Source organism: Dipodomys merriami, unplaced genomic scaffold (genome assembly GCF_024711535.1).
Source record: "Dipodomys merriami isolate MVZ:Mamm:240054 unplaced genomic scaffold, mDipMer1.0.p SCAF_11, whole genome shotgun sequence".
Lineage (NCBI taxonomy): Eukaryota > Metazoa > Chordata > Mammalia > Rodentia > Heteromyidae > Dipodomys > Dipodomys merriami.
The window spans coordinates 45,234,876-45,506,007 of NW_027202382.1; the positions used below are offsets into that span (position 1 = coordinate 45,234,876).

The window sequence follows — 271,132 nt, forward strand, 5'->3', positions numbered from 1 at the left end:
ATCAGTTGCTGTGGCTTTTTTTTTTTGTCCATCGTGGGGCTTGAACTCAGGGCCTGGGCGCTGTCCCTCAGCTCTTCAGCTCAAAGCTAGTGCTCAACCACTTGAGTCACAGTGCCACTTTCAGTTCATTGGAGATAAGAGTTTCAAGGACTTTCCTGCCTAGGCTGGCTTTGAACTGTGATCCTCAGATCTCAGCCTCCAGAGCAGCTAGGATTACAGGTGTGAGCCACCAGCCTCAGGCAGTCTTAAGACTGGGGAAGGTGAGATGGACATCTTTAAGATTTAATTTGTTTTTCTTGAACTTAGGGCCCAGGGCTGTCCCTGAACTTTTTTTACACAAGGCTAGTGCCCTACCACTTGAGTCATAAGTCCACTTGTGGCTTTTTTGGTGCTGGGTTGGAGATGAGTCTCACGGACCTTGAACCGCAGTCCTCAGATCTCAGCCTCCTGAGTAACCAGGATTACAGGTGGGTGCCACTGGCGCCCAACCAAGTTAGTTATTTTAAAGAGAGGATAACAATGGACAAATTGTAGGAAGATTGGGAAATGTAAAGACGGTTTATAAATTAGCCAGAATCTCAGCACGGGGGGGGGGGGGGGGGGGTGTGTGTGGGAGCAGGCTGAGGACTGAGCTGTTCCACCCCGGGGCCTAGGCCATCATCAGTCCTCTCAGATCCTTTTTTTTTTTTTTTTGGCCAGTCCTGGGGCTTGAACTCTGGTCCTGGGCGCTGTCCCTGAGCTTCTTTTGCTCAAGGGTAGCACTCTACACCACTTGAACCACAGCCTTATTTCCAGCGTTTTCTGTGTATGTGGTGCTGAGGAATCGAACCCGGGGCTGTAAGCATGCTAGGCAAGCGCTCTCCCACGGAGCCACCCACCCCTGACCTGCGCGCCGGGCGGGGCGAACCGAGCGGGGCCGAGCAACGCGGGGCGGGCGGCGGGTGCGGAGCTTCCCGGGGCCCAGCCGCTTCTGGGTTTAAATGTTGTCTTTGTGTCTGGAATTGTTTTCTAATTGCCAGGTATCTAGAATACAGCAAGACCCCCGCCCCCACCGGTCCCCCCTCCTCCCCCCCCCCCCCGCGCCCTGCAGAGCTTTTGTTTTCCCGCCAACACGCCGCAGACCCGCCCCGCCCCGGGGGGGCCGCGGCCCAGGTCTCGGACCCGGGGTGCCGCGTCCCCGTCGGGCGACAACCTTGCGGCGCCTCAGAACAATGTATCTCCGCGGCTTCCTTCCCCTCCCCGCCGCCGCCGCCGCCGCCGCCGCGGGCTCCGCGCAGGCCGCCGCCGCCGCCGCCGCCGGGCGCGCGCGCGCGGGGAGGGGTCCGCGCCCTCCCCGCCCCTCCCCCTCCTTCCGGGCCCCTCCCGGCCCGGGACCCCCGCGGGCCGGCGCGGCAGGGGGCGCTGCGCGGGGCGACGCTGCGCGGGCGCGGGCGGGGGCGGCGCGGAGGCGGCGGGGGGCGGGGAGCCGCGCGGGCGGAGGCGGCGGCGGCGGGGCGGCGGCGACGAGACACAGCGCGGCGGCTCCTGAGAGCGAGCGAGCGAGCGGGCGAGGAGAGCGAGGGGAGCGAGGCGAGCGAGCGGGAGGTGGAGGAGGAGGAGGAGGAGGAGGAGGCCGCGAGCGCCGCGCCCCGCGCCATCCGCCGCCATCCGCCGCCCCCGCGTCCCGGCCGCCGCCCGACCGCCATCGCCCGGCCCCGAGGCGCGCGCGGAAGCAGACCAGGTGGGCCGGGGCCGGGCGCGGGGCGCGGGGCGCGGGGCCGGGCGCGGGGCGGCGGGGCTTTGTCTCCGCGGCCGCCCCGACCTTTGTCCGCGGGCGCGGCGGCCGGGCCGGGCCGGGCTCGCCATTGTTGTGGCGGCGGCGGCGGCGCGGCCTGGGCGCGCGCGGCGGGCGGCGGCGGCCCCGGGGCCGGGCGGGGCGCGAGCCGCGGGCCGAGGGACCCCCGCGCGCCCCCCACCCCCCACCGCGCCCACTTTCCGGGGCGGGGACCCCGAGTGGGCGGAGGGGGGGGGCGCAGCGCAGGCCCCGAGGCTGCCCCGCGGTGGAGGCCCGCGGCCGGAGGCCCGCACCGCCTCGGCCGGGGGCGGGCTGGGAATGCGGGAACGGGGGGCTCGTTTTCCGAACCCTTAATCCTCCGCCGAAGATGTTTAATCATAAACAGGATGTCGCTGCTCAGGCTGCCAGATGCCCCCCTCCCCCTCTCCTTTTCCTTTCTCCCTCTCCCTCCCCCCGGCTAAGAAATACAGCCCTGTTGGAATGGTGGTGGGCTTCTCGTGGTTTGCCCCAAGGAGACGGGAAGCTTGCTCGCGTTCCCCCGGTTTCTTCCCCTTCTAAACACGGAGGGACGTCAGGCCCAGCTTTAGGCAGAATAGGCGGTTTTACCCTCTCCCCCGAGGCCACGGAGCTTGGAGGCGGCGGCAGGGGCGCCGCGGCTCGGCGCAGGGTGTCCTTTGCTCAATGGCTGCCTGGGCGAAGCCTTCCTGAGCCTTTTGTACGGTGAGACTTTCCCCGTGAGTTCCCCCTCCCCCTCATTTCTTGAAGGCTCAGTGTGGGTTTTTGATGAACATCCACTTCGGGCTTATCTGGGGAGCCCTTAGTCTGAAGTCTGGGCAGGGTTTCTCCTCTGTGCCCCGGTGGCACTGGAGGGCCTGGCTCTCTGCTTGCTCCTCTCACCTCTCAATCCAGCATGATCTGGGTCTGTCTTGTGTCTTATTAAAGACAGTCATTGCAGCCTCCTCCGAGTAGAATTGAGAAGTTGGAACGGGGCCTAGCCGGGAGAGCGCGCGCGAGTGAGCCAGGCATGCCGTTGGTGCTCTGTAGTTGCTACTCTTGCGGTTGTTTTGTAATTGCTGTTGAGTCTCAGGATGCAGGCTTGGCAGCTTGTGCCATCTTAGAAGAGAGCCATGCTCCCTCGTGCCACAGGTGCTTGCTTGAGGCACCCATAGGGAGAAGGAGTTCCAGGTAACAGCACTGTTGGGCCCTCCCTCCAGTCAGTGTCTCCATGCCCTTGTTGATCTAATAGGTCCTGGCCGGCGGGTGCTTGCAGCCTACAGCTTGGTTTCTGTCAGTCGGGGTGGAATGGTCTTAACCAGGATCCAGGGAGCCTCTGATTCCCTTTGGGACCCACAAATGATTATTTAGGGAATACGGGCTAGTGCTGGCAGAAGTGTCTCGTGGAGCCAGCCATCTGTACTCTGGGTTACTTCTTGCAAAGGTCCCCCAATCTATAAAAGGCAATCATGCTGGGAGCTGGTGGCTCTCATCTGTAATCCTACCTACTCAGAAGGCTGAGATTTGAGGATCATGGTTCAAAGCAGGGAAAGTCCATGAGACTTTTTTTTTTTTTGTCTGTTGTGGGGCCTGAATTCTGGGCCTGGGTCCTGTCCCTCAGCTCTTCAGCTCAAGGCTAGCACTCTACCACTTGAGCCATAGCACCACTTCCAGCTTTTTCTGCTATGTGGTGCTGAGGAATTGAACCCAGGGCCTCATGCATGCAAGGCAAGCACTCTACTACTGAACCACCTTCCCAGCCCTCCATGAGATTATCCACCAAAAATCCAAAAGTGGAGCTGTGGCTCAAGTGGTAGAGCACTGCCAGCCTTGAGCAGGAAAGCTGAAGGGTAGTTCCCAAGCTCTTGAGTTCAAGCCCTAGTAAGAATGTGTGTATGCACGTGCACGCACGTGCGTGCATACACACACATACTCACAAATGGGAATCACTCTGGCAGCCATGGGTACGTGGGATCTCTTGGGAGATGTAAACATGCTTTGCATGTTTACAATGTAAACGAATGTCTGTTGCTTTGTTGTCTTTTTGTAGTTCTGGGTTCTTTTCTCTTCTGACCCATTTGTCCTAGTTTGTGGAACTCCGATCTCCCTGGTCAGAATTCTGTGTTAATGTTTTGATACCCTGATTATCATCCCACTGCCTGGAAACAGCCCAAAGGGAGCAGGGCCAAATACTAAAGAAGCAGGGTAGGACCTGAACTGATAAGGGGGGGCGCTGGTCCTGGTCTCAGGCCTCTTGGACAAGCCTGAGCACTTGCTGGTTAACAGTCCTGGAGATCCTCTGCTTGGGTGGGCTCACAGAGCCTCTGCCATCTGGAGGATCCATCCGTTCATTTGGACATTCTCACAACCCTCTTGGTGTTCTTTCAAAAAAAAAGTTCAGTGGCTCCCTCCAGGCTTCCCTGCTGTGGGACTTGAGATGCCTTGGCAGGGTCAAATCATTCTTTCTCTGCCTCTCTTCCTCAATGAGGCCAGTCCTTCCCATCTGACCTCACTGGGTCCGGTCTGGCTCTGGTCTGTCTGTGGCTGGCACTGGCAGTTTGCAGGAGGTAATTTACCCCTCCCACAGCTTCATCCCTTAGGCCGGCTGCTTGGTCCCCTGTGGGGCCTGCCCTTGGGTCCTCCCCTCCATCAGGCCTAGGTGGGTAAAGAGAAAGCCTGGGAGGGGAGAGCCTGCAAAGCTGGGGAGAGTGGAATTTCAGGAATGGCAGGTTGGAACTGGTTCCTGCAAGGTCTGCTTGCCTGAGGCTTGGCTCTGGGATTTCTGTTGTCTTTGCTGTGGTCTCCTCGTCCACCTCCATCTCCATTTGAATTTCAGGTCTCTTTTTTTTCCTGAAGGGTTATTTTATTGTACTTTGAAGTTCCCCCCTCCCCCTCTTGCTTTGCACAAAGTACTGACTCACGTTGCTAATGGCTGTACGTTGGATCTGTGTCTCATTATTCTCCCGTTTAACATGGATTTTTTTTTTTTTGCATTTGGTTTCTATTTCAAACCAGAATAGGCCAGAAGTACCAGTGGATGTATTTCTAAATTACTGTTTGGTAGATGGATCTTGTCCTAGGCAGTCTGGGTCCTAGAGCAGTGAACTTCCATTTACAAAACTGTTGAGCTCTGCATGTTGAATCTCTTGTTTTTGACCCATTTATTTTTGTGTAAAAAGACAAGGCTGGCTAGACTATCCTTTAAAATCATAGCTTAGGCTGGGAAAGTGGCTTAGTGGTAGAGTGCTTGCCTAGCATATGTGAAGCCCTGGGTTCAATTCCTCAGTACCACATAAACAGAAAAAGCCAGAAATGGCACTGTGGCTCAAGTGGTAGAGTGCTAGCCTTGAGCAAAAGAAGCTTATTGGCAGGCAGTGCTCAGGCCCGAAATTCAAGCCACATGACTTGCCAAAAAAAAAAAACTACCTACCTACCTACCTACCTACCTACCTACCTACCTACCTACCTACCTACCCAGGTACCTATGTACCTGGAGCTCTTCAGCTCTAGGCTAGTGCTCTACCACTTGAGCCACAGCACCACTTCCGGCTTTTTTCTTTTTGCTTATGTGGTGCTGAGGAATCGAACCCAGGGCCTCAGGCATGCAAGGCAAGTGCTCTACCACTGAGCCACCTTCCCAGCTCTTGATTGGCTTTTTCTTTTCTTTCTTTTTTTTGTGCCTCATGCTCTTTGCTTAGCTTTTTTTTTTTTTTTTTTTTTTTGGTCAGTCGTGGGTCTTGAACTCTGGGCCTGGGCACTGTCCCTTAACTCTTCAGCTCAAGGCTAGTGCTCTGTCACTTGAGCCACAGTACCACTTTCAGCTTTTTTCTGCTTATGTGCGGCTAAGGAGTCGAATCCAGGGCCTCATGCATGTGAGGCAAGCACTCTACCACTAAGCCACCTTCCCAGCCTTTTGCTTAGCTTTTTTTTTGCTCAAAGTTGGTGCTTTACCACTTGAGCCACACTACTACTTCCAGGTTTTATCTGGTTAGTTGGAGATAAGACCCTGATCACCTTTTTTGTCCAGGCTAGATTGGTGGCTTAATCCTCGGATCCAGTCTCTTGTGTAGCCAGGATTACAGGTGTGAACCACTTGCACCAGATTTGATGATGATGATGATTTAAGATTTGGGGTTGGTTCATCTCTATCTTTGGGTCCTCCATGTAGATGGATGAGGAAACAGACATAGCCTGTGGTGTTAGAGGTGGGACACAACCAGCTTTCTGGGGAGTAAGGTTGTTTACCAGAGCATTTAGGTTCACAGGTGCCCTTTGGATGGGGCCCTCTCACCTGGGAGCCAGTGGCCCTGGGCCTTGGCCATTGGTGATGCCACTGTTTACGCCTGTGGGTGGCATGTGGGAAATCTCTGCACTGGGAGGCGGTTTGCCTTGGTGACTGGAGCCAGGCATCTTGGTTCTCTGTGCTCAGGCGTGCGTGTTGATTTTACCTGGGACTAGAGACACACTCCCCAGAGTTGAGGGCTGCGGCCGCATGGCGCCTCCAGGCTGCTTGTGATGGGTCTGGATGGTACAGTTTCATGGGCAGCAGGATGCGTGTGTTACAACATGAAGTCCTTCCTGCTCAAGTTGCCAGCCATATTCCCCCATGTCTTCAGTTATTGCCTGTACTTCTGACCTGCTCTCTGTAGCTGGTTTTGTAGCTCCAGCCCTCTCCTCTGTTCAGCCCTTTGCAAACCTGCGGCCTTTTCTTTGTATGGCAGAAGCAGGGCTGTTGCATTTTCAGTTTACTTGTCCTGCAGAAACTCCTTCTGCAGCTCTTGTTGCTTACTAGCCATTGTGCAAAACCTTCAAAAATATATTGGAATGATGTAGGAGCCAAAGCACCAGTGCTTCTCAGCTGTAATCCCAATCCTAGTTACTCAAGGAGGCTAAGAGTGAGAGCTGAGGATCTTGGTTTGAAGCCAAGCCAGAGCAGGAAAGTTCATGAGACTTTTTTTTTTTTTTTTTTGGCTGATCCTGGGACTTGAACTGTGGGCCTGGGTGCTGTCCCTGAGCCTATTTGTGTTCAAGGCTAGCATTCTACCACTTGAGCCACAGCACCAATTCTGGCTTTTTCTGAGTAGTTTTTTGGAGATAAAGAACCTCATAGACTTTCCTGCATAGGCTGGCTTTGAACAAAGCCATCCTCAGATCTCAGCCTCCTGAGTAGCTAGGATTACAGGCGTGAACCACTGTTGAGTCAGCTCATGAGGTTTTTATCTCCAGTTAACCATCAAAAAGCCAGGAGTGAGGGGGCTGGGAAGGCTGCTCAGTGGTAGAGCGCTTGCCTTGCATGCATGAGGCCCTGGGTTCGATTCCTCAGCACCACATAAGCAAAAAGAAAAAAGACGGCGGTAGCGCTATGGCTCAAGTGGTAGAGCACTAGCCTTGAGCTGAAGAGCTGAGGGACAGCACCCAGGCCCACAGTTCAGGCCCCACAACTGGACCCCCCCCAAAAAAAAAAAAGGCAGGAGTAGAGGTGGGGCTCAAGTGGTAGAGTGCCAACCTTGAGTGAAAAAGCTAAAGGACAGCACCCAGGCCCTTAATTCAAGACCTAGTATTTGCACATGACACAAAATAGTAATGTTGGCAATATATGAAAGTAACCTCATCATCTAGAAATAATGTACAAGAGTTGTTGGTAGTGTTTCTTTCCTCTGATTTTGAGTATATCTTCAACATTGGAACAATTCTAAATACATTATATATACAGTAGTTTACTTTTTTTGTTGTTGATCCTGGGGCTTGAACTCAGAGTCTGGGCGCTGTCCCTCAGCTCTTCACCTCAAGGCTAGCGCTCAACTACTTGAGCCACAGCACCACTTCTGGCTTTTTCTGCTTATGTGGTGCTGAGGAATTGAATCCAGGGCCTCATGCAAGCAAGATAAGGACCGTACTACTGAGCCACCTTCCCAGCCCTGCCACTTTCAGCCTTTTTGGGATAAGCATCTCACAGACTTTCCTGCCTCAGCTGGCTTCGAACTGTGATCCTCTGATCTCAGTCTCTTGAGTAGCTAGGATTACAGATGGGAGCCACTCAGGCCTGGCTTGGTAGTTCATTTTTTGCTCTTAATCTGTAGTGAGTCTGTCTTTTCTGTGTGTCATGACCTCTGCCGCATGCAGGTGGTCTTTGTGGTTCTCCTGTCAGCAGAGTGAGGTTGGTGTGTGGCACTGGCTGCTTCTCCCCAGGGCAGACGGGCAGGCTGGGGCTGCATGCTTCTCAGGGCACAAAACCAGTTTTCTCCCCTGCCTCTGCCACCTACTTTTCCATTTTTGAGCCCTAGGTGGCTTCTGTCGTGTGCCACAGGTTCTGGGTGACTTAGTCCTGGTGAAACCCTTCGATGAGTGCCTCTTAGGGGTCTTCCCTTTTGTTGATTGGGTTGAATCTGGACAGTTGCCTGTGCTAAACATTAATTATTCTGCAGACAGGTGCATACCCAGAAGGCAAGAGGTGCTGGGGAGCCCCGAATGCAGACATCATTCTCTGCTTTCTTCCCTCTGTTTTTTTTTTTTTTTTTTAGTTGGTTGTGGGGCTTGACCTCAGGGCCTGAGAGCTGTCACTGAGCTTTATTGGTCAAGGCGAGTGCTCTGCCACTTTGAGCCACAGCACCAACTTTCTGGTTGGAGATAGGAGTCTCTGACTTTGCTGTCCTGACTGGCTTTCAACCATGATCCTCAGATCTCACCATCCTCTGATTAACTAGGCTTACAGGTCTGAGCCAGTGGTGCCTGGCTCTCTTTCCCCCTCCCCTCCCCTCCTCTCTACTTTTTTTATTTTGATGGTCATGGGGCTTGAACTCTGGGCCTGGGCGCTGTCCCTCAGCTCTACCACTTGAGCCACAGCACCACTTGTGGCTTTTTTCTGCTTATGTGGTGCTGAGGACTCAAACCCAGGGCCTTAGGCCTGTGAGGCAAGCACTCTACCACTGAGGAGTCAACTTCCCAGCTCCTCCTCTGTACCCGTTGAGACAGGGTCTTTCTGCAGAGTCCAGGCAGGCCTTGAGCCCTGGACCCTTCTTCCTCAGCCTCCCAAGTGCTATAGGATCACTGCCACACTCAGCTTGTGCTTTTTTTCTTTGCTTCGTTTTCCAGGCTATTACTCCTTACATATATAAGGAATAATTAGTTGCCATATGTACCAAATGTATTTACTTTGTTTATTCTCTCACACCTTCAGGTAAATATGGTGTATTTTTGTGTTGTCACTGGTGGCTCAGACTTACAATTCTAGCTACTCACAAGGCTATGATCTGAGAATTGCTTTATGAGCTAGCCTGAACAGACAAATCTAAGAGACCCTTATCTCTAAAATCCAGAAAACCAGAAGTGGAGGTGTGGCTCAAGTGGTAGAGTGCCAACCATGAACACAAGACTGGGAATTCAAGCCCCATCCAGTACTGACACATACAACTTCTTTTTTTTTAATGGGCCTTGAGTTTGCTAGGCAGGCTCTCTACCACTTGAACCAAGTCCCCAGCTCTAAAATCTTTTTGTTTTCTGGTTGGTCATGGGGCTTGAACTCTGGGCCTGGGTGCTATCCCTCAGCTCTTCAGTTCAATGCTAGCACTTTACCACTTGAGCCACAGCACCACTTCAGGTTTTCTGGTGGTTTATTGGAGAGAAGAGTCTCTCATGGACTTTCCTGCCTGGGTTGGCTTTGAACCGTAATCTTCAGAATTCAGCCTCCTGAGTAGGATTACAGGCATGAGCCACTGGTGCCCAGCTTCAAATCACTTTTTAGAGCTGTTTTTATTTGTGGGATTGTGTCATCCCCCGGCCCAGTGGGTGAGCGGCGAGTGGAAGCTGAACCTTTGGCTTGCCAGGCCTCCTCGTGCGCCCTGGGCACCAGGGTGCCGTGGGTGGTGTGTGCTGTGTTGGGAAGGGACTCTCGGGAGCCCACCCGAATCAAGGCCAGCTCAGCCTGCCAAGTTGGAAGGCATTTGGAACGTGGCGCAGACTTAAAATAAAGCATCGTATGCAGAGGCCTGGGATATTAGAGCTGGGTTTCTAAATTGGAATCAGACAAGGGGCCCTGAAGAGAGCTCCCGGCCAGCCTGCTTCCCCAGCTCAGTGGCTCTTTTCAAACTCACTGTCCTTGTGCTGGGGCTCCGGAAAGCTGGCCCTTCTTGGAGCTGTCTATCTGCAGAATGATGGGGGTGGTTTGCTGCAGGACCCACTGGAAAAAGGGGGTCATCTCCAGCCCTCTTTCCGTGGTTCCTTTGTGTCTGCCAGAGTTTTTTTTTCCGGCAGGTGGGCAGGTGTTGTTTACACAGGCCCAGGGCTTAAAGAACAGCTCTGTTCCAGGCTGGACAGAAAACAGCCTGTCTGGGAGGGGCAGAGTCGCTCCTGCAGAGCTGACCTGTCTTTGGGACTGAATGAGCTCAGTGTTCCCAAATCCCTGGGGAGAGCAGACAGTGTTCAGAAATATAGAGTGAAATGTTCTGGTATTTGTTTTCATGATAAAAAAAATTAATTACATGTGGACTGGGACACAGTGGCTCATGCTTGTAATCTCAGCTGCTCTGGTTGTAGAGAACAGGAGGATGGTTCGAGACCAGCTTGGACAAAAAGTCACAGACTCCTCTTAACAGATGAGCTAGGTGTGGTGAGGTATACCTGTGATCCCAGCTACTTGAGAGGCACAGATAACATCACAGTCCCAAACTGGCTCAGGCAAAAAGCAAGACCCCCATTAAAAAAAAAAAAAAACAACAGAAAACAATAAAAAGCAAAAAGGGCTGCAGATGTTGCTCAAGTGTCTGTCTGCCTGGAATGCTCAAGAGCCTGAGCTCAGATGCCAGTACCACGAAAAAAACCCCAAGAGAGCCAGGTGCTGGTGGCTCATGCCAGTAATCCTAGCTTCTCAGGAGGCTGAGATCTGAGAATCACAATTCAAAGCTGGTTGGGCAAGAAAATCTGTGAGACACTATAATCATGAAAAAAGCCAAAGAGAAGCTATGGCTCAAGTGGCAAAACTCTAGCCTTGAGCAAAAAAATTCAGGGATGGCACCAGTGCCCCTGAATTCAAGCCCCAGGAATGGCATTAGAGAAAAAAATGAGACACTTAATGAAATGAGAGCTGTTTTTCTCAGCCTCCCGAGGCAGGTCATTGGGTTTCCTTTCCCTTCTCCAAACACATGTAAATATAGGCTTGTGGAGCAAGAGTTTCTTTCTTTTGCCTGTCCTGGGGCTTGAACACAGGGGCTGGGCGCTGTCTCTGAGCCTCTTTGCTCAAGGCTAGCACTCTACCACTTGAGCCACAGTGCCACTTCTGGCCTTTTCTGTTTATGTGCTGATGAGGAAGCGAACCCAGGGTCTCATGCATGCAAGGCAAAACATTCTACTGCTGAGCCACCTTCCCAGCCCCACTTCTGGCTTTTATTTTTATTTATTTATTTTTTGGGGGTCCGGTTGTGGGGCCTGAACTCTGGGCCTGGTCACTGTCCCTCAGCTCTTCAGCTCAAGGCTAGCACTCTACCACTTGAGCCACAGCGCCGCTTTCTGCTTTTTTATGTGGTGCTGAGGAATCGAACCCCGGGCCTCATGCATGCAAGGCAAGCTCTCCCACTGAGCCACCTTCCCAGCCCCCACCTCTGGCTTTTTTGAGTAGTTTATCGACCTTTTTGCCTGATCTGGCTTCAAACTGCGGTCCTCTGATCTCAGCCTCCTGAGTAGCTAGGATTACATGCATGAGCCACCAGCACCTGGCTCAAGAATTTCTTTTGCAAAACAAGAGAGAGTACTTGTGGTTCAAGGGTAAACTGTTGCCTCTCATTCGTGAGACCCTAGATTCCATCTCTAGCACTGGAAAAAAACAAGTTAAAGCCCTAAATGAGAGTATATTGTCACAGGAAATTTGCTTTTTCAAAGGTTCTCCTGGGCATTCCTATTAAGATAAACAGGTCTAACACACCATAGTTTTGGAACCAGGCTGACCTAGAATTCACGATCTTTCTGCCTTAGTTTCCTGAGTGCTGAGATTGTAAGCATACACCGCTGTGCCCAGTTTGGTACATTTTTTTTGGTTGTTGTTGTTGGTCATGGGGCTTGAACACTGGGCCTTGGCACTGTCCCTCAGCTCTTCAGCTCAAGGTGAGTGCTCTATCACTTGAGCCACAGCACCATTTCTAGTTTTCTGGTGGTTCATTGAGATAAGAGTCTCATGGACTTCACTGCCTGGGCTGGTTTTGAACTGTGATCCTCAGAGCTCAGCCTCCTGAGTAGCTAGGATTACAGGCGTGAGTCACTGGCGCCCTGCTTTGTACACTCCAGTGTTTTAAAAATAATGATTATTAGGTTTAAAAAAATACTCAAATGTATAAAGAAAACAAAAATAGCCTAGGTGTATTCCCAGTAGACATTAGAAAATGAGAGGTATAAAGGGTCTTCCTGTGAGGATTTTGATTCCTTCCACATAAAAAATGCATTTATACACATATAAATACTTATTTTATCATTTCAGACAGAGTTCTATCTCTAATAGCCTAGGCTGCTCTGAAATTTGTAATCTTCCAACCTCAGCCTTCTGAGTGCTGGGATTCCAGATGTGTCCCGCCACAGCTGGTTCTTATCCCCAAGCTGCTGTCCTTCCCCTGTGCCCTGCGGCAGCTTGCCAGTGGGACACTTCAGCCGGCTAACGACGTGTTTTCCCTCTTTTCTATTGGTGCACATGTTTAGGCTGTTGGTAATTTTAGAATATTGCATCGTTTTGGTGAACTGTGTCGTCTGTCTTCAAAAACACACAGTTTGTATGAAGCAGCCTGTGAAGGTGTCTGAGCTTGAAGGTTCTTCCACTTGGGGAGCATTTTGGAAAGAGTTTCGACTTCCTCTTTGGAGAACTACCATTATACATCATGGTGGGAGTGAGGCTTCTTGGCCATGGGGCGGGCCTTCAGCATGTCACAAAGTGCCACTCCACTCCCTGGGTCTGCTGTGTGGACGGCTTAGGGGCTGGAGCCATCGTGGGCATGGAGTTGGGTGACAGCCATTGTGATAGAGAGGGCACGGCCAGCCAGCGCCAAGCTTGCATAGATGTCTTCTTCCAGCTTTTATATGTTAGAAACAGGAGCAGAAAATTTAGAGCCCACCTTACTGCCTTTGGAGTGTTCCCATGGGTGCATGTTCTTCAGCCCTGTTGGTGTGTGTGGATGTGCGTTTGTGCGTTTAGAGACCTGCCCTCTTCATACCTCATGATGATTGCTGTGTTTTTTTTTTTTTTTTTTTTTTTTTTGTTTAGCCACTTGGCTTGGATTTAGGAGAGGTGGAGCATTTGGTGTGGGGCGGGGGGAGGGAAGGGGGGAAGAGGATGCTGTGGCCTTTAGTCAGAACAGCAGCGGGGCTGGGCAGGAGCAGGTGGAGAGGACAGCCCTGCACCCCGAGGATCGTGCTGCTTCGATCCCTGTGGGCTGTGACGTTGGGGCACCTCGCCTCCCTGTGCACCGACGCGGTAGACAGCGGAGCGTGGGGTGGGGAGGAAGGCCCTCTGTAGACAGCGGAGCGTGGGGTGGGGAGGAAGGCCCTCTGAGGGTCAGCTGTCTTCAAGTTCGGGCTCCTTTTGCCACACAGACGCTGAGTGACCAGTTGCTTCCTCTTTTCGAATCTGTGTTTTGTGCCTCTGGATGTGGTGCCAGCACTCTCAGAACTGGGATGGGTGAGGGTCTGCTGATGTGGCGCAAGCAAGCAGGCCCTTGGCAAAACAGTAGCTAATAGTGGCTCCTGAGCCCTGGGCTCAAGGAGGGCCTGGGGGTTTGGAGAGGCAGGCTATCCACCTGGGGCTCATTTGTTTACTAGGTGTTGGCGTTTCTAATTGTGTGTGCTGCATGCTCCAGATTCAGACCCGAATCACAGCCCTCGCCTCCAAAGCCCAGCCACCTTAACGTAAGGAAGGGTAAGGGTCTTCCTGTGGGCCAGCTGGGCATCATCCTCTCCACCTTACATACTCCCTCCAGCAAACAAGGGAGGGCTACCACCCAATACCAAGTGTCTTGTTCTTGGGACTGGAAGGTAAATATCTCGGGAGAAATGGAGGTAGGTGGGTAGCTTGTGGCTCCTCTGCAGATTAGCTGGCTGCAGCCCTGCTTCGGTCTGGTGGGCAGAAGCGCCCTTCCCACCACTGGCACCTTCCGTGGTCTGACTGGAACAACAAATAATCTTTCTCTTTGTCTGCCACATGCGAATGGAACCTGTCTCAGTGCTTTGCTGTACACACTGGCTGAATGCCGGGCCGTGTGTGGCACCGTGCAGGGCACCTGCTCCTGAATGGAGCCGGTTCTGGGTTGCTCAGTTGACTGCAATCTGACAAATAATGTTGAAAAAAAAAATCCCAGACTCAAAGCCCACAGGAGAAAAGCAGTCCTTCGGCCCTCCCTGCCCCACTGCTGTCTTCACAGTTGTTTATTTTAACACCCCGTGGGTCTTGCCATTGGTGTTTCTATAGAAACCTTCAGGTGGGTAGGAGAGCTTTGATGTGGCTCCCGGCGTTCATGCAGCCCTTCTCTGGGTTGGGGAGAAAAGTCCCTGCGTCCTTGGCACACTCTGGGAAAACCATAGTGTTATGTTGTTGACATTCATCCCAGGCAGAGAATAGGACTTTATTAATTGACGAGTGTTACTCTCCAGAGATCTCCAAGCTTAGGATTTGAGTGTTGACTTGGGAGTTGGGGATAGAATGGGTGGGCGTGTTCCAAGTGAGCTTGTAAGGGTGGAGGGCCAGCCCCGGGTTCTGACTTTTGGGTGGGACTGGGCTGCGTTCGTGGGGGGTGAGGTCTGTCTGTGGGCCAGCCTTTGTGACAGATGAATCTGGCCCTTATGTGTGGGTGCCCAGGCATATCACAGTCCTGGGTTTTCAGGCACAGAGAAGAAATGGTGGGTCCCCTAGTAGAGCTGTTACTGCTTTGTTGGGGGTCAACAAAGAGCTCTGTCTTTTGCTCCTCCTCACCCTTCAGTGTCTGGGTTTATTTAATTTGGGTTTGTGGGGACTGAACCACCCCTGTGTAAATAAGCCTGTTTCCCCCTTCCCCCTCCCCTCCCTTTTCTGGATCAGATGGTGTGGGGGAGCCAGGAAGGAGCCAGGTGACCTTGGCTTTGTTCCTTCACCTCTCTGAGGTGGGAGTGGCAACCGTCACCTCTGCCCTTGAAGGTGGCTGTGTGCTGAGAGCCAGCGTGGCCTGCCTCTGGAGGAGTTTGGTCCTGTTTGTCTCTTCTGCAGGGCCTCTGTTGCAGCAGGTTGAGAAGGGTGGGTGTTTGTTTTTTGAGATGCCCAGTGAAAAGCTGGGCTTATTGGTATCCTCAGGCATTAGAGCTGTCAATGCCTTCCTTGCCCTTCCTACTGCCTTTCAGTGCCTTGGACACACTAAAATGTGGTTTGCCTGGGCACAGTGGTATGCTGGTAATCTCAGTTTGCCAGTCAGAGATCAGGAAGGTTGCTGTTCAAGGCCAGACTAGGCAAGAAACTTAGAGACCACATCTCAACAAGAAAATGCTAAGCATAGTGGTACATACCTGTCATCCCAGCAATGCAAGAGGCCTCAGTAGGAGGATCGCAGGCCAGGCCTGCAAAATAAAGATGACTGTCTAAAACATAAAGCAAAAAGGGTCGGGGGAATGACTGGGTGTGTACATAGCAAGCATGAGGAAGGCCCCGAGCTCAAACCCCAGTACCAACCCTCAGAAAAAAAGGAAAAATGTGGTTCATAGAAATTGCAGGTGGCGGGGCTGGGAAGGTGGCTCAGTGGTAGAGCGCTTGCCTTGCATGCTTGAGGCCCTGGGTTCGATTCCTCAGCACCACATAAGCAAAAAGGAAAAAGCCGGCAGTGGCGCTGTGGCTCAAGTGGTAGAGCGCTAGCCTTGAGCTGAAGAGCTGAGGGACAGCGCCCAGGCCCAGAGTTCAGGCCCCATGACCGGACCCCTCCCCCCCCCCAAAAAAAAAGAAATTGCAGGTGCAGAAATACTGAGGGTGTGAGGATGCCTGGCTAGGGTGTTACTCCCACAGCTGGGGACGGCTCACTGTCCCAGTGAGGCAGCAGGAAGAACGGGCCAGGTCACTGATTTTTTTTTTTTTTTTTTTTTTGGGCCCTCAGCTCTTCAGCTCAAAGGTTAGCACTCGACCACTTAAACCACAGCACCACTTCTGGCTTTTTCTGCTATGTAGTGCTGAGGAATCGAACCCAGGGCCTCATGCATGCAAGGCAAACACTGCCACTGAGCCACATTCCCAGCCCTCAGGTCACTGATTTTCTTAGATGACTTGAGTACTAAGAGGTTACCCAGGTTGCAGGGGCACGGAGTGAGAATGAAGAAGTCAGGCTGGGCTGTGTGGCTCAATGGCAGAGTGCAGACACGCTAGATTCAACTCTTAAGAACTGCAACGAAATCCGAGGAGGCAGTCTGGGAGAAGTCTGGCTGGAGGTGGACTGCCTTGTTCATGTATTTGAGATGTTTCTCTGAATGTATCAGAAAATGTATCAGTTGTGACATTGGATACAAAGACAGATCGCTGTATCCTCCGTCATTTGGAGACACTGTTGGGCGTGGCAGGTGCTTGTGGGTGTGGTGGGTGGGGCGTGGCAAGGTGTGGGCGGGGCAGGCAAGAGGCCAGGCATACCGTGTGGGCCTGGCAGGCACCTGTGGGCGGGGCGTAGCGAGCTGTGGGCGAGGCATGCATGTGGGCTGGGCAGGCAAGAGCAGGCATGCTGTGTAGGCAGGGCAGGCATGTGGGTGTGGCAGGCACTTGTGGGCGGGACGTCCTGTGCTGATGTGCGTGTGTGGGCGGGACATCCCGTGCTGGTGGAGGTTCGTGGCCTCTGGCTGAGTTCACCCTCCCTTCTCCGGATGCCGGGGCCTGCTCAGTGCTGGGGATGGGAGGGGCCACTGTGTGTTTTGCGTGAAGTCAGCCAGTTGTGTGGAGTCTCGGATCAGGTGTCCCGCCTCTTGGAGCTGCCTGTGTGCCGCCCTGCTCTGGGTTCTGTTCTCCGGAAAACTGATGGTGCCGGGAGGCTCTGGGCCCTCGGCGCGCGGCCGAGCGCCCTCCCCCTAATTCTGTTGGCGGCCGAGGTCGCGGTGAAGTTCTGGAGTTGGCGGGGAGCAGTGTGGTGGGTGACCCGTGCTCCTTCCAAGCCTCGCTGGATGGCCGTGCGGTGGCGGCCGGCCCCGCCCGCCGCTGCGCTAGGGGTTGCGCGCGCCCCGCCGGCAGTGGGAAGCCCTGGGGGCTGGGGCCCCAGGGGTGTCGGGCCCCTGCCCGCCGGCGTTCCTGGGGCCCACAGTGGGACGGTCATGGAGGGGTTCCTCTAGTGCTCCAGTACCCTCACTTCCGGAGCCGATGCCCAGGGTGGATTGACCGTGCTTTAATTCAGGTTTTTCACTCTTTTTTTTGTTTTCTGTCGGTGGGGCTTGAGCTCAGGGTGTGGGCACTGCCCCTCATCTCTTCAGCTCAAGGCCAGCGCTCTACTGCCTGAGCCACAGCCACTGGTTTTCTGAATGGTTTATTGGAGATAAGAGTCTCATGGACTTTCCTGCCCAGGCTGGATTTGAACCGTGATCCTCAGATATCAGCCTCCTGAGTAGCTAGGATGACAGGCTTGAGCCACCAGCGCCCAGCTGCCTGGCAGGGTTTTTTGCTTTTCACTCGGTGATGGTGACTTTGGTCCAGCCACTTACCTCTACTGAGCCCTTGGAATACTCGTGCATTTCTGTCAGTGGCTTCTGTAGTTTATTTTATTTTATTTATTTATTTTTTGGGGGTCCGGTCATGGGGCCTGAACTCTGGGCCTGTGCGCTGTCCCTCAGCTCTTCAGTTCCAGGCGAGCACTCTACCACTTGAGCCACAGCACCACTTCTGGCATTTTTTTTTATTGCTTATGTGGTGCTGAGGAATCGAACACAGGGCCTCATGCATGCAAGGCAAGCGCTCTACCACTGAGCCAGCTTCCCAGCCCCTGGCTTCTGTATTTTATACCTTGATTCGAACAACCACTTTTTTTTCAGTTGAGTTACTTCCTGGGTAGTTGAGGCTGCTCTTGCACTGATCCTGAGTGATAAGCAGGTGTGTGCATGGTGCCTGGCTCCAAGAGCTTTTTTTTTTTTTGCCAGTCTTAGGGTTTGAACTCAGGCCTGGGCATGGTCCATGAGCTGCTGCTGCTTTTTTTTTTTTTTTTTTTTTTTTATTTTGTTCAAGGCTAGTGTTCTACCTCTTGAGCCACAGCACCACTTTTGGCTTTTTCTGTGTATGTGGTACTAAGGAATCCAACCCAGGATTTCATGCATGCTAGGCAAGCACTCTACCATTGAGCCATGTTCCCAGTCCCCAAGGACTTTTTTTAAACTTGATTTTATCTAAATTATTCATAAAGTTACTTTAGGCTTTCCTTCACTGGCCGCTCTGCCTGGCAATTTGAACTTCTCCTTTGATTCAAAAGTTTCTTAGAGGCTGTGAGTGGAGCTCAGGGGTAGCACACTTACCCAGTGTGTGAGGCTCTGGGGTCCATCACCAACATTTCCTGTCACTCCCCACAAAAAGTTTGTTTATGGAGTTTTGTGTTTTCCGACCACTAGGACTATTTTTGTTTTTGCTTTCATTATGTCTTTTTTTAAGTACTGTGGCTAGAAGAGTTTTGCTTTTCAAAATTTGGGATTTTCCTTGAGTCTTACACATTGCCTTGTGGCTTGTCCCCCTGAATGTTTAAAATTCCCTTCTTTGTTCTGATCATACTGTGTCCCGCTTCTTTTTTTTTTTTTTGTCGGTCGTGGGGCTTGAACTCTGGGCCTGAGCGCTGTCCCTCAGCTCTTCAGCTCAAGGCGAGCGCTCTACCACTTGAGCTACAGCGCCACTTCCGGTTTTCTGGTGGTTTATTGGAGATAGGAATCTCACGGTCTCTCCTGCCCGGGCTGGCTTTGAACCGCGATCCTCAGATCTCAGCCTCCTGAGTAGCTAGGATTACAGGCGTGAGCCACCAGCGCCCGGCTGTGTCCCGCTTCTTTAGTTAGCATTATATTTGTTTCATCCATGTAGGTCTTTTTTTTTTTTTTTTTTTTTTTTTTTTTTTTTTTTTTTGAGGGAGGCAGTGCTGGGGCTTGAACTCAGGACCTGGGCATTGTCTAAGTGCTCTGGATAGTGCTCTACCACTTGAGCTATAGCTACATTTTCTACTTTTTGGTGGTTAATTAGAGGTAAGAATTTCAGGAACTTCCCTGTCTGCTGCTTAGGCTGGCTTCAGACATTGATCCTCGGATCTCAGCCTCATGAGTAGCTACTATACAGGCCACCAGCGCCCATCTAATTGTTCTTTTTAAAACTTATTTAAAATTTATTGTTATTATAAAGGTGATGTACAGAGTGGTTACAGTTACATTAGTCAGGGAGTACATTTCTGTTTGGACAATGCCACCTTTTCCCTTACTAGCTCCTAGTTTTTCCCTCCCATTCCTATCTACAAGTTATATAGTTCATTTTCAAAATTGTACCATTGCTGTGTTTGTTCCTCATTTGTCTTTTTTTTTTTTCTTTTGCTTTCTCTTACATCTAAATGAACAGGCAGAACAAAAAGGAAAGAAAACAAAAGCCAAAAAGAAAAAAAAAACCTTGTTTTCTTTTCCTGGAGTTCATTTCAATAAATGTTATTTTGAATGATCAGATGCCACTACCATTCTTACTCAGGTCTTCTGACACAGGCACATGAGGTTCTGTTGGCTTCCTGCTGGGGTTGCAGGTGGCAGGCAGTCCTGTGGCAGTGTTCTGGTGGTGGTAACGCTGGGCGTGCCACCCGCTGGCCGAGCAGTGAGGCGCTGTCCTGGCTGCACTGAGATGTCACTTCTCTCCAGCTTGATCCAGAGCCCCATAGCTCCTGTCAGGTCTCAGCAGGCTTTGGAAATTGACAAAATGATTCAGAAAAGTATACGAAAATGCAGGGTCAGGAATAATTGTGTGAAGAGTGAAGAATTAAAAAAAAAAAAAAGGCTGAAAGACATGTCCCAACAGAAAGGTATCAGGCTGTGCTAAAGTCACGGAGCATGGGCAGTGCATTGTGGACAAGCGATGATTAGTGGAACGGGACAGCTTTGAAACGGGTTTGGCATTTCATTTAGACACAAGTACTAGCTATGTCACGGGAAAGAGGGCCTTCCACCAGAGGTGCCAGGAGAATTGGATTTTCCATGGGGCACAGAGGCATCTTCTACCACACATTTGATCAAAAACCAGTTTTAGACAGATTGTAACAGATAAACTTTGTAGAAGAAAACCTGGGAGATATGTTCAAAGTGTTGGAGAAAGAAAAAGGACACAGGGGGCTGGGAAGGTGGCTCAGTGGTAGAGCGCTTGCCTTGCATGCATGAGGCCCTGGGTTCAATTCCTCAGCACCACCTAAGCAAAAAGAAAAAAGCCAGAAGTGGCACTGTGGCTCAAGTGGTAGAGCGCTAGCCTTGAGCTGAAGAGCTGAGGGACAGTGCCCAGGCCAAGAGTTCAGGCCCCATGACTGGACCCCCCCCAAAAAAAAAAAAAAAAAAGAAAAAAAGGACACAGGCAGGGCTAACCCAAATGAGAAAAACTGGGGTGCTCCCCTGTGTATTGTCCCGAGGGGGGAGCTCCCGTTTTTTAGTTGAGGCGTAGAGTTTGCACATGTCCTTCCCAGTTTGGCTGGCTCTGGTGCCTTTAGACCTGTGACGCGACAGTGCCTGTGAACACCTCTTTAACAACCAGGGAGCAAAGAGAAAAATGCACACCTCTAGTGGCCAGGGACTGCCCACTAGGTCCCACTTCTCCCAGTGGTGCCACCTTGGGGCCCAAGCCTTTACCTTCTAGTCTTTTGTGAGTTGTAGATCCCAGACCCAGACTCCAGGAGTTCCACTGTAAGTCCAGCCACTGGCCCCTAGGCTCCAAATGAAGTGATGTGCAGTCTCCTCCACCTGGGAGGAGACTGTCCTCGGCCATCTTCTCCATGCTTGCTTTAGCTACCAATGGGAGGAGGCTTGCTTTAGCAATCTGTCTCAGGTGTTTCCTGGCAGTCCTGGGCGCCTGGCTGCTTATTGGCTGGGGATTGGAGCCCTGCAGGCAGCCAGGTTCTGGATTCCATGATGGCTACAAAGTGACTACAAGAGAGCCTGGCTCAGGGCAGAGGGCACTTTGTGTCCTTGGCTGAGTGGAGGCCAAGCTGCTTAGTTCTCGGCCTGCTTTTCCTAATTCCAAGGCTTGGGAGGAGTTGGCAGAAGCAGCTTCTCTGTGCCTGTTACAGCACCTTAATTGGGATGGCTTCCATATGCTTTTTTTGTTTTCTTGAGGCCCCTTCCTTGCTGTAGTCCTGTGGCCCCTGGTTGTCTCCAGCTTTCTTTCTTTGTACTGTTGTGGGGGTTCCAAGGAAGTCCCATTTCCCACTTCCTGTGAGGCACCCGGAGCAGCCTCTCACCCTGAGGGAGAGAGAGGCAGCCACTTTGTAGCCCCCATCCATCCGCACAGAGAGGCAGCCTCCATCCGCCCAGGCTGCTTCTTCTCTTTGCCTTTCAAGGTGTCTCTGTATTTATTTATTTATTGTGCCAGTCCTGGGGTTTCAACTCAGAGTCTGGGTACTGTCCCTGAGCTTCTTTTGCTCAGGGCTAGCACTCTACCACTTGAGCCACAGTGACACTTCCAGCTCTTTCTGTGTATGTGGTACAGAGGAATTGAACCCAGGGCTTCATGCATGCTAAGGCCAACCACTCTACCACTGAGCCACATTCCCAGCCCGATGCTCTCTATATTTTGAGTTCTTCTCCCCCCCCATTTTATAGGGTTCTGGAAAAGTGAGCTCTGTGCCTGTGGTCCTGCCATGTTTAAGCAGAATCCCCTGTTATTCTGAGTGGTGTATCTCAGGGGAGTGGAATGGAATTAATGTGTGTGCGCGTGCTTGTGTTGGTGTACAAACAGCCATTTGCCCACACTTGGGTGTTGGAGTGTTTTCCTTACATTCTCCATTCTGCCACTTCGCACTTGTTTGCCTGCTAGGTAAGGTCACACAGAGTGTGCTTTAGTGGCTGCGGAGCCTGGAAGAAGAAAGGGGAGCCCTGGAAGTAAGGCCTTGTGGGCTCCCAGGTCATGGTCACACTTCCTGGCAGGTCTGGGCAGGAAGCTTCTCTGTCCTTCCCTTCCAGCCTCTGAACAGAGCCTGAGCTGCAGGTGGTGGTACCCTGGGTGACCCTCCCTGGGCCCTCTGTGTGTGGGTTCCACATTTGGGGTCACCGTTATCTCACAGAAGGTTCTCCTTTCATCTCTCCCTGTTTTGTGGATGGAACCCGGGGTGGCATCTGGCCTTTTCTGTTTGGGTCATCTATGTAGAGAAGCTGGTGTGTCTGCAGGACGGGCTTGTCCCCTGTGGCACCTTTGCGCTAGAGATCCCTCCTTTCCTGGTATGAGGTAGGTTGGGGTCAGGATGTGACTGGTGAATGGTGGGAAGTGGGGCTGGCCCCGTCTGCCCTTCTGTGTGGAGGGAGGAGACCTAGTATATGGACCTTGTGAGACCCTGTGAGACCTCTGTGAGGATACAGGCCTGGGAAGGCGGACAGGAACGTTCCTTCCTGCCAGAAGGAGAAGTTGGCCCCTGTCTGCTGTGTGATTTCAGCTTGCTTGCTGCAGGTGATGTCATCCTACGGAATAAACAAAGTTGCAGCTGGGCCCCTGGGACAGCTGCAGCTGGCTTGGATGTGGCCCCTGAGTGCATGCCTAGCCTCTCCCTCTCTCCAGGCTTTCTATAGCATTCCCATATTTATATGTGTCTGATCTATTGAGAATTTATATTTGATGCTTTAAGGTCTTTAGATATAGGAACCGGAAACATAGGAGAGTGGGCGAGATACCTAGACACCCTGGTGGGGTCCCCAGAGTCGGGCAACCTGTGCGGGAGCGAGGTCTTCTGGCACCTGGCAGCTGCTTGAAAGGCTTTGGTTCCTTAAGCTTTGTGGGTTTTCTGCATCACAGGTATATATTCCTTTTGTTACTAAGATATGCAAAAGAAAGCAAGAATGTAAGAAAGCAAGCAGAACCGGGCCATCTACCTCTGCGTCTGCCTGGTATGTGCACCTGACTGGGCTCAGCAGCCACACTGTCAGCCCACTCTGAGTGGGAGCCCTGGGACTGGGCAGTTTCAGTGGCACACCGATGTCCCAGGGCCTCTTGAATTACGGGGTGCTTCTGTCTCCTGAGGATTAAGAGGACCACCCGGAGATTGTGAACATCCATTTCTTGGTCCTCCTGTTCTGATTAGTATGGGGCTTGTGCCTGACACAGGGTGAGGGAGAATCAGCTCAGCATCAGGAGCCGAGGAAGGCAGGGGCTGCCACGGTGGCAATCAGAGGCCTGGCTTGGCTGCACGAGTCTGTGGCGCTAAGACTCTGAGGCCTGCAGTGGGGCAGGGCGGGGTGGAGCGGGGAGGGGCAGAGCAGGTGGCCAAGAACTGGAGCCAGTCATATGGAGCAGCTGCTGACAGTCCAGAGCCCTCAGGGTGAGCACTGCTCAGATGTGCCAGTCCCGGGGCTCTGTCTTTGAGTTCTTTTCTAGGCTGATGCTGTACCACTTGAGCCACAGCTCCACTTCTGACTTTTTTTTTTGGAGGTTTAAGCTGGGGGCCTAGGCATTGTCCCTGAGCGCTTTTGCTCAAGGCTAGCTAGCACTCTACCACTTAGATACACAGTGCCACTTCTGGTTTTCAGGTGGTTCATTGGAGATAAGAGTCTCACAGACTTTCCTGCCTTGGCTGGCTTTGAACCTCAGATCTCAGCCTCCTGAGCTAAGATTATAGGCTTACGCCACCACACCAACTTGCTTAAAAAAAAAAAAAAAAGAGCCGGGCACCGATGGCTCACGCCTGTAATCCTAGCTACTCAGGAGGCTGAAATCTGAGGATCAAGGTTCAAAGCCAGCCCGGATAGGAAAGATCGTGAGACTCCTATCTCCAATAAACCACTAGAAAACTGGAAGTGGTGCTGTAACTCAAGTGGTAGAGCGCTCTCCTTGAGCAGAAGAGTTGAGGGACAGCGCCCAGGCCCAGAGTTCAAGCCCCATGACCAACCACCACAACAACAACAAAAAAGAGACACTCCACTTCCAATTTTCAGTGGTTAATGGGCACTAAGGGTCTTGTGGGCTTTTCTGCCTGGGCTAGCTTGGAACTGCAATCCTCAGAACTCGGCCTGCTGAGTAGCTAGGATTACAGGCATGAGCCACCAATGCCCAGCTTAAAAAAAATTTTTTTTTTTAAAGCTAGTCAGGTATTCTGTACTACACTTTTGGCTCTGTCACTCATATTTAATCTGTGAGGAAACAACCCTCAAGTCACAGCCTGGGTGGTGGGAGTTGGGGTCAGTAGTGGTGTGGATGAGGCCAGTGTGTTGGGCTGAGGACTTGGGCTTGGCCTCAGGGTGATGGATGATGGCGAAGGTCTATGAGCCAGTGAGCTGGTTGCTAGCTGAGCTCTCAGTCCGATGGGGGAAACTAAGACAGGGAGACCTGCCTTATGTGCTGGCAAGGTGGAAAAGAGAAAGTGTCTGTTTTCTTGTCTTCAGTTTCTGCTGCTGCATAAGTGTGCTATCTTCTTGGGGGTGCCCTTCTGGTGACAAATGTTTTCCATAACAAGCACTGGTAGCAGAGCCTCATTTCCCCACCCTATGCCTTCCAGCTTCCAGAGCAAGCAGATCCTTCTGAGAGGGCTGCTCAGCTTGCACAGGTGGGAAGGCTGTTGTGCCATGGCTTAGGCTCAGATTGTTGGCTAGACTGCACAGCTCAACTCCTAGAGAAGCCTTGTGAGGCTTTAGAACTTGCCCTGCCTTCCCTCATGCCCTGCTGGTCACCGGTGAAGGGAGCCTGGTCCTCTTGCTGGAAGTTGGGCTCCCATCCCTCCACCCTGCTGCATCTCCGGAACCTAGTTGGCCTCATCTTCTGCCAGTCTTCACTTCCCTGTCTGCTTCAGCGGGTAGTCAGGGGTCAGGGACTGCCCTGTCCCGCTTGCCGCTGGTGCTCTAAGTGGGGTTTTCTAGGAGCACAACCCTGGCCTTTGTGTGTCATTTGCAGTTGCTTTCTTGTTGGGCAGGGCTGAGCTGTTGGCACAGAGCCAGGTGTGTTTACTGTCTGGTGAGGGGCCATCCCCTCCCGCTCATGCTCATCTTCCGTGCCAGCGCCCAGGGTCTGTGAGGGCTGAGTATTCAAAGTGGCAACAGAGCCTTCCCTAGGCAGAGGGGTTTTAGCTAGATGTCAGCAGGTGGAGAGCAGACGCACTTACTCATCTTGTTCCTGTAGTTCGTGTTGATAGTTTTGTTTAACCACAACTTAACCAGTAATCTTTACAGGCCTCTCATTGGTTCCCGAGAGTTGGGATTTACTGTGGGTCTGGTGGTGACCGAGTGGCCCTGGGCCAGCCCGAGGTGGGGGCTTTGGCGTGTGCTCACAGACACTGCCCTTACTGAACTCAGAGTGTACCTTCCCAGCTGAGTTTCCTGAGGAGCCCAGCCTAGATAGAGCACACGGTATGGGTGACACTGTCCCTAAGTGTTCTGAGCGTGGGGACTGGGAAGATGGTAGCAGATGGTGCTAGAGCCAGGGGTGACCTGCAGAGGTGAAAGCGGGCTGTGGGGTCATTGCCAGGCAGCTCTGCCATCACTGTGCTGAGCTGAGCCTGGGTCCACCCCCTTGACACCCAGCTCCCCTCTCTGGGTACAGCAGCAGCAGGAGCCTAGAGTCTAGGCCTGCCCTTTCTGTGGTGGCCTGGGCTTGTCTGCTGCCCTGCTGGCCCTGCTCAGCACTTAGAGCGTCCTGACCTCGGACAGGATCCTTTCCTCTCCTCACTGACCCTTAGTTCTCTCCTCTGTCCAGCAGGCCCTCGGGAGTGTCTCTGAGCAGGGGGGCTGGGCGCCGCTGGGCCTGCCGAACTCAGGAATGCCCTCACTGCTGTGATTAGCATGAGTGCGCAGCCCTCGTGGGGCCTAGGGGCGACAGGCCAACCCAGATCGTCTGGCTAGTCATCTGACTCTGGCTGGTGCCCAAGTGTGGAGTGAAATTAATCCTGTTACCTGGAAAGGGCTTTTGATAAACCCCACTTGCAGGGCCTTTCCTTCCTGGTGGAGCATGCTGCCTGCCGGCCGCCCTCAAGAACCTGCCTGGCTGGTGCTGTCTGGAGAGGCGGGGCCTGGATGGCCTGCCTTTGTTGGCCAGCCTTTCTGGTGGCTTTTGTTCAGCCAAGCCTGCTCCTCCATGGTCTTTGGCTGTCTTTAGTGCCAGAGTATGCAGACCTGGATAAGTTTCTGAATTCATTCCCTCACTGCCCCCGGCTCCTGGTGGGCTTCGAGCCTGTTCCCACATGCCTCTTTGCCTTGCTCTTTGGCTGGGGCTTCCATGTGCTCCTGGCCTGTGGCAGGGGAGGAGGACTGCAGGGGGGTGGTGGTGAGTGAACTGGACTCCTGCCTCACTTTCTTCCAGTTTTCTGTGTGATTTTATTTTATTTATTTATTTTTTTGTCAGTCATGGGGCTTGCACTCTGGGCCTGAGCATTGTCCCTCAGCTCTTCGGCCCAAGGAGAGTGCTCTACCACTTGAGCTACAGCGCCACTTCCAGTTTTCTGGTGGTTTTTATTGGAGATAAGAGTTTCACAGACTTTGCTGCCTGGGCTGGCTTTGACCGTGATCCTCAGATCTCAGCCTCTTGAGTAGCTAGGATGACAGGTGTGAGCCACTGGCGCCTGGCCTAGATTTTATTTTGAGATTAAAAAAATTGCTGTGTCGGGCTGGGAAGGTGGCTCAGTGGTAGAGCGCTTGCCTTGCATGCCTGAGGCCCTGGGTTTGATTCCTCAGCACCATATAAGCAAAAAGAAAAAAGCCGGAAGCGGCGCTGTGGCTCAAGTGGTAGAGCGCTCGCCTTGAGCTGAAGAGCTGAGGGACAGTGCCCAGGCCCAGAGTTCAGGCCCCACAACGGGACCCAAAAAAAAAAAATTGCTGTGTCGCTCACAGAAGGGACAGAAGGCAGCCAGAGAGTGGTGGCTGTGAGCCAAGTAGGGTCCCAGTTCCCAGCCAGCACCTGGATTGTCCAGGCCAGCCAGGCCTGGTCCCAGGACCTCTGGTGAGTCAGGCATCCGTGGGCAGGCCCTGACCGGCCTGAAGGCCTCTGCTGGCTTCCTGATTCACAGTTTGGTGCTTGCTAGGCTCTCTTTCTGCCAGGGTCCTGGGCCAGATCAGTCAAGCATGGGGTACAGTACAGTGGGGGTTGTGCTGCTGGTAGAAGCCCAGCTCTTTCTGGAAGCTAGCACTCCTGGCTCTGGCTGGGAAAAGCAGCTGGCAGGCAGAGGAGCAGATGGGTGTGGGCTTGGGCCTGGCCACAGGCGTGGCACTGCTCCAGACAGACATGCAGCAGGGGAAATCAGAACGATTGTTTTTGTTTTGGAGTTGTGTCCAGTGAAGTTTGGCTGGAGGAGGTAACTTCTGAATGTCCTAAGTGGGTATTGTCCATAGCTTCCTTTGGGATGGGCCTCACAGTATTTGCTGGTCCTATAGGCTTGGAGGGACTCTGCCTGTGAGCTCTGTACCTGGTACCTGTGTTTTGTTGGAAAGAAAGGGGGCCAATCCCTCCTCTCGGGCTCTGGTTTCCACAGCAGTGGGGCTGCAGTCTGCTTGCGAACATCCAGATTTACTTAGATGTGTGTGGCTGGAGGTGGCCGTATGGACAGTAAGTCATTTGCATTTTGGTGGCTATGGTTGCCAAACATGGCTGGCTGCTTGGCTGTGGTCTGGCTGGTCCTTAAGTGCTTGACCAACCAAGCCCCTTGTTTGTGGTGAAAGACACCGAGGCCCTTAGAGACCAGGTGTGTGCTGGGCAGGTGCAGGCCATGGTCCCCCCCCCCGTCTCTCCCCCCCCCCATCCCTGTGCAGATAGGGACTGTCATTAGTCCTGGCTCTGTGGTCACCATGAGCGTGTGTCCCTGTGGAACCTGGCAGGTGTCTGGCTCCATTTGCCGGGGTCTCCCATTACTCCTAGACTGCTCCAAGTCACCAGGAGGAAGGCCTGTGTTTGCACAGGAGTTCTCTACCTTTTATGGGGTGCTAAGGTATGGAGGACAGGGATGCATGGCCCTGAGATAGTAGTCTTGTGCTGGGTGGGTACCCCAGGGACTGTTGACCCTGACTTCTGCTGGTCTGGAATAGGCAGAAATCAGGACTAAGAAGCTTGCTTTCTTCCCTTTTGCTTTGCCTTGCCTCACCCTGTCATGGGGCTTGAACTCTGGGCCTGGGCACTGTCCCTCAGCTCTTCAGCTCAAGGTGAGTGCTCTACCACTTGAGCCATAGCACCACTTTGGTTTTCTGAGTGGTTTATTGGAGATAAGAGTCTCATAGACTTCCCTGCCTGACCTGACCTGGAACCGTGATCCTCATATCTCAATCTCCTGAGTAGCTAAGATCACAGGCGTGAGCCACCTGCCCCTGGCCTAAGATGCTTTCTTATGGAGAAACAAACAGTTTCTAGTTGTATCAGAATGATACAGACATTTGATTTAAGAAATCAGGGTGGGCTGGTAATGTGGGTTAGTGGTGGAGTGCTTGCCTAGCCTGCAAAAGCCCTAGGTTCGATTCCTCAGTACCACATACACAGAAAAATACAGAAGTGATACTGTGGCTCCAGAGGTAGAATGCTAGCCTTGAGCAAAAGAAGCTCTGCCACAGTGCCCAGGCCCTGAGTTTAAGCCCCAGGACTGGGGAGACCTCAAAAAAAGAGCAGGATGACTGTCTAGATTTAAATCAGAATGGCTGGGAAGTAACATTTATTTATTTATTTATTTATTTATTTATTTATTTATTTATTTATTTATTTATTTATTTATTTATTTTTAAGGCAGAGTCTTGTCATGTAGCTAGGGCTGGCCTGGAACATTCTATGTAGCCTAAGGTTCCCGCCTCACAGTCTTGCCTACCTTAGCCTTCTGAATGCTGGGATTATAAGTATGTGCTGTGCCTACCACACCCTGCCTTTGTTGAGTTTTAATTAAATAAAGAACTTATTATCTGGATTTAAGTTAATAACACAAAGATCTTAGCCTGCATACCATTTAGCTTGGCTGGAGGTGGCAGGGCAGGGCACCACGGATTGTTACTCAGAGACGTTTGGTGGCCTGGGGCAGGCAGGATGGGGACACCCAGGGAGCTGCTGTTTAGCACCAGAGTGAGAGCTAGTGGCCATGGTGGGCTGGGGCTCTCTAGGCTGGACATAGGTGGGGTTGTGTGAAGCTTCTCTGCTGGCTGGGGCCAGCCCTGTACTGGGCCTGTGGTGGTGTTAGAGACGAGTGTATTCGTGTCCTGTTGCTTCTGTGAAAGAAAAATGGCCTTACCCTTTTTAGCTCACACCAACAGATTTATTGTCCTACAGTCCTAGGTCAGAAAGCTGAAGGGAGTCTTTCGGGGCTTGAGCCAAGGTGTCCTGAGGGCTGCCTTCTGCTGCTTGTGGTCTTTTGTCCCTTCTGCCTCCAGAGGGCCTCTGTGACTCTGCCTCCATCTGCCCCTCTGACCTGACCCTCTGCTTCCTCTTCTAAGAACCCTGTGATCCTGCTGGGCTCCCTCAAGTAATCCAAGATAATCTCCCCATCCCCAGATCCTTAAGCTACACAGCTACAGAATCTACAAAATCCCTTTTGCCATTTAAAGGTAACATCGTGGGAAGGAGGACATTTGTGTTTGTTCCAGGACATTTAACTCTTCTCAGACCCACCCAGCTTCCAGGAAGGTGGGAGAAGAGTTAAATCCGAGTCCCAAACTGTGTTGTCTCTGGAGCTGAGTGACCAGTATCCGGGCGAAACCCTGGTTGTGGTGCCTTCCCTCAGACCCAGGGCCAGCACGCCTGTCCTGCTTGTGGCGGGTGGGCCACGCGCGGGCTCTGTCCTGCACAACACATGCTTAGGAAGCAAAACATCCCATTCTTGGCTTGAAGACTGCACAAGAAGGTCGTGCTGGGCCCCTGGCTCTAGACTGGCATCTCTGTGAGGCGGTGCAGGTTCACACCCGCGGTGGTGTCTCCGCCCTTCCGCCCGGGCCTCTACAGAAGCGTCCTCTACCTCCGTACTGGTTTGACCTGACCCTAGAGGATCAGACCTAGATTTTACTCAGTGTTTTGGATGGATTTTTTTTTTAATTTTTAAAAATTCATTTTTGTTTTAGAGATGGCATATGATGGGGTTACTGTTACATCTGTCAGGTAATAAGAACATTTCCTTTTGCAGTGTCATCTATTCCCTCATTCTCTTCCATCCCCACCCCCCCCCCCCCCTGCCCTTTACCCACAAGTTTCATAGGTCACTTTAATCAATGCCCAGTGCAGCCAGTGTGCTCCACTGCTGTACTTTTTCCCTCTGATTCTGTGCCCTCCTCCCACCCTCCCACAGATGAAGCCAGGTGCCAGTGGCTCATATCTATAATCCTAGCTACTCAGGAGGCTGAGATCTGAGGATCGTGGTTCAAAGCCAGCTTGGGCAGGAAAGTCTATGAGACTCTTACCTCCAACGAACCACTCAGTAAAACCGCAAGTAGTGCTGTAGCTCAAGTGGTAGAGTGCTAGCCTTGTGCTGAAGAGCTGAGGGACAGGGCCCAGGCCCAGAATTCAAGCCCCACAACCAACAAAACAAAAAGGTAAAGAATACAGTATCATCAGAAAAAAGGAGGAAAAAAAAAAAAGACAAAAGTCCTTTTCGATTTTTTTTTTCCCCCCAAAAAAAATTTTATTTGTTTTTTTTCTCCCAGTCCTGGAGCTTGAACTCTTGAGTCTGGGCATGGTCATTGAGCTGCTTTTGCCCAGGGCTAGCACTCTACCACTTGAGCCATAGCGCCACTTCCGGCTTTTTCTTTTTCTTCCCTTTTCTTTCTTTCTTTCTTTTTTTTGGCTTTTTCTATGTATGTGGTACAGAGGAATGGAACCCAGGGCTTCATGCATGCTAGCTAGGCAAGCACTCTACCACTGAGCCACATTCCCAGCCCTAGTGTTTTTATCTATCTATCTATCTATATCGATCTAGATCGATTGTCCGTCGTGTAGCTTGAACTGGGCCTGGGTGCTGTCCTTCAGCTCAAGATGAGCGCTCTTAACACTTGAGCCACTGCGCCATGGATGGGGCTGGGAAGGTGGCTCAGTGGTAGAGCACTTGCCTTGCATGCATGAGGCCCTGGGTTCGATTCCTCAGCACCACATAAGCAAAAAGAAAAAAAAGAAAAAGAAAAAGAATCTCATGGACTTTCCTGCCTGAGCTGGCTTTGAACAAGATCCTCAGATCTCAGCCTCCTGAGTAGCTAGGATTACAGGTGTGAGCCACTGGTGCCCGGGGGATTTTTATTTTTGACATAGCTTGCTTTTTAAATTTTGCTTTGATGTGTCACTAGCTTTTTGCTTGGGTTGGCATCAAACCTCAATCTTCCTATCTCTGCCTCTTGAGTAACTGGATTCAGCTGGGATTATAGGTGTGTGCCACTATGCCTGGTGACTCCTGAACTCAACGTATGTATGTGTGTGTTCTTGCTTGCAAGTGCATGCAAGCATGGGTGCATGTGTAGGCTGGTCCTGGGGCATGAATTCGGAGCCTGAGCACTGACCCTCAGCCTCTTTGCTTCTTCGTGCTCTACTACTAGAGCCACAGCTCTACTTCTGGCTTTCTGGTGGTTAATTGGATATAAGAGTCTCACAGGTTTTCCTGCTGGGCTGGCTTTGAGCTGTGATCCTCAGATCTCAGCCTCATGAATAGCTGGGATTATCGATCTGATCTGTAATCCATCAACACCTGGCTACACAGTCTCTTCCGGTTGTGATCTCTGTTCCTTTGGATGCATGCTCTGGAGAGGGCTTGTGTTTCTGGTGTGTTGAGAACTTGCACACTGTTCCATATTGCCTGTATGGTTCAGATTCCACCAAGGGCGCGTGGGAGCTCCCCTCTGCACCTCTTCTAGCATTTGTTCCTTGTTCTCTTTTTGGTAATAGCCACCCTAACTGGGGTGAGAGGGTGTCTCATTGTGGTTTTAATCTGTGTTTCTCTGCCTGTCTCCTTGAATGAATTGGAGAGCCTGTAGAGTGCTGGTCATTCTGAGCAGTTTGGCTCTGTTCCCATCTCATGGGCATTTGTGGGTGTGGCTCTTGCCCAGCCACTTTTCTTCAGGGTCCCTGTGTGTGAGCAGCTCACCATCTCTGATCTCTATGGTCCTTGGCCTCTCTCCCCCCTTAACTACAGCTGAGCTCTTGCCGTTGGGTGAAGGGAGGGGCTGAGGGCGTTTGTAATGCTGCCTGTGCCAGCAGATTTGATTCTTGGGTGCGCCTGTGGAGGTGTGTGATGACAGTCTCCAGCTCATGGTTTTTTTTGGCCCCAGTTTGTAATTGATCTTTGTTCCCTTTGCTTTTGTTACCATAATGAGACTTTTATCTTAGAGCTCGTCTTCTGGCAGGTCCTTCCGGCCTCCCTACTTCTTTGTGGATCAGACCCCTCTCTTAGCCAGAGAGCGTTTCTGGTCACCACCATTCCTTGTCTGGTCAATCTTGATGTTTCTGTGTCAGGCTGGGGTGTGACATAAGTGGAGGCCCTGAGTTTGGTCCTGAGTGCTGTACAAAGCACACCCCACAAAGCCTAGACACCTGCCTGTCCCCACACTCCACCCCCTTAATTTCAGAGGTGGAAAGCCACAGTTCCTTCACACTAGCCAAGGTGGGAAAAAGGCGTGAAGTTCTCCTAGGAGTGCATGAGCAAGGCACTACCATAGGACTGGGTGCTGGAAGCTGGCGGGAAGGAGGCATCTTTGTCTGCCATCTTGTTTTTTTGTGGGGGCTGTGTTTGCTCTGTTGCCATGGCACCACTGAGAGCCCTGCTCTTCTTCCTTCCATTGCCCAGGTGCTTTCCATCTGGGTGCTGGTTCTTTATTTTTGGTCAGTCAAGGGGCCTGAACTTGGCCTGGTCGCTGTCCCTCAGCTCTTCCGCTCAAGGCTAGCGTTCTACCACTTGAGCCACAGCGCCACTTCCAGTTTTCTGGTGGTTTATTGGAGATAAGAGTCTCACAGACCTTCCTGCCCAGGCTGACTTTGAACCACGATCCTCAAATCTCAGCCTCCTGAGTAGCTAGGATTACAGGCATGAGCCACCAGCGCCCCCCAAAGGGTGCTGTTTCTTCATGTCCAGGTTGTGGTCACCTGGCTGTTCCTGAGTGATGGGCTTGGTGGCTTTCCTTAGATTTGGTTTTGCTCCATGGCGGCCTGGCTCTGGTGGACCAGGCACCCTCCCCTTTCCCCTCTTCCCCTCTTCCCCCCTTCTGCTCTTCTCCCCTTCCTCCTGTTTTTTTTTTTTTTTGGGTCATGGGGCTTGAACTCTAGGCCTGGGTGCTGTCCCTCAGCTCTTCAGCTCAAGGTGAGCACTCTACTACTTGAGCCACAGCGTCACTTAGGTTTTTCTGGTGGGTTATTGGAGATAAGAGTGTCACAGACTTTCCTGCACAGGCTGGCTTTGAATAGCCATCCTCAGACCTCAGCTTCCTGAGTAATTAGGATGACAGGCGTGAGCATGGGCACCCAGCCTTCCTCCCCTTCTTTAGTTGTGATGCTAAGCAGATGTGCTATGAGGAAGGACTGTTTATCTTCCCATCCCACAGTGTTGGCCTTGAACTGGAGAGGGACTGAGGGTTAACGTTCACATCAGGGCAGCCTGGTCTAGGCTGGCACAGGATGGCCTAGGAACAGATGCCTGGGTAGGGGCGGGGAGAAGCACAGCTTCCTAGAGGCTGTCTTTACCATCCTGAGCAGCTCAGTCGTCTGGATTTGAGCTTCTGGTGACTGACGTTCGCTTCTTCCATTCCAAAGGCAGATCGGGAGCGGTGCCGAGAAAAATTTTCTTACTAGATGACATTTCATCGCAATGTCCGATCGTTTGGGGCAAATAACCAAGGGCAAGGATGGGAAAAGCAAGTACTCGACTCTCAGCCTGTTTGACAAGTACAGAGGAAGATCAGTAGACGCGGTCCGGTCCTCAGGTGAGGCACCGTCAGGTGTGCTCTCCCCTTGCGGGTGAGACCCCAGAGACCTGGCTGGGGTGCGGGGACACAGATGGCTCTGGGGCTGGGAAGGTGGCTCAGTGGCAGAGCGCTTGCCTTGCATGCCTGAGGCCCTGGGTTTGATTCCTCAGCACCACATAAGCGAAAAGATAAAAGCCGCAAGTGGCGCTGTGGCTCAAGTGGTAGAGCGCTAGCCTTGAGCTGAAGAGCTGAGGGACAGGGGACAGCACCCGGGCCCAGAGTTCAGGCCTCACGACTGGACCCAAAAAAAAAAAAAAAAAAAGAAGCAGTCACTCTCTACCCCAACTTGAGCCTGGGATGGCCTGATTGTAGCAAGATTGTCTCCATCTCTTAATAAAGTCCAGGCCTTTTGGGCCCAATGGGTGGAATGAACCTGATTTGCATTAGTGTTCCAGGACCTGGGGGGAAAGTTCTCATAGGTCTTGTCAGCCCCTCAGGCTTCATTTGGGTCTAGACAGAGGGTTTGGGTTCAGTCCCCTGGGGTGAGGCTAGGGCTGGATCACTGAGCCGGGTGGTCACTGTGGGCCTGCCTGCTTACTGCCATTCCCACACTACAATGGCGGCCCCTGGAGCCTTCAGGGCCCCTTTGTCTTCGAGTCTCTCTGGTGAAGAGCTTGCAAGGAGCTGACCAGACTGCCAGACATTGGCTTTGTTTGCTTGGCTTTTGTCTTCCCCACTCAGTCTGAGTGGCAGAATGTCCTCCTGCAAACTTTGCCATGTGGTATCTGCTCTGTCCCCCGAAGTTATTCCTAGACATGGCTTACAGAGCCTCGGGAAAGTTGCCACAGCCCGGCGCATGCCACCACCTGCAAACCTGCCAAGCCTGAAGTCTGAAAACAAAGGAAACGACCCCAACATCGTAATAGTACCCAAGGACGGAACGGGATGGGCCAACAAGCAGGACCAGCAAGACCCAAAGAGGTGAGCAGTGGTGCGGGCAGAGGGCTAGCGGGCAGGGGCCGGGACGGCAGAGGGGCTCCCAGCATACTTTGCTTGCACAAGAGGTGGTGGGGGCCTAGAGGTAGGAGAGGCCACTTGTGTTGCTCCATGCCTGTTGGGGTGATAAGACAGTGTTTCTGCGGCAGCCTGGCTCACAGTGTCTCCCTGGCCTCATTAGGAAAGGCCTCCTCACTCCGAGGAGTGTGTGCAGATGACAGGCAGAGAAAAGGGGCCGCTACTGAGCTGAAGGTGGAGAGTGCAGGCCTCCCGCTAGATGGGCTGTGCTGCCCGCGCTCGGAACACTCGGAGGTATTCCGGGGACAGTGGCGGGGCCTTCTCATCCGGGTCTCCGTGGCAGCCTCCCAGGGACCCCCAGGCTGCCAGCGCAGCCTGAGGGCCTGGTGGTGTCCCCCAAGACACAGCAGCTGTGCCACAGGACCCCCCAACTGGGGCAAGATCTGGAGCCCTCCTGTGTCTACCCTGTCTCCACCTGCTGGGTTGGGCATGGCCCAGGGAAGAGGTTGGTTGTGGAAAGGGCACAGGAGGCAGAAGCGCTGCTAGTGGTCATCCTTGGGGAATGAGAACAGCAGTGGTCTGGTCCCTTTCCCCTCCTGCCCCAGCATCTCCTGGTCTCTGGCTGATCTGGAGAACCAAGTTGTGGAAGGGCCCCACAAGGCAGCCCGTACCCAGGGTCCCTGCTGTTCTGGCCTGTGTAGGGAAGCTCAGAGAGATGATGTCCTGTGGTGTTTCAGATGAGATGTAGAGGGAGCTCACAGTTCAGCCAGAGGTGACCCAACAGAAATGGGGAACAGGGCCCTAAAAGTTACTGTGTGCGCATGCTCTCTCATGGTGTACTTAGGATCATGTTGATGTGGAAATCGTATTGGGGATCGGCTCTCTGCAGGCTCAGTGGAAGGCTTAGGGCTCACCAGGGAACAGGCTCCACCCAGCACTGTCAGTGGCAGCTCTGAACTGCCCTGGTACAGCATTCCAGCACGTGGCAGGAGGTCCTGCTGATAAGTGGGGGTGAGGAGGGAGAGTGTTTGGGGAACACAAAGGTGCCACTCCTTGAAAGCTTCTGCTTAGGCAGAAGGTGGTCTGAGCGGGGACCAGGAGCCTTCATGGAGTTAGGTTCATGTCAGGTGACTTGCTGTGTGTCTGTGCAGTTTGGTTTTAATCCACAAGACAGGCCTCTGGCATTGAATGTCAAGTAGATGGCTACTCTCCTCAAGTTCATCAAATTAAAAACTTAATAAAAAGTGGCTAGATGGGGGCTTGATGGAACATGTCTCCAATTCTAGCTGTGTGGGAGGTGGAAGGTGGGAGGTAGAAGGATTGTGATCTGAGGCCAATACAATACCCTACCTGAAAAATAAAGTAGTCAGGCATTTACGGCCCATGCTATTGAGAAGGCTAAGAACCTTGGTTCAAAGGCAGCTTGGGCAGAAAAGTCCACAGGACACATCTCTGGAGGCATGGCTCAAATGGTAGAACACTAGCTGTGCGCAAGCAGTCCAGCCGAACGAGAGCACAAGGCCCTGAGTTCAAGCCCTGGGATATGGCGTGTGCACATACACATACATACACACCTCTCTAAAAAGCAAACAGTGTAGGAGCATATCTCAAGTGATTGAGTGCCAGCCTGGCAAGCAAAGGCCCTGAGTTCAGGCCATGGAGCTCCAAAAAAAGCAGAAGAATGTGTCTAGGAGAGCAGAAGGCGCCGCTGGGAATGGCCTGTGGTCTCTGGGGACGGCTGGTGGGGCGGTGTTGGCTGGCAGCCTTTCTCGGAAGGCCCTTTGGCACTGTCTTTTAAACTGCAATACATCTTGTGAGGCTGGGTGTGCTTTAGGTGTACACCTGTAATCCCAGTCAGTCCTGGAAACTGAGATAGGATTTCGAGTTACAAATCAGCCTGGGCCATATAGCAAGGCCATGTTTCATAAAGACATCTTTTGGCCTAACAGATCTACTCCTAGCATAACAGGCTACTAAGTCACTTCTGGACAGTGACAGGATTCATTCACATGTACTCACACAGAGTGCTCACTGTGCTATTACCTGCAGTCGAGGGAAGTATGGTGAAAATGTGCCCATCCCATCATACCGTCTCATTGTTGAAGGAAAAGCGGGCCTGTGAATATTGGAAATGTTCAGTGTTCTTTTTACATGAAGGGAAACAGGTTATGGAAATTGCATGCATGTTCTGGTCTACTTGACTCAGAATCTCTGTCCATTACATATGTAGGAGCCACCTGAGCAGGAATCTGGAGGTGCTGTCTGAAGGAAGCAATCATGGTGGATTGTGTCAATATAGGTTTACAACACATTAGTTTTTACCGTGAAAATGTGTATCATTTCGTGGGGCTTGTACTCTGGGCCTGATGCTGTCCCTCAGCTCTTCAGAGCAAGGCAAGTGCTCTACCGCTTGGACCACAGTAGTAGTTTATTGGAGATAAGAGTCTCATGGATTTTCCTGCCGGGCTGGCTTTGAACCGTGATCCTCAGATCTCAACCTCCTCAGTAGCTAAGATTACAGGCGTGAGCAAAGGGTGCCTGGCTTTACTTTTTATTTTTATTTTCGCTGGTCGTGGGGTTTGAACTCAGGATCTGGGCGTCTGACCCTGCTCTGCCGCCTTCTCTAGTTCCAGTGCGACGGCCTCTCAGCCGCCGGAGTCGCTGCTGCAGCCGGGTTTGCAGAAGTCTGTCTCCAATTTACAGAAGCCGACCCAGGCCATCAGTCAGGAGGTAGGTGTGGGGACTCTGTCCTGGCTCTGCCCACCTGGGGCCTGCTGCTAGGGGTTGGTGGGGGGGGGGGTTGTTGCTCAGATGTGTGGGCTTTATTGTTAGCTGGGGCAATCCAGTGAGGGACTGGAAACTAGCCCAGGAAATTGTGGTGGTCACCAGGAGAAGGGTAACAGGGTTTTGGAAAAGACCCCAGGCACAGAGTGCAGTAGAGGCGCCTGCTTTGCTTCCTGCTTGTTTGGTTCGGGGGAGGGGGGGTCGCCTAGGCCGACTGCAGGCAGCTCAGGCTCTTAATATGTGCCCCGTGGAATCCAGTGTCAAAGAATGGAAGAAGTGTTAGGCTGCAGAAAAGTTCTGTGTGAAAAACAAGTGAGCCCCCTGGCTGCTGCACTTCCCAGAGCCTTTGACACACTGCCCAGGACCTCGAGTCTCTGGGGGAGGGGGCTGGAGCCTTCCCTTGTGGATGTGTTTGAGGAAACTTTCCTATCTGAATGTCCATCTCTGCACAGGTGCTCTGAACAGAAAGCAAGGGCTCCCAGTGTGCTCACAGAGCCCAGCCATGGGTCTGCAGAGACAAGCAGATGTGCATGGCTAGTGCATGGAAACGTAGAGAAGTTGGACATTGTAGAATATGGGAGGAAGTGCTGCTGTGGGTCACCCTGAGCCTGCAGGACCTTGTGGGGTGGGATTGCGGTGTAGGCAGGAAGGTTGGACGCACCCAGCGCCCCCTTGCTGCTGGGTCCAAAGGGCCCTCAGTCCCCAAGTGACTGTCCCGGCCCACCACAGGCAGTGTCCCTGTGTGCTGTGTGGGCAGCGCAGCTGGATGCCCGCCCTGCTGGGCTCTGCATGAGGGCCAGGAGTGCAGGTGGACCTGGGAGTGGGGCCACAAGCATGGAGGGCTGGCTGGAGGGAGGGGACATTCAGTCCACTGCGTGCTGAGGCGCCATGCTAGGACGCCAGCAGTTGGTGGCGGGAAGGCAGGGGGGCTCTGGTTTGGGCCAGGGAGGCCTGGGGACAGATCCTGGTCCCCAAGTCGCTCCTTTCCTGGGTGTGGGGAGGTTTGGTGAGGCTGGGTGTGCAGATGCTTGCCTGACCCTCGCCAGCCCTCAGTGAGCCAAGGCCAAGTTAGAAGGCGGCTGTGAGTGGAGAGACGGACTGTGTGGAAGGACAGTAATGGCTGAAGGTGCCACTGCTGCCCAGGGACGATCAGGCTCGGTGGATTTCCTCTTTGGTTATTGGTAGCAAAGTACTTGATGAAACCCGTGTTGGAGTAGGGGCTTGGCCTTTGTGTCTGGAACGAAACAAAATGGCTGTAGTGGGCTCGGTCACCCTGATAGCATCACAGAAGGCAGGTGTGCTTTGAGCCTTGCAGTGCCTGCCCTGCTCTTTCCTGAGCGCCTGGCAGCCCCTGGTGCGGGGTGCTGCCTGGGCGGGTGGGGTGGGAAGGTGGGGGTGGGGGGTGGGTAGCAGGCTCCAGCACTTAGCTGCTGCCAGGACACAGCTGCTGCTCCACCTGCACAGGGTGTTGTCTGAGGCATGGCCGCCGGTAGCACTGCAAGTGTGTCTCCCCCACCCCCACTGCCCCAGCTGGGGATGGAGCCAGGGGCTCCGCACAGACTGGGAGGCAGGTGCTCTATCCCAGAGCCGCACCCCTGCCTCTCAGAACCCAGTTCCCAAGAGCACAGGGGGACAGTGGACTGACCGGATTTCCTCATTGTCCTCTTTCAGAATACAAATTCAGTGCCAGGTGGACCAAAGTCATGGGCACAGCTGAATGGAAAGCCAGTAGGACACGAAGGTGGTGAGTGTGGGCTTGTGGTCTGGGAGGGGCGGAGGCAGGCAGGACAGGGTGGGGCGGGACGGGTCCTCTTCCTACAGTTCCTGTTGGGGAACTGGAAGCCCTGGTGTCCCTTGAGTATTCTTTCTGGTGTGTCTGCGGTGGCAGGGACAGTGATTCTGCGAGGCTGTTGGCTCTTTGGTTTAAAAGGTTTGTTTGGGTTCAGGGGCAGCTCTGAGGGGCCAAGGAGCGGGGGGATGGGAGGTGGAGGGGGAGGCGGCTGGCAAGGAAGATGATGGCATGGCGTCATTTCAGAGTAATAAACTGGCAAAAGTCCTCAGTTGCTCCTTTAGTGAAGCATCAGGCTTTGTACCCTTTGCTCCCTGTGCTGGTGCCATCCTCTGCCTTTGTTTTTCCTGCCAGCCAGTCCTTGATTTCCGTATGAAATTGGCCTCTCGATGAGGCTGTGCCTCTGGGTGGGAATGGCTCTGGTAGAAGGCTCCAGTCTTGGGGAAATGCTGGATCAGTGCTTGCTGTCAGGGCTCCAGGGCCTCCTAGGGAGCCGCAGGTGCGGTGCCCGGCAGTGGCACAGTGACAGGCCGCAGGCACTCTGTGGAAGGCTCATGGTGTCGCCCCTGGCAGGGCAGTGAGCTCTGGCCCCTGCTTGTGAGAATAGCGCATGCTGTTCCCAGTCTTCAGGAGGATGGACGAGCAGCAGGAGGCTTGGAGACCCGTGCTTCATAAAGAACAGTCACTGAACTGTGGGCTGTGGGTCTAATCAGAATAGTAAGTTTCATTAAAAAGGAGTCTCAAAGTGGTGTGGAGGTCCCCGTCTGTAGTGCTGGCCACTTGGAGGGCCAGTGCCTTTGCGCCCGGGCCACAGAGACCTCCCTCATCTCAAAAAACAGAAAAAAAGAATTACAAGGATTCAAAACCAGGCCATTATCTGTTGGAACACCCTTGCGCGCGGCGCGCACCCCCCCTCTCCCCCCCCCCCCCCCGGGGTGTGATGTGACCTCTTTGGTGGAGGGTTAGAAGCACTCTCTTGGACCATGAGGTCCATCTGGTATTGGAAGGAAATCTAATTTGGAAATTACAAAAAGCCAAAGTCTGCTACTGCTGCGGCAAGGTCTCCAGAATAGGTCTAGTGAGCTGGTGTCAGGGTGTCTGTACTTCACCACTGATGGTGTAAAAGACAGTTCCACAAAAGGCTTAAAGAAGCCTCTGCACACAGGCAGGAGAGCCATGCGCTTTTCGAGGGCATTGGGAGCCGGCAGACATACAGGGTGGGAGGAATGTGTCACATTGTACCAACGATTGCTTTCACTGAGCCTGGACCATGTGATGGTATCACCTATCACAAATCAGACTTCAGGGCTGGGAAGTTGGCTCAGTGGTAGAGCGCTTGCCTTGCATGCCTGAGGCCCTGGGTTCGATTCCTCAGCACCACATAAGCAAAAAGAAAAAAGCCGGAAGTGGCGCTGTGGCTCAAGTGGTAGAGCGCTAGCCTTGAGCTGAAGAGCTGAGGGACAGCGCCCAGAGTTCAGGCCCCGCGACCAGACCCCCCCCCCCCAAAAAAAAAAAAATTCAGACTTCATTTAGAAAACAGTCACTCAACACAGCAATAAACCCCCCACTGCAACATGGGGGCCCAGTAGGGTCCCGGAGCCCCCAAAACAGACTTGCCAGTCTAGGCCCAGCCTAGGGGATCAGGTGCCTTTCCTGTAGTGGTAGAAAGAAAGCAGAATTTTTTTTTTTTTTGGTCAGTCGTGGGGCTTGAACTCTGGGCCTGGGCGCTGTCCCTCAGCTCTTCAGCTCAAGGCTAGCACTCTACCACTTGAGCTACAGCACCACTTCTGGTTTTCTGGTGGTTTATTGGAGATAAGAGTTTCACTGAGTTTCCTGCCTGGGCTGGCTTATGAACTATGATCCTCAGATCTCATCTTCCTGAGTAGCTAGGATTACAGGTTTGAGCCACTGGTGCCCAGCAAGAAAATGATCTTTTGTTCTGTTCTACCTAAATCAGGTGGCCTGGGATGATGAGCTGCAGAGCCTTGGCTCAGGCTGTGGTCCAGCCCCACCCCCTGCAGCTCCCTCTGTGCCTGGCCTGGCTGACCATCTTGCCTGCTGCTCAGGGCAGAGCGGCAGAGTGCAGGGCTGGGGGAGAGTGCAGAGCCTTGGATCAGGCTATGCTGAGGCCCTGGGAGTAATACAGTGTTTGATTTGTTTGAACTCAGTGCTCTCTGTTGCTAGACAGGTGCTCTACCACTTGAGCCACACGCACAGCTGGTAGTATTTGGGTATGAGGTTGTGAGTTATCTTTGTCTCTGGAGGGTAAGTTTGATTCACGCTTATAATGATAACTTCACAATTGTTGAAGTAAAAGGGGACAAATGAGTGTATTGAACACAGTTTTTGTTTTATTTTGTTTATTTTGCTAGTTTTGGGCCTTGACCTCAGAGCATGAGCACTGTCCCTGAGCTGCTTTTGCTCAAGGCTAGCACACTCTACCACGTGAGCCCCAGGACTACTTCTGGCTTTTTTTTTGTTTTTGTGGTACTGAGGAATCAAACCCAGGGCTTCATGCATGCTGGACAAGTACTCTACCACTGAGCCACATTCCTAGCCTGAACACTGGTGTTTTGTTTTGTTTTTTGGTGGGGATAGGATGCTAGTGCTGGAACTTGAACGCAAGGCCCTGGGTGCTGTCCCTGAGCTTTTTTTTTTTTGGGGGGGGGTCAGTCATGGGGTCTAAACTCAGGACCTATGCACTGTCCTGAGCTTTTTTTGTTCAAGGCAGTACTCTACCACTTGAGCCACAGTGCCACTTCCGGTTTTCTGGTGGTTAATTAGAGATAAGAGTCTTATGGACATTCTTGCCCGGGCTGGCTTTGAACCGGGATCCTCAGATCTCAGCCTCCTGGGTAGCTAGGATTACAGGTGTGAGTCACCAGTGTTCACTTATGTTTTGTGTGTGTGTGTGAAAATACTGTACAGAGGGGTTACAGTTACATGGGCAAGGTAATGAGTACATTTCTTATGTTTGTTTTTTAACTGCAAGTAACCTATTGTGCTTTTACTGACACCTCTTTATATTTCTACTTTTTGTTGTTGTTGGCCAAGGGACTTGAACTCAGGCTCTGAATGTGCTGTCCCTGAGCTTGTTTCGCTCTACCACTTTGAGCCATAGCTCTACTTGTGGTTTTCTGGCAGTTAATTGGACATAAGAGTCTCAACGAGGACTTTTCAGTCCCAGCTGGCTTTGAACTGTGATCCTCAGATCTCAGCCTCCTGAGTAGCTAGGATTACAGGCATGAGCCATAGCACCTTGCTTCGGGTATGTGTGTACACGTGTACACAAACGGTCAGCTTTGGGTCTTGAACTCAGGACTTTTTTTCTCTTGTTTAGGTTTTTCTGCTCATGGCTGGTGTTCTGTCACTAGAACCAGACCTTCAGTCCTCATGTTATTTTTGCCAATGACTTGTAACATCATGAGTCAACTCTGCCAATTCAAGGTCCCCTCTGCAGAGCAGAGCATGGGGTTCCTTGTAGCACTGGTCTGTGAGCTGTGTCTAGTTGTCACCCGGTTGCTGGTCTCACCTCGACCCTCACAGCCCTGCAGTCTAGCAGGGCAGCCTGGCCAGTCTGCCTCAGTCCACCTTGCCTGTGCCAAGGTGCTGAAGACCTAGGGGAGATGTGGCCCTGTGATGGAGCAGGGCCTCCCCGTGGGAGTGTGCTGTGATGTCATGTTGTTCTAGGTTCCTAGGGCCTGGCATGGCTACATAGCTCAGACAAAGGTTAGTTTAAGCTGGGTGCTGGTGGCTCACGCCTGTAATCTTAGCTACTCAGGAGGCTGAGATCTGAGGATTGCAGTTCAAAGCCAACTCGGGCAGGAAAGTACATGAGATTCTTATCTCCAATTAACCACCAGAAAACCAGAAGTTGCGCTGTGGCTCAAGTGGTAGAGCGCTTGCCTTGAGCGCCAGGCCCAGATGACTGGGTGTGGGGGGGAAGGGATAGAGGGAGGAGAAAGTTAGTTTGAGCCTTAGGTCTGGAAGTGCAGGCTTTACCATCTGTTTATCTGGAAGCCATGGCCGAGCCTCATGCTAAGAGCTGGGCAAGACAGGGTGAGATTAGGACACGCATACTACTCTTTGTAACACCAAGGATGAGTGACAGTGAGCAGAGAAGCGGTCCAGGGTTTCAAGAGAGCTGTGTGTGGCTTGTGACAGGACTGGGGGTTGCAGGTGGGTGAGGAGGCGCATGGGGAGATAGGCAGCAGTCTTTGAAGGAGGTGTGGCATGGGACAAGGCATCACCTGCTCCAAATGGGAGCAACTGCCTTTCTTGGCTGGTTTGTGTGTGTGTGTACATTGGTGTATGCACATTGAATGTGCGTGTATGTAAGTGCTGAACTATTTGAGCCACGCCTCCAGTCTCTAGGCTGACGCAGACTGTTTGTCTGCTGCGCGGGGCCCCCCTCCCCTGTCATACGGGGCCAGCCTGATTTTGGGGTGTGGGGAGGGATGTGCTGGGGGGCTGTGACCTGCCTACACCCTTGGACTGTCGGTCTGCTGGTCTGCTGGGAGAGCTGGTTCTTTCAAGGCAGATTCCTGCCCCCAAGAGACTGCCTGCTACCTCAGACACCACCTGGTGCCCACGGGAGCCACTCTGGCTGCGCGTGGAGCTGGGTCAGCAGGCAGGATGCTCGTTGGTCATGCCTGGCAGCCAGCGTGGGAAGCTGGGCCAGCAGGTAGGGTGACGGTCGCCTCACTTGGCTCTCTGTGTCTTCCTGGCTCTCTCGGCAGGTTTAAGGGGCTCAAGCCGACTATTATCCTTCTCTCCCGAGGAATTTCCGACGCTGAAAGCAGCTGGAGGGCAGGACAAGGCTGGCAAAGAAAAGGGCGTCTTAGATCTGTCGTATGGGCCAGGACCAAGCCTCCGCCCCCAGAGTAAGTGAATGTCTACCGTGACCCCCTCTCCTGTGGAGTCCACAGAGCCTCACACAGGAGGCCAGAGCTGCCCCATACCGACGCCGCACGTCGGCCACCCTGTCTCCCTGGGCTCCTCTCTGCCTTTCTTGTCCCCTGATGGGCCAGGCCTGTCCCCTTCCCATTTGTCATCCAGTTACTGTGGCTGAGATGGGCAGTCCTGCCTGGTGAGAACACAGAGGCCTGAATTTGTAACTTGTTCCCTTGGCCAAAGCCCGCTGCTTCCTGCCCGCCACACGGGGAGCTTGTTAGCCAGTGCCTGGGCCACATGGAAGGCCACACCGTCTCCAGGGTGCAGCACTGACTGAGCAGTCCTCTTCTGGTGCCCGGGCAGGCCTGGCTGGCACTGCCTGCTGTATGTAGGTGGAGGAGGCTAGTGGAGGAGGTGCAGTGAGCTTCAGGTGGGGGGGGGGGGTCTTCTTTGACCCTGGATGCCGAATGAGCTCCTGGGTTGTGGTCCTAAAGTCTGAGGGGCTCAGGTCTCAGGGCTTCTGCTGCTGGTGGTGGCTTGAGCCAGTGTCCCGCACACGCCAAGCCCGCTGCGCTTCTTTACAGAGAGCACTGGTGCAGGGGGAGGCGCTGCACTGGCAGGTGCCTCAGGAGTCATATCTTCCTGGGATTAATTAAGATGACTTGTGTTGTAGGGCTAATAAAAACAGAACTAGGCGCAGCTCCCTGTTCTCACTTGGGAAGTCAGATGTGGCTGGCTTCCACGGGACAGGAGGGGATTTTGCCTAGAACTGCAGGCAGAGTAGGGGCAGACTGGTGCCCACCCGGTACTGGCCCTTTCACATTTCTACAGGAAGTGAACGGGAAGAATCTGACCCCACCCTTCCTGTCCATTCCCACTTGAGCAGGTAGCATTGCCTTGTGCCCAGGCTCTGTCCACACATTTTCTTCTCTGCTCACTTCTGAAAACACTACCGTGCACAATTTGAAAAGACACGTACATCCACAGTTTATACTGCTGTGTGTTGTTATTGGCACGCCCCATTGCCCTTGTGCAATTTGTCACCAGTGTGTGTGAGAGGAAGCGGTGTGCACAGGGTTGCTTGTTGAACGCCCACCGCTTCAAGCGCCCACTGTGGGTTTTGGTTGACCTGTAACTGTCCCTTCCAAGCCCCCCGCATGTACCACAGTTCTGCTTTCCCTGTGTTAGGGGGTGTAGATGTCCTGGCAGGCAGGGTCAACCAGGATGCGTCGTCTCTGGGCTCTGCCACCGGTGGGCTGTGTGTTTCTATGTTGGAGGACACCATGTCTGGCCTGCACTTTTCCTCCTCCTCCTCTTCCTCCTCCTCCCGTCCCCCTTCCCTCAGAGCTCCCCCCGTAGTTCTTCCTCTTGGGGTTTTTTGTTCTTGTGGTTTTCACTCCTAGTTTCTGCTGAAGGAGGTGTCCCGTGACCTTGGGAACCTCATACATTCCCTCCCCCCCTCCTCTCTTTTATCCCCTTTCGATTTCCAGATGTGACAAGCTGGAGGGAGGGCGGTGGGCGAAACATAATTTCTGCCACTTCTCTGAACGCCTCCCCAACTGAGCTGGGCAGCAGAAGCGCGAGTGCGGGAGATGGAGCCCCCTCCTCGGCCTGTGCCAGCGATCCTAAGGACCCCGCCCTCCGCCCGGCTCAGCCTGTTCGCAAAGGGGCTTCACAGTTCATGGGGAATGTGTACCACCCTCCTACTTACCATGACATGCTTCCTGCCTTTGTAAGTCTCCAGAGCGCGTCTATCCATGCCTCGGGCCGCTTGGAGGCCCGCAGAGCCTGGCTATGTGATCCCCAAACCGCATCCCCGGTGGCCGGCTGGCCTCAGTCTCCCATACCTTGCCTTCTGCCCCTGCTACTGTGCCAGTGGGCCTCTGCCTCCTTTCTCTGGTGATGCCTGGATGCTAAAAATAGCCTTTTTCTTCCGAAAAAGGAGAGGCAGGTTTCCCCAATTAAGGCAAGGAAGAAATGGGGGCCGTGGGGTCGGATCCCTTAGGGAGCCCCAGCTTTTCCTGTTTCTTCTTCCCATTTTCTACTTTGCCAAATCAAATACAAATTTAGGTAGAACCTGGAATGTGGGCGATTGCCAGAACCCTGTTCTGCTCATTGGTGTTGTGTTTCAGATGTGCTCCCCGCAGTCATCAGAGAACCAGGGTGCGGTGGAACGAGGCTCCTTCCCCCTTCCTCAGCTCCGCTTGGAGCCCCGGGTTCCCTTCCGACAGTTCCAGATGAATGAGCCGGATGGGTAAGGCTGTGGTCGCAGTGTGTGCAGAGACGCCTAGTGGTGATCAGGCGGCTGGACTGGGGGTTCCCGGATGGCAGCTTGGGGTCTCAAGGTGGGACAGTGGGAGTGTGGTGGTAGCAGGGCTGCCAGGGAGTGTAGAAGGGCAGGGGGCAGGGCAAGGTAGAGCCTTACTCCGAGGCATTCGTTGTGTATTTCTGGAAAAGGAAGCTTTGTGCACTTCCCCATTTTAGAGAAGTGTCTTCCTCCACCCATGTACATGAGCTGAATTCACCACCTTCCTTCTTTCCTCTCATCAGGAAAGAAAGGCTGGGGTTGACTCGCCCGGTCCGTCCACTGAGGCAGCTGGTGGAGCGCGCACCCCGGCCTACCATCATCAACGCGGAAAACCTGAAGGGCCTGGATGATCTGGACACTGATGCAGACGATGGCTGGGCAGGTGGGTGGCGGGCGGAGGGTGGGACCTGGGCAGAGGGTGGGACCCGGGCGGAGGGTGGCGGCTTCTCAGACCAAGCTGCAGTGAAGGTGGGCGCGCCCAGGGGGAGCAACCCCAGAGACAAATCTTTTTTTCGTCATTCATAAAAGAACTTCTGGGATTGTAGTGTGTGCCACTTGCTCAACTAAGAAATTAGTTCAAAGGCAAAGCCTCTTGTAGGCTAGGCAAGTGCTTTGCCACCCAGCTACATTCCCAGTATGCAGAGCATTTCTCTTTTCCTTTTTCTCTTTGAGACAGGGTCTCTATGCAGCTCAGACTGGTCTTGAAGTTTCTACCATCCTGCCTCGGCCTCCTAAGCGCTTTGATTGTAGGAATGTGCTGCCACACCTGACTTTTTTGAAGGCATTTGGATTTGAACTTAGTGTCTTGGATACCTGAGCCATGCCTCCTGCCCCTTTTTTGCTTTTAGGTTTTTTTTTTTTGTTGTTGTTGTTTTGGATAGGAGATTAGTTTTTTTTAGCGGGGTGGGGAGCAGGGAGGGATGGAACATGAGCTTGAACTACAGTCCTCCTTCCTAGGGCTTCCTGCTGGATCACAGGCATGTGCCACTGTACTTGGTTTATTCATTGAGATAGGGCCTGCTGACTTTTGTCTGGACTGGTTTCATACTGTGAGCCTGATTTCCTGACCAGCTAGGACCACTGGCCTTAGCCACCACATAGACCGTCTCACAAATCTTTTGGCAATGGGAATTTTAAGCAAAACATAGGAAGAGAAATGAGATCACAAGTAACTCTGATCACTGAGTTCCTCGCTGCAGCTGGTTCTTTTCTTTCCTAGTTCTTTTTCTCTATCTCCATGAAAAGCTTCATTACAATGATAAACTCTCTGTGTGTGTGTGTGCACGCGTGCACACACGCGCTAGTGCTGGGACTTGAAATCAGGGCCTGGGTTCTTTCCTAAACTTAATTTTTTTTTTTTTTTTTAAATTTTTGCCAGTCCTGGAGCTTGAACTTGGGGCCTGGGAGCTTCTTTTGCTCAAGGCTAGCACTTTACCACTTGAGCCACAGCACTACGTCTGGCCTTTTCTGCTTATGTGGTACTGAGGAATTGAACCCAGGGCTTCATGCATGCTAGGCAAGCACTCTACTACTAAGCAATCTTCCCAGCCCTTTTTTCTGCTTGTGCCATTACTGGGACTTGAACCTGAGTTGTGCTCTCCTTTGACTTTATTACACAAGGCTGGTAATCTACCGCTGCAGCCACAGCTCCAACTCAGCTTTTTACTGGTTAATTAGAAATAAGAGTCAAATGGATTTTCCCGCCGTGGGCTGGCTTTGAATCTTGATCTGTAAGTCTCAGCCTCTTGAGTAGATAGTATTAAACATCTGAGCCCCTGGTATGTGACAGAAAATAGAAACTTAGTGTGGTTTTGTTGTTGTTGTTTTTGTTGGCTATGGGGCTTGAACTCAGCTCTTTTGCTCAAGGCTAGCTCTATACCACTTTGAGCCACAGTGCCACTTGGTTTTTTTTTTTTTTTTTTTTTTTTTTTTTTTTTTTTTTTTTTTTTTTTGTCGGTCGTGGGGCTTGAACTCTGGGCCTGGGCGCTGTCCCTCAGCTCTTCAGCTCAAGGCGAGCGCTCTACCACTTGAGCTACAGCGCCACTTCCGGTTTTCTGGTGGTTTATTGGAGATAGGAGTCTCATGGTCTTTCTTGCCCGGGCTGGCTTTGAACCGCGATCCTCAGATCTCAGCCTCCTGAGTAGCTAGGATTACAGGCGTGAGCCACCAGCGCCCGGCTTGCCACTTGGTTTTTGAGAGATTAATTGAGGACTTTTCTGCCTGCCCAGACTGGCTTTGAACTGTGATTCTCAGATCTCATCCTCTTGAGTAGCTAGGTGTTTTTTGTTTTTTGTTTTTGTAAGTCATGGGGTTTGAACTCTGGGCCTGGGTGCTGTCCCTCAGCTCTTTAGCTCAGGGCGAGAGCTCTACCACTTGAGCCACAGTGCCACTTCCAGCTTTCTGGTGGTTAGAGATAAGAGTCGCACGGACTTTCGTGTCTGGGCTGGCTTTGAACCACAATCCTCAGATCTCAGCTTCCTGAGTAGCTGGGATTACAGGTGTGAGCCACCGAGGTGTCTAGCTCTTTTTATTTTAATTGAATACAAGTCTTGGTGATCTTGCGCTTGACTAGTGTTTTCCCCTTGCAGTCTTGTCTGCTCCTGTTTCAGCAGGGGTGAGGTCTTCACCCTCGGGAGGTACTGCCCCGATCTGAAGGTCACTGCTGTGTCTGTGCCTACTTTGGAGGTGAACGCACTCCCTGACATCTTGCTATGTTACAGCTTTGGGTATAAGAGAGGAGAGGAGGCTGATTTCTTCTTTTTTTCCACACAGATGTCTGATTTTCCTGTACTTTTTGTTGACTTCCCATCCCTCCAGTTGCTTTGGCAAAGCTCAGCTAGCCCTGTGCGTCTGGGCCTGCTTGTTATCTGATCTGTTCATCCTTACCCCAGTCTGACACACAGCTTCTCAGTAAACCTTAAATCCAGACGGTGCTAAGTTTTCCAGCTGTGCTCTTTGCGGTATGATGGTTCAGAGTTCTTTGCGTCTGCATATAAATTTAGAATCCCTCAACCTGTCGGGTTTTACAGCAAATCTGCAGAGCATGGGTGTGTGGCGGCTGTGTAAGAACAAATGGTGCCTGGATTTGAACCTCCAGTCTTGGTCCTGGGGAGTCGGAGTCCCTCAGTTGTGTCTGCTATGTGGCTTCTGTTCTTTGTAGTCACCAGAGAGAGGATATGCTTAGTTTTAGCATGCCGAGGCCCTGGGGTTCAGTCTCAGCACTGCCACCAACAAAAGGGGCAGGAATGGTGGTGAGCATGCTTCTGCTGGGGCAGAAGAGTGAGCCCGGGCATTTGAGGCTGGCCTGCTCACTAGAATAAGACTCTGTCTCCTCAAAAATAAAGTTTTGGGTCTGGGAAGATGGCTTAGTGGTAGAGTGCTTGCTTTGCATGCATGAGGCCCTGGGTTCGATTCCTCAGTACCACATAAGCAGAAAAAGCCGGAAATGGTGCTTTGGCTCAAGTGGTAGAGTACTAGCCTTATACTGAAGAGCTGAGGGACAGTGCCCAGGCCTAGAGATCAGTCCCCACGACTGACAAAAAAAAGTATAGTTTGTAGCCGGGCACTGGTGGATCATGCCTGTAATCCTAGCTACTCAGGAGGCTGACATCTGAGGGTCATGCTTCAAAACCAGCACAGGCCGGAAAGTCCATGAGACTCTTAATCTCTAATTAACCACCAGAAAACCAGAAGTAGTGCTGTGGCCTAAGTGGTAGAGCAGCACTAGCCTTGAGCTGAAGAGCTGAGGGATAGAGCCCAAGCCCCACGACCAGCCCCCCAAAAAAGTTTGTAACAGTATATTATTGTTATTAATTACTGTTATTATTTCCATGTATTTTGTGTTCAGATATTACTATAATTGGAGTTTGGCTTCTGTGTGCTGATTATGGATTGTCTAGTTTGCTAGTTTGACTCTCTTGTAGACACTCATGTCCCTTAGAAATAAGTACAGTTTTGCATCTTCTTTCTCAGTGTATGCCTTTTTCTCTTGATTTACTGTGGCAGGTATTTGTGAGAGGCAGTGTTAAAGTTCTCCGGCTCAAGTGGTAGAGCGCTCGCCTTGAGCGGAAGGGCTGAGGGACAGCACCCAGGCCCAGAGTTCAAGCCCATGACTGACAAAATAAATTAATAAGTAATAAATAAATTTGGCAGTGAAGCCGGGCATCAGTGGCTCATGCCTGCAATCCTAGTTACTCAGGAGACTGAGATCTGAGGATTGTGGATCAAAGCCAGACTGGGCCAGAAAGTCTGTAAGACTTATCTCCAATGAACTACTAGCAAACTGGAAGTGGCGCTATGGCTAAAGTGGCAGAACACTAGCCTTGAGCTTAAGAGCTCAGGGACAGTGTCCAGGCCCAGAGTTCAAGCCCCATGACTGACAAAGGGGAAAAAAAATTCGCCAGTGAAAAAATTAGACTCTGCAAACATTTCCTTTAATTATTGTGTCTTTTGTGTCAGGTTGGTTTTTTTTTTGGGGGGGGGTTGGTTAATGGGGTTTTAACGTGGCCTGGTGTTGTTCTTGCTCATTTCTTTTTGGTGTCTGTAGAGTCTGCTGAGATAGTCTATTGTTGGGTCATGTAAGGTTCCTAACCTAATTCTATGATAGTCAGGGATTATATTTCATACAGTTTTAGTTCTCTGTAGCTTAGTGAGATTTGTTTTGTGAGCTGGATATGGTCTCTTGGGGACTATCTCAGGTGCAGTTGAAAACCTGTGTTCCTTTTGCTGTCTCCCTGTGCTCTTACATTCCACCCGAGGTGGCTGGTGCCACTCTCCCTCTATCGTTGCTTTGTGTTGGTATGGAGAGTGGTTGTTGGTAGCCAGTGTGTGGTTGGAATACCCCTTTTCGCCACTTACATGTTTTGTCATTGGGTGGCTTTTGTTACACTTTTTTTTTTTTTTTTTTTTTTTTTTTTTTTTTTTTTTGGGGTCGGTTGTGGGACCTGAACTCTGGGCTTGGGTGCTGTCCATCAGCTCTTCATCTCAAGGCTAGGGCTCTACCACTTGAGCCACAGTGCTACTTCCAGCTTTTTCTGCTTATGTGGTACCGAGGAATCGAACCCAGCACCTCATGCATTCAAGGCAAGCACTCTACCACTGAGCCACCTTCCCAGCCCCTCACTAAACATTTTAAAGTATCCAATTCACCCCTTGGATGTCTACAGTTCAGCTCAGCCAGGTTCCAGTTGCTTATGCATGTAAAGGAGGCTGAGGTCTGAGAATCTTGGTTTGGCTCCAGCCCAGGCAGATAAATCCATCATTTCCCATTAACCAGCAACAAGCCAGACATGGAGCTATGTGTTGGCTCAAGTGGTAGAGTGAAAATGCTAACTGGGAGCCTCAAGACCCTGTGTTCAAGCCCTAGTACTGGCAAAAATAAAAAATAAAAAATTGAGTTGTAACTCTAAAGTTCAGTTCCTTTTCCCCCTATATTTATAAGTTGCAGCCACAGCATTGTCCATTGCTGGAGAACTTCCCTCATCTGGAAATGAATCTGTGTCCTGTTAACAGGCATTCCCAGCCCATGGCCCCTGTTTCCCTGACAGTTGCAAATCTTTTTTGATCTTCATATTCTGGACAGGTCACATACTTGGAGTCATGTAGCATGTGGTTTGTCAAGACTAGTGTCTTTCATCTAACATGAGCCTTTCTAAGAAAGATACATATGCTACAATATGTATCCACATCCAGTATTTTATATGCCCAAATAATATTCTGTTGCCTGGCTCTCTACTGTGCTTTGTGATCAGTTGATGGACACTTTATGCCACCTGAGCTGCTTAGGGCTGCAAGTGCCTGGACATGAGGAGGACACAGGAATTACCCTCTAAGGAATGTGTGTTGCAAATTTCGACTGTGTTTCCTACCTGACTTGTTCATTTTCCTGTGCCTTGGAATCTGTTTGTGAAATACCTTACAGAGATCAAAAGCTTACCTCTGGGAAGCTGCGTCGCTCTTTCTACTGGGTGGGGAGCTGCCCTTCCTGCCCCTGCAGGCCTGCTAGGCACTGGATGTGGAATTTCACTTTTCCTCCTCCTTCCTTGATCCTCTTGCTGTTACAGGCCTCCATGAAGAAGTGGACTACTCCGAGAAACTGAAGTTCAGCGATGATGAAGAGGAGGAGGATGCGGTGAAGGATGGCCGGCCCACGTGGTAAGGCAGCCTGGGTCCCTGTCACCATGTCAGCCTCCATGCTAGTAGCTGCCATGTGCCCATCACCGGGCTGTATTGCTGGTGGTTTTCTTAGCAGCTGAGCAGGGACAGGCGCGGGAGCCAGACTTTGTGTCTGACCTGAACCCGGGTCCTGTGCGGGGTGTGATGCTGGATGTCCCTACTTTTTGTTTGTTTGTTTGTTTTTTGGTCGTGGGGCTTGAACTCTGGCCCTGGGCACTGTCCTCAGCTCTTCAGCTCAAGGCGAGTGCTCTACCACTTGAGCCACAGCGCCACTTCCTGGACGCCCCCACTTTTGGCTTGTATTTCTCAAGTGTATGCAGAGGGCATCTCCAACCCATGGTGTGTGGGTGCATAGGTGTCATGCCCAGGAAGGCTGTGTGGCTAAGTGGCTTGGGAAGCCACACGTGGCCCAGCTTCTGTAATCCGAGTTCTTTCAGAGTTGTGGACGTTGGAAGCACATGGAGGAAGTGCAGAAGTGGGGGCAGTGCGCCCCGATTACCCATGCTGGCTCCGTGGCCCCCCTCTTTGTTGTTGGGAGGGCTGGGTGGTATGGGCAGGACTGGTTTTTCTCTGTTCCTGGTTGTGGTCCTGCCGGGGGCCTCCGGTCCTGCGCACATTGGTCACATGCTTCTCCGACGGGATTGCTGTTTTCTGTTGTGTAGTTATGCTCTGTGACGGATCCTAGTTTTCTCCTGGATAATTGCGTGTTTATAGAGAGGGGCTGCAAGTTGTTTCCGTGTTCCAAAGCCCCTGACACCATCGCCCCTCTCCTGGGGGAAGTGGAGACCATTTTCTACTCTCTCTGGTGAAATAGAGGAACTCACGGAGGCTTCTGGTCTGACTTGAAGCTTTGGGTGCATTTGGGACAGGGATGCTGTATTGGTGCCGTCTTTGAAAGGAGATGTGACCAGAATTGAAATCAAAAGCAAAGCTCCTGACGGGACCAGGAGTATGGCAGGCTGTCCTGTCTCTGTTCCTGTCTCAGCCCAAGTGGACTAAAGGAGGCACTCATGGGCTGTGACCAGTGATGCTGGGGTTCTCAGCCCTCACATAGTCTCCTCCCCACACCTGCCCTTTATCCACGGTCCCTGAGCTGCCCAGTATTTGGCTCCCCGTCCCCCCCCCTTTTTTTTTTTTTGGTCAGTCGTGGAGCTTGAACTGTGGGCCTGGGCGCTGTCCCTGAGCTCTTCAGCTCAAAGTTAGTGCTCTACCACTTGAGCCACAGCACCACTTCTGGTTTTCTGATGTTAAATTGTAGTTAAGAGTCTAACGAATTTTCCTACCCATTCTGACTTTGAACAGTGGTCCTCAGATCCCAGCCTCCTTAGTAGCTAGGATGACAAGCGTGAGCATGGGAGCCCCACACTATCAATTCCCTTAGGTGTCTTTTTCACCTCAGCACTTATGCTTGGCCTTCCTGGCTCCACCCCTCCTTTTCTTGATGGTCTGCAGCCTCGAGATGGCCGTCTTGGTCTGTCTTTTCCTCTGTCACCTCCTGGCCCAGTCTCTGAGCTCACAGGTGTTTTCTGATGGGCCCTAGCCTTCAGTGGTCTCCATGTCTCCCCAGTGCAGGCAGAGGCCGCTGGCGTTCTTGTTCTTCCTCTCTGCTCCCTGCCTCGTACTCCCTCTGCCTGTCTCAGGGGTGTCAGCCCACTCCTCTCTGACTCTGGCTGCACTGGTACCTGCATGTGTGCATCTGTATTTGGCGACAGCCGTGTGGGGCGTCTCCTCTTCTGTGCTTTGCCAGGGTGGCCATGGTGGGCCTCCTGGCAAGCACCTGCCCTCCCAGGCCCAGGATGGGGCTGTGGCTTGAGCTCTGCCTCAAGTCTGTTGAGGAATCCTTGCAAGAACTGTTCCCCTCACCTCTCTGAGACTCAGTTTCCTGCTCTGGAGGGTGGGATTGGGGGGACGTTGATGGGTCGATAGTGCCACTGCTGACATTGTGTTCTGGTGTGCTGGGGGTGGAAGTGTGGCTCCAGAGCCTGGGGACTGGGGACACGCCTTTGTGGTTGGGACAACCTAACACTGACTGCGGCTCGTCCTAGGAACAGCTGGGATCCGAGAAGGCAGCGGCAGCTGTCGATGAGCTCTGCAGACAGCGCGGACGCCAAGCGTACTCAAGAGGAAGGGAAGGACTGGGGTGAAGCTGTGGGAACAGCCCGTGTGCCCCGGAAGGGACCAGAGCCTCAGCCCCCATCCAGAAAGGTTCACGGCTGGGCATCGGGCCCCGATTACCAGGTACTGTGGGTCCTGGGTTGGGGGATTCAGTGCCTGGCTGCATCACTGGTACTGGTGTTCTGTCCTTACCCCACCCTCGTGTGCCTGTTCCTCCAAGCCCCCTGTGTTACTGGTCAGCGGTGGCCACTGCATCAGTGATCAAATCCACTGTGTTTGTGAATAGCAGTGGCCACTGTGTTAGTGAGCAGATCCATTGTGTTAATAGGCATGGGGTGTCGCTGGGGCCCTGGTGGCCCTGCCTGCCCTGTCTGTACCTGCCTCACCTAGCCATCAGCACAGTGCTGACAGGTTTTTTCACTGTCTTTTTGGCACTTGGCATGTCCCATACCTGGCAACCAGTAAGAAACTTGGAAGTGGATAAAAATATCCAATTGTGCTATTCTCCGTGCTTTCTCATGGTCATGTAAAGACCAGTCTGAAGCCACTTTGTTCCCCCTTTGTGTGTGCGTGTGCGTGTTTGTGTGTGTGCGTGCGTGCATGCATGCGTGCGTGTGCGTGTGTCCTGGGGCTGCTTGAACTCAGAGCCTAGGCACAGTTTCTGAGCTTTCTTTGCTCAAGGCTAGCACTCTCCCACTTGAGCCACAGCTCCACTTTCAGTTTTTTGGTAGTTAATAGGAGATAAGAGCCTCATAAACTTTCCTGCCCATGCTGGCTTCAAACAGCAACCTTCAGATCTTAGCCTCCTGAGATTAGGATTACAGGCGTGAGCCACCAGTGCCGGCGGCTCTGAAGTTGTCCTGACAGTAAAGGTCCGTCTTCTTGTGGCCCTTTGTAATTGGGTTTGTGGCTCCTTTGAGGCCCCAGCCATGGGGCGGAGCTGTGCTCATGACTGTTGGGGTGTGCTATTCATCTGCACCGACCCGGTCCTGGGCTTCCTTTTCTTGGCCACATTATAAACATATATTAGGTGTGGAAAGTTGGCATGAGTCCAAACCACATTCTAGATACAGTCAAGGACAGAGGAAAGTGGAAATGCAGATGCTGGGTGTGGGTGTGGTGGTGACCCCTGCTGTCTGAGCCCTCTGGGAAAAGCTTGGTTAGGAGGATCCTGAGCTCAGGCCAGCCTGAGCTACATAGAGAGCCAAATCTCAAAAGCACCAGACCTGCCTGCCCCAGGTCTGTGCCACCCCTTGTCCTGGTCTTACTGGCCACAGCCTCTCCTCTGCTCCCTCGGCAGAAGCCTGCGAGCAGTGTGTTCCGACAGCAGTCCGCTGAGGACAAGGAGGACAAGCCGCCCCCGCGGCAGAAGTTCATCCAGTCCGAGATGTCGGAGGCGGTGGAGAGAGCTCGGAAGCGCCGAGAGGAGGAGGAGCGCCGGGCCCGGGAGGAGAGGCTGGCCGCTTGTGCCGCCAAGCTCAAACAGTTGGACCAGAAATGCAGGCAGGCCCAGAAGGCCAGTGAGGCACAGAAGCAGGTGGAGAAGGAAGTCTCCCCCTCTCCCATCACCGAGAAGGCCTCCCCACAAGAGAATGGCCCTGCTGTCCGCAGAGGTATGAGCCAGGCCCTGGCCTGATACGGTCCCCTCTTCTGTGTTACTGGCATGTCCCGTGCTATGCTGTCCTGTGGCTAAAACCACATTGTGTTGGGAAGCACGGTTGCTAGACCTGGGTCAGCTTTTTAACCTATTTAAGCTGCCAGTGCCAAAGGCCTGTGTGCTGTATGCGAAGCATGCTGATTTTTTTTTTTTTTTTTTGGTTCGGTCATGGGGCCTGAACTCTGGGCCTGGGCGCTGCCCCTCAGCTCTTCAGCTCAAGGCAAGCGCTCTACCATTGAGCCACCTTCCCAGCCCCACTTTATGCATCTTGTTGTAATCATTACCACACTGTTTAGCTGAAGGTTTAGTTGGTTAAAGGTCTTTTCACTTTTTGCTATTTGGTATTGGTCCTGGGGCTTGAATGTAGGGCCTGGGCTATATCCCTGAGCTTTTTTTTTTGGTCAGTTATGGGGCCTGAATGCTGGGCCTGGGCGCTGTCCCTCAGCTCTTCAGTTCAAGAGGCTAGTGCTCTACCACGTGAGTCATAGCACCACTTCCAATTTTCTGGTGGTTTATTGGAGGTAAGAGTCTCATGGACTTTCCTGCCTGGGGTTGGCTTTGAACCACGATCCTCTGATCTCAGTAGCTAGGACTATAGGCATGAGCCACTAGCACCCGGTGATCCCTGAGCTTTTTTTGCTCAAGGCTAGTGCTCTGCCACTTGAGCCACAGCTCTACTTCCAGCTATTTGCTGGTTAATTGGAACTTATTGGCATCTCATAAACTTTCCTGCCCAGTTTGACTCTAAACCAGAATCTTCAGATCTCATCCTTCTGAGCAGGTAGGATTATAGGAGTGAGCTACTGGTCTCTGCCTCACAGGTCTTCATAAAGACATGGGCTCCACCAGACCACAGTGGCTTACACACATAATAAGAGCTACTTAGGAGCCTGAGATCTGGACAATCACAGTCTGAGTGAGACCCATTCTCGCAGAAAAGTCCACAAGACTCCATCGCCAAAAATGGTAAAAAGTGCTGGGCGCCGGTGGCTCATGCCTGTAATTCTAGCTACTGTTTTTCTTCTGCTGTTCATCCAAGTCTGAAAGGAGGTGGGCTGGTCTCAGTGCCTGAGCGGGAGGTGAAGGTGGAGAAACTGCCTTGAACATTTTATGTGTCAGGCTAATTCTAGTACATTCTGTGGAGCATCTTAGCACTCAGGAAATCCCTGTGGTCGAGAATGGAATGGGCAACAGAGGCTCAGAATGAGGGGAGTCACACACAGGGAGTGGGGTCGGGGAAAGGAGGCTCAGAATGAACCCGGTCCCACAGCTGGGGGTGTGCTGTGTTTGCTGCTGTCTCATAGTGGATTCGCGGCTGTTGCTGGGTTCATGGCTGCTCTCTTGACCCCCAGCTCATGTCCCATCTTTGTCACTCTCTGGGACCACTTACATCCATATGTCCGCAGTGCGGTTTGTGGGGAGTCGGCAGTGGGGGTCTGTGGATGTCTGAGGAGTGATTAGGCTGGCACTGGGTCGGGCAGTGCACGTGTCCCCACTGCGGAGTGATACAGCCAGGAAGAGAAAAGCACTGGTATTCGCCAGTAGTTGGCCAAGCTCTCTCTCTTTTTTTTTTTTTTTTTGCCGGTCATGGGGCCTGAACTCTGGGTCTGGGCGCTGTCCCTCAGCTCTTCAGCTCAAGGCAAGTGCTCTACCACTGGAGCCACTTCCCGCTTTTTCTGTTTATGTGGTGCTGAGGAATCGAACCCAGGGCCTCATGCTTGCAAGGCATGCACTCTACCGCTGAGCTACCTTCCCAGCCCCTCGGCCAAGCTCTTGTAAGTGTGCTATGGCATTCCTTCTCTAGGTTCCCCAGAATTCCCTGCCCAGGAAGCCATCCCTACGTTCCCCGAAGAGGTACCTACGACTTCCCCAGCAGCAGCTCAGAGCAGCAGCAGTGAGGAGGAGTCCAGGGAGGCCGGGTCTCCTGCCCAGGAGTTCAGCAAATATCAGAAGTCCCTTCCCCCACGCTTCCAGCGCCAGCAGCAGCAGCAACAGCAGCAGGTAAGCAGGTGATACAAGATGCTTAGAGGCTGTTATGAGCACCTGGCACTGCCCTGCAATCTGCCAGGCCCATACCCTGGTCCCTTTCCAATCCCAGGACCCTTCTATGTCCTGACCCACCCGTGTGGACCGTGTGGAGGTCAAGCCACCCCTGCCCCGTCACTAGCCACAAGTCGATCACTGCTAAGGAGTGCCGCATATGCGCTCTTTGTTCAGAGCATGCACCTCTGACATTCCTTAAGAGGCCCAGAGGCTAGCGGGTGTCTGCGAGGCCTGGGGATTGGGGGTTCCCGCCCAGCCCTGTGTGGCTGTGGATGGGTTGGCAAAGCCCGTTAAGCCCATATTTCTTCTGCATGAATCAGGGAGGGAGGTGCTGGCTCCAGGGTGGCAGAGACTCTGCAGCGTCCCTGAGATCACTCTGAGCACTGGGGTGCTGCAGCGTGCTTTGTCCTGAGAAGATGGAGTGGCGGCAGCTAGAATTACTCCAGCCCCCGCCTGGCCTGTGCCAGTGCCAGGCACAGTCCTGGAGTAGTAGGAAAGGGAGCAGTGTCACACGAGGTGCACTTTGGTGGAAACGGTGGCAGCAGGGTGATGTTGAGTGAGGGCCTACCTGCGGGTGGGATGCTAAGATCGAGTGCCCGTTCCCTAGGTCTCCTTCCGTCTCCAGTGCTTTGGGCCCAGGAGGCACTTGAGAGGCTGTGTTGATTGTGTGGTATGAGCAGGCACCACCTTCACCCAGGCCTTGAGTGGGAGTCCATGTGGCCTGTGGCAGCTCTTTCAGGCCCTGGGAGGCAGGGGTGGGTGTGTCCTTGCTGCAGAACAGAGCGTGGATGATGGCAGCAGGCCCTGTTGGGGCCTGAGGTCTAGACAGGAGGTGCGTTGCCTTCCCCCTCGCAGCTGATGTGGCTGAGCACTGGCGGCAGCATCCTGGGACCCCAGCCAGGATGCACCACAGGCTCCCTTCCCTGCTGGCTGTGGCGGGGGGGGGGGGGGGGGTGGAGGCTGGTGGTGATGTTGTGCTGCCCACCTTTGGGAGGTCATCCTCGGCTGGTGGGTCCTTGTTGAGAGGGAGGCAGGGCCTTGGTTTTGAACAGTGCATCCATCACACACCACATTCCATGTACCCAGGGTGCCAGGAATTCAGTGCTATTGTGAGAAGCGCCAGCAACTCATGGGACTAGGCTTGCAGGGATGGGGGTGTGTGGCTTCCTAATGGAGTATGTTTAACCCAGGGAGTTAGTGATGGGGAGTGGGAGAAGACCTTTCCAAACATGCCCAGCATGCTCTGCAGCCTGGTGTGGGCCTGCAGGGCCCTGGCGGTCACCGGAAGCCACGTAGGGTCAGACTGTTGGCGTGAGTGAGGCAGGATGAAGATTCTTGGGAAGTTTGGAGGACATGACTGGTGTGGCAGAAGCAATGCTCTGATGAAGCAGTGGAGGAAGACAAGATGGAGGGGAGGTGGGTGCTGCAGGGAGAGAAGGGCTCCTGGGAGGTGTTTGACTGCTCAGTCAGGTCCCGGAGCCCATCCTGATCCACATGCAGGATTGTCTACATTCCTGGGGTACCCTGAAAGCGCGACCTGGCATTGTCTCCTTGTTCTTCTGTTGGGGGCTTTTGGTGTGGCCTGCTGTGGGGCTGGGAATGTGTGTGGCGGCTCCTCCCCAGTCACCTGACCAGGTCCTCTTCCTCCGTTAGGAGCAGCTGTACAAGATGCAGCACTGGCAGCCTGTGTACCCTCCGCCCTCCCACCCGCAACGCACCTTCTACCCACACCACCCCCAGATGCTGGGCTTCGACCCCCGGTGGATGATGATGCCCCCCTACATGGACCCCCGCATCACACCTGCCCGAACCCCCGTAGACTTCTACCCGTCAGCCCTCCATCCTTCAGGTGAGTGCTAGAGGCCATGAGAGCCACCTTCAAGAGTGAGGCCGCCCCAAGTCCATTTGCGTGACTGGTCTGAGGTCTACATGGTAAAGGCACACATTGTTGGAACCCAGGCTTGGAGGCCAGACCTGCAGACCGGAAGCTGTTATTAGGCGGGGCCCTGTCACAATTGCTGTGGCTCGGGCTAACTCGGGTCTCTGCTGTGCTAGTTGCCCTTGTTCCAGTCTACCTTCTTTGTATTTCTTTCCTTTTTCCCTGATGAGTTTAATGCAGTTTATAATTTTTTTTTCTTCATTACTTTGTCTTAGTTGGGTTTTAGTTAGTTTCTCTGGCTTCCTTTTAAGTTACTGTGTCCTAATTGTATGAGATGAGCATTTGTTCATTCATGGTTTGCTGCTGTAGGATAACCACAGCCATGGACAACAGTAAGTGCTGTGATTGTTAATGACACTATAAAAAAACATAGCGGGGCCGGGCGCTGGTGGCTCACGCCTGTAATCCTAGCTACTCAGGAGGCTGAGATCTGAGGATCGCGGTTCAAAGCCAGCCCGGGCAGGAGAGACCGTGAGACTCCTATCTCCAATAAACCACCAGAAAACCGGAAGTGCGCTGTAGCTCAAGTGGTAGAGCGCTCGCCTTGAGCTGAAGAGCTGAGGGACAGCGCTCAGGCCCAGAGTTCAAGCCCCACGACCGACAAAAAAAAAAAAAAAAAAAAAAAAAAAAAAAAAAAAAAAAAAAAAAAAACATAGCGGGCGGAAAATAGACAGCAGGTTAAATTTTGCAGGTCGCCATTTGTTAAGTCCTCTTCCAGACTGATGGACACTCCACAGGTTATTGAGTGCTACTCCTCTCCCCCCCCCCCCCCCCCAACACATGATTTGGTTTAGCTGTTACTCTGCTGTTACTTGTATGGACAAATAGCCAAACCACTGGTATTTTTCACACCTTGATCAGAGGTGTGTTAAAAGTTGTCCACTGGGAGAGCTGGGGTGGGTGCAGGTAGCTCAGCCACACGCAGTGATTAGGTTTCTCTCATTCCTTGTAAGTCATTTCTGCTTCCTGTGTCTAGAGGCCTGTGGTGAGGAGTAGTGCTGCTAGTTCCTCAGTCCCATCATTTGTGCATTACCCTCTCCGCCCAGCCATCACAAAGTCACTGCAGTTTTCTTGATACCTCTGCCCTGCTGTCAGCTCTGAGCCCTGCATCTTAGAGCATCTGTCTTGGTATATGGTTTTAAGTAACGTTTAGGTTTATTGGACTATATGTAGATTTTTCTTACTATCTTTGCTTTTTTGTCCATCATGGGGCCTGAACTCTGAGCCTGGGCACTGTCCCTCAGCTCTTCAGCTCAGGGTTAGCATCCTACCATTTGAGCCACAGCACCACTTCTGGCTTTTTTTCTGCTTATGTGGTGCTGAGGAATCGAACCCAGGGCTTCCTGCATGTAAGGCAAGCACTTTACCACTGAGCCACCTTCCCAGCCCTTTACTATCTCATTTTGTGTTGTTGATCCTCTTCCCTCCTCCCCAATCTCTGGCTTCATGGAAAGGATTAGAGGCATGTACCACCATACCTGGCATTTCCTGCCTTTTTTGTTGTTGGTCGTAGGCTTGACCTCAGGACCTGTGCGCTGTCCCTGAGCTCTTCAGCTCAAGGCAAGTGCTCTTAACTCTTGAGCCACAGCACCAACTTCTAGTTTTCTGGTGGTTAATTGGAGATAAGAGTCTCACAGACTTTCCTTGCCTAGGCTGGGGCTGGCTTTGAACTGTGGTCCTCAGATCTCAGTCTCCTGAGTAGCTAGGATTACAGGTTGTAAGCCACCGGTGCTGGGCTTCCCTGACTTTTTTTGAGTTTTCGTTGTCTTTTGGGGTTTTGCGCATGTTGCCTTCCCTATGCTGTTCTTCTCTCTGGGCTGGTGTTGGTTCGTTCCAGCACCGTGAAGGACGGGTGCCCTCTGGCTCCCGTTGGCTGCTGATGGTTGGATTCACTTGAGATTTGCTAGGGCTACAAGTGAGTCCATCTGTGTTTTGCTCTGCATAGAACTCTGCAATTCAATGTAAAGAATTTCTGGGAAATTCTCTTCAAATACTTGTCATGTCAAATGTAAGTTCTTAGCCAGCTATTATTTTATTTTATTTTATTTTATTTTATTTTATTTTTTGTGGGGGTGATAGTCCTGGGGCTGGAACTCTGGGCCTGGCCACTGTCCCTGAGCTTCTTTTGCTCAAGGTTAGCATTTTACCATTTGAGCCACAATGCCAGTTCTATCTTGGTACTGAGGAATCGAACCCCAGGGCTTCATACATGCAAGGCACACACTCTACCACTAAGCCACATTCCCAGCCCACCAGCTATTCTCACACAAATTCTTCCTCATTCTTTATTGTTGTTCTTGTGTTGTTTATGTTGCATTTTTTTAAGTAGTTGTACAAAGGTTATGATTTCACGAGTCAGGTTATCAGTACAACACAACTTGATCAGTGTCACTGTTTTCATCATTTTCCTCTCTGACCCTGCTCTCAGGTTACACAGTTCAATTTTACATAATGCACATTGAGTATAATGACTGCATTTGTTCACACATCTTCTCTCCGCTATCTCCCCACCTCCCCTGTGTGCTTCTACTTCCTGGTATTATACAGTTGCTTGTTTCTGGGATTACACCACTGAACTTCTTCCCTAATTATCTTTCTCATTTTTAAATCCTTTCTTTCTAGGACTCCCACTGTGTTGTTTTCTTTTTTCGAACTGGCCAGTGGCTTTTTAAGTTTCAGTTCGGTGAGGGGACCTGTTTTGAGACTCAGCTCTGCAAGCCAAACGCTTAGCAGATTCTGCCAGGACTTTTTTGTGGCAGGAAGGTGTTTCAGGTAGTAAGGGTCCTGCACATACCACCTGCCGGTGTTCAGGCCTCATGGTAAATGCTTGACCTGTACTGGGTCTCAGGCCCCCAGAGAAGACTTCACGCCTTATCTGCTGACTGCTAGGGGCCAGGCCAGTGTCAGCCTGGTGCAGCGCCTTCTCTCCACCCACTTAGCTGTGCACCAAAGCTGACATTAGGGAGTGCAGAGGCTCTGAGGAGAAGCGTGGCCAGGAACAGATCTCTTTCTCACACTTAGGCGGCCCCCCCCCCAGCAGAGTTCCCCATCCAACATGTGGAGTGCTTGCTGTGTGTATGTTCCAGTAAGGGTAGGAGGATGTCATACCTTCTGTCCCACAGGGTTAAAGGTCAGGGGTGCCTCTGGGCTGAGTCTGAACCGGGCAGCTCGGTCAGCACACCCATTTCCCGTTCATCAGCCAGCCCTCCTGCTCTAGAATCTCCAGTTTCCTTGCTGCTCTGGGAACCAGACTGGCTTCTGGGGCTCAGGATGCTCCTGCTGCATGCGTGCGCACCAGCAGCCCTTTGTCAGAACAGAGGAGGGAGGCTCTAGATGTTGAAGCGTTGGCTGCTGTGGGGGAGCTGTGTCTGCTGTGAGCCCGAGGCTGAGGTGTGGCTCTTGCGGGAGCAGAAGGGATTAATCTTTGGCTTTCTTTAGGACTGATGAAGCCCCTGCTGCCCCCGGATTCCCTCACTGGGACTGGCTGCCGCTCTGAAGATCAAAGCTGCGTGCCTCCACTCCAAGAACGCAAAGTGGCCACCATTGATCCGGCCCCCGTGTGGAGCCCAGAGGGCTACATGGCGCTGCAGAGCAAGGGCTATGCGCTCCCCCACCCGAAGCCCACCGACTCCCTGGCTGTGGACCTCCATGTCAGGTGAGATGCCGCTCCGTCCTACTGGCCCGCGCCGTAGGCTGCCTCTCGGGCTCCCAAAGGAGGCCCTGCTGCCCGGGAGGTGCCTGTGCAGGGAGGCGGGGAGGTGTGTGCGAGGTGTGCTTGGATGCTCTTGCTGACGGTGGGGCTTCCTGTGGGAGTCAGCTGTCCCGACCCCGGACAAGCCACGGCTCCAGCTTGTTCATCGCGCCAGGGGACCGCCAGCTCCTCTCCATCTCTCCCCACAGCCTCCGCCTTCGCCAGCGCACGGACTACAGGGCTACCCAGCAACGCGTTTAAAGATAGAGCAAATAAATGTTCGCTTGTGTTTTCCTTTCTTTTTTAAAAACATTTTTTTCTTTTTACCACTAAGCTCTGTGTTTGGCGTGGAAACCAGGAACCAAGCTCCAATCACATTGACTGATTTTTCTGGTTCCTTTTCAGGAATGAAAGCTCTTACTGTGCCCCCCCCGGAAGGTCAGGGGGCGTAAGTGCCCAGCGCGATCTCTTTGAGGAGAGAGGGGAGGAGTACTTGAGTGCTTTTGACAAGAAGGCCCAAGCAGACTTTGACAGCTGTCTTTCTTCTCAAAGGATAGGCCAGGAGCTTTCATTTCCACCCCAAGAGAATATTCAGGAGGCGGGTGCTCCTGCGGGTCACACCCCAAGCCTCAGGTGTCCCCCATTGGAGTCTGACTTTGTCCCGGCTGAGAAAAAGCCAGAGTATAGCAGTTGGGACGTCGGCCATCAGCCAAAGGCCGCTGACACAGCCGACGGTGCGGAGCAGGAGGTGCCCCGGGAGGAGCGAGCTTGTCACGTCTCCTGGGATCAGGAAGGGAGCCCTGACAAACAGCCGGCCCCTGAGACAGGGTGGATCCCCGAGCCCCGGGGCTCCCGCAGCCAGCACCAGGAGCAGCCCGGCCGGACCCGGAGGTCGGGGCCCATCAAGAAGCCAGTCCTCAAAGCCCTCAAGGTGGAGGAGAAGGAGAAGGAGCTAGAGAAGGTTAGGCAGGGGCTGAGCGAGGAGAGCGCACGCCTGGCCACCGCCAAGGAGCCAGGCCCCAAGGCCCCAGAGGACGAGGACGAGGAAAACGACCCGGCGCTGGCCAACACCTCCCCCTCTGCCCTGGAGGACAAGGCCACTGGCCATGCAGGCCTGGGCCCCGCCGAGGCCAGCAAGTACGAGGAGGACGAAAAGCTTGAGACAGCCCGGGAGACCAGGGCCTTGAGAGAGCCCAGCGAGCTTCCCCCACCAAAGAGAAACAACTGGATCTTCATTGACGAAGAGCAGGCCTTCGGGGGCCGAGGGCAGGCCCGGGGCCGGGGCCGGGGTTTCAGGGAGTTCTCCTTCCGAGGCCGGCCGGGGAGCAGCCTGTGCGGTGGGGGGGTCCTCGGGGCTCGCGGCATCTACGGCAGCAGCCCGCGGAGCGGCCGGGGCCGGGGCCTGCAGGACTTCCCTCAGCCCGAAGACGGCCCCAGAGCCAAGCCCCGGCGCCGGATCGCCAGCGAGACCCACAGCGAGGGCTCGGAGTATGAAGAGCTGCCCAAGCGCCGGCGCCAGAGGGGCGCGGAGAACGGCAGCGATGCCTCGCTTCTGGAGAGGGAGGAGAGCGCCCTGAAGAAAGACTCCTGGCGCTCCACCAAGATGTACCCCGACGAGCAGAGCAGCCTGGACGCCAAGAGCAGGGGCCCCCGGGCCTTCGGGCGAGCGCTCCCGCCCCGGCTGAGCAACTGCGGGTACGGCCGCAGAGCCTTCGTCTCCAAAGAGCCGCCCCACTGGCAGAGCCGAAGCCCAGGTGGCTCCTGGCAGGAGTTCGGCTCCCCCGAACCGTGTGGAGCCCGCCGCGCCCCGGACCGAGACTATATCCCCGACGCCTACCACCACACAGACACGTACGGCGGCCGGGCCTGCGAGGACGGCCGCCTCGACGACAAAAGGGCCTTCTTCCAGGATGAGCACGGTGCCGATCCAGAAAATGCCGAGAACCGGCCCTTCCGCAGGCGTCGCCCCCCACGCCAGGACAAGCCCCCTCGCTTCCGGCGCCTCCGCCAAGAGCGGGAATCCCTGGTCCTGTGGGGACCCGAGGACGACCCCCACCTCCTGGCCGGGCAGTGGCCAGGCAGGTCCAAGCTCTGTCCTGGAGACAAGGGCGGCCCCGGGGGTCGCAGGTCCCCGGAGCTGTCCTACCAGAACTCCTCCGATCACGCCAACGAAGAATGGGAGACGGCCTCGGAGAGCAGCGACTTCAGCGAGCGCCGGGAGCGGCGAGAAGGCCATGCAGCCGACCCTGACTCGCAGGGGGACAGTGGCCTGCCTGGGGCCAGCTTGGGTGAGAAGAAGGAGCTGGCCAAGAGGAGCTTCTCCAGCCAGAGGCCCCTGGTTGACAGACAGAGCCGCAAGCTGGAGCCGGGAGGGTTTGGGGAGAAGCCCGTTAGGCCAGGTGGTGGTGAGACTTCCCCCCGTGCTGAGAGCCAGCAGAGTGGGACGCCTTTGAAAGCCAAAAGGTAACAAGAGCACCATCCCAGGTCCCTGTTGTCCTGCTCCCAGCAGCTCCAGTCCATGCATGCACCCCGCCAGGCCAGGCGCCCCGGCCCCTGTGTGTGAGCGTCTCCATCACTTGCTCCTGCATCGCTTGTCTGCTTCTCATGGTGTGTTGTTGTTGATGTTGTGGCTTGATAAACAAAAACCTAAAAGTGTCCAACACCTCCCACACTCCCAGCGGCTCGCCTGTGGCTGCTGTCCCAAGCCCTGTCTGGCCTCTGAGTGTTCTCGGAGCCCCGGGCGCGCACGCCGGGAGGGGCTGTCGCCTGTGTGGGGGTCAGGCAAGCCCTGGCCACTCCCCCTGATGCCTGTGCTCCAGAGCCAGCCGGGCAGCATCCTGGCTGGGTATCTTTGGCCTACCGGCTCTTCTCTTAAGTGGCTGTGTTTGTGCCCTCTGGATGTGGCCGGGAGGCACGGGCAGCAGCGGGAATCAGGCTTTCAGGAGGATGGCCGGCGCTTGGGTGCCCATGCGGGAAAAGAATGGCTTTGTCCACTGCCAAGCCTGGCCCCTCCCTGCCCTCAGAGCACACCAAGAAGATGGCGTCACACTTCCTAGAGTCCTTAGAAGTCCAGGCGTGGACACTCAGGGCGTTAGCACTCTGAGGAGTCCCAGGACAGTTCCTGGTGCCGGGAGTGTGTGTGCACCCTGGCTCTCCAGGCCCCAGAAGCTGACTGGGTCTGCCCTGAGAGCCTTGTGGCGGAGGGAAGCCTGGGCTGCTCTGCCCCGGCCACTGGGCCCCTCTTCCTCTCCTCTCTGCAGTCTGGGAGGCGGGAGTGCTGAGGAGGGGTGCCTATGGGCACCTGCCTGTGAACACTACCCAAATACTGCTGTATTTGCAGACCGCGTGCAGTCCAGTTCTTCCTTTTCTCCTTTCCAGCCTGTTGTGGGTTCTGAGTTCATAAGATCCTCTTTCCTTTGCAGGTCTCCAGATGAGGCTCTGCCTGGAGGTCTTGGCTGCAGCGGTGGGAGCGGCCACTCGCCCTATGCTCTGGAGCGGGCCACCCACGCTGGCTCTGACAGCCCCGACCTCTCTGGCGAGAAGGCAGAGAAGGAGGCTGCTCTGGCTGCTCGGAGGGTGAACGAACAGGAAGAGGCCCGGAAGCCGTTTGATCTGAGCTATGGAAGTGAGTCTGCACTGCCTCTGTCCTTGGGAGAAGGAGCCCTGGGGTTCTAGGGCCGTCGCAGTCTACTTCTGAGCACCGCACTGTGCGGGCACCGGCCTAAGCCATGGGGCCGAAGTACTGTGCACACAGTTCAAGTTCCTGTCTCAATGGTGTTTTGTTGTTGTTGTTGTTGTTGTTTTCTTTTTTGGGGGGGGTCCGGTCGTGGGGCCTAAACTCTGGGCCTGGGCGCTGTCCCTCAGCTCTTCAGCTCAAGGCTAGCGCTCTACCACTTGAGCCACAGCACCACTTCCGGCTTTTTTCTTTTTGCTTATGTGGTGCTGAGGAATCAAACCCAGGGCCTCTGGCATACAAGGCAAGCGCTCTACCACTGAGTCAGCTTCTGTTGTTGTTTTCTTTTCCAACCTGTTGTGGGGCTTGAACTCACTGTGTGAGGCTTTGTCCCTGAGCTCTTTTTTTTTTTTTGCCAGTCCTGGGGCTTGAACTCAGGGACTGGGCATTGTCCCTGAGCTGCTGCTTCCCCCCCCCCCCCCCCCCAAGGCTAGCACTCTACTTTTTGAGCCAAGCACTACTTCCGGCTTTTTGTGTTGATGTGGTATTGAGGAATTGAACCTAGGGCTTCATGCATGTTAGGCAAGCACTCTACCACTGAGCCACCTTCCCAGCCCTCCTTGAGCCTTTTAGTCAAGGCTAGTGCTCTACCACTTTGACTACGACGTTGCGTCCGGTTTCCTGGTGGTTAATTGGAGATAATAATCTCAGATGTTTCCTGCCCAGCTGGCTTCCAGAGCTGCGGTCCTCAGACCTCCGCGCCCTGATTAGCTAAGATCACAAGCTTGAGCTACCAGCACCCAGTCCTATAACCCAATGACAAGGATAGCAGGCTCCTGGGGAGGTGTCAGCTTTCCAAGCCTACTGCAGAGCTGAGTTTAACAGTCCTGTCTCCTGAGACTGTTCCTCCCCGTAGTGTGGCTTGGGCTTCCAGGTCAAGCTGGCAGTGTGTTGGGCCAGAGGGTTCTGAAGCTGTGTGTGTGATCATGTCTCCATCCCCAAATGTGCCATGATTCCTCAGTTCCCAGCTGGTGTCCCGGCCTTCTGAGACCAGCTGTATCTTGGGAATAGGTCTCCCATTGGGTCACTCCTGCCATCTTTTTTTTTTTGGGGGGGGGGGTCCAGTCGTGGGGCCTGAACTCTGGGCCTGGGCGCTGTCCCTCAGCTCTTTAGCTCAAGGCTAGCACTCTACCACTTGAGCTACAGCGCCACTTCTGGCTTTTTTCTTTTTGCTTATATGGTGCTGAGGAATGGAACCCAGGGCCTCATGCATGCAAGGCAAGCGCTCTACCTTCCCAGCCCCACTCCTGCTGTCGTATAAACAGCCTTTCTGTGGCCTCTTTGTTCAGATGCCATCATTGAAAAGTGCACATCCAGCCCCGGAGAGGAAAGTGAGGTGGGCTCTATGGTGGGCGAAGGCTTCATTGATGCCCTGACCAAGAAGCAGCGCCGCCTGCTGGAGGAGGAGAGAAGAAAGAAGGAGCAGGCTGCACAGGTAAGGCTGTCCTCTTCCCCCAGCAGCCAGGACGGTGGGCAGCGGGTGGGGGAGCAGTCCTTACACCTACTAGGCAGAATCACCTCCCGCTACTCCTGTCACTGCAGGAGCATGCTGAAGGAGCATGCAGGAGCGCCACAGGGCTGACTCACCCGGGGCTGACCTCTTGTCAGGCAGCCCCAGGCTGCCTTCCCTCACGATTGGCTCGGGGTGGGTGACCGCCTTGGGGTGGGTGACCCTCCAGGTTGCAAGGCTTGGGGCTGGGTGGGGCGCTGCACACCAGCACCTCTGGGTGGATAGCTTGGCCTGGCATTGCACCTTGCCCATCCTGCAGACAGGAGTCATGGCATCTTGAGCTGGTTCAGGGGTGGTGACAGTGCTGGGACACTTCCTGGGAGGGTTTGTTGCCGTTCATACCTTAGGCTCGGCTGCCTCACCCTTCTTTTCTGGTAGGTGCCTGTGAAAGGCCGGGGCCTTTCTTCTCGCATTCCTCCTCGATTTGCTAAAAAGCAAAACAGCCTGTGTCTGGAGCAAGGCGATGTGGCTGTGCCTGGCAGCAGCCTGGGCACTGAGATCTGGGAGAGTAGCAGCCAAGGTGAGAGCGAGTGTCTCAGTTGGGCAGAGTCCAGCATTCCCGCTGGGGAGTCCCACTTTGTGGAGGCGTTTCCTGTTCCTAGGCCCCTCTATGCGCAGTGCCCAATGCCACTCCCCAAGAATCCTGGCCCTGGAAAGTTCCCCCATCTGCCTTTGCTATGTTGGGCCATCAGAATGTTGTGCATGTCCATTGTGCTACTCAGCTGCTGGGATTTAGGTCTCACCCACTCCCCTCAGCCGTTCTTCTTACCTTGCAAAAGAGCAACAAATGGTCAGTAGACTGGTGACTGCCTTCCATAACAAGAAGTTTCTCTGGGGAAAAAAGGAAAAAAAAAAAAATCCAGTCCTGGGGCTTGAACTCAGGGCCTAGGCACTGTCCCTGAGCTTCTTTTGCTCAAGGCTAGCACTCTACCACTTGAGCCACAGCTCCACTTCTGAATCTGGTGTTAATTGGAGATAAGAGTGGCACAGACTTATGTGCACAGACTGGCTATGAGCTGTGATCCTCAGATCCTGAACTACATCCTCAGATCCTCACCTTCCTGAGTAGTTAGGATTACAGGTGTAAGCCACCTGCACCCTGCTTAAAAAGTTTTTGTTTTTTTTTCTCACCCAAAGCTATGTTTCTCTTAATCTTTGTTTTAAATAGAAAAGCTTTTCTAGTTGAGTGCCACCTTTGCACAAGGCATACACTCAGCCTTATGGGTGATGGTTGAGTAAAACAAGGACTTTGTGGCTTACGAATCTTTATTTTTTCTTTTTTGGTCGCTCGTGGGGCTTGAACTCTGGGCCTGAGCGCTGTCCCTGCACTCTTCAGCTCAAGACCAGTGCTCTACCGCTTGAGCCACAGTGCCACTTCTGGTTTTCTAGTGTTTTTATTGGAGATAAGAGTCTCACGAGTTTCCTGCCTGGGCTGGCTTTGAACTGTGATCTTCAGATTTCAGCCTCCTGAGTAGCTAGGATTACAGGCATGAGCCACCGAGCGCCTGGCTTCTTTGTGGCTTACAACACATTTTTTTTCTTTGTTTTTTTTTGTCAGTCACGGATGGGGCCTGAACTCTGGGCCTGGGCACTGTCCGTCAGCTCTTCAGCTCAAAGCTAGCACTCTATCACTTGAGCCACAGCACCATTTCTAGCTTTTTGTGCTTATATGGTAATGAGGAATTGAACCCAGGGCCTCATGCACGCAAGGCAAGCACTCTACCACTGAGCCATCTTCCCAGCCCCTGCAATAGTTTTGAGATCCTGTTGATTTACAGCCTTTTTTTTTTTTTTTAAACCAATATGTGGCCTTGAACTTTTTTTCACAGTTCATACTCTACACAGTTCTGGCTTTTTGATGGTTAATATGGAGATTGAGTCTCAGAATTTTCTGCCTTGGCTAGCTTTGAACCATAATCGTCCAAATCTCCTCTGCATGTCTGAGACCCTGGCACCCAGCCAGCTTTATTTGGTGGTGGTGTGGGGAGAGAGGGGCTTGAACTCAAAGCATTTCACACGGTCAGCCTGCCTGCTCCACTGTGACTTCACCATTTCAACTATCCAGCCTCACTTTTTGATGGGTATTTTGGAGTTGGAGATTCCAAAACTTCTGTCTGAATTGGCCTTGAACTGAGATCCTCCAGATCCCAGTCTTTTTGGTAGCTAGGATGATCAGTGTGAGCCACTGGCACCTGGCACCTGGCTTTACAATGGTTTTTATGCAGTGCAGCAGAGGCTTGCTGACAGGTGATTCCACTGCACACACAGCTGGCACCCAATATGCTGGTTCGCAGACTGGCTTTTTTGGCTGTCACCTGTCCTTATATTTCTAGTAGAAACCTTGGTGCTGAAAATCATATCAGTCGATGTTCTACGCTAGCCAGGGAGCATGGGGTGAGGGCGAGCTCTGTAGCAGAGCCCTTGCCTAGCATATGTGAGGCCCTGGCTCCTGTCCTTTGGGTCCCAAAAGGTAAAGGAAAGATGGCAGTCTGCAAAGGCTGGGACAGCTGAGTTGGGTGGTGTGAGTGATGATGTCATAGGTCATAGATCTCTGGCAGTGGTGCCAGGTTGTCTGGGCAGCCTCCTCTGGCCAAGGAGGTGATACAGGCTTTGAGGTCCATCATTCACACCAAGGGTCCCGGATCTTGAAACAGCACGTGGCGTTTTCCGGGTTTGGTATCTGGCTTTTGCTTGATTCTCTAAGGGCTCTGTGGTCTTAGAAAATCTCAGTGGCCCCTGGTCCTATCGCAGGCCATAAGCGGTGGGGTGTGGAGGAGTGTGGCCTTCAGTGATCGTCACTGACGGCGCAGGAGCAGTGGTGGGGAGGGAGGGAGCTCGCCGCGCTGCACAGAGCCCATGGAACCCTAGACATGGGGTGCTGAGGCCGGCAGAGCTCTTAGAAGGGCTCCGGCCTGCCAGACCCGTTCCCTCCTGGCTTGTCAGCATGGTGGGGGGCGCAGTGCGTAAGCGTCTTCCTGGACTTCGTGCTCCCTTTTGACTCCTGGTTCTCGGCCTCCGTGGCAGCGCTCCCCGTGCAGCCCGCCGCTGGCGACTCCTGGAGGAAAGCGGTGACCGCCTTCAGCAGTGCCGAGCCTGGTTCGTCTGAGGTGAGGCCACTTGTCCCGGCCTGTCTGGCTCTGGCCGCTGGGCCTTGCACCAGAGGCGTTTCCCCCGGCCCCGCACCATCCACAGCCTTTGTCTTTGATCTGTGTTGTAGAGAGAAGGGGTGTGCCAGGGAGACGCCCCGGCATGGGGAGCTGGATTGAGGGGCTCCTCTGAGCTGGTCCTCTGGGTCACCGTCCTGCCTGGGATGGAATGGCGCATGGTGGGCAGCCTTGCCTAGGACCACTCACTTGCTGTGGGTGGCCAATCATGTGAGCTCGTTCATGAGCTGCTGGTGGGGGACAGGGTGGTGCCGGACACTTGTGCTTTGTGGTTCGGGACAGGCCTCTAACCCACTTGGTGCTCTGCACAGCAGGGCTTTAAGAGTAGCCAGGGAGACAGTGGCGTGGACTTGAGTGCCGAGTCCCGGGAGTCGTCGGCCACCTCCTCCCAGCGCAGCTCCCCGTACGGCACTCTGAAGCCAGAGGAGATGAGCGGGCCGGGCCTGGCGGAGCCCAAGGCCGACAGCCACAAGGAGCAGGCTCAGAAGCCACCCGAGCAGAAGGTAGCCTGCAAGTCTCCCTTGCGGCGGGCCGGGTGGGCAGAAGGGGCCTGTGTGGTCTTCATGCTCAGGGCATATGGAGGCTTGAGGCGGCGGGGTATCTCAGCCGCTCTGTTCTCCCATCCAGGACTCGGAACAAGGCCCAGGACAGAGCAAGGAACACCGGCCAGGACCCATCGGCAATGAGCGCTCTCTGAAAAACAGGAAGGGCTCTGAGGGGGCCGAGCGCCTCCCCGGCGCTGGCGTGCCACCTGTGAACGGGGTGGAGATTCACGTGGACTCCGTGCTGCCTGTGCCACCCATTGAATTCGGAGTCAGTCCAAAAGTGAGGCTTCCTTCTGCTCTTGGCTGGTGTGCTTAGATCTAGCCCTGCAAAGCGGGGAGGGAGCGTTGACGAGGCAACCGCACTGGCAGGTGGGACTGGATTGCTTCGGTTTGGCAGGGAGTGGATCCAGGTCCTTCATTTCTCGGGCCTCGCTGGGGAAGGCCGAGCAGGGTCACGGCCACACTTCCCTGGGGAAGGTGAGCTGAGCAGGGTTCAGTGGCTCTCTGCCCTTTTCTCCCCAGGACTCTGATTTTAGCTTGCCACCGCGTTCTGCCTCTGGTCCTGCAGGGAATCCTGTGGTGAAACTTCAGGACGCCTTGGCTAGCAATGTAAGCCAGCTTCTTCTCCAGCCCTTGCCCAACCACTGCCCCAGGCCCTGGGGTGGGACTCGGTAGAGTCTCAGACTGAGTAGGGGGACCCAGCAGTTGCAGACATTGCTAGTCGTGGGGCGGAAGTGAGTTCTGTTCATTTAGGTTTACAGTGCCAGGCTGGTGGGTTTTCTCAGAATTGCTGGCGGACTCGGGCCCTGTGGGAAAGCCCAGCGGTTGGGTTTCCACTGTGTTCAGAAGGACCACTCTGTCGGTTTGCTGAGGGACTGCCGCTGCCATCTCCAAGCCTGGCTGGCAGGCACGTGGCTGCCAGCACCCGTCAGTCTGTGTGCTGGGACTGGCTCTCCTGTGGGAGGCCCTGCTCGGTCGGGTGCGCAGGGGCCTCTCCTCTGTTCCGCCGTCAGCAGTCCTGACCTTGGGAGCACACATTTACACAAGTCAGGGCCTCGTATCCCCGCGTGGGTCTCACCCCTGATAGACCGTTTCCTTTGTCCCTGCTCCAGGCAGGGCTGGCGCCGAGTATTCCCATTCTCCGGCGGGACCATCACATCCAGAGAACCATGGGCCTGTCCCCGATGTCCTTCCCCACCGCTGACCTCACGCTGAAGGTAAGCAGCCTGAGCGGGAGTGCTCCTCACGGCACCCATGGGCCCAGGGCTGGAATTGCCATTCACCCCTGCCGTCCGAGTCATGATTCGCACCCTTCCCCTCTTGCTTCCAAAGATGGAGTCTGCACGCAAGGCTTGGGAAAACTCCCCCAGTTTGCCGGAGCAGAGCTCTCCTGGAGGTGCGGGCTCAGGCCTCCAGCCTCCGTCTTCTGTGGGTGCCTCCAACGGGGTCAACTACAGCTCCTTTGGCGGAGTGTCCATGCCACCCATGCCTGTGGCCTCTGTAGCACCCTCTGCTTCGATGCCAGGTATCTATCGCCTTCCCTGGGCCGAGCGCAGGCCTTTCCATGCTCAGTGCCGGGGAGCCCTGTAGTGACACCCCAGGCACCGCCCTGGCGCTCTGGCGTAGGGGGCACGTGGGAGGGCACGCTTGTTTCCAGGCTGCATGACATGAGCCTTCCCCGTGCTGCTGGCAGTGTGTGCAGTTTGCACGCATCCCTGACCCCCGGCCTTCCATAGCAAGCTTCTCCCCCCTGACAGCAGCGGGAGACAGCAGGGCGTGGTCTTGCGTTAGACTCTGGTGCCATGCCAGCTCCCCGGGGTGCGACGGACCAGGTGTACGTGGCGTGGCACCGGGGCACGGCTCACTCTGAAGCAAGGCCTTGCCTGTTAGGTGCTGGGATCAGCCAGGCCCGTCACAGGCGGTGTTCTTACCCTTACTGTCGTTACCCTTGTGTGGGGATTGTCAGGGTCCGCTGCCAGTCTCGATGATGCAGTTCCAATAGATCCTTCTGACCCTCCACTGTGGACTCAAAGCAGGGAGATGAAGAGGACCGTGACTGAGAGGCCGAGGCAGTCTTAGCCAGTACACAGCCCTGCGGGGGCTGGGAGTGGTTGGGAGCATTAGGTGACTGTGCACTGCCCTGCCTTGTCAAGCTGTGCTGGTGTCTCCCCGCTGCTGCTCGGTGACTGAGGCCCCTCTGGATTCTGTTTCCAGGCAGCCACCTCCCACCTCTGTACCTGGATGGTCACATGTTTGCAAGTCAGCCCCGGCTGGTTCCCCAGACCATACCTCAGCAACAGAGTTACCAGCAGGTGAGGGCAGCAAGGCCGGTCACCCACTCAGGTATAGCACAGGCCCCTGCGTGGGGCCCAGCAACGGGCACACCACGGCAGCCTATTGGAGAGCAGGAGCAAGTGCTTCAGATTTGGCTTAATTTCCTTCCTTCCCGCCTTAACCAGGGGTCAGCTAAAACAGAGTTCATGTTAGTGATCGCTTGTTTTGATGAAGGAAAGGGTCTCAGGTGCAGGTGCTTTAGAACGACATGGAGAAGCAAGCAGGGGTTTGGTCAGGGTTTCGTGACAAGGTTGCGTATGTGTCTCCCGCTGAAAGCTGGTGTGGTGCTTCCTTCCACGCAGTCCCGTGCTGGCCGACCGTCACCCCCGTGTCGGTACACTGCAGCGCAGGGTCATCCTGCTGTCTGCTCCCAGTGTGGATTGGGGCCAGGACTGAGAACGTGACAGGGCCACACCTCTTTCTCAGATGCAGCCCTCTTACATTTAGGTTCTTTATTTTTCTGTTGGCTTATTTTTGGTGCCAGAACTAGGACTTGAACTCAAGGCCTCACACTCTCATTTGGCTTTTTTACAGTCCACCACTTAAGCCACACATCCACTCCTAGCTTTTTGCTGGTGATTGGAGATAAAAGTGTCACACTGATTTTCTTGCAACCCTGATCCTCCAGTCTCAGCCTCCCAAGTAGTTAGGATTGCAGGGGTGAGCCACCAGCTTCATAGAAGCCATCAGCATATGAAGGTTTTATTCTTCACATAGTTGGATTATACTGCATGTGGCACTCTTTAATTCGGCATCATTTCTGATGCTCACCTCTATTGAAAATGTGTTGCTAGAATTTGTTTTCAGTGCTGTGCAGATTCCAGTGTAATGACTGTGCCTCAGGCCTGCTGCCTGTAGTCTTTGTCCTGAGACCAGGAAGGCCAGGCCACTGTGCTGCAGTGTGCCCACGGCAGGGGAGGAGAGGGGAGGGAGGCCAGGCCAGGTGCTGTGCTGCAGAGTGCTCAGGGAAGGGGAGAAGAGGGGAGGGAGGCCAGGCCAGGTGCTGTGCTGCAGAGTGCTCAGGGAAGGGGAGGCCAGGCCAGGTGCTGTGCTGCAGAGTGCTCAGGGCAGGGGAGGAGAAGGGAGGGGAGGCCAGGCTGCTGTGCTGCAGCATGCCCACGGCAGGAGAGGGGAGGGGAGGAGGAGAGGGGAGGGAGGCCAGGCCAGGTACTGTGCTGCAGAGTGCTCAGGGCAGGGGAGAAGAGGGGAGGGAGGCCAAGCCAGGCTGCTGTGCTGCAGCATGCCCACGGCAGGAGAGGGGAGGGAGGCCAGGCCAGGTGCTGTGCTGCAGAGTGCCCAGGGCAGGGGAGGAGAGGGGAGGGGAGGCCAGGCTGCTGTGCTGCAGAGTGCTCAGGGCAGGGCCTGGCTGCCGTGCGGAGGCTGGGGTGAGGTAGGGAGCCATGGGAGGCGCTGTACTGACAACTAGCTCCTGTTCTAGGCTGCCGCTGCCCAACAGATCCCGATCTCTCTTCACACGTCTCTGCAGGCTCAGGCCCAACTTGGACTGAGGGGAGGGCTCCCTGTGTCGCAGTCCCAGGAGATCTTCAGCTCCTTACAGCCCTTCAGGTGAGAGCTCACAGCGCACCTTCAGATCTGACATTCCTTTGCTCCAGCTGCGTGCACTCCAGCCGCAGATGGGCCATCCATGGTGACCTCATCTCTTTCTAGTCTGTTGCTCGCTGCTCTGGAGCATGGAGATCTTGTGTTTCCTTCTCTGTGTCCTCTTCCCTTATCGCCTTCCTCTGATGCCCTACCTTGGGCATGTGGCCTGTGGTGCCCCTCCATGTATGTCCCCCAGACCAGCAGGAGGGATGGGACGCAAGAGTTTCCTCAGCTCTCGGGATCCTGGCTGTCGATGAGGCCTAGACCATGTGTGTGCCCTCTTCCTGATCCTTGCATCTGTCTGGCTTTTGCAGGTCTCAGGTGTACATGCACCCCAGCCTGTCACCGCCTAGCACCATGATCCTCTCTGGGGGCACGGCCTTGAAGCCTCCGTACTCCGCATTCCCAGGCATGCAGCCCTTGGAGATGGTGAAGCCCCAGTCCGGCTCCCCCTACCAGCCCCTGAGTGGGAGCCAGGCCCTGGTCTACGAGGGCCAGCTGGGCCAGGCTCCAGGGCTGGGAGCCTCGCAGATGCTGGACTCTCCGCTCCCACAGGTCAGATTTGTTGCTCCGTTCCTGAACGCTGGGCCTGCTGCCAGTGTGGCCCACTTCTGCCCTATCGTCTCCCCAGTGCCCCAGTCTGGTCTGTGTGTAGCCTCTTGGGATAGGCCGCACCACTTGTCCCAAGACCTGCGCCCCAAAGGCAGCACTCACTCCTCCTTAGGTCTGTGGTCCTCTCTGCCCTTCCCTCCCTTCCCCGAGTCCCCAGTTAGAAGCCTCCATCGCAGCTTCTGCTCAGCTTGGCCACCACTGGTGGGGCTTTGCACTGGGAGCTTGTCCGCAAGCCTACCTAGCCCCCATAATTACCTGTGACTTCGTCTGGCACAGCCTCAAGTGTAGCGTCCTAACTCCTGGCCCGCCCCACCTCTTCCAGACCTGCCCCCTCTATCATCTCTCAGCCCCAGACCTCACTTCATCCCTCGAAGCTGCCTGGTGCAGCCACAGCTGTGGTCTGGTCAGCTCTGCCCACTAGCAGGCACTGCACTGGGTTCTCCCTGCAGCCCGGTCCCGCCCCGCCTGGCTCCTTCTGTCTCCAAAGACTCCTCTCCCTCCCTGCACGTTGATGCCCTGCTGGGGGAGACCAAGGCCACCCCCGCGAGACCTCTGCCCCAGGGCTTCTTCCCCCACCCCTCGTCAGCATGTGTGTGCTCTGTGCTACCATTGGTGTGGGGTCACCCCACCCTACTGGATCCCTTGGAAGTGTGGTCTTCAGCACATTATCCTGGTTTTCTTCCTTCCTCCTCAGACCTCCTTCCTGGTATCCCTGGTCCAGTGCTGGACAGGCCCCAGGCGCTTCCTTTGGGCCACTTTATTAGCTCATGGCCTAGATTCTTCTTTTGCCTCCCATTGTCCCTGTCCAAATCATTGTGCTCCCGACTCCTCCACCCCCTTCGGGCCCTTCAGCTGGTGCCATCTGCCCTGCCCTCACAGAGGACTCTGTCCAGCCATTTCTCATCTTCCTGCCCTAACCAACCAAGCCCGCCGCTGCCTCGGCAGCCCATTTTGCCCCCCACCCCCACCTCCCTTGCCTGCCCATGAACACAACTGCCAGGCAGTGGTCCTTTCAAAATGCAAAACCTACAGCTGGGTGCCGATGGCTCATGCCTGTAATCCTAGCTACTCGGGGACCGAGATCTGAGGACCACAGTTCAAAGCCAGCCTGGGCAGGAAAGTCTGTGAGACTCTACCTACAATAAACCACCAGAAAACTGGAAAGTGGCGCTGTGGCTCAAGTGGTAGAACATTAGCCTTGAGCTGAAGAGCTGAGGGACAGTGTCCAGGCCCAGAGTTCAAACCCCACGACCGACCCTCCCCCCTCCGTCCCCTCCCCCCCCCCAAAAAAAAAAAAACAAAAAAAAAACAAAGCAAACCAGTTGGGCCCAGAGGCTCACACCTGTCATCCTGGCTATTCAGGAGGCTGATTGCTGAGGATGCAGCAGGAAAGTCTGTAAGATTCTTTGTTCTTTTTTTTTTTTTTGGTCGGTCGTGGGGCCTGAACTCTGGGTCTGGGCACTGTCCCTCAGCTCTTCAGCTCAAGGCTAGTGCTCTACCACTTGAGCCACAGCGCCACTTCTGGCTTTTTCTGCTTATGTGGTGCTGAGGAATCGAACCCAGGGCCTCATGTATGTGAGGCAAGCACTCCACCACTGGGCCACCTTCCCAGCCCCTGTGAGATTCTTACATTTCCAATTAACCACCAAAAACCCAGAAGTGGACCTGTGGCTCAAGTGGTAGAGAGCTATCCTTGAGCAAAAAAAGCTCTAGAACATTGTCCAGGCTCTGAGTTCAAGCTCTAGGATCCTCACTTTCCCCAAAACCAAATGCAAGATCAGGAGACCTCTCCAGCATGGCACCCTCCCCCCATTGCACTTCAGGCACAAACGTGCTGTCTTGAAGCTAGGGCCACACGTCTCAGTGATGCAGTGCCAATAGATCCTTCTGACCCTCCACTGTGGACTCAAGCAGGGAGATGGAGAGGACCGTGGCTGAGAGACGAAAGTGGGCCAGCTCTGTCCTGTGCCCCGGGAGGCCACTCCCTCTGCCCCCTCACCTTCCTGTCCTGGACCCCTTGATCCCTGTTGGAGGTGCTGCTGTTCTGTCCTCACGTGCTTTAGAGGGACCAGGCTCCAGCTGGTCGTGTTTATTGCCCGTTGGTGCAAAACCAAAGGGGCAAAAAAGCCTTCCTGCCCTCCCCACCTGTCTTTCCACCTCTGCCTGGTGTGCACCTGCGCATGTGCACACAGGTCAGGCCAAGCTCGTGCTGCATTCTGGGCACCTGTATAATGTGTCACACAGTGTCCCGTGATTGTCTGGCCTCCCAGCCCTTCTGCATTGTCAGGTGGAGGCAGAAAGGCTGAAGAGGCACAGAGGGTGCACACTTGCACTGTATGGTTGTGTGTTCTGGGCAGTCGTGTGAGTGGGTTCTGGGGGCGGGGGGGGTGCACTCAGTAGCTCTTTCCCCTTGGTCCATTCCTGACATCTCTGTCTCCCGACAGCTGACCATGCCGCTACCCCGGTACGGCTCTGGGCAACAGCCACTGATCCTGCCACAGTCCATTCAGCTGCCACCGGGACAGAGCCTCTCTGTTGGGGCTCCTCGAAGGATTCCTCCACCTGGCTCCCAGCCACCGGTCCTGAACACCAGCAGAGAGGTAAGGCTTATCTGATGGTCATGATCCCGGGAGGGGTGTGGCCTGGCCAGCGCTCCTTGGTGCTGAGGTAGAAAGCAAGGGGCACAGGCAGGGTGGGGGGTGCAGGTTGCCAGCCTCAAGTCTATGCAACTTTGCCATACCACAGAGGCCTCACGATCCCCGTGTCCAGCTCCTAGGCTAGGGCTGAGGGTAAAGTGGGCGGGAGCGGGCGCCCATCAGCACGGAAGGGGCCCATGGCCTGAGCTGTAGCCACGTAGCAGCAACCACACGGAGCCTTTGCAGACGCAGGTCCCCCACTTGACATCACCAGGCCTAAGAGATGAGTGTGCGCCCTCCCCGGCCTCGTGCGGCTCTTCCGTGGGTGGCACCCGGCCAGTGCTTCACACGCTCCACACTTCAGTCAGCGCCTGTTGCCGCGCAGCCGAGTAAGACGCCAACCGCAGTGCAGGCACGCCAGTGCTCAGGAGGCGGAGGCAGGCAGCTTGAGTTCCAAGTTAGCCTCTGCTACATAGTGGGACACCTCCCCATCATTGGATAGTTCCTGCTTCTAGGAAAAAGCCTGGATTGGGAGGGAGGGCGGGCCTGAAGATTCTTCTAAAAGGTGTCTCTCTGGAAATATGCACAGTCTCTGGCCTGCTCTGTCTGGGGTGGGTCACTAAGGGCCAGAGAGTCCTCATCCCCATCCCCATGGCTGTGGCTGTGAAGTAACGCCTGCTGTTGCTCTTTCCCTTTAGTCATCTCAGATGGACCTGAAAGGCTTCCACTTTGCCGACAGTAAACAGAATGTGCCTACAGGAGGCTCCACGCCTTCACCACAGACCTACAGGTAAAGACACGCCCGGGGGCTGCGGCCAGCCACCCAGTTGGCCCTTGGGAGAGCCAGGGAGGGAGGGGGCCAGCGTGTCACCGCACACACCGGGTGTACATGGTTCAGCGTGGCAAAGGAAGATGAGGTTGGAATAGTCCTTCCCCAGCTCCCACCTGAGCTCATCCTTGAGCCTGGTCAGGGCCTGTGGGCTCTTGGTTTCCTCCCTGGCATCTTCTCCATCTCCAGTGACATCCAGCTCCCCTGTTGGGTCACGGTAGGGACTCCGGTCCCTGTGCTAGGATGGGAAGTCAGCTACGTCCTTGGGCCTGTCTTGTTCCATGTGGGACGTCCCCGCTCCCCCTGAGCTTGCACACGATCACGACACAGACAACCCTAGGAGCCATGAGTTCAAACCCCACCCTGGGCCTTGCTCTCACTGGACATTCTGCCTGTCGCTTTTGATGCATGTGGCTGCAGCGGCCACATCCAGCCGCTGCTCATCCCCCTTCGGGAGCGGCTTCCTGAGGTTGCCTCCGTTTTGGTTCTTGCCATCTTGGCTGGTTTTGCACTTGCTTTGTTCATTCTCCCCATTGCCTGTCAGTGGGTCCACACATCTGCTAGGACAGCCATACTGAGCAAGGAGTGCAGCCCGGGGAGCGGGGGAGAGAGGAAGGCAGCGGCAGCGAGCAAGTGGGCTTGTTTGCGCATGTGCCACAGCTCCCTGCCATCCCCATGCTGTGGCGCAGGTTGGGCCAGGGCACCTGGCTGCTTCCAGTTGGACCAAGCAACAGCGAGGTTCTTGGGAGGAGCAGTCAGCCCTCTGTGCACTGGAAATACCTGACTGTCTTATTCCCTGCGTTGTGCAGTAACCACTGTGTGTGCAGCATTTATAAGAAATTCCGAGGTGACTTCAAGTACACAGGAGAGACTGAGGCATGGCTTAGTGGTAGAACACTTGCATACTGGCACACGAGGCTGTGTTGTGTACCCAGCACGTGCGTGTGCACGTGCACACCCGAGCAGTGAACTGGAACACGTGCACAGGTTAAGGCAAATTCCACACTGCTTGTATAATAGCATGGAGCATCTGTGGGGATGCTGGAACCCTCCCCTGTGGGTCCCCAGGGGCCTCTGGAAAAGGGGGCTGCTGAGTCAGGCTCTGCAAGAAGGGTTTTCCCAAGACTGCAATCCTAGGGCTGTGCCGTCTCAAGATGGTGCGGGCAGGTGGTGGCCCACCAGCACAGGGTCCAAGTACCGCACACTGACTCTGAAACTGCTTACATCTTCAACTTGGTCCCCAAAGCCCTGGAGGCCCTGTGGTCTGTTGCTGTCCTGTCTCCTGTGCCCATCGGTGCACAGTGGGACTAGAATAGTGCTCTGCACCATTCTTGTTCCGTGTCAGGCTTATTTATAGACTCTTTTATCTTGGCACCGCACCTTGTTGATCCCAACCCTCTAAACCCTAGAGATAGTTAGTGCCTGTCTACGACAGGGCCTTGTCTTTGGCTTGGTGCAGCCCTGCGCGGCTCCCCCTCCCCTCCCTCCCCCCCTCCCCCTGCTTGGTCTCCTAGAAGTACCAGGGTAGACCGTGGTGACCCTCTTCCCCTTTCTGCATTCTTGGCTGTGTAAGGTTTTTTTTCCCCATCTGTGAGGTTTGTAACTGTCCAGAGCAGGTGCCCTGGCCACAGGGCCCTCCTTCCTCACACCTCCTCTGAATGCTTGGCTTTGACTCCATCTCTGGTGACACATGTGTATTCTCAACCCTGCCTTTGGTTTTTGCAGGCCTAGCTCTGCTAGCCCCAGTGGGAAGCCCTCTGGATCAGCAGTTAACATGGGCTCTGTGCAGGGACACTACGTCCAACAGGTAGAAGACGGCTTTCCAGACCCTGCGGCCCTGGACGCTTAGGCCTGTCTCCCAGCGCCAAAGAAGGGACTGTTCAATTGATCGAGCACTCCATTTACAGAGACCCGCCCACCACTTAGGGCTGGGCGGCTAAGTCCCTCCTGGCAAAGGCCTTTTCTCCTCTTGATGGGCCTCTGAATCCTTCCTTGTCCTGCAGAGGAGGGAGGATGAGACACCAGGTGCCCCAGGCCATTTAGGCCATCATGGTGCTCTGGGAGACTCGGTCAGGCCTGTGGGTTAGCTCTAGAGGCCAGGTGTGTGCTTGTGCTAGCTGTAGTACGTGGTATGTGGTGTCTGTTGTGGCTGGGCGGGATGGCCGAGGACTGAGCTCTCCCTTGGACAGGAGTGTCTCTCAGTGTCTTCCCCTGCAGGCCTCTTCTACTCTACAGCACACGCTGGGGCTCCAGAGCACGGGATGTCAGGCCTGGGTCTTAGTGAGTTCAGCATCACTGGCTGGTGGCCACGGCGGGGGGGCAGTGCTCTCTCCTATCCCCCTCCACTTCCCCCCCTCCCCAAGTCCTGTGGGATGAGTTTCCAAAGCTTTCTCTCAGGGCTGGGGTTGAAGGAGGGTGGTGTATGGATTCTATCCCTAGAACTGCAAAACAGCAATAGGGAAAGGGAGGGAGGAAGCTTCTCCTGGAGTCCGGTGGCAGAACTTGGCTATCCACCAGTGATGGCTTCTGCTGGTGGAGCTACAGGCCACTGGAACTTGATTGGGAGTCAAACTTGAGTGGTGGAGGAGGAGTTACAGTGAGAGTTGGAGCTTCATTGATTCAACAGGGAAGAATAAATCTGTCCCACCTCGCCCCCTCCAAGGGTAATTGGGGTGGTGCCAAGGCTTACAGTACGATTGGGATCTGTGTAAAGGGCCTTCTGCCTTTGGGGTACAGGTGGGCTGGTTGAGGAAGCTTCTTCCCATGAGCCTTGGTACCAGAAATGTTGATTGTCCTGAAGGACACCTCTCTGCCTCCACGAATCACTGCACCCTGTGCCCATGGCAGGGCGCCCCCTGGTGGGCTACCCGCTAGGACAGCCACCTCGTGTGCTGCTGCAAAGCTGTGGGCCGAGCCCCGCAGTACAGTGATTGTGTGCTCCCGTCCCCAGCTCTGCTCTCTGAACAAAGGAGACACAATGTAGGATGGCTTTTCTTTTCTACAACTCAGGAACAGGAAAGGAGTGGTGGGAACTGGGTCTCTCAACACATTTCTGCCTTGGGCTGATCTTCTTTTCACTGTCCAAAGGGAAAACGAGTGGATGAAAACCCCAGCCTGGGAGCCGTGAAGCTGCAGGAGGCCCCCTCGGCCCCTTCCCAGATGAAGCGGACCGGAGCCATCAAGCCTCGGGCTGTCAAGGTGGAGGAGAGTAAAGCCTGAAGGTGCCCGGTGCCCTTGCCTCCCCCCTTGGGGATGCCGCCGCCTGGCCTGGTTAGACACGCTTGGGACCTCACGGGACCACGGTTCACCCACCTGGCCTGGACTGAGAGCTCTCCTCTCCTCCACTCCAAAAGCTCCGTTGTCAGCCAGCTCGCACTGTGGATACGTGGCATTGACCTGCTTGCTTTGATTCAAAACAAAAGAGCAATGTCCCCCCGCCCCCAGTGACTGGAGTGAGTCGCCTTCGTGCAGTGCAGACCCGCCCACCCGCCCGCCTGCCCCTCCCCCGGTACAGTGGCTTGGCAGCAGGGTCATTTTAGCCGAAGGCTTTTTGTTTTAAGCAGCAGCTAAGGTTTTTACAAAGGGGAAAGGAAAACAAATGCCAGCTACGTCTGTATAGCTGAACTTTTCTATGTTCCTCGCTCTCCTCTCCCTGTCCCCCTGCTGTCCCAGCGATCTCCTTCTACATTTGTCCTGTTTGACACATCACTGAGAGACCTTAAGAGACGACTCTTAAGGATGTGCCCCTGACCCTGGTTGGTGAGCCTTTGGGGTTCTAAGGACATGATCGCGAGTGCTCTGCTTGTCCGTGTGGAGAGGTGAGCGGAGGGTAGGTAGGTGGTGTCTTGGTGGGGCCACAGCCCCCAGCCTGAGGTTGATGACACTCTAACATGAGAATCACACACGTGTCTGTCTGGCTGGGGTCTTCTGAAGCCAGTGGCCATGCTAACTGCCGAGTCCTGGAGATGAATGGTAGCGCTACTGTCACTGTCCTTCAGGTTGGTTGGGAAGGTGCGTGGGGGCACCCGCAGGCCACAGAACTGTGCCGTGCTTCCGGGGCCCCACACCTTGCCCCGTGAGGCTGCTGTTCCCACTCACTTCCTTCAAGCCCCTCAGCATCTCCACCTCCCCAACCCTCATGGCTCATCAGAGAAGCCGTTGACAGGCACACGGACACCCCCTGGCTCTCTGAACAGAGGCGGTGCTCCCTCAGGCAGGCGGCAGGAGACTCCTCTCCCTCTTGTTGCTGTCTCCCCACAGTAGACCCAGGAAGCCGGGGTGCAGGGAACAGGGCAGCAGGCCAGACCTCCATGGCTTGTCCATACCAGTGAGCAAGGTCTGAGCCTTGGGGGCTTTCCTTACGAGCCAGCCTCTCTGAAAGGTTTCTGTGGGCCACAGTTTGGTAGGCTTCTGGCTTTTAAATAAGAAGTGGGAAGAAATCATCCCTAACTCCATCATTCCAAGGAAAGATGACAAGAATTTCAGTTTCTCACAAGCTGCTTGGGGTCCTTTACACCCCCCAGCCCGTGGGAGCTGCCTGCCCCCCACCCCGCCATGCTCCCAGAGATCTGCCTCCAAGCAAGGAGACAGGCTAGGACACACCTGCCCTGGCTGCGTGCGCACGCGCGGCACCATCACATGCAGTCTACAAACCCTGAGGTCCGAGCTGCGTGATGCAGTCAGGGAAGAAGCACCTGTGGTCTGCGCGCAGGTGGTTGTAGCGTCCCTCAGCACAGCGCCATTCCTCATTCCTGTTGGCCCCTGGCCAGGACAGTCCCGCTGAAAGGCCTTCCTGCCCCTCTCTAGCTCTCAGCCCCTCCCCCTGGGCCTCCGCCCCTCTAGCTTGTCGCCTTTTCTTCATCTCGTAAGTCTTGCCCTGCTTGAAGGGCTGCCCATGTAGTTTCCAGCCTGTGTCTCGAGTCATTGCCAAGCCATCTCCAGATGAGTGGATCAGCCACAGACTGAGCCACACGCAGTCCCACTGTCGCCTCCACCCGTCCTCACAGCCACGCCTGCCCACTTAACATTGGCGCACAGGTGTCAAGAGAACAAAGTTTTCTTGTGAAATTGAACAGAACAGGCCTGGACGCTGTTACAAATGCAAGATGTACCTTCAGGTGAGCCTGCCCTCATCAGTTGACAGTACTTCCGAGAAACAAACAAAAGGTCACCTGTTCTCATCCCTCTCTCCCTGTACTTCTCTTCCCCACTCCAAATAAAAAGAAAACACTAGAATTTATTTATATGTATTGATGTTGTAGGTCTAGGTGAAGAAGTAAATGTTCCACTGTTCTATTTATATATAATGTCTGAATTACTCTGCAGGAAAGGCCGGGAAATTGCATGTCAAGGTTGGTAAGTGCACCACCTGTGTGACCTCAGCTTCGGGCTCCTGTCCTCTGAGATGCACAGGAGGACAGAGGGCAGGCCTCCGGCCTCCTGACACCCCACCCTTCCCATGGACTATTTTTAGTGCAGAGACATTTTAAGGTGCAATATCTCTTCATGTGATTTTTAGAGCCAAGCTCAAGATAACAGAACTTGGGGTGTTAGTTTGGTTTCAAACCCACATCAGCAGACTGCAAGTCCGTGTAGGAGCTTCTGTTGGCGTGCCCAGCCCTCGCAGCCAGCAACAGATGATGGCCAGGCCCGCCCTTCAGAGGTGGAGGGTGGAGACAGGCTCATTATCACCTCTGTCTTGGCAGTGTGGCTCCTGGCCTGGCACAGAGACTGCAGTGGTGGCAGCCCTTCCCAGAACCGCTCAGTGGAATGAAGCTCCCTGTGGGACGTTGGGAATGGAGCATCGGCTCACTGATCCTCTGCCAGCCCTTCCTGTCCCCATCTGCTTTCTCAGCAGTTGCTTTCCCTGTTTCATTTGCATTATTGTTTTCAAACTTGGAATTCATAGAACACATCTGGCCGAGGTCCCTAAAGGGGGAATCTAAGGTGGTTTGTGACAGGTGGAGAAAGGCTGGGTCCACTCCAAGGCCATGGTCACATCCTTGGGATGTTGGGTTAACTTGGTACATACTGACAACTGCCCTTCTATCTTCTGGATCTGCCTTTCAGTTTGTGGCTGGTGTGCAGCCCATGTGGCTGGTGCGTGGCCTGTGGTGGGCTGGCCTGAGACTGCATGGCAACTGGGGATAAGTCCCGCCCCTGTCATCCACTGGCTTCCCTCTGCCCAGTATCTGCATGTTGCCTTGCCAATTTTTTTTATTTCTGTCCCTTTTCACTTCTTGCAGAGCTAGCCAGGGTTTGAGGGTCTACTGGGACTGGCCTTTGACAACTGTGGATAGTGGAGTGTGTGTGTGCTGTCGTGTTCTGTGACGAAGGGGATTGCGGGGGGTACAGACTTCCAGGAAGCCAGCTGTCCTCAGAATGAGGTGGACCCAAGGGACAGGAGGGGCTCAGTCTTGGTGACCACCGCCGCACCACCGTTACCCACCCATGTTCTCCACCAGGGCCACCAGCATAGATTTGGGGAGTGACCTTCAAGTGTTGGAGAGCCACAGTTCACTGTTTTCCACCCGGTTTGGTGGCTTCCAGGATGGTCACAGCACTTGCAGTTTCTGAGTGGCAATTCCGAGGACCGCGCAGGGTGAGGGCTGTCACTGTGCAAAGTGCACCTGTACCTAAGCTTTTGGGCCTCATCCCTCGTGTAGTAAAAAGGATTTGGGTGGTTTGTTTTTGAGAAACTTACGTTTTTGTTTTCGTTTCTTTTTGCTTTTATTTTGGCCTATCCTCTCTTTGTCTCTTCATGTAGACCAGGTATTTGAAAGGGCAGACGATGGCTAAAGGTGTACTGTGCAGCTTGTTGATATGTGATTATAGGAGAAACTGATACCTCGGATGGGAAACGGAATTGTGGGTTCACCCTCCCTTCCCTCCAGTTCAGAACCTGTTGTTTCTCCTTTCAAATATGTGATTGTACTAGCTCTTTCCATATGAAAGAACTCTTCCTTATTTAAATAAAAAAAGTTTAAAAATAAAGCCGAGCGTGCTCTCTCCGGTTGCCTGTCCCTGTTTCTGGGCCATGTGATTGGAGAGGCCTGGAGTTAGAGTGAACTGGTCCAGGGTCAAGGCGGGGGCATCCCGCCTCGGCCTGTGCTGCGCTGCGCCGGGGGGGGGGGGGGGGGGGGGGGCGGCGCTGCGCTGGGGGGCACGGTGGGGCGCGGCGAGGGTGGGGGGCGGCGCTGCGCTGGGGGCACGGTGGGGCAGGGCGCTGCGTTGGGGGCACGGTGGGGCAGGGCGCTGCGCTGGGGGGCGCGGCGAGGGTGGGGGGCGGCGCTGCGCTGGGGGGCACGGTGGGGCGCGGCGAGGGTGGGGGGCGGCGCTGCGCTGGGGGGCGCGGCGAGGGGGGGGCGGCGCTACGGTGGGGCGCGGCGAGGGTGGGGGGCGGCGCTGCGCTGGGGGGCGAGGGCGGGGGGCGGGGCTGCGCTGGGGGGCACGGTGGGGCAGGGCGCGGCGCTGGGGGGCGGGGCGGGGGGCGGGACCGCACGGCGCGCGCCGAGGGCCTCGGGGCTCCTGACCCGGGGTGGGGTCGCAGCACAGGGCTTACTGGCCGCCAAGGAAACCGTCACCCCGCCCTCTGGGAGAGCCACCACGAAGTCCTCGCCTCCTACGGAGGCTGGCAGCGAGGAGCGGAGCGGGGCGCCGGGGCCTCTGCCTTTCCCCCGCTTCAAACCTGCCTGACCTGCTGCGCACGCGCTCACCTACACAGACATACTGCGCATGCGTGCTGCTGCCTGCCCGCTCCCTACTGAGCACGCGCGCCGTCGCAACCTGCCGGCACGGTTAGTCGAGTGTCGATCGTGGGCCGTGCGAAGCGCCGAGCGCGGAGCGCATCGCGCGCACCCGCCATCCTTCCCGCCGGTGCCTGGCTAACCCGGCGCCGGAGCCACTCTGCGGGACTCGGAGAGCGCGAGTAAGTGTGGGGCGCCGAGGCCGGGCGGACGGGGCGCGGGGCGCTGCTCCGGGGAGAGCCGGAGGGCTGGGGCCGGCGCGGCCCGGGGGCGACGGCAGGCCGGGGCTCGGGTCTGGAAGGGGGGCCCTAGAGGGGCCCGCGGGGCTGGGGGAGAAAAGGAGCCGCGAGCTGCGGGACGGCGAGACGCGGGGGCGCCGGGGTGTCCAGGGTGGACGCGTGCCCGGCGGGGGGCGGCGCCGCGGGCTGCCCCGAGCCGCCGGGGCCGAGGGGAGCCCCGCGCCCCGCGCCCTCCTCCCAGCAGTGACCGTTCAGCCCCTGCCGGAACCTTCCAGCAGGCACGGGGCAGCTGAGGCTTGGTTTTCTCCGCGGGAGCTGGGGGGGGGGGGGGGCTTCGGGAACCTTCCGCAGCCTCCAGGGCTGCCGCCCTTTTCTAACCTTTCTAACCTTTTCCAGAGTGGCCTCCCGAACGAGATGCTGGGGTGTTTGAAGCGCCCGGTAATGGTGACGGCCGACGTCAACTTGAACCTGGTGGTCCTGACAGCCGCCGGGCTGCTGAGCCGGCTGTGGCGCCTGACCTACCCTCGGGCCGTGGTGTAAGGGGGCCGCGGGGGGGGGGGGGGTCCCGGTGACAGCGCCGCTCCGGGCCCGCGGTGGTGGACATTCCAGCACAGGGTGTCCCAGGATGGCCTGCCCCTGCCCCTGCCCATCCGTCTGTGGCAGGTAAAGCTTGGCACTTTAAACGAGGGCAGAAAAGGAAAACATCTAATTTTCAGGTTGGAGGGCAGGTGTTAGCTAACTTAGTAGTGAGTCTTCATTGTAGAGTGCTGCTTTGTTCATAATGGGAAACAAATGCTCCCAATCTTCTTTTTGCTTTCCTTTTTATCCCCTCCCCTCCCCTTCCCTCCCCTGCCCTTCCCTTCCCTTTCCCTCCCCTCCTCTCTTCTCCCCTCCTTTCCTCCCCCCCCCCCTTACGCACACCTGCCTTTCCTTCCTTTCCTTCCTTTTATTTTTGGTCTTGGAACTTCAACTCAGAGCCTAGATGCTGTCCCTGAGCTTTTCTGCTCAAGGATAGTGCACAACCACTTTAAGCCACTTCTGGTTTTCTGGTGGTTAATTTGAGGTAAGAGTCTCACAGACTTTCCTGCCTGCACTGGCTTGGAATTGCAGTCCTTAGATCTCAGGCTGCTGAGTAGCTAGGATTACAGGCGTGAGCCATGGGCACCTGGCTTTGTTTTACTGTTTCTTCTGGGAACCAACATCCAAAACTAAACTGCTAACCCTCTCCACCAACATGTTATTTACGTAGTTTCTGTACTTATCAGCTCAGAACCAATCCCTCCCACAGTGGATTAGTTTGAAGCAATCCTAGAATTATATTTAATTTATAAATAGTTCAGTATATTTCCAAAAGATTAGGATTCTGTGTGTGTGTGTGTGTGTGTGTGTGTGTGTGTGTGTGTGTGTGTGTGTGTGTGTGTGTGTGTGTGTGTATGTATGTGCTGGTACTGAAGTGTGAATCTAGGGCATCATGCTCTAACTCAGCTTATTCACTCACAGCTGGTTCTCTACCACTTGAGCCATGCCTCCCCTTCAATTTTTTTGTTGGTTAATTAGAGATGGAATCTCACTGTCCAGCCTAGTGTCAAACTGAGATCCTCAAATCTGAGCTTCTTATATAGCTAGTATTACAGGCATGAGCCCCAGAACCTAGCCCAAGATAAGGAATCTTAAGAACAAAAGTCACCTAACCACAGTAGTGCTATAACAGAGTTCCTTAATGTCATCAGATTTCCCTCTTGTCTGAAAACCTTTCAGTGCGGTTGCTTCCTTGGTGTCTCCTTTTCATGCCTGCAGTGAGTTCTTGGGTCATCAGGTCTGATTCCAGCGGATGAACATACATGTATGCTGGTGGCTGGAAGGATGCAAAGTGGGAAAGCCCACACCTGTGAGGTCTTTCAGTAGGGTGACCTAGGTCATATGTACCTCAAAAACTAAGGATAGAGCAGGCATCACTAGCTCGCACCTATAATCCTAGCTACTCAGAAGCTGAGATCTCAGGATTGCAGGTCAAAGCCAACCCAGGCAGGAAAGGCTGTTAGACTCTTATCTCAAACCACCCAAAAACAGAAAATGGAGTTGTGACTCAAGTGTTAGAGCACTAACCTTGAGCAAAAAAGCTTAGGGATGACCAGGCACAGAGTTGTAGCCCCAGAACAGGCACCCAAAAACAAGACCAAAAAAACAGGGCCAGGCGCCAGTGGCTCACGCTTGTATTCCTAGCTACTCAGGAGGCTGAGATCTGAGGATCATGGTTCGAAGCCAGCCCGAGCAAGAAAAGTCCATGAGACTCTTATCTCCAATAAACCACTAGAAAACCAGAAGTGGTGCTGTGGCTCAAGCGGTAGAGCGCTGGCCTTGAGCTGAAGAGCTGAGGGACAATGCCCAGGCCAAGAGTTCAAGCCCCACGACCGACCCAAAAAAAAAGGATAGAGATGGGATCTCTGAGGGCCAGGTATTCTGACTTCTGGTAGTGGCCACCTTGTCCCAACCCTGTGAATTGGGTGATGACAATGTGTGCAAGAGTATCTTCATATTTGGGGGCAAAAGATCTGACCCTTGTTCTCCACTCGCCTAGCCATTTGGAGATATGGGTTTATGGAAAGGATTCCCAGTCAGGCTGGGGACTCGTTCAGCCGCGGTCCTGGGTGCAGTCCCACCATATTACAGACTTGGGATTGGATATAATGTGCTTTTGTTTTTTTCTTCCAGTTTTGATGAAGTATATTACGGGGTCTTCATCTCTCTTTACATGAAACGGACCTTCTTTATTGATAACAGCGGGCCACCATTTGGCCACATGCTTCTGGCCTTGGGAGGTAGGACCCACTAGTAAGAGAAGTAATCATTGGTTTTTAGTTCCAAATATATTTAACACTTAAAGAGCCGATGGTTCACACCTGTAATCCAAGCTCCTCAGGAGGCTGAGATCTGAGGGTGGCAATTCAAAGCCAGCCGGGGCAAGAAAGTAAGAAAGTCTTCTATTAATCACCAGAAAACTGGAAGTAGAGCTGTGGCTCCACTAACTTTGAGCAAAAGACTTAGGGAGATGGGCTAGGAGGGTGGTTTAGTGGTAGAATGCCTGCCTAGCAGGCATGAAGCCCTGGATTTGATTACTCAATACCACATAAATAGAAAAAGCTAGAAGTAGCACTGAGGTTCAAATGGTAGAATGGTAGCCTTGAACAAAAGAAGCTCAGGGACAAGACCAGGCGCCGGTGGCTCATGCCTATAATCCTAGCTACTCATAAGGCTGAGATCTGAGGATTGTGGTTCAAAGCCAGCCCAGGGGAGGAAAGACCGAGAGACTTATCTCCAATAAACCACTCAGAAAACCGGAAGTGGTACTGTGTCTCAAGTGGTAGAATGCTCACCTTGAGCTAAAGAGCTCAGAACAGCACTCAGGCCCAGAGTTCAAGCCCCATGACGGACCAAAAAAAAAAAAGCAGCTCAGGGACAGAGCCCAGGCCCTGAGTTCAAGCCACAGGAAGGGGGGGGGGGAAGGGGCCGCTCAGATAGAGCATCTGGGACCTGATTCCATGCTTTGGTACTGGGACAATACAAAACAAAAAAATTCATTCCCTTTTCTCAAAGGGAGAAATCATGTTTTATATACATATCTTCTCTGTTGTCTACCATATATTCCAGAAGTTACTTTTTCTGTTTTAGGTTATTTAGGAGGATTTGATGGTAACTTTTTGTGGAATCGAATTGGAGAAGGTAATTTTAATTTTTCTTACTAGTGTACATAGGTAAATGGAGAGATGGCAGCTTTTTTTTTTTTTTCTTTTGGTCCGGTCGTGGGGCCTGAACTCTGGGCCTGGGCACTGTCCCTCTGCTCTTCAGTTCAAGGCTAGCGCTCTACCACTTGAGCCACAGCACCACTTCCGGCTTTTTTCTTTTTGCTTGTGTGGTGCTGAGGAATTGAACCCAGGGCCTCAGGATGCAAGGCAAGTGCTCGACCACTGAGCCCGGAGATGGCAGCTTTTATAGAGATTAGCAACTAAATTATTAACATGGGCTCAGTGTATGATAAATTGTAAAATCTGATAAAAGTTTTAGTGTTTAGTCACTGAAGTTAATTTATTTCTAGGTTTTAGTATGTGTATCCTGTTTCATTTGACGTTATAAGTATATAACTTGTGTGTTGCCACAAATATTTTTTAAATCAGGTAAGATAAAAGCAATAACCATTAATGTCCTCAGCCATATTTCATTTTCTGTGCTTGGGGTACCTGATTTCCTGACTAAAACTGTCATCCTACTAGAAGTAGCGTTGTGGCTCAAAGTAGTAGAGCACTAGCCTTGATCGAAAGAGCTCGGGGACAGCACCTAGGCCATGAGTTCAAGCCCTAGAACAGAAGGAACACAAAGTTGGTTATGGATCCAGGACCCTGGTTTGCACAGCCCATTGCTAATGTACTTTTCAGCCTGAGCCCTGAGGGGAGAAGATGGCGAGTAGCATGCTCTCCGGCTCACTGTGCAGTTCCCTCTGCAGAATACACCAGCAACGTGCCTGTGTGGTCATTGCGCCTGTTGCCTGCGCTTGCGGGGGCCCTGTCCGTCCCCATGGCCTACCAGATAGTGTCCGAGCTCCACTTTTCCCACTGTGCCGCCATGGGAGCTGCCCTGCTGGTGCTGATCGGTAAGCCCAGGCCCCTGCTGCCCTGCCCCTGCGCCTCTCAGGGACTCTGTCCTGGTTCAGTGTGGGCTTCTGGGCCTCCCCACCCCCCGTGCCTGGGGAAGCACGGCTGGCTCATTCACACCGAGAGGACCCGCTGGCAGGGCAGTGCCTTGTAAGGGGTTGTTGGGCTGTGGTCCCACCCATCCCTGCTGGAGATGGAGCTGAATAAAGGCAGGGACGGAGGTGCCGGCCAGTGCCCTGAGCACACCCCGCCACTGGCACCTCCGCCTCCACCCTAACATTAGCTTCAGCCCAGAGCCCATCCTTCCACCACCCTCGCAGGTTTATGAACAGAAGAGATGAATGAGTTGAGAAGACAAAGTAAAGAGATGGCTGGGCACCAGTGGCTCACTCCTGTAATTCTAGCTACTCAGGCTGGGGAGAGCCAGGATCGCAGTTCAGAGCCAGCCTGGGCAGGAAAGTTTGTGAGACTCTATCTTCAATTAACCAACAAAAAGCTAGAAGTGGACCTGTGGCTCAAGTGGTAGAACAGGGACAGTGTTCAGCCCCTGAATTCAAAGTGTCCCAGGACCAGCACCAAAACAGGAAAAAGAAAGGAAAGGGAATTTCTTGCATGGTGGCTGGGAATGAGGTCCTGGGCCTCTGCAGGGCGTCAGCCTCACAGGAGGTCTGTGAAGTTGGATTGTGCATGGAAGGACAGCAGCTCGGGAAAGCCTAGCAGCCGAGCTGCCCTGAACACACATGCAAGCCGACCCATACCTCCCTTGTCCCTTCCTGGCTGGGGAGTGCCTGTCCTGCCAGCTGCCCACTGCGGAATGCTGTGTCTTAGTTGAGTGCCGTGGCCTCCTCCACAGCTGTCGTTCTCTAGCTGCATGTTCAACCAACTGTGGATCTCAAATGATCAAAGAAAATAAAAGCACTATGAATGGGAATGTAGCTCAGTGGTAGAGCCCTTGTCTAGCATACGCGAGGCCGTTGGTTCCATCCTTGGCACTGAGGGGCAAAAAAACACTGACTCCTGCCAGGTGTGGTAACACACACCTGTAGTCCCAGCACTTGGGAGCATGAGGCAGGAAGACTTCAAAATAAACACCCACTTGAACTATATGGAGAAAGTCTGTCTCAGAAATAAGTCTGCAGGGGCTGGGAAGGTGGCTCAGTGGTAGAGTGCTTGCCTTGCATTCCTCAGCACCATATAAGCAAAAAGAAAAAAAGCTGGAAGTGGCTCTGTGGCTTAAGTGGTAAAGTGCTAGCCTTGAGCTGAAGAGCTGAGGGACAGCACCCAGGCCCAGAGTTCAGGCCCACGACCGGACCAAAAACAAAGAAGAAATAAGTCTGCAGGGGCTGGGAAGGTGGCTCAGTGGTAGAGTGCTTGCCTAGCATGCATGAGGCCCGGGTTTCAATTCTATAGCACCACATAAGCAAAAAAAAAAAAAGCCATAAGTGGCACTGTGACTCAAATGGTAGAGCACTAGCTTTGAGCTGAAGAACTGAGAGACAGCATCTAGGCCCAGAGTTCAAGTCTGTAATTCTAGCTACTCAGGAGGCTGAGATCTGAGAAGTGCAGTTCAAAGCCAGCCCTGGCAGGAAAGTCCATAAGACTCTATGTGCAATAAACCACCAGAAAATGAAGTGGCCCTGTGGCTCAAGTGGTAGAGCGCTTGCCTTGAGCTGAAGAGCTGAGGGACTGTGAGGGACCCAGAGTTCAAGCCCCAGGACCCACCAAAAGAAAACCCAAAACTTGGTAACTGACATTTTGCATATTGGCTGGCACTCTACCACTGGAGACATGCCTCAAACAACTATTTATATAATTTTTGCGATGTATTAGGTGCTGTAGGTAGCCTAGCGATGGCATGCCCAGGCTGAATGCAAGTTCTACAGTGTTTGGGAGCCACAAGCTCACATGACCTTAGGTTTCTTAGAGGGACCAGGACACGCTCCCCGGGGTGCAGAGTGGCAGGGTCTCTCACTGGGCATGAATTTGTCCTCAGTGCTGCCTTCACCTGAGGCATGCTCCATCTCTTAACAGAGAATGCCCTGATCACGCAGGCCCGACTCATGCTCATGGAGTCTTTGCTAATATTCTTTAACCTCTTGGCTGTATTATCCTACTTGAAGTTCTTCAACTGCCAGAGACACAGGTATGGAAGGGGAGGAGCACAATTTTCCTTATCTAGATAAAAAAAATTCCTGATGCCTTCTGATCCCTTTTTTCTGATTAATTGGAGATAAGAGGCTCACAGACTTTCCTGTCTGGGCTTGCCTTGAACCATAATCCTCAGATCTCAGCCTCTTGAGTTGCTAGGATTACAGGTGTGAGCCACTGGTACCTGGCTTCTGCTCCTTTTTACGTGGAGGAGTTGCTTGCTAAATGCCTTAAGACCACTTAACATTTCAGGGGTTGGCTCTTGGTCCATTATTTTGTAAACACATCCTCATTTTTCCATGACTTTGTCCCGCTGTAAATTTTTTCTTAACAAAAAAGAAATGGGAATCATGCTGGGGCTGTACGCTGATACCTGTCATCTTAGCTACTCAGGAGGCTGAGATCTGAGGATTGCATTCTGAGGCAGCCAGGGCAGAAAAGTCCATGAGATTTCTTTTTTTTTTTCTTTTGGCGGGGGGAGGGAGGTCCGGTCATGGGGCCTAAACTCTGGGCCTGGGCGCTGTCCCTCAGCTCTTCAGCTCAAGGCTAGCGCTCTACCACTTGAGCCACAGTGCCACTTCCAGCTTTTTTCTTTTTGCTTATGTGGCGCTGAGGAATCAAACCCAGGGCCTCAGGTATGCAAGGCAAGTGCCCTACCACTGAGCCACCTTCCCAGCCCCTCCATGAGATTTCTTATCTCCAGTTAACCTCCAGAAAATCAGAAGTGGTAGTGTGGCTCAAAGTGGTGGAGCACTAGCTCTGGGCAAAAAAGCTCAGGGACAATGCCCAGACCTGAGTTCAAACCCCAAGACTAACAAAAGAAAATTTCTCCAAGTAGAGGGGCGGGCTCTTGTTACTGCGTGGACAGAAGCTCACACGTGTAGCCTGTTCGGGCGCGTAGAGCCGTGTGTACCGTTCCTAGCTTTCTGCTCTGCCCTGCTGTTTATCGCAGCCCCTTCTCTCTCTGCTGGTGGCTGTGGCTGATGCTGACAGGTGTGGCGTGTTCCTGTGCCGTGGGGTGAGTTGGAGACTCCGGCCCAGGTGGGTGCTCCTGCCCTCTATTGCCTTGTGTCTCCCAGGAAACCTTCTGTCCGCCTTGTGTTTTCAGCATTAAATACATGGGCATTTTCACATACTTCCTCGTGCTCGGCGTGGCAGCCGTCCATGCCTGGCAACTGATTGGAGACCAGACTCTGACAAACGTAGGTGCCGATGCCTTCACCTCACTGGGCCGGCTAGAGAGGGGACGGGGAGGGGCGGCTGTCTGTCCCAAGGAAGCGGCAGTGCAAAGACCCCAACCTGCCAGCTTCAGGAGCTCCTGCGTGCGCCTTGGCGGGGAGCGGGGTGTCTGCGTCCGCGGGGTCTGGGGCGTGACTGCCCGCCTCCCGCAGGTCTGTGTCTGCTGTCACCTGCTGGCCAGGGCAGTGGCTCTGCTGGTCATCCCGGTCGTCCTGTACTTGCTCTTCTTCTATGTGCACCTCATGCTGCTCTACCGCTCTGGGCCCCACGACCAAGTCATGTCCAGTGCCTTCCAGGCCAGCCTAGAGGTGAGGAGTGCAGCTGCAAGGCTGTTGGCCCCGGGGGTTCTGTCCGACCCACGTCAAGAGAGCTCGCGGGACAGGAAAGCAAGAGGACTTCTGAACATGCCGGTGCTGTGGAAGTAAACGAAGGGGCTGGCTCTGAGTCTCAGTCTGACTTGCATGAACACAGTTGAAAATAAAGTCCTGTCCAGAGCTGGTGGCCCACACCTGCAATCCTAGCTCCCCAAGGGGCTGAGCTCAGAGGATCACAGTTGGAAGCCAGCCCCAAGCAGAAAAGGACGAGGCTCTTATCTGCATTTAACCAACATAAAAAAGTGATAGCACCCAGGCCTGAGTGTAAACGCCAGGACCAGCACCAAAAGAAAAAGTCCTGCAGCTCCAAAGGCCTTGTAGACCGACTCAGGTCTGCCTTTCCCTCCTCCTAACAGCGCACATGTACAGGGTGGATGTCCCTGCCCAGGAAAGCTGAAATCCACAAGGCTCCGATCTCCAGGAGGAGATTGAGAGCCAGCAGGATGTTTGGTCTCAGGTTTAGACGTGATCACTTAAGCTCTGGTCTATAATTCTGAACTCAGAGTACTTGTTTTCCAGTCCTGTCAGGTGTACTGGGGTTGGCGGGGAGGGGCGGGGGATGGAACATGGCTGCCTGCAGGCTGGCTCGTCTCTCCCATACCTTGGACACCAGGGTTGCTCACCTCTCTGTAAGAACGGGAGGGGGGTGTGCAGGGAAGGGCTAGCTCAGTCTGTGGGGACCTCGCTCGGGATCTGCCATGAGGGAGGACAGGCCGTGTGACATGCGTGTGGAATTGTTCAGTGCCCCCACTCTGGGCATCACCCAGGTGGCGTGGTGTTCAGGGTGCTGTACTCACCTGCAACCCTCTCTGTTTGTCTTAGGGGGGGCTAGCCCGGATCACACAAGGCCAGCCCCTGGAGGTGGCCTTCGGGTCCCAGGTCACCCTGAGGAATGTCTTGGGCAAACCTTTGCCCTGCTGGCTTCATTCTCACCAGAGCACCTACCCCGTGATGTAAGGGAAGTGGCCGCTCTGGCCTTTGACCTGCAGATGAGATACTGTTGTGGACTGCTTTGTTTTTCAGTTCAGCTTAGGTTAGCAGCTCTCGCTTTGTATAAGCGTGAGAACAAGGCAGCTGGCCGTGGGGTTCCAGGCCGCAGGGGTTGGGGCGTCTGGGTGGGAGTGGTGAGGGCTGCACTCAGCTGCTGGGTCTCCTCCTGTGTCTACCTGGCCTGAGGGCCGTTGAACTCTAGGCTGTAGCTGCTGGCCCTCAGTCTCCCCCGGCCCCCCTCCCAAGGCGCTGACTCCACAGGACCTGAGGAGGCGTGGGGCAGGGCTGGGCCCTGGGCTGAGTGCCTCACAGACATCCTCATCCTCGATTCCCCACAGATACGAGAATGGCCGGGGCAGCTCCCACCAGCAGCAGGTCACCTGCTACCCTTTCAAAGACGTCAACAACTGGTGGATCGTGAAGGACCCAGCACGGTGAGTGTGGGTCCTGGGAGGCCCTGGGCTCTGGGCCTCTCCCCATGGAGCCTAGACGGCCCGCGCCGCACGTGCGGGCCCTGAGCTGCGTGGGACAGTACCGCGTCTTGGCAGGCATCCGCTGGTGGTGAGCAGCCCTCCACGGCCGGTGCGACACGGGGACATTGTGCAGCTGGTCCACGGCATGACCACCCGCCTCCTCAACACGTGAGTGCGCCACCCGCGCCAGCCGCCGACTGCCCAGAGCAGGACAGGGCCCTGCTGCAGGGTCTGGTGGCCACCGCATGCATGCGCGTTAGCTGGGGGGACAGGGGACGGGACTGCCTAAGAGGGAACAGAGCCGGGGCTGGAAAAGTGGCTCAGTGGTAGAGCGCTTGCCTTGCATGCATGAGGCCCTGGGTTCCATTCCTCAGCACCACATAAGCAGAAAAAGCTGGAAGTGGCGCTGTGGCTCAAGTGGTAGAGCGCTAGCCTTGAGCTGAAGAGCTGAGGGACAGCACCCAGGCCCAGAGTTCAGGCCCCACAACTGACAAAAAAAAAAAAAAGGAACAGAGCCTCACCAGTGCCAGTGCATAGTGCATTTTAGAATACGAACCAAGGTGCCTTTGTGGACTGACAGGTCCACAAAGGACTTTCTAAAGCGAACGGAACATGGGTGGTCTTAAACGTCAGCGAGCTCCAGACAAATGTGAGGTTAGGGAAGAAGCAAGCTGGGAAAGGCTCTGGGGAAGACTGGCAGGCCGCTTGCCCTGCCTTACCTTCCCAGTGCATTGGCTGCGGTGCTCGGGCCTCAAGGAAGGCTTTCCTTGGCTTCCCGCCTCATCCCCGCTCCTGAGTGGCCTCAGAACCCCGCCGGTGTGCCTATCTGGAGCCCAGCTTCCCCCACTGACACCCCCACCACCATCAGAGGGCCCCGAGCCGCTCCGGCTCCTCCTGCTCCCCCCACGCTTCTTCCTCTCCTCCTCTTCCCTTCCTCCTGTCCTCTCCTCTCCCTCCTCTTCTTCCTTTCTTTCCTCCTCCTCCTCCTGGGTTCACTCCCATCTCCACTCCCAACACACGTGGGGCGCAGGCGGCCCGAGGTGCAGCTGGCTGGTACCGGCGGGGCAGCGCTGGCGTGCTCCTTCCTGTGCCCTTCGCTGTCCCTGCAGGCCTGCTCCACGCCGCCATCGGCCGCCCGAGTGCGGCCCGGGTCTCTCCCTCGCCGTCTGCCCGGGTGTCCACCTATCACAGGTGGGGTGGGGTGCTGCCCCCCGGCCCTTCCCGTGCTGGTCCCCCATCCACAGCACTGCGGCCTCCAGCTCCTGACGGTGGAGGCCAGCCCACTCTCTCCACACGGTGCCTCGCCGCGCCCGGCCGGCTTCTCTGAACCCATAGGCAGGGTGATGCAGGGTTGGGGTCCCAGGCCTGAGGCGGCCAGTCCTTCCCCACTGGCCACGCAGCGCGCCCCCAGGGACTTGTTCTGCTGTGGTTTCCAGGCACGACGTGGCGGCCCCGCTGAGCCCTCACTCGCAGGAAGTTTCCTGCTACATGGATTACAATGTCTCCATGCCTGCGCAGAACCTCTGGAGGCTGGTGAGTTCCACTGGGCACCAGCCCGTACTGGGGGTACGGCTGACACGGGTGAACATTCCAGACCGCCACTCCCTGCCCTTGGTCACGGTGAAACAATGGAGCAGCTTGGGGATGCTTGCACCCAGATGTCCTCCTCCTCTGCGCGGGAGGGTCAAGTCTAAAGAGAGATGGGTCCGCGCCTGGCTGGGGGTCATAGAGGGGGAGTAGGGGACAGGGGGCCTGCGGCTCACTCACTGTGACCCAGCCCCTCCCAGGTGGCTGTGAGCTCCAGAGGTCCCACTGCCCAAAGGGGACCTCTTGGCCAGACTTCGCCTGGGCATCAACAGCATGCCCTTGTGTTGATCATCTGAGCCTTCAGTGCTCAGGTGTTCTGCAGGTAGCTGGGCCCAGAGTGACCAGGCCTGCTGGGAAGGTCAGCACAGGAAGCGGTCTGTGTGAATCCAAGGACCTGAATGCGGGCCATGGCTTGTGGTCATTCCTGGGGCAGAGGTCAACTCCCTGCCAGCTTCTAATTGGACCCTGCCTCTTCGTTTTTTTTGTTTTATTATCAGTCGTGGGGCTTGAACTCTGGGCCTGGGTGCTGTCCCTCAGCTCTTCAACTCAAAACGAGAGCTTTAGCGCTTGAGCCACAGTGCCACTTCTGGTTTTCTGATAGTTAATTGGAGATAGGAGTCTTCATGGTTTCCTGCCTGGGCTGGCTTTGAACCTTGATCCCCAGATCTCAGCCTCCTGAGTAGCTAGGATTATAGGCATGAGCTACCAGCCTGGCCTGGCTTCTTCGTGCTTTGGAGTTTCTTTGTTTTCGATTTTGGTTTTTGGTGCTGGTACTGGGGCTTAGAACCTCAAGCTCTCACTTAGTTTTGTCTCTCAAGGCTGGTGCTCTACTCCTTGAACCACAGCTCTACTTCCCACTTTTTTTTTGTGGTTAATTGGAGAGTCTCACAGACTTGCCCAGGCTGGCTTCAAACTGCAATCCTCAGATCTCATCCTCCTGAGTAGCTAGGATTATAGGCATGAGCCACTGGCACCCAGCTTTAGTTTTATATTTAAGGGGAAAAAGATTGAATAGAGTGGTCAACAAGATCCTCTTGGGTGTGGGGGAGGGGACGCAGTACTGGGGTTTGAACTCAGGACCTCACATTCACTAGTCAGGTGCTCTACCACTTGAGCTATGCCCTAGCCCTACTTTGCACTGGTCCTGCTTGGGCCCATGCCTCAGCGCACTTTCTTCTTTAGCTAGGATGACAGGCGTGCAGCACCACACTCAGCTACTTCCTTTGAGATGGACTCTCACAGACTTGCAGTGCCTGGGCTGGCCTCAGCTGCCGTCTTCCACCCTCAGCCATGGTGCATACTAGGATTGCACATGTGAGCCACGGGCTCCTGGCTGGTCTTTGATTTTTTGGTGTGTGGTACTGGCGATCAAACCCAGGGCCTGGAGCATGCTGGGTGAGCCCTCCTCTCCGAGCCGCGCCCCCGCTGACGAGAGCTGTTCTTGCAGGACATTGTGAACAGAGAGTCAGACAGGGACGTGTGGAAGACCATCCTGTCGGAGGTTCGCTTTGTGCATGTGAACACGTCCGCCATCTTGAAGGTAAAAGGCACTGCTTCCTCACCAGCCTCTCTGGGCCGTGGGCCTGCGTGGCTGTTCCTGGGCTCTTCAGGCCAGACAAGGAGCTGTGTGGTAGGGCACATGACTAATGAAAGTCACCACTCTTCACTTCACACCGTGGCAGGGTGGGCTGGGGGGGCTCCATGACTTCTCAGAATTGAGGGCCCTTAAGGGGAGGTGGCAGCTACACCTGTAATACCAGCTGCTCCAGAAGCTGAGACTTGAGAATCACAGTTCAGTGCTGGCCAGGCAGGAAAGTCTGTGACTCATGTAATTCACCATTGGAAAAGCCAGAAGTGTTGCTGTGGCTCAAGTGGTAGACGCTAACCTTGAGCACAAAAGCTCAAGGACAGTACCCAGGCCCTGAGTTCAAGCCCTGGGCCTTGCATTTAAAAAGAAAAACAGCCCTGAGCAGGGGAGGTGTGGAGGTCTACCCTGGGCACTGAGCGGAACCGGAGCCAGGCTTGCTGCCATGCGCACTTCGTCTCCTCCTTGCGTTTCCCAGCTGAGCGGGGCTCACCTCCCTGACTGGGGCTTCCGGCAGCTGGAGGTGGTGGGGGAGAAGCGGTCCCGAGGCCTCCATGAGAGCACGGTGTGGACGGTGGAGGAGCACCGCTATGGCAACAGTGAGTCTGCCAGGCCGCTCGCCTGCTGCGGCGCTGCTGTCCAGACACACGCGGACAGCAGACGTGTTGGCTTGGTGGGAAGTGGGTGCGCAGCGGTGCGCTCACGGCCGAGGGGCGGCTGGCTGGGGCAGTGTGGGTCACGGGGGAGAACAGTGGTGCGTGCCATTTGGTGGACTGTTGTGAGCTGTCCCGTGGGCTGTTGTGGTAGGCTGTTGTCTGTGAGCCAGGCTGTCCCAGGGGCTGTTGTGGTAGGCTGTTGTCTGTGAGCCAGGCTCTCCGGGGGGCTGTGCTGCAGGCGGCTGGGCCGGCAGGGCGGGGAGCTTCCTCTGCCCGACTCAGCTGCCCGCTGTGTCTTTTTTTTTTTTTTTTTTGTCGGTCGTGGGGCTTGAATGAGCACTCTTAATGCTGGAGCCACAGCGCCACTTCCAGGTTTTTCTGCTTATGTGGTGCTGAGGAATCGAGCCCAGGGCCTCATGCATGCAAGGCAAGCGCTCTACCACTGACTGAGCCGCCTTCCCAGCGGCCCCGCCCCACCCCCCCTCCCTGTCTTTGCAGGCCAGGAACAGCATGAACGGGAGCTGGAGCTGCACTCGCCCACTCATGTGGACATCAGCAGGAACCTCAGCTTCATGGCCAGATTCTCTGAACTGCAGGTGACACTCGGGAAGGGGCGCTGCTGCCAGGGTTCGTGTGGTTGGTGGGGCTGCTCATGGCCCTCAGGTTGGTGGAACGCAGTGTGCAGGCCCCTGCTGTGGTCTTAGTCGCATGCACAGTCGGCACTGCCGGCCCAGTACCAAGAAAAGCCAGGGAACCAGGCCCTGCTCCCTGTGACATCGCAGCACTGCTGGCTTGGGCCCCGCCGAGCAGCGGAGGGCCGGGCGTCCGACGCCCCGCAGGGCCCTCGGGCACTCATCCTGTCAGACCACAGGAGCCCAGGGTGGGCCCACCCCCCAGGCCCCGCCCAGCAGTGCCCGCTCTGCCTGCCTTGCTGTGAGCGCATCACTGCGACGCGTCCATGTGCATCCTGGCGCCTCTGGAAGCCCCACCTTGTGCTCTTGCAGTGGAGGATGCTGACGCTGCGCGGCGAGGACTCGGAGCACAAGTACAGCTCCACCCCCCTCGAGTGGGTCACCCTGGACTCCAACATCGCCTACTGGCTGCACCCCAGCACCACTGTGAGTGAGACACACTGAACACCACGCCTCCCCGGGAAAGTTCCCTCTGCGTCCATTGAGAGTAGCCACTGTAAGCGGAGGAACAGGGTCCAAAGCTCGCAGGAAAGTCCATGAAACTGTTTCTCCAATGAACTAGCAAAATGCTAGACTGGAGGCATGGCTCAAGTAGTAAAGTGCCAGTTGAGTGAAAAGCTGAGGGACAGTGAGAGACAGTCTTGAAATTGGCACTAAATATTAAATGAGTGTCCATTGCATTCTCCAGAGCCTGTCCTAGCAAAGGCCTGGGGCCTCTCCTCTCTAGACCCGGGGCAGCTGGAGGCCAGCTGGAGGCCAGGGCTCCAAGGCGTGAGGCCTCGTGTGGAGGCCCAGGAAGCAAGCTCAGGCCTCCTTCCAAGGCTGCTGTGCTGTCTTGACTTGTTACATTTTCACTGAACAGTTGAGTGACACAGTGTCCCCGTCCTCCTCACTCTGGAAGCAGAGGGCACACTGTGAAGTAAAAGCACAGGCAGTGGCCTGAGGTGCCCGCCCAGAGCTCTGGGTGAGGAGACTTTTATTGTCTTTCTGCACCTAGCTTTGTCATAAAAAATGCATCTGGAGCTGGGTGCTGGTGGCCAGCTCCTGCAATCCCAGCACTCGGGGTCAAGGAAGAAGCATTGCCAGTTTGAGGCCAACCTCAGCTACATAGTGAACCATGTCTTAAAAAAAAAGCTGGGCACCAGTGGCTCACACTATAATCCTAGCTACTCAGGAGGCTGAGGGCTGAGGATCGTGGATCAAAGCCAACCTAGGCAAGAAAGTCCGTGAGACTCATCTCCAATAAACCACTTGAAAACCCGAAGTGGCTCAAGTGGTAGAACCTAGCCTTGAGCTGAAGAGCTCAGGGACAGCATCCAGGCCCAGAGTTCAAGTCCCATGACTGCCCCCCCAAAAAAGGGAAAGAGAGCTAGATTGACACAGTGCCTTGTGCCTGAAATTCCAGCTACTCAGGACACGGAGATCAGGAGAATCGTGTCAAGGGCAGCCACCCTAAGCAAAAAGTTAGCCACGCCCCATCTTATCCAGTGACCAGGTGTGGCCATGTCAGGGGGAAGGGTGAGGGGAAGGTAGCGTCCAGTCCCGCCCTGACAGGCACAAGACTATCCCAGAAATAATGAACTAGAAAAGGCCTGGGGTATATTTCAAGTAGCAGACCACACCTGTCTAATGAGTAGGAGGCCCAGAGTTCAAACCCCAGTATTTTGAGAGAGAGGAGGGAAGAAGGGAGGGGAAGGAGGAATCAATCTGGGCACTGGGGGAGTATCTCACTGGCATGCACAAGGCTCTGGGTTCAGTCCTCAGCACCAAACATAGGAATTCTCATTTACTTACAGTTTTCAGTCTTAATGTATAAAATTAAGAATGTTAGGCTGGGCACTGGTGGCTCACGCCTGTAATCCTAGCTACTCAAGAGGCTGAGATCTTAGGATTATGGTTCGAAGCCAGCCTGGGCAAGAAAGTCTTCCAATTAACCAGCAAAAAGCCACAAATTAAGGTATGGCTTAAGTGATAGAGCACCAGCCTGGAGTCTAAAAGCTAAGCATGAGCACAAAGTCCTGCATTCAAGCCACAATTCTACACCAAAAGAGAGGGAGCATTTTCTAGAATAGCGACAGTGGGCACCAGTCCCTTGAGGTCGGGTCAGGCGGAGTGCACCTGCCAGCGTGTGGCTGCTCCGCCTGGGGAGGTTGGGCGGCTCCTGCGGGCTGGGAGGGCCGGGCCAATACCCCTCCACCACACTTGCAGGCTCAGATCCACCTGCTGGGCAACGTGGTGATCTGGGCCTCGGCCAGCCTGGCCACGGCGGCCCACGCCCTGCTCTTCCTCTGGCACCTGCTCCGACGCCGACGGCGGGCCTGTGACCTCCCTGAGGGTGAGTGGCGCGCAGGCGCCTCCCAGCCCTGCAGACCAGGCTGTCAGGGAGAAGACGGCTCCACAGGCACTAGGCAGAGCCCCGCGGGGCAGCGTGGCCGTCTGGGGGCAGAGCAGCTTGGCAGCGCGGTGCATGTCTGCAGTGAAAAGGCACAGGGCACAGGTGTCGTGGGGGCTCGTCCTCCGCCACTGGTCTCTGCTGACTCTCCTGTGGTCAGGGCTGGGCAGTGCCAGCCCCCCAGGGAGCAGAGGAGTGGAATTCCCAGATGAGGCAAGACTTGCCCAGAATGCGTCTGATGTGCTCAGGCAGTGAGCCGAGGCCGCTGGGCTGGGCCTCCCAGGGCCGGGACCTGGCAGAGGTCAGGATTGTTGAGGCCTAGGAGGAGGCCATAGGTCCCTACCTGCAGGGTGGGCATGATGGGGAGAAACTGAGTGTGGAGGACGCGAGTGCCTTGGGGTACCTGGCACACTGGCCCATGGGTGCTGATACATGCCCTCCACAGATGCCTGGCACCGCTGGGTGCTGGCCGGAGCCCTGTGTACTGGCGGCTGGGCGCTCAACTACCTGCCCTTCTTCTTCATGGAAAAGACGCTCTTCCTCTACCACTACCTGCCCGCGCTCACCTTCCAGATCCTTCTGCTCCCACTTGTCCTGCAGCACATCAGTGACCACCTCTGCAGGTCCGGGGCTCGGCGGTAGGGCTGGGGGGTCACAGGCTGCTCGTGTCATTTGTCAGGGGAGGCAGTCACAGGAAAAGTACCCTGGACAATCAGAGCAGGGGTCGGGAGAGCATCTGTGAGGCTGGGAAATGTGGGCATTGGAGAGTAAGAGTGGCATGCTGTCTGCTTGGAGGGGCCAGGGCTCAGCCCAGTGGTCCCATCTCAGCGGGGCCTTGATGTGGTGGTACTGGCTTGGGCGTGTGCCAAGTTGTGGTGAGTTAGAGCCTGGTGCACCCAGGCAGTGACTGAACCATGCAGGTAAAGGCCACAGGCCGTGGCAGCTGTTTGTGTGGACAACAGAGCCAGGGGCAGGTGGCTCACACCTGTAATCCTAGCTGCTAGGAGGCCAGGATTGCCTATCGCGTGGAGGATCGCGTTTCAAGGCATCAAGCAAGCCACCAGCTCCAAAATAACCAGCAAAAGTCCCCATGTGGTAGCCAAGCAAACAAGTAGTGATGGCAAGGCCCTGAGTTCAAACCCTAGGACCACCAAAAAAGGAAAGCATGTGGCCAGGTAAAGGAGCCGTGGGGGAGGCCAGCCAGGCCTCCCGAGCGAGCTCCGCACCGCTGCCCGCAGGTCCGGGCTGCAGCGGAGCCTCTTCAGCGCCCTGGTCGTAGCCTGGTATTCCTCCGCCTGCCACGTGTCCAGCACCCTGCGCCCGCTGACCTATGGTGACAAGTCGCTCTCAGCAGACGAGCTCCAGGCCCTTCGCTGGAAAGACAGCTGGGACATCCTGATTCGGAAGTACTAGACCGACACAGTGAGGCACAAGGCGGGGCGCGTGTGGGGGCACTGGCGGAGGGGTCTGCTTTTGAAACTGCACGCGTGCCCCCGGCCTGTGCCTCATTGGGCAAGGTTCATTTTCTCCAAACAATGAGGAGCGAGTGCCGCCACATCCTTGTCCCTGTGGCCGCCTGTGAAGGAATCCGGAAGGTTCTGGAGCGCAGGGTGGCGGACCTCACGTGTGATCCGGGCCAGGGAGGCTCACCTACGCTGTCACGTCCCGCCCCCCTGGGAGCTTTCACACATCCCACATCCCATCTAGAGTTTGCACTCTGCAGACTTTCCTGTGTAAATAAAGAAGACACTCCGGCAGTCTTTTTGTTGGTGTTTATGGGCTGAAACCCAATCATTACAGTGAACAGAAACCAGTGCTCAGCTGCAGCCGGGCCAGCCGTGAGCCTTGCACAACCGGAAGGCAAGGGCCGTGGCCGCCTGGGAGTGAAAACGCATTGCTGGTGAGGCCACGTGTTCCAGTGTGACACGCCCGAGACCGTCTCTGGCATTAGGCGGTGTGTCTCTGTGGGGCTGGAGGCGGCCTGCCCTGCTGTCCACTGCATTGGACAACCACAGCCACCGCTGCCGCCGGGAGCCGGGAGCCCCGCCTCGCGTGCGCTGCTGCTGCTGCCTGCAGTGAGTGTGGGTAGGCCCGGAGTCCGGGACGAATCTGTCCAAGGTTCAGGTCAGCGCTTGCTTGCTTGCTTGCTTGCTCGCTTGTTTGGTGGGTCCCAGCCTGGCCAGCTTCCTGAACCAGGTTTGGGACCCAACTGACTTTGCATTAGGAAAAAGAAAATGGCTCAAAGTGCGCTTCAGTGCTGTGCATGTGAGCCACGGCTCAATGTGGACTCCTTCCTGACACCAGGCCAGCCGGGGCCTGCTGCCCTGGGAAGCAACACCTCAGGCCACCCCAACGGGTCATCCACCCCCCCCCCCCAGCCAGAGGGAGCAGTGCGCGTGGAATGCTTGGCCCCGTGGGAACGAATCCGCCCTCAGGAGAAAGGCCTGGGTCCTGAGACCGCCCGGGCGCAGCAGGAGGTCCAGCTGCCTGTTCAGAGCAGGTGAGCGCCCTGGCCGCACTCGGGCCCTTAGTGGGGTCTGCTGCTGGACTCCAGGTGGGACCGCTTGCCGGAGGCCAGCACCCCGGGGCGGTCCCCGGGCTCGGGGAAGGTCCTCTTGAAGTTGCGCCCGTTGGCTCCTCCTCGGTGCCGCTTGCACACGTCACCGTTGAGAATGTCCTGGATGTGCTGCACGATCAGGTTGATGGCGACTGTGGCAAGACGGGACGCTCAGCGGGTCCCCACCCCGCCTGCCTGCCCGCCCAGCCCAAGTCCCCCAGACGGAAATGGCACAATAGGGCTGGGCACAGCTATCATTCTAGCTACTCAGGAGACAGAGCTGAGGATCAGGGTCTGAAATCAGCCTGGACAGGAAAGTCCAATCAGCAAAAAGCTGGAAGTAGAGGTACAACCCAAGTAGTAGTGTGCTGGCCTTGAGCAAGAAAGCTAAAGGACAGCATCCAGGACCTGAGGTCAAGTTCAAGTACCAACACACACATGTACACATGTGCATGCAAAGAAACCACAGGATAGAAGAGGACATAGCCTGGTTAGAGCCCATCCTGCTCCACCGCACCATCCGGCAGCTGAACATGTCCAGTGTGTGTGCTGTGGGCACATGGTGACAGCCCTGCTTAGTGGAGGGAGGGCAGGAGGCTGGGGGAGGAGGCTGAGGTGGAGTCTCACCCATGTTGTCAACGCCCCGAGGAATGATCACATCGGCATACTTCTTAGTCTACAAAGCAAGGAGTTCCCATGAGGCTTAGGTGCAGAGGGGGGAATCGAGGCCCCAAAGTGCCGGTGTCACCAACGCAGGGGACAGGGCCTCGGGTGGGTGCCAGCTGGGTGAGCTGTGACCAGAGGTGGCAGGAGCCAGGCCACCAGCAGGGGCGCCCAGCATCACCCCACGCCATCCCCACTTCTTGTCTCCCAGGCAGGGGACAGCTCTCCTACTCAATCTCTGGGCCACATTAGGCGTGGCGCCTGCCAGTGCATGGCCTCGTCCCTCTGGAATTGTGGCTCTTTCTGCAAGCCCCGTGGTGAAGCAGGACGGGACAGCACCCGAGGGTCATTAGCACAGGGCCCAGGCACCAGCGGCACCCCCTCGGCCGCTCTGCTGCGGGGAGCACACCTGAGTCAGGCAAACCCTGGGCAGGGAGGGCACAGGCCCGGGACACGGGTCAGTTGGGAGCAGGGAAAGGAGGTCCAGGAAGATTTCCTCTACTAGGTCACCAGGTCAGATCTAATATCCATTTTACCCATACCACCTACCCTGCCAACTTCCTTCTGCCCACTTAACCTCCCCTATTTTGCAGAAACCCTAAAGAACATGAATTAAAAAAAAAAAAAAATGCCTTTTGAGCCAGGTGCTGGTGGCTCACGCCTGTCATCCTAGCTACTCAGGAGGCTGAGATCTGAGGATTATGGTTAAAAGCCGGCCTGGGGGGGTGGGAAGGTAGCTCAGTGGTAGAGTGCTTGCCTCGCATGCATGAGGCCCTGGGTTCGATTCCTCAGCACTACATAAGCAGAAAAAAGCCAGAAGTGGTACTGTGGTTAAAGTGGTAGACTGCTAGCCTTGAGCTGAAGAGCTGAGGGACAGCGCCCAGGCCCAGCGTTCAGCCCCCACAACCGGCAAAAAAAAAGCCTTGTGGTGGTGGTGGTGGTGGTATGTGTGTGTGCACGCACCAGTCTTAGGGCTTGAACTCAGGGACTGGGAATTGTCCCTGTGTGTTTGCTCAAGGCTAGCAATAATTGGGAGAGCAGAGTCTCACCAGCCTTTGCTGGTCAGGCTGGCCATGAAGAGCCATCCTTAGGTCTCAGCCTCCCAGGGCTGCAGGTGAGTCACCAGCGTCTGGCTCGCTTGCTGCTGCTTCAAGCAGGGCCTTACCATGGAGCCCAGGCTGTCCTGGAGCTCATAATCCTACCCGTCTCCCCAGTGCTGGTATTACAGGAGTACACCACCACATCTGATCAAACATATTCTTACGGAATTCAGTTACCCTACTTTTCTGTGATCCTGGATTTTTGTCTCTCTGTACTGCACTTTTACCTCTAAAAGACAAAATATGAGCTGGGTGGGGTGGTGCAGGCCTGGTGCCCAGTGCTTGGGTGGCAGAGGCCCAGCAAACACTTGGCAAGCTCCATGCCATGGTGGAGGTGGTACTCCACACTACACACAGGCAGGTTGTGTCAGAGACCAGAGGGGCGCCTGGCAGGACGGGGTGCAGTGACACAGGGGAACCGGTGATCAGGTCCGGTACAGTGCAGGGGGTGGGGGCGGAAGGACTTCCTAGAGACACGCGCAGTGACTTACTGGCAGGCAGAACTCCTCGAAGGCGGGCTTGACAAAGGTCGTGTACTGCGTGAGGATCTGCTCCAGGTCCCGGCCCCGCTGCACATCCCGGAGCACTGCAGGACAGGAGCTGGGCGTCATGGGAGCCCCCCACGCCCCAGCCAGCACATGGACCCACATCGCCTAACCTCTTCGAGACAGCCTGACATCCGAGTCGGTGTCCACGAAGAGACGCAGGTGGAACATGTCCCGGATCTCCTGGCTGTAGAACACCAAGATGCCCTCAAACAGAACCACGTCCGCCGGGTACACCACCGTGGTCTCCGGCAGCCTGGGGGGAACGAGGCGGCAGGCCCCGCTGGTTGGCCTGCAGTCCCAGGGCCCTGACTCCTCAGAGGGGACAGGGAAGGGGTGCATGGACACTGGCCACGACAGAGGGACAGCTCACCTTGAGTGGGTCACAAAATCGTAAGTGGGGACCTCCACAGTTTTTCCCTCCACGATGTTCTTCAGGGTTTTGTGCATCAAATCATTATCAAAAGCATCTGCAAAGATGGATCAGAGAGCAAGACTCCCTCGCTACCCTGGTGCCCAGGCTGCAGCGGGGTGCCACAGCACTGGGAGAGCCCCAGCCCTCTGCCATCCTGCAGACCGCGGGCGGCAGCTGTCCTCGCTGCCCCCGGGCAGGCGGAATGCAGAGGCTGAGGGGCCTGTGCTGGGGACTCGGCGGTATTTTTCCAGGGCGATGTTGTTACACAGCAGCTCCCCAGCTTGGGATGGGAAAGCCGCCAGAGAGGCACCTCCGAGGGGTGATGAGAACCTTCCAGGCCAGTACACCACGGAGCCACAGGACCAAGGGCTCTGGATCACCCTCTCCCGGGCCTCGGCCTCGGACAGACTCTGCCCCAGGGCGGGTGGGGAACTGAGAGGCCACTCTCGGCGGTGATCCAGGTGCAAAGGCCCTGCCGACAGCAAGGCCGGGAGGGCGAAGGTGAGGGGCCTCTACTCCCCGCCCAAGTCCGGAGGCCCAGGCCCAGGCCAGGCGCTTCCGCGGCGGGGCCCTCTCGCCGCAGGCGGCCGTACCCGGGTGGTCGAAGTTGTACTGTCCCTTCAGGGCCTTGGCCTTCTGCTCCGCCGTCAGCACCTTGTAGAAGCGGTCCTGGCTGAGGATGACCAGCTTGCGCTGCCGGTGGTCCACCTCGTTCTGGCCCAGCAGCTCCATGATCTTCTCACACACCGTGGACTGCGGACGGACGGACGGACGGACACGGCGCTGCGGCGCGCGGCGCCCCGGCCGGCCCCGCGTCCCGCCCTCCGACCCCGCAACCGACCCAGGGTCCCGCAAGGCAAGCCGGCCTTACCTTGCCGCTCGCCGTGCCGCCGCTCACCCCGATCAGGAAGGGCCGCGGCTGGGGCCGCTCGCTCTCGGGCCCGGCGCCCTCGCAGTCGCCGCCTCCCGCCGAAGCCATGTCCGCCTCGGCGGCCCCGCAACGACCCTCGGCGGCCGCTGGGGGCGGAGGCCGCGCGCACCGCGCTTCCGGGCCCGCGGCGCATGCGTACCGCACCTCCGGCGGCCAGCAGGCGGAGTGGGCGTGGCTAGGTAAGGGGCGTGGCGGCTCGAGGGGTGTAGTGGAGATGATGGATGGAAGGGCGGGGCGAGCCGAGCCGAGAGGCGGGGTGTGGTGGAGAGGGTGGGTGGAGGGGCGGGACGAGACGAGGGACCGGGCGAGCCGAGGGGCGGGGTGTGGTGGAGATGGTGGTTAGAGGGGCGGGGCCGGCCGGCCGAGGGGCGGGGCGGGCCGAGGGGCGGGGCGGGCCGAGGGGCGGGGTGTGGTGGAGATGGTGGTTAGAGGGGCGGGGCCGGCCGGCCGAGGGGCGGGGCGGGCCGAGGGGCGGGGCGGGCCGAGGGGCGGGGTGTGGTGGAGATGGTGGTTAGAGGGGCGGGGCCGGCCGGCCGAGGGGCGGGGCGGGCCGAGGGGCGGGGTGTGGTGGAGATGGTGGTTAGAGGGGCGGGACCGGCCGGCCGAGGGGCGGGGCGGGCCGAGGGGCGGGGTGTGGTGGAGATGGTGGTTAGAGGGGCGGGGCCGGCCGGCCGAGGGGCGGGGCGGGCCGAGGGGCGGGGCGGGCCGAGGGGCGGGGCCGGCGGGCCGAGGGGCGGGGCCGAGGTCGCGGAGGTCGCTGCCCGGACGGGAAAGCTCCGGATCCTCACGAACGGGCAAATCGGTGGCCGCCAACTGCTCTCCCGAGGAGCCGGAGCAAGCCTGCACGAGCTGCGGTCTCCGCTTCGGCCATCCCGCGGGGTTGCGGGAACCAGGGCACGGGACCGGCTTGGCGGGTTCTGTGCGGCCCGGCCTGGCAGGACCCGCGAGGACCCAGAGCTCCACCCGAGCTGCTGCGGGCCGAAGGCCGGTGACCATGACTGTGATCCCAGCTACCTGGGAGGTTGAGATCTGAAGATGGCGGTTCGAAGCCAGCCCGGCAGGAAAGTGCACGAGATTTGTCTCCAATGAATCACCCAAAGGCCAGAAGTGGGGCTGTGGCCCAAGTGGTAGAGCGCCAGCATGGAGCGAAAGAGCTCAGAGACAGCATCCAGACCGCGAGAGCGCGCGCGCGCACACACACACACACACACAGTTGCACAACGCACTTTATCCTGTGGGCACCTGACCATTTCCTGGACTTGCAGTTGAGACAGCAGAGCTAAAGGCCTAGGAAGCCAATCCACACCTGTTTGCACACTCCTAACACCTGGCAAGGCATGGTCTGCCCGTTCAAAGCCAAGAATGGGCCTCGGACGAAGGTCCTTGTAGTTGGTAGTTGGAGTTGAGTGTCCCATTAAGGAATTAAGAAAAATGGCGCACTTCCACAGGTGCGCAGGGTCCTGTACTGGTTCTGCCCGCAGCTGGGAGCCTGCTTGCCTTTTGAGAAAGTGGAGTGAACCCCGGTCCATCAAGCTACGGGTGGTTAAGTCATTCCTGGAAGGCGTGGAATTGTAAGTCTGCCCTGCAAGTGGACCACACGCGGCACAGAGTCCAGCTGCGAAACTAAAACTGGGCTGGGAAGGTGGCTCAGGGTAGAGTGCTTGCCTTGCATGCATGAGGCCCTGGGTTCCATTCCTCAGCATCTCATAAGCAGATAAAAGCCGGAAGTGACACTGTGGCTCAAGTGGTAGAGTGCTATCCTTGAGCTGAAGAGCTGGGGGACAGCGCCCAGGCCCAGAGTTCAGGCCCCACGACTGACAAAAAAAAAAAAAAAAAGTAAAATGGACCTGACCAGCATCCTCTCAGGCAAAGATGGGAGCCCGCCCCCTTGTGGAAGATTCGACATGCACAGCTGAGAGGCTGAGATGAAAGAGATTTCAAAAAGAAAGGAAAAGAAGTAGGGCTGGGAAGGTGGCTCAGTGGTAGAATGCTTTCTTTTTTTCTTTTTTTTTTTTTTTTGTCGGTCGTGGGGCTTGAACTCTGGGCCTGGGCGTTGTCCCTCAGCTCTTCAGCTCAAGGCAAGCACTCTACCACTTGAGCTACAGCGCCACTTCCTGGTAGAATGCTTTCGATTCCTCAATATCACATACACAGAAAATGCTGGAAGTGGTGCTGTGGCTCAAATGGTAGAGTGCTGGCCCTCAGCAAAAGATGCTCAGGGACAGCGCCCAGGCCCTGAGTTCAAGCCCCAGGACTGGCAAAAAAAAAAAAAAAGAAAGAAAGAAAAAAAAATGGCCAGGTGCCAGTGGCTCAGGCCTGTAATCCTAGCTACTCAGTAAGCTGAGATCTGAGGATCGAGGTTCAAAGCCAGCCCAGGCAGGAAAGACTGTGAGACTCGTCTCCAATAAACCACCAGAAAACTGGAAGTGGCCCAGTGGCTCAAGTGGTAGCCTTGAGCAAAAAAAGCTTGAAGATATCACCTAGGCCTTGAGTTCAATTCTCAGGACTGGTGCAGTAAATAAATTAAAGCTGGGCACCAGTGGCTCATGCATGCAATCTTAACTATTCAGGAGGCTGAGATCTGGAGGATAGTGGTTTGAGGACACCCTGGGCAGGAAAGTCCGTGAGACTTATGTCTAATTACCTGCCAAAAAATGAATTTAAATAGACTTCATTTGTGAAAAATGGCGTTTACAGGCTGGCACTGGTAACTCATTCCTGTAATCCTATATTCAAAAGGCTGAGGTGGGAGGACCTTACTTTTCTCACTGAGTCCGGTGTTTTATGTGTTCTGTCTGTGCACTGCTTGCCTTTCATCTTTTACTACTTTCTCTTTGAAGTGCACCCTGAGAAGGGGCCCCAGCTGGCGTGATTCCATTTTGAGCTTTGCCTTTGTTTTAGGGATTTTAGACTTGATGGGCCTAGTTCCCGGAATGAAAAAAATACATCTAGTCCCCCTCCTCTGAACAACCTACCCCACCCTTGATTGTTGACTGACTCCTAAAACAGATAGGTTGTAGTCTGGCTCCCCCTCCCTTTTGCACAAGCTAAAGGTAAACACCTATTGGCCACCTGTGTGTGATCTGGTGTGACTGTGCAATCTTTTGTGTGTGTGACAATCCCATTGGTCACCTGCATATGGCCAGGCTCAACCTCATGGATTTTGCCTTTAAAAACCTAAGTACGTGGGCAACTTGGGGTCACAGTATCAGCTCCAGAGCCTGTGCTGTGGCCTTGGCTGGTCCATGTAGGAATCTTCTCAATAAAGTTGCTTCTTTGTGAACAACTCTGTTGCGGTGGGCTCTGTCACTCCGGACGACTAGGTGGGCTTGCCTGCCTGAATAGGGGTCTTCCTACTACATTTAATGGGGGCTTGTCCGGGATAGAGCTCTTAGCTGCTCCTACCGGAGGGGGATTGAAGTCCCTGGCCGGGAGGACAGTGTGCGGGCTCTCAGCTGTTGGAGAGAAGTTACCAGAAAAGCCTGGAGGTAAGCGCAGTTGACCTAGGTAGAGAAGGCGCCAGAGGGCGGCCAAAAGTAGGGTGAGGCTGAACGCAGCAGAGTCCCCTTCGGCTGAGGAGGTCCAGGGAACCCTGGATCCCTCAGTTCCACCAGTCCTAGCGGTCCTAGTTGGACGGGGGCTGGCTTGTGGAGAAAGTAGGTTGAGAGGTTTGGGGATCCCTCCTCGTTCTGTGTATAATCGCGTCTGTTGGTGTCTCACTGTGCATTTGCTTTTGCTTGCCATGTTTGTAACTGGATTTACTTTACAGGAAAAATATGGGGCAAAGTGAGTCCACTCCTGGGCCACCCCTAGGCCTGGTCCTACTTCATTTTTAAAGATTTCAAACAGACAAAACCCTGCTGGTTCCGCTTTTGTAACTTGCTTCTTTATCAATTATGAAACTGTCACTGACCCCCTGCAAGAGGCCCAGCGAGACCTCAGGCCTTGGCCCAGGGGGTCTGAGCCTGGGGAGAACCTGCCAGTCTGAGGGGACTTCTTTCCCTTGCCCCACGATTCTCTTCCGCCTTGGAAGGCCCCTGGGTCAACGTTTGCAGGAATCTAAAAGAAAAATCCTCTGGAGGTGAGTAGAGGGGGTTCGAGTCCCCTGGTCAGTGGATCTGAGTCCCACTTGTGAATGGTGGTGAGATGTTGCCCCATTCACTGAGACCTGATCTTGTCTTTGTGGCCACTTGTCTGTCTTGTTTACTTTGGTGTGTTCTCTGTTCTATGTTTTCTGAGGAAGGGAAGTTCTGGGTGAGAGTGGCAGGCTCACTCAGCAGACTCTGGATTCAGCTTGCTGAGGGGAGCAGCACAGAGTTCTGGTAGGATGAGGGGGGGGGGGCCATTAGTCCCAACTCAGCCTTCGGTTCTTGTCTTGTCCTGTTTTAGAATTGGTACCAGTTTTAAATGTGGATCCTTGGTTTTTGTGTTTGTGTTTTTGTTTTTGTTATTTACTTGAACATCTCTGGGGGAATAAAAGCTCTAGCTGGGCTTGGTCAGACCTACTATGCCCCCTCCCTGTGAGGCGTGGAAGGATGCTGGACTAGTTTGGTCCCCTTCAAGCCTCAGGCCGAATTTTCTCCCCATGGAGGCTGCCTGAGAGGACTGCTGTGGGCCTGGTTCAGAGTCATTCAGCTGCTCCTGTTTAGTTTCAGGTGACGCCCCCCCCCCAGCCTTCCTCCAACTAAAGGTATTCAAAAGATCAATTGGTGAAATGCCTTGCTAAACAAGCAAGCGCTGGGAAAATGGAGCTCAACAAAGGTGCTTTGTTAAAGAAAGGAAAATCTTGTCTTAAATATTTCTCATGTGAAGATTTTAGAAAATGTAGGTACAACTGATTTTAATTTTTGCGCACTTTAAGATCTGTGTGTGTTGTATGAATGTGAACATGTTCAAGATAGAATTGTCAGCATGCTGTAACAATTGGATGAGTTTTAAGTTTAAAATTCAAAGGGTTATGAGGTTTGGACATCACCAAAAATTTTAAAGAATCGTCACATTGTTTTACAAAGCTTTTAAAAGATTCTTTAACTTGAAAATTAGAAAGCCTGGTATACATCTTGCCCATGTAATTGTAACCCCTCTGTACAGTATTTTCACAATAAAAAATAAAAAAAAGAAAACCTGGTATTTTAAAATCTAATATTTTAAAATGCATAAGGCTGTTTACACTGTAATCAAGTTATCTGGCTTAACAAAAGGCATTGGCTGTTTGGAATTTAGTTCCCTTAGCTAAAATTTGGGGATAAAAGAAATTTAAATGTAAAGGTTAGTTTAACATTGACAAAGACTTACCTATTCTGTCTGTTTAAAATGGTGTAGAACCAAGAGAAAAGAAGGGGGAAAAATGGGCTGGGAAGGTGGCTCAGTGGTAGAGCGCTTGCCTTGCATTCATGAGGCCCTGGGTTCGATTCCTCAGCAACACATAAGAAAAAAGCTGGAAGTGGCGCTGTGGCTCAAGTGGTAGAGCGCTAGCCTTGAGCTGAAGAGCTGAGGGACAGCACCCAGGGCCAGAGTTCAGGCCCCACAACCCGACCCCCCCCCCAAAAAAAAGAAAAGAAAGAAAGGGGAAAAACTTAGAAACCAACAGAAGACCTGTCTTTAGGGGTGAGGGGTAAGCAGGCAGAAGTGCAGTTCAGCTGGTCATACATGGTGGGACAGGCCCTGGGCGGAGTCCACACATGGTGACAGAGGGCAAGCTGGCACAAACGCAGTTCATCTAACCCTAAAGAGTCGAATTGGGTGCGTGCCCATTCCAAAGGAGGGGCCGAAGGGCCCATCTTTGTTCTGTCCCTTTTCCCTGCAGACAGATACTGGAAACACGATGGTTAAAATGAATGATGTGATGATCTGATTAGTATTGCTAAAACTGCCCCTTGGATGTGTTAACATTAAAATTAAAAAATCCTGATAAAGAGGGTAAAAAGTTTATTTGTATACTGTGACTTGCTTTCAATGATGTTCTACAATTAGGATATGTTTTTAAAAGTCATAAAGGTGGGGGCTGGGAAGGTGGCTCAGTGGTAGAGTGCTTGCCTTTCATGCATGAGGCCCTGAGTTCGATTCCTCAGCACCACATAATCAGAAAGAGACGGAAGTGGGGCTGTGGCTCAGGTTGGTCTCAGTGCTGGCCTATAGCTGAAGAGCTGGGGGACAGCGCCCAGGCCCAGAGTTCAGGCCCCACAACCCACAAAAAAAAAACCAAACAAATAAAAGTCATAAAGGTGGGGGCTGGGAAGGTGGCTCAGTGGTAGAGCGCTTGCCTTGCATGCCTGAGGCCCTGGGTTTGATTCCTCAGCACCACATAAGCAAAAAGAAAAAAGCCGGAAGTGGTACTGTGGCTCAAGTGGTAGAGCGCTAGCCTTGAGCTGAAGAGCTGAGGGACAGCGCCCAGGCCCAGAGTTCAGGCCCCACAACCGGACTCAAAAAAAAAAAACAAAAAACAAAAAGTCATAAAGGTGTTAAGTCTAGCTTCTTGGTACAGTGATGGTGATTGTAATTCTTTTTTTTTTTTTTTTTTTTTTCAGGTAAGGGGTAGCTTTATTCATTGTTCTGGCTGGCACCAGGCCATGTTGGCCTTCTACTCATCTGGGAAAGGCCTCGGAAAGAGAGAGCTGGGAAAGAGAGAGAGAGAGAGAGTGAGAGAGAGAGAGAGAGAGAGAGAGAGAGAGAGAGCACTGGGGAAAAGAGCTAAGAGAGAGCTAGAAAAGAGAGAAAATAGCTAGAAAAGAGAAGAGCTAGAAAAGAGCTGTAATTCTTGCATTAAGGAAAAATTGTCATTTGAATTTAAAAGTTTTAATGTGTATCTGTTTAAAAACAAGCAGCCAAGAGACAATGAGTGACACTTGGCCTCAAGATTTTAAGGGATCTTTTCAAAACTAAAGTATAAAATATTAAAATAGATTAAGAAGGGGCTTAAAGTATTAGGAATGGATTTTTGGATATTAAATTTAAAAGTAAAAATTGTTCTTAATATTTGCCTCAAAGTGCACAAAGGAAAAATTAAAATTACCAAAATAATTGCTATTCCAGTTTGCTCTTATAAGTTTTTTTAACAGTTTCCAGCAAGCCCAGAGCAAAGCACAGAGGATTCTTACAAGTTTGTCAGATGTAACTCTGGCTCTTAATAAGTTCCAGGTAAGAGCATGCTTAAAAGCTACTTCTATGTTGACCATGTTGTTGTTTTTAATTGGAGTAAACTGGCCTTTTTTTGTTTTTGGTCGGTTGTGGGGCTTGAACTCTGGGTCTGGGAGCTGTCCCTGTGTTCTTTAGCTCAAGGCAAGCACTCTACCGCTTGAGCCACAGCACCACTTCCAGTTTTCTAGTGGTTTATTGGAGATAAGAGTCTCACAGACTTGCGCTGGGAAGATGGCTCAGTGGTAGAGCGCTTGCCTTGCATGCATGAGGCCCTGGGTTCAATTCCTCAGCACCACATAAGCAAAAATGAAAAAAGCTGGAAGTGGCGCTGTGGCTCAAGTGGTAAAGCGCTAGCCTTGAGCTGAAGAGCTGAGGGACAGCGCCCAGGCCCAGAGTTCAGGCCCCACAACTGGACCAAAAAAAAAAAAAAAAAAAAAAAAAAGAGTCTCACAGACTTTCCTGCCCCAGCTGGCTTTGAACTGTGATCCTCAGATCTCAGCCTCCTGAGTAGCTAGGATTACAGGTGTGAGCCACCACACCCAGCTAAAGTGGCCTTTTATAAGACTCATTGATCTGCAAACTGGTTCAAAGCCAACCCGGGCAGACAAAGGTCCCTGTGAGACTGTCACCTCTACTCAGCCAGCAGAGTACGGAAAGAGCAAGCAGAGCTGCTTTGGGACTCAAAGTGACAGAGCTCTGGCCTTGAGCTGGAGAGCTGAGGAGGGACAGCACTCAGGCCCAAATTCAAGTCCAGCAACCAGCTAAGAGAAATGCCAATGAGGCATTTATCCCACTGTCAAGACACTCCTGGGACGAAAGCAATGGAGGAACATCCAGCGCCAGTAAGCCACTGCTTGGATGGCAGAAATGTCAGATCCTAGAGTCATTTGTGTGTGGCCCTTCAAAAATTAGTCAGAGCCAGGAGATCATGGGAAGATAGTTTGTAAGCATGCCTAATGTCCATGACTATCTACCTTGTAAGGGACAGGAACTTGCCATCCTCTGTGATAGTACTAAAAAGCTAAAGTTATAAAATGTGGGGGATAGTTTAAATCCCAACCCCTGTATGTGCCAAAAGCCCTAACTGAGTTGACACCAGCTACAAGAAATTCATCTGTTTAGGAAAAAAAGTTTGTAAACCTGAGAGTGTGTTTCTATTGATATTTGTCGGAAGGCCTGCACAGGTAACTTATGCATTGTTAGGATCACTAGAGATCACATTCCTAAGCCATCCAGAAAGATGCTTTTGCAAAACAGAGTGCTAAACAAGCTACACTGATGTAGCCAGAGAAAAGGTCTGTGCATTTGTCAAAAGTTAAAATATTGTTCTTAATAACATCTAACCCTGGTAACCTCTTCGTAAAATAGGCTAAGGTTATAGGTTCCTGGCTAGGTAGGATCAACACCCCTGAGTCAGTTTGAAGAAGTTACAGAGGATGAATCTTCGCCATCATCCCATTTTAAGATCAAGGGACCAGAGTCAGTCACTTTTGGAAAAACGAGGCAAAATAGATAATAGTTGCTGTCTTGGTAAATTGTCCTGGGCCATTGTCAGATGATCTTAAAAACCAGTAGGGCCACAGCATGCCAAGTCTATGTATTGCATCCTTAACCAGTCTGTGTAGGAATTTGCAGCCCAGCACAAGGTGTGACAGTCCCTTGGAGCCACTGAGAGATGCTGCTGCTGCTGCTGCTGCTGCACACCCTAATGGGTAAAGTTCGATGAAGCCTGACAGTCACCTGAGGAAATCTATACTGTCACCCAATCACCCCCCACCATGGTAAAAGTAGACTGAACTCCTGCCTGATTCCATCACCTGACACTGCTCCACGGTTGAAACCTGCTAAAACTAAGATCTTGTGGGACATTCTTTTGGTGCTATCCAGTAACCCTCTCTACTCCCACAGTGGGTCTTAGGGGCTAGGATATCACGGGCCTGCCTTAGGCACTTCAGGGCTATGACTGGAAATCCACTCTATAGTCCAGCCTAGTTTGGCTCCAGTATGATAATAACCTGCTTCCTCCTGAGTTTGTGTTATCAATGCAGGTAGTAACAGGAATGAGACCCAGCCCTGCTCTTAGCCTTAAAATCCGGCCAGCTTCTCCACCCCAGTGGTGCCTTGAGGATGTTTGAGATAATGGTTCCACAAGCCACAGGAAAAATTGGGCAGTTTTAAACTGTAGCCACAAAGAAGCTCGAGGAATTGTAAAGAAAGATGGTAGTAAAGAAAGCCTTGCGAAAGGAACTGGGGGGGAAATGGTTTCCTGTGGATAAGAAAGGGTTTGAAAAGTAAGGATTGTCTTTAAATGTTTGTAAGTTTAAGTATGTAGCAAATGGTATGAGTGTGTCTTAAAATTAGAGCTTACGAGGGCTGGGAAGGTGGCTCAGTGGTAGAGCGCTTGCCTTGCATGCCTGAGGCCCTGGGTTCGATTCCTCAGCAACACATAAGCAAAAAGAAAAAAGCCGGAAGTGGTGCTGTGGCTCAAGTGGTAGAGTGCTAGCCTTGAGCTGAAGAGCTGAGGGACAGCGCCCAGGCCCAGAGTTCAGGCCCCACAACCGGACCCAAAAAAAAAAAAAAAAAATTAGAGCTTACGAGTAACGCTGGTATAAAATTAAGTTAGCTGGGGCTGGGAAGGTGGCTCAGTGGTAGAGCGCTTGCCTTGCATGCCTGAGGCCCTGGGTTCGATTCCTCAGCAACACATAAGCAGGAAAAATAAGCCGGAAGTGGCACTGTGGCTCAAGTGGTAGAGCGCTAGCCTTGAGCTGAAGAGCTAAGGGACAGCGCCCAGGCCCAGAGTTCAAGCCCCATGACCGGACCCCCCCCCCCCAAAAAAAAAAATTAAGTTAGCTGTGCTATACATAGAGTCAGGCTTGGTGCGCTGATGTGGAGCATTCTTCATGTCTATCTGCGTGGTGGGGAGATGCAGTCTAGATGCTGGTTTAGTTAGAGCCGCCAGGGAGACTCATTGGCAGAGGTAGTTCTCTGAAGTGACCGGGACTGGACTTCTCATGAAGCAAGGCAGCCTTTGTATTAGGGAAAGTTTGCCTCGGTTGGAGAGTCTGAGGGACTGGGCGGTGCTATCAGTCTCTCTCCTCATGGTCCCCATGGCGACAACCCAATAACTGCCTGGCTGGCGTGGCTCTCCTCTTGCTTTTGATGTTAACTGTTGGTCTCCATGGATGTCCACCCTGATTCCAGCTATTGCTGCCCCCTGGTTCTTCTCCTCCTGAGGTTGCTGGTTGGCCCTGCTGTTTAAAATGCATGAATGTCATTCATGCAGAAGAGAGTTGGGACCATAAAATTAATGGTAATGAGGACCCAATACAACTTACTCCCCCTATGGAGGAACTGAGTCAATGATTTGACTCAGGAACAAGTCAAAGGGGGGATTGAAGTGCACCCTGAGAAGGGGCCCCAGCTGGTATAATTCCATTTTCAGCTTTGCCTTTGTTTTAGGGATTTTAGACTTGATGGGCCTAGTTCCCAGAATGAAAAAATGCATCTAGCCCCCCTCCCCTGAGCAACCTAACCCACCCTTGATTGTTGAGTTAAAGACTGACTCATAAAACAGATAGGTTGTAATCTGGCTCCAACTAGCAACAGTTGGGTTAGAGTTGTGGTAAACCCTGCCTTTTGCACATGCCTATTGGCCACCTGTGTGTGGTCTGGTATGACTGTACAATTCTTTGTGTGTGATGATCCCATTAGTCACCTGCGTGTGACCAGGCTGGACTTGGACTTCATGGATTTTGCCTTTAAAGACAAAAGTACGTGGGCCGCTCGGGGTGGCAGTGTCAGCTCCCGAGCCTGTGCTGCGGCCCTGGCCGGTCCGTGTAGGAACCTTCTCAATAAAGTTGCTTCTTTGTGAACAACTTTGTTGCGGTGGGCTCTGTCACTCCGGACGACTAGGTGGGCTTGCCTGCCTGAGTAGGGGTCTTCCTTCTACATTCTTGGGCTCGTTAAGAATTTTTGTGATCCTGCTTATTACTTTTTTTTTTTTTTGTCGGTCGTGGGGCTTGAACTCTGGGCCTGGGCGCTGTCCCTCAGCTCTTCAGCTCAAGGCGAGCGCTCTACCACTTGAGCTACAGCGCCACTTCCGGTTTTCTGGTGGTTTATTGGAGATAGGAGTCTCACGGTCTCTCCTGCCCGGGCTGGCTTTGAACCTCGATCCTCAGATCTCAGCCTCCTGAGTAGCTAGGATTACAGGCGTGAGCCACCAGCGCCTGGCTCTTGCTTATTACTTTTTATTTGTACCTCTTTAAAATGCTTAATGGGTTAGGTGCCAGTGGCTTACACCTGTAATCCTAGCTACTCAGGAGGCTGAGGACTGCAGTTCAAAGCCAGCCCAGGCAGGGAAGTCCATGAGATTCTTATTCCAATAAACCACCAGAAAACACAAGTGAAGTTGTGGCTCAAAAGTTGTGGTAGGGTGCTAGCTGTGAGCACAAACACAGGGACAGCGCCCAGCACTGAGTTCAAGCCCCATGACCAACAAAAACAAAGAGTGCCATGGATTTTCCTGCCCAGGCTGGCTCCAAACCATGATCCCCAGATCTCCTCCTCCTGGCTAGCTAGGATCACAGGCAAGAGCCTCTGGCACCTGGCTACCTCTGTCTATTGTTGAGACGGATGCTGGTAGGTAGCCTGGCCTCAAACTTCCCATTCTTCTGCTTCCGTCTCCAAAGTGCAGGGAGAGATGTGCACCACCACTCCTGACCCCCTTAAATGTGAACGTTAGCTTGCTTTCTTTCCTTTTTTTCTTTCTTTCCTTCCCTTCCTTCCTTCCTTTCTTTCTTTCTTTCTTGCTGGTTGTGGGGCTTGAATTCTGGGCTTGGGTGCTGTCCCTGTGCTCTTCAGCTCAAGGCAAGTGCTCTACTGCTTGAGCCACAGCGCCACTTCTGGTTTTCTAGTGGTTTATTGGAGATAAGAGTCTCCCGGAATTTCCTACCCGGTTTGGCTTTGAACCATGATCCTCAGATCTCAGCCTCCTGAGTAGCTAGGATTACAGGCGGGCCGGGCTTGAATTAGCTTTCTTGACCACGTGACAGGCTGAACTGAGCCATGTATTCATTAAGCACCAGGCCTGTGGTGATGGCTTTGTGAGTGAATGTTAATTCCTCTTTCAGCTTCCCTTCCACCTCGGAGAGCCAACCGACCACTTCCCTTTCCAAATGCAAGTCTGCACCTCCTATCTGACCAGCCGCTGGAGGACAGAGGCAGCTGAGAAACACCACTTCCTTAGACACCGCCGGTCCCAATTACACACCAGCTGTCCCAATCGCTCTTCAGGGGCACTAGCCCGAAACTGTTCAAAAAAGTTATGTGCTAAAAGTCCCCGCTGACCCCAGGCCATATAAACCCTGCTACAACCAGACTCTGTGCAACCTCTCTGATCAGACCAGGGCGTTCGCCCTGGAGCGTACCACAATAAGCTTCCTTCCTTCATCTTTACCTCCTCCGGCATGTTCTTTCCTCGCCTAGAACCCTACACTGCCTAAAACCTGCACCTGCATGGACGGCAGGGTCCTAGGCCGCTGAGGCCCTCCCCTGGATCACCACCTCGCCTGGGCCTTCTGGTTGTTTCCGCCTGGCCCTGGGTTCCCAGGGATTCCCCTCTGTGTCTGGGAACATTGAAGGCTGTTGGGCTGGCCGGGCTGTTGGTGTGTAGTTTCCAGGTGGCTGCACCGGAACCAGCTTCTGGGCAGATTGTATTAAATTTCAGAAGACCTCAACACAACACACACACACACACACACACACATACACACACATACATACACACTCCAACACACACACACACATATACACACACACACACCACACACACACACCACACACTCCAACACACACACACACAAACACACACACACACACAACACACACACATACAACACACACACTCCAACACACACACACACACACACACACACACACATACACACACACACACATCTCTAACTTACCTGGAGAGTGTAGCCCGGTACCAGAGGCTCAAGCCTGTAATCCCAGCTATCCAGGAGGCTGAAATCTGAGGACTGTGGCTCGAAGCCAGCCCAGGCAGAAAACTCTGTGAGACTCTTAAGTTAACCAGCAAAGATCTAGCAGTGGAGCTGTGGATAAATGGTAGAGCACCAGCCTTGAGCAATAGAGCTAAGGGCAGCACCCAGGCCCTCGGTTCAAGCCCCAGTATTGACACCAACAACAAAAAGGGAAAATTGGGCCTTGTTCCAGGAGAAGTCTCCAGTCTTGTTCCAGGAGAAGCCCCCAGCCTTGAAGGTGGCTCAGTGATAGAGCGCTTGCCTTGCAGGCCTGAGGCCCTGGGTTCGATTCCTCAGCACCACATAAGCAAAAAGAAAAAAAGCCGGAAGTGGCGCTGTGGTTCAAGTGGTAGAGCACTAGCCTTGAGCTGAAGAGCTGAAGGACAGTGCCCAGGCCCAGAGTTCGGGCCCCACAACCGGACCCAAAAAAATAAATAAATAAAAATAAAAGAGTCTCATGAACTTTCCTGCCTGGGCTGGCTTTGAACTGTGATCTCAGATCTCAGCCTCCTGAGTAGTTACAATTACAGATGTGAGCCACTGGGGCTACGCTTTGGCTCTGGACTTTATAGTATAGTCTTCAGAGTTATGAGAATTAAAATTCTGTTTAATATATGCCAGTTCTGGGTCTTGAACTCAAGAACCTTATATTCTTACTAAGGTTTTTCAGTGAAAGCTGGTGCTTTACCACTTGAACCAGCTCTACTTCCAATTTTTTTTTGGTCAGCCATGGGGCTTGAACTCTGGGCCTAGATGCTGCCCCTGTGCTTTTCAGCTCAAGGCCATTGTTCTACCACTTGAGCCACAGCACCACTTCTGGTTTTCTAGTGGTTTATTAGAGATAAGAGTCTCACGGATGTTCCTGCCTGGCCTGGCTTTGAACTGCGATTCTCAGATCTCAGCCTCCTGAGTAGCTAGGATTACAGGTGTGAGCCACTGGTGCCTGGCATTCCAAATTTTTATCGGTTACTTGTGCTGTAAGGGAACTCAATGGATGAGAGAACAGAGAAGCCACATTTTGAGAGGATTGGGAGTTCTGGGAGAGCTGGGGCCTGGGGCATGGGCCCCAACCCAACCTCAAAGACACATAGTACAAAGCAAAACTTGCACAAAGCTTTTTTTTTTGGCCAGTCCTGGGGCTGAACTCTGGGCCTGGGCTCTATCCCAGAGCTTCTTTGTACCCAAGGCTAGTGCTGTATCACTTGAACCACTGTGGCACTTCCGGCTTTTTCTGAGTGATTTATTGGAGATCAATAATCTCACAGACTTTCCTGCCTGAGCTGGCTTTGAACTGAGAGCTCAGCCTCCAGAGTAGCTGGAATTACAGGCGTGGCCACTGGCAAACGTCCAGTTAGCACAAACCAAGCCACAACAGAAGCAGACCTTCTATGGGAATTAGCTCAGGTGAGTGCAGACCTTTCATTTGGGGAAGGGGGGGGGTAAGGTCAGCTAAACTTTCCATCCAGGGAAGTAAGCCTCAAACTTCCTGCCTATGGAGATCACCTCCGAGGCCGGGGAAGCCAGTCCTTTAGGGAAATAATCAAGGGCAAGTGTTCTCTGAAGTGGGGCTCCCGGCCGCTGAGCCGTGGGACCCCTCCGCCTCTGTTTTTCCCAGCTGGGTGGACAGACCTCACCTGCAGGCACTGGATGGCTGTCAGGACCGCCCCGTCCTTCACCTGGAGAACCGTTTCCGGGCCTGTCCTGTCCGGCCTGGGCCGGCTGGCTTTGAACTGAATGGAAAAGGGCCCTGGGGTGGGGTCGGGCCTCGCACCGCGGGCGGTACCGGTGATTCACCGACGGTCGTTGCTGTGGCCAGGCCGACACCTCGCTCCCCTCTCCCCTCACACCGGCCAGTCGCTCCCTTCCGCCGGTCCCGGACGCCGGCCAAGACCTGGTTCGCCTTTCCTGGGTTCGTTCCCCAGCAGGGCGGCCTGCTCCCCTCTTCCCCCCAGCCTGGGAGGCCCTCCCCGGCCGTGGCCCCTTCCCCTCCCCGCGCCGGGGTCCCGCGCCCGCCCGGGGTCCGCCCTCCGCCCCCCTTCCACCCCCCTCCGGCCCCCCTCCCTCCGGCCCCCCCTCCCGCCCTCTGGTCCCGCCGGGCGCCCTCCCTCGGCCCCCCCTCCCTCCGGCCCCCTCCCTCCGCCCCCCCTTCCTCCGGCCCCCCCTCCCGCCCTCTGGGCCTGCCGGGCGCCCCGCAGGCGGTGAATTATTAACCGCGGGGCGGGGCGGGGCCGACCGGGCGGAGAACCCGAGCCGGACGGGCGGAGGGAAGGCCAGACGGCCAGACGGCGGGGACGCAGCCGGGCCATGGAGGCCGGTGAGGGCCTGGGGTCGTCGGGCTGCGGTCGGGAGCGGCGCAGCCGGGGGCTCAGGGAGGCTCGGGGGGTTCAGGGGGCCCCGGGGGGCTCCAGGGGGCGCAGGGGGCCCGGGGGGTTCAGGGGGTCCGGGGGGCGCAGGGGGCCCGGGAGGTTCAGGGAATCCGGGGGGCGCAGGGGGCTCGGGGGGTTCAGGGGGTCCAGGGGGCTCCAGGGGGCGCAGGGGGCCCGGGGGGTTCAGGGGGGCCCAGGAGGTTCAGGGGGTCCGGGGGGCGCAGGGGGCCCGGGGGGTTCAGGGGGCCCGGGGGCTCAGGGGGCCCGGGGGTTCAGGGGGGCCCGGGAGGCTCAGGAGGTCCGGGCGCCCCGTGCAGCCCGCCTGCGCCGCATCCCCGCGGGCTGGTCCCGGGCTGGTGTCCGGTTCCCGGGGCCCCACGAAGCCCCGAGGGGGCGGAGGCGCGGGGTGGGGCTCGGGGATGTGGGGCGCAACCCGAGCGCGAGCGCGCGGCCTGGCTCCGCTTACGCCGCGCGGCGCGGGTTTCGTCCTGGCCGCGGGGCCCCAGACGTGCCGGGCTCCGCTCCGGGGACCCCGGGGGCCCGGCCGGGCTGCGGCCTCCACCCGAGGCCCAGCCGACGGGGGACCTGCCGGGGCCGGGAAGCGGTGACACGGGGCCCGGGGCCGGGAAGCGGGGGCTGTTGGGGTCCCAGTGAGAGAGGGAGGGGCGCCCGCTCGTTTGCCAGCCCTGGACGAGCGTGGCTGAGCCACGGCGCCACGTCCAGCCTTTTCCACGTGGCACTGAGGAATCGAACCCAGGGCCGCGCATGCGAGGAGCCGCCTTCCCAGCCCCTCGGCTCAAAGCCAGCGTTGTGCACCCGAGTCCGGCCCTCGGGGGGTTCACCGGGGAGGAGTCACGGCCGGCGCCGGCCCTGGGCCTTGCCAGGGTCCCCGCGTTTCCCGGGCGCCCACCTTGCACCGGGCCCCGCGCCCGGCCTCCCGCGGGGACGTGGCCCGGCCTCGGGGCCCCGCGCGCTCCGGCCCGGCCCCGCCGCCTCTCACCCAGCGCCGCCGTCCCCGCCAGGTCCCGAGGCCGGAGCGGCCGCCGGCGCCGCGGCCCCCGACGACCCCGCGCGCCCGCAGCTCCCGCAGCTCCCGCGCCGCCCGCGCCTCCTGGACGAGGACCCCGCGGAGGCCGAGGACGACGGGGCGGCCGCGCCCGCGCCCGCGCCCGCGCCGGGGGACCCCGCGCCCGGCGCCCCCGCCCCGGAGCCCCCCGAGGCCGAGGCCCGGCCGGGGCCCAAGGCGGCGGCGGCGGCGGGCGCGGGGCCCCCGCTCGGCTTCGAGGAGCCCCCGCCCTACGCGCCGCCCGACCCCAAGGCCGTGGCCCTGCTGTACCCGCCCTTCCCGCAGGTGCCGGTGCTGCTGCAGCCCGCGCCCGCGCCCGCGCCCGCCGCGCTCTTCCCGCCGCCCGCCGCGCTCTTCCCGCCGCCCGCGGGGCCTGGTGCCGCCGCCTTCTCCTTCCCCGCGGTGAGCGCTGCCAGCGGCCCGTGGTGGGGCCCCGGTTCGCCGGGTTCTGGAGCATGGCTAGGAGCCCAGGCACCTGCCGGGGAGGAAGGGGGGGAGGGGTGGGCATTTGATTAAGAAAAACCTAGGCGCCAATAAAAGTGCCGGCGATGGCGCCGCCCACCCGCGGGTTTAGCTAAGGATTCAGGACGCTCCAAAGATCCAAGTTCAAAGCCAGCAGGAGAGTCCGTCCATGAGACTCTTATCTCTGCATAACCAGCCAAAAGCCAGAAGTGGAGCTGTGGCTCACGTGGTGGGGCACCAGCCCTGAGAGAAAAGTTAGGGGACAGTGCCCATCCCCCGAGTGCAAGCTCCAGTACTGGCACACAAAAACCAAACCCCAAACCCACAGTGTCCTGGGTGGGACTGGGAGGAGAGGGCAGCGGGGCGGGAGGAGGTCCTCCCCCCCCCCCCCCCCCCGCCCCCCTGCCTGCCCACTCACTCACCTGCCCGCTCTGTCTTGCCTCCAGTTCGGCAGCCCTGTGCCCGTGCCCGTGCCCGGCCTGCCGGCCCCCGCCGTGGAGCGCGGGCCCCCACCCAAGGACTACATGGCCGAGTCGGTGCTGGTGACCCTGTTCTGCTGCCTGCTCACGGGGCTCATGGCCATGGTGTACTCCCACGAGGTAGGCTGGCCCGCACCTGCCCGCGCCCAGCCAGTGGCGTGCCATGGATAGAGGCTCCAACTCTGGCCTTCACACTCTACCTTGGCCTTTTTGCTCAAAGCTGGTGCTCTACTGTTTGAGCCATGCCCCCATGTCCAGCTTTTTGCTGGTTTGTTGGAGATGCAAGTCAGATTTGCCTGCCCAGGCTGGACTCCGGGTCACTAGGGTTACAGGCACAATCACCAGTACCAGGCTGTGGCAACATCTGGTAGATGCAGGCCCGCCCGGGCCATCTGTGAGCTAGGACCTCAGGGTCCAGGCTTCTGTGTGCTCCTGAATCCCCTGAATTTTTCTGGGTTCCACCTCTAGCTGTAGGGCCTGAGGTAGGTCTCTGAGCCTTTGTTTCCCTATCTGACAAGTGGGTGTGCTATGGGGGTGGCCGGGGGCTGCTGAGCGGCTTGCTCAGTGCCAGTGTGACCCTCACCAGCCTCCTTCCCCCTGAGCTTCCCCCAACCTTGTCTCCTGCAGACGCGTGCAGCCCTGGGCAGGGGGGACCTGGCCCAGGCCGAGGACGCATCTCGGAAGGCTCGCTCGCTCGTGCTCTTCAGCCTGCTCTTTGGGACATTTGTGTTCACCAGCTGGGTCATCTATGTGGCGGTGGCCCTCTTCCCCTGAGGAGACCAGGAACCAGGCCAAGTCCTTTCCCTGGCTCTGGTCTCTGCCTGTGGGCAGCCGCGGGGCCAGAGGAGAGGCCGTGTGGCGCCCCTGTCCACAGCTGGCCCACGGAGGCTCAGGTAGTGGCCTCAACGATCCTACGACGGGTGACCAGCGAGTCCCCTCTCCCAGAGGACCAGCGTCTGACTGTCTTCAGAACCATCTGGAAGGACACTGCCCTGTCACTCTGCGCTGCCGGGCAGAGTGGAGAGGGGCTGCCAGCAGCCCCCTGCAGCTCCTGGATGGTTGGTCCAGGCTGGGGATTGGGATCTCACACCAACTACATGTCCAGTGGGCTGGGCTGCAGGAGGACAGTGATAGATTCCAGCAGCGGCTCCCTGGCCTGGCCTCCCTTGCCCGGCCTCGCTTGCTGGGCCTCCCTGGCCTGCACACAAGCCGTGCTGTGGAGGCTGCTCCCGTTCCCCCCAGTCTCTGCTGGAAATTTCCCTCTCCTACTGCCTCTGCTCTTGCCACCATCTCTCTCCAACTCTCCCTTTATTTTCCAAAGATGGAGGATCCCCTGGGCCCTGTCTGGAGAAGGCGCCCAGAGGGGGAGCCCCCAGCGCCTCCACGCACTCAGAGACAGGAGCAGGGGAGGCAGCTGCCATCTCCTGGGCCGGGGAAGGAGGAGCCCGGACACAGCCCCGGTGATGGATGGTCACAGAGCCGGAGGAGGAAATCAGGTCTCCAGGGATCAGTGGTTGATGGACTCCAGTCCACAAGCTCTTCGCACTGAACTGAACTGAATCTGAATGGGAAGGTCCTCCAGACCAAAGTGCTGGCAGCCACCTGGCAGATCTCCATAAAGTGCAGACTGACACCTCCATCGGGAAGTTTGGAGTTATCAGATGCTCCCTGGTGATGCTAATGAGGACACCGCCCAGTGAAGTGGGAGGTAAGAATTTAAGCCACTGACGGCACAGGCTCCGCCCTGGCGGGGCTGTTCTTGGTCTGTGTGGGTGGGTGGGTGGGTATTTGCAGCTGATTAAAAAGTCTGCAGTGTGGAAACAGAAGAGACTAACCATCCCACAGCTGTCTAGTCCTTTAAGAATAGAGTAAGAGAAACCAGTCCAGTGGCTGGATATAAAATAAATACACAAAAGTTGGTAGCGATCATAGTTAAAGGTAGGAAAAAAACCTAAATCCCACTCATAAATATTGACAATACATTCAATTAGAAAAAGATCTGGGATGCAAAGGAAGATTATTACTGTTATTATTTAAAAATTATCACAGAGGGCCAGGGATGTGGCTTAGTGGTAGAGTGCTTGCCTTGCAGGCATGAAGCCCTGGGTTCAATTTCTCAGTCCCACACACAGAAAAAGCTGGAAGTGGTGCTGTGGCTCATGTGGTAGAGCGCTAGAATTGAGTGAAAGAAGCTCAGGGACAGTGCCTAGGCCCTGAGTTCAAGCCCCAGGACTGGCCAGAGAAAAACAAAAACAAAAAAAATAACAATAAAAGTTATCACAGAGCCAGGCGCCGGAGGCTCGTACCTCTAATCCTAGCTACTCAGAGGCTGAGACCTGAGGATCGCAGTTTGAAGCCAGTCCAGGTAGAAAAAGTGAGACTCTTATCTCCAATTAACCACTTAAATAAGTAAGTAAAGCTGGAAGTGGAGCTGTGGCTCAAGTGTTACAGTGTTAGCCTTGAGTGGAAAAAGCTAGAGTGTCTAGGCCTGAGGTTGACCCCCATTACACACACACACACACACACTCTCTCTCTCTCTCTCTCTCTCTCTCATCAATGAAAGGATCCGTCACATCCATGCCAGGGGACCACATGGAGGCAGGCACAGGAGAAAGATTATTACAGGGTTTATTAGAGGAGCGGGATTTGCCTGGAGAGTGAGTGCATGGCAGCCTGGGTAGCAGCCGGGTCTGGGGATAGGAAGTGAGGTTGATGGGAGTTCAGGTGGGTCTGGGCGGAGAGAGGGAGGGGCCAGCTGTATGGCAGGAACTCCAGGGCAGGGAGGGATCAGGTCTGGGTGGAGCTAAGGACCAAAGGTGGGCGTAATGCTTGTACACACCAACACACACACGCACACACAAAAGCCTTATGGCAGAAACAAGCTCTTCCCATACCATAATGAACACCAATTCAAGGTGGGTGGAAGGCCAGGGACAAGGCCAGGGGCAGCATGCCAGGAGATGGGGCGCAGGCCTGCAGCACCAAGCTACGGGAGGCTGAGGCAGGAGGATTGCTTGAGCCCAGCAGTTGGGTGGAGGCCATCCTGGACAACACCATGAGACCTAGTCTCAAATGGAAACACACCACAGCAGAACAAAGTGACCCACGGTGGAGCTGCTGGGTGTGTCCGCGTCTCGAAGTAACTTCCTCCATCACGGGTTTGGGGTTCCACCAGCCGCAGACCCGCATCACCCCTGGGGTTTGTCTTTTAAGTTTGGGGTCTTCTGGTGAGTGCCTTACCCTATTTCGGGAAGGCCTTAATGTGCACTGCCCTGCTGGCCCTGATCACAGGATCATCAGCCCTCCATGCTCTTCTAATGATGTGCTTTTCAATGTTTTTTTTTGGGTCCGGTCGTGGGGCCTGAACTCTGGGCCTGGGCGCTGTCCCTCAGTTCTTCAGCTCAAGGTTAGCGCTCTACCACTTGAGCTACAGCGCTACTCCCGGCTTTTTTCTTTTTGCTTATGTGGTGCTGAGGAATTGAACCCAGGGCCTCATGCGTGCAAGGCAAGCGCTCTACCACTGAGCCACCTTCCCAGCCCCTCTTTCTCACTTTTAAGCTTTTCTTTTTATTATTTTTGAGACAGAGACTCATTGTATAAACAAGGCTGGTTTCCACCTGCAGTCTCCTGCCTCAGCTTCCCTAGTGCTGAGATTACAGGCATGCACACCCTGCCCTGTCTTTAACATCCTTACAATGCTGTTTTCCAGTAAACATGAATTCTTTTTAGTGCTCTCTCTCTCCCATCTCCCCCCTCCTCCCTCCCTCCTCCTTTTCTCCTCCTCTTCTCTCTCCTTCACCCTTTTTTTCTTTTTTCAAATTTTTTATTGTGATTAAGTGGTTACATAATTCCCCAAATTTCACAGTATTGTGGGATAGTGATGCTCAGTTAAAATCACAAACAGATTCTAACTTTCCTGGAGCAAATTGTCTGTCACGGTCTATAACATTTATGAGTTCTATGAGCTTTGTGATACAGTTATTTCTTCCACATTGGGTGATATGTACATTTCTCTTGTTTTGCATAGTGTCAGCTGTTCCCTCTTTCCCATTTGTTCCCTCCCTCCCACCGCTGCCATTGAGTTGCTTAGTTCCTTTTGGTCAATGTCCAGTGCAGCTGATGGGTCCCGCTGTTACATGTTTTTCCCTGATTCTGTGTCGTCTTCCTGGTTCCCCTCTGGTGTACACATATATACCATACATGTGATCAGCAGCATGGGGTTATTTAGTAGTGATTCGACCAGATTAGTGGAAGTCCTTTGTTTCTTAAGTCCTGTTAATTTTGTCGTATCACCTAACATTTTGGATTTAACATCCACTTATCAGGGAGACCATGTACCATTTATCTCTTTGCTCTTGGCTTACCTCGCTCAACATGATTTCTTCTAGCTCCATCTATTTCCCTGCAAATGCCATTATTTTGTCATTTCTAATGGCTGCATAATCTTCCATTGTGTGTAAATACCACAATTTTTGGGTCCATTCATCTGTGGTGGGGCATTTGGGTTGTTTCCATAGCCTGGCTATTGTGAACAGTGCTGCAACGAACATGGAGGTGCATGTGTCCTTGTATCCTGATTGCTGTTGTTCAGGATAGATGCCTAGGAGTGGTATGGCTGGGTCATAGGGGAGGTCAATAGTTAGCTTTCTGAGGACCCTCCAGACTGCTGTCCAAAGTGGTTGTATAAGTATACATTCCCACCAGCAGTGTAATAGGGTTCCTCTTTCTCCACATCCCCTCCAGCATTTGTCTTTGGCTGACTTTAGGATGTGGGCCATTCTGACTGGGGTAAGGTGGTATCTCAGGGTTGTCTTTATTTGCATTTCCTTTACAACCAGGGATGGTGAACATTTCCTCATGTGTTTCTTTGCCATTTTTATCTCTTCTTCTGAGAAGTCTCTCTTTAGTTCCCTTGCCCATTTAGTAATTGGTTTGTTGGGTTTGGGAGGGATTCGTTTCTTGAGTTTCCTGCATATACTGGATATACTGTCTGATATATTGCTGGTAAATATTTTTTCCCAATTAGTTGGTTGTCTTTCTAGCTTGGTTGCTATAGCTTTGGCTGTGCAGAAGCTTTTTATTTTAAGGTAGTCCCATTTGTTGAGTCTCTCTCCAATTTGTTGTGACCCTGGGACTCTGTTCAGGAAGTTCCTTCCTGTGCCTATTAGTTCAAGTGTCTCTCCCACTCTGTCCTGCAGTAGTTTCAGAGTTTCAGGTTTAATTTTAAGGTCTTTAATCCATTTTGAGTTGATGTTGGTGTATCGTGATAGGCTGGGGTCTACTTTTAGTTTTCTGCATGGGGTCACCCAGTTTTCCCAGCACCAGTGGTTGAAGAAACTGTGTTTCTTCCATTGTATGTCTTTGGCTCCTTTGTCAAATATCAGCTGACTATAGGCGTGTGGATTTATTTCTGGATCTCCTATTCTATTCTATTGGTCTTCGGCTCTGTTTTTGTACCAGTACCATGCTGTCTTTGTTATTATGGCTCTATAGTAGAGTTTGAAGTTCAGCATGGATAGCTCTCCCACGTTGTCTTTATTCCCTAGAATTGTTTTGGCTATTTTAGGTCTTTCATTGTTCCATATGAATTTTTGGACTGTTCCTCTTTTCTTTCTTTCAGTCTGGTAGTACTGGGATTTGAACTTAGGGCTTTTCAGCATATGCGGTGGGTGCCCTACCACCTGGCCACACACCTGCCTAGGGTATAAAATTTTAAAACTGCCCTAGCTAGGCATGGGCGGCTCACGCCTGTGACCCTAGGTACTTGGGAGGCTGGGATCTGAGGATCACGGTTGGAAGCCAAGGCAGATAAATCCATGGGACTCTTAATTCTAATTAAATAGTGGAAAAGCCAAAAGTGGAGGTGTGACTCAAGTGGTAGAGTACCAGCCTTGAGTGAGAAAACTAGACTTGACTCCTTGTCCTTCAACTGGAGGATTTAGCTTCCTTGTGGCTTAGGGGAGTTACATCACCATCTCCTCTGGTGGCCTTTCTGCCTTTTTTTGTGTGTGTGTGTGGCTTGAACTCTGGGCCTGGGCGCTGTCCCTCAGCTCTTCAGTTCAAGGCTAGCACTCTACCACTTGAGCCACAGCGCCACTTCCGGCTTTTTCTGTGTATGTGGACCTCATGCATGCAAGGCAAGTGCTCTACCACTGAGCCACCTTCCTAGCTCTCTGCCTTTTTTCTGTTTGTTTTGCTGGTTCTCGGGTTTGAATTCAGGGCCTGGATGCTGTCCCTGAACTTCTTTTGCTCCAGGCTGGTGTACTCCCACTTGAGCTGTACCTTTATTTCTGGCTTTTTGGTGGTAAATGGAGGTGAGTCGTCAGGGACTTTCTTGCCTGGCTGGCTCAGAACCTGGCTCCAGCTTCTCACGCCTTCTTGACTCCTGACTCTAGGGCTCGGTGCTTCCTGGTCAGGGACCAGAGGGAAGATGACACTGGAAAGGGATGGAATGGGGACCTGCAGGGGGAGAATAACAAGAGATGCAGGGGTGAGGTAGAAAGGTGCACTGTGGAAACATGGAAATGTCACAGTGACCCCCCACCCCCAATGGATGGATGCTAATAAGCAAAAAGAGGGAAAACAAAGCTTAAGCGGAGAGCAGCAATGGCGGTCTAAGAGTGCTGGGGCAGGGCAGGGCAGTGGCTGCCCACAAGTTTTCTATGAAAACCTTAGCAGCTCGGGGCTGGGAAGGTGGCTCAGTGGTAGAGCGCTTGCCTTGCATGCCTGAGGCCCTGGGTTTGATTCTCAGCCGGAAGTGGCACTGTGGCTCAAGTGGTAGAGCGCTAGCCTTGAGCTGAATTGCTGAGGGACAGCACCCAGGCCCAGAGTTCAGGCCCCACGACTGGACCCAAAAAAAAGAAAACCTTAGCAGCCTCTTCCTAGGGTAGATTCAGAATCAGGCTGGTTCATGGAGCTGGGCTGTGGAGACATCCTTTGAATTGCAGGTGACATGGCCAGCAGGCCCCAGCCCCCCCCCCTCCAGTGAGGGCGTGGCCAGTCCCATCTGGGTGAGGGCAGGGCCAGGCTGTCCCCCAGCAAGGGGCGGGGCCAAGGCCAGCGCTGGGGCATGGCTCGAGGCTGGTGCTTTACCATTTGAGCCACAGCTCTGCTTCCAGCTTTGTATATGTGTATGTGTGAGAGAGAGTTGTGAGGCTTGAACTCGCTGTCCCTGAACTCTTGTGCTCAAGGCTAATGCACAACCGCTCAGTCAAAGTGCCACATCTGGTTTTCTGGTGGTTAATAGGCAGTGAGTCTCATGGACTTTCCTGCCCACTGGCTTTGAACCGTGATCCTCGGATCTCAGCCTCCTGAGTAGCTAGGACTACACATGTGAGTTTGTTTTTTGCTGGTTAATTAGAGTTCATTTTACAAGGTTTCCTGCCTGGGTTGGCCTTGAACCAAGGTCTTCTAGTCCTCTGCCTGAGAAGCCAGGATGGCAGGTGAGGGCCAAGTCTGGCCCTGGAACACCGTAAGCAGCAGTGGTCTCATCTGTGTATGGCAGCTTCAGATCTCAGCATTCGGCGTCCAGTTCTCAGAGTTGTCTGTTTTCAGGTCCCACTATTCATCTCTGCATGTGTGTGCCTGCCTCTTTTCTTTTCCTGTACCTGACACATGCCTGGGATCCCGGAATGATGTTTGGCTCTGGTTGGTGCTGCATGGGTTCTGGCCAGGTGCTACGTGGCTCTTCCCCCAACTGCAGGGATCAGGGGCACCCGAAGCCGTGACGCGCAGGAGGTGACATCTGAGGTCCCTGTCCACCTGCCGCATTCTAGAAGCCGACTTCAAGCTGCCATTTTGGAGGAATCTCCCATCTGGAATTGCCGGTGGCCTTCCACTATGTGCCCTGAATGCCAGGCTGACTGCAGGCCCCGGGCAGGAGCTCGGCCTCTTTCTCATGATTCCAGGCACACACACTTCGTCACTCACCATGAGGGCCCTCTTGGGCTTTTTTTTTTTCTTTGTTGGTCGTGGGGCTTGAACTCTGGGCCTGGGCGCTGTCCTTCAGCTCTTCAGATTATTGGAGATAAACATCTCATGACTTTCCTGCCTGGGCTGGCTTTGAACTCTGATCCTCAGATCTCAGCCTCCTGAGTAGGATGACAGGCGTGAGCCACTAAGGCCTGGGGTTGGGGTTTCTTTTTTTTTTTTTTTTTTGTCGGTCGTGGGGCTTGAACTCTGGGCCTGGGCGCTGTCCCTCAGCTCTTCAGCTCAAGGCGAGCGCTCTACCACTTGAGCTACAGCGCCACTTCCGGTTTCCTGGTGGTTTATTGGAGATAGGAGTCTCACGGTCTCTCCTGCCCGGGCTGGCTTTGAACCGCGATCCTCAGATCTCAGCCTCCTGAGTAGCTAGGATTACAGGCGTGAGCCACCAGCACCCGGCTTGCGGTTTCTTTTGAATAATTTAAAATTTATGTTTATTGGAGAGACCTGACATCTTTCAGAAAGCTGATAGGCCATTCCATGTCACGTGTCTCAAATTGGACTCTTGTTTATAATTCAAAATTGTGCTTTCTGGCTGGGAATGTGGCTTAGTGGTGGAGTGCTCACCTAGCATGCATGAAGCCCTGGATTCCATTCCTCAGTACCATATACACAGGAAAAGCCAGAAGTGGCGCTGTGGCTCAAATGGTAGAGTGCTAGCCTTGAACACAGAGAGGCTCAGGGACAGTGTTCAGGCCCTGAGTTCAAGTCCCAGGAATGCCTGCTGCCCTCCCTACCCCCCCAAAAAATTGTGCTTTCCCTGTGAAGCTCCCACATCATTTGCTGGGTAAACACACGGCTCAGAATTCAAGTTACACAATGAAGAAAGGGCGTTTGAAGGGGGAGCTGCGTGCAGCTCCTGCACAGATGAAATCAACATTAGGTGACTTACAGCGCTTAGTGCATCAGCACTCCATGCAAAGCTGGGCACCGGTGGCTTGGGTCTGCAATCCCACCCACTTGGGAAGCTCAAAATGGGAGGAAATAGTTCAAGCAGGCTTGGGCAGAAAAGTGCATGATTCCCTTCTCACATAGCAGGGGCATGTGCTGAGGAGGGGGGAAGGGGGGAAGGGGGACGGGGGTGGGTGGGAGGAGGACGGGGGAGGGGGGGTGTCTGTGACTGGGAGCAGCAAGGGGCCAAGCAGCCAGGGCATCATAGTCCCTGAGACTCCATTTCTACAAAGGGCCACTGGAGGCTGCATGGCATGCCTGTAATCCCAGCAACAAGGAGAAGCCTCAAGTAGACAGCTCAGGCTTGTGCCTGGGTGGGAAGTGAGACCCTCTCCTAAAAATAACCAGTGCAAAACAGGGCTGGAGGCAAGGCTCTAGCAAGTGCGAGGCCCTGGGTTCAAGTCCATGTAAAAAAGAAAAAAAAAGCTATGCAAATGGTCATCTTGTACTGTGTAGGGAGTGCTCAGTACAGAGGTGGTACTTTCCTGGGGAGTCCTGTGACCCGCAGCTGGTTGGGTGGCAGGGCATGGAAGCCACATTGTCTGTGGCTATCTTGCCCTGGTGTTGCTGTGAGGTGAGGTGCAGGTGGTGGACATAGGAACCGGCAGCCGGGTCTCCAGGCCCTTACTTTTCCCTCCAGGGTTGCCTGGAGGAGGCAGGTGCTCTACTGCTGAGCCATGCCTCCTGCCCCTTGGGTAGGGTCTGGTTTCCTGCTCTGGCTATGCCTGGATGGAGATCTATTTTAGGTTTCCTGTGGTAGAACCATGCACCCAGGCTGCCATTGAGAAGGGTTCTTGTGAACCATGAGCCTCCCAATCCCAGCCTTCCACACAGCAGGGATTACAGGCGGGAGCCATCGGGGCCTGGCTGGCTCCTTGCATTTTTAAAGGAGCCAGAGTCAGCCTGGACCATGGATTTCTTGGTGCTGTGTTTGGAGGCTGGTTTCAGAGCTGGAGTGTTCTCGCAGGAGGCTGCCTTGGCTGGCGCCGTGCCTGTCTGCTACATTTGTCATCCACACCCTGGGACAACAATCCTCATTTTTGCAGGAGAGTTGGAGTGGAATGGAAGTACTGCATTGTCTAGGCCAGAAGCCTGGGATGTGTTTCCACGTTTCCTTCCCTTCCTCCCTTGTGCTAGTACAGGGACTGGAACTCAGGGCCTGGGTGCTGTTCCTGGGCTTTTTCACTCAAGGCTGAGCCACAGCTTCACTTCTGGAGTTTTTGTATGTTAGCTGGAGATGAGTCTTAAGGACTTTACTGCCCGGGCTGGCTCTGAACTGTGATCCTCATATCTCAGCCTCCTGAGTAGCTGGTATTACAGGTGTGAGCCACTGGCCCCTGGCTCAGGGGTCACTTTTTTTTTTTTTTCTGGAAGTTAATTATGTTTTATTTTCTATCTTAATTTTGGAAATTATTCATTGATTTATTCAACATTTTTCCATGACAGCAACTTGAAACACAGACCCACATCCACATTCTCTTTATCAGTGGGGAAGCAAGCAGCTGCAGCTTAAAGGAAGGGAAAGTGAAGTCAAGGATGGTTACAAGGGGTCACTTCTTTAGTGTCCAGTCTCGTGACTGTGGCCCCCTGCCCTGGTGGTGGCAGGTATGTCAGCTGGGAAGGTTGGGTGGGATAAAGCAGTCTGCAGGCTGCTGGGTGCCCAGGAGACACCCCTGAATCTGGGAACAGGGGAGGCCCCTCCCCCAAGTCCTCTGGACGCCCCACCAAGGGTAGGACCCTCTGCAGCAGATAGCCACGTGCCTCCCTCGAACCCAGGACTCGTGGCCAGGCTGCCCTGCGTGGCTCTCACACAGCGCGCTGGCTGGGACCCCTCCATCCATGGGAGGCGCTGAGCAGCTGTGAGACCTGCCATGCCCAGCCTTGGCCACTTGGTGTCCGGACCCAGATCATCAAGTCTGAGGCCCAAGCAGGGCAGGCCCCAGGTGCTGGAGCAGCCAAGGGTGCCTCCCAGGTTATTGGCTGAGCATGCAGATTCCTGGGCCCCAGGCACTTCGTCCACCTCCATGACTGCTTCCCACTGACCCCAAGGCCCTCAGTCACCAAGCGCAGGCCTGCAGCCCCGCACCTGGCCTGCCACCCGAGGGGTGCAGGGGCCAGGCTGGACTCATGACACCACTGGCAGTGAGGGAGATGGGTGCAAGCCCTGTGAGGAGTCTTTCTGGGGCCCAGGGTGCCCACTGATAAGGCCAGGGAGCCCGAGGCACACCCACGGAGCAGCTGGGGCAGGACAGCCAGCTGTCAACCTGTGCGCCAGACTTCCTGGGGACAGGGCCCTGCCGGTGCCACTGCCAACAGCTGGCGCAGGTGAGGAGGCGCAGATGGGGAAGGACTCGAACCTGGGGCTTGGTAGAGGCCTTACTGTGTGCCTGGACCAGGGCGTGGCTTGGGACGGCTCGTGGGTTAGGCCTGGTTACCCCGAGGCTGCCGCTTTCAGGTCCTGGACAGCAGCCCCCCCCCCCCCCAAGCTGCTTCAGGGGAGTGGGGAGGGTGTGGACCGTTACGCTCTGAACACCCCAGGCAGGACCCGCAGGAAGGTTTGGGAAGGGGTGGGTGCTGATGACACCCACGCCACACAGCTATGTTAGCAACAGCAGCTGTGGGTGTGGGGGCCCCAGCCCCGCCCCCCACCCCAGCAGAGTCGCAGGAGGGATAGGCTGGAGGCAGACATGGCTTTGGATGGCTCCGGTTTATTTTCCTTTCATATAAAAGTTACAGGTCTGCAGCGTCTGCAGGAAGGGGCCGCTGTCGGGCAGGTTAGCGGGGGCTCTGCATCACGCCATGCCACGCGGGGAGGCTGTGGGGCCGCCGGGGTGGGGGGAGCCCATCTAAGATCAGGGTTCTGGTCAGACGCAGCCTGTCCCCGCCTGCCGGGGCTCCACCGGCCCTGCTGTGAGGATGGGCCTCCGCAGGACGCCCACCGTCCAGCCCCGTCCCACAGCCTCCGCGGGGCAGACGAGCGGCAGCGCAGGCGGGCAGGAGAGCAGGGGAGCCGTCGGCCAATAAGTTACACACACACACTGTGCCTCGTGTCCTCTGGGCAGTTCCAGGCATGGCCCCGGGAGGGCTGGGAATCACAAAGGGAGCCCCGCCCTGTCCTCTGCCCAGTCCCTGGACAGCCCCGCCTGGGCTGCAGGGAGCCGCCCAGGGCTGGGGGGGGGGGGCTCACCTGGAGCCCACCGCAGCCCCCCAGAGCCGGGCAGAGGATGGGAGGCAGGGAGCAAGGACTGAAATGAAAGGACTTCAAACCACCCCACGCACAACACTGCTCAGAACCCAACACCACACACACACACACACACACACGCACACGCCTTAAATAACCAAGTGACAGCTGCTGCCCACTGAGGCACAGCGCGCGCCGCCTCTATTTACAGGACACAGAAACACGGAAGAGGAGAAACAGCTGCTTAGAAATCCCAGGGAGCGAGCGGGCGGGGCTCCGCGGGGCAGCTGCGCACAACGGCAACTCTGTGTTCCACGCCGCCGGCGCTGCCTCTGCCTCCCCTGTGCTGTGCGCTGGGCTGAGGGCGCCCGAGCTGTGCCCGCCCCGCCCCGCCCCCGGGGCCGGAGGTCCACACACTGGGTCCCAGCCCGCGGTGCCCACCGCCCAGGGAGGTCCTGGGCACCTCTGCCTCGATCCCCGCACACCGCCTGGGATCAGCACTCCTGGCAGAGCCCTGGCTGAGAGGTGCTGCCTCCACCCCCACACTCCACACTCGGGGACCCCACAGCCCCAGTCCACAGCTGGGTATGAGGGGTTAGGAACTTTTGGCTCCTGGGGGAGCGCCAGCTAGGAGCAGCCGTGGGGCTGGGAGGGCATCAGGTGGCGGTTAAGGCACAGGGCAGGTGCGGGGTGGGGGTGTGGGCTGCGGCCCTCCCCAGGGCTGCGAAGCACCCCCACTTCTAGATCTGCTCTCCAGCTCAGCCTGGCCCAACCCGGCACCCCCTTTCCTTTGCCAACGCCTAGCTCCAGTGCGAGGAGGTGTGGGCGGGGCCTGGGACCCCGAGTGCAGACAGGGCAGCAGCCTGGCTAGGTGGGGCAGGACAAGGTGCCGGGACAGGGGGGCTGTGATGGGTACTAGGACTGCGCGTCACTTGCCAACCCCCAGGGCACCCCATGGCTGAGGCGCCCGCTGTCTCTCTGGCCCTCTGCCTTCTGTGCCCAGTTGTCAGGGAGACAACTTCTCAGCCCTTCTCAGCCTCCTATGCTGGGCCGATCCCGTCTGGGTGCCCTGAGTGTCTGGCCTCTGCTCCTCTGCTCCTCCAAAGGCTGGGGAGCCCGCCCCTAGGGAGGGCCAGGGTCTGCCCTCTCTGCTGGCTGACGAGGTCCTGCCCCACCTGGGCCTGGGGTACAGGAGGGGGCGCGAGGCGGGCAGAAAACAACCAGGCCAGGGGACGGTGGTTCACCAGTTAGTCCAGGCCTGCCTGCTGGCTGGCCGTGGGCCCAGGGGCTGGGCCGAAGCTGCCGCGGGCTCTGCCTGAGGCCCGGGCTGGCCCGGGCCAGAGCTGGCCACCTCGGCCGGCCTGGCTGCTCCGAGTCCGCTCCTGGCGTCCAGCCCGGCTCCTAGGTCTTCTCCTCTCGGTCTGTTTTCCTCCTCGTGATGTTCCTGGGCTTAATCTTCAGTGAGAGTTCCCACAGGGCCTCCTCCGCCAGGTGATCGCTGAAGTCATTGAAGAAGTTGATGATGTCATCGTTTCTGCGAATGTCGTAATGCCTGGTGGGAGAGGGGCCGGTGAGCACAGGGCGGGCCAGCGGCTGGGTGCCATGGCCTCTCTGGGGCACGTGCGGCACACTGCCACTCACGCGGAGGGGGGGCCTGGCCCCCAGCAGAGGGTGTCCCCGGGGGCCGCTGTGAAGCCAGCTGCCCGTGAGGCTGCAGGCAGCCAGGAGGGCAGCCCTTCCTGCACACATGGGGACCGGGCCTGGGCAGGTGGGGTGCGGGGCCTCCCCGCGGCCCTGCCCAGCCCCGCGGCGCCGCACTCACGCCTGCTGGAAGCACCGCATGCTGTCCAGGATGTTGAACTGCTGCCACCGCTTGGAGAAGTTGACCTTGCCATCGATGAAGTCCGGGTTCCCCAGGTGGACAAAGGTCAGGTCCTGGAGGATCAGACCCCTGGGGGACGGAGACGGGGAGGGGCTGTGACCACTCAGGGACCTACTCCAGTCCGGAGGCGGTGGTTCATGGTGAGCTGGCTTGAGGCCCGTGCCAGCCAGCTCTTGACAGTAATGCTGCCCCATGCCAGCCCCACAGCGCCCCCAGCAGCTCAGGAAACCTCCCCAGCATGAACTCCATGTTATCAGCTCTGTGGCCTGACCGCTGTGGGTCCTCCAAGCCTGTCAGGTGCTGGAAAGTCCAAGAGTGCCACCTGCCAAGGCCACGGAGACCCCCAGGGAGCTGACCCCCGCAGAGGGCGGGCACAGCTGTGCGCCTCCAGTGAGAGACAGTTACATCAAAAGTAAGGTAGAGGGCTGGGAAGGTGGCCCAGGGGTAGAGCGCTTGCCTTGCATGCATGAGGCCCTGGGTTCAATTCCTCAGCACCCCATACAAAGAAAAAGCCAGAAGTGGTGCTGTGGCTTAAGTGGTAGAGCGCTAGCCTTGAGTTGAAGAGCTGAGGGACAGAGCCCAGGCCCAGAGTTCAGGCCCACATGACTGGCAAAAACCACCACCAACAAAAAAATAATGCGAATCTCATGACGGGGGTAGGAGGAACCACAGCCGGAGGAGGAAAGGCAGGAGCTCAGCCAGAGTGTCCGGGCTGTACCCTGGGGCTGGGGCCTCCTAGGTGACTGGTTCTCAGGCAGCTCTATGCACAGCCCGGCACGTGAGGGGACAGAGGCTGTGTGCACGGCAGTGGGCAGAGCTGGGGTCTTCTGTTATGGCTGTGACTCGGGACCTGCAGGTTTCACTTTGAAAGTTCATGGCAAAGCTGGACACAGTGGCTCATGTCTGTAGTCTCAAGCTACTCAGGAGGCAGAGACTGGTAGGATCATGGTACCAGGCCAGCTTGGGCAAAAACTTAAGTTTACCTTTTTTTTTTTTTGGTTGGTCGTGGGACTTGAACTCTGGGTCTGGGCGCTGTCCCTCAGCTCATCAGCTCAAGGCCAGCGCTCCACCACTTGAGCCACAGCGCCACTTCCTGGGCAAAAACTTAGTGAGATGACATCTCAACAAACAAGCTGGGCTGGGCGACTGTGATCCCTGACACGCGGGAGTAACCAGGAAGATTGTGTCTCGGCTTAGCTGGAGGCTAAAACGTGAATCCCTACTTGAAAATAAAGCAAAAAGGACTTGGGCCTCTGGCTCAAGGGGTAGAGCACCGGCCTAACAAGCATAAAGCTGAGTGTAAACCTCAGTACTGCTCAAAATAAAAAATGGTATGGCAGAATCACAGGTCCTGGCTGTGGGATCCAGGCTGGGGACCCTCCAGAGGAGCAGGAGAAAGGAGGAGGAGGGAAGAGGAAGAGGAGGAGGAGGGGTAGAGGGAGGCGGCACTCACAGGTAGGGGATGCATGGGGGCTCCACCTCCGAGAGTGCGGCCCGGTAGGCCCGGAAGGAGGACGAGCTGTCGATCAGGGTGCAGTACTCAGCCAGGCCCTGCGGAACAGAGGGAGGCCAGTGAGTGCCAAGGCCATGTCTGGCTCCAATACAAAAACCAGCCCGACTGGGCCCGAGAGGGCGGGGTCCCTGGCGCGGAACCCATTGGAGCCCTGCGTCTGGAGGTCAGAGGCGGGAAGGCGGTGCTGGCAGCCCGGTGCCAGGGCCCAGGGTCTCGGGCTGGCCTGGCCTCCCCGCTCACCTCTGAGGTCTGCCTCTGCCACTCCAGTCTGCGGATGGGCGCCGAGTCCAGCGCAGAGAGGATGGCTAGGTAGGAGTTGAAGTTGTTCAGCTTCCGCAGGTGCTGCGGAGAGAGGGGGTGGTGCCGTGAGGGCAGGCGGGGGACCGGGGCCCAGCCTTCCCAGGAAGGGCCAGGGGGCTGGTCGCTCACCTTCATGATCTTGATGAACTTCAGGAGCAGTCGCTCCCGGTCCTGGGCCTTCTCCTGCAGCATGATAATGGAGCGGACCCTGTGGAGCCAGGGGCCGAGAAGCAGCAGCTGATGCCCGTGCCCTGCAGGCTCCCAGCCACAGGGGCCGCATGGCCCTAAGCCCTCTGATGCCAGGGCAGGCTGGCCGGCACACCCTGGCCTCGGCCGCTCCAGGGGACACCTAACGGTGTCCTACGCGTGCTTCTTTGTCTTGGCCTCCCACACTTGACAGCAGCCACGAGAGGGAACCTTCCAGAATCTCGGCAGCAACCAAAGCCAAACCTGGCTGGAGCCTGGGTAGCCTGGCAGTACCCTCCCCCACCTCCTGTGGTTCTTGGGGCATGCTTGCCTCAGAGAGGCCACAGTGTCACTTCATCCTGTGAAGGACGCCTGTGCCAGGGACATCTCCAGGACCACAGTGCGCTGTGGTCTGCTTGGAAACCAGCACACCCAGGGCTGAGGGCGCTCCTCCCGCGGGGGAGGAGTGGGGGGCGCCAGCGCCGTGCCTGTCAGCAGCCCGAGCCCGCACCACACCAGACATTGTCAGGTGCAGCAGCTACGCGTTTAATCCCAGCTCCTCACTACATGAAGGAGATCAAGACCAGCCAGGCCAAAAGTGAGACGCCATCTCAATTATCGGGCACAGTGGTGTGATCCCAGCTACCTGGGCAGGAGGATTGTGGTCCCAGCACAGCAGGGGCAAGAAGCAAGACTTTGTCTGAAAAATAACCCAAAGCCCAAAGGGCTCACGTGGTAGCGCATCCGCCCAGCCAATGCCAATACCAGAACAGAACAATGCAAACCACCACCACCGACCAAACCCAGAAAGGGCTGGTTATGTGGCTCACGTGGCAGAGTACTCGCTTGGCCCTGGGTTCAATCCTCAGCATCCCAAGAAACCAGACCAAGTCAACCAACCAACCAACAAGCCACCAGACATGGGCACGGTGGCCACAGTAGCCGGGCAGGGTGGGGCCTGGCCCCTCTGCCCAGCTATGAGCGGCCTTCGTGGGGTGCAGCGCTTTGGGTCATGTCTTGAAGATACAAGACTTGTGAGTTATAAGTTTTAAGGACAAAGGAAAGTGTTAATAGCACCGACTCCTTTGCGAGTAGCCTGTGTTGGGGACGGATGCCTGGACAGGAGCCTGGCATGGCCAGCACAGGATGGCAGACGTGAAGCGTCCTCCCCGCCACTGGTGACCACAGACATCACTAGTCAATCCCCATACTCATCTCGGCAGAACCTCTGGCGCTGCCCTAGCTAGGGCTGCAAGTAGCCAGCACACCCCTGTCCGTCCCCGCTGCCTGCCCGGTGTGAGGTGAGCGCCCACAGGCCTCCTTTGAGCTCTTACGGGAACCACCACCCAGGGCAACGCAACGGCACAGGGCCACAGCAGCGTCTTACCAGTAGGACATATTGTTGAAGTGCTCTGTGAACTGGGTCAGGTTGGGGCTCTTCTCCTCATTCTGTTCTTTGGCCCAAAGTAAAACCTCTGGAATCTAGGAGGGGGAACAGCGGTGCTGGAGCCCCCAGTGTGGCTGGGCCCTGGGCCCTGGGCCCAGACGTCTGCTCAGCCAGAGCCGGCCAGCAGCAGTGCCCAGGGCATGGACGGGCATCTCCCTGCCGGCCAACCCACGGTACCTCGATCTTATAGAAGAGCTCGGCGTCCAGCAGGGTCAACTGCTCGGCGATTTCATGGCTGTGGAAGTCATGCAAGGTCCCTGGCCTACGGGAAGAGAGGCGCAGGGACTTTCACAAGGCTGGGTGAGAACACAGACGGCCCGCATGACCCAAGGCTCGAAGGAGCAGGCAGCGGGCAGGAGCGCGCAGGAGTCAGCATCCCCTCATCGGTGCTGGGAGACAGACCCGAGCTGAGCAGAGCCGGCACACTCCATGTGCTGTTAGCTCCAGTGCCCACTGCCCCTCCCGGTAACAAGTGGTGTCTTAGGCACGCCCCACACGGACCCCCTGAGGGCCAGCCACAGGGCACACGGCTGGCCCTGTCACCTCGAGTGTCCCGGGGCTTGCAGACGCAGGATGTGGGGCTGGGTAAGCAGGGGCAAGTGCTGTGGAAAGGCGCTCCTCACCTGGCTGCCACACCCCTGGCTGCCAGGGGCTGGTCGGAGTGGGCGCACCTGAGCAGCTTCTTCTGGTCCACCTTGTCCAGAATGTTCTTGCGCAGCACTCGGGCCAGGCTGAGCTCCCCACTGCTCACCAGGCGGAAGACCAACTCCATGAGCAGCTTTAGGATCTCCTCCGTCAGCTCCACCAGGCTAGAAGAGGGCACGGGGTGAGGGGCGGGCCGCCGGAGGGCCCCCCGCTCCCCCGGCATGCAACCCACACAGCAGCGCTGGAGCTGGGGCAGGGAAGGGGAAGGGAGGGGCCTTGCGGGCAACAGGGCCCTGCATGGAGACTGGCCAGGCAGGGGGTGATGCCAAGAGGGCCACCTGGCTCCTAGGAGGGCACCGTCCCTTCCCCGCCGCGTGCTCCGCGTGGACAATGACTGCCCCGTGCCAGATGGGCAGAGGCAGGGCTGGAGCGCAGCTCTGTGGGCCCTGGCTGCGTGGCAGGCTGTGGTGTGCTCATCATGTGCACACGGCCGCCTCCCCACACTGCCCCCATCGCTGCTACAGGCTGGGCCACCGTGGCCTGGTCCTAAGACACTGGACGGAGGGGCAATCCAGGACAGGGCCACCCTGTCCGGCAGGGGCGGGTATGCAAGGCAGGGATGAGCCGTGCGGAGCGGTGGGGTGGGCAGTGCTCTGCACTGTGGGAGGGGAGCGGGGGGGGGGGATGTGGCGAGCCGCTCTCCCGGCAGGGCCAGCACCCCTGAGGTGGCTACCACGCCGCTGAGATGCCCGCAGCCCGGCCTCCGCCCTGGCGCTCACCAGAGCTCGTCCACCACCCGCACCAGCACGAAGAACGTGTTCTTGCTGACGCGCTTCTTGAACGTGTCCGCAAAAGGGGAGAACTTCTCGTAGGTGGAGCTGGGGTTAAGGAAGCGGCGGGCACAGAGCTGGGCAGTGCTGGCTTCCTGCGAGGGCTCCCTGAGCCCTTTCCCCAAGCCCGAGTGCCACGGGCGGGCGCCTGGGAACCGGCAGGGGCTGGCTTCACAGATGTGGGAGTCTGCCCCGCAGACAGGGGTAGTGGAGGTGGGGAAGGGGAGGGAGCCCGGGTGGCCAGGGGAGGTGGAGGCTGGAGGGGGCTGCCCAGCAGGTGGCAGTCTTTGGGAGCAGCAGCTTGAGGGGTCAGAGGCAGCTCCAGGGTCTGCCACCACCGCTGCAAGGACGGGGCAGGCACAGCCGGAGGAGCCCAAGCCCACAGGTCTCACATCCCTCACACCTCAGCCCTTAGTGCCCACCCCCGGAAGCCTGTGCTCAGCCTCGAGCACCAACCCCACAGGGATGCTTTGTGCTGCCTGCCTGCTCCCTCCCTCCCTCTTGGGTGTGTTCCATGTTTTCAGTCTTACCCAGAATCACCCAGACACCCCACCTCCAGCCTGCACTCAGCCACTCTGTTCCAGACTCTTGGCCATGTCCCTGGGTCCCTCAGGGGGAGCCAGGCCTCGGGCACCGGCCTCGGCCGGTGGGAACTGCCCAGGAAGGATATCGGTACTGCAGCTTCTTGATGAGCTCCTCGGGGCTGATGAAGGTGCGGTAGGTGGTCAGGAAGGCTTCGCAGTACAGCACCAGATCTGTGGGGAACAATGAGCCGCTGAGGAGGTTGTGGGGTACAGGGCCAAGTCCTTGTGTGAGTCAGGCCAGGGAGGGCCGCGGGCCCGCACTCCGCCCCTCTCCAGAGGCAGGGTGGAGCCCAGGGCTGGGACCATGCGGAGGGGCCTCAGGTGCAGGGCAGCCTCTGTGGGTTCCAGGACACAGCCCCCGTGCCCACTGCGCATCCAGATCCCTGCGTGTCCAGGCTCCTGGCTTGCAGGACCCCACCCATGAAGGGAGGGTAATGAATTACTTCCAACTCCTTACAAGGGTCTTTTTCCTTTGTCCTGGAGATTGAACCCAGGCCCACCCACTGGAACCATGCTTTTTGATTTTGAGGTAGGGTCTTGCTCACTTTGCTGGCTTGGCCTCAAACCCTTCGTCCTTCTATCTGCCTCCCAAGGAAGTGACAAACACCGTAGTTCCTGAGGAAGGGGCAGGATCTGAGCTGGGGGTCTAAGACCACACACACTGAATCTCACTCTCATCCCTGCAGCTTCTGTAAGTGCAACCCGGGCAAGGTGCATGCAAGGCACTGCCGGGCACAGCCGACACCCAGGCCTCTCAGGCCTCCTCCTCACTGGGGCCCTTGACACAGCACCTCGCCCCGTCCGGTGCGGCCCACGGCTTCTGCTTCAGGCACAAGGCTCCCAGTACAAACAGCTCTGGGTTCTTAGGGTCCCCAATCGTCCCACTGACATAATGACACTAAAGCTCAGGCTGAGCACTCTCCTCTCGGGAGATGCACGGGGCACAGGCCAGAGGGCTCGCAGGCTCCCCGCCCCGGGCTGCCTCTGGCCTGACCACAGCAGCGGACAGCTGGCAGGATGGGGGAGTGAACCTGATGGAGGGCCAGGATGTAAGCCAGCTCCCATTCCAGCTCTTTGCTTTCTGACAGGAATGAAATGAAAGGGCTGTACTGGGAGAGGAGGAGCTCTGAGGGAGCCCTGAAGGTGACCTGCCAAGGGTGGACCACCCTCAGGATGACAGTGGCGCCACTGTAAGTGGTGCCTGAGGGCACCACCTACATCATCAACCCCCCACGGATCCCTAGCAAGGCCTGGCTGAGGATGCGGGGTTACAGCATGTGGCCTTTAACTCCAAGTCTCCAGCACTGGGCTCTACCTGGCCAGAAGAGATGAGGTGAGATTTGCTGGAGGACAAAATAGTGGAGAGGGGACAGTTCGTGGGAGCCATTTCTTCTTCCCTGTCTCCCACAGCTTCTGCCAGGTAAACTTAGAAATTCTGTCACTCTGGGAAAGCCATTGTAGAAACACAAGGACAGGTGGCTTAGCAGAACAGAACTGTGTTAGGGTCACAGACTCCAGGGCACACAGCAGGGTGGGGCGCCAGCGTCCTGCACCAAGAGGGGGCCGGGCCCAGTGGGGGGCTGCCGCCACTCTCCCTCCTCTCACCCAGGCCTGCAGCCCGGACCCACTCAGGGCAACCACCGGGAGGGGAGTGACAGCACTGCAGGCCACGGGAAGCCGGTGGCAGGATGTGTCTGCTGTACCTTTTCTGTCTGTCTCGGTGGCGTGGACCAGCAAGATGTCCCCCGACCCCCCGCGCACATCGGGCCCGTCGTCACCCTGGAATGAAAACAGCACAAGGAGCATGAGGCAGGCAGAGGTGACCGTCACCACGCTACGGGGACCCAAGTTCCCTCCTGTGCTCTTGTTGGCCCAGCAGCAGCAGCAGGCTAGGCGGCCTGCTGACACCCTGACAGCTGTCACCAGCTGGGACGCATAGCACCAAGAGGCCGCGCATCAGAAACGTCCAGCGACATCTGATGTCACCTCTCCCGGGTGCCAGTAGGGAACTGAGACTGATTTCCAAACAGGCTTCCACCACCTGGCCTAGAGCCAAGGAGCTGCTCGTGGGGCCAGGAACGGGGGCCACGCCAACCAGCACTGGGCCCTGCAGCCCTCAGCTCTGGAGGAGACAGAGCAACACCCGACCCTTCTCCTGCCACTGCTCCCCTAGTGCCCCCGCTCCCGCCTTCGCAGGACTTGCGGGTCTCTATCCCAACTCTGGGTCCTGCGGGCATTCTGAGTTTCCTCTAGGGACGACGTCACTCTATCCCGGGCCTGGTTTTTGGAAAGAAATTGAGCACTTCTTGGTGCAGAGGAGCTCAGCTGTCCAGGGGTCTCCTGCCAGCCCTGCCCGCTCTCTGACGTCTGGGGTGTGGGCGTCTTCCCGGCTGAGGCCAGCCAGGGAGCAGGGCAGGGTGGCCTCCGCCCTCTCATGCAGTCATCAAGCTGCAGTCCAGGTATGTGGCCAGCTCCCCCGGGGCCAGGCTTCCCACGAGCCCTCCCCCCCCCCCCCCCCCCCCCCCCGCCTCTGGGGCCGCACAGGAGGTGGAAGAGGCAGGGCCCTCTAGAGCCAACTTCCTGTCGTGACAGGTCTGGACTCTGCAGAGACAGCACTGCCTGAGTTCTCTTAGCAGGCAGAGGCCAAATGGGCTATTGTACAGGAACCCGCAGAGGTCACGCCTGGCTGTGGGCTGGTAGCAGGTCCCTCCTAGTACCCCTGTCACGGGGTCTGTGAGAGGCTCTGGTAGGCCCAAGAGCATTTCTACAAGCAACAAGAAGAGGAAGAGCCCTTTTCCTCCTGGAACCCACCCCTTCCTGGAGCCTGAGAGCTGAGCCCCAGGGTCCACACGCGGCCTTGCTCACTCAGGTCTTTCTGTTGGAGACACTCCCAGGTCCTATCCTTTTTGACCCTCACCCCCTATACTTGCTTTGTGGGGCCAGTTTGTAAACTCCAAGTCTGGGGAGTCTTTACCTCTTGCTTGAGTGTCAGCCTGGCCATAATCTCATTGTGGTCAATGAGCGATAGCTCGTCCACTTCCTCTTCTGACTGAGACTCCAGAGCATCCGGGGACTTTGAGGCCCTGGAGGGGGAAGCAATTGGCATTGCATCAAACAGGCCCTGAGCACCCCAATACCCAGAGGCCGAGGCAGTGCCAGCTGGGAGGTGCAGGTCTCAGAGGTGCTCCTGGTCAGGTCTGCCTGAGTCACAGAGGCAAGATGGAACTGGATTGGTGTGCAGAGCTGGGGTGTGCACCAGATACCAACTCTGCTACAGATCAGCTGTGCAGCCTGGGGACCATCCCATCTCCTTGGGGGTCCTCATCAGTAAACGGAAGGGGTTAAAAGCTGGCGGGAAGGAGATCTCCTAGACTACTTGTGTGAGAACTGGATTCAGTCATTCTGTCACCCTCACCAGGTGCAGCTGGCATTCAGAGAGCAACTGTAGAGGGTCAGCAGGACAGGACCAAGTTAGCATCACTTAATCCTTTCTGAGGACCACATATCTGTTGGTTCCTTGGCTCGGGGATAAGAAAGAACAGTGATCAAGCCACGTGCCAGTGGCTCACAGCTGTCTTCCTAGCTATTTTGGTGGCTGTGATCTGGAGGATTGTGATTTGAAGCCAGCCTGGGAGGAAAGACTCCAAATAAATAGCAAAAAGTAGAATTGAAGACATGGTTCAAGTGGTAAGATACTACCAGTGTAGAAAGCATGAAGCCTGGGTTCAAACTCTAATACCACACACACACACACACACACACACACACACACACACACACACACACACACACACTCTCTCTCTCTCTCTCTCTCTCTCTCTCTCTCATGCATGCAGGCAACAAGCTATGACCAAGCAGTCCTGTCACTTTGTCCTTAGGCACTGTCTAATAGTAGACTGCTCCTTAGAACAAGTAGTCAAAGGCGAGTGCTGGTAAGCACAGAGGGCCGAGGAGGCTGAGCAGAGAGCCCAGCCTGAGGTCAGGGAGGCCCTTGGGGGATGGAGGTGAGCCAGCAAAGCAGTGCCTCCTCCAGTGCTGTCTCCCATCTTCCCTGGACACTGCTGGTCCAGGTGGCCACGGGGCACATTTTAAGTGCTAAGAACTGAGTAATGTGGCATTCAGGAAGATGCAATGGGCCAGACCAACAACCCCAGGTCTGGAAAACCTCTTTGGCTAGGGTCCAGCCTGGGAGTGGCCTGTGTGGAAGGACAGGTGCAGTGACTGTGGCCATCGGTGCGCTCATCTTTCCGCTCTTACAAAGACGATGGAAACTTTGTTCAGGTCCAGGGAAGGGGGTACAGAAGCCCAGCCCCTTCTGCGTGGTACACACTGGCCTTTGATGCTAGGATTGGACTGGAAAGTGCCCCATTCCTGAATGGTCACTGGGATATCTCAGTCTGGGAGAATAAACAGATGGTGTGGCAGCGCCGAGGGCAGGCGGGAGGCAGGCTGAGCAGGCGGCCTCTGCACAGGCCACACAACTACTCTCTCTGTCTTTTTTTTTGGTGTCAGTCCTGGGGCAAACTTGGCCTGGCACTGTCTCTGTGTTGTTTTTTTTTTTTTTTTTTACTTAAGGCTAGCACTCTACCACTTGAGCCACAGCTCCATTTCTGGCTTTTGGGGTAGCTAATTGGAGATAAAAGTCTCATAGACTTTCTTGCCTAGGCTGGCTTTGAACCATAATCCTCAGATCTCAGCCTCCCGAGGGCAGGTAGGATGACAAGGGTAGGCCACTGATATCTGGCTTCACATGTCTTTTTTGTGTGCCAGTTTTTCCTGCCCCTTCACCTGCTTGTGCTGAGGCCTGACAATGACAAGTGGGCACGCTCTGCCCTGCTCTGGTCCCGACCCTTGACCTGGGGAGGGGGAAGAGGCTTGAACAGGTAACGGTGACGGCTGACCACATGCACTGAGGTGCACTGGGGCTCCACTGAGCGTCTCAGGGCTGGGTTTGATCTGCCTGGTGCTAACATTGGAAGTTGTGCAAGCAAGTAACAGGACCTCACTCCACTATAGATCTTGCTATAAAAAGTTAATATGGCCAGGTGCTGGTGGCTCACACCAGTAATCCTAGCTACTCAGGAGGCGGAGATCTGAGGATCGAGGTGCAAAGCCAGTCCGGGCAGGAAAGTCCGTGAGACTCATCTCCAATGAACCACTAGAAAACCAGAAGTGGCACTGTGGCTCAAGTGGTAGAGCGCTTGCCTTAAGCTGAAGAGCTCAGGGACAGCGCCCAGGCCCAGAGTTCAAGCCCCACGACTGACAAAAAAGAAAAAGTTAGTATGTATGTACAAGGCATTTCCACAAGCCTGGCGAACTGGAGCAGGGTCTGCCTACCAGATGTCAAGAGAATTTACTATTAACTATCCTAGGTGTGCTAACCAGGTAACCAGGAGTCCTAGTTGCCAAGAAAAGACCAGGGTCCTACCAGTAACTCACTTTCAGCACAGTACACACACATATAGAAGTGTTCCCCAGTAACCGGTGCTTGGTGGCAGGGTTGGGGTGCTTCTACCCTCCCTGTGGTACTTCAGTGGGAGACTAAGACCAGGAAGTTTGGCCTAGGGTTTGAGAAAGAAAAGGTGGGCTCTTGCGGGCGATTTGGATGGTGGGCAGTGCAGGTGAACTCAGGAAGGGCTAGAAGGCCGGGGACGGCCTCTGAAGTGTGGGCTGCTAGTGATCGCTCCATTTTCCTCAGTTTCGTTATTTGAGAATCAGAAGAAAGACTCCCAATATGAAGCAGAAAGGCAGACCCAACAGGCGGGCTAGCTGCAGGCAGCTCGGCCGGGGGGATAATGCCGTGTGCTCCCCGGGGGCTGGGTCCCGGCCCCTTCCTACCTCTCCCCGCCATCTCTGCTGTCCTTTCCAGGCGTGCTGACCGCTGAGGGGTCTCTGGGATGTCCGTCTTTCCCAGCTGGGGTCTCCTGTAAGGAGGACAGGTGTTAGTGTTGGACTGGTGGCCCACAGCAGGTGCTTGCCCACCGAGCCGTCTCAGGCAGGGACACGCGGCCACTTGTGTGGTCACTATGGGAAACAGAAGCCCTGTGGAGAACGGCATCCTGACTTGAAGCAAGCCGAGGTGACACGGTGGCAGGCTGGACGCAGCCACCTTACCACCTCCCGAACATTGCCCCAGACCCCCCACTCGGAGCTCAGTGGGTGCTAGGCCGACCAGAGGTTCCGAACACCTATCTTCTAATGACACCCTAATAACGAGCTACCACCACCATCACCCCCATGTGGACCAAAGCTGGGGGTGAAGGGCCTGCTGACTGAGCGCACATAGCTGTGCGTGGCAGAGTCTGGAGCCAAACCTTCATGGCTGTGCCCTGCTGTTTTGCTCTCTAGTTCTAGAGTCTTGGGGCTAGGATGCTCCAGCAGCGACAGTCCCCAAAGGCCTGATGCAAAGACCCAGGGGGTGAGGTGCCCTCCCTGCTGCCCTGCAGACTCAGGGACCCCCCCAGCACCCCTGGGGACCACCCTGGCTGGGAGAATGGGGAGTACCACCAGGCAGAGCACTCGAGGCCCAGGGAAGCCACCATCAGTTAGGTGGTGTCTGTGCATACACCCCTAGAGGACTGGGAGCAGAAACTAGCTTAGCTCCCAGGCAGGGTCACCACCCACTGCGGGGAGGAAGACTCAGTGCGGTGCATCATGCTGAGGCCTGCAGGGACCTGCCGTGGTGTGGCCGCCTAGACCCTGGGAGCTGCAGCATGACCATCCTAAGGGCTCCCCGTGCTCTTCAGGACTGCGCATGCCTCCAGCAGACCGATCTCGGGGGCGCACGGATGCCCACAGGGCCCCTGCAGGCTCGCCAGCCTCCTGGGAGTGAGCAGCTGGGAGGAGGAGGAGGCGCATGCTGGGGGTGGTGAGGCGGGGGTGAGGGGCGGCCTCTGGGCTGGGAGGGGGAGCTTGCAAAGAAACCACTGACAGCAGCTGGACCTGGAGATTTCTAGAAAATCACCACACCCACGGAAGCAGGAGCGAGGGCAGAGCTCTCCCTAGAAGTCACGTCCTCTCCCATGGGCCGTGCGGGCTCGCGCAGGCCTGTGGGGCTGAGCCAGCCGAAGCAGGAGCAAGGGAAGCGCCTGGGAGCAGGGCCCAGCCCAGCCGGCCAGGCCCCATGCACAAGGCAGCCACCGAGGTTACTTACTCCTCGAGGGGGACCCCGCTCCTCGCTGCTCTGGCCAGAGGAACACAGACTGACATAGTCCCCCTCGCCAGCTTCCGCACTGGCGTTTGCACTCTGGGGGAGACAGGGGAGAGGAAAGACAATGCGCCGGGCCCTCTGGCCAGCCCTGGGAGCTGGGGGGAGGGGAGAGAGGGAGGCACAGCTGGCAGGCTTGGCCAGGGTGCTCTTTTCAGAGAAAGAGAGGGTGTGGGAGCGGCTCGCAATCCCGGGGGGCCTCTTCCCGGGAAACGTCCCCCAGCGCCGAGGGGCAAGGCAGGCGCTTCTCCTCTGCAGGGGCCAAGGGCCACTCTGGAAAGTGTCCCACGGAGGCTGCACCTGACTTGTGGGGTTCTTGGTATGGTGGGGGGCATCTGTGACCCTCCCTCCCCCGGCTCCTCTGCTGTGCTCGAGAAGCACCAGGGACGGCCACACAGGTCCAGAACGTGGCCTGCGGCGGGGGCCGGCCCTGTTGGGGGGGGCATCTCCGCACATCTCTGCGCTGCCACCGGGGCCTGGGCTTTCCTCCACCACCAGCCATCAGAGCTGCTGGTGGCTCCTGCACTCTCCTATGACAACCTCCTGCCCAGCATGGCCACTGGGTCCACTGCGGAAAGCCAGAGTCCTCGTGGGATGGGGACTTTTGCGTAAAGGGGTCTGCCCGGGAGCAGAAGGGCGGGGACGGCGCCTGGCCAGCCTCTGCAGCCGTCGATCCAGACGCCGCCGGCCGCACAGCCGACTCTGGTGACCCTCGACACTGCTTCCTAAGACCGCGCAGGCGCGTGCAGACAAGTGTGTTCTCACCGAGTCAGTGAAAGAGGTTTCGGAAGAAAGGCAGACAGGGCCATGGCAGCTGCTCTCCTGAGAAGATGAGAGAGGCCCGTCCGTGGTGCCGGGAGGCGGCCTGGCTACGGCGGGCTCTGCCGAGTCCGAGCTCGGAGACAGGTGGACAGGTGGGAAGTGTGGAGAGGAGGAGGAGGTAGGCGGAAGGAAAGGTTGGACGGAAGCTTGGTGGTGAGGCACGAAGTCCTGTGAGTAGGACCTAAACACAGATTTGTACTACAGAGAGACGGAGGGAGACGGACACACAAGAGAATGAGGGAAGGAGAAACAGACAAGAGAAAAGGTGGTTAGATTAGCCATGGCTGAGCACCAGTGGCTGCTGCTCACAGGGACCCCAGGAAGTCCCCCTTCTGGGAAGGAAGGACCTGAGCCTTTAAAAAGCCAGAAGTGCTGGCAGCTCACGCCTGTAATCCTAGCTACTCAGGAGGCTGAGAGGTAAGAATTGCAGTTCGAAGCCAATCTAGGAAGGAAAGTCTGTGAGACCCTTTTCTCCAATAAACCATTTAGAATGAAAACAAAACAGAAAATCCCACAAAAACCTGGAAGTGGAGCTATGGCTCAAGTGGTAAGCACTAGACTTGAGCAAAAAAGCTCAGGGACAGCACTCAGGCCCTGAGTTCAAGCCCCAGGACTGCCCCCCCCCCCAAAAAAAAAAATTCAATATAAAGGCTGAAACAGCCAGGCTGTTGCTGGTGGCTCACGCCTGTCATCCTAGCTACTCAGGAGGCTGAGATCTGAGGATCTCAATTCAAAGCCAGCCTAGGAAGGAAAGACTGTGAGACTTATCTTCAATAAACCACTCAGAAAACCGGCAGTAGTACTGTGGCTCAAGTGGTAGAGCACTAGCCTTGAGCTGAAGAGCTCAGGGACAGCGCCCAGGCCCAGAGTTCAAGCCCCATGATTGACCAAAAAAAAAAAAAAAAAAAAAAAAAAGCCTGAAACACAGTGCTACTAAAATGCCAACACTTTCTAATCTCTTTTCTCTGCCTTTGTAAGTGAATGCAGTGATTTATGATACTTCCTGTTGCCCAGAGCCACAAAGCAACACTCCCCCACTTTTCATCAAGTCTGAGGCTACACTGAGTGTACAGGCCTTGGTCGAGTGCACCCCAGGCCGGAGCCTGACACCGGCACAGGCGCCTCAAACCTGCAGCCACGTGCTCACCATCGCAGGATCCCTAGGTCCTCAAGACCTATGCCTGGAAGTCCTGCTAGGCTTCACGGCCCACCAGACACCACAAATATGTACACTATTCCCAACCCACGGAAATCAGGAAAAAGAGAAGACAGGAAGTTTAAAGTAGGAGACCAAAGCCATATTATTGCTTTAAATAGTTTGAGAAGGTAATCGTGTGCGTGCGTGCGTGCGTGCGTGCGTGCGTGTGTGTGTGTGTGTGTGTGTGTATGTGTGTCTTAAACTCAGGGTTTGGCTACTGTCCCTTAGCTTTTTCATCCAGGGCTGGTACCCTATCACTTGAACCACACCTCCCCATCTAGACTTTCAGTAGCTAGGGTTACAGGTATCTGGCTACGGACTTTTAAGCTGAATAAATAGGCTGCAACCCAAGGGACAGACGGCCCTGCCTCTCTGCCCACCTGTGTGGAGGGCACTGCCCCTGGCTGGCTGTACTATCCAGAGACTGGCGCTCTTAGTCTCCATCAGGGCAGCCCTGCCTCTCCCTCTGTGAGCAGTGGCTCTAACAGGTCTGTCTCAGGCCTCGTACTTCTCAGCTAACTCATCAATTCAGAGTTTGCCCATGGCCGCCAGGCAAGCTAGGGGAACTGCCTCACATGTTGGCAGTTCTGTCCACTTTCCACGTGGAGAGTCCAGCGGACAGAGGCCCAGGGGGATGGTGCCTGGGGGTTCTTGGGCCTCCCACTGGCAGTAGAGGTGAAGGGATGGGGGGAGCATGGTGCCTGGGGATGCTTTTGGGGACCCTGGGGGAAGAAATGGCTTCGGCTTCTTGCAGGAACCACATCCTCAACTTGCCAGCCTAACCCACAAATCCAACCAACCACTTGCTGGCAACCTGTATGCAGTTCACCTGAGACACTGATTCTGCCTGGCGCCTGGCACTGCTCTGACACGGATCCTCATGGCTGCCCCCCTCCCCCCGCCGCCATGAGCACCTTCACAGGCACCTGAGCGTGCCCAGCGGCCCCCAAGCTCCAGGCTCCCATGCACACAGCCGTCTTTCTGGAATCACAAGTGCCCACTTGGGAAGTAGGCCTAACCAGCCATGAGGCCTGGTTACTAGGCGTTGGGTCATGTCTGCCTGGGAGCCTCCTTGGGAAAAGCTACAGTGAGTGGCTGTCACCTAGACACAGACTCCACCCTTGTCACCTTCCCACTGTGGGACCAGGCAAGTGCTGGAGCCTCAGACTTCATCTTTAAAGTGAGGACGAAGCCGGGTGCCAGTGGCTCATGCCTGTCATCCTAGCTACTCAGGAGGCTGAGATCTGAGGATCATGGTTCAAAGCCAGGCTGGGCAAGGAAAGTCGGACAGACTCTCATCTCTAATTAACACCAGAAAACCGGAAGTAGTGCTGTAGCTCAAGTGGTAGAGCGCTCGCCATGAGCTGGAGAGCTCAGGGACTACCAGCACCGAGGCCCAGAGTTCAAGCCCTACGACCCACCAAAAAAAAAAAAATTGATGACATGGACACACCTCTCAGAGGGCTCCCTTCCTCCTCCCCTCCAGGGACCCGTGCAGGGGTTACTCTGCTTATCACAGCCGAGATGTCTCACGGGGAACGACGCACATTTGCCAGACAAACGCTCAGGAACAGATATTATTTTGGTGCCGGTACTGGGGCTTGAACCCAGGGACCTTTCTTGATAGTTATTGCTTGACTTTGCTTTTGTGTCCACAGCTAGCATCCTACCACTTGAATCGTGCCTCCAATTCTTCCTTTTCTCTGGTTAATTGAAGAGTCTCTTGGATTTATCCGAGATCCTCAGATTTTAGCCTCCTGTGTAGCTATCATCACAGGTGTGAACCACCAGCATGCCCAGGTCATTATTAGTTTTTGAGATAAGGTCCCTTGCTATGTTGCCCAGGCTGGGCTTGAACTTGCAATCGTTCCAAGAAGCTGGGATGACAGGCATGTACCATAGTGCCTGGCCCTGATTCTGTTATTAATTAAAATGCCTAGAGCATTGCCTGACCCACAGCAGCCTATCAGCTGAGAGTGAGCAGCAAGTAGAGGAAAGCCTGACCTACCACCAAGGAGGAAGGACAAAAGGGCCTTCTGGCCCCTCCTCCTCTTCTGCCCTTCCTAGTCAGCCTTCCTAGCCAGCACTGGCATGCTAGCTATGCAGTCATGCTGGGACAGAGCCAGGCTCACACAGGACCTTCAGAAGCAGGGGAGACGCAGGGGAGGCCCTCCAATCACCACAAAGCCCTCGAGTTCTGCTGATGCCAGGCACCTGGCACCTGGGGTTCTGGGGACCTCTCTGTTCAACAAGTCTCTGTCCCTTCCAATTCTCTGGAGAGACACCTCCTGCCCTTCAGGACACGCCCTTGGACAGGAGAAGGGCAGTGCCGGCCCATCCCAGCCTGGAGTCTATTTTAGGATGTGGCTGGTGCCCGGCTTTGCTTCTGTTGAGCCGTGCACTCGGTGCACAGGAATTTTTATTTATAGCCAGAGTTAAGACTGTTTGAGCTGAGAGTTCTAGAACAGACAGGAGAGACTTCTGCAAGAGACCTGGGGGTGCAAATAAGTGAGCAGTCAGGAGATGGGTGCCCAGACCCCAATGCCACCCAATGCCAGCCAGGACTGCTCGAGGCCCAGGATAGGCCCGAGGGCTCTGCCTGGCCCCTCGTGTGGTAATGAAGGAACCTGGGGAGGCCACAGCAACTCAGTTGGGGAGAGTTGGGGTGAGGTGGTGGCTGTCACCCTTGGATTGTTCCAGAACATTGCACCTGCAATCAGTCCTACAGCTCTGCAGGAGATGGCCTACCGTTGGTTCAGGGTCTCCTGAGCAGGGCCAGGGGTGCGGGAGCAGTGCCCCGGCCGAGTGCCAGGGCAGGCAGAGGGAAGGATGACAAGCCAGCTCCCCCGGGTCTGCAGAGGAGCCGGTGCAGACGCGGTGGGGTGGGAGGACGGCCCCTGTGGGCTGGCGGGAGCAAGCGGCCTGGCGGGGAGCAGACAGTACTTATGGAGACACCTCGTGTTCATGAGGACACTGGCATGAAGAGCAGGGGGCAGGCCCTCTGCCGCCTTGGAAGAAAGAAGGAAAGCAGATCTCCTGGTGGAACTCAGCCACTGCACTGGCTCCGACGGCCAGGAGGACCTGGCCTCGAGTCTCTGAGCAGGCGAGGGCCTGCCGTCTGCGCTCCCAGCCCAGCCCGGCTCTCAGTGCTGGGGGTGGCAGGGACAGAGCATGGGTGCTGCATGGCTCCAGCTCACACAGGTGGCTCTGACCCCCGTGGTTTGGGATGCACTTAGCAGAAAAGGTAAGCCTCGGAACAGCTGCTTTTAGGTTCGAATCTCTACCTCACCGGTGAGAAAGCTCAGTGCAGAGAAGCTGCTTCGGGGGCTTTTCCTCGTGGGGCCTCAGCAGGTGCCCCCATCAGCACACGCGGTGACGCAGCTGCGTGGGGGGGACGCTGGCCCGACGAGGCTCTGTGGAGGTCAGCTAGGGCCATTCCTAGGACAGGGAAAGGCTCTAGAACGTTCTTCCACAATGCAAGCGGAGGGAAGAAGCCCTCTTATCCTCTTCTCTCTCCTTCCTGGTCCTCATTTTTTTTTTTTTTTTTGGGTCCGGTCGTGGGGCCTGAACTCTGGGCCTGGGCGCTGTCCCTCAGCTCTTCAGCTCAAGGCTAGCACTCTACCACTTGAGCCACAGCACCACTTCCGGCTTTTTTCTTTTTGCTTATGTGGTGCTGAGGAATCAAACCCAGGGCCTCATGCATGCAAGGTAAGCACTCTACCACTGAGCCACCTTCCCAGCCCCCTATTAGTTATTTGTGAAGGTCTCTCCTGGTTCTCTGAATTGGCCTTGGCCTTGAAGGTGCCCCCTTCCTGGGACCTCCTGTGCTAATTTATATAATTACATTTTAATGTAATGACAAAAGCCAGGCTCCAGGGCCAGGCTGCAGATCCTGAGGCCTGCGTCACAGGCGCTGCCCCAGGCCCCCCACAAGCTGCTTGTCTTTGCTCCTGGCAAGGAGCGGTGCTTTTGTGGGTCACCTCGTGAGGGTGTGGAGAGCACTCCCCTCACCAAGAAAGGCAGCACAAGCATCAGTACGGAACCTCACACATATCCTCTTTGTTCAAACCAACTCCCAGTGTCAGTGTTTATTTTAAAAACCATAAAAAAAAAAAAAAAAAAAGAAAGCAAGCTGGAAGTGGCACCGTGGCTGGAGTGTAGAGTGCCAGCCTGGAGCCAAAGAAGCTCTGGGACAGCGCCCGGCCCAAGGTCACCAAAACAAAACAAAATTTGAAAATTGTAAAAACCAAGGAGGTTAGAGCACAAAGACTCTGCTGGGGAGAATTCTCCTGTGACCTCCCAGGGCCTTCTGCGGGGGGCATTATGGATGCCTGAGACACCTCCCCCCCCCACTGGTCTCCTTCCCCCTTCCCCTCCATCTCACGCTAGCACGGCTCTCACACCTCTAAGCCCCTCTGCATCTCAGGATGCTGTGCACTCACCAAGTGCTGCCCTGAACAGCACCGGCTCTCTAGGAAGATCTAGTACAGTATAGGAAAGGGCCGGCACTTGTTCTAGCAGTCCCCCAGATTGACTTTCAGGCAGCATGGTGGGGCTACCACACTGACTTCTACAACTCTCGTTAGAGCCTGCTGCACGGTAGTGATGCAAGAGTGAAGTACAACCATGCCCCAGGAGCCAGGTCTCTACTTATCTGCAACTAGAAAGTTCATGAACACCAACCAACCTATTGTTGTCACTGTTATTTATTTATTTGTTGGTACCAGAGTTTGAATCCAAGGTTTTGTGGTTGCTCAGCTTACTTGTGTGATTGGTACCCTACCCACTTGAGCCACACCAGCCATTTTTGGCTGGTTATTTTGGAGACAGGATCTAGCAAACTTCTGCCCAGGCTGGCTTTGAACTGTGATCCTCCAGGCCTTAGCCTCCTCAGTAGCTAGGATTACAGGTGTGAGCCCAGCACCTGGCCTCACTGTAGGCAGCCCCCCGGCCACTGTGAAGCAGCCAGAGCCACCTTCCAAGATGCAGTGTGCACATGCTTGCTTTATCCCATCCTCCAACCTCTGGGCAAAACAGGTAAGCCAAGGAGCTGGGAAGGTGGCTCAGTGGTAGAGCACTTGCCTTGCATGCATGAGGCCCTGGGTTCGATTCTCAGCACCACATAAGAAAAAAGCCGGAAGTGGCGCTGTGGCTCAAGTGGTAGAGTGCTAGCCTTGAGCTGAAGAGCTGAGGGACAGCGCCCAGGCCCAGAGTTCAGGCCCCACGACCGGACCCCCAAAAACAAAACAAAAAACAAAACAAAACAGGTAAGACGAGTGTATTTTCCCAGCAGGAGTTTGGATTCTGACCTTGTATCTAAGCTTAAGACTGAACAAAAGGCCCAGCTTTCAATCAGGGAAGACACATGACCAGAGTTGTAAGGAAGGTCTTGGATCAGGGACAGGAGTGTGGTGTGATGGAAGGCCATGTGCACGGGATGCGGGAGCGGCTCCTGGGAGATCAGCTCTGGTGGTGTCCTGGCTCGCCTCCTAGCACGTCCCTGCGGGCTTGGCTGGCCCAGCCCCTCCCTTGCTCTGAGTGAGGAGACACAAGGAGCAGAGCGGTCTGGAAGTCTGTCGTGCTAGGAAGTGGTGACAAGGCGGGGAGCAGAGTCTAGAGTGGACACACAGGAGGACAGAGAGGAGGGCTGCAGGTCTACTGCTGTCACGCAGCACAGAGAGCGGCTCCAGCCCATCCTCTTGCTATCTCGAGACATGAAACACTCCACCCGATGTTTTAACACACAGGATCACACCGATGCCCCTTTTGTGAAATGTTTGGGTGCTGTGGGGGAGGGGAGGAACTGCAGCATGCGGGGCGAGGAGTCCATGCAGGAGGGCAGTGAGCTTGTGGGCAGCAGGTAGCAGTAGGCAGCCAGGGTCTCGGTAGACAATGTGCGTGTCGGCTCTGGTGTCCCGAGGCCAGGGGCTCTCCAGCCTGCCTCTGGGGGTGTGGAGCAAGCAAGGCTGTGGTGGGGTAGGAGGTGGGAGGCAGGTGAAGGCAAAAAGCTTTGAATGTTCAACAGGACCCGAGGACCGTGTGGATGCTGGACACGGCACACAGGGGCCTGGGGGGGGGGGGCGTGTTGCGTGTGGAGGGGTGACAGATGACACGTGGTGGCTGGGTGAACAGTGAAACAGAGCAGATAACAGGCTGGGAGAAAGAAGGACAGAGCGCACGACCATTCACCCTGCACTGACTGCCTGGTGTGTGCAGGGCCCCGAGGACTCACTCCAGACCCACGGAGCCCAGACGGAGAGACTTCTGCACCCAAGCGGCTAGAGGCCCTGGGAGTCGAGCCTGGGCTTATAGACCGCGCCGTGCTGCCCAGCTCCCAAGAATGAGGAGAGGCTGGGGCTTGGAGTTCAAACTCATCTGAACCTTGAAATGTAGGCGCTCTTCTGGGTAAGAGGAACAGGGCAGCAGGCTGGAGAGGCCACAGAGGCTTCCCACCCTCCCGGGGACCCAGGAAAGCCAGGCAGACCTGGGAAGCAGTGCCCTGGGAGGGAGGCAGTTCTGAGAAATGCCGAGTCCCGTCCCTGGGCCCCTGGGCTCGGGCCACACTCAGCAGCCACTGTGACGTAGCTCCGCTCAGGACAGGGAGCCAGCAAACACGGGCGAGTGTGGGAAGGAACCAGTGAAGGCAAGGGCAGCGGGGACCTACTTTCCCATCAGGTATGGGCCCGTCTCTACCCCCCATCCCAGGCCAGGCCCCTTTCCTGTTGTACTTCTGTTGTCTCTTTCTTCTCATCTCCCCCTTCCTGGTGGGGTTCTACCCCTACCTGCGTGCCTGTGGCACCTGCAGTGGCTGTGGGGTGAATTCTTTTTTTTTTTGTCGGTCGTGGGGCTTGAACTCTGGGCCTGGGCGCTGTCCCTCAGCTCTTCAGCTCAAGGTGAGCGCTCTACCACTTGAGCTACAGCGCCACTTCCGGTTTTCTGGTGGTTTATTGGAGATAGGAGTCTCACGGTCTCTCCTGCCCGGGCTGGCTTTGAACTGCGATCCTCAGATCTCAGCCTCCTGAGTAGCTAGGATTACAGGCGTGAGCCACCAGCGCCCGGCTTGTGGGGTGAATTCTTAGGGGTGGTCCGTGGCAGGCTGGGGCAGGGAGAGAGCAAGCACGTGTGCCTGGGGCGTCTTCAGTGGTGACCCTGGCTGCTTCACAGGGAGGGGGCAAGGCATGGGGACTGAGAATTTGCACAAGGCCTTCTAGGAAGAGCACATGTGCCAATACACAAAATCCCTGGTCCAAGCTCCCAGGGAAGTGATGCCGCCCTAATCACAACACGGGTCTGGGATGACACACACTTTGTTTTCTTACCCCTAAGATTGTTTTTTAAAACATGACTGCTATTACTGGCCAAAAATGGGATCTCAAAATGGGATCTGCTGGCAGTATTGGTTATCCAGAGTTATTCTGCAAGCCAAGATGGCAAAGGAACCTAAGAAGAGATTTCTAGCATCCTGGCAGGTTTTCTGGTGGTGGTAGCACCCATGACTTTCCACCGGAGACGGAGGCATGAGAACACAGTCTGGGATGGAGGAGTGAGATTCCTAACGTTGGCTCATCGGTGCCTGGAGTGCACAGCCGCCTGTGAACCAGACTACTGCCCGTGTGAACCAAACCTCAAACTCTAAAGACGCGCTTGGCGAGAGCTCCACACAGGACGTGGCTAGGACAGGGCTGCGGCATGAGGTGTGGAGGGACAGGAGAAGGTGGGCAGTCCCGCAGGTGGGGCCACCGTGAGGACGTGCCAGGTTGCTCAAGGGTAGCAGAGCCTTGAACGCTGCATCAGGAGCATTCTGGGCGGAGGAATGACCGGCACCACCGCAGAAGGCTCCGGCAGCACAGGGCTGGTGGGGGATGGTAAGGCTACCCCTTGTCTAGCAGACCACGCCAGGCCCACAGTCAGGAGTGACCGGCCACCCACAGGGCCTCCGTGAAGGCTATCCCGACTCTGGCCAGCCTTCCTGACCCCTGGTGCCCATCACTCTCTCAGCACCTGTTCTTAATGAGCTGCTTTCAACACCCTCGAGGACACAGGTCAGGTTCACATCTCCCAGACCAATGCCCACGGCAGGAAAGAAACACAGAGCAAGGCTGCTCCCAAGTTAGCAGTATCTGCTAGCACCGTGGACACCATGGGTGGCGTGAGGAGCATATATGACCGCCCATCCCGTGACCTGCTCTCAGGCTCAGGATGGAGCCTGAAGCCGCTAAGCTCAGTCTTCAAATGTGCATGGGGGTGGAGTGCAGGGGCCTAAGAAGGTGGGGGAGGGCAAGCTACTGTCCCAGTCTTTTTTTTTTTTTTCGGTCCATCGTGGGGCTTGAAAACTGGGACTGGGCGCGCTGTTCCTCAGCTCTTCAGCTCAAGGCTAGCGCTCTACCACTTGAGCCACAGCGCCACTTCCAGCTTTTTCTGCTTATGGAACTGAGGAATCGATCCCAGGGCTTCATACATAGTAGGCCAGCACTCTACCACTGAGCCACCTTCCCAGCTTTGGAAAGTCTTTGACTGGCTTTCCCCGCCCTCTGCTTCCCAGAAATCAACTGACTGACCTTCAAGCCACGGCTCAAGCTCCGCCCCCTGGGCTACCCTCCCTCAGCCCTTGGGTGAGCCCACGCTTCTTTCCACCCACTGAATTGGAAGCCCCTCAGGTGAGACTCAGACAGGGGGTGTCCCAGGACTAAGCTCATCCCTGGGACTCTGGGAAGAGTCAGAGATTACCGACCCAGCGCCCACTTTAGTTTATGTTGTCCAGTGCCAGTTAACTCCTCTACCAACTTCATCAATAGACCTTGGAGAAGTTACGGGTCGCTACGCCGAGAACCACTTGTCATATCCAGCCTGGCCTTATGGCCCAGACCCGGGGACACAGGGCAAAGAGACTCAGGAACGAAGGGCAGCTCTGATCATAATCCAAAGCCCCAAGTCTGGGCTCATTTTAGACCCTAGCAGAGACCCCAGGAAAGATGTCGGTGTTACTCTAGCACACAGACATCCTCTGCTCTAAACATCAGGCCATGACTCACAGCTTTGAGGCTCTGTCTTTTTAACAAAGCCCAGCAGCACCTTCTTCAAATGACCTCACTACAGGCAGCCGTTTTGGCCTTGGGCACTGGATTGCACTAGACAAAATCAAACCAGGAACCTGGGCAGGTTCTAGAGTCATCCAGTCCAAGCCTGTCACTTAGGAGCAGGAGTGGTGGTGGTGCACACAGACTGAGCCACTCGCCCCACTTGAGTGAATGAGAAGCGGCGGAAGTCAGGACACCAAGAGCATGCTTTCTAAGCTTGCCTCACGCGCATCCTCCCGTCTCACGCAAAGCAGGTACAATCCCAGGGGAGAGACCCAAAGGCCACGCGGATTTCCAGGGGACAGAACTGGCCCTGCTCCCTGGGCCTGAGAGACTTCAGAAGGAATGTAGAGAGAACGGTGGCGGTCTCGGCTCACAAAGCCGCGCCTCCTCCCGGCCAGCAGAGAGCTGCCTCCAGGCTGGCCTGTGCCGGGTGCCAGCAGCACTTCCTGTGAGGAGCAGGGTCTCCATCTGGGCAGCCCTGGGCCTTCGCTCAGGGGCTGCCATGGAGTGAGGTGTCAGGCGCCTGGCATGCTTCCATGTGCTCTCCTGGAGCCCTGCCAACTACCAGGAGAATGAGCCCAGGCCGGCCTGATGGCGGTGGCAGACACATCAGCCCAACTGCCCCGGCTAAGGTCTAGAGATGTCAGCCTTGGCCCGAAGAGCACAAGCGTCTTTCCAGGGCGGCCATCCTGTCCTAAGCCAAGATCAGTGGTGACTGTTTTAGGCCACGAAGCTGTGGGGCGGTCGGTTCCGTGACGTGATCTGCAGGCTGTCCCGCACTGGGGACGCAGCGCTGGCTGCTGGCCTAGCTTCCCACGTGAGGACTCCCTCCTCATCACAGCGCTTGAGCGCGCAGACACTCTGCCCTTCACGCCAGCATGCCACACGTGGCCACCCACGTCCCCCCTGGGCAACCTCAGTGTGTGAGGCCCAGAGAGCCCACAGCTCCTCCCCTTCCCTGTGGCCACGCAGGGTCTGCAGCGGCAGGGGTCTGCATGAGCATGGAGCAGTGGGACCCCACGTTGGGAGGCCCCACGGCAGAGGGTGGAGTGTTCTCATGTTTCCAGGTGGAGAGGCGGGGAGCGACTCACCGAGGGCACAGGCAAGCTGCCGTGCCGGCTGAGAAAGGAGTTAGACACGGACACACTGAGGCCCTGAGTGGCACTGCCGTCCTCGGGGGTGAAGGCCACTTTAGTTTGCTGGACACAGTAGGAGACAGAGGAGAAGGAAGAAGCAGCAAAGGAGGCCTGCTGGGCAGAGAGAGGGTGAGGAGAAGGCAGGGAGAGGGAGAAAGCAGAGAACAGTCAGCACGGTGGCCAGAGGCCGAAGAGGCTCCTACCTAATTCTGTCCAGGGACAGTCTAGAGAGGGACAGCGGCATGGCTCCCTTTGGACGTAGAACCACCTGCCAAGGGGGCCTGAGGGAGCGGACGTTCCCCTCCCCCACGAGAGCCCTGCGTGAGCCGCAGGCAGATGGCAATCTGGGAAGGCCCGCGCCCGGGAAGGAGCAGCTGCGTCACCGCCCCTGACTCCGCGGGGCTCACACTTGGGGAGCAGCCTGCTGGGTGGGGATCGGGCCTGCCAATGGCCACCTGTTGGTCCTGGGCACGCTCTAAAGACCTCAGCATTCAGGACTGCCTTGCGTAGTGTGGGGCAAACTCTGGCTGCTCTCGTGTGGAGCTGCGATTCAGTGAAATGGCTCAAGAGCAGTTGGACTCCTGTTTGCACTGTACACAGGCTGACAAGTGTGAGCAAGTATCACTAGCATTTTCATGTGATTTGAGGGCCTGTCACGTTTGGCCTGGGCCTGGGCTGGAGCTAGGCTTGGTTCCCAGGTCTCTGACTAGCTGCTGCCTGGGGAGAAGCCCTCCTGGTTCTTGGTCTGGGTTTATTGTACCAGGAGCTGTGGTGAGGGCCATGTGCTGGCTGGGCAGGCCTCTGCCAGGCGGCCTCGTGCCAGCTTGTAGTGTGGTACAAAAGGCTAGGACACTCCCTGGGATGGGTCTGGGACCACGAGCTCATGGGGGATCTGCCCCCAAATACTCAGAGCTGAGACTCAGTACATGCGAGGTGTCCCTACACCTCGTAAGCTCTCAGTGAGATTTCCACCGACATCTCAGGGGAGGGCCATAGAGAGGCCTTGTGTTCCCACACTGAAGACCCATTGGTGGGCTATTTTCTGAGACCCAAAATGCAGCTCATCCGGGAGCCCAGTCCCAGCTCAGTCCCTCAGTTCTAGACAAAGCTGCCTCTGTCCTGGTCAGCTGTACTTTTGGGGAGGAGCAACATAGCCCATTGGGTCAGCCAGGGCCTACTGAGGGTAGATGGTTTGGAATTCCCAGGACCAGACGGAGCCCGGGGCTGTCTGTCCCCTAGTGGGCAGCTGCCTTCCACAATGTCAGAGTAGCACCTTCGTGTCTGCCTACAAAATGATGGAGAATGGCCTAGCTGGCCACATCAGGCCCTCTCATTAGAGAGTTACAAGCCTGGCTAGCACTTAAAATGCTATGTGCAGTTCTGAAAGGGCAGAGACCTCTCTTTGGGAGTGTGTGGCTGCACGTGGCCTGGGTCCCCAGCCTGGTGAGAGCCCACCAGGTGGTTTGCCAGCCGGCGAGTGCCTGGGTAGTGCCCCAAGCAGGACAGGCCTGCCATCAGCCTGCGCCTCGCTTCCCTCCCCACACAGAGCTGTGTTCGTGGAGAACGGGGGGTGGGGGGGATCTGTCTGTTGCACCCACAGTGCCATCTAGAGTGGTTACACAGAGCTGTGTTCGTGGAGAACGGGGGGGTGGGGAGGTCTGTCTGCTGCACCCACAGTGCCATCTAGAGTGGCTCTGTTCAGTGGAGCTCATTCTCATGGCCCATCCCTGCCCAGGGCTGGCATGCCAGTCACTCCCTACAGGCAGGCCCATCACAGAATCCAGTCTACAGACGGCCAGCCACGGACTATATACGCCGCACTTTGATTGAGTCCCTCTTTCTGTGGGGTTTACGTTGGAGCCAAAGAAGAAAGAAAAAAAAGTATAAGAGCTGGTCAGCAGAGAAAGCAAACGTTCTGAGCACAAGCCTGTCCCAGCTGCCAGTACACATCCCCAGAGGAGGTGAAGGTGCCCACGAGGGACACAGTGCCATCCACACCCAAGCCCTGCACTGTGCCAAGGACCGAGAGGACTAGCCCCGCCGCTGTGGGGATGGCCTTAGCTACCGATGCCAGTCAGGAATGCCGGTTTAGAAGGCCACGTGCCAGGAAGGGGCTGCTTACCAGCTGCCGCTGCTTGGGGGGGAGGGCGGGTGGCGGGGCCAGCTCCTGGGCAGCGTCCCCGGCGCCAAAGGAGTCGCTGAAGCCGTAGACCTCCATGAGCATCTTGTTCTTCTGCTGGTAGATGTGCTCGCTCTGCGGCGTCTGGTAGAACACGGACGGCTGCGGCTCTGAGTAGTCCTCTAGCAGCTGCATGTAGGCCAGCACTGTGGGACAGAGGGTGGCCTGGTGACCTCTCATAGGAGTACAGCGCGGGGCCCCCACGTGCCCCGTGTCCGCGTGTGCACACTGGAGGGGCCAGGCAGAGCTCCGAGTCTCAGGGCAGCACGCTAGGCCGGCTATCCTGCCAGGGTAGACATTTGCCAAGCAGTGCCCTCCCGTGCCCCGTGGGTGCTAGGCGGTGATGGTGGTCAGGAGAGGCTCATCCACGGTAGCAGGCTCCCCCTTTGCTGGGGGGATTCACCGCGGGAAGCTTCCTGTGCAGGGGGCGAGCAGCTACGGGACATTTCTGTACTTTTCCATTTCATGTTGCTGTGAATCTAAAACTGCCCCGAAAATAGTGCATTTAAAGCACACTTCACACCTGTAATCCTAGCTACCCCACAGGCTGAGATCTCGGGATTGAAGTTCAAAGCCAGTGTAGACTACAGAAAGTCTGCAAGACTCTTACCTCCAATTCACCACCAGAAAACTAACAGTAGAGCTGTGGCTCAAGTAGGAGAGAGCTAGCCTCGAGCAGAAAAGCCTAGGGACAACACCCAGACCCTGAGTTCAAGTCCCATTACTGAAAAATGAACAAGAAACAAAAGCGAGTACACAGGGCACCTTGCTCCCTGCCTGCAAACCCTGCAGGGTGCTAACCACGCTAGGCAGCACCATTTTGGGGGACTCTGGTAGCTGGGGCACATCCTCAACTCTCACTCTTCCTAGCCCTTGGGCTCAGCGCTGGCTACACTACCTTACAGGTTTCCAGAACATACTCCTGATGCTCCTGCTAACTGTGCCTGGGGTCCCATGTGCAGCCCCTCCCCACCAGTGTTCCTTCTCAGTCCCCCTCCCCGCACTGAGCCTAGGCTTATTCACCCAGTGTTTTCTGAGCACCTACTACACCGCTAGTTGGATTAAGAGAGTGAAGGGCTGGCAGTCTGGGTCCCTGGCTGTGAGCGCTTCATGCTCTCCTGGGACAACAGGAAGCGGACCCGTGCACGGGGTAGCAATGAGGAAAGAGGAGACATGGGGAAAAAGGTAAGGTGGACACGGATGCCACTGTAGACCACGGGGAGACTGCAGAAAGACTGGAGAGGAACCTCCACCCTGAACCCGCAGGCTGCACAAAGGTGGAGGCCAGGAGAGGGCAGGTATCGCGCACAGGGGGCAGGAAGGTGGAAGGGGGCCTGGCAGGGCTGTGCCGCCAGGCAGGGCGGTGGGCTTGTTCTGACATGGCAGTCACTGCAGGCTCCACTGAGTGTGCCCTGAGTGACTCTGGGTTGTGGGGCTGTTCTGGTGAGGGGCTGTGGTTCAGACTGTGTTCACCTAAGGGCTGAGGCTCTGGAAGGGCTCCACACTGGGTCACGGGTGTGCCATCGACGTTTGAAGCTCTACACATGGTGCACACGCCCCTGCCAGCATCCCTAGGATGGTGCCAGGGAACCACCAGGGACGCAGTGATGCAGGGGTGCAGGCCAGACCTGGGGCCCACGCCAGTGAGGGGCAGTGCAGGAACAGTGCGAGGGCGAGACAGGAAGGGCTCCGTCCACAGACACATCCGCCCTGCCATCATCCATACAGATGGCTCTGAGGAACCGCGTCTCTGTAGAGCCAACTGTCATAACCCAGCCCTGGGGCAGGCCAGCGCCTCGCCTGGGCAGGGGGGCAGAAAACAACAGCAGGGCGGCCCCAACTGGGAGGTGACAGGGCAGAGAACAAAGAGCTCGGCTGTCACACAGGGTAGTCTCATCCTCGCGGAGCCTCTCCACACGGCAGGGGCAGAGCCCTCAACCTCATGTGGGTGTGGGTGCCAGGGGAGCGCTTTGTGTCTGACTATGAGGCTGGCTGGCTGTACAGCCCGGAGGCTCAGAGGCTGCACGGCGGCCCTTCCTCTAACACCCAGCAACACGCAGCAACATGCAGGCTGCACGCGGCTCTGATGCTGTGCACAGGCTGGCATCCTGGTACCTGTGTCCTTGCTCTCTGTGCACTGAGAGGCTCCTGGGCAGGGACGATCCCTCTGCACATATGGGGTAGCAGGGCTGGGGGGGGGGTCCCTGGACACCTGCTTCAGCGGCTCACAAGGGAACTAATGCACTGATAGCTGGGAAGGAAGGGGACCCTGGGTTTGGAAGCAAAGGACCTGTGGTAGAAGCAGGGATGAAGAGATCCTTCCCCTCAGCGCCCCTGCGGGGGAGCTGGAATTCAAGCCCGTGTTGCAGGGAACCAGAAGTCCAGGTCTAGCTTGTAGGTGTTCTCTGCTGGGATCACAGTGGCGATGTGTGGTTAAGTTCTGCTTACATTCAAATACCTGCCTCCATTCACACACAGGCTGCCGCAGCGCCGTGTGGCAGGACACGCATTCCCTCACCACCCTGCAGGCCACACGGTCCCCCAGCCGCCATCTAAGGAGGAGGCTCTCAGCTCTGGGGGGATGGGGCTGGGAGGACCTGCAGCCTCACCCTGCCTGAGAGGATGAGAGGACGGGGGTCGCGCTCCGCGAGCTCTCGGCGAACGCTTACTGTTTTTGTTTTTCTTCTCTGGTAGAGGTGGTGGCTTCTCGGGGTCACCTGCTGATTCTGGAGCAGTGAAGCCCGCGGGCTGGAAGGGGAGGACGGCGGCGAAGGGCGGGTAGGGGCCGGGCGGGCCGGGGGTCTGGCTCTGCAGGTCATCCTCGGAGAGGTTGTCGTACTGCGAGGGGTGCCGCTCGTAGGGCGTCCTGCTGCCGGAGCCGTCCGGGCCCTGCGAGGCGGCGCTGCGGCGCTTCTTCTCGGGAAGGGCGGGTGGGGTGTCCATCTGCTGCCCTGGGGCCAAGGGCACCTCAGGCTGGGGACAGCCGCCCAGGGGCAGCTGGAAAGGGTGGCCAAGAAACGGAGACCCCGACTCCCCCAAGGACTCTGGCAGCGGGCTAAGGTGACAGGCTGCTTGCTGAGGTATCTGGTCCGCGTCGGAGAGGTCTTGCTGGAGGAATTCGTAGTCAGGATCATAGTGATCTGGAAGGTGACAGCGGAGTGTGTTACTTAGGGCCCGGGACAACGGCTGCCCCTTCTTGCTCACCCCAACCTGGTTCTCAGAGGGAGGTAAGACTGGCTTTACTTATCAGTCTTCACTCTAAGAACAGGAGTCAAACAGACCGGATGCGGCTGTGGCTAGACTGCTCTGGAGCCTTCTTATGCATAGGCCCGCCTTTCACTTGTATACAAGGGCTGGAGATGGAGCCAGGGTGGTGAACACACGGCGCAAGCATCTCGGCTCTGAGCCTCATCCCCAGCCCTTTCCTGTATTAAAAAAAGTTCTTGGGCTGGGAAGGTGGCTCAGTGGTAGAGCACTTGCCTTGCATGTCTGAGGCCCTGGGTTCGATTCCTCAGCACCACATAAGCAAAAAGGAAAAAGCCGGAAGTGGCGTTGTGGCTCAAGTGGTAGAGCGTTCGCCTTGAGCTGAAGAGCTGAGGGACAGCGCCCAGGCCCAGAGTTCAGGCCCCACGACCGGACCAAAAAAAAAAAAAAAAAGTTCTTCCTAAAGAAATCCCAGGGCTGGGAAGATGGCTCAGTGGTAGAGCGCTTGCCTTGCATGCCTGAGGCCCTGGGTTCGATTCCTCAGCACCACATAAGCAAAATGAAAAAAGCCGGAAGTGGAGCTGTGACTCAAGTGGTAGCCCGCTAGCCTTGAGCTGAAGAGCTGAGGGACAGCGCCCAGGCCCAGAGTTCAGGCCCCACAACCGGACCCAAAAAAAAAAAAAGAAAAAGAAATCCCAAACAACAAAATAAACAAACAAAAAACCCCAAACAAAAACAAATAAACAGTCATGAAATTAAAAATCCCAGAATCTTCTATCTCTGTTCACATCTTCAGGTATTTTCCTAAGTCTCCCCACAGCACCCATGGGATTTCTTTTCTTCTTCTTCTTCTTTTTTTGTCAGTCACGGGGCTTGAATTCCGGGCTTGGGCGCTGTCCCTGAGCTTTTTCACTCAAGGCTAGTGCTTTACCACTTAGAGCCCCAGCACCGCTTCTGGTTCTCTGGGTGTTAACTGGAGCTAAGAATCTCAAAGACTTTCCTGCCTGGGTTGGCTTTGAAGTGCAATCCTCAAGGATCTCAGCCTCCTGAGTAGCTAGGATTACAGATGTGAGCGATGGCGCCAGCAAGATTTCTTTCCTTTAACCTAACTTAAGGCCATGTAAATGGTCTCCTCCGCTCATCATCATAACCAATATTTAGCTATGGATTACCGCCCCAGGACGCGTCTGATCCCCATTTGCGAGCTGGCAGCATTCCCAGATGGCCGCCCCAATGCCTCTGTGCCTGGCCTCCCTGCTGAGAAGCCTCGCACACATCTGTGAGTGCTCTCAGCACGCTTCCCAGAAGGGAAACAGCAAGTTCACAGGGCACGAACAGCCTAGTGCTCCTGGGCCGATGACAAACTGCCCTATGACCTCGATGGGCCCACGTAGCCAAGGCCAGCCCTGACCATTGACGGCAGCAGACCAATCCTCTGTCACCTCTGTCCAATGCTGGCAGGTGCCCGGCTCCTCTCAGAGGGGCAGGCTGCCCACAGGGACAGGAGTCACTTGAGCAGCTATCTGAAGGCTCCTTGGAAGCAGACCTTACCCTCAATCTGCAGAAGAGGAAACCGAGGCTCCCAGCGGCGGGGGTCACCCAGCCAGTGCCTGACGCCCAGCTGGGGCTCAGGCAGGGAGGGAGGCGGCTGCCCCGGCTCACCTAGCGTTTCACAGCTTGTGTTCCGGGAGCCCTGCCCGCTGTCCCTGTCCAGGGAGGAGAGCTGCTCGTCCGATCGGCTGAGCTTGCCCGTGCTGCTGCAGGGGGACAGGCGGGGCGACTCGCCGCCACACGACCGGCTGCCTCCGGACAGGCGCCTCTGTGCGTAACAGTCCACGTCGAAATCCTCGGAGAAGAAGAGAACAAGCTCAGCGCCTCTGGGGCAGGGCGGCAGAGGGCAGGGCGTGGAGGCAGGCGCGACAGGACGAGGGCCAGCGAGAGGCTGTCCCGGAGCCTGGACGGAAGCCGCTCAGGGCTGGAGTGTGCGGATGCGGGGGGCCCTGGGAGACGGCTCCAGCCGCCAAACCCCCGGCCTGAGCCCTCCTCCCTCCTCCCCGGCTTCTGAGGGTGCTGCAGTACCTGTCTGTTGATTCCCACGGGCAAGCTGGAGCCACTGGTGGCCCGGCTCATGGGGGCCACCACGGCTACTCGGGTAGGGGATGGAGCGGACTGTCTTTTCTTAGGTGGCAATGCTGGGGGACTGAAAGAGACAGAACATCCTGGCAAACCAAACACTGCAAATAGGGACACTTTAGAACTACTGTAGGCAGAATGTGGGTGACTATTATTACCACACCCCACCTGCGATTCTCATTCTTGACTTCCCATCTACTCCCCTCCTGCCAAAATAGTATCTATATCTATAATGTCAAGCATGAAAACTAGAAAGACCCCTTTTTTCCCTTTCATAGTAAATGATACCAAGTTTCACTTTAGTGACACCAAAAGTCAAGCTGTAAGGAGCACTTAGAGCATGTGCAAGGGCCCTGGGGCAGAGCATCTAAGGAAGCAGGGCCTGAGTACCCAGCATGTGCCCCAGTTACGCCCCCTTTCTTGTGCTCATTCTACCATCTTATCCCCACATCATGTACAAGTAGCGAAGGCCCTGGGAGAGGGTTACCTATTATCAACCACCCGGATGCCAGGCAAGGGGGGCTTAGGGGGCGCGGCCTCTTCGTCGGCTGAGTCTGGGAGTAGCTCTGTGGAGGTCGATGCACTTGTTGCCTTGTTTAGAATCTCCATTTCTCGGTCTGTCAGGGGGAGTTCGGGCTGACTGGAGAGACAGCAAGAACTTGGTTAGAGAAGGCTCAGAGCATGAGTGGGGGGGGGGGGAGGGAAAGGGGTGTCACACAGAGTCCCAGAGTCCCCGCTGCATTTAACCACTGCAAACTACCAGAGCTTGGCCAGGCCTGTGCTGGGAACCCCAGTTTCCTCAAATGAAATTGGAAGGCTTGACTAGAGGTTCTCCAGGTGTGCTAAATGCTCCAAGTTCATATTTTCTCTTTCTACCAGGAGCTGATAGCAGGAAGTAATGCAAGGCCCCACCGCTGTCCATGCGGCCCTCAGATAATTCTCTTGACAAAGGTAACATCATGAACATTGGGTGGTCCTCCCCCCGGAATCTGGAAGGTGCTCCGGGGGAGCTGCCTGGCTCCCGGGGAGACAGCAGGCACTCTTGCTCAGCATCTTTGCTGCAACGTTGAACGTCACCTGAGACGTGAGACTTGACGGGAAGCTGACGTGCAGCAAGCACACCTTCGATGACGCGCGCCCTCCCAGAGCCCACCTCAGCAACCCCTCCACGCGGCCGCTGCGGTGGCGGGGCTGGTCAGCACTCACCTGTCAGGCTTGCCGGCTGGGGAGCTGGGCTTCACAGGGCTGGTTGGAGACGGCCGTCCCTGCTTCTCGATGGTCAGCCTGACCAGCTCCTGCGCCCCACACGAGAGAAAGGCATTGACCCCCACGCAAGTGCCCCCCTGCCCTCCACCCGCACACCAGCTTTACATGCCATAGGTCACTGGCAACTTGCCCAAGTGACCCTGCCCTCCAAAAATGCCAGAGCCTCACCCACGACACTTCCTCGGGTGGAAAGTGGTAAACCCCACATTCGCCTAACGGCTACCCGACTGCCAAGTCAAACTCCAGGAGAGCACATACTTGGCAGCGTGGTAGTGGCAGCATTTTTAGTTTCCTAAAATTTCTTTTTTCTTCTTCTGTCAGTTGTGGGGCTTGAACTCTGGGCCTGGGCGCTGTCTCTGAACTTTATTGCTCAAGGAGAGCACATTCTACCACTTGAGCCACAGTGCCACTTCAGGTTTTCTGGTGGTTCATTGGAGATAAGAGTCTCATGACTTTCCTATGGACTAGCTATGAACTGCGATCCTCGGATCTCAGCCTCCTGAGTAGCTAGGATTACAGGTGTGAGGCACTGGGGCTCAACTCTCCCTTCTTTTAACAGCTTTCTAGAGCTGTAATTCACATGCTGCGTACAGTTCCATGGTTTTTGTGTCTGTAGAGTTGTACAACCACCGATGCGACCCATTGCCTCAGAAATGCTGCCTGCAAAGCCCTCTCCGCTCCCTCCCCTGGGCCCCATCCACACAGACCTGTCTCCACCATCTTCCTTCTGGGGAGGGCACGTGTGTCCTGTCCCTCCACCCCCTTCCCTGGCCCCATCCCTCCCATCGCCCTCACAGGTGCGCGGCAGGACCACTGTGCCCAGAGCTTTCAGGCTTCAGCACAAACAGCATTTCCTCTCTAACCCAAGGCTTTGAAGTCATGAAGCGAATACAACCCACGCCATCACTGAGGCAGCTGGGGCTTCCTGAGCAAAGACTCCTTCACAAGCAGAGGCTAGACAAACGATGGGCATGCCCGGATAAAGACCAAGGAAGAAATTCACAGCTATAAACAACGGTTACAGTCACAGAGGCTAGACAAACGATGCACATGCCCAGATAAAGTCCAAGGAAGAAATTCACAGCTATAAACAACGGTCACAGTCATGAACTTTTCTGTGGCTTTGATGGCAGGAAGATAGAAACTTCCAGATGCATGGGAGCTGGGCAGAAGGGTCACTGTGGGCAGGGGTGGGGGTGGAGATGGCTTCCCAGCATGCATCAAAGGCCTGAAATGTCTGTGTTATGAGAATTTTGCCCAAGGAAAATGTCATGAATGTGTGCAAATACTCAGCCACAAAGGATGGCCATCACAGAACAGATCAGACTGTTTGGTATAATCTAATTAAAGACAGCCCAACAGGAGACTACTGTATGGTCATCAAGAACCGAGTCACATCTGGGCATGGTAGTGCATGCCTGTAGTGTACTTGGAAGGCTGGGGTAGGATTGTTGGTTTAGGCCAGTCTGCACAACACAGTGAGACAAGACACAAAATCACAGCACAGAAGGACAGGACAGGAGCCATGAGCTCCCGGTGTGCCCAGTTGGCAGAGGGGAGAATCTTCAAGTACCTTGCTACCACAACACAGAAGTTTAATAGTTAAGCAAGTCTGCTGGCTAGTGATACACAGGACAGGAGGGAGGAGGGGAAGGGCAGCGTGCAGCCGTGGCCTAGAGGCTGGGAGGCACAGCGCTCTGAAAACCCTGCTACCACACTGGGGCCAAAGCGCCAGACCCACAGGACCTGGAAGCCCTATTTTCTTCTTTTTGTGTGTTGGCTCTGGGGCTTGAACTCAAGAGTCTGGGTGCTGTACCTGAGCTTTTTTTGCTCAAGGCTAACATTCTAGGACTTGAACCACGGCTTCACTTCTGGGTGGCTTGTGTGTGTCTGTATGTGTATGTGTGTGTCTGTGTGTGTGTCTGTGTTTGTGTGTCTGTGTGTGTTTGTGCTTGTGTATGTCTGTGTGTGTGTTTTGGGGGGGGAGGTGTTAATTGGAGATAAGGGTCTCATAGACTTTCCTCTCTAGCTGGCTTTGAACCGTGGTCCTCGGATCTCAGCCTCCTGAGCAGTGAGGATTACAGGCGTGAGCCACTTGCCTGGCTGGAAGCCATTTCATACTCACTCTTTCTGGGACAGTCACACTATGTAGCAAAGGCTGGCCTGGAACTTGTGCTCCTCCAGCCTCAGATGGCCAGTGCTGGGATCACGGGCGTGCACTGCTGTGCTTGGCCAGGCTTACTCTTTACAACAGGGCGTCTGCAGGGGTGGGAACAAATTCCACCGATTCCTCTTTCCTGATTCTTGAGTGATTATAGGGACACTGTCATTTCTCCGGAAAGGCAGCTGTGACCTCAACCCATGAACGATGGCAAAAGAATCCGGGGAGGACAAACACGTGTGCAAGCGTGCCTCTGAATTCCAGGGTAGCCTCATGACAGCAGCCCCTCCCCCCCCCCCCAGCTGGCTGTGAGACTGGAGCGGGGCTGGGCGAGAGTAGGCGGGCAGCCCTGGAGTTCCTGCCCCAGCTTGCCAGGGGTGGGGGTGGAGTAAGGGCTCCTAGGAGCCCTGAGAAGCCGTGCTGCCGAGCCGGCTCCTGCGCCCTGGTCTCCCTGAGCCCCCTCCTCCTGGCCCTGCCTGGCAGAGGGGACAGCGCTGCCCAGGGACACGTCTTCTGAGGAGCCAATGGTCAGGGGTGCCTTTGCCAGGTCTGTGTGAGGAAAACAGGCCAGTGACACTTCCTAGAACCAGAGCTGCACAATGCGGTCCGGTGTCTAGCTCCACAGTTACTTGACCAACCTCCCCACCTCCCTCCCTCTCTTTCCATTTCTTTTTTCCTTCCTTTCTGTGCCAATTGTGGGGTTTGAACTCAGGGCCTGGGTGCTGTCCCTGAGCTTTTTTCTTCAATGTTAGTGCTCAACTTCCAGCTTTTTTGATAGTTTATTGGAGATAAGAGTCTCATGGGCTTTCCTGCCCAGGCTGGCTTTGAACCAATATCTTTAGATCTCAGCCTCCTGAGTAGCTATTGTTATAAGGGTGAACCACTGGCACCTTGCTCCCAATAACTTCATGGAGACAAAAAGGGACCTTCTTGCCTACATCCAAAGTGTCAGTGAGAGGCAGCCACAGGGCAAGGGAGTAGTGACACGGTGCTTGGTGCACAAGGACACAAGTAGCGGGGGTGGCAGAGGGCGGCGCTGCTGTGGGATGCCCGAAGCCCACTGAGAGGCAGTGCTGGGTGTGTGGGGCATCAGTTTGTTTTTCTCTTTCCAGTCCTGGGGTTTGAACTCAGGGCCTGGGCACTGTCCCTGAGCTTCTCTTGCTCAAGGCTAGCACTCTACCACTTGAGCCACAGCGCCACTTCTGGCCTTTTCTGTGTATGTGGTCCTGAGGAATTGAACCCAGAACTTCATGCACGTAAGGCACGTACTCCACCACTGAGCCACCTTCCCAGCCTCTGGGCTTGAATTTTTATTTAAAAAAAAATTTTTTTTTTTTTTGTTGTGGGTCTTGAACTTTGTGCCTGAGCACTGTCCTTCAGCTCTTCAGCTCAAGGCAGACACTCCACCACTTGAGCTACAGCACCACTTCCAGTTTTCTGGTGGTTAACTGGAGATAAGAGTCTCACAGACTTTCCTGCCTGGGCTGGTTTTGAACTGCAATCCTCAGATCTGAACCTCCTGAGTAGCGAGGATTATAGACGTTAGCCCACTGTTGCCTGGCTCTTGGGCATGATTTTTAAGCTAATGATGTAGTTGGGGCAAGAAGCTACAATTGGAATTACCAAGACAAGAGGGACCGGGCAGGTGCTGACAGGCCCCTGGGGCTGGCGGGAGCTGTGACTTGGCACGTGTGCTCCTGCCTCAGGGGCCTCGGCCAGGATGGTGCAGACAGGTACGCTCTAAACTGCAATTGGCGTATGCTGCAGGTGAGCAAACCAAACAGATCACTGAGTGACTCAGAAGATAGGCTGGGGAGGGGGACTACGGGAAGAAAGACACCTGACTTTAAGCCATGCTACTATTCTAAGGCACAATACCTGCCCCCCCAATTCTGAATTATGTAAATATGAGTTTTTTGACTTACAAAATTATATGCCATACAATTTCTCCTCCTCCTCTTCTCCTCTTTCTTATGTTTTCTGGTACTAGGGTTTGAACTTAAGGCTTTGTGTTTGCCAGGCAGATGCTCTACCACTAAGCCACTCTGCCAGCTGTTTTTGTAATGCCCAGGCTGGACTGGACTGCGATCCTCCTATTTGTGCTTCCCACCATCACTGGGGAGTCTAAACCCACCCATTCATGCAATGACTAGGGAGAAGGTAGCTTTTTTTTTTTTTGGTCAGTCATGGGGCTTGAACTCTGGGCCTGGGCGCTGTCCCTCAGCTCTTCAGCTCAAGGCGAGCGTTCTATCACTTGGGCCACAGCGCCACTTCCAGTTTTCTGGTGGTTTATTGGAGATAAGAGTCTCACGGACTTTCCTGCCTGGGCCGGCTTTGAACCTTGATCCTCAGATCTCAGCCTCCTGAGTAGCTAGGATTACAGGCGTGAGCCACCAGCACCCGGCTAGGTGGGGTCTTTATGTTAGCACTTTCTAACCCTAAAGACCTGCAGAGCAGGCGTCGACCACAACTGCTACTGATGTCACCAAAGGAATGATTATCTGAGGACGGAGGCATGCCAGGTGGTAGAGCTCCTGCCTAGCAAGTGCTGGGCCATGGGTTCAATCCCCAGTGCTGCTATGGTCCGAATGAAGCTCAGGTGCTACCAGAAGTCTGCCTCAGCCCCTAGTTAGATCAAGAACCAGAGGTACATACTGAACAGCACCACATGGATCTATGACATTTTTTTTTTTTTTTTTTTTTGGTGTCAGTAGTCCTTGGGCTTGAACTCAGAGCCTAGGTGCTAGCCTTAAGGTTTTTTTTTTTTTTTTTTTTTTTTTGGTCGTGGGGCTTGAACTCTGGGCTTGGGTGTTGTCCCTTAGCTCTTCAGCTAAGGGACTTGAGCTACAGCGCCACTTCCAGCTTTTTTCTTATGTGGTGCTGAGGAATCGAACCCAGGGCCTCATGCATGCAAGGCAAGCGCTCTACCACTGAGCCACCTTCCCAGCCCCGCCTTAAGGTTTTGTGCTCAAGGTAGTGCTCTACCACTTCAGCCACAGCTCCATTTCTGGCTTCCTTTTCTTTGGAGATAATGAGTCTCAGGGACTTTTCAGCACAGGCTGGCCTTGAACTGTGATCTTCAGATCTCAGTCCCCTGCGTAGCTAGGATTACAAGTGTGAATCACCAGTACCTAGCAGGAACAATGACCTCTATATAAAAATAAATTGCAAGGAGAAAAATAAAAGAGAGAAAAGAGAACTTTAAATACCGTCTAATGAATTATAGTAATGGACTTTATTTGGATCCTGCATTTAAAAACTGTCTAAAAAATAGCAAACTACACCTTGCACGCCAAGTCTAGTTCAGGGTACATTTCTGTAAGGCTCCCAAGGTAAAAGGGTTTGGTTCAAAACCAACACAGATGTCTGTGGCCTAGAAACCCTAAAATATTTACTGTGTGGGCCTCATCAGAACACGTGTGTCTTGTTCCAGACACCGCCACTCGAATGGCACAGACACTTGAGACGCACATCCAGGCAATCTGGGGACTGGCTAGAATAAGAAACAAGCCTGGACATGTGTGAACAAGGTCCCTTATTTGTTCCCTCTGTGGCAGTAGTAGGGTTTGAACTCAGGGCCTTGTGCTTGCTAGGCAGGTACTCTACCACTTGGACCATGCCTCTAGCCTTTTTGGCTTTAGTTTTTCTTTTTTAATGCTTTCTGCCCCAGAAGCCTTGGACTTTGAGCCTCCTCCTTATTTTTCCCACATAGTTGGGATTATAGCAGTGGAACACTATACTCAGCCTTCCTTATTCTCCTTCTACATACTCTTTTCTGCTTTGCAAATGTTTGAAATTATTCACAATGAAAAAACTTAAAAATAGGCTCAAAAGGAATAAGAGATGGCTTACTTGAAATGTCAGAGACAGCTGGCAGCCCCACAGTATTTGTTCTTCCTAACAGATTTTTAGCTAGGCATATGACCAAGCTCAGGCCAATAAAATGTAAGTAGAAATGTGCGAGGCCTTCTAAGAAGACACCTCAAGGGAGAAGCACAGTTCTGAGCTATCTGAAATGTAGCCATGAAAGCTAGAGAGGAGGTAGCTCCCTCCCCCCCCCCCCAGCCCCTGCAAGTACTAGTTCTTGAACTTGAGGCTTGAACTCAGTGTCTAAGCACTTTAGTTTTTTTTTTTTCCCCTCAGGCTAGTGCTCTACCACTTGAGCTACAGTTCTATTTTTGGAATTTTGGTGGTTAATCAGAGATATGAACATCATAAACTATCCTGCCAGGGCTGGCTCTGAACTGCAATCCTCAAATTGCAGCCTTCTGAACAGCCAGAATCATAGGCATGAACCACAGCGCCTGGCTCCAGACTTTTTTTTTTTTGGGGGGGGGGGGGGTCAGTTGTGGGGCTTGAACTCTGGGCCTGTGTGCTGTCCCTCATTCCTCAGCTCTTCAGCTCAAGGCAAAATCTCTATGGGGGCTGGGAAGGTGGCTCAGTGGTAGAGCGCTTGCCTTGCATGCATGAGGCCCTGGGTTCGATTCCTCAGCACCACATAAGCAAAAAGAAAAAAAGCCAGAAGTGGCGCTGTGGCTCAAGTGGTAGAATGTTAGCCTTGAGCTGAAGAGCTGAGGGACAGTGCTCAGGCCCAGAGTTCAGGCTCCACGAGGGACCCAAGCCTCCCCCCCCCCCCCGCAAAAAAAAAAGAAAAAAAGAGTCTTAATGGCCTTTCCTGCCCCTGCTGGCTTTCAACTGCGATCCTCAGATCTCAGCATTCTAAGTAGTTAGGATTACAAGTATGAGCCACCAGTGCCCAGCTCCAGACATCTTTTGAAAACAGCTTATTGGCCTTTTTTGTTGTTGTTGTTGTTGGTCTGAGGGCTTGGGCGCTGTCCCTGTGTTCTTCAGCTCAAGGCGAGTACTTGAGCCACAGTGTCACTTCCGGTTTTCTAGTGGTTTATTGGAGATAAGTCTCACAGACTTTCCTGCCCTGGCAGGCTTTGAACTGTAATCCTCAGATCTCAGACTCCTGAGTAGCTAGGATTACAGGCATGAGCCACCGGCACCCGGCCTTACTGGCCTTTGAGACTGTCTACCTCTAGGGTTTACACAAGGGAATAAGAAATTTTGTTTTTTGAAAAGCCACTGCTAGCTGGGAGCTAGTGACTCATGTCTGCAATCCCAGCTACTCAGGAAGTTGAGATCTGAGCTTCCCACAGTTCAAAGCCAGTCCAGGTCAAAAAGTCTGAGAGAACCCATCTCTAATTAACCTATAAAACCCAGCCAGGAGGTAGGACTCAAGTGGTTGAGCACCAGTTGTAAATAATGAAAAAGATAAGAAAAGCTGAGAGAATGTAAGGCCCTAAGTTCAAGCCCTGGAATTAACACATGTACAGCATGTGTGTGTCCACACATGCACACATTCATTCACACACACATACACACACACTCACAGAGCCACTACTACTTTCATTTTGTGTTTACTATTTTCATTTCAGACTTAATCCTAACCGATGGTCAGAAAACATTCCTTACAGTGTAAGAAAGCCCTTCCTGCCTGCCTCCCTTCCTTCCCTCTTTCTCCCTCTCTCTTTCTCCTGCTTCCTTCTGTCTTCCTCTCTCCCTCCCCCCAACCCTCATTCTTTCTTGAAGGCTTAGGCCAGGCCAAGCTGAGTGCAAGGCGGGTGGAGAGCAGCCTGCCTGAGGTCAGAGGACAGCAATGCTGGAGTGGGAAGGCTGGAAGGGCTCACATTTCTAAGCTCACCTGGAATGGAGCCACAGTTGCCGACCAGGACTGGCAGGGGAGCAGGCGTTCCACAGCGCCCAGCACTCGCTGGGTGTCCATCAGCCTAGCCTGTCTTCACACCTTCAGGGCAAGTATTTAAGGAACTATAGGAACCCTAGAGAAATAGCTGGTCCAAGGCCACATAGCTAGCAAGCGGTATTTATGCGAGGGTTTAACTGACAAATGCTATTACTCATTCAGGAACAAGAACAAAGTAAGCTGCTTTTAAAACATTTTTGTAAAGTTCCCTCCCCCCCTCAAAAAAAAATTCCGTTCAACTGAAGTAGCCACTTGAAAGATGGTGAGTCAGAACTGAGGAACGTGCCAGCATTCCTCCTCCAAGTGGGGTGACCACATCAGTGGTACCCCGCCCAGCCCTACAGCTCACACCCCAGGACACAGGCTTTTAGGGAGTGGGCCTGGCTGGGACAGCAGGAGGTGTGAGCAGAGGATCCTTAGCGAGGGTGAGTGAGTAACCGGCTCACAGGGTCCGGCAGCCCGGTGAGTGCTCGCTGTCATTAGCACAGACATAAATAACAATGCCAACAGGGACCCTCTTCACAGCCTTCCGGGCTCCAGCAGCACAGGTCCATGCCTGCCGCCCTGCAGGCCCTGGCCTGCGTCTCAGGAAGGAGGCCCGACCACCCTGCAAGCAGCAGGCTGTGTGCCTCCGCTGGAGCCTGGAGCGCGTGCGCGCTCTCCCCACGCGCTCTCTCTCCCTGTGGCATCGTCTTACACAATTGTGAACTTTTGTTTATGGTCCTTCCTCCCCTGCAGTTAGCTGTGAACTCCCTCAGGCCAGGGCCATGACCGGGGCACACAGAAGGTTCTTGTTAAGTGCTTCTTAAATAAATGAGACAAAACTAAATTTTTAGAGCCTCTGACCTACAGTATCTTTGTCCTGGCTAAAATATTTGTAAGATACTTGTGGAAAATTATTTTCTTAGATGCTGACAATTTCAAATTCCATAGATACTCTGTCTCTTTTTCTGCATTCTCTGATCACTGAAAAAATCATAAATTTTTCTCTCAGACAGGCCTTTCACCGATACAATGGTGCTTTAATGATTTCACAGAGACATTCCACTTGGCTGTGCCACAAGGCTGTGTGGAAACTCGCTTTCTTCCGCTCTAGTTGTTCTAACTTGTTCTGAACACCTCATCAGAATGGATTTGGTGGGAGGAAACACAACAATGTCACCTGAAAAATCATTTCCAACAATAGCATTTCTAGAAGCAGTCAGGAACAGCAGGGCCAGCTGGCTGAATTGCGTTACGCTGCAACACACAGACCATGCGGACATGAGCAACCCTGGGGGATGCCACACAGACCACGTGGACACAAGTAACTGTGGAGGATGCCATGCAGGCCACACGGACATGAGCGACCGTGGGGGATGCAACAGCATGATGTGATAGCCTGGATTCAGCACAGCAGTGTCTGGTTATGCCTTTTAGTCTCCCTGCCAAAAGCCGACAACAGAACTTGACCATTCTCTGGGGTGAAGAGACAATAGGACCTTGGTCTAAAGGGTACTGGAGATGGGGAGCTGTGGGGACTTTAGCTAAGAGTCCATCTGGGAGAGACATGTCATGTAAGCAATGCTCCATAGCCTTCTCTCTGTGGTTTAAGCCTTTGGGGTCCTAGTCCTGCTCCCCAGAGCTCTGGGGAGTGGCACGCAAGGGGGCAGTTTCCAGGAATCTGGAGCCTGGTGAGTTGGGAAGGAACCTTTTGTGCCTCAGTGCAGAGGTCTTAGCTATAATTTTGTTTGGAAAAATCTAGAAAGGAAGAGGGCCCAGCCACATTTCAAGGCAAGCACTGAGCACTGCATACTTAATAGCCAGTAATGCCTGAGTGCTCAGTATGTATCTGGCATTGTTCTAAAAGCAGTGCATATATTAACTAATTTAATCCTTCCAGTAGCCCTGCAATGCACAGTACTGTTAGGCTAACTTTTTTTTGGCCAGTCCTGGGGCTTGAACTCAGGGCCTGGGAATGGTCCGAGCTTCGTTAGCTCAAGGCTAGCACTTTACCACTTGAGCCACAGCGCCACCTCTGCCTTTGTGTAGGTGGTACTGAGGAATTGAACCCAGGGCTTCATGCATGCTAGGCAAGCATTCTACCACTAAGCCACATTCCCAGCCCAGGCTAACTCTTTATGGATTATTAACTAAAGTAAAGAGAAGCTAAGCAAATGGCTCCAGTCCACAGACAGCAAGTAGTAGTGGTCACTCTTTCCATTGCATGGCACAGCCCCACCTAAAGCAGGTTCCCTGCCCTTCCTGCCCACCATGCCCAGCCCTGACTGACCCTCACTCTGTCCCTGCTCTACCTGTCTTGCTCCTCAAACACTGGGGCTCATTTTCTCATTAGGGCTTGTCCCCCAGGCCCAGCTCCACTAAGGCCTTTGCTTCTACCTCAACTATGATTACTAATGTCCTCGCAGGCCATTTCCGACTTCCCTGGATAGCAAATACCCAGACAGCATGAGGGAAATCAAGCCCATAGATGCTTTCATTCCTAGGTCATCTCAATCATGCTTTGCTATGGAGATTCTCAACATGTCTGCAACATGAAAAGGCAGCAGTGATATATTAGTTCTGCTGAATGCCAACACAAAACCCGCCTCCATTGTGCCTTTGTCTAGCTGTAAGTGTGCTCAGCCCCAGTGGTGATGGAGGGATTTGTGGATGGAGGAGTCGTGGGCTAGGCAGGTCCGAACTTTGGCTACCAGAAGGTTTATGAGCGATTGGTGGTCTGGAGCCCGCGCAGTACCTTCACTCCGTCCAGCACGGCCTTGATGACGCCCTTCACCGTTGTCACTGTCTCCTTATCCTCTGAGTTCACCCCTTCAAGCATCACCTGGTCAGACCAACGGATGAGGTTGGCAAGACTTTGGTACACCCGGCTATAGCAGGAGGAGAGGGCTGAGCTGGAATGAAAAGAAGGGTTTGTAAAGACATGTTACAAACAAATCGAAAGCAGGACAGTCACTTCAGAAACCTACCTATGTAGCAAAGGACCAGTCTGTCAGTGGCTACAGTGTCCCTCTTTCTCTCTTCATTTGGTAAAAATCCATGTCTCTCTCTTTCTTGAGAGAGTGCTGGGATTACAACGAGCACTACCACACTCAGCTAATCTCTCCTGGCCTTTTGAGCTCCAGCAAAGATTTTGTGGAACTTTATATTCTAACCTGTGAAAACGTTTATTTCAGCTGGGTGCTGGTGGCTCACGTCTGTAATCCTAGCTACTGAGGAGGCTAAGATCTGAGGATCACAGCTCAAAGCCAGCCTGCGCAGAAAGGTCCCCATGAGACTCTCATCTCCAATTAACTACTCAAAAATCGGAAGTGGCACTGTGGTAGAGTGCTAGCCTTTAGCAAAAGAGCTCAGGGACAGAGCCCAGCCCCTGAGTTCAAACCCTACAACTGGTTTAAAAAAAAAATTCATTTCCCATATATAACATAAAAATCCCATCACAGTAGTTTCTTCTGGCTTCACACCCCTACATGTAAGAATCTATAAAGATTGCCTACAAAGCACTCAGTCTTCCCTCCTTCAAGCTGCCAGCCACTGGTCTGAGCCAGAGCTGCGTGCTTCTTGTTTTAAATGAGATTGAAAGTTACTGTGGACAGATCACAGGAGCCAATAGGTTTGTGAGGTTTTAGTGAGTGGGACCCCGGAATGGAGCAGCCATGAGTTCAGAAGAGATGGCACTTTGTCAGAGACGCCTCCCCACACTGAGCTCGCAGTCCTCAGCCCTGTAATGATGGCTGAGCAGCCTGAGGGCCACAGCAGGAAAGACTTTCAAGAATAATGAGTCAGATTTGAGGTGGGCCGGGATGGCCTGAGGGGTGTGTGTGTGTGTGTGTGTGTGTGGCCTGAGGGTGTGTGTGTGTGTGTGTGTGTGTGTGTGTGTGTGTATGTGTGTGTGTGTGTGTGTGCTTCCAGCCTCACTATGATGCCAAGAAGCCACCCTCAGTACTCTGTAGAGTAGTAGTCAAAATACACAATGTTTACATGTTCTACATGTCAAATACTGAAAATAATTTTCTTTAAGAATTTTGAAAGTTTTTTTTTCCACTTCAGACTTATGCATTATAGCAGAGGAAGAGTGAGAGGAGTTGGAGGAAGGAAAGCAAGCCCCCAGTTCCTGAGGACGGGGAGGGCCGGGGAATCAGCTAAGAGACCATGGAGAGACAGGTGCGGAGGATGGGCTCTGGGCCTTCCCGTCGGAAGGGGGCTCCACAGCCATGTGGAGCATGTATGCAGCATGAATGCAGCCAAAGCCTTCTATCCTGGCCTGCAGGGGGTGCACACCGAGGCACCGCCCTGTTGGATGAAGGCAGTAATTTCACACTTCATTTCTCCAGCATCTAGGCTGCCATTTGCTTGGAGTTCTGAAACAACCACTCCCCACAGCACCCTTCCCACCACGAGCCTTGACGCCAAGTCTTCCGGTGGCTAGGGGCTGACTAGGAGGGACAAAGGTCACTGGGGACATGTACTAAGACCCAGCACTGGCCCATTCTTCTTGAACCAAAGCCATCTGCCGCTAATGCGCAGACAGTGGCTCTCACAGGAGAAAACTGCATTCCTGCTACAGCCCAAGTTGGCTGCTCACTCAGTACAGACTAGCTGTGTCCTTGGAACTCAGGCAAGGTGGCCAGGGACCTGCTTGCTAGAAGGCAGCTGCAAAGGGGCAGGAAAGCCCCTTCCCACTCATGCTGCACTGATGGAGGAAGAGACAGTGGAAAGAACAGAAACATCTGAGGACGTTCTTTCACTCATCGGCTTTGGGACAATTCCAAAAGGCAAATCCTTTACGTGGGATTAGCCCAAGATCACCTGGCTGTGCCCTGGCACTTGCCTTTAGCCTTAGCTCTTCCTGGAAGGAGATAAGGGCACTAAATAACCTTTTTCAATTACCCCTTCTCTGTGGCTGCATGAACAGGTAGGTACATGCCTGCACCCTCTTGGGCAGAGCTTCCAGCCCCCACTCCAGGAAGAAACCCTAGTGGCAACCACTGTGTTGGGATTAGCGAAAGCAACTCCACGCACTTTCCCAGAGGCTTCTGTGCTGGTAGGTAGCAGGTCAAGGCCCTGTCTTGTTTCCCTGGCTCCCCAGCCTCAGGACATACACTGACCTGGGCCACAGGTCCTTCCTTCTCTGACTCTCCTCCCCACAACCAATCTTGCCTCGCCCATAGACTGGCTTCCAGCATGCCTGTGCCAGGTAGCTGGGACTACCACTCTCTCAGCCTTCCGCTTCAATTCCAACAGAGCTTGTACTCTACCACTGTCAGCACTTGTTACCTGATGGTGAGCCACAAGTTTCCAACTGGATTTGAACTCTTTCGTAGTGGGATCATCTCATGAGAACAGAGGGATAGCATCATCATCCACACATTTGACCGTGGTTAATGTCAACATAAGGCTCTTTCTCTAAAGAAGACAGGCACCAGGGCTGCCTAGGAGCCAGGCATGGAATAAAACTAGAGACAGCACCAGTGCGGGCAGCAGCAGACCAAGCCATACCAACAGCGCCAGGGAGCTTCTAGCCAAAAGACCACAATCTCGGGGGGCGGGAGGGCGGGTGTCAATAAAAACTCCAGGGTCAAAGTCTCCCCAGCAGAGAGCTTCTTGGAAACAAAGACACCAATTACTCTATGTCTCAGAAGAAGAAAGTTGTGAACTTCATTGCCAAGTTCTGAAAGCTGCTTGTAAGAGCTCAGCCTCACAGGGCTAGGTGAACACAAAGCCAGATGGAGAAAGTGAAGAAAGATGCACTGATCCCGAATAGGTACCACGGACAAAACCCCAAACCCAAACCCTAAGCTCCTCAGTCAGGCTATGAGATGGCACTTAAAACCGCTTTTCCTTTTATATTTAACAATGAATCCAGGCAAGGTTCTCGTGCTGATCTTTAAGAGAAAATGCAGTCTAGCAATCAAAGCCTCAGTAGTCAACAAAAGCTTCCTGGGGCAAAGTCTGACTGCAGCTCCCACACTGCCTGGGAGGGCCTGGCCTGGCAGGGCCTGGCCTGGCACAGGCAGGTGCTCCCATACTCCATGCTCTAACGGGATTCTTCTCTGCCTCTTCTGGCCGATTGCCTAAGCTGGTGAGGATTTGTGCTAGTACTGGATGCCATAAGAAGCAGTGGTTAGGTATGTTAGGGGACTGAAGGCACAGGAGAGAAATGAACTCCAAATCTATGTGACTGCTGCCTGTGAGTTCACACAAAGAAGTGAGCACAGACTCCAACACGGCCCCATCTCCTGGGATGGTAGAGACCAGCCTGAGTCAAGGCCTCAGGAGGAGCAGTGATCTCAAGGCTGGGAAGCGGCCAGGTAGAGCTGGCGAGCAGGACAGCCTCCACCGTTCCTGGAAACCTGTACTTGTAGTGCCCAAACCCAGGCTCCTCAGCCTTCCTTCCACTGCTGCCCCCGCTGAGCACTGCGGGGCAACTCACCTGTGCTGGATCCGGGGGTCGGTCTGCACCAAGGGTAAGATGGCCTCCAGCACCTTGCTGGCGGACCCTGGAAGCATCTCCAGTACCTTCTTATCAATAGCCATTTTGTCCACAATTGTCTTAAAGTAGCGCAAGGCACTGACAACTTCCTTCTCTTTCTCTTCCAGCCAGCTCAGGTTCTGAAAGGAAATGTTAAGCATAAGGAGGGAGGAGAGAGATTAAAGGGAACTATTATGAGAAAGTGAAATTTCCCATCAACTAGTTTGAAATTGCTGCAAACAGCAAAGGTTCTGGCTGCAGAAGCCAAGCCAGACTGTTTTCCTAAGGAAAGGAGACAGACGCCAGACCTAGAGAGAGAGGGGCTGGACTAGAAAGGGCAGCCAGTAAGTCCTGAATTTCCCTCTCACACCCGAGGTCCTGAAAATCCTTTCCCCTCTGTCCTACCAGCCACACTGGATGCCACACTTATCTCATAATAATAATGAGTGTGGTGACACGGCTCCCTGATGGTGTGAGGAAGCCAGGGCCATATCCATGGCACCTGTCTGTCCAGTAAATCAAAATCCAGAAATCCCAGGCTTTCTTCCAAAGACCCAAGGGAATCTGAGACTGGTTGAGGGGGCAAAAGGGCCCCAAACACACCCTTCAGGCTCCTCCACAGATCTCCACACTGTGAAGCCGGCCTGCAGCCCTCAGTGAAATGAGACGCTTCTCCTGAAGGACCCCCACCCCGAGCTGAGAAGGGCGGGAAGCTCAGGTAGGTGATGGGGAAGGGGGCCCGTGACGCAGTGACAAGAGCCATCTAGGAAGAAAAGCAATGACATGGCCCTGGGCTTCCCACAGCTCTCCCTCCACCCCAGATCTTGAACCACACAACACCCCGTCGTTCCTCTTCTCCAAGCTTGCCTTCTGAAGGCCCCGACATCAGCACTCCCCAGGTCAAAGCTGGCATGAGCAGGGGGAGGGAAGTGGAGTGAGAACTTAAGTAGACAATCTATGTGAGAAGGGGCTGGGAAGGTGGCTTAGTGGTAGAGTGCTTGCCTAGTAGGCATGAAACCCTGGGTTCAATTCCTCAGTACCACATACACAGAAAAAGCTGGAAATGGTGCTGTGGCTCAAGTGGCAGAACACTAGCCTGGAGCAAAAGAAGCTCAGGGACAGTGCCTAGGCCCTGAGTTTAAGACCCAGAACTGGCAAAAAACCAAAAAACCCAGACAATCTATGTGAGAATAGTGGAATAAGAAACTGTGAGGAGGGAGCCGGCTGTGCCCCAAGGCTCGGGAGTGGGGCAATGGCCACTGAGGGCAAGGTGGTGAGCAGGGGTTGATAAATATGCAAACAAGAGGCAGAAATATCCAGGCACTGGTAGCTCAAGCCTGTGTTCTTAGCTACTCAGGAGGCTGAAATCTGAGGATCACGGTTTAAAGCCAGCCCGGGCAGGAAAGTCCGTGAGACTCTTATCTCCAAATAACTACCAGAAAACCAGAAGTGGTGCTATGGCTCAAGTGGTAGAGTGCTAGCCTTAAGCAAAAAGAGCCCAGGGACAGTGCTTAAGCCCCAAGTTCAACCCCCATGACCCAAAACAACAAAAGAGGCAGAAATAGTATAAAAAAGTAGTTGTTAGTTAGAATACTACCTCTTCTAAAATGATGGGAATGCCATTTTGAATCCAAAAAAATTTAGAAGCAGAGGCATTTATTTCATAGGAATATCTGAAGAAAGTCTATAAATGGCTGGATCAACAGTCAGAGAATTTCCAGAGGTCCCGAGTGTGGATTCTGCGGGTAATCCCTGATGGTGTTCTCCAGGCCTCGGGGACCCCAGCCCTTCGCTCTAATGCTGGTTCCCTCACTGCCTGGACAACGGTGCTCGGCTTTACCATGGCCTGACCAGGCTGGAGGAGCCAGGTAGGCAGAGCCAGGCCGACAGGCAGAGGACTGGGACACTGCCATCTTGATATATCAGAAAGTGCTGGAAGGCACTTTGGCAAGGGAACAAGAAACATCTTAAGAAAACATGTCTCAACATATTCAAGTGAGAAAGGGGTTGCAAGGTGTGAACTAGGGTTGGGAGGCCTGGGTGGGGTACGCACTTCAGAGCAGAAAGAGGCTTTTCCTGTCATTGCAGAAAGATCAAACCAACTTGAAGGAGCCAGGCAGCCCTGGGCTCCATTGTAGGAACCAGCACTCAGCAGTCAGCTGGCCTCTGTGAGCTCTCCAGCAAATTCCATGTGCTTGGTGCTGTGCGATCCCTGGCCCTTCAGCTGCTAGCTAGTTCAGTGGTTAGAAGGGGGTACAATGACACGCCTGGACCAGCACTAGCTAGGCCTGGGGATGTGGTGCTTTGGCTTTGCTATCGCTGTCCAGACACATAACCTCAGAGTGGCGCTCTCCACCTGCATGCCCTGCCTGTCCTGGGTTCCCACAAGCCTGGCAGCTCCACCAGGCTCTCAGTCCCAGGGACGGCCTAGAGCGGAGGCCCATGGCTGAGCTCCGGAAACATGGGCTTCTGGCTCCTTGTCAGGAAAGGGGTTAATGCATCTGCTATGTGTACCCACAGAAATCAAAGCCAAGGACCGAACGAGGGTGTGAAGTCACTGGTAACATTTGATAGACCCAGAACCAGCACTGGAGATTATAAACCTGCTAATACTGAGGCATGGAGACAAAGGATGTGAAAGTCTGGAAGGGAAGGAGAGGACCACGCCGTGGCTGCCAGGCCACAGCTGCCTCTTTGGGGCACTTTACTACTCTGCAGAGCCGGGTCTCCCATCTGTGCTGTTTCATCTAAAGGCCACACAGCGGAGTGACAGAATGGTATCTAGACATGGTCTGCAGGATTCTGGAGCCTGGGGAGATGAACAGTGCACAGGGAAATCCATCAAACCCCTACAGGGCTGGGCTGGGGTGGGTGTGGTGGTTCCAACTACTTGGGAGGATTATGGTCCAGGCCTGTCTGGGCAAAAATGCAAGAACCTATCCAAAAAGTAACTAAAGCAAAAAGGGCTGAGCGTGTGACTCAAGTGGTAGAGCACTAGCCTAGCAAGTGCAAGGCCCCAAGTTCAATTTCTATAACTTAAAAAAAAAAAGGCTGGGAGGCAGAGGCAGGAGGAAGATGAGTTTGAGGCCAGCCCTGGGCTACCACTGAGAAACTATCTTACTGTGAAAAAAAAAAATGTACTGCTGGGAGCTGGTGGCTCATGCCTGTAATCCTAGCTACTCAGGAGGCTGAGATCTGAGGATCGCAGTTCAAAGCCAGCTGGGGCAGGAGAGACCGTGAGACTCCTATCTGCAATAAACCACCAGAAAACCGGAAGTGGTGCTGTATAGCTCAAGCGGTGGAGTGCTCGCCTTGAGCTGAAGAGCTGAGGGACAGTGCCCAGGCCCAGAGTTCAAGCCCCACGACCGACCAAAAAAAAAAAAAAAAAAAGTACTGGAAGATCTAGGCATGGTGATGCACACCTGCAGTCCCAGCTACTCAGGAGGAGGAGGCAGGAGGCACCCAGCAGTTTGGAGACAGTCTAGGCAGCACAGCAAGATCCACGACCCTACGTGTGAACAGACAGACAGTCCTAACAGACTTAGAAATAGGTCTCCCCCTTCCCCTGCCCCCTGAGGTGCTGGCTTAGTAAGCAAATCAAGACCTGGGCGGGCAAGGAGCAGAACTGTTCTCCTGCCTGGTGGTGGGAGACAGCAGCTTGGCTCTGAGGCTGCAGCCCCTGCAGCAGAGCAGTCAGAGTCCAGCGGGCACCGTCGCTCCTTATCCCACCTGCAGTCCTGGCCCTCACTCCCTGCTAGGATGGCAAAGCACCAGACGCAGATATGGCCTAAGCTAGGGGAGAGGAAATCAAAATCAGTGTAAGAGACACCGGCCCCATGGGATGGATTAAAGGCAATGCCACACAGCCCTTTCTGCTGCTGAGCAGCAGCAGGTGGCTCCGGCCTGTCAGAGCCCAGTCCAGAGAGCTGAGGTACAGTGAGCACCCACAGCCCTGCCACCACAGGCCTTCTTGCCAGCATCCTCTTCCTCCTTTTTTTTTTTGGTGGGGCTTGAACTCGTGGCCTGGGTACTGTCCCTCAGCTCTTCAGCTCCAGGCAAACGCTCTACCACATGAGCCATAGCACCACTTCTGGTTTTTAGTGGTTTATTGGAGATAAGAGTCTCACGCACTTTCTTGCCCGGGCTGACATTGAACCATGATCCGCAGATCTCAGCCTCCAGAGTAGCGAGGATGACAGGTGTGAGCCACCGGCGCCCAGCTATCCTGCGTATTATATTTCACTCTAAGTCGGGGAGCTGAAAGTGGACCCCTTCATAGTCCACTTAAGAGCTCCAGGATCCAGTGGCTGTGGAAACACCCTCAGGCTGAGGACCTCACCCTCCCAGGGCCATTTCTAGACAGTGCTAACTGCGCTAGCATAGCCTGCGTGGGGATGTCAGCTTCAGGTCAGGGTTCACGGCAACCTTTTCTTTGCCACTTTTGAACACTCCACGGCTCATTGCCAGGTTTGTTCAGCATTTTCAATCTTATAGGCTATAAGAGTTTACAAATTCAGCTACGAAGACAGAAGAGACCACTGGCACGGCTCAGTGAAACCAAGCTGCAAAGACAGTAGAGTGCAGTGGGGAAAAAGATCTTAAGGTGAACTTGGGCCACAGCTTCCATGAGCGCACACTGGAGATAGGAACAAGGCCTGCCCCACGCAGGTACAGCAGCATGGGTGAGAACACAGGACAGGGGCTTGGGCAGAGGGAATCCTCGGCAGGTGGCAGTGCCTCTGAGCCAACTTCTGTCCACCAGTGCTTTCTGTGCTTCTGGCAGGGGCGGCAGGCCTGCCGCCTGGGGTGAGACAAGAAGGCCCCATAACCTCTGTAAGTGGCAAGCGACTCGGGAACAGCACTGACATGAGCGGCACAGCCCCTCCCATCCATCCCTGCTCTGAGGCAGGCTCCCAGCACTTCAGCTCTGGGGACCTGCACATGCAACAGCTTTGCCCTGACCATTTGTATTGTACCGGCTTCAACACTGCTATGATGAGGACCAAACACCCGGTCCAGACACTGCCAAATCCCCCTGGGGTTTGTACACAGCTCAATAAGTGATTTCTTTTTTTTCTTTTTTCTTTTTTGTTTTGGTCGGCTGTGAGGGGCTTGAACTCTGGGCCTGGGCGCTGTCCCTCAGCTCTTCAGCTCAAGGCGAGCGCTCTACCACTTGAGCTACAGCGCCACTTCTGGTTTTCTGGTGGTTTATTGGAGATAGGAGTCTCACGGTCTCTCCTGCCTGGGCTGGCTTTGAACCGCGATCCTCAGATCTCAGCCTCCTGAGTAGCTAGGATTACAGGCGTGAGCCACCAGTGCCCGGCCACAGCTCAATAAGTGAACGCTGCTTTCTCAACGTTTCCTCCAGTGTCTCCTCTAGCAGTAATAAAGAAAGCAAGGTCAGAAATTCAAAAACTCGCTGGGAAAGAAGTGGCACTGTGGCTCAGGTGGTAGATCCCTTGCCTTGAGCTGAAGAGCTCTGGGACAGCGCCCAGGCCCATAGTTCAAGCCCCACAACTGACCAAAAAAAAAAATATTGTAAGACTGGCTGGGAGCTGGTGGGTCACTCCTGTAATCCTTGCTACACAGCAAGCTGAGATCTAAATATTATGGTTTGAAACCAGCCTGGACAGGAAAGTCTGTGAGACTTATCTCCAATAAACTACTCAGGAAAAGCCCAAAAATGGCACTGTGGCTCAAGTGGTAGATCATTAGCCTTGAACAATAGAAGCTTAGGGACCATGCTCAGGCTCTGAGTTCAAGCCCTAGGACTAGCACAAAAAGAAAAAATAAATCAAGGACTGATAGAAGCTTGTAGTTGGGAAAGAGACAGTAACGAGTGAGTTTGTTTGGAATAAACTGTATACATATATGGAAATGTCACAATGAACTCCCTTCTTGTACCACTAACGTATAGTCACAAAAAAGATATTGTACTTCATATTTTCTATTCTATTGATCTAGACGTGTTATGTGTTTTATTGCCAGTGCTAAGGTTTTGCATATGAGGTATTAATTCTGCATAATCTTGATATACAACCTTTTTAATGTATTGTTGAATTTTATGTATTATAATTTTTTTTTTTGGTCGGTCATGGGGCTTGAACTCTGGGCTTGAACCCTGTGCTCTTCAGCTCAAGGCGAGCGCTCTACCACTTGAGCCACAGCGCCACTTCCAGTTTTTTAGTGGTTTACTGGAGTCTCACGGACTTTCCTGCCCAGGCTGGCTTTGAACCGCGATCCTCAGATCTCAGCCTCCTGAGTAGCTAGGATTACAGGTGTGAGCCACCAGCACCTGGTTTGTATTATAATTTTGTTGAGGAGCTTTGTATCTATTTTGGTCTACAGTTTCCTTTAATAAAAATAGCATTTACCATGAAGAAAAAAATTCAAGGACTGAAAACCAGGCACCGGTGGCTCCTGCCTGTAATCTTAGCTACTCAGGAGCGTGAGATCTAAAACTTGCAGTGTGAAGCTAATCCAGGCAGCAAAGTCTGTGAGACTCTTATTTCTAATTAACCACCAAAAGGCCAGTAGTGGAGCTGTGGCTCAAGTGGCAGAGTGCAAAAAAAGCTAATGGACAGTACCCAGGCCTTGAGTTCAAGCCCCAGGACCATACACAGACAAAAAAAAAAAAAAAAAGAAAGAAATTCAAGGACTGAGTGGCTGAACAGCTTAATAAAGCATGTTAGCTTGAAGTGCCTGCCGGGGGGAGAGTGGCTTTCGCTCTCAGGGCACCAGGAACGCAGCTGCATGGTCTGCTAAGCATCACAAAGCTGAGGCACAGGCCTCGCCGAGCTTCCTCTACCTGGAATTAGGTCTCTGGCAAACACAGAAGGAGCCTTCTGCCCTTCAGGTCCCTTCTGCTAACACATAGGCAGCAATGTGGGGGCTTTTGGGGGTATGTGTGTGGGAGGCAGTACTAAGATTTGAATCTGGGCACTTACACTAGCTAGGCAAGAACTCTGCCCACTGAACCATTCCTCCAGCCCTGAAAACTCATTCAACCAGACTTTTGAACTTACAACCCTTATTTCTCTATGTGTGTGTGTGTGTGTGTGTGTGTGTGTGTGTGTGTGTGTGTGTGTGTGTGTGTGTGTGTGTGTGTGTGTGTGTGTGTGTGTGTGTGTGTGTGTGTGTGTGTGTGTGTGTGTGTGTGTGTGTGTGTGTACTGGGGTTTGAACTTGAGACTCACACTCTAGCTCAGTTTTGCTCACATATCATTTGAGACAAGAGTCTCAAAGATCTGTCTGCCAGGGCTGGCTCCGAACTATGATTCTCAGATCCCAGCCTCCTGAGTAGGTAGGGTAATAGCTGTGAGCCACCTTAGCTTTTGTGCTCTATCACTTGAGCCACAGCTCTACTTCTGGCTTTTTGATAGTTAACTAGAGATAAAAGTCTCATGGACTTTACTGCCTGGGCTGACTTTGAATCATGATCTTAATGATTCTTAGATCTCAGCTTCTTGAGTAGCTAGGATTACAGGTATGAACCACCAGTGCCAGCTTGGCTTTCCTTTTTTTTTTTTTTTGGGTATGGTTGTGGGGCCTGAACTCTGGGACAGAGCTGTCTGTCCCTCAGCTCTTCAGCTCAAGGCTAGCGTTCTACCACTTTGAGCCACGGCACCATTTCCAGCTTTTTTCTTTTTGCTTATGTGGTGCTGAGGAATCGAACCCAGGGCCTCATGCATGCAAGGCAAGTACTCTACCACTAAGCCACCTTCCCAGCCCTTGGCTTTATTTCTTAAAGTAGAAATGTAGCAGCTGAGAGTGATGCATGTGTGTAATCCCAGCGGTCAGGAGGTAGAGGCAGGAAGACTGACAGTTCAGACTAGCCTGGGCTACCCACTGAGACCTGTCTAAAAAACACATGGTTGAGAATGTCCCTCGTGGTAGAGCACTTGCTAGTTACACACAAGGTGCTGGTTTTGATCCCTAGCACTGCCAAAAAAAGGAATTCACTATTATGACATTGGATGGCCTGTATTCGAATCTTGCCTTCACTCCTTTTGTGTGTGACGGGTGTCTCTACAGCTTGGTTTCCTTTTCAGCAGGACAGGTTTTCACTTGTCAGGGCTGCAATGATTACCAAGGAAGAGGACATGAGAAGCACTCAGCACGAAACCAGAAAAGGCCCCATCGGTAGCTCCCGGCCTCTGCATTCCCCAAGGTTTGCAGATGGCTAAAAGAGCACGGGTAGCTTAGAAGGTAACCTTCCCTTCTAAACGCCAGGAAAGATCAGCTTCTGCCAGGGTGAGACTCACCCACCCCAGTACCCGCTGGACCCAAACAGCATACCAGACCCACCCCAGAAAGAAGCCCCGAGCTGCTGCCGTGTCTACTGAGCTCCCTCTGCAGATGAGGGCTCTGCTGAGCAGCCCGGGCCCCAGTCGCCACCCAGTGAGGACGCAGTGAGGGCAGGAGGTGTTTTCCACCCCAAACCACGGGCCAGGGTCCTGCAGGGGAAGGCAAGGCAAACCCCATCATTCTTAATGTCACACTGACCTTCTGCCTCTGAGACCTGGAAGCCACAGCACTGGTGGACATAAATTCTACTGTCTGCTGCTCCAGATCCAAGGGGACAGGGTAGCCCTCTGGTAGAAATCTGTCTCTTGCCTCCTGGAAGAGAGGAAACCTGGATTCCTACAGAGCTTGAAATGGCCGGTGTAGGTGGAAGGTAGGGGTTGATGAAAATCAACAGCTGTTTCAGAACATCTGGCTCAGCTGGCCCTGCTGAGGTTACTAGGGCTCACATATCTTTGGCTGGGTCTCCAGGGGTTTACATTTCAGAGCATGAGCCCTGAAGCACAGGGCTGGGTGCTCAGGCTGTCTGCGGCATCTGTGTGTGTGTGTGTGTGTGTGTGTGTGTGTGTGTGTGTCCCAGGACAGCATGGGGCCTTCTGGGGTGGCACGCTGCACCCTGGGTGGGAGCACAGTGCCCAGAGGCTGCCATAGCCAGAAAAGGAAAACTGTCTCAGCCACTGGCAGGACAGACACTTCCCATTCTACAGGGCCACCGACGGCCCGGGGAGTGCCCTGACACAGAGCCAGTGCCACATGCCCTACTGGACACAGGCTGGGGCCAGAAGGACACCTAGAAGGGCAGCTTACTTTATTCCCAGGTTTCTCTGGAATCTTCACCGACCCCTCAGTGGGCTTTCCCTTCTTGGACGGCGTTCTCTTGATTTTGGGAGAGTGGAATTTGTCCATCAGCTTCATGGTGAAGGAGGAGAGGTGTGAACGCTGCGAGTCTGAAAACACAGAGTGCTGATGGTTAGAGGAGGACGGGAAGAGCCATGGCTTCTGTGGCTTCTGTGGTGGACCTGAGCCGAGTCCTCTAGCTGACCTCCATTCTCTGCTTGTTCAGGGAGTCAAAGGGAAGGCAATACGGACACTGAATATCCCTGCCCACTGCTGCTCCATAAGGGTTAGGTGGTTTAGAACCATGGACATTAACAAAAGTCAAAATGGATATGGAAAAGGATCTAAAAATAATGCCCAAGTATCCTTTTTAGAACTTCTATGTTGATGCAATCAGAAGGGAAAGGAAGGGAAGGAAAAAGGAGGGGAGGAGATAGGAGGGGAAGGGAAGAGCGGGAAACAAGGGGAAGACTTTCTAAGAAAGAAATTCAAGCAGAATTGCAGAGGCATGGGATGTGAGAAGTGAAGCCCCTTTGAATCAGCTTTCTCACTCTTAGGTATAAGAACGTACAACAAGGGGCTGGGAAGGTGGCTCAGTGGTAGAGTGTTTGCCTTGCATGCATGAGGCCCTGGGATCATTTCAGTACCACATAAGCAGAAAAAGCCTGAAGTGGTACTGTGGCTCAAGTGGTAGAGTGCTAGACTTGAATTCAGGTCCCACGATCGACCAAAAAAAAAAAAAAAAAAGAACCTACAAGTGTCACAGGCCTGGCCCCGAAGCCAGCAGCAGAGCCAGAACCACTGCAGGGTTTTAAAAAGCACTCCAGGCCAGGACAAAGGCAGTGACTTCCCTAGAGTGAGGACCAGGTAAAGAGTCTGATTTGATGTTGCAGTGGGGTTCTTACAGGGTGTCCAGGGAAGAATAAATTTTAGATACAAATGCTAAGCTGCAAGACTAAAGTTGAATGCCATCAATATTAACGACTCCTGTGTGGCAAACAACACAGCTGAGAATGTGGAAAGAACATGTAGGATGTCAGAAAGCATTTGAGCTGGTTGCCAGTGTCTCATTCCTGTAATCCTAGCTCTATAGATCCTGGAGGATCATAGTTCAAATAGAGCCTAGACAGAAAAGTCTGTGAGACTCCATCTCCAAAATAACCAACAAAAAGCTGGGCTGGAGGTATGGCTCAAGTGGCAGAGTACCATCCTAGGAAGGAAGTAAGGAGAGCAAAATGAAAAAAAAAAAAAAAGAAAATTATGCACCTGGCAAAAGACTTACATGCAGAAATAAAAAGGATTCACTGGGGGTGTACCTCTGTGATAATGTGATTGCCCAACATGCACAAAGCCCCATATTTGGTACCCCGAACCACAGTGAAAAAAAAAATTAAAAAGCTGGGTTTGGTGGCTTATCCCTGTAATGCCAGAAACTAGGAAGGTGGAGATTGGGAGGATTTCAGTTTGAGGCCAATTGGGGGAAAAAGTTAGAAAACCTCATCTTAATTTTTTTAAAAAAGTCTGGGATATAGATGTATGTAGGAGGCTCACATTCCAAGGCTAGCCCTGGGCAAGAAGTTGATTCCACTGGGAGGCAAACGTTAAAAATCACCTGGCTAGCAAGTATGAGGCCCTGAGTTTAAACCCTAGGACTGCCAACTCAACAGCTTACATAAAACTAAATGATAGACAAAGAGCACAATTTAAATAGACATTTCCCCAAATCTGCAATAGGTGGATGGCCAGTAATGCTTAGGGAAATATAAATCAGAATCACACGGAGGCACTGCTTCTCAGGGCGCCGCTGAGGACTGGAGAAGCCAGCGGCCTCACACACTGCTCCGGGTCATGTCTGCTGGTCACAGTCTGACCGCATGATGCCACAGGACAATTCACAACAGCACTATTCATAAAAACCAGAAGGTAGGGACAACTCAAATGTCCATGACCAGTAAGTAAAATGTGGTATTTCCTCACAATGGAGCATTATTTGGCAATGTAAAAGAATGACTACTGCATGGCAACCAGTCACAGAAGACCGCACGTGGCACATTCCACTGATCTGACACGCTCGGGCAGGAGAGTCTAAGTGTAGTAGTCAGCCCCTGCCATAAACAACAGGGAAAGGAGAGCGGTCAGAAAGGGACTGCTAATGAGCAGCAGGGTCTTCTGGTTAGGAACAAAAGAAGCTTAAGATTGAATCTGATGATAGCTGCACAAACCAGTGAGCTCCTGAAAGAACACTTGGTGCATACTGATAAGCGAGTGCACTCTAAGCTGTGGGCACTGCATCTCAGCAATGCTCCTGAAGCCACCTAAAACTCACCGGACAGCCTTCCTCATCACCACTTACCACACACTGCGCCCTGTCTAAAACGGTCTCATTAACTGACTAATTATGTGTCTCTGCCTCTCAAGAAAGTGAGCTCCCCAGGACACAGCCCCGCGCTGTGCACACCTGCTTCCTCTGTGTTGTCCATGCCTGCCTGCCTTGTGCTGTCCATGTCCACTTGCGCCTCACTGTCCAGGCCTGCTTCCCCTCGCCTGTCTATGTCCACTCCCTCATTGTCCATGCCTGTTTCCCCCTCACTGTCCATGTCCACCTTGACCTGAAGAGCTGAGGAACAGCGCCCAGGCCCAGAGTTCTACCACTTGAGCTACAGTACCATTTCTGTTTTTTTCTAATTTATTGAAGAGTCTCACAGACTTTCCTGCCGAGGCTGGCTTTGAACCATGATCCTCAGATCTCAGCCTCCTGAGTAGCTAGGATTACAGGAGTGAGCCACCAGCACCTGATTCAGTAAATATTCTTTCAAACCAATCAACGGAAACACACTCTAGAAAAAACACTGCTTCTTTTAGCAGAAGTATACAGAAAATACTCAAGATTTAGCTGAAACTGAAAACACAAAACACTTTCTTCTTCCAGAGAAAAAATAGGTATCTATAATTTTTAAAAAGCTCCCCATCTAATTTCCAGCAACTTAGTGCTTTAAAAAAAAAAAATTTCCAGCCAGGCGCTGGTGACTCATGCCTGTTATCCTAGTTACGCAGGAGGCTGAGATCTGAGGATCGCAGTTCAAAGCCAGCCCGGGCAGGAGAGACCGTGAGACTCCTATCTCCAATAAACCACCAGAAAACCGGAAGTGGCGCTGTAGCTCAAGTGGTAGAGCGCTCGCCTTGAGCTGAAGAGCTGAGGGACAGCGCCCAGGCCCAGAGTTCAAGCCCCACGACCGACTAAAAAAATAAAGAAAAACCTGTTGAAACTGGGAAGGGGAAAGCGGGGGGAGGGGTGGTTGGAATGACAGAGGGGAAGGCATTGATTAGAATACATCACAAGCAGGAGTGTAAGTATAACAACAAGACCTTCCCTACCATGTAACTAATGTAAGCTAAAAATAGCGCACATGCAGCCAGGCCAAATGCTACTCCACAGCTGAGTGCTGCAGCAGGGTGCTGGCCCCAAAGGCAGGCGGAAACAGACACAAAGGAAGCAGTGCCCCTGAGCCTCGCCTGGCCCAGCTCCCAGGGTAGGTGGGCAGGGCACAGGAATGGCCCTAGAGGGGCTGCCATCCTGGGATTCAGACTAGGTAAACAGGTGGAGTCTTCCAGCCCACCACTTCCTCTTCCTCCCCCATTGCTCCTCCTCCTTCTCCTCCCCACTTCTCTACTCCCCCCTGCCCCTGTGCTGTCCACCCAGGGACAGAGACCTGCAGGCAGGGACCACTGACAGTTTATACTTCCTTCTTTCCACTTCAAATCACTCCAACAGCCTCATCACTTGCTGGCTAAAAAGACGCGCACTGCAGACCACTGAGCTGAAACACCAGCATGCCCCCCTTTACACCTTCACTTGCTTGTCTTGGGAAGACAAGGCTGAAATGGCTGAGGTGATACGGGACTGTGGCAGTGTGGTAGAGGCTTTAGTCCTTGCCTCTTCTCACACCCGCCACACACCGTATGAGTCATTTTTGTGACGCAGGGCAGCGAGTGAGAAGATATGCTTTCTGCCTCATTCTGTGTCCGGCTGAGACTAATGTAACTGCTTTGAGTATGTTTAATGCAGGCTGGCCAGACCGGGTTATTCTGGGCTCGACTTGTGATTCTAGCTTTCAGCGGGTTGGTTGGGATGTAATGCCAACCCAAATGAAGAAGCAATGTGAAACTGCCGTCGTGTCTGGCACGTGGCTGGCATACGGAGCTGCCCAGTACAGGAAGCTGACCTAACTCTATGGTTTGGGTGGTAGCAAGGCTGATCAAACTGAATTTTTACTGTCCAACTGCCTATAATCTTGCTTGGGCTATTCTGCAGCACTAGACTAGACGTTTGGTACACTCTCCTGATTAGAGACAGCCTCACAAATGCCCTTTCCTTCCTGCTCTCCTGGAGTCAGCACACTGTTCATCTGCTCCCTGCTGGGGATAGCCTGCTCCTTCTGCATTGCTCTTACCACTGTCCACCCCTTCTGAACTAACCTCACAAGCACACCCTCCTGGGCAGGCTCCCAAGCCAGAGGGGATGTTAGAGATTTGATCATCTGTATAAGCAGACTGAAGGCTGGGAAAGAAGCAGACTCAAATGGGGAAGCTGGGCAGCAGGCATGGTTTTTTGGGCCTGCTATAGCAGTCAGACATCTTTATAGACACAACGGCTGAGTTGACTTCCCATCTTCCCTTGGGTCAGCTGCCTGGAGCTGTGTGTGGGAAGTGGTAGGACTGAGGAACTGGTCACATGCCCAACCCCACCATCATGATCATGCTGGAACCAGGGCAGGCAGGGCTGGCCTGGATCGTGACCCTGGAACCAGCTGTGGCAACTCACTGTGCGGCAGGTGCTGGAAGCCGGGGGGGGGGGGGGGCGGCGCGGGGTGACGTAGTCTCATGTACCTCTGCTCTGCCGCAGAGACTGAGCGTGGTCTGCTGCGGGGCTAAGCGGGCCCTCTGCAGGCCTACCAACACACCTTCCACAGGATGCGCAACAGCCATAACAGCCAGCCCTGGTGCCTCTGGCACGTCAAGTAGACAAAACTTCCTTGTGATGACAAGCAACCTTCTCAACTGGAAACTGAGTCCAGCAGGAGTGAAGTCTCAGGCGACGTTCAAGGCCCTCCAACTACTCTGAGGTTGACTAGGGGCCATGGTGTGGGAGGGGCGCCAGGCATGAACACTGCTTTTAGGGTAATCTTGCCAATAGCTCCAGACACATAAAAACCTCGCTTGCCCTGCCCCTCCGTGCACATGTCCATCGCTGGAGCAGGGGGTGGGACCAAAGCCCTCTTCCCCTCACAGCAATCTCTTACTGACACTGACTTTTGGGAAATTAAAATGAGGATTTACAAATCTTCTTTTAAAAAGATTTTCTACTAAAATTAAGACAAAAAACATGAATATTCTCACAGACAGCAAAGTCCGTGAGAATCTTATCTCCAATTAACCACCAGAAAACCAGAAGTGGCTCAAGTGGTAGAGCGCTCACCTTAACCTGAAGAGCTGAGGGACAGCACCCAGGCCCAGAGTTCAAGCCCCATGACCAACAACAGCAACAAAAAGTGAAGATTTCATACATGCATGTAGACAAGTTACAGAGGATGAATCCAATGTGTCTCCTCCAGCTGGTCTGTCACTTGGGAACAACTTTCGGCAATGACAGCACCCAGTGCCACTGCCCTACTCAACAACTCCATGTGGTCATGAGGTCATGTGACCGTGGAACAGAGCTTCTATTTAGCTGTACAAGACAGTGTAGCCAGAGCTAGACTGTCAGCTGCCCTGATGTGCCCTCTTCTCCTCCATAATCACACCTTGCCCTTTCTGCCACGGTCTATGTCCACATGTATAGTTTAACTTGTGAGTCTGTGAACCTGACCTAAATGGCAGCATATTATAAAGATCCCATGCATTTGTGGCTCCCTCAAACGCAGGCCCGACATTTACCCATGCTAGTGTATGAGTGCTATAGCCAAAGTCCAGATCCCGCACTGCTACTTTCATTTATCTACTCTCCTGGCAGTAGACAGGTTGTTTCCAGCCTTTTTTCTGTTTTCGGAGGGGGAGGTGTCAGTATTGGGGCTTAAACTCAGGGTCTTGCAACACTTGCTTAGTTTTCTTTACTCATAGCTGGCACTCTACCACTTAAGCCACATTTCTACTTCCAGCTTTTTGCTAGTTAATGGGAGGTAAGAGTCTCTCAGACTTTTCTGTTTGGGTTGGCTTTAAATCTTGATCTTTAGATCTTAGTAGTTAGGATTACAAGTGTGTACTATTGGTGTCAGCTTTTTTTTTTTAAACTTTTATTAGCAATGCTATTATGAACATCTATGTCTTCCAGAACATGTGCATATGTTCTTATGAGCATTTGCTGTATTTAATCATGCAATTTCCCCCAAGTGGCTGTGTGACTTCCCAGTTGTTCTAGCCATACTGAGAGACCCAGTTACTTTACCCCCCTACCAGGGGTTGCCAGACAGGCACATTGTTCACAGTCATGTCTAATTACAGGAAACAAAAGCCTTCCTTCACATGGAGGTGCCAAAGTGGGTGTGCATCTAATGCATAGAGACCTGTAAATCTGAAAGCCACGGGAAAGGCTTAAAACAAAACCCACTCCCGCTCAGTGTGGCATTTACACCCAAAAAGGTCAGAGATTCTCAAGGGTCAATTTGCTAGTCATTTCTTCCAGGGGAAGAAAAGCACACATAATACCACAGTTCTGTGCTTCTATCAAGAGTGGCTTTCTTGCTTTCTTTGCCAACCCCTGGGTTGCATGTCCTCTACCTAGAAAGAGGAGGGGCTGCAGGGAGCACCCCACCTGCACACAGAAAAAAGAAAGAAAGAAAGAAACAAGCAGAACAAAAGCATACGAAACCAACGCTTCCACTCTGTCTTTCTTAGATCCTCAACTTGCGCCTGGGCGGGGCCTAATGGCAGCCCGTGCCTCTTGCTGACAAATGTCCAGATCAAGTGGCCTTCCTCCAAGTGTCACTTACAGTAGCAGCTGGGACCTCAGCTTAGCAGTGCTTTCTGTCAGGGCTAAATTTCACCCTCAGATGTGGAGCTGTACACGGCAGCACACAAGGGACCACACCACCAGGGTCATGGTGGGACAGCAGCTCTGAAGTGACAGCACAAACCCTGAGAACGCGGTGGCTGTCTAGTTCTCATGGCTACAGCACCCGGTGCAGAGCTGTGGCCCTGGAAAGAGAGAGCCCTGGTTCAGAGCAGCCTACTTCACCCACCTTCCCAGCCTGCACTCCAGGCAGGGGACAGCTGCAGTGACTGAGGACACTCAGAAAGACCATTCAAGTGCACTGCTCATCTAGGATCTCACAGGCCGTGATGGAAGGTGTAGACGAGGGCGTGGCGGAGGGTCCTGGGCCTGGTCCACAGCATGGCCCCACATACTTGAGAGCTAACTTTCCACCTCTCTGGGCCTCTCCTTTACCTGTCAGCACATGCAGAAAAGATGTGACACAGATCTTCCTCCTCCTCGGGTGGCTGTGAGGCGTGAGTGTGACCCTGGGTGTGAAACATGGAGTCAAGGACTCGACACACAGAAGCCAAGCCTTTACTGGGACACAACTGTCAACACTAGAAGGAAGAAGCTGAAAACAGTCCCAGCTAAGCAGAGCCCAAAGCAACCTGGTGCTTCATTTTTCTCTAACAATTTCCACATTAAAAGATCCCCTGTCTTACTTAACAGAACTGTTCAGGCAAGAACAGTGGGAAGGTGCTACTGGAAATTATATTGGAAGGCACTTCTGGCATGAAAATCTGCCCAGAGTAAAATCTGCCCCATTTGTTACAAAGGGTCTGCTAACACCCTGGACACTGCTGACAGACATACTGAGTGCATCTTTTTTCTTTCTCAATAACAAAGGTAGAACAGTCTGTCCGCAGCTGGGCTGGCCTGGCTAGCAGTGACTGGCTAAGTGAGGCCTGGGCGGAGGGAGAAGGAACGTGACTGTGACAGAGCTGTCCTCTCCTTTCTCTTGCATAGCTGGTAAAGATTAAATGCGCATTCCAGAACTGGATAGAACCTTACAAGAGACCATACCACACAGCCAGTAAACTCCGGGTGTGGTGCTCCACACCACCGATCATCAGGAGACAGCGAGTTACAACAGAATGAGGCATACTACACGTATGTACACCTGGTGGGTGAAAGGAAAAGGCATGATGGCACAAACCCATGATCCCATCTACTCAAGAGCTGAGGTAGGAGGATTTCGAGTTCAGGGCTAGCTTGGGTTGTAGAGCGTGACCTGATGTAAAAAATCAAGACAAAGAAAGAAAACAGGAGGCAGGAAGCAGTGGTGAGGCTCGGAGCAAGGAGGCCCCTCCTGACATGGCTGCCCTCAGGGCAGCACGGCTGGATGGAGTGCCTGAGGACAGCAGGATAGGGAAAGCAAAGGACCTTCATACAGCCAGTACCACCGTACAGTGGAACACTGTCAAACAACAGAACACTTCCATGCTACGATTCTATCATGCAACAGAATACTCTCCTACAACATAGTACCATCATACAATGGAGAACTCTCCTACAACAGAGTACTATGCTGTCCCTGAATGAACCACCCACGCTGACACACACCATGATGCATTGTGTGAGGGAGAGGGAAACTAGACACAATAAGCACATTTGAGGTGGTTCCATTTGTATCAATACACAGGTGAAATTAACCTATTATTTGCAGCGTCAAGAGCAGCTTGAGGAGGGACTGGCGGATACAGGAGCAGGGGCTGGCTTCTGGGCAGGTCCTGACTGCAGTGATATGTGCAAGATGGACAGAAGAGAAGCAGCAGAGGGTACAGTGGAGGTGGAGGAAGCTTAACCCTGGGTTCTGTTCTGGCCTCTGAGAACAAACCTTAGCAAGGCTATATTAGAAGCCCAAGTACTTGGCCCTGTCACAGCATCCGCTGACATAAGTAGATAAGTGCTTGTTAGCAGAAGAGTCAATGAATGGATTTGTAACACTAATGACAACTGCATCCAGCCAACGCCAGAGGGTACTGCAGGATGGGAGTTGTAGGGCTGTGGCTCAAGTGATAGAGCGCTCGCCTTGAGCTGAGGGACAGCGCCCAGGCCCAGAGTTCAAGCCCCACAACCAAAAAAGAGACCACAGGCTCTCTGGGCCATTACTGGCAGGCAGAAACTAATGGGGGTGGGGGGCAGCCGCCAGCCCCCCTCACCTCTGCCGGGTTCAGCCTGCGCAGTGACTGAAGACTCAGCATTTCAGGCCATCTTCTGAGCTTTGTTCCAAAGGAAAGACATTTTCATTTGTTGGTGAGCACACAGTTCACTTATTTATTTCCTGGCCGACAAAGGACTTGGGAGCTAAAGTCTCTGGCAGCTTGGGATTCAGGGAAAGAAGAGGGAGGCTCAGGGAACGTTGTGGGCACCTCAGGAGTTCATTTCCTCAGGAGTCACCTGGCCAAGATCGGTCGTAGCTGAAACAGACCAGCGCCCTGGCACAGCCATTTCTCCCTCTCTGGGGCATCTTGGGCAGTGCACAGATGTCAGACGGAAGGATACCCACCCCAGGGCTGGTGACACCTCCTTTTATCTGACACCTCCTATACTCTTGCCCTAAGTTACAGCCACACACGGGCAGACAGTGCATCAGAGGCTCCCAAGGACCCTCCAAATCCTCAAACAAAACCCCCGAAGTCATGCTGATTTAGACAAAGCCAGAATTTCACTGGTTTAGAGTTTGAAACTGAGTTACCTGGTTCCCAGTGAAATGCCAAATCCCCCCCCCCCAGCCCTGCCGGCTATGCACCCCACAGGACGCCACAGTGATCCCCAGGCCAGGCCATCTTTGCTGCATAGACAGGAAACAGGCTGAGGAGAAAGGCAGGCAGGCCACCTTAAGGGTGGTCTAGAAGTTGGAGGGCTCGTGTGCCTTTTGTGCCTGGAGGATTTTTATGTCCTCCAGGTCAGGAGGTGGCTTCCTTCCCACAAACCAGTACCTACCAAGCGCAGGGTAAAGTGTCAGCCCAGATCCCAGCACCCAGCATCCCACCCAACAGCACCCAGGCTTGGCCAGGCCTCCCACAGCTTTCTTTAAAGCCAAAGCCTAGCACAGAAGCTGTTCACAAACGCATTCCCAGCCTTGATCTTAGGAAGCAAGTCACTGCATGACCAGAACCCAAGGCTTTGGCCAGCGGGGCTTGTAAAAGTAAATCACCCTGTGGAGAATGGCAATGGTGGCTCACAGCTCACAGCAGCAGCACTACATCAAAGCCATGTGGGCTGGCTCAGCGGAAGCGCTCAGGAAGAGGCCCTCCAATCTGAGAGGGTGACAGTCACCCAGAGGCCTCAACTCCATTTTTAAGCAATGGGTCAAGGGGAGAATATGTATCTTACCTTAGAGATGCTGGAGTTGCCAGCGTGTGCTAGAAAGCAGGAAAGGTCTCCTGGTTGTGCAAAAAATGCACCACAAGCCTGCGATCAGGACAAAGCAGCGTCACAGTGCAGTGAAGGGCTTGTCAATGGTGTGGCGTGCTTCCAAGAGACCACCACCCCTCTCCTAGCTCCAACACGCCCTCTGCTTCTTCCAAAGCCCCTCTCCTTCAGAGCTCCCCTGAACCTGCTCCACACAGGGAGTGCTTCAGGAAAAAAAACAACATCCAAGGCAACCTAGCTTCAAACACCTGCCAGGGGCCAGGCGCCAGTGGCTCACGCCTGTAATCCTAGCTACTCAGAAGGCTGAGATCTGAGGATCACGGTTCAAAGTCAGCTGTGGCAGGAAAAGTCTGTGAGACTCCCCATGTCTGACAAAAAAAACCAAACCAAAAACAGAAAAACAAAAAAAACAAAAAAAACTTGCCAGGGGCCAAGGCCAGAGAACCACTTGAGCCTGGCAGTTTTGGAGGCGGCTTGGGCCTCACATCAGACAAAACACAGGATCAAATGTCCTGCCTGGCTTCATTCTAGAATCCAAGCAGGGTCTCCCTCATATCCTGAAGGTCCCCTGTTCTAAAGGAAGCGGTCTAAAGGAAGCCACAGAAGGTGGCCTCCTGGGTGTGTCTGAAAGCCACACAGGAAGGAAGGCAGAGACTCATCAGCCCAGAAGTAGGAGTTGTCATTCAAAGACGCTTGCCCTCTGGAACAACGCTAAAAATCAAGCTCAGCCTCTGGGCTGTTCCCTGTTCCCATGTGGGTGCAGCCCTTCCTCACCCTCTGCTTTTTCTCCTCCTCGTCCTCCTCCTCTTCCTCTTCTTTTTGATGAGTATAGTTAGTTGTATATACAGGGGGGGGGGGGCTCACAGTTACATTTCCATACATTAAAACAATGTATCCTGTTCAACTTTACCCCCTCTACCACTCTCCCCCATCCTGTTCTCTGTTCTTAGAACAATTTCAACAGTTTCATAGCTCTATTTTCATACATGCAAATAAATTACTTGGACTATATTCATCCATATTCACACTCTTCCTTAGTTTCCCCTCCTACTGGTATCTAGCCTGCATCAGAGCCTTTGTTGTTGTTGTTGGTAATGGAGCCTGAACTCTGAGCCTGGGTCCTGTCCCTCAGCTCTTCAGCTTCAGGCGAGTACTCTATCACTTGAGCCACAGCGCCACTTCCGGCTTTTTCTGCTTATGTGGTGCTGAGGAATGGAACTCAGGGCCTCATGCATGCGAGGCAAGCACTCTACCACTGAGCCACCTTCCCAGCCCCCACAGCCTGTTTTACTTTCCTGTCTTTTTATTGTTTGTGTGTATTAGCTGCACCAAGGGTTTCACTATGGGATTTCAGACCACAGGTGCGCTGTGAGCTAACAGGGAAATGGAGCTATATGTCCAGAGCAAGCCATATGCAGAGGCATGAGATCCAGAGATCCAGAAAGGCTCACCAACGCCTGACCTTAGTCCAGTGGACAGTGCAGATCTGGATGTGAATATCAGAAGGGCTGAGGCTGAGCTGGGTAAAAACAGGAACCCCAAGAGAGAGAACTGGTCCTGGTCATGTGTGTGTATTGGTGGTGGGGAGCCAAGCCTCCTCTAACATAGTCACACCCCACACCATTAGCAGGTCCCAGAGTCAATGCTGTAGACTAGAACACAAACAGAGCAGGTGTCTGAGGACACCGCACATAGTTGGGCTGAGACTTATTTCAGGTGTGGCAGAGGCAGGCCCCAGACCTCCTGAGCCCTGGCTGGGACAGCGAGGTGTCCTTCAGTCAGGTCACCAGGGCTCAGGTTGAGCTTTCTGCCCAGGGTCTAGAACTGAGGACTGTGTGTGGGTGCAGGCAAAGAGGATGGTGGGGGGCGTAATGTGCTCCTGAGGAGGACAAACAACAGTGGGGGCTGTCTTCCCAGTCCACAGACCACAGTGAAAAATGCGATCCACAACACAATCAGACTACATTGAAACTAATCTTTGTATAAAAGGCAAGAGAGAGAAAGAGAGAGAGAGAGAGAGAGAGAGAGAGAGAGAACATCTCCCAAATACCTAGAGACAAAAGGAAGGAGACAAAAGAGACAAAAGGAAGGAGACAAAAAAGGAGGAGGAATAAACTGAAAGATAGGCGATTAGCAACACACACACACACACACACACACACACACACACACACACACACACACACACACACACACACACACACACACACACACACACACACACACACACACACACACACGAGGAAAAAGAGCAAAATGAGATAGCATTTAAAAAGTATTTAACCATACAACAGCCCTGGTGATAAGTAGACTGGAATCAACAAGCACTGTATGAGATTATTAAGAGGCTTAAAGGCAACAGTGATGTGGGGACTGGTTATGCCAGTGTTAAGAAAGACACTGGAGCACTACTCTCGGAGCTGCTTGAGGATGTCAGGCGTGGGCAGAGGGCACAGGCCCTGGGGCAGTGGCTGCCATTGTATGTGTGGACTGGGTCTCCTCAGGTCCATCTCAGTGTACTTTTTTCAGTCTTTGTGTTCTAATTTTTCTTCCTTTTTTTTGTTAGTCATGGGGCTTCAACTCTGGGCCTGGGCGCTGTCCCTCAGCATTTCAGCTCCGCCCCTTGAGCCACAGAGCCACCTCCAGTTTTCTGGTGGTTTATTGGAGATAAAAAAAAAGTCTCACAGACTTTTCTGCCAGGCTGGCTTTGAACCGCGATCCTCAGATCTCAGCCTCCCAAGTAGCAAGGATTACAGGTGTGAGCCACCAGTACTCTATATATTCTAATTTTTATTTTATTTTTTTTGTATTTTACTGGGTTATTTTTTAAAATGACAACCCTGTATCTCAATTTTTCTCTCAAATGGGTAGGGAAAGCCTCTGAGAGTCACTGTCACCAGATCTCTAGCCTGAGGACCAAGGATTCGAGTTAACCTTTGGCCATCCTGTACGTGATGCTCTCTGGAAAACAGTTCTGCAGGAGAGAGGTGAAGCAGGAAGCTCTAGGTCTTGGGAGAAGGGCCGACACTGACAGCAAGCCCAGCACAGCAAGGGCACAAGCACAGTGTAAGGTGGCTGGGAGCCCAGAGTGTGACAACAGGGGAAGTTCTGAGCTCACTTCAGGGCAAACCCCTCTTAAAGGGGAACAAATCCACACCCAGAATAGGCCTGTATTTGCATAGCGAGGGGGGAAAATGACTGCCCAGACCACACGCCAAAGCTCAGCTAAGTGTAGTGCTGGAGGTGAGGAAATTCAGCTAGTTCAGGACTCACAGGCTAGGAGCACCAATCCAGTAGCAAAGGCGTGCAGAGGCCCTAGTGTGTGTAAGTATACATGACGCAGGCATGCATCTGCATCTGGGGAGTGCTGCTCTCCTCCTGCCCGTGACTGGCTTATTTTACTGCTGTGCTCTGCTCAGCACCTACACTGGCTGGAAAGTGTGCTCTGTGCCCGAGTACTGCTCTCAGAAGTAATCTTCTGAGGGAGTGGGTCAGAATGGCTGAAGTCTAGTGTGACTGAATGTACCCCAAACCTCCATACTGTGACCAAGAAAACTGCGGGCAGCTGATTTCGGTGCAGAATTTCTAAGGGAAGAGGCTAGAGGTTAACATACCCTAACTAGAAAAGCCACCTGGCCTCCTGGCCCAAGGAGCTGAGACTGGGCCCTAATCCCATTGCTGACCTGACCCGAGGAAAACAAAGTCACTTTAAAGTCCCTCCAGCACATGGGAAGCTGCTAGCCACATTTTACATCTGAGAAGGAAAACCTTGAGTTTTCTAAACAGGAAAACACAATCTGGGAAGGGAAGGGACCTGGCAAGACCCCGCCGTTCAAGGCACAGCTCAGACCTGAGGAAAGCAGGACGTGCCTGCCTACCTGCAAGGGGCCAAGACAGCCCTTCCCCAACGGAGGGAGGGAGGAGCTAGGGGAAGTCACAATGCTAACAAAGTTCTAAACCACCCGTGACCACTAAGAAAAACATGCTGCACCATGTTCTTTTGGGAAGATGGGGCCACTGCATTCCATAGCTGTATCTCCTAGAAGAGGGTTTTGCTCTGCAGCTGGTATTTCCCAGGTGCGTTAGCCATGCGGGCACGCGATGCCAAGCGCCGGTGGGTACCCTTGTGAAGGTGGCAGAATACAAGGCCTGCATCTAATTAAACTGTAAAGGATGACTTTACGGAGCCTGAACGTGAGGCCTCATTTTTTTTTTTTTTTTTTTTTTTTTGTCGGTCGTGGGGCTTGAACTCTGGGCCTGGGCACTGTCCCTCAGCTCTTCAGCTCAAGGCGAGCACTCTACCACTTGAGCTACAGTGCCACTTCCGGTTTTCTGGTGGTTTATTGGAGATAGGAGTCTCACGGTCTTTCCTGCCCGGGCTGGCTTTGAACCGCGATCCTCAGATCTCAGCCTCCTGAGTAGCTAGGATTACAGGCATGAGCCACCAGCGCCCGGCTGAGGCCTCATTTTTGAGTCTGTCTTTTAAAGCATTTTTAGTTCCAACTTCCTTTGAAGTAGCACCACTGAGAGCGGATCAAAATGCATCAAGTTTCTTTATAATAATATTATTATGTTCTCTGTGGTAGGGGCTGAGCTTTCAAAATTTTCATCAAAACAAAAACACATAGCCAGAACTATGTGTCCTGGAGCTTGGGGAAAGTCTGGGCTGCATGTCACTGCATCTTCAGCAGCCTTTCGAGAGCAGTAAACCTGAACCCAGTGTGTCAAGGCCTGGCTCTAAGGTCTAAGGTCCCCATCTCTCTCTCTCTCTCTCTCTCTCTCTCTCTCTCTCTCTCTCTCTCTCTCTCTCTCTCTCTCTCTCTCTCTGTGTCTCTGTCTCTGTCTCTCTTTTAATCGGTTGTGGGGCTTGAACTCTGGGCTTGGGCGCCATCCTTGCGCTCTTCATCTCAAGGCGAGCGCTCTATCGCTTGAGCCACAGCGCCACTTCCAGTTTTCTAGTGGTTTATTGGAGATAAAAGAGTCTCATGGATTTTCCTGCCTAGGCTGGCTTTGAACCGCAATCCTAAGATCTTAGCCTCCTAAGTAGCTAGGGTTACAGGAGTGAGTCACCAGCGTCCAGCCCTAAGGTCCTCATCTCTTACCCAAAGAAGTCATAAACTGGTCCTGGACCAGGCCCCCAGTGCCAGAGGCCACCTTCAAAGTCCCTCTCCCTTCAGACCTCCCCAAGGCAGTGTCCCCAACCCCAAACCTGAGAGGTTTGGGGACCCTGGGGGGGAGGGTGGGGTAGCAAGGCAGGGAAGGGAAGGGAGCTTTGAATTCATCTTTTACAGCGGCCCATGGTGCCCTTGGTCCCAGAGGGGAGCCCTAGCTGGTCTGCTCTGCTCTGGGTGGCACTGGGTCCTCTGGACCCGCGGAGCTGACAGCAGCTGGGGAGGCTGGTGGTGAGAGCCAGCAGGGCTGGAGGGCCAGCTGGATTTTGCTGGGCCAGGAGGCCTCTTCCAGGCGGTACTGTGTGGGCTCTAGGGTTAAAAAGGGTTTTCTTCCTGGCTATGAGAAAGCTCTAAGGCAGAAGTTTATGCCCAAAGCCTGGAAGCCCCTCATCCTCACAGGAATGGGCTGGGATGTTCTGGTGGCCTGATGTGTTAGATAGGACAACTATCTCACTATCTAACTGGTGGAGTTTCCAGTGCCTATTCCTTAGCGACAATCTTCTAGTGCTCACTTTTTTTTTTTTTTTTTTTAACTTGCAAGCGGCCCACCACTGGGTTCAAGGGGAGAAAAGGAAAAAATTCTATTTGTTTAACTGACATGATTTACTTTTTTTTTCTTTTTTTTTTTTTGTGAAAATACTGTACAGAGGAGTTACAATTACATGGGCAAGATAATGAGTACATTTCTTAATCAAGCATTGTAGCCTCCTCCTTTGTTTCCCCTTCCCATCCCTTCATATCTTCCCCCCCCCCCCCCCGTCCCCTCTACCAAAGTTGTAAAGTTCGTTTTTCGACATAACAACTTGTACATCTCATTGTTGCAATGGGTCCTCCTGTATCCCTGTTTTAACGATTTGTTTTTTCCCTTCCTCTCCACATATACCAACATCATAGTGAAAGCAGGGGTTATACCATGGGGGAGGGACATACAAAGCAACAAAGACATAATCTTATAAATATTAGCGCTCACTTTTAAAAAAGTGTTCTAGCTGGGCACTAGTAGCTCTCACCGGGAATCCTAGCTACTAAGGAGGCTAAGATCTGAAGATCCAGCCAGGGCAAGGAAGCCCCCAGCACCTGGTTGTGAGACTCTTATCTCCAACTAACCACCAAAAGCTGGAAGCGGCAGAGTACAAGTCTTGAGCAAAAAAGCTCAGAGACAGCACCCAGGCCCTGAGTTCAAACCCTGGGACTGGTGTGAGTGCACGCGTGCACGTGCGCACACACACACACACACACACACACACACACACACACACACACACACACATTGTTCTGCATATAGAGATGTGAGGTATGCTGGAATGAAAATATTATTGCATTGCTATTAATGAAGGAAATAGATTATGTATGTCCAATTGGCTTTGTTTTTCACCCCAATGACTCATGTATGCTAGCCAAGTGCCCCCCACTCAGTCCTGAGATGTCCAGTGAAATAAGGACAGGTAATCAACTGGGACCATTGTAGGAAAGAGTAACACAGATGACATTGCTTTCTCCTAGAACTATTTTAGTGACTCAGAGTTTCACAAGTTGTGACTGTCATCCTCGGCACAATGTGACACAGAGTGACATTTTCAGCAGCCCACTTAGCTTCAGGAGTTGTACACAGGAAATGCAAAAGCAAAAACAAAAGCTAAAATGCTCTGCCCAGCTACCAAAATACTAAAAAAAAAAAACCAAAAACCAAAACCAACAGGACTAAAGTTAGCTTCCTCCCTTACGCCTAAGGAAGCTAGTAAAGACATCTGTGGACAGCTCGCCTCCTCCCGCCACTGTGCCCTAGACTCAGGATGAGACAGGCGATGTGAGTGTGGAGGGGAAACGGACCCGACCAGTACAGACCCTGTGGGAACCAGCGCCTCGGTCTGCACCCACCTCACCCGCAAAGATTCCATCCAAGGCAGAAGAAAAGTCTCCAGAATCAAAACTGCAGCAGAGATGACTGTGGTGATACGTGCCTGCAACCCCAGCTTCTGGGAGGCAGAGACAGGAGACTGGAGATAAGAGGTCAATGCTAGGCAGAATTACCCCAAACCCTGTGAGAAAAACAAAAGCAAAAAGACTGGGGCTATGGCTCAAGGGGTAGAGCACTAGCCTAGGCTCAGGACCCAGAATTCAGTCCCTAGTAGAAGAGCGTGAAGGAAGGTGACCCTTTGAGGAGTGGCAGTTCTCACTCAGAACTGTCAACAAGCTGTCTAAAAGAGTTAGAACTTACCTGATACTTAGTGTAACATAGGCCTAGCTGTTCCTGCTCTGAAGTTAGGCCAAGCGAGTCAGAGTTAATGTGCAAAGTTAAAATCAATTTTACCCCTTGGTAGGTATTTATTTAGGCTCCACTAAACATGAAACACACTGTTTATCAGAAGCTTAGATCACAAGGCTTACTGCAACTGAGCTGTGGCTCTAAGTTTCCAGTGGCAAAGGGAAAATGGAAACATTTGCCTGGCCCTGGTGGGTCACACCTGTAATCCTAGCTCTGCTCAGGAGGTTGAGATGTGAGGATCATGTTTCAAAGGCAGCCTGAGCCAGAAAGTCCATGAGGCTTTTTTCTCCAACCACCAGAAAGCAAGAAGTAGAGGTATAACTCAGGTGGTACAGTAGTAGCAGCTTTGAGTGAAAAAGCTCATGGACTATGCCCAGGTTCTGAGTTCAAATCCCAGTATGGATGGGCAAGCTAGTGAGCACACACACAGAGAGAGGTTAATTTTGTCAACTAAAAGAATATGATCTCAACTTCTAGAAGGAACAATATCCTAGAAGGAACTTTGACAAAGATATGAAGTAAGTTAATGGATCTTCAATTTTGGTTTTATAAGATTTACAATGTTCTTCAAATAACCATTTAGTACCTGTGCTGAATGAAAAATCAATAGCTTAATAACTTCCCATTAACTTTTAGAGTATAAACTCTTCATATAATGCCTGTTTCCAGAAACTCCAACTTAATATAAAAATAACCTTACAAAAACTGAAATGTCTTACCCTACCTAACTTTGACAGAAGCAATGAAGGATCTTCTACTCAAACCATACCCTCAGGCTTAAGGACCAGTTTATTTATTTACTTATTTATTCACTTATTTAATGACAGTTCTAGAGCTTGAACTTGGGGGCCAGAACCTGACAGGGACTCTACCACTTGGCCAAATCCCCTGCCCTTCTGGCTTTAGTTTTTCAAGCAAGAGTTCCAGGTTTTGTTTTTGTTTTTTGTTTTTTTTGGGTCCGATCGTAGGGCCTGAACTCTGGGCTTGGGTAGAAACACTTTAAGACTTTGTCTTCTATTACTGCATAACAAAACAGCCCAAATTTAGCTGCATAAAATGACCCATGTGAGGGAGCTGGGAAGGTGGCTCAATGGCAGAGTACTTTCCGAGCATGCATGAAGCCCTGGGTTCCATTCCTCAGTATCACATAAACAAACAAAACAAAACCAACAAGTCAAATAGGAGATCTTATTTGGCCGGGTGCCGGTGGCTGATGACTAGCAACTCAGAAGGCTGAGATCTGAGGATCATGGTTCAAAGCCAGCCCAGGCAGCAAAGTCCATGAGACTCTTATCTCCAGTTAACCACCTGACAACCAAAAGTGGCGCTGTGGCTCAAATGATAGAGTGTTCACCTTGAGCTGAAGAGCTGAGGGACAGCACCCAGGCCCAGAGTTCAAGCCCCACCATGGTCAAAAATAAATAAATAGATAGATAAATAGATGGTCCACATGATAGCCTCGTGGCCCCCGGGTCACAGGGCCCAGCGCAGCGTCTCTGCGTTCCTGGAAGCTGCAAACCGGTGTTGTGGGGCTTGGATTCCATCCACGGGGAGTGGGGGTAGGAGGCTCTCATGCCACCCCAAGCAGCCTTCCTGGGCATGGTGAGGGCTGCTTATTCTGAGCACTGAAGACAGGAATGACTCTAGTCCTTGTGAGAGAACTCTGCGCCCCAAAGCAAAGCTACACTGGGAAAGGGGTGTGTGAGCAGGTTCCTGCCAAGCCTTGCCACGCCCGTGCCACACCTGCACAGCAGCACCAAGTGGAGCGCCACCTGTGTGAGCCCCTGCCCCGTGTAGTAATATATGGATTTTCTCCTATTGACCTGTTTTAAGTCAACTCAATTCACTCCCCATCTAAACACGTAGGGCAGAGGAAAGCCATGCTCCTCTCCCTTACGCAGCTATGGATTGGGGCCCTGGGTTCTTGCTGGCTGGAGTTGTCTTTAGCTAGCTCCCTGCCACATGAACCGTTCCCTCTTCAAAGCCAGTGGGGGAGAAGCCTCTCAGTGAGTCTGGGCTAGGCAATCTCAGTAGGAGTGAGGTCTGTTTCTTGCCAAATTGCAGTCACAGGTTCTGTCCCCATGGAAGGGGAGGGACTCAGCAAGGGTGTGAACACCAGGAGGCAAAAATCATTGAAGCCCATGCTCTCAGGTCCTTTGCAACCCCCAGCATAAGCAAACATGGAACTAAATGCAAATAAAACTAACTCTATTCCCAAGTTCAAATCAACAGTATTGGCTTATGGACTCGGTGTCCTTAAGTCTTGTATCTTTGGTTACAACGGGGCATACTGTGGGAGCTTATAAGGCATACTATGGGAAACTTATTTTTGAGGTCAGATGCTTTAAAAAAATAATAGGCAAACAGATATGACAAAGCAGGAGGAGGGATACATATTTCAAGCTAATCAGCATCACTTCCTTTAGAGCACCTGGCCAGCTAGGCACTGGTGGCTCACGCCTGTAATCTTAGCTACTCAGGAGGCTGAGATCTGAGGATCATGGTTCAGAGCAAGCCCAGGCTGGAAAGTCCATGAGACTCTTCAATTAACCACCAGAAAACCAGAAGTGGTGCTGTAGCTCAAGTGGTAGAACGCTCACCTTGAGCTGAAGAGCTGAGGGACAGCGCCCAGGCCCAGAGTTCAAGCCCCATGACCACCACCACCACCAACAAAAAGCACCTGGCCCCAGGTGAGGATGAGACAGGAGAGGTGTGCTGAGTTCTTTGCCTTCTTTCTATGGTGTGAACACTCACTCCTGGCATGATTCTCCTTGGTAAAGATAACGTTTTTCTTTACCACCTGACGTCTAAATAAAAAACAAGTCCTTTCATTTTCTCTAAAGCAGAAGACGGCAAACTTTCCCTTTAAAGGGCAAGACACCTATTGTTGGTTTTGTCTCTTGCCAATGTAAGAAAGCTGCATAGACAATCCATATACAAATGAGTCCAGCTGTGTGCCAATAAAACTATTTACAAAAACAGGCAACTGAGTGGGTTTGGCCTGCACTCTGTTATCCTTGCTCTGAAGAAACAGCACTGATTCAATGTTGAAGAGACAACTAGCATTACCAGTTGTCTCCAAAAGGGTTAAGGATGATTCTGACTACACGCTGTTATTGGCTATGTATGTTTGTTCAACCCCGCTTCCCCAATCCCACATGCTGGTGTAGAACCCCCGCCCCCACCTGAGCATCTACACAAAGCACAGCTGGATCAGCCTTGAAATCAACATCAAATAGCCATCTAGATTTGCTTGGCTCCTCAGTTTAAATCATTACTTTGCCTACAGATCTTCTTTTTCCTTCTAGACAACTAAGTTGAAGCTTTCTGCTAATCCCAACCTTCCCACCTTGCAGGTTGTGTCCTGCCTCTCTCTTCCTCTAGTTTGGGCAGTGGGAGCCAGCCTGTGCTCTGCTGGCTGCCCAGCTCACGATCATCACTACCCACTGAATCGAGTAGCTGGGTTCCTGTATGTCATGTTGCAGCACAAGAACCTTACACCCACAGCTCTCAAATGCCACTGTGCCGCCATACTATAATTACTTGACTGAAGTATAAATAGAGTTCTGGTGAAAAGGAAGATCTAAAATAAGCTGAGTATTTCAAACGCTCAGGGTTGAAAGCATGCAGAGATAATCTAGCTGTTAATCAGATCAATTATGTTAAGTCAAATATTACGTTAAGTTATATCAGTGCTTCCCTGGCTTCTCAAAAATATTGAAAAATTTAAAAAGGCAAACATGGACAGCAGACCAGTTCATAACAAGCTGATGACTGTTCTGCATGGCCAACAGAGTAATTTATATAGAATTCCATTCATCCTCTGCCCTCTATACAAGATTGTTCTCCCCTGAGTATGATTCCTTTAGATTTTTTTTTTTTTTTTTTGGTCGGTCATGGGGCTTGAACTCTGGGCCTGGGTGCTGTCCCTCCGCTCTACCACTTGAGCTACAGTGCCACTTCCGGTTTTCCGGTGGTTTATTAGAGATAAGAGTCTCATAGAAGCCGGGCGCTGGTGGCTCACGCCTGTAATCCTAGCTACTCAGGAGGCTGAGATCTGAGGATCACGGTTCAAAGCCAGCCCGGGCAGGAGAGACCATGAGACTCCTATCTCCAATAAACCACCAGAAAACTGGAAGTGGTGCTGTAGCTCAAGTGGTAGAGCGCTTGCCTTGAGCTGAAGAGCTGAGGGATAGCGCCCAGGCCCAGAGTTCAAGCCCCACGACCGACAAAAAAAAAAAAAAAAAAAAAAAAAAGAGTCTCATAGACTTTCTTGCCCAGCCTGGCATTAAACAGCGATCCTCAAATCTCAGCCTTCTGAGTAGTTAGGATGACAGGCATGAGCCACCGGCGCCCAGCTTAGATTTCATTTTCTTTTTTTTTTCTTCAGATTTTTATTTTGGGGGGGGGGGGAAATCCGATCGTGGGACCTGAACTCTGGGCCTGGGCGCTGTCCCTCAGCTCTTCAATTCAAGGCTAGCGCTCTACCGCTTGAGCCACAGCCACTTCCGGCTTTTTTTCTTTTTGCTTATGTGGTGCTAGGGAATCAAACCCAGGGCCTCATGCATGCAAGGCAAGCGCTCTACCACTGAGCCACCTTCCCAGCCTCAAGATTTCATTTTCTTAAAGAGCAAAGAACGAACCTCAGCTTTTTCTTAACTGAAATAAGCAAAGAAGACACAGGGAAGCATAGCCACAGGCACCTCTCTGGGATGGTGCCATGGATGGAAAATTTATATGTTGCTGGCAAACAGTGCCAAGTCAGGAATTCCATCTTCCCTCCTCCCTGCCACCGCCCCTCCCAGGATGCGCCCCTCCCATGCCTCGCCAAATTAATTTTCACATAAATAGAAAATGAACTTGTCAGTCTGACACTACACCATCACCTGGTGCCCATAGGTGGTGATAATGCCAGTGGGCTGCTATAAGCTAGCATGAGCTCCTGGCAGGAGGCCACTGGCAGAGCAGCTCTGTAAATCACGTGTCACTGGTGGATGGGGCTTCTGGGACTTTCTAATGAGATGCTTCTCATCAGGAACCCAACTACCCATGAAGAGAAATAGAAATGAGCCCCAGTGGATCCCTCACCTAGTTAGTCCGTAGCAATTCCTCACTCAGAATGGCCAGGAGGAGATGCGCTGAGACACTGGGTCTGGCAAGAGGGGAACATTCCAGACGGCACCACCAGCCCCACGGTTAAGAGCTGAAGTTCACTTGTCTCAAGTCTGTGAGCACGTACAGCCTGTAGTTTGGACTTCTGTGTCTCATAAGAACTGGAGTAGCCCCACAAGAACCTCCATTCACTGATTATACATAAACCAAATAAACACAACAGGTCTCCTGCATTTTGTGTCTCAGTGGATGGGGACCGTGGGTGAACACACGCCAGAAACCTGGGCCCATGCTCGACTGCATTCTATCCTGTCAAACTCCAGGTCCTGCCCTCTCCCAGCTTGTTTCCATTTTAACTTCCAAGCATCACCTGCCTGGAAGTCTAACTCAACCTGTGAACTCCATTCTTGTCTCTCCCAGGCTTTGTCCTACCAAGCCAAGATACCAAGCCCAAATCGGATCTCCTGCCTCTCAGCAATCTCCACTTCCCCCACCTCTAAACCTCTTATAACATGGCATGGCTGCTTGGTGCATGAGTGCCCCTACACTCGGGCTCTGACAGGGCTCCGAGCCGCACCTTGCACTGCTGCACCTCTGCCTTAGGGCCAGTTTCTGCCTGGTTCCACCGGGGCTCACCTGATACTCTGCTCAGTTAACTGTGGCTCAGCCTTCAGATCTCAGCTCTGACCTTTGGTGTTTATCTGTATGTAATTATATATCTACCTGGCCATTACAGTTCTCCGATACTCTTAAGGCAGACACTCAAGTTATGAAGGGCAGTGACTCCTCTCTCTGCATCTGGAAGGACACTGGCCCTGAGCCTGGAAGTCTTGTCCCGTGCTTCTGACGAGGGCCCAGAGCTGGAAAGTTTGTGGCTATAGTGTAGATGTATAGTGGGTACTCAAATATTTGCAGTGTAAAAGTGAAGCCAGAAATCAGTCCATGGTCTACTCACCTACTTAGTGACTCAAGTCTTCTCCCCGTAATCGGGACTCTTGAGGTTTAAACGGTTGTGGGCTCAGTCTGAGGAGACTGACTACCTGAGGCCTAGGCACCTGGTCTCCTGAGGCGAGCCTGAGACCACTGATACCACACAGGTGATTCCCAACACCACACCAGTGCCCTGAGTTCAAGTACCAATACCCCCCAAAAGAAAACAAGTTCCATAAAATAAAACTTCATATTAAGTCACTGTTCTGCTCAACACTGCAGCACCTGTTCGTTCCTCTCATGATAAAGGGCAAAGCCCTTGCAACACCATCAGGACTGAAATGTTCTTGCTCCACTCACACCGGCCGGCTTGCTATCCTGGGTCCCAGGCCTGCAATGTGCGTGGCAGCCACAGATGGGCCTGCAATGTGCGTGGCAGCCACAGATGGCCACTCAGCCAGCAGCCCAGCTCCTCTGAGATGCCACACAGATCCCACCTCCTCAGTAAGGGTTGCCCTGTGTAACTATGAAAAGTGACCCCTCATCCTGGGGCTCTGGGAACCCATGGCCTTTGTCACCTTGTCCCTGACTTCACAGGTAGTTCCATTCTAGACACACAAGGTTCACAAGGGGACCTATGACTGCAATAACCACAACGGGCACACAGCAGGTACCTGCACACCATGCTTCTGTCTTGATCCAGAAGCACATCTGGCTGTTGGCTCTTCCTGCAGGAGTCTTCAGCTCAAACTCCCACCATCAATCACAAAGCCTCCCAGAGCCAGGACTCAATCAGCCCAGCTCATCTTGCCAAAGCTGGCCCTACTACACAGACCAATGCCCTGCTGTCCAGGGATGAGACAGCGGGGGCAGAAGGTACTTTGGGAAAAACAGAAAAACAGCCATCTGGAGCAGCTCTGCACAGGAGCAAACATTCTCCCCAGATCACAGGTCCCAAGTGCTGTATTAGAGCAGAGGGCAAAGCTTCTTGTAGCGTGCTGCTGGCACCAGTGACCAAGCCTGGTGCATCGGAGGAGGGAGGAACGGAACACCAAGAAGTAGCATAGCTTGTGGTGCCAGTAAACACCTGTATTCCAAGGCTAACAAGTTTTAATTTGAAAAGCTTTAAAAAGAAAAATAAGTACCTGTGACAGAGGCCCTATGTGGCCAGCAAAGCCTAAATATTTACTGTATATATCTTCTCAAAAAAAAAAAAAAAAAAAGAATGACTCTGATATAGACGGTATGTTACAGATGACTTAAGAGATTTCCAGGAAGTGGCGCTGTAGCTCAAGTGGTAGAGCACTCGCCTTGAGCTGAGGGACAGCGCCCAGGCTCAGAGTTCAAGCCCCAAGACCGACAAAAAAAAAAAAAAAAGATTTCCAAGTGAGAGGCTGGGAATGTGGCATAGTGGTAGAGTACTTGCCTCACATGCACAAAGCCCTGGGTTTGATTTCTCAGTACCACATACACAGAAAAAGCCGAAGTGGCAATATGACTCAAGTGGTAGAGTGCTAGCCTCGAGCAAAAAGAAGCTCAGGAACAGCACCGAGGCTTTGAGTCCAAGTCCCAGGACTGGCACACACACACAAAAGAGATTTCCAAGTGACAATTCTGACGCCATGCAATATTCCCTTATGCCGGGTTTTAGAGCCCTAGCCAAGCGGGCACCTCTATGGATACCGGGGTGCAGCCAGCAATGGCTTGAGAGCCACAATGGTGCAGCCAGTAAGAAATGCACAGCTCATTACAATCTGAGCAGAAAGGAAACACAAATGCCCTGAGTAGAAAATGAGTAAGAAACAGGACAACTCTTGAAGGCACAGAGCAATGGTGTGAGTTCAACAACTCTTTAACCACTGATTTTCCATGCAAGCAGAATAAACTGTGAGGCTGCCACCCCAACCCTGATCACAGCTGTGATCTATGAGCTGAGCACTGCCAAGCACTCTTTCACACCCTCAGCACAGCCTGCTAGCTTCACTCTACACATGTGCACAGTGGAGCAGACAAACATGCAGTGATTTCCCCAAGGTCACAGGGAGAGCCAGTAGCAGACCACTTCCTCTCCCTATGAGCTTACAGAAAAAGAGAGCCACCTCTGCGTCCTGACTCCAGGTCCAGCAGCAGCTAGCTCTAGGCACAGCCAAGTGAAGCAGGCAGCCTGTGAACTGTGGTTGGGGGCTTATCCTGCAGAAGGCCCTTATTCTCTCTCTCTCTGGCCACTCAAGGAGTTCAAGAAGGACAAAGCTCAAAGGCTCCCTATAGAAGCAAGGCTGGAGGGACCCGAAATGCCAGCTTGAACCTCATTACTCACTGACCTGCTCCCTCTGCCCAAGAGAGCTTTAAACAGGTTTTTACTGTGGTCTCTGCTTTCCAAGCAAATGTAAATGTCTTTTTTTTGGGGGGGGGGGAGGGTCGGTCATGGGAGCTGAACTCTGGGCCTGGGCACTGTCCCTCAGCTCTTCAGCTCAAGGCTAGTGTCCTACCACTTGAGCCACAGTGCCATTTCCGGCTTTTTTCAGCTTATATGGTGCTGAGGAATCAAACCCAGAGCCTCATGCATGCAAGGCAAGCACTCTACCACTGAGCCAACTTCCCAGCCCTCAAATGTCATCTTTTTAGAGACAGTGTAATAGGCCTGCCCGGCCGCTGAGCCAGCTGCTGCTTTCCTATTGAGCGAGGTGGTCAGCTGCTGCTCTAGCCCCGGGCACCCAGCTTCTGCCACCAAGCAAGGAGAGGACACCAAGAAGGTTATACTTCCACTGCAAATGGAAGGACTGGGAGGAGCATGAGGAAGGTGAACCCAGGACAGTGTGGCTACCACCCAACCCTGAGATTCAGGTTGCAGGCCACAGTGAGCGTCTCTCTCCCTCAGTGGTCCCAGAGGTAGCCCCACTGGCTTATTTTCCCAATTCACAACCTGAGGGGAAATGACTTGCCCAAGGCTATGTACCCTAGATGGAGCCAACGTTCTGAGACGCTAATGCAACCAATCCTCCTCATTCTTCGGATCTACCCTTGCAGAGCTTTACGCCCAGAAAGTGGAGGAGACTCAGGCCAAATTCCAGAAGGAAGAGCTGAATAGAGGTGGCTAACCTCTAAAGGTGGGCTAAGGGAAGGCAGAAAATCTGATAGCGGTGGGAGGTGAGGGGGAATGCATGGCTAATTGGTGGAGTCAGCTGACTGAGGACAAGCAGAAAGACTATAAAAAGGCACTGAGGAACCAGCAGAGAGGAGTAGGAATTTGCCTCTATAAAAGCCCTAATGATACCATCAATGGGATCCTACTAAGTGCACTTGTCCTGTCCCAAGACAGGCAAGGCACAAGATAATCATCTCCTTCAGTCCACTAAGATTATGAGACCCATACCAATTCTTGTGCCCAGTAATTACAGAGAGGAGGGGCACTGCGGCTTGCACTGTGGACAGATACCACCAGGAAGATGGAGAAAAGAAGACAGAGCCCAAGATGCGAGCCCCAACTCTGCTGTCCATTAGCCTTGCTCCTGAGCTCTGGCCCCGTGCTTACCTGCTGGCCAGAGTACTGGTGAGGATCTGAAGCAACATCTGGGCCCCTGGAGAGCAGGAGCAGGCTGAAAACTGGCCCTCACACCTCTGCACAGTGTGGCCTGCCACCGTGGCTGGAGGAACCTCCCTCCTCTAAGAGACCTGCCACCCAGGTAACAGGCCCTCCCCTCCACTGCCTGCAGACCTGTGGGGCAGAAAGCCTGTTAGGTCTACCTGGGAGAACAGCCCTTTCCCCTTCTTCTTCACCTGCCTGAAACCAGTAATCACCTGACTGTGAGTAAATCAAGGTGTAGCCCAAACTGGTCTTGAACTTGTGACCCTCCTGCCTCCTCCTCGATTACTAGTGTGCGGCACCACGGTTTCAGGCAGGTGAAGATGAAGGGGCAAGGGGCTGTGCTCATGGGCAGACCTAACAGTGCCAAGTGCAGAGGGCAAACTGGCCACAGTAATTTCAGCTCACTGGACACAGGACAAGGATTAGCAGTAACTGGTTTCCACAGTGACAACACAATCGTTCTGCAGTGAGGACTCCGCTCTTGCCCAGCAGCTCTCCTGGCCCTTCTCCACCCGATGCTGCCACCAGTGCCCTGCAGAACTTTCCTCAACAGCTGCACTGTGTGTCTTTGCCCCTTGCAGCAAAGTACCTCAAAGAGCCATTCATGTTCCTTGTGTGCTCTCTTTCTCTCTCGGCCTCAAGTTGCACTGGAACTTCCAGTCAAAGCCCCAGTGCTGCCCTGGCACTGCATCCCATGGTCAAGACTTGGTCATCAGGAGACTTGGCCCCTGTCAGCTTCACCTGCTAGCACTGCCCTCTGCCTCCTCCACCAACACCGCTTGCTCTCTCGCTCCCACTTCCCCACGGGCTTTCTAGGTTCTGCTGGGAACCTAGGTTCCTCCCTTCCCGATGCTAAGGTTCAGCAATAAACCTGGGTTCAGTGTCCAAGCTGGGGCCTTGGTTCTCCATCTCATCCACTTCCCAGGGAAGCTTGTCAGCTCTCATAGCTTTCAACAACATCCTCTTCCCTGAAATTCTTCCCAAACTTCTTCCCTGAGTTCCACATTTTGATACTCAATAGTCTACATACCACTAACTACATATTCCTCAGACATTTCCAACTCAGCCTGTCCCCACCACAGCTCCTGACAGTCCCAGCGATCTGCCCACAGGCCTCTTCAGCTGTCTGGAGTGCCAGCCTTCCAGACTGAGCAGCCAGAGCATGGGAGTCATTCCAGGCTCTCCTCCCTCTTACCCATCCCTACCCCCTTCCATCTCTTCCTCTAACACTCCTGCACGTACCTCCCAGGCATGCCCTTGTCCTCTCTACCCTCTGGTCAGTCACTGCAGCTTCCTCTACAAGCTGGCAGACGCTCCCCACTAGCTCTCCCTTCTCCGGAGGGCATCCATGTTTACCTTCTCATTGGCTAGCCCCCTGTGCCTAGATCATGCCCAGCACTGGACTCTCTCAATGGACAGCTGAACAAATGAGCATCCACCAATCAGCGTCCTACTTAATACACAGGAAAAACACACATACACACACTCCACAGTCTAGTGCCCCAGGTTCTCCAAGCCTTCCTTCATCTGCCTTTCCCCACCCTGAAAGGTGAAGGCCTGAATGTTTGTGTGGCAGGCTAGGCAGACAGCAGACTCAGCCAGCCACCAGTCACACAGGGGAGGCATTGTGGCTCAACACAGGTCCTCTTCTAGATTCTGTGACCTTCTGTAATGGGAGAGTAAACTGTTCTGATTTCCTGCAAACAATACCCAAATCCAAAGACCTTGGAGGTAAGGGGTTGACAAACCCAACATCTCCCCAGCCTTGTTCTGGGCAGGATCCTTGTGAATCATCTACAAAGAGTGGTTTTCAGAAAAGTAAGTGGCTTTGTTTTAAGTGGTTATATAAATCTCTACCTAATAGCCTTGGTTTTGTTTCTGCTGAAATGTTCACTCACAGATCCTTAACACAGATGAACTGCCTGTCCTGGGGCTAAGTTCTCAGCAGTGGCCTACGGAGTCAGGGGCGCTTGAGTGAGAGGTCCTGGAGAGCCGAGGGCCCCTGGCCATTGCTGTTTTCATTAAGTAATGGCAGGACAGCCTTTATACAGCTGGAAAAGAAATAGGCAAACACGGAAATGCATTTTACGCACATTCCCAGGGTCAAACCTACCCAAAGCAATGACGGAGGGACAGACATTGTGCTAAATTTGGAGATATCTGATGACAGAGCCAAGTTTCCTTCCCCTTTCTTGCCCACACCCAAAACAACACCCCACGCTTCTCCTGAGAAAAATTCCTTCACACTTATGGTTTCCATTTCCCACATCTGATCTTCTGCTTAATAAAAAAATAAAAAAATAAAAAAATTTTAAAAACACCAATTTTTGGAGAGTCTGAGTTACATGTTCACTGTGCACCAAGGGAAGCTCATAGTTCACACAAACCTGGTACCAGGCCTGGTACACAGGAAACCACCACCACTAACTTACATTATACCACACATGTTATCAGTACATTATGGACACGTATGGCATGAGTACCATAAATGTACATGCAATGTCTGGAATATATCCTTTACAACATGTGATATACCCCTAATCTGTACAATATGTTGTGTTTATGTTGGTAGTGTATACAACATTATACCCTTGTTACACTGCTCTCCTATCCGAGGGACAGAAGCCACATACCAGCTGCAGGATGTGGTTCTCTAAGCCTCATTCTTTCACTGGCAAAATAAAGGAATCATTCTAGAAGGTTTTCTAGCTCAAGACAACTATGACACTCAAAGCAAATTAAATAACCTTTGCTTTTCCATTTTGTTCTCCCTCCCTGAACCTATTTGTGATGACATCAACACGGCTTTGCCCCTTCCTGAGAGCAGAGCTGGAAGTGTCCCCCCATACCACTATGGACACCCTGAGGCTCTGAGCCCATCCAAACCACTCTCAGTGCACACTGTTCAATGGCACTACAGCCTATTTAGTAACTGTAGAGTTGGAGTCCTGTCACATACAAGCAGTTGGGAGCATGGTACCCAGCCAGCCTTCAGCAAGGACAGTAGTAGGGAAGTGCAGGGTGGTCCCCCTCACAGCCTCACAGATCAGCGTGCTCTGAGCCCACTTGAGGAAATTATTTAAGAACTATTGCTCTCTAGGAGATAGTAGAAAAAGAGTTGTGGTGATAAGTGAGTATCTAAAGTCTCCCGTCTTTTTAAAGAAGCTTATCACTAGAATGCTGAGTTCAGCCCAAAGTAAAGAATAGTAGGAGATTAGTAGTAAAAATGGATTCTTTGCACTTATCATGGCTCTGGGACTTCTCATGCCCTTCCCCTGGGCTCTCAACATCAGATAACTCACCCTGGCCCTGGCCAGCAGCTATAATTTAATTGTGATAAGAAAAAGCATCTCACAAGGGTAATACTGGATTCTGATGTGTTTATGACTGGCTGGTAATTTATGTATCACTTGTGAAAATGCTGAGACACATCTTTTTTGGAAAGTAACATGGCAAGATCCTTAAAGATATTTCTGGCCAGGCATGAGTGGTTCACGCCTAAAATCCTAGCTACTCAGGAGGCTGAAATCTGAGAATCATGGTTCAAAGCCCCCTAGGCCAGAAAGTCCCCGAGACTCTTATCTCCAATTAAGTACCAAAAAAGTTGGAAATGACACTGTGGCTCCAGTGGTAGGGCACTATGCTTGAGCAAAAAAGCTTAGGGATAGGGTGTAGACCCTGAGTTCAAGCCCTAGGACCCCCACTCCTACCCCCCCCAGGTATTCTTGTTTCTGGCTTGGGAACTCATCCTAGGAAATCATCCAATAAAATCACAAATTCATAGTAATGGAGCTACTTCTTTACCAAAGGAAAATGAGGAAATGACTCTGACTTTGGATGGCAGGTAAATGATTTTTTTAAGTTACGGCACAAGCTACTCAGAAGGCTGAGAGTTGAGGATCAGAGTACAAAGCAAGCCCAGGCAGAAAAGTCTTTGAGACTCTTCTGTCCAATTAACTACTCTAAAAAGCCAAAAATGAGCTGTGGTTCAGGTGGTAGAGTAGGAGCTTTGAGCACAAAAGCTCAGGGACAGTGTTCAGGCCCTGAGTCCAAGCCCAGCACCAAAGAAAACAAATTATATGTATTATATGGCACTGTCATCACAGTAAATATGAAGACCATGCAGAAGCTTGGCATTGAAGGAAAAATGACTCGTACATGTCTGTAACATACAAGATACATGCACACATGTGCAGAGTGCTGAAGGGCGCCAATGGAAACAGCTACATTTGAGCATGTGCCTGTCTCTCTCTGGAGCCAGTACTAAGGCTTGAACTTAGGGCCTCATGCTCTCGCCCAGTTGGTTTTTCACTCAAGGCTTAGTGCTCTACTACTTAAGCCATACTGCCACTTCTGGCTTTTTCTGAGTAGTTTATTTCAGGTAAGAGTCTCACACAAGACTTTTCTGCTTGGGCTAACTTTGAACCATGATCCTCAGTTCTCAGCCTCCTGAGTAGCTAGGGCTACAGATGTGAGCCACTGGCACTCAGCACTTCTGGCTTTTTGATGGTTAATTGGAAGTAGAGTCTTACAATTGTTTTGTCCAGGTTGGCTTTGAACTGCAATTTTCAGCTCTCAGCTTCCTGAGTAGCCGTGATTACAGGCATGAGTCAGCAGCGCCCAGGCTGGGGATGTAACTCAGTGGTAGAATGCTTGCCTAGCACACACAAGGCCCTGCTTTATCCCAGAAAGGACAAACCAGAAAGACCAAAAATAAATACATAAATAAAAGAAGTAACATAATTTCATCTAGAGTAAAATGTAAGTTCTCTGTGTCTGACACAAAAGTAATGGTAACTCACTTACTGGATATACTTGTCACATGCCAGACACTGTTCCAAGCACCATCCATCTTCGTGCTGTCATATGAGAGAGTACTATCTGTAGATACTGTTTACTGAAGTCCAGTGATTAGGAAACCTGCCCAGGGCCAGCCAACTGGAAAGTAGGAAAACAAAGATTCCATCCTGTCACCCAGACTCCAGAATTCATGCCCTTAACCGTTGAGTAACGATGAAAGCACGACCTTCTGACACCACGGCACCAGCATGGGAAACTGTTAACCAAGAGGAACTTACCCTGGCCCAGTCCTACGGCAACCATTTTCAAGACATTCAGCCACACAAAAAGCACCACTGCAACCCAGGAGTTCACGGGACTGATGCTTTCTCAATAGGTGCTAAGCCTGCTGGGAGCTTGCAGCTGTGAACCCTGGTGGTCCTCACTGATTCACAGCCCTGGAGGAGGCCTGAGAAGACTGTCAGCCACATGTTTCCCTTGACAGAGAAGAACAGGGGTACAGAATTATCTAAAGCCATGGAGTCAGCTGGGAGTCAGCTGTGGTCCACAACCATGGGGCCTGGTGAGCGTGGGGTTTTTCTCCCATGTAATGGGCAGTAACGAGCAGTGTTAGCAGGCCGTCTGCACTCATTAGATACTTCCTGTATGTTAAAGGCCACGTCTCTTTTACAGAGGGGAATGGAAAGAAAGGTGGAGCACTGTCTTGCCTTCCTTGGTGGGAAGGCACCTGGCTGGGCTGCAGAGCCCCCTGTAGCCCTTGTGTGTTTGGGATTGATATTTACTGCCTGTCGTGAGGGCATTCAGTGGTCCCAGATGTTTCCTCACTTTCTAGAGTGTAGAGGTAAGTCTAAACACAGCAGCTGGCTGCGCCCCAGGCTCTGAATCTGTCTTTCTGGTACATGTGGCCTCTCGTGGTAGTGGCCAGGTGGATCTGAGGCAGATCCTCCCCCACACATCCAGCCTCAGCCTCTGCCTGCCTGGCTCAGCCAGGCTGTGGGCTGCAGCTTTTTATAGTCAGCCCCTCCACCAGGGTGTTAATTTCATTCGCTCACACCCACACTGTGTACAAACATGCAAACCATTAACATTTCCATTTACTAGGCTAGTGTGCACTGGGCTCTTGGGATTTCTGAAGCAGATAACAATTCCATTTGCAATTACAGCTGTGATTTTTAATTCCCAAGGAAAATTTTTGCCCATGCTGTACTTCCCAGAGCCAAAATGTACACTGTTAGCAACCCTTCCAATTATTTCTGAAAAGGGAAAAGAGAAAGCAAGGCTGCCTACCCACCTTGTGGGAGGGCAGGATTACAAGCCTGTTTCAGAGAAGTCCAAGTTAACGGGAAATTTCCAAGTTTCCCCAGGAGTCTGGGTCAATGAATCAACAACTAAACGTCAAATTCTCTATGAAGTCTTCATTTTGTGAAACCATCTTTCACAACGTGAACAACCACCAAGAAACTGTCTGTGGGAGCAGCATGGATGCAGGACAGAGGAAGGAACACTACTGTCATTCCCCAGATACCCAGAAAGGTCCCAGAACCACAGCCCGCATTGGTAGCCCCTACCTACTGAGTGCTGCAGGGCTCTGCTTCTCACACTCACCTCACTTATTACAATTGTGTGCCAGGACACAGCACATCAGCAATGAACCTGGGGCAGAACCATGCAGTAGGTAGTGTTAAATCAGCACTCAGGTAGTGTTAAATCAGGTGGCAGACAGGTTAAAGGACATGGGAACACAGTTAAGACCCTAGTACTTGGGCACTTTGATTTTCTAATTTTCTAGATCTACTGTATAAAAACAGATGGAGGGCTGGGAAGGTAGCTCAGTGGTAGAGTGCTTGCCTTGCATGCCTGAGGCCCTGGGTTCAATTCCTCAGCACCACATAAGCAAAAAGAAAAAAAGCCGGAAGTGGCGCTGTGGCTCTAGTGGTAGAGCACTAGCCTTGAGCTGAAGAGCTGAGGGACAGCGCCCAGGCCCAGAGTCCAGGCCCCACGACCGGACCCAAAATAAATAAATAAATAAATAAAAATTAAAAAATTAAAAAAAAATATATATATATATATACAGATGGAGCAGCTGGGTACCAGTGGCTCATGCCTGTAATCCTAGCTACTCAGGAGGTTGAGGTCTGAGGATCAAGATTCAAAGCCAGCCTGGGCAGGAAAGTCCATGAGACTTACCTCCAATGAACCACCAGAAAACTGGAAGTGGCACTGTGGTTCAAGTGGTAGAGCGCTTGCCTTGAGCTGAAGAGCTGAAGGACAGCACCCAGGCCCAGAGTTCAAGCCCCATGACTGACCAAAAAAAAAAAGGAGCTATCAAAAAGGCGAATGATGATTTCCTTTACTTTTGCCTTCAGAATGCATTTGGGACTTGACCCTGCTAACACCAGCCGCCCTTGGCTCTGTCTTTGCTGAGCCCCTGCCAACATGGGGCCCCAGCTGCCTGCAGCTGACCCACAGGAAGATGTGCTGGGGCTCCCACTCACAGGCACTTAAGGAAGACTGGCCCTGCAGCCTTGGTTTGCTCTAGGGCCTGGAGGCCTCCATCCACCAAGCTTCCACAGCCTGCCTGAAGCTGGCAGAGGAAAAGGCACCGAGGTCAGTCGCTGTGGTGGTGCCTGGGAGTCATTAACCCCAGACTGTAAGTATATTGTCCTAAAATCCCATTTCCAAAATATCACTAACATAGACAAATTCTGAAGGACAGTTCAACTCCAGACATGACTTTTGGTTCTGAGATGAGCTTAGGAAAGATGAACTCAGGTCCAGGGTCCACCTGAGCAATCCAACAAACAAAAAACAAATCAAGGGCAAGGAGTGCAAGCAACCAAGAGCTACCAGCTGCAACCCTGTCCACACGGCTCTTGAAAGTTCCATTAGTGACACAAATCCTGCAACTACTCACTGAAAAAAAAAAGCGTAAAACCTTTCTTTACATTTGTCTGTAAACTCAGCTGTTTCCAATAAGGAAATTTAACCCCTTTTAGCTTCTAAAACTGTTAAGGTTCATCCTGAAGGTTGTGTGCCCAGGGATCAGACTCAGCAACTGGCTTGCCATTTTTTTTTTAAAGTGTGCAAAAACATACATTAAAGAGGACTGGAGTGTGTCAGGGAAGAGTCTTTGCCTAGCATGTATGAGGCCCTGAGTTCTAGCCCCAGCAAAGAAAGACAGGTAGACAGGCCAGTTCCCATGATAATCTATCCACCTCACAGTCAAATCGCCCACTTGTGTTTCAGGCCATTTAGTTAAATCAAGATCCAATCAAGGATTACGATGGAGTATGTTTTCCTAAGGAGCACATTGGCCAAAAAGTATGACTGGAAGCCTACAGCAAATTAACATCCCACCTACCTTCCCCTTACAAACTGAAAAAAGCTTTCCAGGGTTGGGTGTAGCTCAAGTGGTAGACACTCTGAATCCAAACACCAGTACTGTCAAAAATAAAAAATTACATAATTTAACCACAAATGACAACTACTGTAATGTTGTCAGGCATTTCGTTCCAGGTTACTTTTTTGGGTTTGGGTTTTTTTGTTTTTGTTTTTTTGTACTGGCACTGGGGCTTGAACTCAGAGCCTCAAGATCTTTCTTGGTTTTTTCATTCAGTTAGTACTCTACTACTTCAGCCACACTCTACTTCAAGCTCTTTGCTAGTTAGAGATAACAGTTCATAGACTTTTCTGCCAGGGCTGGCTTAGAACCCTGGTCCTCAGATCTGGGCCTCCAGATAGCTAGGATTATGTATGTGACCCACCAGCTCTCAGTTCAAGTTATTGTTATTGTTTCCCCATAAGCACCATATAGAAGGGCTGTTTGGCTTCAGACAGCTGCCACTGGAGCTGTGTGGCCAGTGCAGAGGCCTGGTGAGGTCCTCCCAGCGCTGTCTACAAGGTGAGTAACCTGGGTCCCCAGGCTGACTGGCCTGGGGCAGGGTTTTATTAAAAGGTTGACTGGTCAGGGTCCAAATGTACTTGAGCATTGTTCTGGGCCCCCGACTCTGTTCTCCCAGCTGACACTCCCAGGAACCTGGGAAGCAGACTGGGTAAGAGGCCAGAATAGCATGTGAGAGGTTACAAAAGAGCCTTGAACGCCTTGGAAGAAAAGTAGCAGATGCTTAAAAGCTTTTAATAAAACATTCTCTAAACAAAACACAACACTAATCATTCAAACTCCTGGCTATCAAACCTTTGGCCTAGGATAGATCTGAACAGAAACAACAAGCAGGCATGCATGGAATGAGACATGACTTCTCAGCCACTCCACGCCACCGTCATGAGATCTGAATCAGCCTCACAACTGCCTGTCACTGTTCATTAAGCCACCATGGAAGGCCAGTGTCCTCTGATCTGGAAAGTGGGCTCCACTCCGGGGCCATCCTTGGTCCACCCTTGCTGCTCAGAGCTTCCTTACCTTGTCTCCAGGGGCACAGATGGGTTCGGCTCAGGGGTTTCTGCTTTTCAACGGCATTGCCCATTCTAAAGCCCGAGGATCACAGAACCCTTCTAATCCCAGGCGTCTTTGTTGAGTGGCAAAGGACCGTGACACTGCCTGGCAGGGGATTCATCTCTGGGACATCCCAGTCACCCAGTGCAGGAGCCCTGGTATGTCCACCCTAAGAGTACAGAAGGAATTCTACTCTGAAAGATCCCTGCCTCCTGCCTTTCAAAGCCTTCGTCCCAGGGAGGAAACCAGAAGAAAGGCCTCGTTACCGCCCTACCGGAGGGTCTGGGTGGCAGTAATGGTCTATATTAAGCAGCTCTTTCCGCTGCCTCCTTTGACACTATTACTCATAGGCACAGCAGCCTTAGAGAATGGCCAGCAATCCCAACACTCTCTCTGTGCTGCTGTGCCCTGGGGAACAACTGGGGACCAGTAACGCAGAAGCTAAGGATTACCATGAGCCAACTCTAGGTGTGTCACAGGAAACTGTCTCCAACAGGCCCACATGTTACACTTTCTATTTAAGGGTCTTGCTCTCAGTCTCCTGCGTGCCTTGTGATGGCAGGTCAGAGATGACAGGTCAGAAGAAACAAGCGGATTTATTCTATATTTCCAAAGGAAAAGCAAAACACCAAAATACAAGCCATACAAAGTTTCCAGGGAGAAGAACCTGGGGCACCAACACAGTTCCAACTTTGAAACCTCCACTCCATTTTGGGACTACTAAACCACCTAAATTCAGAACAATGGGTGTGATGTCACAGAATACCAAATACCAAGGAGGAAAAGGCCAAGGCGGATGGAGAGACCTCACCTCTAGCCCCAAGTCTGGGGCTGCAAAGCTCGTGAGGACCCCTGAGCACTGAGATGAAAATGTCAGCCCTGGGCCCAGCCCCTGGGCTCCAATCCCAGTCTGTCACTGGCTTTGCCAACGAACTCTGCAGCCTCAGGTCCCTCATCTCACAAATGAGCACAATACAGACCCACCTCCTCAGCTGTCCTAAGGACAGACAGAAGCCGCTGCCCAGCACTCATCTTTTTATAATCTTAGCTTGGGAAGCTATATTAACCAGCTAAATTCACTCAGATGAGAGATTTCTGGCTTCAAGTTAGCCAAAGGCACCAAAATAAATGTGCACTATGACTTCAGGTGGTACAGTATAGGAGCAAATTATAAAACTACAACAAAATTATAGACAATATTAAAAACATTCACAAAACTAGATGGCGCTGGTGGCTCATGCCTGTGATTCTCTATCTACGCAGGAGGCTGAGATTTGAAGATTGAAGTTAGAAGCCCGCCTGGGCAGGAATGTCCAAGATACTTTTATCTCCAATTAACCACCAAAAAGCCTGAATGAAGTGGAGATTAAGTTGACAGTGTGAAAGAGTTTAGAGGACAGTGCCTAGGCCCTGAGCTCAAGCCCCAATACTGGCACAACCAAAGAAAAATCACAAAACAAGAGAGACTGAGCCTAAGAGAAACTTGATGGCACAGTGTGGGGGTGTGAAGGGGCATGGTGGGGCGTGGGGGGGGAGGGGGTTGGCATGCTGTATGGCCTGTGGGAAGGAGCCCACACATGCAGAAGGGAAGGAGCATTTTACTCTACTAATATAGGAATCCCCCAGAGCCTGAGATTGCCAACTGGACTAAGGAAATCCCATGTGTCAGTCTCCTCTCCAGTGATGTAGAAAGAAACACAGGTCGCATGTATATACATTTATCTAATTTGGGAAGGGGAAGGGGAATAACAAAATGCTGAAACAAGCACACAGAATGACTCATTGCAACAAAGATACTCACAAGATACTATGTTGGAAATGACCTTTACAACTTGGGAGGGGGGGTAGGGGATGGAAGGGATAGTTGGGGTAACAATGTTCGACAAGAAATGTACTCATTGGGGCTGGGAAGGTGGCTCAGTGGTAGAGTGCCTGCTTTGCATGCATGAGGCCCTGGGTTGGATTCCTCAGCACCACATAAGCAGAAAAAGCCGGAAGTGACGCTGTGGCTCAAGTGGTAGAGCGTTAGCCTTGAGCTGACAAGCTTAGGGACAGCACCCAGGCCCAGAGTTCAGGCCCCACTACCAACCAAAAAAAAAAAGGAAAAAGGAAAAAGAAATGTACTCATTATCTTACTCATGTAACTGTAACCCCTCTCTACAGCATCTTTTTTTTTTCCCCTTTCCAATCCTGGGCACTGTCCCTGGGCTTCTTTTGCTTAAGGCTATACTCTACCACTTGAGCCACAGCACCACTTGCAGCTTTTTTTGTGTATGTGGTACTGAGGAATCGAACCCAGGAATTCATTCATGCTAGGCAAGCACTCTACCACTAGGCCACCTTCCCAATTCTGTACAGCATCTTTGCAATAAACATTTAAAAAAAAGGGGGGGGGGTAAAAATACAAAAAAATAATTTTTTTAAGAACATGGAAACTTCCATTTCCCTCCCTGCACCACTGAGCTCCTCCCTAGGTCAAACAGCAACCAGAGGCTGGAGAAAACGGGGCACGAATCCCCGGGGCGCGAATCCCCACACGCCTGCCCATGGGGGGCAGTGAAGTCCACCAGCTGGCAAAGGAACAACTGAAGCTCACCTTCCCTCACCGCCAATAATCACCTCCCTGGCTGGAGAGGTGAGACTTCATTCCTCCTTCCCATCTAAACACTGTAATCATGCTCCTTGGGCAGGTCTGAACACTGACCTGGTGTCTGGCCTCGTGCCTTCCCTATCACCCGCAGCTAGCTCAGTGTACACATCCAGGACCACCAGAGATCAAAGAGACTCTGATTATGAACTTGCTCTGTAACATCTCCTTTCACCTGAAGGAAGGGTTAGCAACATTTGGAAAACAGTTCTGTTGCCCAGCAGGGCAGGACCCTGGGCCAGGCTGAGGAACTCAATGGGGACAGGTGAAGGAATGAACAAATGAACACAAGGATTCTCAGGCTGGCCTCTTCCCCTAGTTCAACTAGTGTTTGAACTCAGGGCCTTGCACTTGCTTGGCTTGCTTGTTCATGGCTGGCACTCTACCATTTGAGCCACACGCAGGAGGCTGAGATTTGAAGATTGAAGTTAGAAGCCCGCCTGGGCAGGAATGTCCAAGATACTTTTATCTCCAATTAACCACCAAAAAGCCTTAATGAAGTGGAAATTAAGTGACAGTGTGAAAGAGTTTAGAGGACAGTGCCTAGGCCCTGAGCTCCAGCTTTTTGCTGGTATTTTGGAGATGGTGTCTCTTGGACTTTCCTGCCTGGGCTGGCTTTGAACCACAGTCCTCAGACCTCAGCCTCCTGAGTAGTAAGGATTACACGCGTGAGCCACTGATGCCTGGCAGGTCAGCACATTTCTCATCTACAGAGACTCTCCTTTCCTAGCAAGAATATGAGGGGGGCCATCTTCACCTGCCCTCACCAGGCCCTGCTGAACCCTGTCCCGGAGTTTCATCTATATTCGCATTGCCCCTCCCACCTGCTCCACAGAGTCCTGGAACTTGGCCCATTTGTAGCAGATCCTTACTGAGCTGGGCTCTCAGAACAGCATACTACAATTATTGGACCTGGTCTCAGGTCCAGTTCACCATGTGTGCCTCACGTGCCGTGTCCAAAACAGCGTTTCGTGAGCAAACATATCTTAAGTCCCAACGGCTCACTTATGCAACTCTCCCCAAGGACACATCATTTCCTTGAAAGCCCAGCTTCTAACGAGGGCTGCATCTCAGGCAACATACACTCCCATGATGTGAACTGCTCAGGCTGGGCAGGGGACAGTTCCAGAGCTTGAACTCAGTTGAACTCAGCTTGAACTCGCATTCCCTGGCTTGCTCATCTGGCGCTCTACCACTTAGGCTATGTCTTAGCCCAGCTTTTTGCTGGTTATTTTAGAGATAAGAGTCTCGGCCTTTTCTACCCTGCCTGGCTTCAAATCTCCATCCTACAGATCTTAGTCTTTTTTTTTTTTTTTTTTTTTTTTTTTGTCATGGGGCTTGAACTCTGGGCCTGGGAGCTGTCCCTCAGCTCTTCAGCTCAAGGTGAGAGCTCTATCACTTGAGCCACAGCGCCACTTCCAGTTTTCTGGCAATTTATTAGAGATAAGAGTCTCATGGACTTTTCTGGCCCGGGCTGGCTTTGAACCTCGATCCTCAGATCTCAGCCTCCTGAGTAGCTAGGATTACAGGACAGATCTTAGTCTTGAGAGCAGCTAGGATTACAGGTGTGAGCCACAGGTGCCTAGCTAAGAACAGCCTATTTAGAAGAATGCCTCAAGAATTACCACATCAGAAAACATGTCATTAGAGTCACTGCCAAGACAGGCTAGTGACCTATCTCTAGTCTATACCTTAGAGAGATAAAAGAAAACTAATAATAAAAAACAAAGAATTAAAAAAAAAAAAAGAGCTGGGTGCCGATGGCTCAGGCCTGTAATCCTAGCTACTCAGGAGGCTGAGATCTGAGGATCAAGGTTCAAAGCCAGCACGTGGCAGGAAAGTCAGTCAGACTCTTATCTCCACTAAACTCAGAAAACTGGAAGTGGCGCTGCGGCTCAAGTGGTAGAGAGCTTGCCTTGAGCTGAAGAGCTCAGGGACAACGCCCAGGCCCAGAGTTCAAGTCCTACAACCGACCAAAAAAAAAAGGGGAGGGTCCATGCCAGCAGTATGATGCTGCACACCTGTAATCCCAACATGCAGGAGGCTGAGCAGGAGGATCACAGGTTCCAGGACAGCCTGGACTGTACAGGAGGGCTCACCACACAGCCAACATGATGTTTCCAAGGGCTACACAAACACTCAAGGCTGAGGGCATGCGTGCTGACTTCAATCAGACAATATCTGACCTCTCTGAGCCTGATTTTTTCACCTATATCACTGGTATATAATTATGCCACCCACTTCATAGGACAGATTAAATGTGTTCAGAAGTTAAGATGTTATTGGCACACAGCAAGCGCTCAACAGAATGCTCCTGTTGCTGTGCTTATTGCTATTGCCTACACACTACCAAGCCTTAGGTAGAGCACACTGAAAGAACACGACATTCTCACAAGGGAGCCAGTCCCCCGGGTCCCGTGAGATCCGCCCACTGCCATGGTAAACGCCTCATTCCTTAGTCAATTAAATTCCACTTACAAATGTGTACCATGGGGATCGTAGTTTGATTGTGGAAGGAGACACAAACCAGGGAGGCGGTACCGAAGCTACTCAAGTCTGAGACACCTTAGGACCGCCCTCCCCTGCCATCTAGAAACTACTGGGTTTGGAAGAAATCTAAGCCAGAGTCCTGCAGGTGTTGCTCACTCTTTGGGGGGGTAGTTTTCAAGACCAAAATGGCCCAGAGGGGAAAGGCTGGTAGATGGCAGGTCTCTGTGTGAGCACGCTCACCCTCCCAGGACCAGAGAGGCTGCCCAGGGCTGTCAGGCGGTGCTGGGGCTTTGGCCGAGCTTTGTGTACTTGCCTGCAGGGAGGAAAGTCTGATGGCGGTCACTTCCCTCCTGGAGGTGCATGCAACAATATGAGGAAGCGCCAAGCACGGTGGGAACTGGGAGCTTCCCAAGTGGGGCTCCAGCTGGGCCCGCGTGGGCGGACAGACCTGCAGATCCTGAGGTTGGTCTCCCCTTTGAAGTGACTTCCCTGCCGGCCCTGGAGGAGACCACTAAGGGTAAAGGCACAGTGCGTGCAGTGTCACAGGACCCCGGGGTCCTGGGTGTGCGGTGTCACAGGAACCCGGGTCCTGCGCTGGTACCTCTGCGTCACGCGCAGCCTCTGCACGTCATCCCAGGGGGCCTCAGGCACTCACTGAGCAATGTCAATAGCTTAAGGAGCATCTGACACATGCACAGGGAATCTTTTTGTGACTACCTCAGTGAGGGCCAGAGGCTCAGGGCAGCGGGAGCATGGTGGCCTAACCTAATCAGAAGGTCAGGGAAGAGGGAGGCTTCAAGAACAGACAGGAGGAGTAGCGTAGCGCATAGGGGCCAAGAGCAAAGGGCAGTCAGTATGTGCAAAGGCCCTGTGCGGCTCCAGGCACACAAAGGGGCAGGGATGATGGGCGGGCCTGTGGAGGCAGACGGGTCCTAAGGTGTATATCCACATTTCCAAAAGAAGCCTCGGTGTCCAGCACCCAACGCCTCACAATAAAGGGGAAAACAAAGCCAGAAAGAGTTCCGCAGGCAGCCAGAGGGCATGCCACAGGCTCCAGGGGGCTGGCTGCGGGGTCTCAGCAGAGGACTGAACAGCAACCCTGAACCCCAATCCTCACTGGGTGCTGGCGGGGAGGGGCCGACCGGGCCACCTGCTCTCCACCACCACCCCACTCAGAAATGCCACTCCTCAGCTGTGGGCTCGCACGTGGTTGACATCAGTACCAGCTGCAGCGGACAGGAGGGTGCTATTTTTTAAAAAGTGAACAAAAAGAGTAAGTCTACCCTCTGCTACCTTTTTCCTGGCGTGTGGAGACGCCTGGAACACCAGGCAGGAAGTGCTAGCTGGTGGCTGCGGCTTCGGAGCCTGTCCCCTGCCACTCAGCACTGCTGGACACATTGTCCCTGAGCTGGGCACCGCGTGTGCTTGCACCGTGAGCCTCAGCTATGTTCCAGCCCCCTCTGGCAAAACAGCAGTTGGCAAGGGCTTTCCCTCCAAACAAGGAAGAGCAACGCTGAAAAGCAGCAAGCTAGTGCTGCCCTGAATCAGAGCAGGAGGGTGAGGAGGCCCAAGGTCGCGGGGTGAGCTAAGGGAGCAGGGCAGGGCCTGCACACAGAAGGGCTCCCATCTAAGGACTGTCTCGGGGTGAACTCACAAGCCATCTCCAGATCTGATTTGTCAAAAAGGAACTGAAGCCAGGCACTGTGGCTCAGGTCAGTGATCCTAGCTACTCAGGAGGTTGAGATATGAGAAGCCAGCCCAGGCAGGACAGTCTATGAGACTCTTCCTCCAATAACCACTAAAAAGCTGAAAGTGGAGCTATGACTTAAGTGGTAAAGAGCTAGCTAGCCTTGAGTTTAAAGAAAAGAAAGGTCAGGGACAGTGCCCAGGCTCTGAATTCAAGCTGTAGGACAGATGAGAGAGAAGCGGGGGGGGGGGGGGGGGGGGGAGGGAGACAGGGAGACAGGGAGGGAAAGAGAGAGGGACAGGGGGACGGTGGAAGAGATGGGGAGAGTGGGAGGGCAATAAACTTTCTGAGCTTTCCAGCCATGGGTAGAGCCAACATTTGAACCCAGGCTTCAGACCTGCTCTTAGGAGGCCAGCGCTCCCTGGGGAAGTGCATCCCGGTAGCGGGAACAGCCTCTAAGGGCACAGGCTCAGACGCAGGAGGCAAGTGGAGGAAAAGCCAGGACAAGCCGTGCAGCTTGCACATGAGGGGGCCGGGGCCGGGGCCGAGCCAAGGCAGAGGCCATGGGACCACAAACCCAGCTTTGGATTTTAGCCCAAATGTGAATCACTGGACAAATCTGAGCACACTGGTTTCATCCAATTTACCCTCTGGCTGTGGAAGGACAAATGGACATTTGTGAGGCACGAGTGGAAACCGAGGCAGCAGGAAGGAGTGAGCTGCGGAGTCCTAGAGAGACGGTGGCAGCCTCAGCGGAGAGGACATCAGGGTGACAGCCAGGATGGACTTGTGGTGGACAAGACTTGGGCTTGAAGACCTCTGAGCCTGAGCCAAGGGGCAGGACCAGGATGGGGCCCCAGTGGTAGCACACACCTGCAATGTAATCCCAGCACTCAGAAGGCTGGGGCAGGAGTGTCAAGAGTTCCGGGACAGCCTGGGCTACGACAGCAAGATCCTGTCTCAAAATGAAACAAGCCTGTGACAGGGAACCGAGGAGGCAGGAAAGAGGCCTCCACACACCCAGACTCTGCCGGGGCTTGGGGTGGCCTTCCCAGACGCTAGAACGGTAAGAACTGTGGATGTGGATGTTTTGTTTGGTTCCAGCATTGTGAGCAGGTCTGGTCAAGACTGTGGACAAGCCTAAACAAGATATCCAGAAGCAGCATCCAGGTAGAGATTTTTAGCAGGCAGCAGATCCACAAGTCTGCAGTTGAGGGAGAAATGGGGCTGGAAATACAGTGGGAACAACCTGTATTTAGATGGAACAGACCGCCTAGGAAGACGTCAGTGGGCTCAGCCCCAGGACATTCCACGTTGGGAAGCTCAGAAGACAGAGATGATCCCAAACAAAAAGAAGATGGAGAGGAAGCTGCATTTTTTTTTTCTGCCAGCACTAGGGCTAGAACTTAGGTCTTTGTGCTCTCACTTGGCTCATCTGCTCATGGCTGGCACTCTACCACTTGTACCACACCTCCAGTCTGGCATTTTATTGATTAATTGGAGATGGAGGCTGGCTTCAAACCACACTTTTCCAGGGCTCAGCCTCCTGAGTAGCTAGGAGTACAGTTGTGAGGCACTGGCATGCCGTGAAGCTTTTTTTGTTTTTGATATGTGTATGTATGCAGGTCTGGGGCTTGAACTCAGGGTCTAGATGATATCCCTATCTATCTATCTTGAGCTAGCTAGATGATAGCTCAAGGCTAGTCCTCTACTACTTGACCCACAGCTCCACTTCCAGGATTTTTGCTGGCTAAAATTGGATGTAAGAGTCTCATGAACTTTGCTGTGCAAGATGGCTTCGAAGCGTGATCCTCGAATCTCAGCTTCTTGAATAGCTAGGATTACAGGCGTGAGCCACCAGCTCTGTGAAGCTTGCTTTATAGAGTATTTACACACTAAGAGAATTCAAAAGGATCTGTGAACACTTATCACAGGCTTTTTTTATTTTTGTCAGGTCTGGGGTTTGAACTCAGAACCACATACTTGCTAGGCAGGCACTGCACCAATGTATTGTGCAGCTTCACACATAATTTAGACTTTAGAATCTGTTTTCAAGTTCTAGATGCTTAGTTTTTAAATGGCTTGCTTATCATAATGACTAATACATCATCCTAATTAATTAGCTAATATCCCCAGGCACAATACACATTAAGTGTGAGCTCCATCAAAGAGCTCTTTTCACAGCACTAAACTGCTGGCCATCTTCTTGTCAGGGCTAATTGGACAGCGCTGTTCCCTCTCTCCAACAACTGGCAAACCAGCACTGCGAGCAGCATCTTCGTGGCTCACACCTGCGCACACAGCAGAATCAGCTGCAGTCGCTATACAACTTCTTCATGTCACTGGGGTGGGGTTCAGCGCTGGCAGGGACTTCCACCCCACTCTCCCAGGCCTCGGGAGCCTTCTATTCCTCTCCAGTGATGCCACAGTAGTGGCACCTGATACTTTCCCAACTTAATTGGAAAACACAGAGCAGAGGTGGAGCTCGGCAGCCCCGCCCCTCCTGTGGACAGTCTGGGTTTAACTGCACTGGAACTGCCTTATTTCTGAAGCAGTCCTCGCTGCTCTTGACCCTACAGGTCCAAGTGGAGCTCAGCAGTGACAAGTGAGCACATCCCAGTGTTCGTCATCCACCCCAGAACACTGTGCAGGGCTGGGGGTGCCAGGAAAGCATGGGTAGGAGGGTGATCATCACCCCACACGAGCAGGGACTCTCAGCGGTTGTGTTCTGGTGTTCAGACATCAAACTGTGAGGACAGAAGTCAGACCCCAACTCTTTTTTTTTTTGGTCATGGGGCTTGAACTCTGGGCACTGTCCCTCAGCTCTTCAGCTCAACCACTTGAGCCATAGCATCACTTCTGGTTTTCTGGTGGTTACTGGAGATAAGAGTCTCACACATGAGCTGGGAAGGTGGCTGAGTGGTAGAGCGCTTGCCTCGCTTGCATGAAGCCCTAGGTTCGATTCCTCAGCACCACATAAGCAGAAAAGGCCAGAAGTGGCACTATGCCTCTAGTGGTAGAGTGCTCGCCTTGAGCTGAATTGCTGAGGGACAGCGCCCAGGCCCAGAGCTCAGGCCCCACAACCAACCAAAAAAGGAAAAAAAAAAAAGAGTCTCACAAATTTCCTGCCCAGGCTGGCTTTAACACCACGATCCTCAGATTTCAGCCTCCTTAGTAGCTAGGATTATAGGTGCTAGGATTATAGGTGGGAGCCACTGGCGCCCGGCTTAGACTCCAACTCTTTAATCAAAGGCTGAGCCTCAACTAGGTCAGATGGCACATGACTTGTGACCCTACCCAGTACTTTGGAGGCTGAGGCAGGAAGACTGTGAGTTTAAGACTAGCATTAACTATGTCTATCAAAAACAAACCACAAGGAAAGGATAAAGACAGTCTGGCTTGGTGCGGGGAGCTGGAATTGTACTATAGTGAGATGTACTAGAACAGAGCCTTGAGGTACCTGTAGATGTCCATGCTAAGACGCAGAGCAGCTACTCATGAAATCAGCCGGAGAAGGACCAGGCATCATACTAAACTTCCTTGCCTTTTTTTTTTTAATGCCAATACTGGGGCTTAATCTCAGGGCCAGTCTCTATCCCTTAGCTTCTCTGCTCAAGGCTCTTACCACTTAAGTCAAAGCTCCACTTCCAGCTTTTTGCTGATTAATTAGAGATTAAAAATCTCTGAAATTGGGGCTGGGAAGGTGGCTCAGTGGTAGAGCGCTTGCCTTGTATGCCTGAGGCCCTGGGTTCGATTCCTCAGCACCCACATACGCAAAAAGAAAAAAGACGGATATGGCCCTGTGGCTCAAGTGGTAGAGTGCTAGCCTTGAGCTGAAGAGCTGAGAGACAGCGCCCAGGCCCAGAGTTCAGGCCCCATGACCGGACCCAAAAAAATTAAAAAAAAAAAAAAAAAATCTCTGGAAAGCCGGGTGCTGGTGGCTCACGCCTGTAATCCTAGCTACTCAGGAGGCTGAGATCTGAGGATCGCGGTTCAAAGCCAGCCCGGGCAGGAGAGACCGTGAGACTCCTATCTCCAATAAACCACCAGAAAACCGGAAGTGGCGCTGTAGCTCAAGTGGTAGAGCGCTCGCCTTGAGCTGAAGAGCTGAGGGACAGCGTCTAGGCCCAGAATTCAAGTCCCACGACCGACCAAAAAAAAAAAAAAAAAAAAAAAAAAAATCTCTGGAATTTTCTGCCCTTTCTGGCTTCAAAACAACATCCTCAGATCTCCGCCTTCTGAGTAACTAAGATTACAGGCATGGTCACTGGTACCTGACTTCCTTGATTTTTTTTTTTTTTGGCAGCACTGAGGAATGAACTCAGGGCCTGTGATCTTCTACTGAGCTAAATACCCAACCCTTGCCTTTCTTGATGATCAAGGCGCATGGTGCGCGCTTCCTCAGAGTTTAACTCTGGATCAAGGTGCGCTGATTTTGCTGCAGTAGTTCCTGAGGAATGTTAGTCAATCGGTAATACATCTTATATGTGTTAGGATCAAAGAAATGCAGTCATTGGTTTTTACCCAGCTCCTCAGAGACAGGATAATGAAACTCCTGGACCAGTCTCAGGAGGCAACTTCAGCACAGAGGTAGGCTCTATGCCATCTAACAGGGCCTGCCGGGCTGGCAAATTTGGAGGACGTTTTGGCCTTGCTTCTGTTTGAATCCTCCTCCTCCTTCTTCTCCCCTGAGGCAGCCTGGACTCCAGCCACGCGGTGTTGACAGTCTGCCACCTGTGTCATCAAGCTGAGAGTAAGTGCTCGTGGTGGGATGGAGGTCACACAGCAGCTCAGGCCTTGCTGTGCACTAAACCCTATGCCACGGGCAACGAGCGCTCCCCAACTCCCACTGGTCACTCCTGCCATTGATGCGCGTCAGCCCAGCAGAGGGCCCTGGCAATGTCCTCGAAGGGGCCTCACATGGCTGAAAAGTCCAGGTGGAGGGTGACAAGATCTGTGCCCAGCAGTCCAGGCTCTGCCCTGGCTTCCATTAAGCTTCCTTCCCCACAGCAGCCGGCAGCTCTAAACACACAGGTCCCTCAGAGCCATGACAGGAGACACAGCACGCGGGGCGGATGATGTCCCACCAGGCACTTAGAAGTTATTCGGTCTCTTCCTCCTCCACTCTCCCACAGACAGCATTAACCAGTATACAACTGCCTGGTAATACAGCAACCACATGCCACCTTTTGAAAAAAAGTCTGGATAGAAATCTAATGCATTAGGGTATTTCAGGTTAAACAGTATGTTTATGTTAATAAAATGGTGGTCATGCCTGTAACCCCAGCAGGTGGCGGAGGCCGGAGGATCCTGAGTTCAGGCAGCTTGGGCTACATACAGACCTTGTCTCAAAACAAAACAAAACTTAACCTACCCTAAACCAGAAATTTAATACCCTCCGTGATGCTCCTGTGATTGGGTGGAAGGCTGAGGAAAAGGCAAATGGACAGGGTGGGAGGGAAACGCGCACTGTCACCGAGGGTGGCCAGGGGGCGGCAGGGGTTCTCCCGGTGACAGAACCCTCTGCAGCTGCACGGTGCTGGTGGCACACAAATCCACACATTAAAACGCTCACAGCTTTCCCCTCAGAAGTCAATCTTACCATGTTTAAATTTTAAAATGTTTTCTCCTAGAAGGGGCTAGTTGTTTTCTCACCAGGCATTCCTGAGGCCGCTTACCAGCACCCTGCCTTGGTACTACCTTTCTGAGCGCAGGGCTGGCTGGGCTAGCAGGAACACCAGTATCCTATAGGCGTGCTCATCAGCATGTTACCCAGCAGCAGGGATTTACAGCCGACACAAACATGTGTGCCACAATCGGCACCCCCATCGGCAGTGCCCCTGGTCAGAAGCTCAGCACACCAAGGATCTGAGGAAGCTCAGGAGCACTGCTGGGGCTCTCAGTTTTAGAGGGGCACAGAGGATCCAGGGAGAAAGCCTAGCTTGCCTGTAGGCACCATGACTCCATCCAGAGCCTGACCAACCTGGCCTAGCGCAGCCACACACATGCTCTCTGATGACCCCCCAGCAGTAGATGCTTTGGCCCTTCCCAGTGGTCCAGTGTAAGACGCCACTCCGCAATCTTTCCTATCTGTGATCATTAAAGGAGACAGCTCTATGAACAGAAGAAACAAGGAAGGGCTGGCCAGCAGAAGAACGTGCTTTTGATCAGTGCCTCTCATTTTGTGATGAGCTCAGACAATTAATATTTGACAAGCTGAGGCAGAAGCACAAATTAGTGTGGTTCTGCTGATTAAGTCAAAAGTCTTACAGCTGCACTAACAGATCCACAGGAAGGACACACACACACACGTGCGCATACATGCGCATGCAAGTTCATCTTGACAGCTGACCCTGATGTGGCACTTCATATACCTTGGAAGTTACTGGTCCACAAGGTCTTAAATGGCTTGTAGTATATTAACACCCACAAAACAAAGCAACACATTGTGACTGGACAAAGATAGTTTAATCAATCCCAAGTCAGCCCTGGACAAGAAACTGATGTCTCTTGGGATGAAGCAAAAATACCCTTGCTTCTGAGTCAGGCTGCTGAGGCTCTATCCTAATGCTGGGCCTGCTCCTTCCAGCCAGGCTCAGGAGATAAAGCAAGCAGGACTCCCTCCACCTGCCTGTGGGCACTGGGACCACATGTGGAGCGGAAAGGAAACGCAGCTTCCTTTTCCCAGGAACCATTCCTCACGAGCTTGCTGCTCAACTGTGAAAATCTACTCCTTGGAATTGCACATTCTCCAGAGGGAGTGAGGGGACGAAGGGCTGAGGGTGCAGAGTATATGCCCACCAGGTGTGAGGCCTTGGGTTTCATCCCCAGAACCGAGAGAGAGAGAGAGAGAGAGAGAGAGAGAGAGAGAGAGAGAGAGAGAGAGAGAGAGAGAGAGAGAGAGAGAGACACTGAGGGAAAGAAAAGGAGGGAAGAAGGAGGGAAACTAAAACATCTCAACAACCAGAGACTTGCCTTCCCCTGGGAGTACTGTGGTCTGAATTGTATTTGTTATATTACCATTTTAAATGAAAACGGTTATTTTAGAGCAGACAAAACTAAAGCTTATTGAGCTCTAGCACTTGAGCCACAGAGAGGTGGGGGGTGGGGCTGTTTGTGTTATTAATCAGAGATAAGAGTCTCACAGACTTTCCTGATCAGGTTGGCTTTGAACTTTGATCCTCCCAAGAATAGCTAGGATTATAGGTGTGGGCTACAGCCTCTGCCCCTAGTTTTTGTTTGCTATACTCAAAGCTGGGAAGTTCAAGGTCAAAGGGAAGACATATGATCATGGTTTGGTCTTTTCTTTTCTTTTTTTTGTACTAGAATTTGAATTCAGCCCTCATGTTTGCTGCAGGTACTATCACTTAGCTCAAGTGATAGAGTCACTCACTACCAGGGCTGACCTTGAACTCTTGTCTCTGCCTCCCAAGTAGCTATGATTATAGGCATGGGCCACCATGCCCAGCTTTATTGAGCATTTCAAGCATGTCAAGTCTGCCAATATTTTTTGTGTGTCACATCTCATTCACTCCTTCCTCAACACCTGTTCCACTGGTAAGGAACTGAAGCTTTGACCAGGTGAAGTGACTTTGCTCAAAGTCCCACGGCCATAACACAGAAAAGCCAGACCTAAAACCTCAGCTCATGGGCTGAGAAGGTGGCTCAGTGGTAGAGCGCTTGCCTTGCATGCATGAGGTCCTGAGTTTGATTCCCAGCACCACATAAACAAAAAGAAAAAAAATCTGGAAGTGGTACTCTGGCTCAAGTGGTAGAGCACTAGCCTTGAGCTGAAGAGCTGAGGGACAGTGCCCAGGCCCAGAGTTCAGGCCCCATGACCAGACCTCTCCCCCCCCCCAAAAAAAAAACCTCAGCTCAAGGCCCTGAGCCTGGGCCCAGGCATCACTGCTACTGTGCAGGTGGGGAGCTAGGGGCCTTCAAAGGGCACTGACCCAGCGCAGGGCACAGACCAGGGGCCACAAGGAGGCCTCCTTCCTGCTCTGCTCAGGCTCTGCCTCTGGGCAGAGGTGCACGGGAAAGCTGATGACCTGGCAAAGGTGGAGGCGCTGGCCCCTCACTCCTTAGCACCCTGTCGGCTGGGCAGGCTTCGCACTTGCATGTGTGGTGGCGTCAGTGTGGGTGGGTGGGAGCCATCTTAACTTGCCAGGGCGCCCCCCCACCCCCACTGCCTGGCACCTGTGACAAGTGGCTCCTCAGCCAACTTGCGGCAGTATTTCTAGCCATGGACCCTGCGCTGCCACTGTGCCACTTGGTGAATCTGCACGTGGACATGGTTATGAAGCCATGAAGAGGCTCAGAGCTAGACCCAAGCCAGAACCACAGAGGTGCCTCCACGCCAGGCCCCAAGTCTCTGCCAGAGACAAGTAAGGCAGGGGAGAAGGGAACCAAGCTCCTGCCACCCACCGCTAAGGGAGGACCACTTCCCCTCAGACTGCCTCCCTGCCCTCAACGTCAAGTAGGCCCATGTCCCTCTTTATGAGAATTAATGGAGCCATTCACGCACCTAACGATAAGCTCCTAGCCCAGTGTCTGGCACACAGGCCGCCTCAGGAAAGCTAGCTGTCATCTCCCTCCTCTGAGAAGACGCTGCACATTCCAGCCCCTCATGGTGAGAAGCAAAGAAACCAATGTCCCTATGGATGGGTTTTATTCTGAAGATGAATGGTTAGCACCACTGGAAACCATCAGCAAGGCAGGCCAGGAAGCCCTTCGTATGCCTGAACCCCTTTTACTGGAGATGAGACATGTCAAGTTGTAAGAGAGGCAACAGAGGCTCAGAAAGATTCAGCAATTTATCCAAGGTCACCCAGCAAGATGCAAGCCTTCCTGAGCCCTAAGCAAGCAGGACAGCAAGCACCGCCCTACATTGTTAAGGGTCTTATGGTGGCAACCTCTTTAGGGACAGAGCAGTTCCCTGAAGCACCTGAGGCCCGTTTGAGCCCATCACAAAAGTCAGAACAATATCCTGGGATCAGTGGAATCATGAGCTGAGCGTATGGCAAAGGCTTGTGCGGACTCTGGCCTGTGATCTACTCCAGATCACGAAGAACAACCCTGTGGCTCGGTTCCCTCCTCTGCAGAATGAGAGTGGAAGGAATGAACAGTAGAACCTCTCTTAAACCACACAAGGAACATGCCCAGGACTGAGCCCAATGCTGGCACATGGTAGGCTCATCTGAATGACTGTTAGCTGCTACTATTATTTTTACTTACTGAACGGAGAGGCTGAGACAAGCCAATTCCACAGCCCCCACACAATCAGCCATCTATTTCTTCACAACTGTTCACTTAAAGGAGGACAGGCACGTGTGATTACCCATAACCCGCAAATAAATCCAGCCATTGTTCCCAACCAGGGGGTTTGTTTGTTTGCTCTGAGTCAATTAAGTATCTTATCTGGAGCCAGCCCACTGGTCTTTAGTCCCCTCCCCATTCCAAGTCTTCCCTTCTCCCAAATACTGCAGCCTCACACTCCTTCCTGCTCCATTGGGGGGAGGGGGGGAGTGTGGGTGCGTGCCCACACTGATCCTGGGGCTTGAACTCAAGGCCTGGGAACTGCCCCTGAGCTTTTGTGCTCAAGGCTAGCACTCTACCACTTGAGCCACAGTTCCACCTCCTGCTTTTTTGCAGGTTAGAGATAAGCGTCTCACAAATGTTCCTGCCCAACCTGGCCTCAAACCATTATCAGATCTCAGCTTCCTGAGTAGCTGGGATTACAGGTATGAACCACTGGCATCTGGCTCCTGCTCCATTCTTTTTTTGGGGGTTGTGGGGCTTGAACTCTGGGGGGCCTGGGCACTGTCCCTGAGTTCTTCAGCTCAGGGCTAGCGCTCTACCATTTGAGCCACAGTGCCACTTCTGATTTTCTGTTGGTTATTTGGAGATAAAGAGTCTCACAGACTTTCCTGCACGGGGTTGGCTTTGAATTGCGATCCTTGGATCTCAGAGCTCCTGAGTAGCTAGGATTATAGGTGTGAGCCACCGGCGGCCGGCCTTTCCTGCTCCATTCTTAATTGGGCAGTATGGCCTGGTAGTAACCTGCCAGTCCACATAAATGCCTGAAATCAGCCCCTTTGTCCCTGACCCAGGAAGCACCACACACCATTCTGTGCCAGCAGGCCCCACTTCAATGCTTTAAAAACAGGACAGGAGCTGGGAAGGTGGCTCAGTGGTAGAGTGCTTGCCTTGCATGCATGAGTTCCTGGGTTGGATTCCTCAGTACTATATAAGCAGAAAAAGCCGGACGTGGCACTGTGGCTCAAGTAGTAGTGCGTTAGCCTTGAGCTGAAGAGCTCAGGGACAGCACCCAGGCCCAGAACTCAGGCCCCACAACTGACAAAAAAAAAAAAAATACATAAAAATAAGTAAATAAAAACAGGACCATTTCCTGATCATAAAACTTAATTTGTAGTGAAATGACTGTGGTTTTGGCAGGGGAAAGCTGGGGGCGGGGGGGGGGGGGTGGAGGGGCGGGGAGGGGAGAGTCAGACACATATCCTTTGGGGCCTGTGGGTGGGAAGGCTGTGCAGCTTAGGGGCAGGAACAGAGGACACTGGTTCAGACAATGTCATGTGTCTCTCAAACCACAGCCTGAAAACACAAGGAGAGAAAGAGGAATTGTGACCCGAGACACAGGATTTCTAGTCCACTCAGATCAGTTTCTCCACCGAAGACAGCTCTCTCAGAGAGGCTCCTGGGCTCTCTGAGAATGCTGGAGATAGCCGAAACCCTCAGCCTCCCTGAGTGAGGACTTCCAGTCCTCACGGAGAGATCTAAGGGGCAGCAAGTTGTTCCTAAATAAATCACAAGCATCACTGGTGCTCATTGCAGGTGCAGGCTGGGCAGGGTTGGTACATACCTTGATTTTCTTTCTTTCTTTTTTCTTTTTTTTTTTGGGGGGGTCCAGTCCTGGAGCCTGAACTCTGGGCCTGGGCACTGTCCCTCAGCTCTTCAGCTCAAGGCTAGCGCTCTACCACTTGAGCCACAGCGCCACTTCCGGCTTTTTTCTTTTTGCTTATGTGGTGCTGAGGAATCGAACCCAGGGCCTCAGGTATGCAAGGCAAGCGCTCTACCACTGAGCCACCTTCCCAGCCCCCATACCTTGATTTTAAATGGAGGGTAAAATACCAATTGCTCTCTGTGGAAAAGGCATTGTCGAGGCCTACTCCTATGCAAAGCAAGCAGCTGCAGTAGGTGGCAGCTCACAGTAAGATGCCTGGCAGGCCGGCCCACACGCCACCTCTCCCTATCATAGATACTTGATATTTTTCAGTGTCAGGGACAGAACTTAGGTCTGCATATACCAATCACAGGCACTACCTGAGCTACGTTCTCAGCTACCCCCTTTTATTGAGACAGATCCTTGCTATATTGCCCAGGCTGGTCTCAAACTCCTGTGCTCAAGTGATCCTTCTGTGTCAACCTCCCCCCATACCTCCCACACACCCCTGCTGTATCTGGGACCACAGAAACATACCACCACATCCAGCCTGGTATTCAATCACAGCTCATTATTATTTTTTTTTTTTTTGGGTCCGGTTGTTGGGCCTGAACTCTGGGCCTGGGCGCTGTCCCTCAGCTCTTCAGCTCAAGGCTAGCGCTCTACCACTTGAACCACAGCACCACTTCCGGCTTTTTGCTTATGTGGTGCTGAGGAATCGAACCCAGGGTCTCATGCATGCAAGGCAAGCACTCTACCACTGGGCCACCTTCTCAGCCCCACAGCTCATTATTATTATCATTATTATTTTGTCAGTCATGGGGCTTGACTCTGGGCCTGGGCGCTGTCCCTAGGCTCTTCAGCTCAAGGCTAGCGCTTTACCACTTGAGCCACAGCGCCACTTCTGGCTTTTTTTGTTTATGTGGTGCTGAGGAATTGAACCCAGCGCCTCATGCATGTGAGGCAAGCTCTCTACCACTGAGCTACCTTCCCAGTCCCACAGCTCATTATTAATTTTCACAAATGTGTATATTTAATACAGAACCCCAGCTCACTGTATAACCCTTACCAAAACAAGTCCACTAATTCACTAAGAAACAGCCCAATTAGCAGCTTAAAACAAGAAAGTGTATTTAGAGAATCAGTGAGTGCTGGAGTGAAGCTCAGTGTTAAAGCACTTGCCTAATATGTGAAGACCCTCAGTTTGGAAAGAAAAGAAGAAAAGAAAAAAGTGGGAGAGGAGGAGAGAGCGAAGGAAGAAAGAAGGAAAGGATGGACAGGAGAGAAGGAGGGAAGGAGGGGATGAGGGAAAGGACAGACAGAATTAAAGATAATACTGTCATTCACGTATTCTTTTCATAAGCATGTGTACAGCACCTGGTGCTGGGCCTGGTGGGTACCAGCAGTGGGCAGGTGTGCTCCTCCACAAGTTAATCGGTTATTGAAGGCTTTCATTTGTTGATTTTTCATTTGTGGACAGGAAACAGGGGTTTGCCTTTTGGATGCGGTAAACACTATCATTCCACCCAAGTGCTGCTTCCCTAGAGCCTTTACATGGCATTTACTCTCTGCCGGAGGAAGAGGAGTAGAGGAGACTGGAGGAGGTCGTTTCTGGTGGAGGCAGGGGGAGCAGCCAGGGCTTTCCTGCTTGGTCCCATGAAAGGTCCGGGAATTGCTTCAAGCAACATGAACTGGTCTTAAGTGACTTCCCCACGAACTAACCATTCTCTAAAAACTGCCTTTTTCATCTGTGTGGGGTGCGTGTATACATGGGTGTGTGTGCGTGCGTGTGTGTGCGTGTGGGAGGTGTGGTCCATAGGTCAAACCTAGGATCTGGAGCACTGGCACATATCAGGCCAGAAACCTACCACTGAACTACAGCCTCAGCTCTCTCCAGGGGCCTTCTTATTATAAAAAAGGGACCTTTTCCTTCACAACAAACAGGGGGGCACTGATTTCAGAGCCACTCCTTCCTGGTACTGATGAAGAAAATGAGACCCCGAGAAGGGACAAGATCACCCAAGGTCACAACATCCGTCCTGATGATCTAAAATACGCGACCAGAAATGAAGGGGACGGGCCTACCAGGTGCCAGGTCCATCCTAGTTCACAAACTGTGGGGCTGTCCGTTGACTTGTGAAACAGCCTTGCGGGCAAGGTAAGCGGGAGGAACACTGGTCCCGCAGCTGGCTGGAGGCCCTGGGCGTGGGCAGCCCCGCTGCCAGTCCTCTCCCTTTGCCACCGTGCCATCCTGTTATGGCAACAGGCAGCACCCTCAGCCACACTGAGGTAAGAGCAGCCTGGCGCTGGAGGCAATCTGCAGTCCAGGAGAATCTGGGAACTGACTTTTGTGCAAGCTCATACATGACTCATCTTCACAGGCCCCCCGTGGAGGCTCCTGGATGCAAGGAATCCCATTCAAGCCGCCTCTGCCCACAGCTGCTCCGGAGACCAGGAAACATTTGGGGTTGCTGTGGCTGGTTTGTAAAAAACACACTCATCTGTGTTAGTGCTATTTCTTATCTACTTATAGTATTGCTCATGCTGTTAGTATTATAAATGTCACACGCAGCCTTTTAAAGGCCATGCTGGGTCTACTTTAGTTTAACTGGCAGACTTTTCTCCCCAAGATCAGAAGAGACATGTAGAAACACGATCCAGACTTAGATAGAAGATGTTGTGATCTCAGCAAGACCAGAGGCTCTACACGGCCCCCAGAGGCAGAAAGGCCCAGTTCCCCGTTTCACTTCCCTATGGCGAGTAACAAAATTTCCCTGGGTCTCAGCTGCCCACAGACGCAAAGTGCAGAGAATGAAGTGAGAGAGGTGGGTTGTTCAGTACGGTAGAAAGCCACAGGAAGTCACAGGCATGTTACCACTGTGAGCCACCCTGGGCCACCAGCCGGGGGGAGACTGCTGACATGGAAGGTGGAGAGGCACCAATGAGAAGACTCTGGAGACCTGGGAGAGGAGTGAAGGGTGGGAAGCTGCTCTCAGACTGTTACGTTGTTACTTGAAGATACTGTAACTGTAGATGCCTCACTCTTCCGGAAATAGGAAGTGTAAATCTGGAGGAGTTTAAAGCAGATCAAAACAGTGATTGCCCATCTGTCTGAGGGCCTGGTAGGTGGGGAAAAGGTGCAGTCCCCAGTATCTGTTCTGAGAAGACACATAACAACAAAAGGCATTTGGCAATTGCTCACTGCCCATTTCCACTGAGTGTATCACAAAAGTATCTTCAGACATCTCAGGACAGAGCACACTTAAGAATGTGCTTGAGGGCCCACATTCTCTGGTCTGCAGACCTCGTGCCAAGTGAGCCCAGGGCCACCTCATGGCTGGTAAACCTTGCCAAGGTCGCAGGGGGCTAACACTGGCCAGTTTGGTAAGTGGTGAGGCTTCTAGACAGACTGATTTTCTGGGAGCACAGGGAGGGAGGACAGGGATTAAACAGCCAAAACACAACTGCTATTTTTCACGGAAGGCAGGGTCCTCCCAAGGAGGAGCTCTCAGGATGTGGAGGGTATTTGGTGCGGGTAAGTGGCTGCAGGCGGGCAGGGCAGTGGAGGAAAGCGGAAGCGCCCTCTCCTCTCATGCGGCCACCTGCAAGTCTGCCGCCAGCAGCCTCGGCCCTCCTCACGGCCCATGTGCACATCTCCCCCCGCTCCTCTATGTGTCATAGCAAGAGGTCATGGCCTCTACCCCAGCTCAGTCCCGTGACCTTCCCCGCACTCCACACTGGGCACACACGGATGCCACTGTGATGGTGGGTGACCTGGTGGCCACCACGCTCCCCCCTCCTCAGCATGGAGCCTGGCAGAGCAGATGTGCAGGTTCAGAGCTGTTTGAGGGGGTGATGGGACCAATCAATGAAGGAAACGGGCCAAGACCCAAAGCAAACACCCACGAATCATTTCTCCAAGGGCAAGGACGCACATCCAAACCTCCGCAGTCCATGTGCTCAGGGGCGTGGGCAACGTGGCTGGCCAGGGAGGGAGCGGTCGCCCGGTCTCCCCTCACGGCTGCCTTGTGGACTCAGGGTTATCAGACAGAAGCAGGAACCTGAGATTTTTGAGCAATTTCCTGATGTTTAAATATTGACCAGTAACTCTCTTTGCTTCCTTAAGAAACCCATGTGGATGGAAAGGACAGAAGCCAGTCCACAGCTGTCAGTTCGGCCTTAACTCCGGAAATGTCAGGGTACTGACTCTCCTCACTGGGTGTCTTTGCTGGAAGAAACACAAGGTTACAGACGTGTACACCAGCTTGCACAACCATGCTCAAGTGTGCCCCAAAGTAGCCTCTGGGACCCCGAGTCTTGGCCTTCCTTCCAGGGGGACTTTCAGAACAGGCCCTGGGGTCTGAGGAAGAATGTTCTCAGTGCCTGGCGGAGGCACACCATGGGTATACTCGAGGGCTCTGAACCAAATCTAGCCGGCCCAGCAGGCCAGCAGACCTGACCTCACACTGTCCTGCTCTCCCTGGGACAGCTGGGAGGCTGGCCTCCCAGTGTCCTCGTGGGGAGGCGTGGCCTCTGAGGCTGTGCCAGGAGCCGCTGCTGCTGGGTGAGCAAGTGAAGCTGGCCCAAGAAGATCTGCTGAAGATCTCTCCCTGCTGGCAGGGAAGGCTGGGCCAGGCACTGGAGGCAAGCCCATGAGTGGACAGCCATGGGGTTGTGGGGGACTAGGAGCTTTCCAGCTCACTCAAAAACCCTGCATTTCCTAATCCTGGAGAGGTAAAAACAGTGGACCCTTCCTTTTCTGAGGAGCAAGACTAGGAACACCTTCTAGCAACACTTATGTGGTTTCAAATCTCAGGAAACAGCAAAACCCCAACTGCACTGGGTGTCAGGCTCTGTTATTCACAGCGAGGCCTCTCGTCAGGTCAAAAGTGGGGCAGCTCAGAAAACTCCAGCAGAATCCCCAGGACGTGGAAGCAACTCCCCCCTTGCTTTGTCCCACTCCTGAACTCTAGTGTGCCAGAGCACAACAGAAAAGACTTGTAAGTGAGGCTTGAACTCAGGGCCTGAGCACTTAATGCACTTTCCAGCGAGGGCCTCCGGCTCACGCCTGGGAGCAGCGGTCATCCTACTTCTGCCTCGCTGGCATGGTAGGTGTGCCCCAACATCCAGCCTTGAACGCCTGCACTTCCACAGGTGTGACCCCAGCACTCAAATGACACACCAACTCTGGTCTTGCCATGCTGAGTGAGAACTCTCCCACTTGGCACACCTTACTAAGTCCGTCTTCCTCCTACCCTTTCCACAACTCCACATCCAGCACCTTCCAACTCTGCTCTTTTCCCTCCATCTCTACCTCAGGGTCTAGGCCCAAGCCCCTCTTCAAAGCCTAGCAAACACTGCTGGCTCCAAAACCTTCCCTGCACTTCCCATACCTGCACATCTATACCGCCCAGTGGCCCAAGTATGACTGGGTCCAGCTGCCCTGAAAGTCTCCTCAGAGTTGTGATGCTGCCCCAGGGGAAGGCAGTGCCCAGCAGAGCGCAGCACCACCCGTGCAGAAGTGGCAGGCAGGAGAGAAACCAAGAGCTGTGCACAGCGGCTCCCGCAATGACCGGTCATCAGCACTTCACTGTTTACGTTTCCATGGTTCCCACGTTACTGACAACGGACACAATATTCTGACCATAACAACAACAGAAATAAAACCTCCATTATTGCTACTTTTAAATGACCCAGGTTTCCTAAGGGTGCTATGGGGGTTAGACACGGAACAGGGGTGCCTGAGAAATGCTGCACGGGGTGACCCAAAGATATTTCTGGGTCATCAGCTATGCAGGAAAGCAATGCACTGTCACCACGCAAGGGGCCGGGGCTGCAGAACAGTGAGAAACGCACCCCAGAAGTGGCACCTGTGAGCAAGCACCCGACCAGTGAGAAAGGGACCCTGGGCTCCCGTCCCTGGGCCTTCAAGTAGCCAAGCCCCGTCTGCTGCTCCTCTGCTGGGTGGGCTACAGAAACCCACCGTCTCTAAGCTCGTGAAAACTGGGACCACACTCAGGAGAGGATCTTCAAGGCTTTAAGAGACTAAGCACAGACCCGGATATGCAGCAAACCCTCAAAAAAAAGGCTGCAAAAACGTCCTTCCTGTGTTTAAACCGCAGACTGCACGCGCTGGGTCGCCTTCTGGGGCCATTCTGCAGAGGGGCACGGCAGGAAGCTGTCGCGATCAGCCCTGGGAAACACGCAACGCACACTCCGGGTGCGGACCCCGTGTCAGAGCCCCCCCTCCCCCTCCAGAAGACAGCCGCCGCCGCCGCGCCCGCCCGCGCGCCCCGCCCCGCACCTGGGGACCCGCCCCGCAAGGTGTCAGCGGGCTGGCGGAGCCGCAGGCCACGGGTCCCCGCAGCCGCTGACTCCTAGGGAGCCCCACGCCCGGCACGGACGCCAGCCCGGGCACCGGGAGGCAACTCCCCAAGATTTCCAGCAACACAAAGAGACGAGGCTTCTCGCGACCAGAGCCACAGCCTGGACCCCCCCCCCAGCCCGGCTGGCGGGGCTGCGCTTCGCGCCGGGGCCCGGCCGCCCGCCCGCCCGCCCCGCCGCACCCCGCCCGCGCCGCTTTGAAGCCGCCGACCGAACACTTGTGGTTAAATTTAAACCCGAGCCTCCGTCGGGTGACGCCGCGGCTCGGCCGGCGGCGGGCGGCGGGCGGCTCCGGGGCGCCGAGCCCAGGCCGGGCACGCGGCCGGCGGCCGGGCGGCTCCGGGGCGCCGCGGGGCCCCCGGCGGCCGAGGCCCCGCCGCCCTCCGGCCGCCCCGCGCGCCGCGAGCCCCGCCGGGTCCCCCGGGCCCGGCCAGGCCCGGCTCAAGATGGCCCTGCGCGGGGGGCCGCCGCGCCAGGCCCCGCCGGAGCCGCCGCCCGGCCCCAGCGCGGCCGCCCGCGCCGCCCCCCGGCCCGCTCACCTGCTTTCTCCACCTTGCCGGACATTTCCGGGCTGCGCCGGAGGCCGAGGCCGCCGCTCATGGAGCCCGGGCCGGGCCGCTGCGGGGCGACAGGCCGGCGCGCCCCGTGGCTCGCCTCAGACCCGCGCCGGCATGGCGGGCTCCGCGCGGCCGCGGCCCGTGCGCTCGCCGACCGCGCTCCAGCCCGCCCCGGGCCGCCGCTCCCGCCGCGCCGCGCCGCCGCTCCCGCCGCCTCCCCGCGCGTCCGCCGCCGCCGCCGCTCCCGGCCCCGCGAGCCGGGTCGCAGCGCCGCGCCGCCGCCCGCCGGGCCTGGGCCGCGGCCACGGCGCCACCTGCCGGAAGCGCGTCGCGCCGCCGCCGCCACAGCGCCCTCTGGCGGCCTGGAGCCCCCGGCGCGCAGCGCCCCCTGCCGGCTCGGAGTCCCAGCGCCTCAGCCCGGGGCGCACCCTGCTCGGGCTGACATGGCCCACCCAGGACCTGCGTGTGTGTGTGTGTGCGCGCGCGCATGTGCATGCATGCGTGCGTGTGAGTGTGTGTGCCCACCCTGGGGCTTGAATTTAGGGCCTGGGTGCTGGCCCTGAGGTTTTACCCTCAAGCAGGTGCTCCACCATTTGAACCACACCTCCGCTTCCAGAATTTTGGTGGTTTATTGGAGGTGAGAGTCTCATGGACTTTCCTGCCTGGGCTGGCTTCGAATGGTGATCCTCAGCTCTCAGCCTCCTGAGAAGCAGGGCTTGCAAGCGTGGGCCACAGCGTCTGATGCACCCCCGAGTCTGACATGCCCAGCCTGGGCAGCTGTGCACTCCAGGCCCGTGTGGGACTCAGCCATTCAGTCCCGAGCAGGCAGGCCCTCCTGGGGCCTGGTGTGCCCTGAGGCCCAGAGCCTCTGTGCTGAGCTCTGGGCCCAGCCACCAGGGAGCCCTGTGCTTTCCTAGTGTGGTACTCAGTTTGTTAAAAGCTGCTCTTAGTTGATTTTTATTTGTCTGTCAGCTTTTTGTGTCTCCCAGGCTTGAACTTGGGGCTTCATGCTCTCACTCGGATTTTTCACTCCAGGCCTACGCTATACTCCACTTCCAGCTTTTTTTTAGCAGGTAACCAGATGTGATATGAGCATTACTGACTTTTCTGCCTGGGCTGGGTTCGAACTGGGATCCTCAGATCTCAGCCTTCTGAGTCACTGGGATTGTAGGATGAATCACCAGCACCTGGCTATATTTTCAACATTGAAAGAACATACCATGCGAGGGGCTTTGTCATTTCTGTGACATCCTCTGATGTCATCACTGTACTCAGGGTCTCTCTCTACAGGGTAACAAAGACAGCTGGGCGCTGGCTCACATCTGTAAATGTAGCTACTCAGGAGGCTGAGATCTGAGATCTGAGGATCGCGGTTCAAAGCCAGCCCAGGCAGGAAAGTCCATGAGACTTTTTTTTTTTTTTTTTGTCGGCTGTGGGGCTTGAACTCTGGGCCTGGGCGCTGTCCCTCAGCTCTTCAGCTCAAGGTGAGCGCTCTACCACTTGAGCTACAGCGCCACTTCCGGTTTTCTGGTGGTTTATTGGAGATAGGAGTCTCACGGTCTCTCCTGCCCGGGCTGGCTTTGAACTGCCATCCTCAGATCTCAGCCTCCTGAGTAGCTAGGATTACAGGCGTGAGCCACCAGCGCCCGGCTCCATGAGACTCTTATCTCCAATAAACCACCAGAAAACCAGAAGTGGCACTGTGGCTCAAGTGGTAGAGCGCTCACCTTGAGCTGAAGAGCTGAGGGACAGCCCCAGGGCCCAGAGTTCGTGCCACTTGCCTGGTTAACAATGGCAATGACCAACAGGGCTTCATTCCCCATTGTTCCCAAAACAAGTACAAGGTAGACACACACAGCCTCCTGTAGTCACGTTGTAGTGACACATGGGGCCCCAGGCAAATGACTGCAGGCCTAAGTAAATCCAGGCCGTGGGTGTGGAGGCCATGGCACCGGCCACTGGGAGTGGGCTGGGGAAGCTGCTCCAGGGAAGGCCATGGCCCCTGCCAGGCTTCATCCCGCGCATGCTCCCCTCAGCCTTCCATTCCCGTCTGTCCCTTCGGAGCAGGGTGGCCTCCCGATGGCAGGAATGCTCTGGACAGCTTTGCTTCATGTCGTGGTTTTGGAGATTGGCCTCCGACCTCCAGGAGGCTCTTGTTTGTGTTTGAGGGATTTTTACTCATCGAGGTGATTGATGGCACAGAGTCCAACACCACTGAAAGAAGGTGCATCACGTTTCCTGAGAAAAAGGGACCTCACGAGGACTGCCACGCTTGGAGGAGGAAACCCGGGCCAGGACAGGCATGTGTGACTGGGAACAGCGCATGGGGCTGCACATCGTCTCCCTGCTTTCCAGATACAGAGGTGTCTGCTTGCCTGACACGGAGTACCATGATTCAGGTCAGGGGAAATACTGACACAGTGTGTGAGCATTAGCGGCCGCACAAGGTGAGGTGTAGCACTTTATTCTTGTTATTATTGCTTTGAGCAAAATTTATTTATTATTTGCTTTGAGCAAAAAAGGTAAGGGAGGGCTGGGAAGGTGGCTCAGCGGTAGAGCACTTGCCTTGCATGCCTGAGGCCCTGGGTTCGATTCCTCAGCACCACATAAGCAAAAAGAAAAAAGCCGGAGGTGGCGCTGTGGCTCAAGTGGAAGAGCGTTAGCCTTGAGCTGAAGAGCTGAGGGGGAGCGCCCAGGCCCAGAGTTCAGGCCCCACAACCGGACCCTCCCCCCCAAAAAAAAGGTCAGGGACAGTATCCAGGCCTTGGGTTTAAGCCCCAGAGCTGGCACAAAACAAACAAATATAAATACTTCAAGTAGTAAAAATTATGGAGACAGAAAGTACTGTGCTAGGCACCAGGGTCCAGGAGTCTTCTGGGAATGATGCGTGACTGTTGAATAGGTACAGACCTTTAGTGTATGGTTTTCCTTTTGTTTGTTTTTGTTTTTGTACACTTGGTTGTAATTAAGTGATACCTATTTTGCAACAATAAAAGAAAGGAAAAGATGAAGGAGAATGAGATCCCTGGGCCACAGCGGCCTGCCAGTGTGCGAGGCCTGGGGCTGTCATTTCCACAAACAAGTCTGTAAACCACGCAGATGGCCCTGCCCGCGAGCAGGGAAATTGTGCAAGAGAAGTAAATAGCCAACCACAAACCATGCACACTCCCCCCACATGCCTCTTCCGCCCCCTAGTGGCCACTCACAATAATACACTCCATTTGCTTAAAGTATAGTTTTGTCATTTTACAAATCTCAATCTTTCCTTCCCTCCCTCTCCCTTCGATTCTTCCCTCCCCCTCCTCCAATGCTGGGGATTGAACATGGCAGGTGAGCACGCTATCTCTGGAGCTAGGCCCCCAGTCCTGTTGTGTTTGGTTTTGACATGTGGTCTCATTCATTGCCAGGTCTGGCCTCCAACTCTGCATTCTCCCATTTTATTCAACCTTCCGAGTAGCTGGGATTACAGGGATATACCACCATGCCTGACTTTTATTTTTTTTCTCTCCATTATTATTATTATTGTTATTGTTATTGTTATGTGGCCCAATCTGGCCTAAAGCTTTAAGACTGAAGCAACCATTCTGCTTCAGCCTTCTCAGGAGTTTGGACTATAGGTATGTGCCACCACACTCAGCTATAAATCTTTCTGTTATCCATGCACCAGTGGCTCACAGCTGTAATCTCAGGAGGCTGAGATCTGGGGATCACAGTTCAAAGCCAGCCCAGGCAGAAAAGTCCCTGCAAGACTCTTATCTCCAGTATACTACTCAGAAAAAGCCAGAAATGAAGCTGTGGCTCAAAGTGGTAGATCTCTAGCCTTGAACAAAAGAGCTCAGGGACAACACCCAAGCACCAAGTTCAAGCCTCATGACAAACAACAACAACAAAATCTGCATGTTGTTACTTCTCATGGAAAACATTTGCTCCTCATTTTAAAAAATGCAATCATAGGCATATGAAATAAAAAATAAAATTCCTGCTTTCATTTATGAGAGGTAACAGTTTAATGTGCAGATTTAATGTCATATTTTCCCCCTACTAAACACATATGTTCCCAGGTATATACTGGTAGCTAATGCTTATGATTCTAGCTACTGAGACTGAAATCTAGAGGATTGCAGTTCAAGGACAGCCTAAGTAGAAAAGTTTGATAGGCTCTATCTCTAATATAACCAGCAAAAAGCAGGATACATTATATTTATGATCCTAAATCTATGTCGTGTGTGTGTGTGTGTGTGTGTGTGTGTGTGTGTGTGTGTGTGCTATATGTGTGCTGGGGCTTGAACTCAGAGCCTGGGTGCTGTCCCTGAACTTCTACTCCAGGCTGGTGCTCTACCCCTTGAGCCACAACTCTACTTCCAGCTTTTTGGGTGTTTAATTAGATATAAGACTTCTCATTGGGGGGCTGGGAAAGTGGCTCAGTGGTAGAGCGCTTGCCTTGCATGCATGAGGCCCTGGGTTCAATTCCTCAGCACCACATAAACAAAAAAGAAAAAAAAGCCAGAAGTGGCGCTGTGGCTCAAGTGGTAGAGCACTAGCCTTGAGCTGAAGAGTTGAGAGACAGCGCCCAGGACGAGTTCAGGCCCCACAACCGGACCTCCCCTCCCCTCCAAAAAAAGAATTCTCATTGGATTTTTTTTGGGGGGGAGGGTCTGGGCTGGCTGGCTTCAAACTGTGATCCTTAGATCTCAGCCTTCTGAGTAGCTAGGGTAACAGGCATGAGCCACTGCTGCCGGGCTTACCTAAATCTTTTGGTAATTTTTAGGGTGCCAGCAGTCACCCTCCAATCCAGTGTCCCTTGTCCCATGCAGTCCAGGAAGGGTGGGATCTCAGAACCTCAGCTGGTCAAGGGAAGGGAAGGGTGGGGACAGCCAGTGTCCCCAAAGCCACTCTGAGTCTAGCCCAGGCTCTTTGGCCTGTACCAGGCCAGCTCCTGACATGATGGTGAGGAGAAGCTGCCTTCTGATTGGTTAGCATGCTACAGGAGGGCGAGTCTGAACAGCACTTAGTCAAATACTCGGATAAGAAAGGTAGCTGGGTACTGTGGCTTACGCCTGTAATCCTAGTTAGGAGGCTGAGATCTGAGGATTGCCATTTGAAGCCAGCCCAGGCAGGAAAGTCCATGAGAGTTTTATCTTCAATGAAGCACCAAAAAGCCCAGAAGTAGAGCTGTGACTCAAGTGGTAGAGGGCTAGGTTTGAACAAGAGAAACTCAGAGACAGCACCCAGTCCCTGAGTTCAAGCTCCAGGACCAGTACATTAAAAAAAAAAAAAAAAGCGTGTGTGTGGGGGGTTCATTCTGATGATACATGTGGACAAGTGTGCCTTTTGCATTTGCCCATAGGAAAACAGCTAGTCCTGGGCAGGGGAGAAGGGCAGAGGCCGCCGGCCTCAAACCCCCTTCCACTCCCAATTCAGATAGCCTGAGTGCTCTCGGGGCTCACCTTACCACCCAAGCTGCTTCATTTTTCTGCAAACTCTACAGACTGGAAGCTGCACCTACAGCTTTTTTTTTTTTTTTTTTTTTTGCAGGAGGGGGGACTTTAATTAAAATATTTTATTACTATATTATATATATATATGTATATATATATATATATATATGCTGTTACACATTCATTGCAAGCCAAAGTAAAGTAAAAGACCAAAAAGGTGGGGGAGAGCCACCATCTTCAGTTTTTTATGTGTGTTATTGATGTGTGTGTGTGTGTGTGTGTGTGTGTGTGTGTGTGCAGTACTGGGGCTTAAATGCAGAGCTTGTGCTTTTGGGTAGCTTTTTTAATTTAAGGTTTCACTTCTGGCCTTTTGTTTTTTTTGGGAGGGGGTCCAGTCGTGGGGCCTGAACTCTGGGCCTGGGCGCTGTCCCTCAGATCTTCAGCTCAAGGCTAGCACTCTACCACTTGAGCCACAACACCACTTCTGGCTTTTTTCTTTTTGCTTATGTGGTGCTGAGGAATGGAACCCAGGGCCTCATGCATGCAAGGCAAGCGCTCTACCACTGAGCCACCTTCCCAGCCCCCACTTCTGGCTTTTTGGAGATAAGAGTCTTCCTGCCTGGGCTGGCTTTGAACCACTATCCTCAGATCTCAGCCTCCTGAGTGGCTAGGATGACAGGCGTGAGCACTTGTGCCCAGTTGTCCCAGGAGAGGTTTGGTGGTTTACAGCTAGCTCTGAGTTCCATGCGGGGTGGGCATTCCCCCGTGCCACGTCTGTCCATTCCAGGGCGGGGCGGGGCAGGTGGTCACCAGGAGGTGGGTCTGGGGGAGGCTGCCCCAGCTGGGAGGAGGCAGAGACCAATGCTGTCAGGGGAAGTGCTGTGTGAGAAATGGATGCCCAGCTGTCCTGTAAGAATTGAGAAGCTCAGCCCACCAGGCGTCCTCACAGAGCAGAGAGGCTGCATAAGCTCACACCCCTGCTGTCTCCTGGCGTTTGAAATCCACAACGGCAAATTACACTGTGTGCTTTCTCCACATTTCCCCAAACCCCATTCTGGGCTTGCAGGTACACAGTACCGGCCAGACTACCGTCTTTGTTTTCCTTAAAAGTAGGGTCCTGACACAGACACACAGACACAGACACGCACACAGACACAGACACACACACAGACACAGACACACACACCCCTGAGCCATGCACCTAAATGAGGAATCACACCCGGGCCCAGCTCCTGGTCAGACCTGGTGGCTGCTCTGGCACCGCGGCATCTGCTCTGCGCAGGGCTTGCCCCGTGCACCTCTCGCCCCACCCCCTCCCCCCATCACGCTTTGGGTGCCAGGCCCTAGGAAGAAGGAACCATGGCTGGGTGAAGCTGAGCCTGGCAGCTGTGGAGGGCCACTTGTGGCCAGTAGAGGGCGGCAGAGTCCACAGAGCTGGGCCTGGACTAGGCCTCGGCTTCGTTTACCCCACTGGGAGATGGGTACCCACCTTTCTCCCACCTGGTATCGGAGGGAGGCTCAGCCCAGGGACAGACCCCGTGGCTTCCGTCAGTCACTAGCTCTAGGACTCTGGGAAAATTCATCATCCCTCCATGCCTTCGTCCCCTCGAACGTGAAATGATCACTGAACCTGTGGACCAGGCCGGCGTGGGTGACAGTGGCAGCAATGGCAGCTGGGCTGTCACGCACTTCCTCCACGCTGATCCTCCCGAATGCCTTCTCCACACCATTTATTATTCCTGCTTCTACCAAGGCGTGATCTCGGGGCCTGAGCACCAGCCCTTCACTTGTTTGTTCAGGACCAGTGCTCTACCACTCAAACCACACCTCCACTTCTTTTTTTGCTGGTTAATTGGAGCTAAAAGTATCAGAGACATTGCTGCCCTGGTTGGCTTGAAACCTCCATTCTCAGATCTCAGCTTTCTGAATAGCTAGGATTTACCAGCGTGAGCCACCGGCACCCGGCTGCCTTCTCCCCGTGGATTCCCAGGAGCCTGTCACCCGGTGTGGCGAGGTGGCACTTGGGGCACACGTGTCCAGGTCCCTAGGCTCCTGCTCCTTGCTGGCACGAGCTCATCTCCTGCCCTCCCCTACAACCAACACCGTGGTCTGCGGTCACTCCCGGTGGACATCGGAGCCAACTCAGGGACGGAGGGGCAGAGGGCCGAGCCTAGCCAGGCCACAGAGCCCTGGGCAGCCTCTGGCGCTTCAGAAAGCCTGAGGTTCGTGTGCAAGTGGCTGTCACCTTCCCAGCGCTGGGGAGCGTGAGGCGGGCAGATCCAGGGTTCTCACCACCTCTCCCCTCCTCTTCACTTCTTGGAGGTGCAAAGGTGGGGGGGCTGTCAATAACGCCCCCTAGAGGGCCTCCAAGGCATTGCAGGGACAAGGGGTGTGTGCCTATGCGCATGCGTGTGTGTGTGTGTGTGTGTGCGCACGTGCGTGCGTGCGGTGTGCAGTGTGCGGTGTGTGTGTGTGTGTGTGTGTGTGTGTGTGTGTGTGTGTGTCTCCTCCCCAATCTCCTAGGCTTTGCCATTTTATTCTAGAAGGAAAAAAAGAAGTTCAGAGGCTAAAATTAACAATGAAAATGTTAAAAACCGCCAGACTAGCTAATTCCCGAGGCTCCTCCTAGCTCTAAATATTTTATGGAAACCTTTCTTGAATCTATTTATACTTTTGGAGAGTGAGTTCAGGGCACCTTCCCTCCGAGGGGCATGTAGACAGCTTCATCTTTTTTTTGTTTTAGGTCCCAAAATGGTCTTTCTCAAGTTTCAGGAGCTCTCCTCCCCTCTCCCCTTCCTGCCTCAGCCACTTCTGCAGCTCCCTCCTCCCCCCCCACCCCCCCACCCCTCACTCCCCCTCCCCCTCCCTCCTCCCCCTCTCCCCCCCCCCCCTCCTGCTGCTCTTGACTGGGGCCTGACCTGTTTCCACCAGTTTCTCTGTTTTCCCGGTGCAGACCTCTGGCTAAGCCCCGCCTCTCCCACCTCCCGGGCTCCCCCCAGCCTTGCCCTTTAGCTTATCTGGGTGGCTCTTGAAGTGCCTCAAAGCAAACACAATGGAGGTCTTTGGAATCTGTCAAATTAACAACTGAATGAGAGAAGAGCTATTCTCAGGAAAGAAAGACAAAAGAAAGGGGAAGGGAAGGGAAGGGGAGGGAAAGGGAGGGGAGGGGAGGAAAGGGGGAGGGAAGGGGGAGGGAAGGGAAGGGGGAAGGGGAGAGGGAGGGAAAGGGGGAGGGGAGGGGAGGGGAGGGAAGGGAAGGGGGAGGGGAGGGAAGGGGGAGGGGAAGGGGGGAGAGGAGGGGAGGGAAGGGAGCAGCGCCCCTGGCTCAGGCCTGAAACCTTAGTTATTC

The 271,132-nt window shown here is 53.8% G+C and overlaps 4 protein-coding genes and 2 non-coding genes across 19 annotated transcripts; 4 read left to right on the forward strand and 2 right to left on the reverse strand.

Annotated features, from left to right (window-relative positions):
- The first annotated feature begins 1,553 nt into the window (after positions 1-1,553).
- On the forward strand, positions 1,554-88,104 carry Prrc2b (proline rich coiled-coil 2B). Of its 7 annotated transcripts, none has more exons than XM_070014866.1 (32): positions 1,554-1,720; positions 33,573-33,742; positions 34,528-34,705; positions 37,366-37,468; positions 39,194-39,266; positions 44,051-44,194; positions 45,695-45,936; positions 46,337-46,458; positions 46,755-46,894; positions 52,575-52,665; positions 54,732-54,924; positions 56,102-56,414; positions 58,263-58,459; positions 60,155-60,350; positions 63,879-64,095; positions 64,537-66,594; positions 67,554-67,756; positions 69,154-69,299; positions 69,753-69,894; positions 72,399-72,481; positions 72,850-73,041; positions 73,166-73,363; positions 73,606-73,692; positions 74,196-74,300; positions 74,416-74,608; positions 75,298-75,395; positions 76,856-76,983; positions 77,334-77,574; positions 80,076-80,231; positions 80,966-81,057; positions 82,822-82,903; positions 84,184-88,104. In XM_070014866.1, the coding sequence occupies exons 2-32, from the start codon at positions 33,628-33,630 to the stop codon at positions 84,313-84,315; spliced, it is 6,660 nt and encodes a 2,219-aa protein (XP_069870967.1). In that variant the 5' UTR covers positions 1,554-1,720; positions 33,573-33,627; the 3' UTR covers positions 84,316-88,104. The 7 variants fall into 7 exon arrangements, with proteins under 7 accessions (XP_069870967.1, XP_069870970.1, XP_069870968.1 ...); XM_070014869.1 differs by having other exon boundaries at positions 54,738-54,924; XM_070014867.1 differs by having other exon boundaries at positions 33,577-33,742.
- Positions 75,063-75,147, forward strand: LOC138822423 (small nucleolar RNA SNORD62). Its single transcript, XR_011370449.1, has one exon. It is a non-coding gene; the product is annotated as a small nucleolar RNA SNORD62 (small nucleolar RNA).
- Positions 79,490-79,573, forward strand: LOC138822425 (small nucleolar RNA SNORD62). The gene has a single exon (XR_011370451.1). It is a non-coding gene; the product is annotated as a small nucleolar RNA SNORD62 (small nucleolar RNA).
- Positions 88,105-88,878: 774 nt separating the features above from the next.
- On the forward strand, positions 88,879-107,619 carry Pomt1 (protein O-mannosyltransferase 1). Of its 3 annotated transcripts, XM_070014874.1 has the most exons (20): positions 88,879-89,023; positions 89,477-89,616; positions 91,793-91,899; positions 92,750-92,800; positions 93,579-93,725; positions 95,758-95,869; positions 96,827-96,892; positions 96,983-97,076; positions 97,266-97,421; positions 98,310-98,440; positions 98,816-98,911; positions 99,026-99,118; positions 100,387-100,483; positions 101,985-102,077; positions 102,601-102,721; positions 103,277-103,374; positions 103,783-103,896; positions 105,679-105,805; positions 106,308-106,485; positions 107,101-107,619. In XM_070014874.1, exons 2-20 carry the CDS (start codon positions 89,495-89,497, stop codon positions 107,273-107,275), a joined length of 2,178 nt encoding a protein of 725 aa, XP_069870975.1. In that variant the 5' UTR covers positions 88,879-89,023; positions 89,477-89,494; the 3' UTR covers positions 107,276-107,619. The 3 variants fall into 3 exon arrangements, with proteins under 3 accessions (XP_069870975.1, XP_069870976.1, XP_069870977.1); XM_070014875.1 differs by lacking the exon at positions 92,750-92,800; XM_070014876.1 differs by lacking the exons at positions 88,879-89,023; positions 89,477-89,616 and having other exon boundaries at positions 91,841-91,912.
- A 3-nt stretch (positions 107,620-107,622) lies between these two features.
- On the reverse strand, positions 107,623-112,771 carry Uck1 (uridine-cytidine kinase 1). Of its 2 annotated transcripts, none has more exons than XM_070014877.1 (7): positions 112,014-112,765; positions 111,736-111,895; positions 111,101-111,197; positions 110,841-110,983; positions 110,674-110,768; positions 109,047-109,095; positions 107,623-108,571 (listed from the first exon to the last, which is right to left on the reverse strand). In XM_070014877.1, exons 1-7 carry the CDS (start codon positions 112,119-112,121, stop codon positions 108,390-108,392), a joined length of 834 nt encoding a protein of 277 aa, XP_069870978.1. In that variant the 5' UTR covers positions 112,122-112,765; the 3' UTR covers positions 107,623-108,389. The 2 variants fall into 2 exon arrangements, with proteins under 2 accessions (XP_069870978.1, XP_069870979.1); XM_070014878.1 differs by having other exon boundaries at positions 108,421-108,548; positions 112,014-112,771.
- Positions 112,772-141,252: 28,481 nt separating this feature from the next.
- Positions 141,253-262,520, reverse strand: Rapgef1 (Rap guanine nucleotide exchange factor 1). 5 transcript variants are annotated; one of them, XM_070014879.1, is made up of 27 exons: positions 262,328-262,520; positions 200,865-201,004; positions 200,259-200,372; positions 191,716-191,894; positions 188,020-188,176; positions 177,295-177,383; positions 176,576-176,728; positions 176,035-176,155; positions 175,618-175,801; positions 173,421-173,891; positions 170,695-170,897; positions 168,528-168,683; positions 157,102-157,356; positions 156,283-156,375; positions 154,968-155,053; positions 152,104-152,212; positions 150,833-150,908; positions 149,216-149,300; positions 148,495-148,587; positions 147,694-147,879; positions 147,248-147,332; positions 147,011-147,105; positions 145,567-145,645; positions 145,378-145,479; positions 145,078-145,175; positions 143,565-143,693; positions 141,253-143,294 (listed from the first exon to the last, which is right to left on the reverse strand). In XM_070014879.1, the coding sequence occupies exons 1-27, from the start codon at positions 262,386-262,388 to the stop codon at positions 143,144-143,146; spliced, it is 3,750 nt and encodes a 1,249-aa protein (XP_069870980.1). In that variant the 5' UTR covers positions 262,389-262,520; the 3' UTR covers positions 141,253-143,143. The 5 variants fall into 5 exon arrangements, with proteins under 5 accessions (XP_069870980.1, XP_069870981.1, XP_069870983.1 ...); XM_070014880.1 differs by lacking the exon at positions 200,259-200,372 and having other exon boundaries at positions 168,528-168,686; XM_070014882.1 differs by lacking the exons at positions 156,283-156,375; positions 157,102-157,356; positions 168,528-168,683 and having other exon boundaries at positions 262,328-262,519.
- Between the last annotated feature and the right edge of the window lie 8,612 nt (positions 262,521-271,132).

Bases quoted from the DNA above. Each gene is read 5' to 3' on its own strand.
- Rapgef1 (XM_070014879.1), bottom strand. From the start codon at position 262,388: ATGAGCGGCGGCCTCGGCCTCCGGCGCAGCCCGGAAATGTCCGGCAAG. The intron at 143,694-145,077 runs GTGAGTGCCGCC...TCCGTCCCCCAG, and splicing joins CCCCCATGCATCCCCTACCT to GGGTCTGATCCTCCAGGACC. The intron at 143,295-143,564 runs GTGAGTGCGGCG...CTCTCCCACCAG, and splicing joins ATGCGGTGCTTCCAGCAGGC to GCATTACGACATTCGCAGAA.
- Prrc2b (XM_070014866.1), top strand. From the start codon at position 33,628: ATGTCCGATCGTTTGGGGCAAATAACCAAGGGCAAGGATGGGAAAAGC. The intron at 33,743-34,527 runs GTGAGGCACCGT...TGTCCCCCGAAG, and splicing joins AGACGCGGTCCGGTCCTCAG to TTATTCCTAGACATGGCTTA. The intron at 39,267-44,050 runs GTGAGTGTGGGC...CTCTCTCGGCAG, and splicing joins GCCAGTAGGACACGAAGGTG to GTTTAAGGGGCTCAAGCCGA.
- Pomt1 (XM_070014874.1), top strand. From the start codon at position 89,495: ATGCTGGGGTGTTTGAAGCGCCCGGTAATGGTGACGGCCGACGTCAAC. The intron at 97,077-97,265 runs GTAGGTGCCGAT...CGCCTCCCGCAG, and splicing joins GAGACCAGACTCTGACAAAC to GTCTGTGTCTGCTGTCACCT. The intron at 98,441-98,815 runs GTAAGGGAAGTG...GATTCCCCACAG, and splicing joins CAGAGCACCTACCCCGTGAT to ATACGAGAATGGCCGGGGCA.
- Uck1 (XM_070014877.1), bottom strand. From the start codon at position 112,121: ATGGCTTCGGCGGGAGGCGGCGACTGCGAGGGCGCCGGGCCCGAGAGC. The intron at 111,896-112,013 runs GTAAGGCCGGCT...GTCCGTCCGCAG, and splicing joins GCGGCACGGCGAGCGGCAAG to TCCACGGTGTGTGAGAAGAT. The intron at 110,769-110,840 runs GTTAGGCGATGT...CCTGTCCTGCAG, and splicing joins TGTCAGGCTGTCTCGAAGAG to TGCTCCGGGATGTGCAGCGG.